The sequence below is a fragment of the Ciconia boyciana genome, chromosome 4, assembly GCF_034638445.1.
Source record: "Ciconia boyciana chromosome 4, ASM3463844v1, whole genome shotgun sequence".
NCBI classification, from domain to species: Eukaryota; Metazoa; Chordata; class Aves; order Ciconiiformes; family Ciconiidae; genus Ciconia; species Ciconia boyciana.
The window spans coordinates 32,018,212-32,306,569 of NC_132937.1; the positions used below are offsets into that span (position 1 = coordinate 32,018,212).

The 288,358-nt window shown below is 38.3% G+C and overlaps 1 protein-coding gene across 1 annotated transcript; it reads right to left on the reverse strand.

Annotated features, from left to right (window-relative positions):
• Positions 1-22,290: 22,290 nt before the first annotated feature.
• HCN1 (hyperpolarization activated cyclic nucleotide gated potassium channel 1) lies at positions 22,291-238,034 on the reverse strand. Its single transcript, XM_072859097.1, has 8 exons — positions 237,353-238,034; positions 213,433-213,856; positions 126,522-126,683; positions 98,336-98,554; positions 72,302-72,448; positions 44,625-44,865; positions 25,065-25,229; positions 22,291-23,081 (listed from the first exon to the last, which is right to left on the reverse strand). The coding sequence occupies exons 1-8, from the start codon at positions 237,733-237,735 to the stop codon at positions 22,291-22,293; spliced, it is 2,532 nt and encodes an 843-aa protein (XP_072715198.1). The 5' UTR covers positions 237,736-238,034.
• Between the last annotated feature and the right edge of the window lie 50,324 nt (positions 238,035-288,358).

Consider the following 288,358-nt stretch of genomic DNA (forward strand, 5'->3'; position numbering starts at 1 on the left):
CTCTCTTTTCTCCTTGAAATTTTATTTCTGGGTCAAGCCTCCCCCTGCTCTGTCACAAGCCTATTTGTAGGCACCTAACTCATCACATGTATTGTACCAGGGAGTGCCATCAAGGTTAATACTGTGAAGGACAGCCTAAAAATTTGGTAGTCTACAATGAGTCTACAGTTCTTGCTTCTTTCTCAGTTAATCAGAAGCATTTTTCAAGAGACACTGCCAAAATATGTCATCTAAAGTGATTTATATTGCTAATGAAATGAATGTCAATGAATATCACACTTTCTCAGTCTATCCAAGGAATGGTTTCCAAGTATATATAAGGATAACAGATATTAAAAAATGCACATGAAATATTTCTAATAGGGACACAGAACCTGAATTTGACCAATTCACCTCCTGTAAATAGCCTTTCATTACTTAGACTTTTATTTATTTAGGTTTTTAAATATGACTTCTAGACTGCTGGGGGAAGGTAATTCCAAAAATACCAGAATCTCTTAAGTAGGCAACTATTTGAAAATTGGAGACCAGAAGAGACTACAAAGTTGTAGCTGTGTAACAATCACGCATGATAGAAATCAAACATTTGTTTCAAAACCTGTAATCCTAACTAACATACAGAATATTAAAGGCTGAGTAAGGAACAAAGGCAATGGAAGTTTCAACAATTCCTCACGCAAAATTAATAGGCAACCTTGAATGGACATTAGAGATTAATAAAGAAAATTTTTACTTGTCCCTGTAGTTTTGCATTTGTACATGACAAAGCTGCCCAATCTGTTTTCCTTGTTCAAGCTGAGTGAAATGGGGAAAAAAAAGGCAGCAAACAAAAAGCCTGAATACTGGGAATCAGCTTCATTATTCTCACTCTGACACTCAGAACTCTAAGCTGTTATTACTGCCCCCAAAAGAAACACTGAAAAATCATTTCAAATTTCTCGCAAGCTATTTTTTCCCACACTCTTCTTTGTCTGGCTGAAACCATATTAGTTTTAAAGGGGTGAGACTCACACAATCTGCATATGTGCCTGCATAGAGATGACTATATATTACCACACAGGCACAAAGGCTTCACAATTTATTTACAGTTGGATAGCACCGAAATTAGATGTCAGTTGCCCAAGCATTCATGTCATCAGAATGACAGCTGGAGTAAAGGTATTGCTGGTGCTGTTTAATTGTTTACCACAAGAGGCATTTAATAAAAAGAAATGAAGATCCTGTGCTCTTGGCAGTTTATAAAGGTATTACAAGATTCTCCGAGATTTATATTTACCAATATTTTGTTAATTGTTGTTCTACTTCTGACTTAGCTGGTTGCATCTAATTTCGCGGTTGAATTCCTAATATAATTTCTGAGCTTTATTAGTAGATATCTGGTTATTAAGAGCCATATGGTGAATTAAAAAACCCAATAGCTTGTTAAAAGAGGACCGGATGTGCAGTCTATTGAAGTCAGTGGAAATTTCCCTTTGACTGTGGACCAAGCCCAAGGGAAGCAGCATCTCGGCCACCAGGAATGCTGGTAACTCACTACCTTCCCATGGCCTCCTTCCAGTACTCTCCTGAAAGCAAACTCCTGCCTGTTGCCTGTTACAGTTTTGCAATCTTAGTATTAAAGAAGGCCATTCTATTTTGTCGGTTTATTTATGATTTCACCAGCTTTAAAGCAGCCACATTTTATTTTAAAATATACATTAGCAATTCATTTTTGCCCAGAAAACTCCCCACTGGATCCCACAGGTCTACCTACTGCCAACATTTTGAATCATTGCTTGTCCTTTAACCAACTTTGCTCCATTAAATCAATACTGCTCCCAACAGCATATATTTATTTTCTCATAAAGCACACTGATGCTGAAAAACCGGTGATATCGAACAGCCATTGTCACTGCAGTGAAAAATGAACCTCTATAGTAAAAAATTGAGACCTGAGTAATATATTATACAAACTAATATGTGTCAAAGTCACCAGAGTCTCACTTGGGATCCCAGTGTAGACATATATCCTTTATTGTTCCAACTTCAATACATAAATTCACCATACTAGAATAAGATCATGCAGCCCTCTTTGTAGTAAGAGTCAGATTTTCAGAGTGTTCCTGGCTAGATTTTCAAAGAAATTTACTTCAATACCCAAGAAAGATCTTTTTTCTTTCCTTTTTTTTTTAAAGCAGCCACGTCTGTTTTTGATGTACTTGACTATATTTTTTTCAATAATTCAGAGCACAGTATGCTGAGCTTTTTAGAAAATGCTGCTAAGTGTGCAACAGTTAACAGTTCCATAACTACTCATTAATATGGCAGTCATCAACAATTATTAAATTTGATTTTATATTAATTATTTTAGAGCAACACCATATATGCATTTAGATATGAATTACAGAAGCAGAGACTCTGATATGCCTGCCCCCAATTCCTTTTTAGACACTTTCCTGGGAGTCCATATGTTACTGAGGCATGCTGGTGGCAAACACCTGGTTTAAGCTAGCACAGAGTATTTTCACGTGAAGCTGAACATAACTAAACTATTAGGAAGTGCTTCTTTGGTTAAACTGGTACAGCATGCCCACATGCCTCGTACAAATGGACCAGCTGATGGAAACAAGCAGGACGCTCTAGGCCACATGCAAGCAGTGCAAGCAGCAATGCAGGAAACAAACATGCAAACATGTCATGAGTGAACACTAGATGTGAGTTGGCACAGTCTCAGCGATGTCTTTGGGCACGTTCCTACTCTGTGGTGAGAGATAGTCTCCCATTTTTCACAGAGGAGGACATTCCTTTGACTTCACCAAAGGGTGAGATTAAGTTAGCACAGAGCTGCTAACACTGCAAATTCACACCCTGACCCCACTGCAGTGACTTGCAGCTGTGGCCATGCCCATGTTACAGCAGTGTTATTGAGATGGTCCTCCCCCACAGGCTTGCACTGCTGTGTGCGTGACAGAGCCCAAGTGCAGACTTGGTCCATAAAATAGTGACTGGTTTGCATCTGCGAAGGCAACACACAGCTTGCTGATGCCTTTACTGCAGATTTCCATCAGCTGCACTTCTGGAAATGGTGTTCTGCTTTCAAATGTGCCCTCAAGAAAGGCTTCTACCTGAGAGCTGAATGTCGCTAGCAAAATGGAGAGTATGGCACTGCCTGAGGCACAGGTAACAGACTTAAGAGAAACAGTCTGCTCTTGGGACAGGGCATTTCCTAAAATGTAGGTATTTCTGAGGAAAAATCACGTGTTAACCATCTTTAACCTAGAAATCTGTGAAATTAATGTAAACCAATTTTAGGAGCCCTCTGCCAAGCCACAGTCACTCAGTATCTCCAAATATTAGGGGGGAAGCATATAACGTCCTCTGGAAGCAACATTTGGGTTTGGCTCCCTGAGTTGCTGGTCTGTCTTTTGAGGAATGGTGGGACACCTTGCAGGCTCTCAGCTTGTCAATAGAGTCCTATAACTTATTTCATACATGGTGCCTTTAAAAATCCATCAAGAAAAATCTATTACACTTTACAGAAAGGCCTCATAAGGGTCTGAACTCTGCAGCAGCCTGTGCTCCAGTGTTAAGGCAGTTACCCCCACCATGACCGCCTGCTTTTCAAATGGCTGCAGCCTATTCTGTGTCTGCTGCAACAGCATCTCCCGGGGTTCCCTCCACCTTGGCAGCTGCCCAAACTCTCCAGGTGCTCCCCTTCAGCTCCTCAGAGATAGATGAGCAGGAAAGCATTTGTAAGTCTCAACAGATCACAGGGAGAATGTAAACACACAGAGATGTAACCCAGCGCTAAAAAGATTTCACAGCTTGTAACTAAAAAGTGATGGTCTGAGTCAGAAAATGGCTGTTACTGGGACATTTTGGAATTAAACTTTCATGAACAATTTCAGTTTGTTGTGAGTGAGGTACGGGCAGAGATGTATTTTCTTCCACGGTTGCAATACTAGAGCAGCATCTGAAAGTGAAAATAGATTTGATATGTCTGTTCATGATGAAATAGTCATTAAAGTATCAGCCTCCTTGAGTGTAAAAGGATGTTATCTCAACTCTAGAGCCAGAAGTACCTCAAGTACCAGGAAGCCTCAAGTACCTTTTCCACACCAAGATCTCAGACTCACAGAATAGCTGAGGTTGAATGGCACCTCTGGAGATCACCTAGTCCAACCCCCTTGATCAGAGCAGGGTCACCTACAGCAGGTTGCTCAGAGCTGTGTCCAGTCAGGTTTTGAATATCTCTAAGGATGGAAAGTCTACACCCCGCTCTGGTCAACCTGATCCAGTGTTTGATCACCATTACAGCAAAATAATGTCTTCATATGTTCAAGTGTAATTTCAATTTGTGGTTATTGCTTCTTGTCCTGTCACTGGGCACCACTGAGAAGGGTGTGGCTTCACCTTCTTTACTTCCTCCCATCATCAGGCATTTGCACGTTGATAAGATTTCCCTTGAGCCTTCCCTTCTCCAGGGTAAACAATCTTAGCTCTCTCTGTCTCTCCTAGTACCCCTGATGCTTGAGCCCTCAGTCATCTCAGTGGCTCTTTGCTGGACCCTATCATCTTGTATGTCCACATCTTTCCTGTACTGGGAACCCAGCACTGGGCCCAGCACTCCAGGTGTGTCTCACCAGTGCTGAGTACAGGGGATGGATCACCTCGCTCAGCCTGCTGGCAACAGTCCTAATGCAGCCCAGGACGTTATTGGCTGCTTTTGTGACAAAGGCCTATTGCTGGCTCATGGCCATCTCGTCTACCAGGACCCCCAGATCCTTGTCTGCAAAGCTGCTTTCTAGACAGTTAGCACCCAGCATTTACTGATGCCAGGGGTTATTCCTCCCTAGGTGCAGGATTTTGCATTTCCTCTTGTTGAAATCCATAAGTTTCCTGTTGGCCCATACCTCCAGCCTGCTAAAATCCCTTTGAATAGTGGCACAACCAACTGGTGTATCAGCCACTCCTTCCAACTTTGTATCATCTGCAAACTTGCTGAGGGTGCACTCTGCCTCATCATCCAGGTCATTAATGAAGATGTTAAACAGGATTGGTCCCAGTATTGGAGGGAGGCTGTATCTCATGTTCAAGGAAGGGCAAAGTATTAAGTGAATAAAGCAAAGTGGTAAAAATCTAGCCTTTGATCAGGTTATAAATCACTATATAAATCTTCTTTATACACATCCATCAATGCAGCTGGTTGGTAGGGACAAACAAAGTCTTTCAACACAAGTTTCGATTTCTGTGGTCTGGTGTTCTGTGACTTTGACTTACTCCTACAAACCTTTGTACTTTCAGGTAGTATCCTAAACATGCATTAGACAGTCTGGAACTATTTAACTTCCAAGACCAAAGAACAGGAGTATTCATCCCAGTACGACCAAATGTAGTACGCTCAAAGATAAAAGACTGAAAAGGCAAAAGAGGCCACCCAACCCTTTTTCACCCCAAAGGTCGCATCTACACAAACAAGTAATTTGCTATGATAGGAGCAGATCAGTAGATTGAAACAGCTCGTCCTGAGGCCCAGAACTCAGTTTGCAAAGGAAACTGAACCCTTCTGCAACCAGAACCAACATGGGGGATGATCAGGGGATTTGCTTGAAAAACACAACTGCTCTGAACCAAAACACTGATGTAGGCACAGCCTAAACCACAGACAGCAGAGACAGAAATGGTTATACCCTTCCAGAGGATGCAGTAAAAAAATTAGTCTGAAACCTGTGAGGGAACAAACCTCTTTGTCCTTACATCTTTACCTCATTTATCTCCAGGAATAAGGAAGTAGTTTCTGAGGGGGACCAGAGGAATAATGGTCTAGAGAAATAGGTAAGGAGTGGCTACATTTATAGATATGTGTACATATATGTGTGTATATGTGTGAATGCATAATTTTGGTCTTTTCCTCAAGCTCATAAAATGCAGGTTGTGTAAATCCTTTTTCCATCTGTATTGTAAAAAAACACATCTCGCTTTTTGTAGACTCAGTTTAGTATTCATTGGATTAATGGAGAGTTAGCCTTGTCAGTTCAGTCAACTCTTGATGAGACCCATATATTAGAACAGAGCACAGCATTTGGAGGCCTGGCCTACCTTGCATGAATAACTTCAAAAGAGCTATCAATAAATATTTAATATTACCTTGTAAGTTATTGATTTTTTCTTAAAAAATTCAAGAAAATAACGTCAAAATAATAAGTCATGGTTTACAAACTGTCATTGTTTCATAATGTGTACAATGTGTATATAACAACTCTGTAAACGAGATTTCTGTTAAAATCCCCTATTATTTATCCAGTGGTAATAAAGATCCAATTTACCTCATTGAAAAGTAAATACGAATCAAATTAATGCATTGAATATCATTAAAAGCCATTTTTACATTTCACAAATGTTGCTTCTTTAGACTATTAAAATGATTTGAATTTAAAATGAGATAGATATTTACATCCTTATCAGCCGCAGATTTGCTACAGTAAGCAATTAAGGAGTTTCTCTGTCATCCATCAATAACGTTGAATTTTCTCTCACTGTAGCAATGCACATTTAATCAAATTAGTGCAAAAGTAGCAACTGTTTGAATACTGAGCCCAAGATAGTATAAAAATATAACCAACCTTTTATCTGACCATAGCCGGTGTATAATGAATCAGATAGTACTAGCACTCTCGAGTACTGCAAAATAGCCTACTGGCAATAAGTCTCAGGATGCACCACGCTGGGGACAGGCTGCTGCCCAAAATGAAGCAGTCAGCTGGCAAGGTGGAAGCCAAAATGGCTTTTGGCCCTCCGTCCATGCTTGTGCAGGTCGCAGTGCAGCCAGGGAATGACTGGGCACTGGGGTCTCTGTCAGGCTTTGCTTTTGTTGCATTCAAAGAAGAGTGACAGTGCCAAACTTAGGCTTTTAAAAATCATGCATTAGATGCTAAATAATAATAAGACTCTGCCTGTAACACATTCAGGGGTCCTTTTTTTGTTTACCTTGCATCCTGAACATATTTTCAGCTTGGATATAGAGCAATAAGATTTAAGTTGTTTTTCTTTTAGTGAAGCTGACATACCGATATGTTCATTAATCTAGTTGTGGGGCTGTTAAAGTATGAAATATCAGAAATATCCTCACAGTAAACTAGTGAGGACTGGTAATATTGTATCATAATAAGACAACTATAACAAATACCACTGGGCATTGTTGTTTGTATAAAAATTTTGTAAGAACTTCCATTACTATGTGCTTTGTATCCTTTTAGATTGTTTGAATTAAAAAGGAATCCATTTAGGCATAAAAAGAAGGCATATTCAGTTGGCATTAATTCTCTAGGGAGATTCAAGATAGGAAAAGGTTTTGACTGAGCGTGTAAGTTTGTTGGTTTTGGGGGGTTTCTTTTGAGTAATTACTTAACAATTTTCTGAGGAGCTACTTATTCGCTGGTTGAAATAATGCTTTTTATCTTACTCTTTGCCAAAAAGTCTTGCAGAGTGTGACCTAAAACGGGAACTGTAAAACCAAGATGCAGAAGGGAAGCAAAACATGCCTGGATGCTGCTGATAGTTTTGACATACCAGTTTAACCCTATGAGTGATTCTTTTGTCTGCACCCTCGGTAGGCAGCCTAACGCCACGGCAGAGGCACACAACTGACAAGTGACACAACAGAGCACTGGTGTGAAGTGACTTAGCAGTTGAAAGGCAAGGAGGTGTTTTCCCTCTGCTTTGCTCATGCACTTTCCTTTCATGTAGCTAGATCTCAAACACGGTTGATATATTCTCTGGTTAACAAGGAACACCTGTAAAAGGGATCTTGGTCTTCAAGCACCAAAGTTAATTTCCTAGAAAATAAAACACTACCTCCTAGTTCTCTTTTCTTCTTCACCTTTTGCTTCTTGAGCTGATTTTGACTGGAGTCTGGTACCTAAATCCTGAGGGGCACCTGGGCCCGAGGAGTTTGTTTTATTGTTTCAAACAGGCCCACGTATTCTGGGAGAAACATTCAAAGATATTCCCTCCACTTAGCATTACTCCATGAAATACAGGGCACATGTTGTACCCAACTGACATCAGACTCTGAATTTTCTAACATAAACAGTCCAGTTACATGAACCTCAGTTTGATTAGGGATGTACAACCACATCCATAAAGATAACACTGGTTGCATTTAAGCAGATGTGCTGTAACAGGCACTGGAAATTTATTTCTTTATTGCTGTTCATAATGTACACACATTCACTGAGTTATTCTTCCTTGTACCAAGTTATATTGGAGCCTAGTGACTTCAAATTCAAATGGCTCACAAAGCTGATTCTTTGCTCCTCAAATGAATTAATTCTTTGTGAGACACTCCAATTTTATTCTTATTTTGCATCTCTGGGGCTTCATATATCACCATCGCAACAGGCAGAACAATATTCAGAATTTACACCACTTGGACTCACTTTGTTTTGGACAACAGCCTGAGTTCAGGGGAGGTGTGTGATAAGGGTTAGAAAGACTTACAGTGAAAGCCTTATGCACTGTCTGAGGCAGAGTGAACTTGGGTCTCTCTTAAAAGCAAAGATATGGTTTGACTCCTGACTCTGGCAAGAATTTCTAGACCAGTTACTCTGTTCCCCATCTGTAAATTGAAGATAATGACATTTCCTTGCCTCCCAGATTATTCCGAGAACTGGTTAGAAATTGTTAGTATCTTTGTTATGCTGACTAGCTGGGAAAATATTAAATGTCACCTCTAGGACAAAGAGGACATTTACAAAATACAAACTGTCTAGAAAGAACTGTGGGATGAATGTTAGATGGACGGGGTTTTTTAATCATCAGCTATGTGATGCTGTACAATGTTCTTTCAATGGGATGAGTTAAGGATAAAATTCCCTAACCAATAAAGAGATGCAGCAGAAAATAGATCTAATGGGTAAGGAAGATACCTTTCAACTCCTTCTTACTATGTAAAAAAATGCAAGTATCTCATCAATGCTCTTCCCCTCAAATTTCTAGGGCTCTGTAAAGAATACCTTATACTTTTCTGTGCATTTTTTAAAAACTGTTGTGCTGATTTTGGCTGGGGTAGAGTTAATTTTTTCACAGTAGCTAGTATGGAGCTATGTTTTGGATTTGTGCTGAAAACAGTGTTGATAACACAGAGATGTCTTTGTTATTGCTGAGCAGTGCTTACCCACAGTCAAGGCCTTTTCTGCTTCTCACCCCACCCCACCAGCGAGGAGGCTGGGGGTGCACAAGGAGTTGGGAGGGGACACGGCTGGGACAGCTGACCCCACCTGACCAAAGGGATATTCCTTACTGTATGGTGTCATGCTCAGTATATAAAGCTGGGGGAAGAAGAAGAAAGGGAGGACATTTGGAGTGATGGCGTTTGTCTTCCCAAGTAACTGTGTCATGGAGCCCTGCTTTCCTGGAGATGGCTGAACACCTGCCTGCCGGTGGGAAGGAGTGAATGAATTCCTTGCATTGCTTTGCTTGTGCACACAGCTTTTGCTTTCCCTATTAAACTGTCTTTATCTCAACCCACGAGTTTTCTCACTTTTACTTTTCTGATTCTCTCCTCCATCCCACCTGGGGGGGAGTGAGCGAGCAGCTGTGTGGGGCTTAGTTGCCAGCCAGGGTTAAATCACAGCAACTGTATTTCAAGACAGCTGACTGTATATCCCTGAAAAGAACCCTGATTAATTTTAAGCTAATTAGCTAATAAAATATTTTCTCAAAGTAAAGAAATGTCTTATAGAAACCACAGTGCACATTGCATGCTTTTGGCACTGTTTTAAGCTCCCTAAAGCAGCAGTTACATGTGTTGTGAAAAAGAAGTGACTCTAACAGGAATAAAAGAAAATTTGTACCACTTCCTGGAGTTTTCTTGGGTGAGGCAAACTGAAAATTATATCAGAAAATATGTGTTTTAGGCATACAGATTTCTTAATCAACTTTGTTCTTCTGTTATTATTTTACAGAGAAAAATAATTACTAAGAACTGAAAATAAATTCAACTATCTCATTTCAACTCAGCTCTTTTCAGTTTTAGAAACCGCAAGTCTAAATGCTGTCTGTCATGTCACTAAAGCCAGTGCCCATACTTGCTCCTGTAACAAGACTTTAATGATGCTACAACAAACTTTGAAGATATGATCCATCTGCAGTTCACAGAGAGGGCAATTAAGAGAAAGGACAGCAGTCTTTTCTGAGCTAATCACACCCAACTTCTCAGTTTCCATTACACTAACAGGTCTTCGCTGACGCCGCCTTTTCAACACTGAACTATTCTGTCACCGATATGAACTGTGCCTGATATGTAATTAATTCATTGCTTGACTTCTATTTCACCTAGAATGAGCACAACCACTACCACAAACACTGTAAGTTTGTTTTATATCATCAAGTCATTTTATATCATTATATCATTCCCTTTCTTTATAAAGCTGTATATGATTCTTATGACAAAGATTTCCAGGCCAGAGAAAAATAAAGCTTGACTCTTTTTTGGAAACAGACACTGCACATCGTCAGATCACAGATTAACTGAGGAAATATTTTCTGCTGGAAAGTTTGTTCAAATGGTTGACTCTGCGCATTTAAATGCAGTCACTAAAGTTGCATATAACATTTGTTTCTTGACATTGCACTATAGGATTCTGCTGGCGCAGCTGCAACAAGGATACATGGAGTCCCTAAGCTGCAGGATCCATCCTGGACAAAAAATTGATCAGCAAAACTCTAGTGTTAGCAGAGTTACTCATTTCATTTGTAGGAAGAACACTCTGCAGACTGTATAGACTGAAACTGTATCTTTTCCACTTAAAGCACTTATCTGGGAAACCACATTAACATTCCAGTGCAGACACAGACAGCATCCACTCACATTTGTGTTAGAAAAAAGTGGCATTAGTCATACATTTCCTATTGCCTCTTTCAGTTTTAGGAACTGATGGTGATTCCATAGTCTTACTATAGGAAAAAACAACAGTCTCTATACCTACATCAGTATAATCCATAGAACTTCATTTAATCACATTGCATATGATAGAAACTAGAGAAGCAAAAGTTGGAAGGCAGCTCTCACATCACAGGACAAATTGTTTCCTGCACTTCATCAGTTAATGTAATTGGCTTTTCTTCTTGAACCTGGGTATAGACTCTGATTGTCTGCACATGGGCCAGCAGAGCTATTAAGATGTCTCTGTTTCAGCATCAGTGCTCTGGCAATGTATTTAAGGCTAAGTAGAATCAGTAAACCTGATGGCAATGAACAAAAATTGCCAGAATGACTTTACACTTTAATTAATTACAAGGGCTTGCAAATTATCTTTACAGATGTAAGGCTAGCCTTAAATAAAGTAAATCGTTCATTAACTGTTAAGAAAAAGAGAACTTAATACCCAAAAGCACAGGTTTACTGCAAAATAAAGCATTAAAAGCAATAAAAGTGGACATTATTACTAATTTACACAATGGAGAAAGAAATTAATGCAAGGATGACAGGCCAAGGGAGCATGGAAAAAGAAAGCTTAAATAAGAGTGTGGCAGTGGCAGACACATCTACTAGTATTTTAATTTTCAGATTTTCTTAAATTTTTTATTGCTCAGAATAAAGGAAGCTGACCACTGTGGATTCTATGAAATGAAGAACTCCTACCTGGGGCCAGAGAGTCTAACGCAGCACTTTGCAATTTTTTATGTCCTGTGATAAATACAGGTTCCATGCAGTTCAAGATGTAACTAACTGGGCAAAACCACCATTCTTGGAAAAGTAGTTCCACTCTAAAAAAAGTGACTGTAAAAACTCAGCTGTGTAAGGCTCTGCATCTTATGTGTCTCAGTGGCTGTAAATCACATTTGTTCAAAGCACAAGTTGTTTTTTTCTTTTCCAAAAACATGGCCAGAAGGTTTACCTTGGGATAAGAAACTTCTGCTGTGTTCCTTTTGGCTTATGCATCATCTTCAGAAAAATGATTCATTTGAATCCATATTTCTGAGTATTATATGTGAGCCAAAAGGAAAGTAGCAGAATTTTCTTGTAATACTGACTAGCAGAAATCTTTAAATATGGCACAATGACTCAGAGCTAACTCTGAACGGTAGTGGAGCACCTCACCTGGCTACCTAGATTCACTGAAGGCTAATGTTAAAATGGTCATATAGTTACCATGGTTATCTGTAACTAAGCATACAGCCTTGAATTTTGCAGCATGTACCTAAAAATGACTAAAGCCTCCTTTGACAAAGAGAGTGTACCACCAAACTTGAGATACATAAAGAACTTGCAGCAGTATGCAGTATACCACTGTTTCATGTTAATATTTAATCTCTTAATTAAATAAGATACCACAAAGAGCAATACGCAACTGCATCGGGCAGTGGTTCCTCTCTGGGGTTCTTAGCCAGCTCAGGTGTTGTTAACTACCACATGCTTCTGGCTGCAAGGTCTGAGGACTCGAAGGAAATGTTTCAAAAGCCATGAGTCTTGTCCTCTGAAATGAGAAAACAATCTCAGTAACTAAGACTACTTTGGCCTGTAGAAACCTTTAGGATGCCATTCAGCCAGCAAAGCCAGAGAGGCCTGTCTACTGTTCAGATGTCAACCAGAAAGCACCTTTTATCCTCAAAAATGAAACAAAGTTGATAACCACTTTTTTGAAGCCTAATTGGAGTCACTGCCTGAATGAAGAGCAATGGTTGTAACACAATTCAGGCATGTCTGGAAGAAACACGCAGCCAGCTCATGTAACAGCGTTTACAGGTATTAGCTCTCCTTCCTGTCTGTAGTTTTGCAGTATTATTGGGCCATAAACAATCATTGCACACACACAAAATCAGTTTGATTTGTAGCTGAACAAAGTAGTTAATTGCCTTCAATGCAGGGTGAACATGCAGGGCCATATTCAGCTTGTGTGCAAACAGTGACAGTGCATACAAAATAAGTATACCCTGGTTTCCGTATTACAGATGAGGATGCTGGGCTATAATCCACACAGAAGCATAAGAAAGGTGCTTATATCAGCTTTAATTTTGCCTGTTGCACTGCTGCCACAAATGAACACTGAGTTTTGGCTGTATAACCACAAGTTTGCTGACAGTTTTTGTTCTGGTTTATAGCAGGAGACAGAAGGGAGTGCAGCCCAGCCTGCTGGCACCGTAGTGTTAAGTGTGAGAGACAGTAAAGATATTTGTCAGTTGAGTGAACAGAAGAGGCTTGAGTGCATGCAGAAGCAATACTGCCTGAGGAAAGAATTGGCAGTTTTACTTAAGCATTTTCCAGCAGGAGGGACATTGTATTACCTGAGACATTTTATTGCCTTTTCCTTTTCTCTACTCCTTTGCATCCTTCTTTTTATCCCTTCCTTTTAACTAGAGGAGTGATTTCATGAAACTCCACTTCTCCTAAAGCTCCTTGTACAAGGGCTGCTCTACAACCTCCATGCCAGGAAAAGGCTCCATATTAACAACAAAGAAGCTGTGTCTGTGACTTGTGACACAGGCCATTGGATCCAAGCTTGTTCAGACGAAGTGGCTGGTGCTGAGGGGGCAGGAGCGGTGGGCACAGATGGTGACATTGCAATCATACAATCATAGAATAATTTAGGTTGGAAGTGATCTCTGGGGTCTATTCAGTACAACACCTTGCTCAAAACAGGTCTAATTAGATCAGGTTGCTCAGGGCCATGCCCAGCTAAGTCTTGAACATCTTCAAGGATGAAGATCCTACAGCCTCACTGAGCTCCTGTTCCAGTGTTTGTCTACCCTATTAGTAAAAAACATTTTTCCTTTATATCTAATTGGAATTTTGTATGTTCCAACTTATGTTCATCACTTCTTGACCTATTGCTGTGCACCAGCAAGAAGAGTCTGGCTCCACCTCATCTGTATCCTCCGAACAGGTATTCATAGACAGCAATAAGGTCTCCTCAAGCCCCCCTGCACTCCAACTTAAGGCTAAACAAGCCCAGCTCTCTCAGCCTCTCCTTGTACCTTACGTGCTCCAGCCCCCTGGATATCTTGACGATCCTTTGCTGGACTTGCTCCAGTTGGTCAATGTTTTTCTTGCATTGGGGACCCCAAAGCTGGGCACAATACTCCTGATTCAGTCCCACGAGTGCTGAATTGAGGGGAAGGATCACCTCCCTCAGCCCACTGGCTGCTGCCTTGCTAATACAGCCTGGTATGCTGATTGCTGCCTTTGCTGCCAGAGGACAGCTTTGGTTCATGTTCACCTTGTAGTCCACGGGATCCCTAGGTCCCCCAGCTCTTCTGCAAAGCTGTTTTCTACATAGCCATCCCCCAGCCTGTAATGTTGAATAAGGTTATTCCATGCCAGTCTATTATGAAGTTTAATTAGCATTGTTGAAAAAGCTTGTGCATATTTTCCATGTTCATAAAAGTAATTGTTAGACACAGAGTGCAATGCTATTATAACAAGACAAAAAAAATACTACAGCATTTTTAAATACACAAAAAGTGCTAAAAGGCTGCATGGGATTAGTGACAAAAAGTGCCCAGGATACCCACCAGTTTTGTGATTTTCCAGATGCTCTCTCTTATAGTCTTCTAGCAGGCCCAGCTCTGATATCAACAGAAGCAACCAGCAAAGTGGGTCTATGTGCTTTCAGTTCTCAAAAGAAATGAAATAAATTACCTAAAAGAAGTCATGTATTTGTGACAGAAACAAGAGAGATTGATTTCTCCTGCTCCTCCTGCTTTATTACTATCGTAATGACAGAGCTGCTTGGCAGCCTTAAATAGGATATGACATGTTGTCATCTTTCCTCCCCTATCCCTTTCATGTCCTTCAGGGAATCTCAACACAAATGCCTTATTTTTCTGCCTCTGGCACTTCTCTTTTCCTTTGTTCTACCCATTGTTATTGTCACTTTTGCTCTTTTCACTGCTCTTTGGCAATGACATCAGTATGTCCCATTACTATTGAGAAGTCCCCCTCAAACATCTGAGAAAAAAAAAACAAAACAGAGAACAATCATTCCACTTGACACAACATATTTTATCACCTACCACAGCTGAAATTATGAAAAAGCTGTTCTAGAAGACAGAAGAATTTCTGTATGTTCCAGATATCCAGTATCTCTGTCTTGCACAGGACTGTTAGGGACAGGATAAGAGAGCAAGAAGTGAGCCAGAGGAGTGCAGCAATAAAAAATACATGACCTCATTGAGAATCATGGACCTGAAATAGCCAGTGTAACCGGGACCATGACATATGGTGCTCTGTGCTCAGTGCTATCTTCTGTAATAACACTGCCTACACTATGAAAGTTCACCCCAGATACGTCAGTTTTTGCCAGCTATTAACAATGCCAACTATTTTTCTGAGCAAGCTGTAAGATAAATGGCAAAAGACCAGTTAAAAACGTGCCTTCTCTTTCACAGAACACTTGACCATCATAGACCCAAGCAAGAAAATAAAGGCTATAAAGTATTCATCTTCTCAAACTCCAAATCTGAGAGATGTCTTATGTGAGACATTTTCATTCAGAATAATTCAGCTCTCATAGAAACCAGAAACACAATTGTAATGCTTACTTATAGAGGATCAAAACCTAAGGTATTCATAAAGTTGCAGATCCCTTTTTATTTTGGTATTTGGATTTGTTGTTCTGGGAGATTTAAATGTAAACAAATACAACAGGAGATTAAAAGCCCAAAGACAGTTTCTCACTTTCTGGCTCAGGGGTTACCTTTGATCTAACCCACACCATAGATGACACAGTGTTTAGGGGCACATACCATCTTCAGTCATGTATACAGTGGTGACAAATGAATTTTTTTCCACTGTCTAAAAGCTTGCTTTCTGATGTTATGTGCCAGCTGACATATAATATGCTCTATAAAGGAAGTTTATTTCTCTATGTGCATTAGTTCTGTCAAGATTTTGATAGGAGTTCTGAATTGTGTCCACATCTTTTTGCCTTGCAAAGCAGACACGAACAAAAGCAAAAGCCTTGAGCTGTCCTATCTAGAATCTGAGTTGTCTGATGGATCTGATGAAAAACTTCTTGCTACTGGAGAAGAGAAAGGAGATGTCCAAACCATTCTCTTGGATTTTTCCACAGCATTCGCCATTTCTGTCCAGGGCACCATTATCTGTGAGATAATACCAAAGGTCCAAGTGAACCATTAAAATTACTTGAGCCCTTCCTGGCAGAAGGCATTAGCATAATACCAGTTGGTAAAATGCAACACAATGCACTTCCTTTATCATTTTTTTTTTAATATTTCTTAATCTTTTTTGAATATCAACATACAGGTATCAGGTAAACTGAAATACAGTTGAGATACATCACTGCCTCCAAATATTGGTACGCGATTCTGTTGCCAAGGTGACTTAGCACAAGATGAAGACAAATCATAGGCAGAATGGGTATTGGTTGGCAGATGAAAAAAACCAAAGTTTGCAATGACAGCATAATCTACTTTATCATAGAGGATTCGGATGTGAATTGATTAGTCCAGGTCACACTTAGGAATACTTACAGTTCTTTGTAAGACCACCTCTAATATTGTTGCCCATCTTCTATCCTTACCTAGAAGATTTGCCTGTTGCAGTGGACAATGACCTGGCATCAGTTATTGCTCACACTGCCTCTTGGCTGGACTAGAGGAACTGATATAATTGGATGCAAATCCTCCAGCACTTAGAAGAAAACTAATAAATATAAAACGCTGCAGGCATCTCATCAACAATGCAGACTATACCTCTGTGTAACAAGCACAGTAAACCTATTTTTTTACGTTGACTATGCAAAGAAATAAAAAATCCAATTAAAAAAGAGCCTGGTCTAGAACCCCAAAATGCCTAACTGTCCACAATGAAGACTGAAATCTGCAGTTATTGCCCTCTGATACACAGGAACTTTTCTTACTTCAAAACCAGATCTCTCTATTTAAAACCCCTACACTGCAGCGACACAACAGGACACAGACTGCACACATTTTGCTCCCTTAAGAAAAGGTGTAAGAAAATCCATAAGCAATGGTCACACTCAGTGTACCACCCAGAGAGCATCTCAGATTTTGTGATGTCAAGTGCAATATGGAACCTATAAAGAGTAGAGTAGTAATTAAATAGAAGACAGATAAGATGCTTTGCTAATGCTACAGGAACTATTGCCTGTGTCTATGTCAACTTTTCAGTAACTGTGCAGTCCGGAAGTAGCTGACATTAGAGATGCACTTTCAGATTGGACCCCGTGTTGAGACCAATAGTTCAGTATCAGAGTCCCTGCAGGTACCTGCTGACTTTCCAGAGAAATGGTTCAAGTACCTGCTTCCCTTTTGTGCACAGGCTAATTTGGACTGGTTGTAGACTTGGCATTTGGCATCTTCTCTTCTCCTTTGGTCTGCGGTTCTACTCGATCCAAATTTGCCACTGACCTTTCAGCAAGAACTAACTCAGCGCTGCAGATTGTCTTCAAAGCAGAGTGTAGGGGGAACCATACTGCAAATCTAACATGCGAAACTGGAGAATGGTAAAAAATATGGTGTCTTCTGCAAGCAGGTGAAATAACATCACATAACTGGAACAGTTTCAAGGATGGGGCAGAGTTTAATTTCAGTTCAAAGGTGCACCTGAGTTTGTTAATTCATAGGCCAAGGATCACCTTAGCCATGGTGTACATCTTAAATCACCTAATGTAGTTGGTAAATGTGGTTTTCATTCTCGCAACATATATCTTTTTTAACTGGGTGCACATACATGTAGCAGTATTTTAAAATATATATGGAAGGTACACAGGTAGATTTAAAATCAATTCATTTAGCTGGATACTCTGCTTGTCTACTATCACTGTGTTTCTCTTTCTAATGTTCCCATATCTTGACCGGAAAAATTCAGTGCTACTGTAAGTTCTTAAGACATTGCATGTCCTCACAGAGTTGACGGAAATGTAATCATGGACCAGAAATTATGCCATCTGGCTGTATGACCCATCACACCAATCAAGTAGGTGATTCAAATTGCTAAGTATGCAAAGGAGCACTGGGTACTGATTGTTGGTAAAAATGTATAGATTCAAGATTTACAACATGTATTTCTCAGAGGATATGGTCTAGGGCAATTTTAACGCTCTTACTCTTCCCTGCTCAAAAAAAAAGATGGGAGGGGAAAGGCCAAATCTGCTAAACAAATAAATTGTGCACACCCAATTCTTATAACATGTCCTAGAATGTACCAGATAATGCTTGTAGCTCAGACCCATGATTTCTAAACAAACACTTTTTGTTCCTATCTTGTAACATTTTTTTGTGTGAACAGAGGACTTTGGAACATCAGAAGTTACTAATGTCACTGCATATTCCCAGAGCAGTTGAATTGCAGGTTTGTTTAAAAATCCAACATCTTATTTTTAAAACAAAACATTTTTCTTCACTGGACAATGTCACCTATAAAGTAGAAAAGAACTCACATGGATAGGAAAATTGAAGTCAGTGTAAGAACTTGTGAGTAAATTTTGAAAATAGAAATATGAAGCTTAACTCTTAATGACATGCATCAAGACATGAAAGTTTGCTGTTTAAAATAAAATTTACTTTGGTTCCAGTTCTGCTGCTGCTTTTTAAATTAAAATTAAGGTGAGGTAGGAAGTAAGCTGAGGTTAGATATGGATATTAGAAAGGGACAGATTTTAAAGATACATACATTGGTGTGCAGGTACATATTATTATATATAGTGATATGAAATATAATTTAAAAACAACTCTTTGTTTCTTTTGGTTCTGTACACAAACATGTACGAAATAATAAGACTGGACCAAAGAGCAAAGTATGTCCTGTGCAGTGGTCAAATGTACACAGGAGAACTGAATTTTGCTGCTAAACAAGAATTTTCTAGTACAATGCTGGTCCTTTTGGAAATGATTTCATTGACTACAATTGGACTGGAGCTATATCTTAGTAATGAAAAAAAAAACAAACAAAAAACCAACACTGAAAAGAATTCACAATACACTTTAGGGTGCAATTTGAAAATACAGGTACTCTTGCTTGCTTAAAATCACAGTTTATCAATCTAGGATTATATATCCTACTGAAGTTAACGCAAAAAAAATCTACTATTGGTTTGAATGGACTACACTTTTTAATTTGCAGTGACCTAAAATATAATTAATGAACACTACTTCCACACCAATGTTCCCTTGAAATCTCAACTATTATATACAAGTTCAGAGGTACATCATCTGGGATTGGCACACATAGTAAGATAAAGTGAACATATGATAGTTTCCTTAAGTTACACTAACAACTACTTGGGATTGTTCCCCAGGATATTTAAAATTTTATATATAAGTAAACTTCCATTTGAAATATTTGTACTCAAGAAATATTACAGGTTAGTGGTAATGGCTTAAATGAGAGTTTTGTGGGGAAAATGTTTTTAGCACAATGAATTCCTCTAATTTACAGGGAAATATTGCTTAAGAATTGCTTGAGTAAATCAGGTACTATCCTCGAATTTCTAAGCCCTCTTTTTCCTACTGTGCACATAATTACTCAAGCATTTTTTTCCCCACCTCCCCATACTTTGTGCATATCAGTTCTGGGGCTCAGAACAAAGAAAAGAGAAAAGCAAACAGTTCTTCTTTCATGGTAAAGCAAAACTTGCTCAGTTATAAAGATATTGGAACCAAAAAATATTCATGACTTTATTTTTTATATATTTTCTTCAATTTATTAATAATCTTTTATATATATTTATTTATGGCTTTGAGAAAAGCAAAAGAAAAAAATCTAACTCATCCCTGGTCATACAGTCATTGTAAGAATCAGATCTGTAGTCTTTCCAGCATCAGTAAGATCCAACCTTTTTCATTAATACATTTCATCCTGTACAGATGTGAGATTTCATACTTATGGGCTTACTTATGTACAGAGAAAATAGGTCAGTTCTGAAACTAGCAATGGACCTTTATATTACAAGAATGTGAGTAATTTGCTTCTTAACCTAAGTATATATACATTCATACATACATATATATGTACACGAATATAATTTTATTCCCTGTACCATTTTTTTGAATTAACATAAAAATCCTAGATATTGTCCACGCTATTACAAAGTCATTAAAAATTATTTATGGTTTCACTGAAAGACCATGTGAATTAATATTTCTTCATAGTGCTTAAAATAAAATAAAAAAATATATAAAAATATTTCGCTACTAACCCCGTTTCTTCTAGCAAATGTAAACCTTAAAGAGTTTGAAAGATTAGTATATGATCTTAATTAACTGACAGAATTTGTTAGTATTAAAATAATATAAGGGGTATTGTACTGATAAATAAATGGTCTTGCAGCGTATCCATAATGTTTCAAACACTTTTAAACAATCACTTCCCCATATACTACTCTGGGCCACTTGGATTAATGGCAGCAGCATGTTAATGGGTTAATTACATCGATTTTTACTGGTGAGTGGGAGACAGCAAAAACTGGAAGATTTTTTAAAATTTTTATTTGATGTACCACTTTAGTAAAAGGTGTAACAGGCAGCATGGGTTCAAGCTCTGTTAGCTTTAGAATATTTACTTGGCTCTCAAGTACATCTGGATTCACTGCATTATGTAGTTTGTGATGTTACTTAATTTTTCCATGCATCGTTAAACTCAGCATTAATGGGAAAAGAACTCCTTTGCATTCACTTCCTTAACATGAGTCAGCTGGGTTTTAAGGAACAGAATATATGCTTGTATCATATCCATAATGCTGATTTTTCAATGAGTTAAATTATGACACATTTAGTTTCAATCTCTATTTAATGTAACAAATCAGGCACAAAGGATTATGAAAGAACTTTTTTTGTGGATAAGATAACATGAAGGTTTGAGCAAACAAAACAAAACATTCACAAAACAGTATGCTTTAACCCTGCTTTCTGTCACCATTTCCTTTCTTGTTTGAAGACATAAAAATAATAAACCTCATACCTATGGGCTATGTTTGACACTACATGCCTTAGGATATACTATCCATTTAATTACAATATACACAGAGCAAATCGTGCATTTCCAGACAGACTTGATGCTATATTATATTTATTTTTGTAAATTAACACCACAGTCAACTACAAAACTACAGTGAAGACACAGAAAGCACCTGAAAGCCTAAATCAAGCTGTGGTTTACAAATAATCCTTTAAATGAAAAGCCTCACTTCTAGACTTAAACCAGAGATTTGAAGTCAGCATTATAGGAATTTTAAGGTAGACACAATTAATGAATGGTTATTATTTTCTAAGATACCGTAAAGCCTTTTCCTAAAATGGCTGACAACCTATTTTTATCATCTTTTTTTTTTTCCAAAGCATGCATGGAATATTTTCAGATGCTACTGAGGGCAAGGAGAAGAAAAGTGATGGTATTGGTGAAGTACAAGTGGTTTGCAGGATCAAGCGTACAATTTTGCATAAAACTTTGCATGTAAAAGTAACATTGTAGGTTTTAAGCTGTTGCGTTACAATTTAACAGTTGTGTTGCACTTAGCTTTAACAAATTTTAAAACTGTAAATTTTGAAGTGAAGAGAGGAACCTAAATTCCTAAACAAAGACCTTGCAATGGTACACCACACAGCAGCTATTTTTGTTTGGGTCTAAAAAGTTATTTACAATGGAAATATTTATAGTCTTTGTAAAAGTCTTTAGCAATGTGAAGATTGAAGTCCACCCAGTTTTCTGAAACAACAGAATGGTTGACATGTTGTGAGGTTACAAACTATCCAGAGGAGTGCTAGTGCCAGCCTTTCGACTGCAGGTGTTTGCAACTTTTTTGTTTTCCAATCTAATTCCCAATGGAAAGTGCTAACATATGAAATGCAATGGGAAATAACAACTGAATTCTTCACAAGAAATTAAGATGTATGCAATAAATGAAATAACAAAGGTTTCAGAATATCACTCAGTGCTATGTGTTAGATTGATACTTCTTTTTAATACACTTGTTTGAAGTTTGTTATTGTGTTGACAATTTTCCCATGAAAATAGCAAACCTCATAAACAGAGAAATCTGTCAGACCGATTTTAAAGTTGACACATTAAAAATAAGTAATATTACAGCTGAATTTAGACCTCTTTAATGGTTGCAAGAAAGGAAGACGTGAATTCAAACAAGTTTTTTTAATTCCTTTTTTTCGATATATATATTATATATATATAATTTTACATTTGTTACATAGGGCAAAGCTGTCTAAAGTATTTTTGTCATAGTAGACTGCTGGGGTACATTAGGAAATAGGCTAAAACAGTTCTGGGGATGGTTATCAGTTCGTTACAAGTCTGCTGCTCACAGTAACCAGGGATCATAAGTTTGATGCGAACCGCGGTTTGTCTCCCTCGGGCTCTGTGCTTAAGACTGTGGAAGAATCCCTTTGCAGAGGGGCTGCGGGCAGCATGGCCCCCCGGTTCGGGGGGATGGCTCCTGAGGACATCTGTCGGAAGAGCGAGACATGCTGGGGGACGGTGGCCCGTCCAGCCGGGGGCACGCCGGGGCCGGGGGCGGGCTGCGGGAGGGAGGCGAGGGACTCCCCCACCGTGGGGTGAGGCCTGGCGATCAGGGTGGAGATCTCGTGGGGCAGGGAAGGCTGAGAGGCAGAGAGGGGCCGCACCTCCCGGGTCAGGTTGGTGTTGTGGACCTCATTCTTCTGTGCGGCACCAGGCGGCTGCTGGGGTGCCTGCGGCTGCTGCTGCATGAGGGACAGCTGCGAGGCCGTCGGCGAGGCGTACTGGAAAGTTCGGCCGGCCAGAGGGCTCTGTATGGGAGGGCTGCAGACGGCGGTGGTGTAGGAGCAGGGCGAGAGGATGACGGCCTGCTGGGGAACCTGCGTGCTGGGCGAGGGGGAGTGCAGGTTTCCGTGGGACAGGCTGCTGGCGGTGTACACGGGAGGGGACTGCGTCCTGATGCGCGACGATGAGGCCGAGGTGCTGGAGTTCAGGGGGGCAGGCATCTGCTGCAAGCTCACCGGGGCGATGGTCTGCACCATCTCCCTGTCGTGCTTCACAATCTGCTTCAGGATCTCGTTCTCCTGGTTGTTGAAAACGCCAGTGTTGAGGTCCTTCTGGAACTTCTGCAGGAGGATCGAGTTCTTCTTCCCTTCACAGAGAGGCAGAAGAGTTAGCGAGCCTGACATGCAGGGGCAGACCCCCACGCTGACTTTGTGTTTCAGCCCCCATCACCAAGGGCTATATATTGTAAAAGCCTCAGCAAACACCTGGCTGGGCAGGGGCCATACTGCGAGCCCCCTGCGAGCCCACTGCAGTAGGCTGTGCCTCACCGGGCACCGCCACAGCAGCTCACACTGGCAGGCAGCTCCTGGCAGCTGGCCTCCGCGCACACCCGGTCCCTCCTCTCTCTGCACCAGCCCAGCAGGCTTTCATAACGCCGCTGCACTCAAGGACACCTGGACTTTCTGTGCCTCTTCACTTGTAGTGTATTGCTATTACTACAATTATTCTGAAAATGTAACCATGGTAATTTACTGAAAAACAGGGTGGAAAAAGCCACCAGGCTCTGTGTGTAGAACGTCTTTCTCATTGCAAAATGGTTCTAATTTCCACTAAACTGTTACATAAGTTATAAATACACCTGACATTTAGCACATTTCCTGGAACTAATTATTAGACATTAGTAACCAATGACCATTAGCTTGCAAGAAATCATCTTTTTAAATGTCTGTGAACCAATATGAACTCATGGCTAATGTGACACCTGCTTACACAATAAAGACTGCTGTACACTGTGTCCTGATGTTTGCTTGATGGCTCTCAGTGTCTGCAAGATGTAGACACTATTCTGTGTCATCAGAAGCACAGGAACAGAATTGCACTCAATTGTTCCTTTTTTGATAAAATGGTTCACATTTTATCTTTTGTCCTGTGTAGATTTCATAGTGTAAACACAGCACTTCAGATGGGATTGCTACTCCAAGAGCAGACTGTACTTTACTACTATATTATTTAAGCACATATTACTTAGACTACATTTCCAGAGAGTCTTGAGAGACAAATTATAAGAGTTTGAAGTCTTGAAAACATAAATTAATGCACTGAATGTTCACAATCTGCAAAATACTAAAACAGGTCTATTAAATATTAGAAACCTATATACCTGTATTTCATTTATGTACTCTTGCTATATTAAAGAAAACATGCTTTCTTCTAAATCACATCTTCAGCTTAGAATAGATAGTACAACAACACTGCCCTGCAATTCTTTCTGTATTCATTTTGAAGAAACTGCAGGCGTAACTGTAATGAGAAAGAGTGATGTGGGGAAATCTTTACAATGGAGTTTTCTTGTGAAGGAAACACCACAAAACAGGATAAATGATTTTTTATGCATAGCTGCATTTTAAAACCAGTGTCAATAATGACGATCAGAGTGCAATCCTCCCAACCGAAGACCATATATTTTATGTAGTATGTCCTATCAGAAAAGTCCGGAATGTCTGTATGCACAACAGCAGACTTTGTGTACCCTGTTTTGATAATGTGCCATATCGTTCTGCCTTTCACTTGGATATCATTGGCCTGCTTTTCTGATTGCAAGCAGACCTCAGTAATGCCAGTGTGCAGCCATCAATGCTAGCAGTGTCCATGTTGTGAGGAAAATGAGAGCCCTGCTGCAAAGGATTAATTCACTTCAACAAACATGGGTTTTGTGAGTGCTGAGAGACTTCAGCTCTTTCCAGCATTATAGATGTCATCTGTAAACAATTTATGTAGGAAAATGTCATCCACTGCTCATGAAACTGCAATAAACCCTATGAGTGCTGAGGGCAGCAAAAGAAATATACGAGATTAATAAATAATACTAATGATAATTAAAGTATACAAAATAATCCTCAGAGGACTATGAGAGCTTTCTAAAATTCAAAGGTTTTTATTATTTAAAAGTGAGATTGCAGAATTTCTTGTCTGGACACATGTCCTATTCATAGATCAACAGAACATTTACTGCAGTGTAACAGAAATGAAACTTTTAAGAAGGATTTAATCTGGGCATTTTATCCTTCAACTCAAGGAAAAGAAAAGGTAGAAAGGTTTTAAGAATTCCAAATATGGGAAAAAAAAATACCTATCCTGTCAAGTCTATCAATTGCCACTGTTTCAAAGGCCCTTCTCATCATGGGGTACTCTTCTAGAACCTCGTTGAAGTTGTCCACTGAGAGGGAATACAGGCGACAGTACGTGTCTGCTCGTACACTGGCAGTTCGTCGGCCCTTGGTCAAAAGGCAAATCTCTGGGGAGAGAAAAATTCAACACACACAGGAAACAAAGAAGTTAGTGAACCATGTGAAACTTAAAAGCTAGGAAGTGACTTGGTGCTAACAAGTAATAATTCAGTACTCAGCGGCAATTTTTCTATTGCTGTTTATGCAAGGTTGCAGGGACAATTCTGAAGGTGTTTGATTCTATTTTTGCTACTCTGAAAAACTAACTAATCTCCTTTAAGAGCCCTGCTTATAGGTTTTCTCAGTCTAGACTCTGATATTATCCAGGCTTTTTAAAAAAATTCTTCAAGTTGTAAGAAATGATCCATCAGCTGTCAAACACAGGTTGCTGTCTCAATTAACCCAAGTGATTCTATTGATTTTTTTTAAATATCCAGCTGACATAGAGAACCAATTCCTTTAATCATTCACCAGATTTGCTAAACTAATTTAATACATGATATAACGATATTTGAATATAAGATCTGTTCTAAGAAAAAATGCTTCAAGCATGAAAATGCCTTCTGTTTCCTTGGGTTTTATGTCCTATGTATTTTGGGAGAGTAAACTTATGATTTTAGACTTTTTTTCCTCATTGGGCTAAACAACAGAACCTTTTTAACATCTTCTTACTCCATTTGATTAGTCTAGTAGACTTTCTCTGCAAGTGCCTCCAACAGGAATTCATCATTCTGGAACAGAGGAGACCAAAGCCATATGCAGAGTCCCAGGAAACAGCCCCAAAGTTGTGACTGCTGATTCCTGAACCCACGGGAAGAGGGTTACTGGATAAAGGCCAAAGTCAATGCCTGAGGCTTGTAACAGCAAAACATAAGGGGTAGAATATTTATTTATTTATATTAAAATACAAAAAATTAAAAAGTCAATTGCAAAAAGAAGTGTTTGAGTTGATCCCATTTTCAAGCTGGGGAATGAGAACACACTTAGAAATATCAACAATTCTTGGGCTCAGGGAGGCTGAGAGATAGTTTCCCTACCCAGTTCCAGCAGTAAAGAGCAGTGAGTTCATATTTGTTCATATTTAAATACTAGCTAGAAAACTGTCTCCTACCCTGCTTGTGTGTCTATCACAAATGATCATTCTCAATCTCAATCAGCTATCATTCTCAAGTGTGGAAAACCAAATACTCTTCATTAACAAAAATAAAGAATTCCACAGGCTTTACTTCAGAGCTATAAAGTGCTAGTATAGTTCTTTTTTTTTTTTTATGTCTTTAACAAAAAAAAAATGTATTAATCTAGAATGTAAAGAACCTTGATGCTTTTTCAGCTCATACTTCTTGTTGAAGAATTTCCACATGCCACCTAACCCTGAAGGCCTAGGGGCTAAGATGCTTAAATAATAGTGGATAAATCCAAGTACATTAACATGGGATCAGTACTAGTATTGAATGTATTTAAACCCAAACAGCTTTGGGGAGAATTTATAGAGACTAATGGCTATTGTAAGAGTCTTGACCTAATGTCCCTCACAAAACTTGATGCCCATGAAATAACAACAGTTTACTGTAAAGAGCCAGCCAGGTCAAACAGAAGGCAGTCCTTTCCTCTTCCATCCCCTAGTCACCCTGACCCCTTCTCCTTTGATTGAACCTGCTGCATTTTAGTTACAAGAGTGAGAAGGACATTTTGCCCAAAGGGAGCAGTTAAATGCAGTGAATGCCTCCTCCATTTCCTGAGATATTCTTTAGATCTCACACAGAATAAAGTCTTACAATACATGGTTGAATTTAGAGATAACTTAACTAGCTGGAAAATCTCTGTGAGTAATGATCACCTCTTGATTTTCAGATTTCTTCACTTAAAATTGCTGCAAACAATACTAGAGACATAAGGAGGAGTCTTCTGCTACACGTAACAAATAAAAGTACTTGAGTTTAAAAAACATCACATGCCCAAAACAAAACAAATGTTGACTATGGATCCCAGACACTCTGAAAACTGTAAAAAAAATGGAGAAAGTACTGTTTTCATCATTATTAATCTAGAACACTGTATTTTAGATTACTTCAACAAGAAAGATGGGAAGAAACCATTAAAGACAATGTTAGATTTCATCACAGGACAATGGGGCCATGGAATTCATGGATATTACTGCAATAAATATAATTATTTTTTCCCCTTCTTTAGTCTTCTATTATTCATGTCAAGTAAGGGGAATGAAAAGAATCACTGAAAACGATACATTGTACTCTGCAAACACTGTCAGCCCACAACTTCTGGTTGAAGAACAGTTTTTTGGAAGGCTCTTAATAACCATAATAGAGTCTTCTAGTCAGATAAGATAATAAAGGATGGGTCAGAAAAGATATGACAAATGTCCCAGTGCCTAGAAACTGATCAGGGAGTGCCACCGTGGAGCCTGCCTGCTCAGGAAGCAGGGAAAGCTTTGTGTTCTCTGTGCCAGTTGAATGGTCTCATTCAAAAGATGAACTACAGCCTTCTGACAGAAAAAGTACCATGTGAAGAATACCCATGTAATGCATTTCCAGCAATGTTTCTTGACTGATTAGAGTTGTATCATAATCACTGATACAACATCTATATTGCTTTGTTATACATATCAATAGCATCATTTGTACTCTGGCCACAAGACTGCTTGTTAATTGTATGTGTTCTGCATTTAAGTTCATTTCAGCTATTAGCTATTTGTTTGGAACAAACTCTCAGGCTTAATAAGGCATAATATATAAAATCTCATTTACTTGAACCAGAGAGGAAGAACATAGAATGACAAAATGTGTTCCCATCAAACACTTGTGTTCTTTTAAATAAATCAAAGTAATTATTTTTTTTTACAAATAAATAAACAATAGATTTCATTAAGAGAACAAAGTAATGATAATATCTGTGATATATTTAAAATGAGTTTTAGCAGCATCAAGTACACGAGGTGCCCTCAAATATTATGCTCTCCTTGACGTTAAACTGATTTAAACAGACTATGAAATACAAACAATAGCACAGGAGTGTGCAGTGAAACACAAAGGGCACAGACTATTTTCAAACAGCTTGGACAAACAAAGTTCTCTATTAGCATAAAAAGAAAGCCATGGCAGCATATTACTCACTAATATTCCCATCTGTGGTTGGCATGGTGCATTGCCTTCATGCTGACACTTTCGAAGTGTCAAATACTTCTATCTTTCCTTTCCAAACAAAAGAATGTCTTCAATTCCAATTAATAATTATGTATTAGGCTACAATGAACTTGTAATTCAACTCTTAATGCTAGTTTTACTTTAATTATTTAATCTCTTTGGACAACTGTTCCCTAGAACATTCTGAAACAAATGTCAATCACTGCACGAATGAAAAATTACTATTTGAAAGCACTAAATGCTGCTAAAAATGTTCATTTGTTCTTACAGTCCATATTTAAAACAAATGTAATTAATTTGTCTGTGAAAGTCACAATTTGTGTGCTGCTAGCATCAGATCTTTCTCACAGAACAATGCAGCTCTCAAAAGAACATGGAAAAGGGCTCAAATAGAATGTACTTTCTGGTGTCAAGACATTGACTAAAAAATGCAATGATAAAAGTTTAAAGCTAAGCCTGTTCTGAAGATTGTAATTGTAATAATCAAAACTGATCACCAATATATCAGTTGCACACATACATGGGACATGATTTAGTGGTGGACATGGCAGTGTTAGGTTAACAGTTGGACTCGATGATGTTAAAGGTCTTTTCCAACCTAAATGATTCTATGATTCTGTGATTCTAGGGCAGTATTTCAGCAAGAGCATCAGGTTCAGCTTTTGGAACACCATGAATTTCTAAAGAAGCTTGCCCATATCTGTATCTCATAAAACAGGGGATGTGTAGATCATATTTTATTATTGCATTAGTGTGACAGAACACTCTAGATAGGAAATTCTACATACCTGAAAGAGAGCACTAAGGAAGACTGATTTTGGGAAAACCTGAATGAGTTAAGGTGCATGACACAATCCATAGGATGACCTTTAAAGAATTAGGATTAGTAGGCCTTTTGTAAGGGCCACAGTTTTGGTTCCAACTGAGATCAGGTTCACTGTTCTTGTGGACTGTATCGATATGACACTGTAGGTGATAATTTTCCCCCTCCCATGTTGCTATGCGATTCCTAAACATTGTTTTTCTTCAAGAAAATAACTGCTGGGGATGTGGGAGTGGTTCACCTCTAGCACCATTTGTGGTGTTGCATTGCTTTCTTAGTCTTTGCTGGATGGGTACATGGACTGGCTACCCTAGCAATAATTTTCTGTCTCCACTTTACATAGACCTAGGAAAAACCCTTTTTTACTCCGGGAGGCAGTACAGTTTATCTGACAGTGTGGCACCTATCCATTAACTGTCAGTTCATTTTCCATATAAATTATACTCCAGATGTAATTACTCGACTTTCTATGTCACATTAACATTTCACTAGAGATTGAAAAATAAAAAATCAAAATAACAATATAAAGTTGCCTTGCAGAGAAAATGTGTCCACCAACAGATAAACAGTGTTGATAAAGGAAACGTTATGAGTCCAGTAGTTAGCTGGTTCATTAAAGGACACCAAACTGTTCCTGTCTCCATGGAACATATTTCTTAGCTTAGGATGGCATATAGTAATAAGTAGAGAATTTATACGATGAAATATTATTGTATGCACAGCTTTGTTTTGCAAGGACACAAAGACCAGAATTAAAGCAAAAGTTCACTTTACTAGGTGCAGGAATTAATTTTTTGTAGTAATGAATAAATAAGTTAAACTAGTATTTTAGCCATCTTGTGCTCTCCATATTAAAATCAAGTAAAAATAATCAGCAGTTTATATGCATTTCCAAACTACAGCAGTTTATTAAGTGCTCTGTCCCCTTCCAAAGCTATAACAGGTTTCCTATAATCTGTCAGATTCAACATTACAGGATCTAATGAAGTGTCCTTCCAGCTGAGGATAGCTGACTATTGCTTTAGTTCCTTAGCAGGAAACTTTTTTCATCATCTAGCAGGCATATACATTACTGTGCAAATGGGCAAGCAGCTATTCAGACCATCTGGTTACTTTCAGCAGCAGAAGAAAGATGGAAAATCAAAGCAATTCAAAGGCTTGGGTCAGTCGATCTAACGTATTTGGGAATGCTTTATGAGAATGGGACAGTGGATTAGAATATTGTTATTTTATGGAGAGCAATGAGTTACTACACTATTACAGACAAAACTTAGATGTACAAAAGCTCTTTCCATCCACCCATCTCGTAAGTCTTCAGAGTAAGTTTCCCAGAACTACCAGGTTTAGGTTATTCTTTTCTAACGTAACTCTTCATAACAGCAACTCTTTGGCATGGTGCAAAGATCAATAGTTCTTGATTTCATTCCAGCTACTGAAGTTGTCCACTGACCAGAAACTAGCTAATGGGTGTGCCAGTCACAGGAAAGGACCTTTGGCTCAGGGCACTCTGCTCCCAGTTTCACAACAGGTAATGTGAGTGATGTTTTTTCCTTTAGGAAAGTACTATATAAACTTCAAGCAACTAAAGAAAAAAAATCAGTAAGCTTCTAGACACCCCATTCTTTCAGAAATGGAGTGATTTCCCAGTTCCATGTTGACTTAACCATCTTTAATACAGAAAACAGGGAGAAGCTGTTTCATATGATAAAAAAGTGATCGCTTTAACACGTACTTCTCCATTCTGTCTCTTTTTTCCTTATTAAAGTCTGGAAAACATCAAACGCATCTATCTATATTTTTTCCTAACTTTTTAATGTATTCTTTTTATCTTTCAACATATTATCACTAGTGCACAAAATGGAAAACCCAGGGATATGCTGCTTTTTGTTATAGATACTAAAATGACTAGCACCAGGTCTTATGATTACTCAGGATGTAGCTGACACAAATTAAAAGAGTTTCAGTAATCTATTTTCTAAAAAAAAAGATTAAATGCTATGCCACATAGCTATGCAGATTTTATTTTGCAGTTGTTTTGCAAAACAGTATTTACATTCATATTAGTCACGACGATGGAGGGAAAAAAAAAGGAAGTGATATCCTGCAAGTCCAGATCTATGGAGTGGATTGAAATGAAAAGGCTCAGGTAACATCTATCTCTGAATTCAGTCCTATATTTGCAAAACTTTAAAATATAGTCACTGCTCAACAAGAACATTACCGCAGCAAAGGAGAGAACTTAAGGAAGAATGAAAATGGAGACAATTACTGCCTTTTACAGCCAGGTTTGTAATCTGGACTGTCCAAAAGAAAGGTATGCAAAACCTACATCTTTTCCCACCTTATTTACACTAAATATGGAATTAAAGACAAGACAGTCTGAGTTTGCCACAGTGAGCAACAGCAGACACTGCCTGCATGACCTCTTGATTTAAAAAATGCCAACAGCAATTGTTTGTAAAGGTGCTTTCAGATATCTAGGTTCATCAACCAGAGAGAGGGTTCATGAAGGAGTCCTGGATACACTGCTGAGTAGTTACTATTTTGAAGAGGGACTGAAAATTACCAATTACAATTAAGGGTCCAAAACAACTTCCTTAATGTCTCCGTTTCAGTCTCCTGTCACTTTGTGAACTATTTACCTAAACCTAATTTAAATTTATCTATTTGTGATATCTGTTGCCCTTATATAGTCATCCTATTAAAAAAAAGCAAACAAAAAACCCAACAGGTTAGCTTATTTCACATTTTTATTGCCTGTTTGTAGTCATTTGAAATTTCTGGCTCTGAAGACCCTGACACATGAGGTCTCAGCATGTTCATTGTTTAATTTATTTTATTTTGTTTAATTTAATAGAACAAATAAAAGAAATGGAAAATGTGCCCTAACCAGCAAGGTTGAAATTGTCGATTTTTTAAACAGAAACAGATTAGAAAAAGGTGAATTACACCTCTATTAATACAGCAATTAAAAATGAAAAAATATATTTCATTCAGTAAGCTAGAGACTCATGCTTACTGACTTGTGGAATTGTCCCCTCATTGCAAGTTAGGAACACGAGTCTTGTTTGCAAATATCTGTGCTTGCTTGCCAGCACCCTTGCCGGATGAGATAATTTCTCCATCATGAAGATTTCCCATATGTATCACATAATATATCTGAAGAGAGGAAGAGAGAATGCAATGGGGACTGAAAACAATATTTGCTTCTGTTTGAGGATGACATGATGCTACGGTGTAATAACCAATAGTAATAATAGGGGGTTTAGTCTTCTTGAGGTAGGAAATGGTCAGTAGGACAAAGAAGTAGATGATAAAGGATATCAGCACCCCCCACAAACAGCAGTTTACCAGTCCCTTTCATCCAGAATGTCATCCCTGGGACACAATCCTCACATTTGGAAAAAGGAGGGTTTGTCTCCAAAGCCACTCCGAGACAAGAAGGAACCTTCAAAACAGACAAGTTAGAAGCAGCTGGAGATGGGTATCTGTGATGGGCTTTTTATAACCATTTTCCTGATCTAAAATACAGGTGAAAGATGATTACTTCTTTGGCTATATTTATTTCCATTATTCTTTTCCCTAAAGGTCTCCCTCCAAAGCCCTCATTTGCTTGTATATATATCTCAAATGTTTGGTAGAGTAAGTGGTCTAATTAGAGAGGTTCTATTCTTATTTTTTTCTAATAGCATTTCTAATTGGCAGAGAGGAACATTTATTTCATTGGAGATAGCACAAATTTCCTGGGGGAAAAATTATTCTTTTGAAAAGAATTGCCTAACTTTCATCGAGCCAAACTCTGATAGGATTTATAGAGGAATATTTATTTTTTAAAATGTTTTGTATTTATTTAGGGCTTGTCAACAAGCCTGAAAGTATGCTCCTTTCTTTACTTTGCCCCAAATTTGTCTTTTATGCCACCTACCTATAAGAAGCCCGTTTCTTGAAACAACTCTTGTTCTTATCAGTCCATTTCCTTGAATAAAGTTTAGTACGCTACTTTATAGCAGCTCTGAGAAAAGCAGTGTGATAACGTGTTACTAACATGTTACCACCTTAGATTTCTGGAGGGCAGACTTTGGCCTGTTTAGGAGACTGGTCAAGAGAGTCCCCTGGGAGGCAGTCCTGAGGGGCAAAGGAGTGCAGGAAGGCTGGACATTCTTCAAGGAGGAAGTCCTAAAGGCACAAGAGCAGGCTGTCCCCAGGTGCCGAAAGACAAGCCGGTGGGGAAGAAGACCGGCCTGGCTGAAGAGAGAGCTTTGGCTGGAACTCAGGAAAAAGAGGAGAGTCTACGACCTCTGGAAGAAGGGGCAGGCAACTCAGGAGGACTACAAAGGTGTAGAGAGGTTGTGCAGGGAGAAAATTAGAAGGGCCAAAGCCGAGCTAGAGCTCAATCTGGCTGCTGCTGTAAAAGATAACAAAAAATACTTCTTCAAATACATTAGCAGCAAAAGGAGAGCTAAGGAGAATCTCCAGCCCCTAGTAGACGGGGGAGGGAACACAGTGACCAAGGATGAGGAAAAGGCTGAGGTACTTAATGCCTTCTTTGCCTCAGTCTTTAATAGTAGGGCCAATTGTTCTCTGGGTACCCAGCCCTCTGAGTCCAAAGATAGGGACGGGGACCAGAATGGAGCCCCCATAATCCAGGGGGAAATGGTTAGTGACCTGCTGCACCACTTAGACACTCACAAGTCTATGGGGCCTGATGAGATCCACCCGAGAGCACTGAAGGAACTGGCAGATGTGCTCACCAAGCCCCTTTCCATCATTTACCAGCAGTCCTGGCTAACTGGGGAGGTCCCAGATGACTGGAGATTAGCGAATGTGACACTGGGCCAGAAGGAAGACCCGGGGAACTACAGGCCTGACAGCCTGACCTCAGTACCGGGAAAGCTGATGGAGCAGATCATCCTGAGTGCCATCACACGGCATGTAGAGGATAACCAATGGATCAAGCCCAGCCAGCATGGGTTCAGGAAAGGCAGGTCCTGCTTGACCAACCTGATCTCTTTCTACGACAACATGACCCACCTAGTGGATGAGGGAAAGGCTGTGGATGTTGTCTATCTAGACTTCAGTAAAGCCTTTGACACTGTTTCCCACAGCATTCTCCTGGAGAAACTGGCTGCTCATGGCTTGGACAGGTGTAAAGAACTGGCTGAATGGCTGGGCCCAAAGAGTGGTGGTGAATGGAGTTTACTCCAGTTGGCAGCCGGTCACAGGTGGTGTCCCCCAGGGCTAAGTATTGGGGCCAGTTCTGTTTAATGTCTTTATCAATTATCTGGATCTGCACTCTTACTTGAGTGCACCCTCAGTAAGTTTGCAGATGACACCAAGTTGTGCGGGAGTGTTGATCTGCTTGAGGGGAGGAAGGCTCTACAGAGGGACCTGGACAGGCTGGATCAATGGGCCGAGGTCAATTGTATGAGGTTCAAGAAGGACAAGTGCCAGGTCCTGCACTTGGGCCACAGCAACCCCATGCAATGCTACAGGCTTGGGGAAGAGTGGCTGGAAAGCTGCCCAGCAGAAAAGGACCTGGGAGTGTTGGTTGACAGCCAGCTGAACATGAGCTGGCAGTGTGCCCAGATGGCCAAGAAAGCCAACGGCATCCTGGCTTGTATCAGGAATAGTGTGGCCAGCAGGACTAGGGAAGTGATCGTGCCCCTGTACTCGGCACTGGTGAGGCTGCACCTCGAATACTGTGTTCAGTTTTGGGCCCCTCACTACAAGAGAGACGTTGAGGTGCTGGAGCGTGTCCAGAGAAGGGCAACGAAGCTGGTGAAGGGTCTGGAGCACAAGTCTGATGAGGAGCGGCTGAGGGAACTGGGGTTGTTCAGCCTGCAGAAAAGGAGGCTGAGGGGAGACCTTATGGCTCTCTACAACTACCTGAAAGGAGGTTGTAGAGAGGTGCGGGTCAGTCTCTTCTCCCAAGTAACAAGCCATAGGATGAGAGGAAATGGCCTCAAGTCACCCCAGGGGAGGTTTAGACTGGATATGAGGAAATTTTACTTCACTGAAAGGGTTATCAAGCATTGGACCAGGCTGCCCAGGGAAGTGGTTGAGTTGCCATCCCTGGAGGTATTTAAAAGATGTGTAGATGTGGTGCTTAGGGACATGGTTTAGTGGTGGTCTTGGTAGTGTTAGGTTTACGGTTGGACTCGATGATCTTCAAGGTCTCTTCCAACCTATACGATTCTGTGATTCTGTGGTTCTGTAATTTGGATGTTTTGAGACTTACTCAGAGCAGGCCTCTTATTATTTGCATGTGAAATTCATTAAACCAACTTGGCAGAGCCCTTAAAATATTATCTACTGTGATATAAGTAAATCTTGATATGGAAAAACACATTTCGGGCATATATTAATTTTCAAGGTGCATTTGGATGCAACAAGCCAATCCATTTTAGCCATTCTCTAATGACTTTTGTAATTTTTTACAAGACTGATATATAACGATTTTTTTAAGCCCTCATATTTCCTGTAAAGTTAATGCTGATACACTATTAAGCATATTTCAGTGTAATATGCTTAATATAAATTGACAGTATAATTTAATTCTTTTCAGAAAGTTTGTTAGTCATAATTACTTTTACATCAAGACAGCCAGCCAAATATACATGGTTAGAATACAATTGACTTTATAAAAAGTGGCATGTTATCTGACCAGAGACATTTTATGTTCCATCCTGATCTGTCTTTTCTTTTTTCTATCTGAAGGTACTGAAAATAGCTGTGGCCAAGTTTTCATGACTAGAGCAAACAGAGGCCCGTAACATTTCTTACATCCTGCCTATTTTCTATTGTTAACTCAAATTCTTCTGAGAAAGCTCTGTTTGATAGAACAGACGCTTAGGATCATTATATAAACTAGAAATGCAAGTCCTTACTTTATCTTCACTGTTATTTGTAACAGAGCATCCGTATATTTTTATTCCACTTTAATGAAGTGTTCTTTCTACCAAGAGAGACTAAGATAGTCTATTTATTATCTTTTAAAAACTCATAATTTGACTGATATTAATTTTATTTAAAAAAAAAAAAATAAGCTTAGATTCTAAGATAATGTGCCTAAGTACAGATTTAGCTTTCATACTGGCTGGGTCAAAGGCCAAAAGTGATTTTGTGTAATTCATTGATGCCTACTTTTGTTCAGATGGATACCTATTCCCTGTTGAAAAAAGCCACTTCATTCCTTATGTATTCAGTGTTATGCTCTTGTCACCTTGAGTTTGGCAAACAATAACAGTTACAAATTAGACTATTCAACTTGAATTCAAGTGGACTGTAAAAATATTGCACTTCATTTTTTTTTCCATTAAATTATTAAACAAATCATCAGAGACTGTCAATTCTGAATTAAATATTTAGATTAAATATTTAATCTAAACTCAAATATTTAGTTTAAATTCTACTGTGTAAAAGTGAAGGTACTTGCAAGATCATCTTCTGGTTTATCTGTGTTAGTTACTTCAGATTTCCAAGCTGTGCTGATGTGATATTTTGCTTGTGTCTAGTTCTTTTGTATGTAAAGTCTAAATTAAAAATTTATACTGTTCATGAATTCGCAGAATTAGAATTATAATTTGGTTTGAAGACTATGTTATTTAGATAGTGAGAATTATTACTAGCATTATTATTAATATTGTTAAATCTATATTTACATTTTCTAATTAATAAAACTCCTAAAACCAAACCCAATTCTACCTTCTAGCATCGCAGAGTAAGTTATTTTCTTTCTAACTTCTTTAAAAGTCTCTTAGAATTTTAAAAAGAATAAATAGCAAGAAGTTCTTCTGACTGCATAGTATTTTCTATATAAAATATGGTGTCAAAAGAACAACATAATGCAGAACAAGGAATTATGCTATACCATGAGGACATGTATCCTCAAAATGGCAGACTAGTCTGTACCAAAAATGCATTTCATTTTTAGGACCTCTTGCAGACAATACTTTTAGAAAAATGGTTTATACTGTTCACCTGAAAAGTATTTTCTGAATGAGTTGGTAAGGAGATCTGGAGATCCTGCTCCTTAAAGCATTTAATTGTGTACTTGCCATTAAGAATGCAAATAATCACACCTCAGGAAGGCTACTTATAATTAATTAATTGGATTGGAGTACGAATACTCGGAGACTTAATTCACCACTACCTTGAATAAGGAGTAGCCATATGCAGTGTTTTTGCAAAATGTAAAACTGTATATCGTATCACATTGTCCAGGTGTAAAGCAGTGAGCAGTCAGGCACTTTAACAGCACTTTCTCTATTTATAATCAGTATTATACTGTGAATCCTTAAAAGTAGACTATCAAAAGGAAGTACCTAGAGTGTACCCAGAAAAAATAAGTGGCAAAATATAATCTAAAGTGACTCAACATTTCCCATGTTATTATTTTCCAATGCACTGGTCTAAAATATACTGACAGTTGATGTTCAGAAATGGGGAAAAGCTCTATCAATAATAGGTAGGTCAAAGAAATTCTGTCTAACTGGCCTTCCACAAGCTGAAGCAAATGCAAGATACAATTTATTAGAATTTAAAGTGTGGAAGGATAACTGTTGTTATACTGATAAAACAGTATTAAATAATTTAAGTTAAATAAAACATTTAAAAATCTAAAGTATTCCATGAAACACATGTTATAAAAAATAAACCAAAATAGAAAAGATGTCATAATATATCCCTGGGACATATTCTGGGAAGATGGGGATGAGAATCTGATTTACATGTGATTTTGCTAGATGAATACTGATATTCAGCACAGTAAGCGATATCTGCCTTTGAATAAGTAAAATAAAACATGTATTTCTCTCTTATTACAATGCAAGAGTTAGACATTACATTTTCATATTCATATTCAGAACAGCAACTCTCATATATATCATAAAAAGAGTTTTAAAAAAATCACATGCACTTCATCAGGTTCAACATAACTGGAAGCTCATAGAAAAAATTATTTTTAAGCAATACAAGTTTCAGTTACAAATTGATTTATTGAATGAGTCCAAGTGGCATGATACCATTGGGATTCTCAATAGGGGAAAAAAGCAGAAAAAACAATGGGGAGGGGGAACAGCAATGGACTCATCACAAATTGGGTACCATGAATTAATGCATACTTACCTACTGGAACTAGGAAACTCCCTCCAATTGCAAACACCATGAAACCTCCATGGGGCCCCCAGGCCTCATTCATAAAAATATACCTACACTTCCTACTCACTTGGTTTGGATTTCCCTAGCAATATCGGCATTCCTTCAAGCTCTAACACAGTATCTGTTAAAAACAGAAAAAAGGAGTTATAATTTCCTGGAACATACGTCTGGGTTGCTGAATGAAGGAAAGCCTGTTTAAACACCGGTGGGAAAACAGATGGAGAAAGGAAAAGATAGCAGGGACACAAGTCTTATCTTGTGTCCTTTGAGGTTGAGAGGAATTTTGCCCGTGACTACAGCAAGAGCAGGATGAGACCACAGTGAACAATCAGTCCTCTGTCCACCAGCAAGAAAGCAAATGAAGTAACAGCAGAGTCCTGAACGTGTTCCCAGAAATCCTCCTTTTACTAAGTTGTGCTGAGACTTACTGGTTGGGTAGTTCTTTTTCTCTTTGTAGGCATGTCAGCCCCACTCTAACACACCGGTTAAGCACAAATGCAGTTCCGCACATGCTTAGCTGAATGAGGACTGTATGCCCAGAGTATTTCCTCTGACTCCACGGGGCTAGCAGCTGGAGGGGAACAGGACATCACGAAACCACTTCTGCTCATCAACATGCTCTGCAGTCGCTTTGGGTCAGCTTTAACATTAATGTTTGCAGGGTTAACAATCTGAGGTGAGTTATAAAATGGCAAAATGGTGCTTTTCTCCTTTGTTCCCCAAGTAGGAGCTTGCAGTCCATAGTGGAGTGCATGTGAACATCAGCAGACTGGGGCTGGGATTAGGGGTATGCAGACAAGTTAAGGGTCACAAGACATCAGGGAGCGCAAAAGGCCTTTCCAGAAGGGAAGGAAAACCTGGAAAGCCAGATGTTACTGTGATGACTAATGGAGCCCTAAAAGCCACATGTGGAACCAACTGAGTAAGAGGAAGGAAATTGTTGGAAAGGAGTTCTTTTACTAAAGCAGATTTCTGTTTAGTTTATTACGCTCCTGCATATTTGTTGTTGTTATTAATCTTGAGACATTTTGAATCACCAACACATATAATATTACTATGGAGTGATTCTGATATAATTTACTCCAGGAAAAATCAGAATTGCCTTGTAGCAGTGGTATTATACCAGTTTATACCAATGTATCTTGGTATCATGTAAATTAGATTAGTATTAGGTTCATTAGATACATTATTATTTCTGCTCTGTAAAGCCTCAGTAAATGATGAACTTCTCTATAAGCAAAAGACTCCTATTCTTGTGCTTCATCTGTAAAGACTTCAAAATCTTTGCTTTTTACCAATTTTAGTGTCTAGTGAGGAAGAAATATGCAATCTGTATCACAAGAAGCCTTTGAGTAATTTCTAACACAATCACCTGGTACTCAGAGGAAAAGGTTTAGTAGGACTAAAACCTGGCAATTTCATCCCTACCATTTACTGCTGGGATTATTGCATAAATGAGTTTGAACTACTGGGGTATTAAAGAAGAGAAACAAAAATATGCACAAAAATTGGGGAGCTCTCATTCTCCACTGCTGTGTACTTAACAAAGACTTTACATTTTCAGTATTGTAAACTGCAAATACTCAAAACCATGGACCAGATGACAAAAAAAAGATTTAGCCATCACAACATCCTCAAAATACAATTGCTTACATTTTTCACCTGCCTCCTGATTCTTATTCTCCAACCCAGGAAGGCTGAATCCAAGTGTGTTCATCTCAAGCTTGCAATTCAACTTAGCTGCAAACACATGTGCAGTCAGGTTTTCCTACTTGCCCTTCAAAAGAGATAGGTGTAAGCACCTTCCCACTCCTTTCCAACTTCTGAAGGTTGCTTTAGTCTTGTTCAGCTGTGCTCTTGCCCATTGCATGTTCTTCCCTTTCCCATCAATCTCATGCCCACGACGTTCCCCTGCATTCACAGTTCCTCTCTCTCATTTTTCTTTGCACTACTCACCTGACTCCTACCCACACAGTCCTCTCTCCTTTGACCTCCAGCTCACTCCCCACACTCTTCTGACCTTCCCTATGGTTTGGTCCTATGTGTTAACATAGCCCTGACAATGCACTCTGTCCTGGCCTTCTTCATTCACATTTTACTCTCCCTGCCCCTCCTATAGAAGCAGCTAGAAGCAGAAGGTCATAATTTCCATTGAGGGTAAACTTGTTTCCCCTCATATGAAAAATGTGTCAGTCTCAGCAGAGGAAGTTTCTCTTTTATTTGTAATGAGAAAAGACGCATTTACTGCTTTGCTGAAAGTAGCAGCAAGCCCATTCCTAATAACAGGGAAGTGGAAGATATTTTCGAAAATAGGGGGAACAAGTGAAGGAAGACATAAAAAGATCCATAGACATTTAGGAAAAATGAGTATTGCTGTATTTCCTCAAAAATAACAAGATATGGTCCAGGAGAATCCAATGAAAGCAGTTATAGTGTATCAAAATCCTGGAATTCTCCACTGGTAACTGTGGCCTACATCATTTCACTGATGTCGAAATGACTATATAACTGCGCAATATAGTGAAAATGAGCTTCGTGTATTCTTCATTGCCTAATTCCTGTCCCTTCTACAAAAACTCACACAAGCACACCATGTGAGGACAGGGATTTTAAGTTAAGGCAATAAAAGTTACTGTTTTCTTTAAATGCCAGTAAAAGGCAAAGGAAAATGGATTGGCCTGAACCTTTATGAAACAATCCTTCCACTGATCCATGTTTGTTCAAGACATAATTTATGGTACTCTCTTTAAAACATTTCCTCTGTGGTCATTACTGAAAGGTTTGAAAGAACATAGTCAACGTGAAATCAAACTTTTTTCTGAACATATTTATCATCTAATAATTGGGGGATACTGTTTTTTAGTATGTTGACTGCAGATCTGAGGGAGTGTAGACCAGTCACTATTTCTCACGCACTCCCTTACACATTTTGTGTATTCCATTGAAGGTGGAGGGGGTACATGACCTAGGGAAAAGGATAGTACCAGAAATTACTTTCAAATTCCTGCTAGTACTTGGAGTACTAGGATGATAATATCCTTCAATCAGCAGCCTGAAAAAAACTTGTTGGGATGAAAATTAGCATCGTACATGCTGCTGGGCTAAGGAACGTTCCTTCACACAAAGTTCTAGATTAGATTTATGAACACACATGAAGGTTAAGGGATAGGATGCTCTTCCTACAGGAATACAACGAACAAACCACAAGATCTCTGATTACTGTCTTGTACTTACTTCTTCCCTCCAGACAGGCGAAACCAGTGAGCACAGATGAGGAAAGAGGCAGACAGTAATCAAGCCTAGATCTATGGAGTGTTCTCTAGAGTCACCACTCTGCACCTCCCTCAAAAATCAAAAGAGAACGTAAAGCAGAGGTGAAGTGTAATCTGATTAATTTACTCCATTAACGAATACCCAGGCACATTCTTTTTGAGAAGAATTTCCAAGCAATTGTAAGGTTTATCTAGTTTCATGTGAGACTTATAACACCCAGATCCATAGGGAAGCCTGTTTTTTAATTAAGAGCAAAGATCAGGCAAGAGAATTTAAATGTTCAATGGCAGCTCAGTGTTCAAACCTCCAGCTACTTCCTCTGTTACTGCAACTTGTGGTTTTCCAGGCTGTCACTCTCCCAACAGTCTCCATTCAAGCTGCTCCCAAATACTGGTGACATTGCTTTGGTTCTTCTTAAATCTTGGCTTTCACATTAACCTCCAGTTCTCCAACAACTCCAGGGTGTCAGCAGCTTTCTACTAATACAATGTTGTCAATATCCAAACATTTTACATATTTTAAGTTTGAGAAACGTTTTCCAAATCCAAGGTAGGAAGTTGGTGAAACTCTCCATGAGTTCTGGAGGTGAGCCTGCCTCTCCAGGGACTCCTTCTGAATCTCCCCAAGAGCCAGGGTCCCCGGGAAACTCAGCTCTGGGACATACCTGACATCCAACAGTTAGTATCTCTGGGCTGGGACTGGGAACTTCCAATTTATAAGACATTTAAGAATTGAAAAAGGATCCGTTTAGGTATGGCACACCCCTCCCACCTGTGTGTCCTTCCCTTGCTTGTGAGAGCACAAGTGTTGATATTGATTTATTGTGCCATACAGCTATACAGCTGAAGTTGAAGTTATGAATTGCAGCTTCTTAAATGATACCTCAGCCTCAGATTTTGCATGTCTCCATTAGGCAAAAAAGGGGTTATTGGTCATAGGACTTGAACACAGACTTATTCTTCCAGCTTGTTATTGTTCCACTGTGCAACATTTCTTGTGTCTGCATTGGTCAGGAAGCTTTACTCGAATTCTGACACATTTCAGGGAAAGAGTGTGTTCTCCAAAGAGAATAGAATATTAGAATTTTTTTTTCCTGCTTTGACAAACCAAACCTTTTTTCATTTCGCAGTTATCTGATGCGCAGCTTGTTTCCTCTCTTTTCAGCTGCAGTCAAATAGATCATTCTTCTCCAGGGTCTCAAATCCCCTTCTGGGAATTCACAATGCTATATGATATTTTGTTAAAACAGATCTGAATCATAACACTTTGGACCTTAGGGCGCTTCCTTTCTCAGCTTCTCTCTCCCTGTCTGCTCCCCCTTCCTCTCCTCTCCTTGTCTCTCCTCTCCAGGCTACATCCAGCAGCAGGTATCATCTCCCATTTGCCCCAGCAACTGTTAGGCTTTGGATGCCTTTGGCCCCATTTTTGCACCCCTTGTCTCATCCCAGCTGCAGTTTGGATGAACAAAACTGCTTTGGTATGCAGTGTAATAAGTTCTTGTGGTGTCTGGATATTGCAAATAGCTTATTTTTTGTCTGCATTCCTGCTAAGAAGGGTAGCGGATGAACAGGATGAGCTAAGTAGTCGTTTGCACTGCAACAACAGGCTGACAGTTATGTAAAATACTTTCATGTGCAATCTCCTCTGATCCTCTGTTGGTTCAGAGGAGTATTATGGTCAGATTCAGCACGCAGGCTCTTGCAAACTCATTTTCATAAACTGGGGCACTGCTAAGCATAGAGAAGACCAGGACCAAGGTTGCTCTGTTTCTTCATCCTCAGCATTTACCTTTTCTTTCTCCTTAATCTCCTGTCTTCAGCATCTACAGTTTAAGCACGTGGGATAAGCACAAGACCTCTTTACTGAAGTGCTTCTACAAACACTGGTACAAATCACCTTGCAGAGGCTACTGCAGAGTGACAAGGCCTGCTGGCCAGATCAGTAGGAGTTGCTTTAGCGTATTATTCTAAAATTGGATTAGTTAAGTAACTCTATAGCCCAATTCAAACACTGAGCCCAATCCAGTTTTCTAAGCTTCCCACTTCTGTATATCAGCTAAATGCCACTGATTAGGCTTTCAATTGAACATTTTCTGAAAGGCTTTTGACTCAGTTCTGGGATGATTCATGGGATTCAACAGAAAATTAATACAATGACCAACTAACTGTAACTGTCATGGGCAGCAGTGGTACACGCAAATGTTCAGTCAGCTTCTGGAAACCAGCCTTGCTACTACTCACAGAAGCAGACACCTATTCTATTGCACAAAGACAATTTACAGTCACAAGGAACAACATTTTCATACCGGTCAATTATTATATGTAAAAAAGAGATTGCTTTCATCCAAATATAAAAATCCAGATGCCTTCATGTAAATAAAAACCTATTTTTCATTGGGATTACCAGATGAATTTAATTTGGATTAAAATTCATGTCCGGTTTTTGTTAATTTACATCTGTTAGAGAGCTATCTAGTCAAATAGGGAGTCCAGTTTCTTATAGTATCTACTGGAAGGATAAACATTGCTGTGTTCTAAAATTCAGTAAAAAAGCACTAATAACAGCCTGAAATAGTCATGAAGAATACCAAAATATCCCATATAAACAATGGTCTTTTATCCACTGTCTAATTTTGTAATTCTTACAGTGATTTTTACCTTTTAGAAGTACTTTACATTTATGACAAAATTTGTATCCCTTTTCAACGAAGATGAATCCTGTTTAATTTACCTTTAAAAAGCTATAAATTACTATGCAAATTATTATATTTTAATTGAAATACTGTCTGTTAAATAACAGTGCTCAATTAAAAATAACTTGCAAATTCAGGAAGGTCATTCTGTATCTTCAATAGATATCCTTGCAACAGTAAGCAGAATCTGAATGTCTTATTCAGAAATATTTTGTGCACTCTTCACTGCAGTTGGAATTGTCTAGGCAAACGACACGCAGTAGACTTATTCTGATGTCTCTGTGTGTCTGATATCCAAACATGTTTTATTCTAGTGCATTCACTCCAATATTATAATTAATTTTTTCCTACTCACCTCCGAAGTAAGAGCCATCTGTCAGCTTCAGCTCCTTGTTGGATTTGGTGATGACACCAGCAACACCATGCTGAATGAAATACATCTTTTTACCCACAGCCCCTTCTCGGATAATATAATCACCAGGTTGGAACACCTCAAATCGCAGTTTGCTTAGCATGGCAGTCACAAAATTTGGATCTGCATTAGCAAAAAGAGGCATTGTAGCAACCAGCTTCCGACAATTGAAGTTGACAATCTCCTAAATGGGAAGGAAACATAATGATAATAATGATCAGCAAATATATACATTATGATGAGCATTGAGAAAAGACTTTCTGCTTTCTTCACAAATAAGTTCTTTATGCTCTTATTGGACTTTTTTGTGTTTCTTTCTGTGCCTAATTTTTTAATCTTTTCATTACATTTTCATCTGTTTCTACTGAAGTGATTGAAACGAGTGCAATACTGATTTGTATTACTGAGGTCAAAGGTTGTCTTCTTCAGGTGATTTTCATGTTATTTATTATTCCCCTTGGATTTTAAGGGGAAAAATATAACAGAAAGATAAAAATTAAATAGGAATTACACTGCCTGACAATGAGATTAGCTGCTGCAATAACTGTATTAAGTGATAAAGTTATGCAAGCCCTGTGTTTTCAAATATGACGCCAGTAACATCTTTCTGATCAGAACAACTCCAGTGGTAATAGAAACGTACATTGCAGTTAGCTGCAGGGCTAGTGGAAATCAACAGGAAAATTTCCTTCCCAGAATTTAATTTATTTTATAAACATAGAGGCATACATCCCTGCCCTTCAGAGAAATGCATATACAGTAGACCTTTATATGCAGGAAGCACTACTATTTTCCTAAGACTGCTACAGGCCTTACGGGCATCTCCCACCAAGAATATTTACATTTACAGAGCCAACTATGAGCACATCTACATGAAAGTATTAGTACCAAAAAGCTATAAATGTCCTACTTGCTTTAAATAAAAAAATGAACAATTTCTGAAAGAGTTTCAAGCTCATTCTTGCAGACCTTACTTTGTCTTAGGAAAATTAACATGGTCAGTTGTCATACAGATTTAACAGTGTATTGAAGAACTGGGACTAATCAGTATTAGACATGAAGAGGGGCTCAGGCAGGCAACATCTACTGAGTTAGCAACCCAAACATGACAGAAAGAGCATATACGATCATCTGTATATAAATGCACACAGAGCAAATAAAAGAAAAATACAACCAGCAGCCACCTAACTTATTCGGAAAACTAAATATAATTTCATTGCCAGTGGAGTATCCCTAGCATTTCTGCCACTAAGCCAAGGCTTTGTGATTGATGTAAAGGAGAAATCCCACCTACCAGTGCTCTCACCCCCTTGACTGCGGCTTATTGCACTCCTGCTGGAAGTTGCTTTTTCAATCTCCTATGCATCTGTCATCACAAAGTTATATATCTCATATATCGCATGCAGCCAGCTCTCTGGGCAGCAAGCTCAGATATACTTGTCCACAGTTCAGACAAATTCCTTTCTTCTCCTCCCACCCCCACCATTTCCCATCATGTCCTGCTTGTAGACATGATGGGGAATTTCAACTAATTCCACAGTATAAGCAACAAAACCATAATGGGTTCTTCAAATCAGTCCCCTCGCATCTAGGAAGGAGGTGGGAATCTCCCTTTGCAGGGAAGCCATTGGCTTCCTGAGGCAATTAAGAAGCATGGGCACAATCTAAGAGTGAAGAAACAACTGCCTTTCCCAGAGACATTACATCCTTTCAAAATAAATCCAGAGGAACTTGGAAAAAGAATGTGAAACAAAATGTCTCACCAGGCACCTGGGAAGCAGAAAGCTGTTATCTCCAGCAATGTCTTATTTTCCATTAAAGAAAGAAAAAACAGGGCAAAATTACTTCCTAGTGCTACTCCTAGGATAGACTTATGATATCTTCTGACAGTCCCACAAGAAAGTGTCATTTCGTAAAGGCAAGGTGGAAATACAACTGTCTCTACGCAGAAAAGAACATTGATTGTTAACAACAAGCAGTACAGTGATTCTCTTTAACCCTGGTCTCAACAGCATCAGATCTATGTACTTAGATAAACACTATATAAGCCTTTTTCCCCCTCCTCTTTTTTTCCTCTGGAATGAGCCAGGGAGATGTAAAAAATATATAATTTTATGTAATTATAATTCAATGCACATTTAATTCCAGAATTATTGGGTTAAACATAGAGTGAATGAAGAATAAGATGCTGCATCTTTGAAGTCAAACACTAAACTCCAATTGAATTCAGTTGGGATATGATTCCACCAAGAACATTTTATCTGAGAATTATTTATAAGCGATGGAAATAGAACAACACTCCCCTTCCATCACTTTTCACTGTACTGCCTCACTCTACCTCACCCTCTCTGATTGCCATATTTCCCCTTCTTATCAGTATTTTGGCATGCCTGAAACACTGCATCATGTATGGACTCCATGGGTAAGCAAAAATGGGCTACATTAAGACAGGAGGACACAGATCTGAGACCAAGAGCAGACTTCTTCATGGTTGCATGAAACTTGAAATGTACAGGAATACATGGCAGGAATGGAAACCAGAAAAGATGGGAGGAAAAGAGCACTGAGATTTGTAATGACTGGGAGCTTCCTACTTATAGAAAGGAAGAGCAGTCTGGCTATGACTCCCACCCAGCACAAGCAAAGACATGGATGCTACTGGTGCAACACTATGGGACAATATTATCTATGCACATGACATCAGAATCAGAGCTTAAAAAAAAAAAACCCACAAACTTGTCTTGCTTGTAAAAACACATGGAAAATTTGATGCAAGATGTGGTGCTGTTTGCTTGAATCCAAAAATTATCTCAAGCAACAGCACTGCAAGGTGTGAAATACCAGATAAGTGTCACTGGCATTCAAGATCAGCAAATCCTTTTTTCTAAGAAGGGGCAGGCAAGTCAAGAGGACTACAAAGGTGTAGCGAGGTTGTGCAGGGAGAAAATTAGAAGGGCCAAAGCCAAGCTAGAGCTCAATCTGGCTACTGCTGTAAAAGACAATAAAAAATACTTCTTCAAATACATTAGCAGCAAAAGGAGAGCTAAGGAGAATCTCCAGCCTCTATTAGACAGGGGAGGGAACACAGTGACTAAGGATGAGGAAAAGGCTGAGGTACTTAATGCCTTCTTTGCCTCAGTCTTTAATAGTAGGGCCAATTGTTCTCTGGGTACCCAGCCCCCTGAGTTGGAAGATAGGGACAGGGACCAGAATGGAGCCCCCATAATCCAGGGGGAAATGGTTAGTGACCTGCTACACCACTTAGACATTCCCAAGTCTATGGGGCCTGATGAGATCCACCCGAGAGTACTGAAGGAACTGTCAGAAGTGCTCACCAAGCCCCTTTCCATCATTTACCAGCAGTCCTGGCTAACTGGGGAGGTCCCAGTTGACTGGAGAGTAGCAAATGTGACGCACATCTACAAGAAGGGCCGGAAGGAGGACCCGGGGAACTACAGGCCTGTCAGCCTGACCTCGGTACCAGGGAAAACTGATGGAGCAGATCATCCTGAGTGCCATCACATGGCATGTAGAGGATAACCAAGGGATCAAGCCCAGCCAGCATGGGTTTAGGAAAGGCAGGTCCTGCTTGACCAACCTGATCTCCTTCTATGACAAGGTGGCCCGCCTAATGGATGAGGGAAAGGCTGTGGATGTTGTCTATCTAGAATTCAGTAAAGCCTTTGACACACCGTTTCCCACAGCATTCTCGAGGAGAAACTGGCTGCTCATGGCTTGGACGGGTGTACTCTTCGCCAGGTAAAGAACTGGCTGGATGGCCGGGCCCAAAGAGTGGTGGTGAATGGAGTTTACTCCAGTTGGCGGCCGGTCACAAGTGGTGTCCCCCAGGGCTCTGTGTTGGGGCCAGTCCTGTTTAATATCTTTATCAATGATCTGGACGAAGGGATCGAGTGCACCCTCAGGAAGTTTGCAGACGACACCAAGTTGTGTGGGTGTGTTGATCTGCTTGAGGGGAGGAAGGCTCTGCAGAGGGATCTGGACAGGCTGGATCAATGGGCTGGGGCCAATTGTATGGGGTTCAACAAGGCTAAGTGCAAGGTCCTGCACTTGGGTCATAACAACCCCATGCAATGCTACAGGCTTGGGGAAGAGTGGCTGGAAAGCTGCCTGGCAGAAAAGGACCTGGGGGTGTTGGTTGACAGCTGCCTGAATATGAGCCAGCAGTGTGCCCAGGTGGCCAAGAAAGCCAATGGCACCCTGGCTCGTATGAGAAATACTGTGGCCAGCAGGACTAGGGAAGTGATTGTGCCCCTGTACTCGGCACTAGTGAGACTGCACCTCAAATACTGTGTTCAGTTTTGGGCCCCTCACTCCAAGAGAGACATTGAGGTGCTGGAGCGTGTCCAGAGAAGGGCAACGAAGCTGGTGAAGGGTCTAGAGCACAAGTCTTATGAGGTGTGGCTGAGGGAACTGGGCTTGTTTAGCCTGGAGAAAAGGAGGCTGAGGGGAGACCTCATTGCTCTCTACAACTACCTGAAAGGAGGCTGTAGAGAGGTGGGGGTCGGTCTCTTCTCCCAGGTAACAAGCCATAGGACGAGAGGAAATGGCCTCAAGTTGTGCCAGGGAAGTTTAGACTGGATATTAGGAAATTTTACTTCACTGAAAGGGTTATCAAGCATTGGAACAGGCTGCCCAGGGAAGTGGTTGAGTCGCCATCCCTGGAGGTATTTAAAAGACATTTGGATGAGGTGCTTATGGACATGGTATAGTGGTGGTCTTGGTAGTGTTAGGTTTATGGTTGGACTCGATGATCTTAAAGGTCTTTTCCAACCTATACAATTATGTGATTCTGTGAATCCTGCTGAGTCATTAAGAGGAGTAATCCCAGGCTACCCTGGTACATTCTGTATGAGAGAATAAATATTAAAAAGAGATTCCAGCTGACTGTCTTTCTAAAGGATGAGGAAAAGCCTGTTTTCCTTCTCATCTATATACTCCATTTCTCAGTAAAGCTTCAGCCACCACCTCCCTCCCAAAGGAAAGTTATTCTCTGCTCCCACTGCTCGCAGTATGGTGGCATCACGCGGGGAGTCCCAGACTACATTCTCAGCTCCGTATGAGACTGCCTTACTGCAGTCTCGGCTGATGCTGGAAAGCTGGCAATAACTATTACTTGTCTTGCCTTGCTCAGGGACTTTTCAGTAGACTTGCTGCTTGTTTTCTGTTTCTGAAAGTGAATAACTCTGTCTTGCATGTCCAGGAGGCAGAGAAAGGAAATTACTAAATAAAGCAAAAATTGACTGGAAATTATATAGTGGTGGGGAAGCACAGAAAAGGCTGGGAGAGAGAAAAGTTCAACTCCAGTCACGATCAGGAAGAAAGAGAAAAATAGACCTAGGTGGAGTATTAAGAAAGAGAATGGGAGGAAAACAAAAAGAAGAAACACAAAGGAACTAGAAGAAAGGGAAAAAAGAAGACAGGAAGGTTGACCTTAAAAACAGATTGAGAAACTGAAAATCCTGAAAAAGTGAGAGCACGGGAGCACAGAACCTGGAGAAAAGGTGTCTGGAGTGAAAGCTGAGAAGTGGGGTAGATGAAGTAAACAAAAAGGAAATTGGAAAAAAAAGACAAGTGATCAGTAACGTATCTTAATAGCATCATAGGAAAGCATGATATAGACAGAGGAGAGAATTCGGAACTGCATGACTCCTCTGTGCACAGCCAGTCCAGCCCAAACAGAAAGGAATTCATCTCATCTTGGGAATGCCAACAAGACACACCTTTGTTGCAGGATTTTCACCGTTGGAACCTCATGTCCTCTTATGGCTTCACCTTCTGCCCGCCTTTCTCTCTCAATATATAATCTATATCTGGATATACCCATGTATACACACACACCTTACCTGCTCAGCCTGAGTTGCCTAATGAAGGTACCAACAAAACCATCCTGCTGTGGTGTGGTGGGTTGACCTTGGCTGGACTCCAGGTGCCCACCAAAGCTGCTCTATTACTCCCCCTCCTCAGCTGGACAGGGGAGAGAAAAATAGAACGAAAGGCTCATGGGCCAAGATAAGGACAGGGAGATCACTCAGCAATTACCATCACGGGCAAAACAGACTCGACTTGGGGAAATTAATTTAATTTATTGCCAGTTAACACCAGAGTAGGATAATGAGAAATAAGAACAAATCTTAAAACACCTTCCCCCCACCCCTCCCTTCTTCCCAAGCTCAACTTCACTCCCAATTTCTCTACCTCCTCCCCCCAAGCAGTGCAGGGGGACAGGGAATGGGGGTTGCGGTCAGTTCATCACACATTGTCTCTGCCGCTCCTTCCTCCTCACACTCTTCCCCTGCTCTAATGTGGGGTTCCTCCCATGGGAGACAGTCCACCATGAACTTCTCCAACATGGGTCCTTCCCATGGGCTGCAGTTCTTCACCAGCTGCTCCAGCATGGGTCCTTTCTATGGGGTGCAGTCCTTCAGGAACAGACTGCTCCAGCGTGGGTCCCCCATGGGGTCACAGGTCCTGCCACGAGCCTGCTCCAGTGTGGGCTCTCCATGAGGTCACAGCCTCCTTCGGGCACATCCACCTGCTCCGGTGTGGGGTCCTCCACAGGCTGCAGGGTGGATATCTGCTCCACCACAGACCTCCATGGGCTGCAGGGGCAAGACCTCCATGGCCTGCTTCATCATGGTCTTCACCACAGGCTGCAGGGGAATCTCTGCTCCGGTGCCTGGAGCACCTCCTCCCCCTCCTTCTTCACTGACCTTGGTGTCTGCAGAGTTGGTTCTCTCACATATTCTCACTCCTCTCTTCGGGCTGCTGTTCCACAGCAGTTTTTTCCCCCCTTCTTAAGTATGTTATCACAAAGGTGCTACTACCATCGCTGATTGGCTCAGCTTTGGCCAGCGGCGGGTCCATCTTGGAGCCAGCTGGCACTGGCTCTGTCGGACATGGGGGAAGCTTCTGGCATCTTCTCACAGAAGCCACCCCTGTAGCCCCCCACTACCAAAACCTTGCCATGTAAACCCAATACATGTGGTAATTTCAGCTGTTATATCCTAGTAATGCACTCATTCTGTTGATTAGTTTTCCGTGAAAGTTTATGCTAAAGTACAAACTTTCCTTATTTAAGACATTAGAAGGTGGAAAATTACTGAGAGAGAAAGAAATCTGCTTTGTTTTTCTTTAAAGTGTTCTTTTATTTAAATATGAGATCATTCAGAGCAATAAAATACATTTCCCTGAGTCTTAATCACAGGCAGCGCTGCAATTTCAGATTCTTGTGTATTACTTTAAATATCATCTCGGGGAGAAAGAAACAGTAAAGATTGTGAATGTGTTTCCTGTTGTTTTATGTAACTCAGAAAGTACTAGGAGAAATAGTTCTGTATTTTAAAACAAAGGTAGCAAAAGAACAAACTGACAAATTAAAAGTTGACATTTGTGCAAAGAAAAATCTTTCACTCATATTTTCTTTGAGTTAATTCTTTGGAGCCAGACTGGAACCAGATTATGCTGCCTAATATGATATCTTAATTAGAAGAAATAATAATGATTTTGTGTCACCTCTACACCAAGAAAATACCAAGTGAAGCTTTAGGAAAGGATTAGGAGTGTATTATATAGCTGAAGTGGTTGAAGGGCAAGAGTGATTCAGACCTACACGGAGCAAGTGTTGATCTAGTTCAAGTGTTGATCTCTGTTACACAAGAACTAAGTCAGAGGTGCAACGGTCTACTTTATATAAGAGATTGCTTAGGTAGTTACACTGGCTGCTGCTCCTTTATAGTGTACTGGTTTTGTTACTCATCTTGGCCTTCCTGGCTACTTTTTCAAACCGATGTTAAAGCATCAGGTATTATAATTTTGCATGGGTTCAATATTTCTGGATGACTGCTCCAATGCATCTCAAGATGTCACATTTACAGAGGCAGCTGCAAGGCTGTCCTAGCTGTGACAGAGGCACGACCATGACCCACAGTGTGCTACTTCTATGATGGCATCTATAAGAGTTTTTAGGACCTTTTCTCCAGGATAATATTTTTAGATAGAGGTAGTCCTTTTAGTTAGACTGACTGGAAAAAGCTGTTGCTAGAAAAAAGCAGACAAAGTTCTTGAAAGATATGTATGCTTGAAAGGTTCTTTGCTTTTTCCCACTATTGAAGTTGAGCATATAAAAGGTACTACTTCCATCTACAAACTACGTCCTTCTTATGTGTAGGCCACCAAAGCCTGTTTATGGCTACATTGAAGAATTGCTTAGTTTCACTAGGTCACTTCTACACACTATTGTAAAAACCTAGTGCATAACTTTAACAATGCATATTTCTTTTTCTGAGTGTCCCTCCTTTACACTCTGCTTTCAAAGGATGAGAAACTAAATCAGTCTTAATTTCCTGGCCATTGAAAGGAAGAAATCACTTTATTGAGAAAGCTATTTTTTCTCTTAGAAATAACTCACAGAAGAAAAATTACTGAGCAAGTGATTAAGAGAGAACTATAGGAAAAAGCATGATATTTAGGGATTTGGGGCTGCATGAGCAGGTTAAATATATTTAAACTGGTTTTAAGGAGTTATATTCTGAATGTGTTCATGATATCCTGTAATTTTTTAACCCATTGTTCAATTACAGTCAACTTTGGCAAAAAGGAGGCATCTCACTGATATTAAGTTCTCATAGGTTTTATGACAGCAGGCAATCTGGAGGACTAGGATTAGTACCTCACTGAGGGAATGACTACATAATCAGCTCACAACTTGTTTAATGCCAGAAAATCTACATGTGGCAACAGGATGCAATATTCTTCATTTCTGGTGCACCTGAAATTGTTCAAATTGCTTTGACACATTCTGTTTAATCATCTATACAGAGTGTATCAGTTAAAAATAAATTGTGCTCAGAGGCTTTGATATGAGTAATAATGACTATGTACATGCTTCTCTTTGAATGGGATTTTCATGATTTTCCATTTTTCAGTTACATTGATCAATTTCAACACAGAGACCCTGCTTAAATTTTACTTACAAATAGGGTAACTCTTGGATACCATCATTTATGTCTAGAGCTACATTGGGAAACACAATTCTCTTTTCATCAGAACTTTGATATTTTGCCATTCTGTTAACATAGTTGGATATTGCATGTGTGTGTGTTTTAGAAAACCTCACTGTCTAGCCCCTCCGGCTATATATTTTAAAGCCCAAGAATGCTCTGATCTGAGGTAACCTACCTGTTTGACTTACTTACAAAGCACAAAACCTGAAAAAATTCTGATCTCTAAGGCAAAGACAGTCCACGTGATCTCAGTTGCCTTGAAAACCAGCGGCCGGCCTGTGTATTTACACTTTCAAAACCCTCAGGTCCCCAAGGCCTCCAGCATGCAGAAAATTTTCCAGCTAGCTGTGAGATAAGCTTAAGCAGGCAAAAGGAAGGGAGGAATAAAAATGCTTTGCACCCAAATGGTGAATGAAATCTCCTGCTTGGATTCTAGCAGGACTGAGTTGAAGCGGGGGTTTTTTTTCTGTCTAGCTCTGTTCAACTTAGTCTAAGACAAGTCAGCCTTAAAGAGAGCATATGGTAGCTAGTGTTCCTGTCTCCTAAGAGAAAGCAATCTTTTTTATGCATTTGGAAGCAGAAGGGATATAGATTTGACCAATTATATTTTCTTGGCTTCATTGATTAAATGTTGGCCTTCCGCATACTTTGCTATCATTCCCTACTTGATTAGAATTTTCTATTCAACTCCTTATATACATTTTTATGCTTCAGAATTATTATTGCATTAAATTCAAAGGCAGACAGGATAATCCTTTTGAGGATATATGGTTCAACCAAACCTCCAATAAAGTAATTCTGATGAAGGATATCCATCTTTTTCCCAGCTTGTTAATTGATTTAATGGAGCTTAAGGGAGAGCAGTTCTGTGCATCTCATGCTTCTTTTCTCTGGATCTTCTATTATATTTAGAAGATTAAACAAGAACAAAAGAAAGAAGGAAAGAAATAAAATAGGCACTATCTATTCACACTTTCATTCACCCAACTGTCCATCCATGCCTAAACTGGGCTATTTTTTTAAGGGAATTTAGCTTTAATCTTCTTTAATGTTCTGAAATGTTCTATGCCTCTTAAGTTTGGTTTCCAGCTGGGAAAAGGATGAAATGCATCAAAATGAGAACAGAGATACAGGCAATGTTTTAAGGCAGTCTGTAATTGTGAGATAGCCAGTCTAATTTCAAAAGCCTGAGAAGTCCTGATAACTCAGATAAGTACTTAAAGTTTGGGACAGTTGACCAACCTCTGTTTCTTGTAGGTTTTCCCTTCTGAACTGTACTGCTGAACAAATTTCCTGAATGCTTTTAGTTAAAAACCACTCACAGTTTATTACAGAAGGTAATATGAAATTAGTGCTGTACAGTACAGCAGTTGCTATAGAGACTGTTCCCTTTTATTAACTGAATAAATAAACTGCAATTTGCAAATGTATTTAACAATCACTATTTCAGTTTTCTGTCCCCGAGTAACCAAATATCTTTATTCCCATTTGTGTGTGTGTTATGCTCACTAATACTAGCGTATTATAGAGGGTAGATTTAGATTAGATATTAGGAAGAAATTCTTTACTGTGAGGGTGATGAGACACTGGAACAGGTTGCCCGGAGAAGTTGTGGATGCCCCCTCCCTGGAAGTGTTCAAGGCCAGGTTGGATGGGGCTTTGAGCAACCTGATCTAGTGGAAGGTATCTCTGCCCACGGCAGGGGGGTTGGAACTAGATGATCTTTAAGGTCCCTTCCAACCCAAATCATTCTATGATTCTATGATTCTACGATTCTATTACTAAATACTATCTTGGGCAGGTGGCACTTAAGACTGAAGTCTTGGTTTAGTAAGGCATTTTAAATATCGAAGTTGTCCCATTATGCCAATGAGACTACACATTTAAACACATGTATTGTCAAATTGTGGCAGAAAGGTGAATACTAAGAGATGTGAAGTTTACAAAACCCTATTGGTATCCATATTCTACTGGTACCCATATCAGAAACCTGTGTTAGTACACAGAAGAGTGGCGTGAATTAGTCATCATGTTTGTTGTACAAATGAATGAAGCACAACTCATGTTTTTCTAAAACAGTGATTAAGGAACAGGAGAAAGTTGGTTTTGCTAATCACTACAAAACTTTGTCTAGTCTGCTTAGTCACAGGTTAATATCTACTGTAGCATTGCTTTTCCACTGTCTTTGGAGCTTCCAGTCACTTCCTCTATCTGGTAATCTGATGATTCAGGAAACGATATTCATTCTTGTGCATTTGTACTGAAACTCCAGTGATACCACTTGCTAACACCAATCAATCTGTGGTTGACCTTGTATGTGATCTGTGTGGCAGCTACTATTTTTTTCTACTATATCCTTAAAAAAAAAAAAAAGCTCAAATGCTACTTATAGCTCTTCTGAATGAAGAGTACTTCTTATATTCACCAAAGTCAGTGAGATTTCACCTGATTGCCAGAAAAAAATGGTTTTCTTTTAGAATAGCGCAGGAAAGAGTGCTGCTGTTCTCAGGACAGCACTTGATTCACCTGATTGCAAAGGAAGAGTAGTTGTACATGAGAGTAAGAAAAAGAGGAAGAGACAGTGGAGTTTCACAAAGGCAGCCTGAGTTACACTTACATTTGTGTGACTTATTAGGTAAAATTTATTCATTTGGGTGCTTTGTTGTGTAAAATATGTCAGTCAGAATGCAGAACAGCATGTGATGCCTGAACAATAGTTTGTCTCACTGAAAAAAGGGAAGGCTATAACTTGTGGATGAAGGCAGGGAGGAAAATCTGTGTTTGAAGCTAGCAGGGGACTGAATGGGGGCTAAAACAAAGTACTGAAGCAAAGAACTAGGTGGCAGGAAAAAATTGACATGCCTTAGAAATAGAAAGCTATGGCTTGGATATAAACTTTTGTGTTGCCTTATTTCTGATTTGTACTTGTTTGATCAAGATGAGAAATTGAAGCTAGGAATGCTTCCACAGACAGTTTATTGTGAGCTCTGCAACAGGCAAGAAATTCCTTCTGCCATTCCATCCCTCCCTCTTTGTCCCCTCCTCTCATCTCCCATCCCCTGTGTACTGCAACCCAAATAGCCAAAACAATTGAGTCAGCAAGGAGGTAGTTCTCAAGAGAATGTGCTTTATATACACCCTATGTATATGGTTTAGCTGACACAGTAACAACAACCACCAGGAAAACAGTTATTTAAAAATCAGTGGTGGCCTTTTGTTCACTGAGTTATTTTAAAGCTCTCCAAGAGCTCTGGATCAGAAATACTGTTATCTTGTTAATTGCTAGGTTAACACTTACTTCGTATTATTAATTAAAAGCCCATTGGCTCAAAGCCTCTCTCTATAAAATTATTAAGTGGCTTAAATTAAATCTTACTGATTATACTGGACAGATCCCAGTTAGCTGAGCTTGAAATATCCACACTGAAATTATGTTTAGAGTTTTTAATTACATATCTGTTTGCATCTAATTTGATTTGTAACTATTCAATGAAGGCCTACTCTATACTGCGATATGGGAGAAACAGCAAACTCCTAACTTTATCTAACACACAAATTCTAAACATTGCTACATTATGTATAATCCACATCTTAAAGTGGCGAAAAAAAGCATTTATAAACAATGAGAAGATTTATTTAGATTTCTTAGACAAATGTGTGACAGAACCCCGAATGCCTCTGTGTGTGTATTAGAATATTTACAATGTCAGCTATATATGTACACATCTATATATAATAGAAGGATATAAAAAGAAAGATAAGGAGGATGCACAATCCCTTTCTAATTCTCAATCAGCCGTTGTCACTGCTTTGTTATGTGAACTGGGACAAGCTAATTATGAGACCATTTGAATTTGCCTTCTAAAGGAAACTACTCAAAAGGGTACTAGAGTAGGATCAGGCGCAAGGGCTCAGTGATGTTATGTTGTGAGTAGCAACTTGTGACACGAGTGTAAGGAACTCATGTCCCACATTCAGGCCGCTGCACTGGAGTGCAAGCATGTAGACGTAGAAAAATACTGAAAGTGCAGATTCTGGAGCCCAGTTTTACAGTGAAACATGAGGATGCTGCTCAGTTACAAATGAAAGAGTGAGACGTGGAGAGCTGACTCCAGAAGATATATCATCAGATGGTAAAAATGAAGATGAAGTCTCTGGGAATAACTTAGTAGAGTGACAGCCAGACAGCCCCAAAGACAGAATTTGCTTGAGAGTGCCACTTTGACTAATATTGGTAGCTGCAGGGGAAAGAGATGCATAAATGGCACGGGAGGTGTAAAGAGTGGAAGAAATTCTGAGGAGTGCAAGTAGGCATGGTGACAGCAAGAACAGCCTCGATAGCAGATCATGTGGAGGAAAGAGAAGGCAAACTGGCAGAAGTAGACTAGTCAATGTGAATTAGTAATAACAGCTGGAGTAAAAATAATGCATCAGACTTTAAACATCCAGTAGGCAGACATGCTTCATAATGGCAGATCTTGGGATGGCAAATTGGCCCTGAAAAAAAGATATTTAATTTGGGGATATCATCAGCTGTAGAACAGATACCATAGTGAAATACTCTAAATCAGAAGTTAAAAAAATAAGGTCTTTAGGGAATACAACTTGAAGGAATTTTAGGCCAGTATTTGACCCATTAGTGTATAATGTAAACAAGATAAAAGGGAGTGCATGGTATCAGAGTAACAAAGAAAGAGCCACATTACAACTAGGAGCCAAATCATGGTCAAGACTTGAAAGATCAAGGATGCATGGGACATCATCAGCATTTGTACATCCTGAAAATTTTTGTTCTAGGGAGCATGGAGAGGAAGTGGCTATGTAAATAATAAACAATAAACCAGGGGAGATATGTGTAGCCTTCAGTCATCTACATTTAGTAATTATGCTGTGCTTGCTCTCTGCATGCAATCACTAAGGCCTTAAATATTTGTGCTTGTGCTTTCTTTCCAGGACTAGACATGCACTAAAAGCAAGGGGCCCTGAGGACAGCAGGGCACTCAGGAACTGCCATTAGCATCTGTGCATGAGACCTGGCAGCCGCAGGATGCAGGTGCATAGGCACTGCCATGTTCTTTACATCAGTTAAATATTCTTTTTCAAAACAATTTCAGTTCATCTGCTTGCCCAAAGTTTTACATTTATTTAACCATCAATAGCATTTAAGTATAAGTACATTACTCACTTTATGAATTAAATATAGGCTGAGGATTATTTCCATAAGAAATATGTTCCTATAATTTATTCAGAAAGATTTTCAGATGATCTTAAGACTACATCTTAATCTCTACTTTTATGAATAAATTTATCTATGTTGATTTTATAACATATGAGAGCCCTTAAAATCCTTGTCATTACAGTTCATTGTAAGGTAATATATTATAAACATAGACTGGTGGCATAGGAAATATGTGTTGAGATATACTGTAACAGTGAGAAACATAAAGACCATATTGGAGTACCTAAATGCAATGTATGTACTTAGTACTATGCAAAGATATCAACAGAGTATTATACAGTATTTTTGTCACACATACATCCTGGACACATGTGTTTGCATGTATGTGCCTGAAAGTCTGTTTATGTGTGTATATATATATATATATGCAGTCCCACACATATATTTATATGTGTACATGGATATATCTATATGCGTACAAATGCACATATTTGTACCTTTAATGTAAAAAACCCAAAGTTTAACTAATTAATTTGCCCCATTATAACTATATTTCAAATTAATTTCAGTTAAATATTATAGGTTAAAGGTTATTATAACTTTATAACATTATAACCTTATTATAATTATTATAATTATAACCATATAACCTTATTAAAGGTTAATATAACTCATGTAAAAGTGTGTGCTTGTATAACTGAAGTTATAATCTACAAGCAAAAAGGTGAGAGGAAAGAAGATTCTGCTCCCAGTCCCAATTATGCTCTTTGCAAATGAAATGTCCTGATGTTCTATATTCTGCAAGGACACATGATTTGTATCTATTTTCAGCAAACATCTTCTCACATGGTGGCCTAAAAATAGGCCAGCCATGAACTTTAAATAATGGCTCAGGAAGGGTATTAACCTCTTGCTCACATTCTAAGTTTGTCCCATTGCTGTAAGTATCAATATTATGAAGAACGTATCTGGTGTTAGAGAATGACAAAGCAAGCTACATACACCTCCAGTTCTGCTCAACAGGTCTACAGATGTCATTGCCTCTTAATTCCTCTCAAGGTCTGTTATATATTAAGCTGTCCACACATAATATTGACAGCATTTCTCTTCCTCTCAGTAGTGAATCTATTTTGTGCCAGATGCTAAAAAAGCATGAAATATTTCATTTCTAACCCCTACTGATGGGAGACTTTCTACTCTTGGTGAAATTTGGATGATTATGAAAACTGGTGTTTTCATAAATACCCAAGTGTTAATACAATGTCTAGCAATGAATGATACAGTGAGTCACTAGATTTTTGTTTCAAGGACTGTGGATGCCTGTACTAGCCACTGTATTTCCCAAATAATCTGTTGTCCAATTCCCATAGCATAATGCTCTCATCAGGTATATTTTTCAAATGATTCTAAGTGTTCTACTCTTTTCTTACTTTTTGAATAGACGCAGACCCATCTTTGCTTCCTGATTTTCAATTTAGTACAAGAAAAAACTCCTCACTATGAAATAAACTTATTTTTAATACACATAAGTGACATTCCTGAGATTACAGAAATAAATATTAAATAGTTTTCAGTTGTGCAGTTAGCTAATGACTGGCTGAAACAATCCAGGCTAAAATGAAAACTGTTAATTACAAAGAATGTGGCTTTTCTTTACAATATATATAATCACACAAGTATTTATTTTATCTACAAAATAGTTTAGCCTTATAGCAAGGCACCATCCATTGCTTCAAATATACTATAGTGATCAGAGCGCACAAACGTGCAATGATCAGCTCACAAAATTTGCAACTGTATGTGCTTTAGGCACCTTATTAGTATCCTCTCTACCAACCACAGAGTTTTCGCTTTTCACAAAGGAGGGAAAAGAAAAATGAATTTATTCATAAGAAAATTAACAAACGTAGACTCCACAGAACAAGCTGGGAGATTAAAGTCCTCTTAGGGAAACTCCTTGCCAGTCAGTGCTCTGTTCCTACCGAGGCTGGCTTAGGATCAAGTGCTACCACTGAGCAGGACTGTCTGAAGGTATCATGAAAGAGGTGGGGACAACAGATAAAAACCATTGCCTTGAACTCAGTCCAAGAGCTACTGGGAAGTCTGTACCTGTACTCACAGTGTCATATTCCACATTTTGCACTAGCTTGTAACTCCACTCATCTCTAACAGTCTTGTATCACAGTAGTTGAGCCCCAAGGGGAGGAAGACTGTTGATAATCACTGAAAATATCAGACACTAAGTTTCTTCAGTGTTAGACACTTATCTTTAATTTAAACAAGTGTAATTCAGCACCTTGTGCATCCATATCTGTGCTATATTTCATTATCTCTCAATTTATAAGTCATTTCAAGCACTAATATAGGACACAGACAAGCCCACTGAAAAGCAAAGATGCAATATTAGAAGAACAGCTTATGAATAAACAAAAAAATTTTTTTTGCAATTCCCATTTCTATTTAATCTCTTACATAAAGACTCTTCATCAAAAGAGATTACACTTTCAATAGATTATTTTGCAACTGAGGATAAGGCCCCTGATTTTTCAGGTACTAAGTCTTTAGAAAAAAAATCAGTATTTCATCACCTTTGGCTTACCTGACAGACAGTTTTTAGAGACAAGATTGTAAGTATTTGCTTATTGTGTTTGCTAGATAACAGCAACAGTCCAAAACTACAGATTAGACAGAGTTTTGTGCAGGTTTCAAAATAATGTACAATTTTTTTGTTCAAGTGGCACTAGGAAAAAAGCAAAACAATGATCTAGCATTGCCATGATGTGCAGAGTTTAACTTGGGTATCTCCCACAGCTTTAACAAGATTTACCTTCTTAAATCACTAGTGTACCAACTGGAAATTAAGTCCATAACTCTGCATTCAGAACACATTTTATGCTTTGTTGGTTTTTGTTCTCCTTGTCTTGCCTTTAGGATCACATGCTTTTAAAAGGCAACTCCAAATTTATGCATGGGAAATGCTGTGTACTCTTCTGTATGCTGTTACTACCATAACCATAATGTGCAACCGAGTGCATAAAAATAGGCACATGCACTTGCTTCTGCATCAGACAGTTCATGGCATATTTATCTCCTCTTGCTGGTGGCAAGTCACAATGCTAATCTTTATCTGTGGTAACTTTCATGGAAACTGGCACCTTCACAGGGTGCCCTTTCAACACAGTAACTTTGGTACTACGTGACCTCCAAAGCACCTTTACTGATTCCAAACAAATATGCTTCAAAAGACTTTAGCCTGCTTCTGGATACAGAATTTAAATTCCACAGTGAAAACTGAAGGAAAAGATGTTAATTTTCACCACCTCCAAGGATAAGATTTACAGGAAAGGGATGTGGGCACGACCATACCGTACATCCCTGTCTTGTCTGCACCACATTTTCTACTAGGATCAGGGCTGCATCCTCCTCTCTGCTTCCCCTCTTCCCCTTCCCATAAGCTCCCCTTATGCTAGTGCCATGACTTTTTACTGCAGAAGCCCACGAGTGGAAAATGGAGAATGCTGGCAGGTACCAGAGTGCTTTCCTGTAGCCAGATCCTGCATCTTCTAATTTTGAATTAAAACAGACCATATAGTTTCCAACCGTGCATCAAGAATTTTCATTTATTTGGTTTTCATTTATCTTCAGTTATTCTCTAAAGGGTTCAGAGGAACATGTGTTAACTTTGCTGTTTTAATGTAAAGGACTCATAATTTAGGGATAAGGGCAAAAGATCATTTGGTTTTAGCTGAGTAAACCAAAACTTTCCAAATCCTACTACAGAGAACACTAGATAAACCAAAGCAAGCACAGTGTTAAAAGAATGTGTTTACATAAGGAAAACTAACTCAGAAGTCATCTGAAGTAATTTGTTATTATTTTTAACCTCCGAAAAATCAGCAATGCCATCTATGATTGCAATAGCATATGTCAGACCTAATAGGTATGAACATGCTGTGGTAAGCATTGTCTAATATGTAGTAACTTTTCCCGGCTTTCAGCAGAAGCTACATGAAAAAAAAAAAAAAATGCCTGCCTCTTTCCATCTGCTTCCCCTAACACTGCCTGGGTATCAGCTAGCTGAACAATCCTTCACTCCATTAAAAACTGAGACATGACAGACACTTGGAAGCATGGTCTGAATGGACTGAATGAGGCAATGGTGCAAAATTCTCCTCTGCAGGACAGCACTCCTGTCGCATTAGCTGCTATTCTCTCAATATACTGGACCTGGTGCCCAAGAAAACCTTTCTGATTCTGCTCTTCAGATTCTTGAATAGCAGTTCAGACAGGAGCAGGCACAGACTTGACTTACTCTTCTATAACGGGTTTGACATCTCTCACAGCACTTAGTTTGCACCTAAATAGTCTGGTACTTTTCTCAAACAACTTACCGTTTTATGAAAGAAAACTACTGTGCTAAGATTTGGGGATTTGATTTGGATTAGTATACTTGAAGAGCTCATGAAAGAACTGTCGTGTCTGAAATTTTTATTAAACAATTATGACAAAAGAATCTCATAGGTGAAGTAACAAGACTGTTCAAAATCATAATTACTGAGAACTGCTGGTGTATTATTATCTGTATTATTGGAAGCAGAGAGACCTTGGACTTGCCAAAGCATGTCTCAGCTCAGGATGGATTTACTAACAAAGCATGTCAAACACAGAATGGGTTGTGATCAAAGTTTCTTGAACATGTGCAACAGCAATGAGAGTCGCTGATAATTCAAAAGCAGTGTCTCAACTGCAGCATGTACATTCGTATATGTGCATACATCGAGGAGCAGACACACTCCCCATAGTTCAGGAAATCAAACTACATTGTCTTAGGTCCCTGGGAAACAGATCTGAGTGTGCAGACAGTTTGTTACCATGTCACACAGCCAGTGGGGTTGAGCATCTTAAAACACAATAATCCAATCACCTGGTGATTGTCTGCCCATTTCCAACATTAAAATGTCCCATTTATTGCTATTTTTAATTTTAAAAACTTAATTATAGTCCTTTTTAAGACATTTTCAGGGCTTTACTTAGGATTGTATACTTAGACTACTATTTAGGCATCTCTTACACAGATCTTTGAAAAATACCAATACTTTTTTTTCAGCATTTGTCAAATAAAAAATGCCGTGGTATATCAGCATTTATTCTGCAAGACTGATATTCTGCATAATTCATTCATGACTTCAGTAGTCCACAGTATGAACTAAAGTTATGTTTTATCTGTGTCTATGTGAAAAAAAACTTTAATGCACTAGATAAAGAGGTATTCACTCTGTCCATATAGCTATATAAAGAGATACTTAAATGACTTCCAGTATGACTACATCTATAATTCTGAAGCATTTTTCCTAGTTCCCCTCTTAAAGCTTCATTCCAAGATTCACTGCATATAAAAATGCACAGTGGATTATAATGAAACAATTACCTCTCAGTCTTTTATGACCCTAAATTTATGGACATAAGCTGTTATGGAAGCATAATATTTGGAATCTCCAATAATTTAATATTGACTTATTGTTTTTTAATAAACTCATTTGATTTTCTACTATAATTTTAATGTTTGATGGCCTGTATCCAAAAATCATGATTACACTATTAAAAAGGATTGAAGCTTACTATGCTCTAATCACACCACATTTTGGCCTCATACTATTAACTCTGGAGATGTTTCATCCTTTGCTCATAGGCTTATAGTATAGTCTAAATGAGAATCTAATGTTTTGTGATTTCTAAAGATAAATATGAAATAGAAGGAAAGATATTACAAAAGGAAGTAAGTTTTAATGGGGAAAAGGAGAAGGTTAACAACTGGGAAAAAAACAGTGAAGTTACCAAATTGATAATTTTTAAAATTGATTTTGAAAGGACTAAATACTTTCTCTAAAAATATACTCAGTTTGTCTATATGTACCAAACTGATCTGGTTTTAGTCCTGTTTTCACTTAGATACAATTACTATTATCAAATTATAAATCCAGTAACAGAAGCTTTCCATTATTTTGTTTGAGAGTACCTCCCTTACAAGAACCATCACAAAACGCAACTCTTGATGCAACACTAAGCACTGTGCAGGATCTTTTTCAGAATCTTACACCTGACTCATTAGGCTGTAATAGGTACCATAATGTGCTTACATTCACTATCCCTAGGGGAACAACAAAGGCCAAGAACTTCACACAGTTCTGCTCAATTTCAGAAACAGCACTCTGTAAAGATGAAGAAGCTTGTTAAAAAGAAATTAAATAGCAACTTCTTATGGGCAGGTTGGAAATTACTGATGGAGAGCAATGTTAAGTGATACACAGAGACAAATACATAAAATATGCATCCATTACCTCTTAGGAGTTAGCTTTTACAGTTATAATTTAAAAAAAGTAAACTCAATGGTTAGCAGCGATTAAAAAAGCAAATTAATGTTAGGAATTATTAGGAAATGAATTATTCATATTATTATTACATCAGTATGCTGGCTGCAGATCTGGTGCTCTCATCTCTAAAAGGCTATAGTATAGCCAAGAAAAAATTTTGAGAATGGCAAGAATGATGATCATGGGGGTGAGCTGGCTTCCATGCAAGAAAGAATTAAGCAGAATACATCTCTTTACCTTCAAAAAAATACAGTTTAAGGATGTTATCATAGAAGTCTATAAAATCATAACCGGCATGTGAAGGGTGGGTAGAAATTGACTGTACTACCACTTTTGCCACAAGAATTAATGGCCATCAAAACCAAAAAACAGCAGGAGCCAGGTTCAGGCCCAAGACAAGGAGGTGGTTTCTCATGCAGCAGGGTACAGGTCTGTGCTCCTTGCCAAAGGATGCTGTGGTTGCAGAGAGATTACGTGGATTCAAGAGGAGTGTAAATAAGTAATTGGAAGAGATATGTATTAAGGATTACTCAATAGACATATCACATCAGTCTCAGAGAATCCCTTGAACTGAAAGTAGTTGGAGTCTAGGAGAGTCATTAAGGGAAATACCATACTTGTGCCGTTCTCATTCTTCTATGGGCGTCCATCTACAGCCACTGCTGGCAAGGCTGGTGGCTTAGACAAATGCCAGAGCTGAGCCAGTTTGACATTTCTTACACTCCATTCTTAGATGAAACTGCTTACGTATATGTCTTTTAACTTTTGTAATTCAGGTGTACTTTTGGAAGAGATTTCTCTTAGCTGTATTCATTGGTTTTGGTTTTTTTTCTTTTTGTCTGTACCATCTCCTTTTCGTGTCATGACAGTTACAAAGACCACTTTTGGGACTAGGGCCTTCTGATGCCAAATTATGTTCAAGCAGGCAGGTGGCAAGAACTCCAAGTTAAAAAATGTGAACTTTAGAAAACTTCACAAGTATCTCTGTCTGCTGAAGAACCAGACACGATATTTATGTAAGGGAAACACGCTAATTGCTACCAATTGCTAATTACTACCTCAAGAAATGAGGGAGAGAGATAGTTAATTGCAAATGTTATTAAAGGCAGAATTTATCTCGCATGTCAACTGCTGTTTGAAGATGTAGCCTTTTTTCTAAGCTAGTCAGCTAGGTTTTCTTTACAGTGTGAGAGTGTGTGTGTGGGGGGGTGTGCTGGTTTTGGCTGGGATAGAGTTAATTTTCTTTATAGTAGCTAGTATGGGGCTATGTTTTGGATTTGTGCTGGAAACAGTGTTGATAACACAGGGATGTTTTAGTTACCACTGAGCAGCCAGGGACCGTGGTCCCACCTGGAGCCTCTGGCAAAAAGCACCTGGAGAGACTCGAGATCGACCTCTAGGGCTTTGGAGTCAGGGATACAGAGGATCTGAACCCATTACACTCCAACTGAAAAAGAAATATTAGCAGCATATGAAGGAATTTGAGCTGCTTCAGAAGTAGTTGGTACTGAAGCACAGCTCCTTTTGGCACCTCGATTGCCTGTGCTGGGCTGGATGTTCAAAGGGAGGGTCCCCTCTACACATCATGCAACTGATGCTATGTGGAGTAAGTGAGTTGCACTGATAACACAACAGGCTCGAATGGGAAACCCTGACTGCCCAGGAATTCTGGAAGTGATCATGGACTGGCCAGAGGGCCAAAACTTCAGAGTGTCAACAGAGGAGGTGACTCGTGCTGAAGAGTCCCCACTGTATAATAAATTACCAGAGAGGCCCCGCTGTATAATAAACTACCAGAAAATGAGAAGCAATATGCCCTGTTCACTGATGGGTCCTGTCGTATTGTGGGAAAGCATTGGAGATGGACAGCTGCTGTATGGAGTCCTATATGACAAGTTGCAGAAACTGCGGAAGGAGAAGGGGAATCAAGTCAGTTTGCAGAGGTGAAGGCCATCCAGCTGGCTTTAGACATTGCTGAACGAGAAAAATGGCCAGTGCTCTATCTCTATACTGACTCATGGATGGTGGCAAATACCCTATGGGGGTGGTTGCAGCAATGGAAGCAGAGCAACTGGCAGCACAGAGGTAAACCCCTCTGGGCTGCAGCATTGCGGCAAGATATTGCTGCCTGGGTAGAGAACCTGGTTCTAAAAGTACGTCACATAGATGCTCATGTACCCAAGGGTTGGGCCACTGAAGAACATCAAAACAACCAGCAGGTGGATCAGGCTGCTAAGATTGAAGTGGCTCAGGTGGATCTGGACTGGCAACAGAAGGGTGAATTATTTATAGCTTGGTGGGCCCATGACACCTCAGGCCATCAAGGAAGAGATGCAACATACAAATGGGCTCGTGATCGAGGGGTGGACTTGACCATGGACACTATTGCACAGGTTATCCAGGAATGTAAAATGTGCGCCGTAATCAAACAAGCCAAGCGGATTTGTGCTGAAAACAGTGTTGATAACACAGGGATGTTTTAGTTACTGCTGAGTAGTGCTTACACAGAGTCAAGGCCTTTTCTGCTTCTCACACCACCCCACCAGCGAGTAGATTGGAGGTGCACAAGGAGTTGGGAGGGGACACAGCTGGACAGCTGACCCCAACTGACCAAAGGGATATTCCATACCATATGATGTCGTGCTCAGCAATAAAACGGGGGGGGGAGGTTGGCCGGGGAGCCACTGCTTGGGGACTGGCTGGGCATTAGTCATTTGGTGGTGAGCAATTGTTTTCATTTGCATCACTTGTCTTTCTTGGGTTTTATTTTTCTCTCTCTGTTATTTTTTTTCCCCTCTTTTGGGGAAAAAGTGAGAAAACCCACAAGTTTTCTCACTTTTACTCTTCCGATTCTCTCCTCCATCCCACTGGGCGGGGGAGGGGAGTGAGCAAGCGGCTGTGTGGTGCTTAGTTGCCGGCTGGGGTTAAACCATGACAGGGGTGTGTGCAGAGGGAGCCTGATTAGCTCAGATTTGATGCAGAACTTGTATAGAGCTACAGATATGTTAGATGTATCCAGCCCTGCATGGCCTGGCAGAAGCAATTTAAAATCTTCCATGTCTACTGAAATTGTAACTGCCAGGAGTCTCCTGACTATCTGATTGTCAAGAAGACTGGACAGTTATTATCAGATAAGTCTAACTGTGAAAAAGGGGATATGCTTTTCAGTAAGAATGAAATTTCTGAATTTAATGAAAAGAAACCTTTAGTTCTTTACTTTCATCAGAGAACACCTTTCCTTATGAGCAGGTAGTAGCACACCACATACGGCAACAGTTAATTCAGTTTGAGTGTGTAGAGCTAAGGATATCCAATTAACTGTATTACCATGGGACTAATATATCCAAATTGTGCAACTAACTTAACTGGGGAGAAGATAAAGTTTTTAAGCCCTGTTTTCTAATAAGTGTCTACCTTAGTTCCCAGTCATTGAAGGGAATCTCTTTATTAACACAAGCTTATCCTTGAATGATATAGGTCAGCTACCCATTGCTTTACTCTGCTATGAAGCAGCTAGAGAGAGCCTTGTAAGATTTAAAAATGTTCAGGATTCTTTTTTTCCTTTTTTTTATTCAGCTCTAGTTAATTCCCCACAATAAACATGACTCTATTTCTGTTACCCAATAGTTAGCCACTCACACATATGCATCAAACCTTTTCTTAGCTTTTAATTATTTTCCTCATCCAATCTGCTATGAATGTTCCATGCATAATTTTCAGAAGCCCAGTAAAATGAACATCCATCCTCTTTTACCAAAAATGTCTTACCTCTACTATAAGTATATACAGCTTTATTAGTATTTATCATGTAAGAATTTTACACCAGATTTCTACTCCTAATACTATGCCCTTTAGCTTCTTTTAATGGTTGAATGGTCATATTTATATCATGCATATTACTTTTCTGCTAAAAAAGAGTGAGCCAAAATTTTAAAACAGGGACCACAAAAAGGACATCACTCCTAAAGAGAGCCTAGCTGTGGGAAATTTCAGCTCATACAGTAAACTTGAATCGCTGAGAACAAGGAGAACTGAAAACACTGCAACTTTTTTTATAACATTTGATGATATTCATGCTATAACTATGAAGTAGTTTGTGTGGTTTCTTTTGTTCTGCTTACTGTAAGTGAGGAAATAATGGTTTCAGTTGAATGTCTTCATCAGAAGCTACTTTCATCAAGCTAAGTATGCCCTGTGGAGACTCTGAATGTTTAATTCTTATCCTACACTAAACTCAAGGTATAATAAAATGCAGGATTCATTAAAAAGAAATGCAGTAAATATTTATTCTTGAATGATGCAGCTAGGGTATCTGTGCTATCACCTAGACGTTATAGCCTTGTGCAGTTATTGGCACATAAGATGGTATATCCCATCCAATATATGAACAATTGTGTTCTGCCTTTAAAACGATCTAATTTACTATCCATTAGTAACACCAAACAGCCACTACCTGCACTACCAAACTGCACATACTGAAGCAGTAGCTAAAATAGAATTTGAAACTGCTAAACTAAGCAAACACCCAAGTGGTGTTTTCAGGGCACAGTGTGTGAGCTGCTGCCAGAATGTGGACAGATTCATTGGGAAACCTGTTCTGGCATTGCCACTGTCCAGTTCTTACTTTTTTTTAAAAAAAATCTTTTTCTGGAACAACTACTATGTTGTCATCAGGGTAGTGTGCAAGCTGATTGTAGCTCCTGAGGAATGCATTCTACTGAGTAAATAAATTTTTTGTATATAATACAGAAAACAAAGAAAACATGCTAAGTGCAGCATGATCATAGCAAAACCAGAAGCCACTCCTTCAGTGAAATTCTATTTTTACTCCATGTTTTTAGTGGCTCATTAATTTTTTAAATTTTCCATGCTTGATCTCTCCTCAGAAGTGCTTTTGGTTTTTATGCTTGACCAAATTTGCCTTGCTGCTTTTAAGCATAAGAAAAAAGGAAGGGAAGGGAACAGGACTAGGGGAGGGAGGGATGAAGGAAGGAAGGAAAGGAGGAAAAGATAGGTAATTAGAGTGCCATAACTGCAAATTGTTGTTAGTAAAAGAAGATTTTGCAATGGAAGGGTGTTAGACTTCATTTATGGAGAAATGCTTTCCTTAAAAGTGGAAATAGATGAAACTGTTTCTGATGTCAGTGACTGAGTCTGTACATGCATCTTTTTTTTTAACAAAACAAAAGCTCCATACCGGCCAAGATTCATGTTTTGACTGTCACTGTACTCTAGGGATAATTCCCACACTTGTCCTGTCCTGCATGATAGATTTTTATAGTACCTTGTCCTCTTGACATTTCAAAAGCTACCGAGGGGAACCACAGGGTAAACTGGCAGAGGCAAAGCAGAAGCCAGAGCCCTCCACCTGCCCTCCAAAACATTTACAAATTCACAATATAACGAAAGGACTCAGGCTACATCTATGTTAGCAAATTAAATGGGCCTGGGCACTGGAATTCAGTCATCTGTACCCTTAAATTGTTAGAACAGTCATGGTTTGGCCTGATTTTGACTTGAACCATCTAGCAATGACCAAGTGATTTTGGGCACCATTCCCCATTCCCAGTTGGTATTTTGTAAGGATGGAGACCACTTTCAGACTTTAATAACACAGACATGGCCTCAGAGCCCGTGAACAGGCATGGCATTGTTTCTTATAACTTGAATATGCCAACTATTTTAAATATGAAACTTGACTGATTTTGGAAATGGATTGCATGACATGTTTTCCCTTCACAACAAAGAGCTGGATTCAATGATACAGACAATCCATTACAGACCTATGTTCTTCTTATGCTACAAAACTTGTTAAAAAAAACCAAAAACCAACCTTCACATATCTTTCCAAAAGTACAGATATCATCCTGTGCTCTCTTGCGTATTATATATACATTTTATGTCTATATATCTATATAGATATATACATAGATATATATACACATTTTATATCTGTATATTCTATACATTTTATATCTATACATTCTATATATATAGATAGATATATATACATTTTATATCTATATAGATATATAGACATATATACATTTTATATCTATATATCTACACACAGAGACATATATTCAGCACCACTCCTCGCATGGCAGGAAGATACTAAAAGACATTACTTGGTATCACTGAAAATTACACAGCTTTCATCACATATCAGACTGCTCCTCCTTTATTCTCCCCTTTTCTTGATTCTTTTCTCTTTTCTCTGTTTATGCTTTCTTCTCTCTGAATTTTTCAACTTCTTTCTTCTCTGTTTTTTTTTCCTCCTTGCAGTAGAGGATATCATCCAACTGATACCACAAACATCCTTGAGTAGGTCAGGCATGAGCACCACGCAACAGAAGACAGTCAGATTTATATTGCCATTAAGCAGCTACCTGTTACTGCAAGGTGAACGCTGCCTTTCTCCCACACAAGCACCTTACCAAAGAAAATTTCAACTGCTTCCACACACAGGATAACATAACACATAAAATAACTTTATTAAAACCCCCAAACTGGAATATAGACTAGAGTTTTAACAAAAGAGATTTTTTTTAATCGCTTGTATATCGTATTCCAGCTTCCTTATCTCAACTAAAGACCATCTTAACCAAGGATGCTACTTCACAGAATGAAACAAAGTAGCTCTCCCTTCACTGGTGGCTTTCAGTGGTTTCATTTGCACAGATGCATGGTTACCAAGTAGGGAGAGCAGAAAAAACCTTTCACCCAGGACCATTCTAGTACAGCCCCTCTCTATTTTAAAGCATGGCAGAAAACCATGAGTTTCTCTCAACAATTAAGGATGAGATTTTCCTCTTTGACATCCTTGTGTGGCAGTGACTCTGACAGACTGGTTCAGAATAGAGTGTAAATCTGATTATTTCTTTGTATTGATCTAATATAAAATTATTTCTCCTGGTCATTCATTGACGAGGTCAAATGAGATTAAATGTTACAGAACAGAATCAGAAAGACCATTGCAACACAGAAACAGCAAAGACATGAAAGTTTTCCGTACCACGAAGAACTACTCAAATACTTTAATCTTACCTCCCTGAGGGGATCATTGAGCTCATTCAAAATGTTTTCTTCATCAAAGATCTTGCCTTGGTAGCGGTGCTCATAGTAATCATGGATTTTCTGGCGCATTTCAGCAGGTAACTTGTGGAATGACATGTACTGTTCCACTTGTTTGTACTGTCAGGAGAATAAAAGGAAGAATCAAAAAAACCACACACTTTTTTACTATCTAAAGGCATCTACAAAATGAAAATTCATTCATGTATCCACTTAAGCTTTACATATTTTATAAAGGTAACATTTTATTTGTATGTCAGAGAACCCTCACACAAATATTTATTAATTTAGTATTACTCATGTGATAGCACAAGAACTGAAAATTATGGAAACTGCCTTTAGTGGTGATGCTAATATCCACATTAATATATAAGTTTTAGAAGCCAAACCCTCACACTTGTCATATGTTCCCTAAATTCCCAGCTATACAGAAGCTGTGAAAGTACACCAACACCATTTTTAGCTCATTCCATGCAGCAGACAGGGAAACTGTACACAGTGTGCATCTACATCTCTACTGCATTTGGAGAAAGTTTAAGGTGAGAAATTTCAGAAACTGGATATGCTGTATTAATATGCAACATATTAATGTTGTGTACACTTATAATGTGACTGAAGAACAAAGTTAAAATCTTTGGAGATAATGAAGTAGAAAGCACTCCTCAGGAGGAATGAAGAGAAGAGAGAAGTGAACTGGAAAAATAAACATGGCATCAGGAAATAGAAAGTAGGGAAAGAGAGAGATGCCAGGACCCAGGAGACTCAGAGGACCTCACTTCATTTACCTTATGCATTTGATTTCCTTGTTTCTACTAGTGCTCTGTCCTCTCTTCTGCTTTGTTTGCTTCCCTTCTTCAGAAGCCATTTTGGATAGCATAATTTTCAGAAAAGAATGTCCCGAACTAACATACTCAGAGTTGTACTGTACTAAACTGTATGATACATCTGAGAACCCCAAAATGGAGAAGTTGCCTAAACTGCAAATGGACAAGTACTGCCTGACCAAGACTTTTGCCCCTCAGAGCCCCCATCTTTGTCTCAGTTGAAGAGGACAAGGCACAGACACAGAAGGATAAAACCCCTCCCAGGCTTATAGGCGAGTTAAAACTTGGCAGAAACTTGGCTTAACTTATGTAAAGAGTCTTCATTTAATTTTTTCTTCATTTTTTCATGCTTAATTAGGCAATTTTAACTGTTTTCAATTAAAAAAGCCAATAAAGTCTTAATTAGGATAAGCATCTCTGTAGAGCAATTAAATGAATTTATAATGTACATGCACTCCTTATGAACTGCAGCACATACCCTTTAACTTGTATAATTGAAGGCTGCTCCATCCTCTCAAATTGAAATTAGTTTTTGCTTTGCAAAGTGGCAAAAGATTAGTTGAGGCCACGTGTACAACATGCATTCCACAAGTAAGAGGAAAGTAATTTTGCATGGGACTATTTAACAATGTATGATGAATATGTAAGTCTGATTTAACCTCTGTATAGCTATTTTGCACCTCTGAAGCAAGAATTCTTCACCCCCATCCTTTAGAAGTGAGATTTAAATTTGCGTGCTCATCATTGGTTTCTGTTCTGATACGGAGAAATTTATCCATACATTGGGGGTTTGAATCAGAATTCTGGGTCACCAGACATGCTCTAGCATAAACAAGGTATTGCTTCTAAAATTACCCTACTAATCAGTTGCAGCTAATCTAGGCATGGATTTACTTGGAGGGAAGGGATATGAGATTGCCCAGTGCTCTATATATCTCACCAGCTGCTGTGCAGTGCTCCAGCTTTTCTGCAGCAAAGCCAAAGAGAAGATGCTGCACTATGCAATGTCCCCTTTGTGTTTGTGTCCAGTTCTCCATTGCTGTGGTCTCATGTAAGAAGGACATGTAACGTGTCGTGTCGTAGCACACATGGACAGGGAAAGGACTTCACTATGCTCCCTAGCACAGGGGCTGCACCCTTCTACCCAATCTTATTTGCATACAAATGTGCTTGAGCAACACTAATAAAGAATAATCCTTGCTAATCAAAAATATATGTTCATTTGAGATATGTAGGGTATAATGCAAGAGAGTTGCAAAGGACTTTTATACCAGAATAACCTTGAAGAGAACATTTATGCTAAAATTTGCTTTGCCAGCAATTTACACTGCTCCCTTTCATTAATGCTGTTATTTGAATAGGTGCTTTCTCCCACACAAGCTAGTTCTTTTCTCTACCAGGGATTATGCTTACACATTAGAATTTTAGAGAAACAGAAAAATAAAACTAGTAGGAATCTAGTGCTTATCACTGGTGTATCTCAAAATGTTTCAAAATTAATAACACATAGAATAATAGGGACAGCTGCATATTAGCAACATTTTCTTTAAAAAATCTACAGCAAGGAAGTTAAAGTCTCCCACAATTCCCAGAAATATTTAACTATCTTAAATACTATCAAGGTCTTTTCCATATCAAAATATCTGACCCTGTGAGTGTACAGTATACTATCACTATCACTCTGTAATAAATCTTCTCCTGATCTTTCTCAGTGTGATTTTGACTTATATTCTGTATCATTCATGCTACTACTACTCCCTTCTTGACATTCTGTCACAGCATTCATGTGAAGTGTTCCCTCAAAACTTTTAACTTATTCTTTTCTACAGCAACTGATATCTTTCACTAACTCAGTCCAAGTAATGACTGCCTTTTTATTTCTCAGAAAAGCAAGTTCATTTTTTCAGCCTGCTATATGTTATTGGCAATATTGAGGGTTTCCCGGATTAGTTGTCACTGTGGTGTGTCACATGCCAGTTGCAAAAAGTGTGCTAAAATGACGATACAAACACAGAGAAAAATTAATATGATCTTGTTCATTTTGTGTAATAAAACACTAATTTGTCCAAGTTAAATTTGAAAAATATTTTCTCTGTGGGTACCACAGATATCAATAATGGTTAGAAATGGAGCCCCTTTTCACTTTTAAATATTTATACTGATTTTTGTTTTTGTTTTTTCTATTCATGAAAAAAATGCAAATAACTTAGAGAACTGAACTATTTTCTGGGAAAAAATTACATGTCAAAAAGGTTTAAAAATTCTCATTAGCACTGTGAATCCCTTGAATAAATATCGAAATTCAGTAGCTTCTTCCCCTGATTTTTCTAAGTGTGATTTTACATATGAAGTTGATAAAAATGTCAGTGAAGTTAAATTTTGTCAAAACCTTGTATTTTAATCATATTTAAACGAGCTGTAACTGATCCTGAGTCATCCATCAGACTTGACATTTGAACCTGCATCTTCATATGTGAGTGGAATCACTTCTCTCTAATGACTCTTCTCATCACACTGTGTCCTGTATCTTTTCCCTTCTAAGATTGAAAATTTTGGTTTGCTTCAGGATTTTTTTGGTTTTGGAGTTTTTTTTCTTGTTTGTTTTGGTTTATTCAGAAAAGAGATGTCTCAGTTCCACATTCACAAAAGAACCTCTGGTGCTCTGTGTGAAATAACTTTCAGAGCCACAGCAAGCTTCCTCAAAACCGACTTTAATTTATTTTCTTTTTTTTTTTGCTTTTCTTATGCCACATGAGAAGCACCAGACTACATTCAAAATATAAATGACTGTGTTAAAACTCTCTTTTAATTTCAAATTTCCTTTCCATCCTTGCTCCTGCCTGATACCAAGGAACACTAGATTTTCCAGGGAGGACTATTTAGTAAGGGACTCCACATGTGCACATCTAAAGCGATGACAGAGGCCTCTAAAGGCAATGGCAAATTAACTCCAACTCCAGGGTTCTGAGGAGAGAAAGAAGAGTCATCCAGGCTATTCAGCAGAACCTGTCCTGGATGAAGATATGGCGAGACAAAGGAAAGCTAAGATAAAATTTTTAAAATGAGAACATTGTTGTTTTGTCTAATGTTACTACACTCACGTATGAGTTTATTTCCGTACAACCCTAAACATGGTCCAGTTAACCTCAATATGTTTTCTGGTAATCAAATGCTTTCAGACTGCTTTAAAAAACTTCTTAATGCATAATGATGTAACTGACTGCAATTAAATAAAAAGATTGTAATCTTTCTTTCTTTCCCTGGATCAGCTGGCTTATACACTGAAATATGCAGTTCACAAGCCTTCTGATCCTACTTGATGTAATTGTAAATGCTTTTATTATCCATACAAATACCTATTTTTATATCCCACTGTGCTTCTATCTACACTGGTTTTGGCTTGTACAAAGAATATATTCTTTTTGCACTTTAATTTTCTTCTCTCTCGAATTCATTACATGTTGTCTTTATTCCATAAAAGTAAACTATTTTTGAATGCTGATGCTGTTTTTCATACCTGTTACAACTATGTATTCCTGGTCTTTTCAATATCTCACCGAATGGAATAAATTCTGTGTTGCTGACCACTCCACACCTATCTCCTTTTTAAGACAAATATTGAATTGTTTGTCCTAAAATTAGTATGTATATTAATGTGATTTATATATTGCACTGCCATAATTTCAGTAATTTCTATCTCAGTGTTTTACAATAATCACTGAAATGAAAACGCCCATAAATGCTACACAAATAAACAAATAAAATTGCTGAAATAGGCAAGAGCTAAGTGGATTTCAAAGTGAAGTAGTATTTCACAGCTTTTTACTGCAAAGTACCATCCAGTAATAACTGTTTCTTGTTGTTTCAGCCATAATCTTATTAATGGGCTCCTTGTATGTAGCAAAATTCTGCTACTGTGTTCCTCCAGCAAAAGGTGAGTAGTATGACACTGATTATATGAGGTCCTTAGTAGAGTCAGTTGGGAAACTACAGTTATCCTTAAAAAAATTGGTATGGAAAAAGGCAAAGGAGAGGAGTGAGGTCTTTTTCATAACAATTTGCAACTGAAGCAGGGAAAATATTTTAAAATTAAGACAGTATCCCAATACAGGTAATATCCCAATGAAACCAGTAAAACAGAAACCTGAATGTTGATCTCTCACGAGATATTTTAGTACATAAGTTGAGCGTACCAGGTCTTTTCCTCACAATATTTCACAACTAGCAAGTTGCCCTTTTTAGCTGAAAGAATTCTCAGAGTCCTAATAATCTTTACAGCTCAACATTCAGTCCTTGATACAATAAACCATATAAACATATGAAATACATGAACAGTACCAGTTAAAAACCATTAAACTAATGACGTTTGCATACAGTACCTGGACCTGGACCTGGTCACACCCAAAGTACCTGAATACCTTTCAGCAACAACTGCCAATGTCAGATTTTTCCAAAATGTCAGCACTCAACAACTTTGATAACTGACTAGTTTTTCAAAGGACCTAAGTCCTTGTACTTTCACTTGAAAATCCAGCTTGAACAATATGCCTTTTGCACTTCGTACAACGATTTTGTCCTTGGCAATAGAGCCTCACTTCTAGGAAAGTTCCCCCCCCCCTCCAAACTATAAGCATGTGTAAAAATGTTTATGGTTAGGTTCTCTTTCCTTTTACCACAAATGTAATCCTGACCCTTAAAGTACAGTAATAAAATATTTTAATTGTATCTTTAATGTATTGTATAAGATGTTAACATAAAATGAATCACATATAGACAGGCTAGAAAAAAAAGAGGAATTAGCACTTTACTTTATTGGAAGTTTATATCCAGTCAAAGCCACAGCCTTACGAATACAAACTTTACAATGAAATAAATCCAATATACTGATTACAAATATAAAAAGAAAGCAGACGTCATTTGTAAAATCCTTCTGCTGAATTAAGCAAGTTCTGTCCCACAATTTAGATGCAATAAATTCATCAGTATTCTTAAAATGGTTTGAAAACACTTGCCTACCATGTATGAAAGAAGAATATAAGCAGCATTATAATATGCAGGAGACTTAACTCATTGAGAAGGCGCAGAAAGGTGAGAGGAGGCAATTTGATTAAGATTAAGTCTTTCTAAAGAATTAACATCAAGCAAAGAACCATCACAATTCTGCATGGTTTCTAAACTACATTAGGAAAAATAGGTCCCCTGAGTTACTGAATTTATTCCCCTGCTATTGCAAAACCTCACATCATATAACTTCTTATAAACAAATCAAGCCATCTCAAAAACAGTTAGACTTTCTCTCTCCATCAGTCCTTTAAGAATATTGTTTCAAGAAGCTCACTGGTCTTATATATAGTTCTGAATCTTATTTTAAATTTCAGTCTAAATGTACGCAGATGCAGTTTAAACCAACTAATGCTTAGTACAAAATTAGCTAGCAGCTCCAAAAGCTCCTGTCCCTTGGTATTTATCTCTGGAGTGTTTCTAGATGGGGATCACATCTCTTCCCAGCGTCATCCAAGTAGTCTATTCTACTTTTTGTTCAGAAGACAGCATACTGGCCCTCTTCTTTTTCATCCATTCTACTTACAGTTCATCTTTCTCCAACTCAATTACTAGAACTGTACACAATATTTTAGAGGAAGTCTCACTGATTCATAGTTCATACTATTATTTCTTTCCCATCTAGTGGAAAACCAAGATGCATTGAAATTGTTGTTTGCAGTCATTCTATGAGCAGCTTCATCACTCAGATTCCTCATTTTCTCCTTGCCACTTGCCATTGCTGTGCTCCTCATCTTCCAGTTTATAGCAGCAGCTTGTACTAGTACTTGAGTCCTTGGATTTTCAATTTCTGAATTTCATCCTACTTCTATTACTTCAGCTTTCAAAACTCAACTCATTCTTTCTATGAAGTATCTTGATCTTTCTATAATATTAGCATCTGAAGCTTTATACCATCCTAAGCTTCATACCATCATTGAACTCATCAGCACACTCCTGAAGGTATTATGCAAGCCTAGTGTTAATGTCATGCCTTTCGGTATTTTTCTTCTAGGCTTGCTCTAGCTTGTTATTTGGAAAACTCGCAACATGCCCACAACCAAACTGGGGAGAGGACTGGCAGTAGTACATGTGAAACCAAAGAAAACTGCTGTCTTACACCAGCTTTGCTTGTGAGAGCAAAGGATGAGGTCTACATACCCTAAAGCAAATCAGTGTTGTGTAGATGACACGTTACGGTCTACATAGCAGGTGTCACACAGAAGAGATCCCAGAAACTTCTTATACATCCTAATACTTAAATGATTTTCATCTTTGTAATTTTCATCTACTACTATTTTCAAAAAATCAAGCAAATCAAAAGGCAGCAAACTTGACTATCACAAAAATTGGACTTTGAACAGAAACTTTTAGAATTATAAAATTAAGACTGCTCTCTTTCTGTGCTAAACAGTCTGGAAAAATGTGAACTGACAACAACAAAGAATGGAAAGTTATTAGTGCAATACCTTAGGTCAGCTTTCTAGAAGTCAAATATCTAATTTAAACCTGTTATCCTGACTCACTCTCTCATAACCAGGGAGACATAACAAGGGGCAATTAATCTCATTCTAAAATTAACGTCTTGCATAGATGGAATAAACTCACCTTTGTCATCCTTATCTCTTTCTCCATTGACGCTAGGGGAGGTCTAAATGACTAGCACTGACCAATTAGCTAAACATCAACTGTAATAATGTATTTTAAAATAATAATTTATTTAAAGATTCTAAAACAAACCTTTGTACTGTGATACACATATATATAGCATCTGATCCAACAGGAAAATACTAAAGGATTACTTTAAAGTTTAATCATTTGCCCTTGTAACTGTGCTTCTAAAATTTTAGACTTAAAGGAAGAAATTGAATAAATTTGGTTATCAAAAGAAGAAAGTGAATGCTACAGGTAGGCACTGATGAATCTTTAGTTATCAAATGCCAAGTCAGAATGCTATATTTGTGATCCAGATTCGTTATGGAAAAAAGTGGATGGGTGCTGTGCATTGGAAGGGCAATAAATGAGGTTCTCTTTGAATCAAAGTAAGGGAAAGGTAGTTAGTATGCCGTGACATCACTGAATAACAACTGACAAAATGCACTGAACTACAGAACTGTCTCACATATAAAGGATTTAATTCTAATAAAGCATATAATTATAAAATTCTCCCCTGTCTAACTTTTTAGTAGTGACTAGACCCACAATTCAGGTGAGTCAGTTATCTTATGTGGCAGAACGTATGGCATTTCAAAAACCAGATCATCTTAATAGGTTTTCAAGTAAGTGTTGAATAAAAAGGCACAGCCTAAATATTTTCATATTATTCAAATAGCTTTTTCTTGGTAGAGTGTTTCCATAAATACACAGCTTACAATGTTATGAAACAATTTTCCAGTATTTTTTTAATCCCTGTGAAAGTTCACTGGGTTTACAACTCAGGAGTTCAAATGTAATTCCTGCACTTTCCACAAAATATAAGCAGGCATCATTGATGTCAAAATCCTTTTTCTCTGTGCTATTGTGCTTTAAGGCCTTAAAAGGAGCTGAAGGAACCAAGGAGCTTTGCCTCCCCCTACAGATTTCCCGCCCCCGCCCCAGGGCAGAAAAGGGTGAAAAACTTTCTGAAATATTTGGGGGGGGGGGAAGAGGGAATTGTTGGGAATTGTTTCAAAGCATCTGAACACTTAATGTTGTCTCAGTTTGATATTAATTTGCTTATTCATGGAGTTTTAGGCCCCTCACTTCTCTGGAGGAGGTACCAGACAGACAACCTTACAGGAAAAGAGGGGAGGTTCAACAGGGATCTCGAGATACAGAACAGGAAGGGTGGCATTTGCAATGGTTGTTTAAGCAAATACAGTTTAATATTGAAGCTAGCCAAAAACCAAAACAAAATGTAAAATGTTTTAAGCTAAAACCAAACTATGCATTTTGTTCTTTTTTTTGATGGAAAATGGATATAATTTTCGTGGAGTGTGGAAAGGTTAATGGTTTTGGTGGAAAATTCTGCTTTGTGGAAAGTGTGTTTTGTATTAAAAATATCTGCCTCCCCCTCAAGCAGCACTAATACATAGCTCTGGAGATAACGAGAGCTGTATGGATGGACAGAACTAAACGATGATCACACTTTTGCAAAGAATCGCAGCTGGGGAGAGACTTTGCCATATTAATTACATGAGAGGTTTTACTGCCTCTTTCTCAAAATTATTCAAATGTACAAGTGGACTTGGAAAGCAAATAATAATGGAATTACATAAACTATTAAATATGCAGGAAACGTCAATTCTTAGTGAAAAATTAAACATATCAAAATAACATTCTAGTTTGCAGTTCATGGAATATCTGTAATGTCTACTATGCTTAAATTTGGTATTCAACTGAATGTTGACTTATCACTCAAATTAAATTGATGAAAGAATTTAAAAAAGGCAAACTGAAGTTTCATCTGACCAAAAATTCACAGGCAATTAATCTTTAAGCAATATATCTTTATTTCATTTGTTGAGACTTCATTCTGCAGCAGAAGGATAACAGCAAGTGCAATGAATGAGTACTGAAAGATATGAAGAGGAACAGTTTTTCTCCTTGTGAAAAAGGAGTAACATCGCTTTTTAAAAACAATCTTTCAGCAAAATATACTTTTTAAGATTAAAGGGATAAAACTTGCAAAATTCTGTGCAAAGACCACAGAATGAAAATACATTACTTCCATTTAAAGATACTATTTTGAATGAAAACATTGTGTATTTTAAAGCACCCACTTTGCTAAAACACTTCATAAGCTGTTTCAATTAAATTCCATATATTCTATTATGCAATGCTATTAAAATGGTATGTACAAATTACATGTTGTTTGTCCCCCCCAAAAAGAATGTGTAATTTCATATGGTACATTTCCCCATTTTCATGATATCTATCTCCCTCTCATGGGAAATAAGAAATTATTTTGCTTTTTTCACTCAGTCATTTGAGAAATTAGATAATAGGTTGTTTACAAGCTTTTAAAATGATCTCTTAAACCCAGTGTTCAATAGTTCCAACTCACTAGCTGAGCTGCATGGTTGTGTGTCTAAATATCACATGATATTGCTTCTGTTTGCTGAATGAATAATCTAATCTGTATAAATAAAAATAATGTCTGAAAAAAATCCCTGAGGCTTGATTCTCCTAGGAAAAATTTTAATAACATGAGATAATCATAGACAGCAGGCTACACTTTTCTTCCTTTTGCAAGAACTTCCAGTCTAACTTCATAAGTGGGTTCTATGTTAAAATAATAGTAAAAGACATTAATTTACAGATTAATGGGAAAGGAATGAGAAGAATTGTATAGCTTATATTTATTAATGGCTATTTAACAGATTTTCAATTCAATTTTCTCTTGTCACATTTATTCCGAGAATCTGGTATTGTTCTCTTCTTTAACTCCTTAACATGTCACCAGCTGCAAGCATTACTCCTGACACACAGTGGTGTAAATGAGGTAAACCCCGTATTCCTGCTCACAAAAGATGGGGAATCCCTATTTTTGGCCCAGCCATTGCTTGACTGAGAGCGCCTCGGTGGGGCATGTAGAACCTGCAGAATAGTCACATGCATCTTTTCCACCTCAGACTGCAAACGGTGCTATTTAATGAACCTGTCAGCTGGGTGATATAAGGTCCCCAATGTTATCTCCTCTCTGCAGTTGTTGTCAGTCCTACAACCCATTCACCAACTGTTTGTGTGCCTTGATTCACTGTTCCAGAACCAAACAATAATATACTGGGTCTCCTGCTCTGTATTAGCTGTGCTGATGCCTCTAGCCTGGAGCTGCAGCTACCGGCAGCTAGAATAAAGTGAAGAACATGATCACCGATCAGCTCTCTTCTACAGTAAGGGAATCCTACCTCGCTAACGAGTATTCCTCACTACTGCAAGGCTCTCACGTTATGCAAACACAGAGTAAATCTAAGCTTTTACCGACTGCCCTTGGTTGAGGACCTGAATGGTTTTTAGATTACTGGAGGACAGAAAGGAGAGAAAGATCAAAAACATCTTCCCAAGCTATAAAGAATTTTGGATAAAAATTCCTAAAGTGTTTAAGCTTAACTTCTGTTCAGAACATTTAAAAGCATTATCTTCAGTAGCTGCTAGTATGTATTCGCTATTTGCAATGCTCATTCTCTTCCATATGACAACAGTTTTTTCATCTGTATAGGACTGGACTCATTGATTCTGTCCTAATGTTAAAAATAATCTCTTTAGGCTCCTGCTTCATATTCACTAGAGGGCTGCAGCTGGCTTCCATGTGCGTGGCCAAAGGGGACTCTCGTCCTCCACTGGAAATTCAACCAGGAATCAAGAAACATTGCTGTGCCCCTTGCAAGAGTTACTGTACATCTGGTATTTGTACAGTTCATCCTTTTAAAATCCTTTTCATCCTAGCTTTGACTGGGATTATTAGGAAAAGAAAGAAAGGTTTTGCATGTTGAAATATCTCCGTGTTTCAAATGGGGACAAGTCTCAACTCCTCGTCCCTTTTTTTGTGTGTGTTCCTGCAACCACATTGGAAAAAGGAACAACTTCCATTTCACAAACACCTCTCATTTATGCATAATCATCTGGCCTACAATGGCAGGTTATTTCATGAGCCAGCTGAACTTTTGATCTGACTGCCGAGGCACTGAAATACAATCTCTAACTGAATATTTGGTCAAGCTTGAAGTTAGCACTAATCTTAACATTTACTCATAGGACAATTATCTGTGATGATAACCATATATACCAAAAATGAGTAAGCACAGCTGGTTCTTAAATGACCAGAGATCTGGTTGCGTTCAGAAAAGACACCAAACAGTGAACCTGCCAATCAACCATTTGGTGATCTTAGTTCGGTAGTGGCAAAGTAACAAGCTCACCTGTCCATCCCACAGTCAATGAATGGCTGAATTCACTACAAATCCAGAGATATTTCTACAATCTGCTTTCTTCACTGCTACTCTGCTTAGCACACAGGTATTTTCACAGAAAAAAAAACCACAAAAAACAGTTTATAATCAACCATAGATCAGAATAAAAAGTTTCCTGCTGAATGGTGTGATAGGTTCACTTTTATAGTTCTTTATCATGAGATGGAACTGAAGTGATTTGTTTAGCATAAAAGCTATCATCTGTTTACTATCTATTTTTCACTAATTACCCCCTAAAGAGTACTGTTGCTTGCAAGAATGCTTTAAGCTGTCATTTTACTTACATGCAGTAATTAAACATTTCCTTTCAATTTCCACAAAATACACAATCTCTTACTATTGTTCTTTTCAATTAGTGTAATTGAGAAATTAATTAAGTTATAGGGAATTTTCTGAATAGGATCTGTTTTCTTAGTCTGTTCTTTATCTTGCGCAAATTTGCTTTTTACTGTTTTAAAAAGGGGAGGGGAGGGAAGGAACATGAATACCAGGCTCAGTTCCTCTCTTCACAGAGGCAATGACAGAGCTCTGATTTAACGAAACAACTATCAAAGCCCCAAGGCATGAAAAGAAAAGCATCTCTTCTCCATGCTACTATAGGTGAAACTGTATTTAGTCTAAGGCAGGATGATTTTCTCTTTTAATGAGAAAAATACTGTACAGATGACAGCTTATTTAAAAATATCAGATATGCTGTAATGGTCTCCTTAAAGTTGACAGTTTCAAAGTGAAATTTAATACTGATCCAGTCATCTTGTACAATTTTCCTTACCTTTTGAATGCTTTGGGTTTCTTTTTTTCTTTCCAATTTGGCTGTGCCAGTAAAAAAGAATATACTTTTTTAAAAGTGCCTGGAGTGGAGGGAGAGGAGGCAGAAGGAGTTATTCCCCACTTGCACTCTGGGTGAAGCGGGGGGCGAGGGAGATCCGCTCATCTCTGCTCGGTCACTCCTTCAGTTCAGTTCTGGGCACGAGCAGCAGTTTGTGCAGCTCAAGGACCTGTGATGGGAACGTCTGTCCCTGAGCACTGAATGCACACTGCAGCTACCTTTGACACTGACTCTGAACACAGGGTTACAAGTGTCAATCCCGTATTTTCTTTTGAATGAAATTTTTTTAGAGACAGGTGTTAGGTCTGCCTATCAGAAGCAGTGGTTTCCTGTGGCATGGGCTTCACCTTATCCCATTGATCCTGCAATACAGAAACACCGCATAATGCTAAATTTGGCACGTCCTACAATGCCTTTAGCTAAATGGGCTCGCTGTGTTGTTAGCATCTTGTCCACAGGAAATCCAGTTATTTCAAGAACCAACTTGAAGCAGTAATTTAGAAAAGGAATATAGAAAAAGGTATAATTAGGTTGAAATTATGTTACTTTATATCTATTGTTAATAACTGTATTGAAAAGAAGAAAAAAAAAGTTTTATTAGCGCCATAACTGTTACATCTGCTTGGTGTTGTGCCAACACCTATGCTACTAGCAGCACCAGCACAAGCAAGATAGAAACACTGGCACGACACAGCTGCTGATCCTGGAAATTCAGGCTCTGATAAGACCTAATTATGGCTTGCCAGTTCTTTTTGTATTAATTAGTATAAAATGCCAATTCATCAAAAATAACTTGCTTTTTAAACAGATCCATTTCAAAGACATTTGCATGGCAATAATTTTATCATGCATGGGAAGGTCTGTCCGAAGCTAAAGGGAGAGACAAAGAGATTCTTCAGTAAACAAATCTGGTGCAGTTGCTCAGTTATAGGATGTATTGCTTTTCTTGACCTCTGATCAGAGACCTAAAACTGCCTTCCCTCATTTCACAGCAGTGTCCTAATGATGAGGAAACGGTTCTTCTAGGCTGGGCATCTCCCAGTGTCTTTTCTGCTTTGCCTAATGAGCACGTATCAAGGTAGAGAGAGACAGAAAGTTCTCCTGTTCTTCATAGGGACAGAAATAGCAAAGTAGATGATCATATTTCACCTTGCTTTTCCAATAATCACTTACACAGAATCGAGGTGGTGGGAAACACTGACAAAAACTCATCCCCATGCAGATGCTACTCATGGGGAAGAAAGGTCTGCGCAGGGCCATTGGCTGCAATTAATCCACCTCCTTGCAGGCATTTCACATGTCAACACCTGAGTCAGTGTCAGGCAGATGCAGTACTAAGAATTTTTAAGAACCACAGGAGCTTAGAGGAGACCAGAAAACCTCTGCTCTGAGCAGGTAACTTCATTAATACTATTATTACTTTACAATCTCTTGTTTAACACACAGTCTAAAACCTTCTTGCATATTTTATTTGAACATACAGCTTGTCACTGCATGATGCAAAGAGCCCTTTCACTTATAAAAGACACTTGGAGATTATAATTTATTTTTTTAGATAATCTAAAATTGTCTCCAGCTTCAACTGAATCACTGAGGTTAACACACAATATCACACAATATTCAAGATTCTGGTGCCTTCTGCACCAACAACTGCAACAGACAAACTGCTCCTCTTCTTCATGTTCCCGGCTGTTGTGTTTCATTCATTCTTACAAAATATCTGTAGTCTTATCTTCTGTTTCTCCTTACCTTGTCTTTATCTAGTCTTGAAGTATAAACACTTCAGAGACATCCTTAGGGAAATGAATTTATGGCACCTGGAGGCTTCTCTGATAAATGACAGCCATGGCAGTAAAGAAATACTCCAAGCAACCTTTTGTACTCCCTTGAAAAGCATCATTATAGACCTGACGGTTCCAGAGGAATGCCTGTGAGTGACAGGATGTATCCTCTTGTATTCCAGAATTATGCAACTTATTCACTAGGTACAGAAAAAATTTTAAAAGTTTTAATAAGACTTAAAGATAATTCTTTATTTAGAATAAAAATAAGAAATAAGAGAGCTAGAGAGCCTATCAGGGATAGAAAAGCCAGTGGAGCACATTCTGCAATTTTAAGGCAATTTATAGCTTTCTTCAAACAAATAGGCTAACAATGCTTGTGATTTTTCTGGTTGTGAAGAGATCAATCATCAAAATGTATCGAATCTTACAAAAAGAGTAAGTCTTATTTTTTATTCTCCAAAAAGACAAAAAAAAAGTTCTTAGTAATAGTGGATTACTTCCCACATCTCTATGGAGATTTAACTCTCAAACAAACGATGACACTATGTTTCTGTGCTGATCATTTTAGCAGAAACACTCAGGGAAAGTGTTTTATTCAATATAGCTGGGTTCATCCAAAGGTAAAGTCACAAAGCTGTAACTGCTACAGAGAAATAATGGAACTTCTGTCAAATAATACCTTTTTTTTTTTTCTTCTTCCATAACATGAAGGGGAACTATAGAGAGCTTTGGAGAAGTGGGCAAAACATCTGTAAGAGGCTATGAAAAAATGTGAAAGTAGTGAAAGGCTAGCAAAGGGTTCTTAAAAAATTCTATAAACAATTCTAAATTAAAAAGACCTAAGGATTATTTACACTTTCTTTGACTTTACAGAAATCAGATTTATAAAATATATATCTATTTCTTCCCATCTTAAGTATTTTTAGGAGCACTCTGTTCAGCACCTGAAATTTTAGCAAAGTTTACCTTAGTTTTAGAGTAGAATAAAGGAGCTTTTGTTTCCATGGCAAGAGAAGCAATTTGCACTATAGTACCACTGGCTGTAAGTATGATAGCCTCCAATGCTATTGTTTCACATGTGCAATTGATAATCTAAGTCCACTTTTATTTCGAACCAGTACTCTAAACACCATTACCAGCACTGACAATGGCATCCCATTGAAAGGCTGCAGTGCAGGACGCCTGGTGAAGCCGACCTGGCACCTGCACAGCCCTGTCGAGGAGGCTCCTTCCAGGTGGGCAATGCAAAGTGTTTGGTTTTGTTTAAAAGAACTTTTGTTTTGTTTTATTTTGTTTTGTTTTGAGAGGGGCTTGGTTTTTAAGCATGCAATAGATAAATAAAAGATCACCAGTTTTCAGTCTTCAAGAGTTCTGTATCTAGACCACAAAGTTTTGTGCGATGGCCATGAATACTGTAGGGAAGCCTTCCTAAGAGAACAGTAGTGCATCCCCTATAGAGAAAGCAACACATGGGCCATGTGAAAAACACAGGTAACAAGCTGTTAAGGCAAGGAAAGGCTTTTCATTTATATTTTGTTTCTCAACTGAATGTGAAAACAGAGCCGGAAGAATTTTGAATGTCTTCACAACAAAAATAAATAAATAAATAAAAAAAATATATTTTAAAGTTGCATAGACAGTGAAATACCATTTCAAGTAGTCATAAATAAATACAGCACATGGACTCTACGATGTTAATTCCTGAGAACTACAGAAAGAGAATATTGCTTCAGCTAAAACTTCAGTGTTACATAAGTACCTTACTATAAATAATAACTACCTGTGGTAACCTAATGATTTTAAGGGCTAAAGCAGCAGCCACGTCAAGTATAAGCTCGCATTTCCTTCTGATTTTCATGTCTGACACTGACATTTTCTCAAATTGATGGCCAGCACAGAAGCCCTCTCTGCCACCCCGGCAAAGTATGTTAGGAGTTGCATATAATGTAAATTATAAAGTTATACTCTGTTTTGAGCAATTTTATGCCTTTAGCCCTGATGTGACATAGAAACCCAGGCCACCCCACTGAGGAATTGCCTTCAGCCGTAGCAGATAGAGAAAGCTCATTTTCTCAGCCTGCCACAAGATTGTTCCCTACTCTGTTCATAACTGTACTGCAAATTTAAATGTCACATGCAATGGGGCATACACCTAACATTAATGGATATGCCACAGTACAATGCTTTCATTATTCACTTTTTTCTCATTTTTCCTGCTTTGCCACATTATTCTGTGTAATTATAAGGCTGCAGCCTCCCTCAGGAAGCTCTCACTTCACTGGCTTAAGTGGCACAGCATCCTTCAGAAAATGAAAGCTTTCTTTTCCTGCCATGGTAGGACTGGTGGAAGGTTTAGATGAGGATCCTATCTTCTCTAAACCCCACAAAACAGACAGTTTCTGTGGAGGGTTGTGAGGAAAAAGAGGACAAATGTTCTCTGCCTAATGCAGGGACTGCCTTGGACGTGGGCATAGGTATTGGGGGGCAGATTAGTAGACTGAGAAACTAGGAAAGAAAATAAAGCTGAGGTAAAAGGAAGGAAGAGTTAAGGTTTATGTCTGTCACAGATAATTTCTGGGTTTGGCACTCTTTTGCAAGGTTACACTGTTCTTTGCTATATTCCCCAGATCATGAACTCTATAGAAGAAGAGCTAGTTTCTCAAATATTTTGGAAATAGAAATTTAAAACACCATCTTTCAGCAATAAAGAATGATAATTTTCATTTAGTGAGTTACATATACTAGTTGTTTTGTTGTGCCATTGCTTTTCAGTCACTGATTTTCTAGTCACTGATTTTTACAGTTTTGCTTTAAAATCAATGGCCCAATATAGGCCATTAGAGTTTTTAGTAGTCCATTTACTTCCTTTCAGAATTTTTTTCTAGCAAAACTGTTTGAACAGCAAATACTGTTGTCTGCCTTACAGGTGCACCTGATGGAGCAGGGATTATCAGCTGCTATCCTGTCTCTGGCCATGCAACCCAAAACCTCATGGCTGGCTGACCGGGTGATGTGAGGTGGTGTCCAGGTAATTATTACCATTGACCGTTCTCACTTTGGGAGAAAGGCCTATGCAAAAAAAAAAAAATGTTGAAAAAGGAAAAAGGATAAGGAGGTATCTTAACGAGGGGAATTAACTCTGTTAAACTCTGGTTACCAGCTCCTATCCAATGTCTAACATGAAACACCCAAAGACTTGCCTTCACTTTTCATTTAAGAATTGCTCAACATTTTCTTCAAAACTTTATAAAATTATTTTTACATTTACATCAAATTCTGCAGTGAAGAAGTATGTTCAGCCAGCTCAGCCTGAATATATATAGGCATCCAGCAGTGCCCATAATAAAAGGCAGCTGATGAACAAATATTTTGTCTAGAAGGCGATTGTATAGATGCTTATGTGAAAATGACATTTTCCTAACCCCAAACTGTATAATGTGAACCCATAGCATTGTGCATTTTTATGAAAAGATTTGCTTTCATTATGCTTTTAGTAAATATTTAGTGTTTAGAAAAATGTGTTCTAAAGGTTTTGTTGATTTTTTTTTCGGTTGCAGAAATCTGCTGGAAAAGGTACATCTAGTGCATTTTATGAAAACACATGGAGATAGATAAAAACATTTTACTTCTATATTCATTACTGAGTCTCTGTTCTAATCGAGGTTTCTTGAATTAGTGTTACAATATTTTTTCAAGGTTAGTAATCACTTGGACAAAACTGTTCATTTAGCATAAAACAGAATACAAAGGACTGTTTAAAACATTCTTTTGCAGAGAAAAGGTTTCAGTCCTACTGCTATCCTATGCACTCCAAAGCCTTTATAAATCTATGTTGCATGTCTTAGTTCTACAAATTATTATGTTTTCAAGACAGACATGCTTTAATCACTCAAACCTCAAGAAACATGGTGAGGTCGGGAGAGAATTATGATTTAAAAGCCAAGATAAAAATAACCAATCCGTCTTTCTTCCCTTCCTCCCTAACAAGGCAAAGGAAACAAACAGATGTGCACAGCAAGGATTATTTTCTCACACATACTATTGTATTAGATAATATTGACTGCTATTTTCTTCTACACATACAGGACACAAGCACAACCATTCTAGTGTAATGGAGATAATTACTACCAGTTATATCTATCTGGTGTGAATCACAGTTTTCTCTTGCTAAAAGGTAATTTGTGCTATATTCGAACAGAGAATTTGAAAAACAAAAGTTAGCTCCTTGTTTTTTGTTTCCTTTTCTTTTTTCTTTTTTTATTATTTTTTTTAATTTAATGTGTAACCTACCCTATGTTATTTACTATGAAAAGAAAGCAGGTTGTTTGTAAAATCTGGCTCTGGTATAACTTAATGTCTTCACAGCTAATTTTATATAGTCATTGTGAACATGGTTGAAATTGTAATGAGCTTGCTCTGCAATTTCATATGAAAATTGTTAGAAACCTAATCCATAATGCAAGACAGCAGAACACTTTATAGGTAAGTTACCCACAACACAGCAATAAATCAAAGTAAGTCTCACCTGTCATTTTAAAAGCAGTGGGAGTCTATTACAGTTTGGCACAGGTATGATGCAGCCATGTGGATAGCATTTGGCTTGCACAGTACCTGCTACTGGGAGGAACCAATCGCCTTTTTAGAGATACAAGGCAAAAATAACCAGCCCGATTACCCCAGCAAGATTGACTGTAACGAGAAGCTGAAATACAATAATGAAGTACCAGGACAAAAGAGGAGAGCAGTCTAGTAAGAATGTTCTGACTGATTTATATTCCTCTCCTAAAGTCTTACCCTCGAACTGAGCATACTATTAAGTTCCACTTGAAAAGAAACAAGCACGTTTATTTTGTTATCACTGTACTGTTAAAGGTGAGTAACTTCTGATTTTTGATTAGGAGGAGAGGGGGAATACATCTGTCCTTACTTGTTGCAACAGTATCTGTTGTGCTTTCCCATTTCAAAACTTGGAAGATCAAGGTCAAATTAAATATCACAACTATGTGCAGCAAAAATTCAGGGAAGCAGAATAAATGCAAATTGATAAAGATGAGCTTACAGAAAGAGAAAGCAAGCAATGCCAGTAAAGGCCCTATCTTGACACAACAAATATTTTCATGTTCAGTGAGTAAGTCTCTGTCCGTGCAGTCCACACTGGCTCTAGTGGCTGTACTTACGTATTCATTTATATGTCTGAGGGTTGAGTTCACAATGGTCTTAATTAGACATCAAAATATTTAAAAGAATGCACAGAAATAAAAGAATTAACATATCTACAAATTCTTTTATGTGCACGTTCTTTCAAATAACAGTATGCACTCTGTGAAACAGAATATCTGAAAAGTTTTTTCTGAGCTGCAGCCATTTGTTTTTTCCCTTTCAGAATGTTTTGTAATTCAGCTATACCAAATATCTTTTAATAACTTGCTTTATTCTAAGAAATCTCGTTGCTTTCTACAAGGATCAGTAAAGTTCACAGAAGACAGAAATACTACGTCTATCCATTGAGCAACCTGACACCTGATGTTTGCCAAAACAGCATAAGATGTTAAGACAATTCAGAAATAATCCAAAAGTCAAGAATTCCAGACCCATTTCTAACTATAAGACACTCTGGACTTCCAAATAAAATCACAAAACCAAGAATTATAACTACCAGAAACAATCCACAGATACTGGCTCAGGCACTGACTCTCAGTTATTCCTAAATATTTAGGGAATAATGAATTTCTACTTTGCAATGCTGTGATGACTAGAACGCTTTTGGCACAGTCAATACTCGGTCCTGAAGGTCCAAGACTTTATGAAAATTTTAGCAACTCTTGCACCTGATCATTCATAACACACTTCAAAAATTGTTTACTATTTAAAATATTGCACTGTGGCAAAGCTAAATAGGATATGTACCTATGCAAGCTGATGAGATTTTTATAAAAACTTGCAAAACTACAGGCTGATAGCCAGTGACAAGATTGTGCTTTATTTCCCTTTTTTTTTTCTTGCGAGTAGATATAACCACAGGATAAAGTAAACCATCCCTCATTCTCCAAAATAAGTAATTCCTTTGGGGTGGCATGTATACTGTAGCACAACTGCACAGAAAAGATAAGATTTATCTGCAAAATGGCTCACCTCCTCCAGCAATCTGAACATGACATGACCTATTGCTAAAATTATGCTGTATAAGTGAAAACAGGCTATTGTCAAGTAAAGAAAAGGAGTTGAGACCAATCACAGAACATTTTTGTGTTACACTATTTTCAGGCTTTCTAAAAACCACTAGCAGCAGCAGAAAAGCAAGAGGTCCATTTCTAAAAGAATGTAACACAATGAAAAGCTACTGAACTTAGAAATCAGTATTTCATGAGAAACTTTGCTGATCAGATCAGATTCAGGAATTACATGCTAAAACTCCAGTATTGCAAGTTCAGCTAGGTGTCGAAAATTCAAGTTCTGCAATTTGTATTTTGAATATCTGTCCAGTTTAAGCAAAAAAAGCCAGAACAACTAGATTTTCAAAGATTTTAATGAATGGTGTATATATAATATGTAGGCAATGGAAACTCTTCTTTATCTGTTTCACTCTAGCTCATCTGACTCTGGACTCCAGCAAGGGCAAACTGACCAAAAATTATATTCACATTTGCATGTACATGGATATTTATATTGAGTTTAATAAAAAATATACCAAAAGCTGGCACAAGCCTAGTTAAACAGTGATGTGGTCCTGAGTTTGCCATAGCTCTTCCTTTTCTACGCATTTGCATCATACCAGAATTGCCATTTCCTAGACTCCTGTGGAAATACGCAAGTCCCTGATACTTACAGATGAGATAGATAGTCACAGATATCTAAGATTTTCCAGAAAAGTCTTCTAGACACCAAAGCTGTACTAACGAGCATGCCAAGAACTTGGTATCTGGCTTGTTCCACCTTCAGTTAACCATGAAGTGCTTGAAACTTAGGAAAACATCGAAGAGCTGCCTCCTATTCCACATAAGAAAAGGCAGAGGCATCAGTGGCTGAATGAGTGGCTACCAAGTCTTGATTTATTCTATGGCAGAGCCCCTTCACCACACCCTAAAATAACCGCTCAGAGAAAGAAGCACAAAGAGGTGGTCCCCCTTCCCAGTTTTCGAAGGTAGGACCTCAGATGTCTCAGTGCACGAGGTGCTCAAGTAGGTACTGCAGCCTCGTGGAGGTGAAGGGAAACGGTAACATGCTTTGGCCACTGCTGCCCCAAAACTGTCCCTGAGAGCTTGATGCCTCTTGCAAGTGCATGTCGAGTGTCTCCCCATGGACTACACAGACAATTTAGATATCCAAACTGGAGGTGTGAGGAGCAGACTCGAAAAGCTGGTGCAAGGCCTTGTGCTGCAAAATCTAAAGCCATCTTCCTGCCCTAACCCCATTATTCATTTGCAAACATTTCTTTGGATACTTAAAAAGAAAATGAAAAATGAGCAATCTGTGCTTCAAATCCTAATGCTGTCTATGTAAAAATACCCAATTGCGAATTGGGTAAGTTGCTTTTAAATTATCTTTATATGCAATTATTGCTTTTTATCTGTAGAAAAGTACTTTTAGATCCTTTTCTCCCTTTGAACTAGACTGATTTAACTGAAAATGTGCTAAAAGACCATAAATTAAGACCATAAGGTAAAAGCAGAGAATAGGGTTCGAAGGATATGTCATTTGGGACATTTGAAGTTGATGTCAAGCCCAGAATTCTTTCACAGTTTTAATAATGATTTAACATATCTTCCCATGACTGGGACAGCATCCACTATATGAAGATAGTTGTCATTTTTTAAAATTTTATATGATATGTATATGGTTGAATTAAATATACTGTATGCTTCTTTACTACTTGCAATTGATTAAATTGCTTTGATTGTTTTTCCTATTTTGCAACCTCGTACAGTTTTTTGAGTTGCTTACCAGTAGAGAAAAATCAAAATATACAAAATGATAGCATAATGAAAATGGATCTAATAGTTGTCATTTTATCAAACCAATTTAAAAATCTTTATGAGCATGAAATAATCTGTATGCTAGTACAAATCTTGCCTCTATTAGCTTGTTGTGACTTTGTTCCTGGATATTTTATGCCCATGACAGACTGGAACAGAGGAAATATTAACCTGTCTTCAATCAAGACTATTCAATGACATCCACAACATTAGGTGAACATCTTCCTATTAAAAACTGCCAACATCTAAAGGAAGAAGAAATATTTTACTAATGATCTTTAGCTCCTTGTCAAGTGACTGTTCATTTGGCTGCTTTGTTTCACACTAGTTTGTTAACAAATTCTGCATATGCATTTCTAGTTGTTTCAAATAAATGTTGCCTTTGCAAAGGCAAATGTCTTTGAGATGTGGTGACTTCCTAGATACTAGAAAATGTCAAAGGAGTTATCACTTAAAGTATTACTTTTATTTACTACTGCAATCATCTTTGACTTACACCAAAGATGGAGAGTGTTAAAATGCTATTGATTCATTGATTTATTCTGTCCTTTTACAAGGTAGAATGGTCTGTCAGACTTTCTTACTGAAAAGGGAATATGGATTGAGTATACCTGGGTTGGACATGTCTTTCTCCTTTGTCAGGTATTGGCCCATCACTCATTGATATCAAGATCTGATGTATGTGTTCAATCTGAGAGGTATTTTTTCCCTGAGAACAGTTCCACCCACTTCAGCAGAAAAACATCTGAACTTCCTCAAAGTGACCAGAATGTACCAATGCATCCTTTTTTGTAGCATTTCTTGGTATGTGTATTTCTTGGTATTTCTTTATTGTCTACCTTCTACATTTCACAGCTTATAATCACTGTTAATCCACTCTGATAAATGATGTCTTCAGCCCGTAACAGTAAACATGTGGAGCAATATTTGCTTTCTTACCATTCTTTGATTTCTCTCAGCATGCAATGCTTGGCACAGGTCAAATTCTTAGCCGGTGCTCTTAGATGGTTTTTGATTTATTTGGCTTAATGAAAGCTCTCTCTTGTCTTCCTGTGTTTATTTCTTCCATTTTGAATTACGCCTGTTCTAGTTTTGCATACCCTGAGCTTTGGGAGGATCTGAATGAGGAAGATATGGTGATTTCAGCAAATATGTCACTTGTAGCTGCTTTCAGTGTGAGAAGGATCAGAACTCTCCTTCCATTAGTTGCATTCCACAAATACATTTATGAAATATTATTTTAGCTACAGCAGAAAAAACAGTCAGCTACAGTCAGGAAAAAAAGGGAAGTAAGATTTTGGCATAATATTACTCAGAGAAGAACCAAAGAACAAACTTGTTCTTCATCTCCGCTATTATTCTGTGTTGCCTAGCAATTCCTGTTAATTAAATTTTCTGTAACTCTTATAAAGAAAACAATGGAGCCAAGAAATACACAATCCTATATATGTAAGACTAAAAAAAAGAAGTTGATCCTAGCATTTAAGCCCAAAAAATCAAAACAAGTCACAGCCTCCTGATTTTTCCAATTTTTTAATTCCAGGAGAAAAAAAAGCAATGCACTAGGCAAAAATAGATATTGCAGTATATATACTAAAACTCTGAAACCTGTGGCTGGAGATTTGATTTACCTTTTTCTCAAGTCTCAGTTAAGTGAAATAGAAACTATTTTTATTGGCAAATAATTTAGAAAATATGCTGATAAAATGGACAGCACAAACTGGTCTTTGAAATACTCATTTATCCAGTTTGCAGAGTAAAGAAAAATATACGATATTCATTAGCAGTATATATTAATGGCTTATAATTCTTAGGCTATAATCAAAGATTTATTTCAAATTATATGATTAAACTATAATAAAGCAATGGGAAAGAATATACAAACATGTCAGTACAGTTGTTATAGCTGATAAATATTATTTCAGGGTCTCAGAAATCAGTAGAAAAAATTCTTTAATTGAGACATCCTTTAGCTCTAGCCCATAATAACTGGCATACAAATGGCTGCCAGAAAAAGATAAATATTTTTCTAAAGCATAGAAACATGCAATTTCTGGCTCATTTATTTCATTCCTGATTGTCAATGCCATGCTATGTTTTTGCCTCTGATGTCAGGAAACAAGTAAGAAATAAAAACAAAAAGAAGAATGAAAATGTTGAGAGCTGCAGGAACTGAAAAATGCCAGACGTTTCTATGCTAATGTTTAATAAAGTGTGTGCATAAAAAACAGAGGAAAAAAAAAAAGCTTTGTTTGTTGTTCTGTGAAAACATGAGAAATGCAATACCGCTTGTCTGCTGCTGGGTTTTAATTTACACCAAAAATGCAAATGAAACTGGCTTTACTTAACACATTTTAAAATATATTAATATTTTTACACATGCACTATATTTCTGATGCTCAAAACATTGTGATATCATGCTGCATCCAGGAAGGTCTGAGGATAATGATTAAGATGAGATTTCAGGTGGATGGTGACATTTCTGCTGATTTCATACATCTGTATATGTGTGTGTATATATGTTGACCCTAACCTCTAATGAAACTGCAGTTATACTAGGTTTAGGGTTTCCTTCTCTATGTCTTCCTTTATGTCTATGGTTAAGATGTTTCTGCCCCACAGCTCCCTACAAGTGTCCCATTTTGATAAAATTACTTCCCTTTCAGCTGGCAGAACAGACCCAACAAGCCAGTTAGTTTGGGTTAAATCACCTACCAGGATTAGCCCCGTGACTTTATACTGAGATGGATTAGGGGTTTTCACATGGTCACTGACAGAGCTCAAATTCTTAGAGGTTTTAGCGCTCACTCTTCCTCTCCTTCTAAACCTCTCATTCTCACTTACGTTTCAAGATACCACTGTGTGGGCTTTCTTGCTTGCAAACTTTTGTTTTGAACAGCTGTGAGATTAATGTGTCTTTCTGTTACTGGACTTATAGCTCACCCCTTACCTCTCATAATCTCTGATATATTGACCCCATGGTCTTGTTGCGACTCAAGCTTAACAAAACTGAATGTAAACTCTTTTTCTCTCACACACTCTCAATTCCTCCCTCTTTGCCTGCTTGTAAAGAAAACAAACACCCCAATCCTTCCTACTCAAATCTTTTTTCAGCACTTCTCTGAGGTAGTTACAAACAAAACTAATTGATTTGGTCTGGTTCTTATTTAAAGGCCATTCTTTTGATATGTTCAAGTTATCCCTAAACTGCAATCAAAAGGAAATTGTATAGACATGCCCAAGCTACAGAGCTCAGGGCCCTTGTTCAACCTACCTACAGAGTGTAGCACAAGGGTACAAAGCACAGTCTGAACCAGGGGATGGAGTTTTCACAGAAGATTTTATGGAGTTTAAAGCAAGTTTCACATCCAAGATTTCATTCAATGCATGTGACACACAGAACCGTCTGCTTCCTAAGGAAAGTGGGTTCTTGTAGGAATATGTTGAACGCATGGCGCGTTCTGAATTCGTTCGTTTTCAGTGAAATCTGCTGCAGGACTCAGATGCTACTAGATTATTTCATGTAAACTTTTAAGGCCTTTTCCACATTTAAAACATCTCATTAATCTATTTCAAAACTTAAGAAGTTACATGAAAATGAGTTACCTTTTCTTGATATTGTCGCCGTGAGGAATCCAGAGACTGAATGAGGGCAGTGGCATGACCAACAAACATGGCATAACAAGTAGCCCCCACAATCATACTCAACATGGTTATCCAGAGGTCGGACATGCTGACAGGGGCACGGGCTCCATAACCAATGCAGAGCATATGGCTCATGGCTTTGAAGAGTGCATATGAGTACTGCTTTCCCCAGGAATCGTTCTACAAGAAAAGAGACAAGTGACTGAGCCAGCAAGCAGCTGAAGGGAAAAATACGTTTGTACCTGTATAGCGGGATCATAGATTACTGGCTCTGAAAGAGCAGTCTGGTAATGTATCCTCTGTGCATGAGAGGAGATATTCCTTCTAAATTGATTGTTAGATAAAGCGTCAGAGATTCTGCCAGATAATACTTAGCACAGTGAGATGAAATAAAATTGACTATTTTTAGTACATGATTGTATTCTTAAACGTGGGTGTTAACCTAATTACAAGGAGACTAAAGGTCAATTGTATTTTACAGTCCATGGCAGATGGATTAGAAAGAGCTGAGCATGCAGACTTATCAAGCACAAGAAGGTAGTATTTTGTTTTAACATGCATGAACATAGTCCTATGGCCCCATTTCTTTCTTTTCAGAGTTGTTCATTTTAACACATAACCACATTTCATCTTACCAGCTGCTTCACTTCCCAAGGACAGAAAAAAAGCATTATTTGTCATAACGCCTGCTTATCCTGTTTTTCCTTGTAATATTGTGTTTACAGCAGAAGCATTTCAATTCAAAAGTCTGTTTATTCTGCAATCATAGCATACCCATGTTCGCGGTCTGTGAAACCCAGCTCAAAAGAAAAGGTGAATACCTGGGTCCTGCATTTCTGATATGTAGCTACCCCTTCCCGTTCTCTCTGGGAGATAAGGACCTGATAGCTCACTCACAAGCTTTTACAATTGCAAAGGTGTTGTCAGCATCCTCCCTTTAGCTTTACATAGAGACAGTCAAAGGGGCTGTTCCCAGAGAAAAGCAGACACTTTAACACATTCCAAAAAGCCCTGGGACTCCTTGTTGGATTTTTCTATTTTCCTTGCCAAAGGAATGAAACGAGAACAGTTTTATAGCTGTTGATCATCCAGTGACCAGGAAAACAAATTGTGCTTGGAGGCACGCAGTGTACATGAGAAGAGACAGTATTTACCACAAGGAACTGAGAATAATTTCAGAAAAGAGGAAGTGAAGAAGGAAGAGCTGGGATGACATTAGTAAGATTAAGCAGTTATCCAGTATAGTGTCTAATATACAGGACCAAAAATAATAAACCCGTTAACATAAACAAATCTCCAAATCAGCAGTAGCATTTATACGTCAAATTTGCATATGAAATATCAATATTTGTGTCTGTCTTCCACCCATACAAGCTTTGCTCAGACGCTCTTTTTTCTCAAAGAGCTTCAGGCTTGCTCTCTTGCCATTTAAATGCCAAGGTTACTAACTACTCTTGTGCTTTTCATCTCCTAAAATGCTTTTTCTAGACCCCCTATTAGCTAAAATAACTGGTAACAGAAAATAAGCTAACAATTCTCGGATTGCAGATGACAATTACTATTTATTCAGTAATATAATAACTTACAAATTAATGGTTCCTCTGTATTTACACTTGTTTCTAAGTTAAAGCTTTTCAGATTTGTGAGCTGTTTCTGTCTTCACAAGTGAAAATTTTGTGTTGTAAATACTGCTAAGGAATAGGTTTTCGATGTCTGCACTTAAAAAAAAAGAAAAAGAAGAACTATTTTAGACTGCTGGGAATTAGGGGGGTTTCACTGAGCAACAAGGAAATAAGTTACCTTTTGTTTTGGGGCTTTAAAAAATACTCAAAAAATGAAAGAACTGAAGAAGCTTCCCTGAAAAATCTCCAGTTCAGGATTCAAATACCCAGCTGGAGAGCACAGAAACTCCTTGTTTCTGTGCTGTCTGGGTCAGTGCAGGTATTTTAATGCAAGTTCCCTGTCTCTCAGGAAAGCAGCTTACAGCAATCAAGGCACAGTCTATGCTGAAGGACTTTCCTTCCAGCTGGTATCAATCTCCTTTGGATGGAAATAATTAATAAGGGAATTGTTAGAGACCCATATCAAATTCTTTAACAGTTGCAGCTTGATATAGGCTATATTGGGGAAAACAATAAACTGCTTGCTGGAAAAAAATATATCTGTTTTTTAAGGCTACAAGTAGCATTATTAAAGCCACAGTATTCAAGAGATTGTAGGATCAAACACTCAGTTCTTGCAGGGCTCCATACAGTGGATCTTGCTCCTAAACTATATTTTTTAGCAGAACTATTATAAATATTAAATAGAAATAAAAGCTGATGTTGATCTTGTCTATGAATCTTTTCTATCATAACCTTGGTGTGATAAATCTCAATTAAAATTCTTTCAGTAAAATGACATTTTTACATCAAAGTCTTTGAGTTAATCCAAATGCTGGTTGATTTTATTTCTTGACTGAGATCCTTTACAAGTCTGTGAATTACAATTTTAAGTAAAATACCATTGTCTTTAAGAAAGAATAAGAAAATGGAAGTGAGGAGAAGCAAAAAGAAACAAAATACAAGGAGGGCTTTCTACTAAATATGTAACAAGGTGAGTGAAAACTAAATTAAATACTACTTGAGAAGTAGTACCATGAGGGAATAAGTGACCTGTAATAACAGAAGAGAAATAACTAAAAATGTACAACTAGATAAACAAATATATATTTAACCATATATCTACCTATATATATGCCAAAGTAGGATCCAACACCTCAAACAGTCATGATTACATCTGAATCCAGCCTAGAGGTCAAGGCCATCTCAAATGGCCATTTTGTTATATAAGCAGCATTAGATATTACTATATAGCTTGTGATAGGCCTTGTAACAGGCTAGGCACATTTCAGACTTCTGTGAATAGATGGCCCTGAGGAGCTGGTCCTCAGATGGGTAGAAAGGGTTTAGCAGAAGGAGAAAAAGACCTGGTGAAAAAGCCTGACAAAACATTTGAATTCAACTTGGATTTGGTTGCTGAAAATACTTGTCAATGCTTTTTTACGTGTTTCTTTTCCTTATTAATCAATAGGTTCTTGTAGAATCAGTTGCGAACATGGGTCTTTTTAGTTTCTATGGGGAATTTTTTTAAGATGATGCTGAACAAATACCTATGCAGAGGGTACAAACTTCAGTACAGTTAGCTGTGTTGTTCAATGATTTACCCCAAATATAGAAACCACTTAAAAATAACATTGGTTCTCATGTCAAATCCTATAAATCATGTATGCTACTACCAATGTTCCTATATGAAAGAATAATTATTGTTATTTAATTATTTTTCTACTTCTGTTGTATAACTTAAGGGTTTGGCAGGAGCAACTCTAACTTTGTTTCAATGTGAGAGTCTGGAATTTTCCACAGCCCCATTCCAATGTGCTGCTCTTTGCTGTACAAAAGTGAGGAGTGGCAATTCCTCTGCTACTAGCCTACAGAGTTGGTTTTTTTTAATAAGAAGCATTTTTGCCCTTGCATCATAACAAGATTTTTACATAACACATTCACAGACAATATCCCTGAGTTAATAAAAGTCTATCCTATGAAATAAATAATCCTGTGTTTACATAGTCAGCTTGTTTCTCCAAATGGTCATATTTTGGTTTTAATGTATAGATTAAAAAAACCCCAAAACATGAACCTCTATGAGCTGAAAAAATCTCTTACCAATCAGTAAAAAAGGGCATTTAACTTCTTAGTTGACAATGGGTTGATGACTGTTTCCAGATTAGCAGTAATCGGTTTAAAATGTTTTAAATGAAATGACATTAATTTGGAAAAACTATTAAAGACTGTAATTGTGAGAAATACCAAAGCTGTTTATCCAAGGACTGATTACATAATCTATCTTGATGACATTAGGAAATCCTCACATTTGTGAAAGGAATGGTCACTGATCATTTGCAATTAGTTTTGTAAGTATATACATTAATTTAGCAGTTATCCTAAAGAATACATTCATCACAGGGCACTTCTGATTTTTAAAGGTCTGTTTCCAATCCTCTTCCTTCACTGCAGGATGCTATCCTTTGTCTCATAATTTCACATGAACCTGATAGAAATAACTTTTTGTAATATTAACTTAAAATCACAGAAAGGTCACACGGCACTTTCTAAGGGACAACAATAAAAGGCAAATTATTTTTCTCAGTGGATTAAGAAAGGGTTTCTATTTTACTGGAATCTATGGAGGTTTTTCACCAGGAGATTTTGTTGTCATCAGACAAATCAATTCCACTCCCATACTGTAGTCATTCCCTCAGGCACAGCTTATCTTCCCTCAGCCATACCCATGCACTGAGATACAAATTGATTTAGAAATCTCATAACAAGCAGACTATTGCACATACAGTAGTGGTTTCCAAATTTTTGACTCAGTTCCTTTTTCCTTTCCCATCATGGTGACTGCATGTGTCACAGAAATGGTCCTCTCAGTTTGCAAGGGCATGCTTTACAATCACGGAGCAAAGATTGACTTTGGAATTAAGTGAAGTGGTTTCTACAAGGATCTTGAACTCACATGCCTGATTCTCCCTTTCAAAACTGCAGTAGGAGTGGGGGAGTAGCCTGCCCCTACCCCAAAGAGCTTGCCTTGTAATCAATCACACACATCCATTCATGCCCACCATTGCCTTTAGGTTATTCTGAAAGTAAGTTGTATCTGAAGGAGGGAAGATGGATACAAATCTTGACAGGATATAGATGGTTTGTGTCTACGCTAGTAAATTAAAAAGTATCAGGAAGCATCTCCAGGCTCTAGAAATTGGTTCACATGGTTATACTGTTAGAAATGCCCCTGGTGTGGCACTGGCCACATAGCACTCTCCCAGCAATACCAGTTCTACTTAGGAGCTGGTGTGGGTGAGGAACCATTCCTTCTAGGCTGCCAGCATGAGCTTGTCCTGTGCTGAAACCCAAACGAGATTAATACTATGGACACAGCAGGTAGTTCCTATCCCAGTCCTACCCCAGTGCCCATTAAAAGTGGGCACTTTTAATTTATGAACTTGGAGGCAGCTAGACAGTCCATAAGTAAGTCCCCTGGTTTTAACGTTGTCACAGAAAGTTATTGCATAAAACGAATGTCAAGTTCAGGGTGGGGCTTCAAAGGTCGAAGAAAACACAAAGCATCTTTGCTCGCATGGTAGCACATACTGTAATGCAGTAGTGGCCCCAAGGAAACATCTGCCTAAAATGTGGAGGACATGAGCCACTTCTGGTCAAAGCTACTGTAAAAATTACAGTCCTTTCCAATGGGAATCCAATGAAACTGTATTTGCGTCTTATATGGCCATAACATGTTATTTGTATATATTTATTTGCAAGCCATTATTTCCAACAGTTTCTTAAGGACTTCTTAAATTTAAGAATTATTTAAAATATAGTTTAACTAATCAAAAAGGTGTGCTAAGACAAGGCTATACCTGCATGTTAATGACATTTCTAGTAGGTATGTCAGACAGAACTAGAAAAAAAGACACGTGTTTCTTACCAAATCCTGCATCATCTAAGTTCAATGGCCAAATCCTCCCAACTGTTACACTTAACTTTCCATAACAGTTTTATTGTCTATAAAAGTTTTATTGTCCTCAAATGTTTCTCGTGCTTTCGATTTGGCATCTACATGTCTGCAAATTCTGGCTCTGCTTTTGTATTTCAGAAAACAAGTTATATCCATTAGCAGTAATTTCCCTGTGTCAACTAGTTATATGCGCGTAACACTGATATGAGACTAGAATTGGGCCTCTGTATGAAATCTATCATTTCAACAGTAATCCATATATACATTTTGATATGGATATACAGCTTACATACTTGTCCATCAGTCAGCTACATAATTTACTGCCTCTGGCTTAATACAGTTCCTTTAGAACGACACATTAGTTAAAATCTCAGACAGGAAATTACAGCAAAATACTATCTTGGCACTTCAACTTTCAAAAATGTTGTTTGAATACCACAGTGAATAACCAAGTTGGCCAATGGGAAAGTTGTGCAATGTTTATCATTTCAAAACTCATGCAATGGTGAATGTACTATCATGCAAAACCTCTACTTCTTATCACAGCTATTATTACTAAGAATCTCTTGTTGTTTTCTAAAACTAGTAAACAAAGGCAAGGTGGGATCAGACTTGGAGGACTAAAAATTCTGCTGTTATTAAAAAAATCTTAAGAAGCGCAAGGAAGAAGAGTATATTTTAGGAAGTGTGTAAATACATATGATTTAAGGAAAAAACCTGAGTCGGTAAGCTCAGGGGAATAAGCAGATATCTTCAGAATCTTCTCAACATTTCTCTCTGCTGACATGTGCACAGATAACGGATGGTGCAAATGATTCAGCATATACTTTCGAGACCAATATGGGCAGAAAAATTTTAGAAAGTGTTTGGCATTGCATTTCACAGGAAAAGAGGTTTGACTGGAGGAGCAATGACTAAATATTACATATTTCACTTGTTCAGAGTCATTACGTGACTTTGCTGTCATTACAGCTTATTCATGTTTTAGTGCTCTGTCTTTGGCACTAGCCATCAAACAAAAACAACGTAGTGTAACAGATCGTTCTTTTTCTTTTGATTATTTTTCTGGATGCAGAAAAAAATGAATATTTATCTGCTAATACATTCCCCCATTAAAAGCAAGCAGCCAGAATATCTACCTGTGATCACCTTTTCATGGTAAGGATGAATAATTTTCTTTGTGGAATCAGTGTGGCAATTCATAAACAGCAATAGAAGTGCAGATATTTGGCTTATGCACACAGCCTGGTCTTTCACATATATTTTACTTATTATATTCACATGAATAGGCCCATTGCATTCAAAACAATGGTTCACATAAGAAGATACGCTCAAAATCTCATAGGGGAGGCTTCCCTGTACACTGCTCAGTACTGCTCTTTGTTCTGTGTATCTCTACCTAATCAGAGATACAACCACAAATTCCTACAGCTGTGCATATAAGGTTACAAAATAATAAAATAAAGCTTATGGGAAGAATACTTTTTCTATTCTTTTGCCTGTGAATCAGCTCGCTCTGACTCATCCTTTTGTCTGGTCACTGTGCTCCCTTAACTGAACCCAGAAGACTGAAGAAAGTTTTTAATGCATGAATCCCATTTAAAATAACATTCCATTCCAAAGGATTATTTCAGTAAGAATTTTTAAGGAATTACAGCTTACAAAGCCATTACAAAGCTTTTATAAAGTTTAGAGTAAAATGTTAAAAGCACAGACTATGTCTATTTTCCCCATGTGAAAATTTAATGGTGCTAGGAAACATTCTCCCACCATGGAATTTGATTGTCTGTACTTGTAATTTTTCAGAAAGCAGTAGTTTTGGCTAGGGCCAATTAATACTCTCCAAAAGAACTCCTGAACACAGCCTGAGAGTTAGCACAGGTTCACTTGAGGCCACCTTGCCTTGGTAACTAAGAAGTCCAGTTGTACGGAAGGAGGCTGTGGAGGCAATTGACTTCCAGGAGAGAAAACAGACCTGGGCATGTTTAATCTACCACTCTAAATACAGCCCCCATGTCAGTCAGTCAGTGACAAACTAAAGGACGAACACTGGTGAAGGAATTTTCCAAAATGTACCTGTTGCTTCGTCTCATGCCCATCTGCTGGAAAAGCAAGATCAGAATGCAGTGAAGCAGTCAGGCGCTTTTAAAGGTTTTGTGTTCCAGTGCTTTAAAGAACTCTCACAGGATGTGAATTGCTTCTGCAAGGGGGACGTCAAGGGGCTCTATACTTTGCCTACCAGTTGTGACTAATTTTTTATACATCTGTTTTCAAACTCATTAGGTGGCATCATCTTTAGTAACAATTACTACCACTGGAGAGCATTCCTTCTCCCCTCTTTCGAAATCAATTTCATTATCACAAAATACATATAAAAAAGTAAAGTTTTTACAAATGCATATCACTGAAACTGCAGATGTTATCATGCCATTCTATGCTGAACTTTGTTCTTCAAGATCCTTTTATGAAAATTTATCAAATAATCTAAAAATCTGATTAAGACATTTGGCTTTTGTTCTCCTCTCCCATAGCACACTTGGAGTTTGATGGAGTTCAAATCACACTGGTTTTTGATCCTGAAAAAAACCTGAAGTGCCATTGTTTACAAGGGATTGACTGGAACAGACACACATTGTCCGCTGAAGGGAAAATACATTGTAATCATAATAAGTACACAGTAAGTATTGTGTGGTCACAATAAGTGATTACAACAACTAAGTACATCTACAGGTGTTTAGTAAACATAATTTGACTAGGCAAGCAATGCACCCCAGAGAGAAACACTTTCTTACAAGAAAACAAAAAAAAAAGTCAAAACAATGGCATGTCTAATAGGAGAATACCTAAATCCTGCAAGGAAACATTTTTGTTGAGAAACTGAAGTTCATGAAATAGCACTGTTCTGGAGAGGTAGAAAATCAGTGTGCATTAAAGATACCGTATCTTTTCTTCTGCTCTTTTCAGTTGGTGAAAGGAGCTGGATATGATGCAAAACAGTTTACTTAACAAGCCTCAAGCATTGAATCAAACCATTTATTAAATGCTTTTATAATGCAACCATTGAGAAAAGCTTTGAATTTTCAACAGTAGTTATCTGATAGTGAAGAACAGGCAGATGATAACATGGGCTTAATATAGTACAGTTCTGGGAGATGGCTGAAGGAGTGAAGTGACATAAACCTGACTCATGACTCCACAGCGTACTGCTTTACTGAAAACTGTTAGGAAGAATCTCCACCATCATAGACAATATTTGCAACCAATTTAGAAAAGAGAACTCGGCAGAAGGAATTGCATCTCTCTATTCTGTGAACAACTCAGACTAGACAGCAAATTATGTGAAGCATCTGATCCCAAATAAAATGACAAATGAAAATGATACGTTTTTGGCAGTGGACATTTAGCTTTCTGAGTGCTATCACCATTCTCTTTGAATCAAAGTGATTTTGAAGCTACATAAAAACAAGGAAGGAAACAACTAATGTAGCAAGTGGCAGAAATGGCTATTATTAGGAAAAGGCTAGGCAAACTTGATGATACATGAACTGAAAGATACATAGACAGACATGCACAAAATCATAGTATCACAATGCTTTCTCACTAAGAACATCTCAAAAGCCTGATTTTCCAAGAAATCAAAGAATCACAGGATCATTAAAATTGGAAAAGACCTCTAAGATCATCTAGTCCAACTGTCAACCCAACACCTCCATGCCTACTAAACCATGTCCCAAAGTGCCACATCTACCTGTTTTTTGAACTCCTCCAGGGATGGTGACTCCACCACCTCTCTGGGCAGCCTGGTCAAATGCTGGACAACACTTTAACTAAAAAATTTTTTCCTAATATCCAATCTAAACCTCCCCTGGCACAACTTGAGGCCATTTCCTCTCGTCCTATGGCTTGTTACTTGGGAGAAGGGACTGACACCCACCTCGCTACAACCTCCTTTCAGGTAGTTGTAGAGAGCAATAAGGTCTCCCCTCAGCCTCCTTTTCTCCAGGCTAAACAACCCCAGCTCCCTCAGCCGCTCCTCATCAGACTTCTGCTCCAGACCTTTCACCAGCTTCGTTGCCCTTCTCTGGACACGCTCCAGCACCTCAATGTCTTTCTTGTAGTGAGGGGCCCAAAACTGAACACAGTATTCAAGGTGCAGCCTCACCAGTGCCGAGTACAGGGGCACGATCACTTCCCTAGTCCTGCTGGCCACACTATTCCTGATACAAGCCAGGATGCTGTTGGCTTTCTTGGCCACCTGGGCACACTGCCAGCTCATGTTCAGCTGGCTGTCAACCAACACCACCAGGTCCTTTTCAGCCTGGCAGCTTTCCAGCCACTCTTCCCCAAGTGTGTTGCATTGCATAGGGTTGCTGTGGCCCAAGTGCAGGACCCAACACTTGGCCTTCTTGAACCTCACACAATTGACCTTGGCCCATTGATCCAGCCTGTCCAGGTACCTCTGCAGAGCCTTCCTCCCCTCAAGCAGATCAACACTCCCGCACAACTTGGTGTCATCTGCAAACCTACTGAGGGTGCACTTGATCCCCTCATCCAGATCATTGATAAAGATATTAAACAAGACTGGCCCCAAAACTGAGCCCTGGGGAACACTGCCTGTGACTGGCCACCAACTGGATTTAACTGCATTCACCACAACTCTCTGGGCTCGGCCATCCAGACAGTTCTCTACCCAGCGAAGAGTACACCTGCCTAAGCCACAAGCCTCCACCTTCTCCAGGAGAATGCTGTGGGAGACAGTGTCAAAGGCTTTACTAAAGTCCAGGCAGACAACATCTACAGCCTTTCTCTCATCCACTAGGCGGGTCACCTAGTTGTAGAAGGAGATCAGGTTGGTCAAGCAGGACCTGCCTTTCATGAACCCATGCTGGCTGGGCCTGATCCCCTGGTTGGCCTGCACATGCCTGTTGAGCACACTCAAGATGAACTGCTCCATAATTTTCCCCAGTACCGAGGTCAGGCTGACAGGCCTGTAGTTCCCCAGGTCCTCCTTCTGGCCCTTCTTGTAGATGGACGTCACACTCGCAAGCCTCCAGTTGTCTGGGACCTCCCCTGTTAACCAGGACTGCTGATAAATGATGGATAATACTTTCATCCTTCTTCTATATACATACATACTCTAGCAAAACACTTTTTAAGTATTTGTAGAAATGTGTCCTTAGGAAAAAAAAAGAAGTGGATTACAGTAGATTAAAACAGTCTAATATAATCCACTCATAAAGGCAAATGTGTCTACAGAAGGTCTGAATCTGTTTTAATCTGCTTAAAAATGAATCAAGGTGAACCAACGCTACTTTCACACAGAGAATCAGCATAAATGTTGGGACTAGGATTCAGGAGATTCAGTGCTTTAAACAACAGGTTCTTTGCCTGGTAAGGTGATGCTTGGTACCACATAGGCAAATTCAAATATTTTTCTCCTTAGTCTAAAGATATAATTTTTATCATGTTTTATATTGTCTTTAAGTAATGTAGTTTTTAAGGCAGTGGTTCAGTGTTGGTTTTAAGCATTCATCTTCACTTAGCTGGTATTGAAGGTAACACTTTAATTGTCCGTTTTGCAATTTATTTCCTAACCTGATGCCTTTGAGACTTTAGGCTACATCTGGTTAGTTTACAGTTCTTCAGGAAATTAACTTACTAAATATCAGAGCCCTCAAGAGGCTGGTCTGCTTTTTTGGTAAATCACAGTCCTTCATCAAATACTATGTCCTACAAAAAGCTGTGTATTATTTTACTAGGCAGTGACAGCAGGAAGCAAAGGAGTTTTGCAGCTGAAATCCTATTTTGGCTCTATGAAAAGAACAAACCTTGGTGTCAAAGCAAGTAGGCTGGATCTAGGTCAGAGGCTTTTCTTTTTCTGAGAACTCATCTGAGTTTTGCTGATGACCTGTTCTTAAATTCAGATGCCCTAAAGCTGCAGGTGCTTACCAGAGTCTGCAAGACTTTCAAGGTAATAAAATAATATAAAGAAAAAATTATTTAACAACCTAAACGCAGCCCACAAAATGATGCCTATGCATTTAAAAAAAAAAAAAAAGACTGACTCATAAAAAATTCATTTGCCTCTTCTACCAGACAGAGGTTAACCTAAATAGTAGAAAAATATCCTAACTTTTGGGGTACCAACTTCATATTCTGAGGGGAAGGAAGGGGAACATGCTCCTCTTCCCTTTTAATGCCCCTGAGGGAGTTGACAGAGCACCCGAGTGACCCTGTAGGATTCACCTAAGATGTGAGGAGCACCCAGGTCCCAGTTCCCGCTCTAAAGTCGGGAACGCCCCTGTACAACCAGCAGCCCATGCCCACTTGGTCACTCTGGGCCCTCTCAGGTAAAGTCACCCCAGCGCGGGACACAGCGCCAAGGACAGCCAGCAAGGCCAACTTCGAAACCATGGCAGTACGGCAGAGTCACAGCACCGTGACCCTGTGCCCATGCTTCTGGCCTAATAGGAAAATTCACATGGACTCAAAAAGTGATCGGACAAATGACTGGAAGAAACACACAGTGATGGCTATTAAACACATGGATACCAGCTCGGGATCCAGAAGTCCCTCAGCCGCAAATTTTTGAAAGCTTGTAGGATATGCTAAAGGAACCATCACTCCATGCTTGCTGTGGTTTGATCTTCCTTGGGAATCTACTCCTTGCCACCCTTGGAAAGGGGTCAGACAGACCATGGGCCGGGCTTCACAGGGCCACTCTGTCTGTCCTGCGGTCCCACCTGAATGAATTCTCAACAGCTGAATCATTAACTTGGATGCAGCCATCCATTCATTTTGTCTTTAGTTTATTGTTCTCTTTCCTCTGCCTGCTTTCCTACCTCTTCCCTAAAACATCTTGTATTCTTCACCCGAAAGTGAGGTGCACTAAAGCCATTGATGCATAGTTCTAATCTTGTGTTCAGTCTTTTGTATAGACTGTTTCATTGCATTATTTTTACCTGATTAGTGATCATGTGGGATATAACCTCTCCTACTATCACATGTAGTTTTCAAACAAATAGATTATTTGTTGCTGATCAGAGAAACAGCAGTTCAAAGACATTCATTCCTTGTTTTAAACTAACTACCTCCACTAAGATTTTTATTATCTAAAGAAGAGGGAAAAAATGTACTTTGAATAAGTCAAATTTGGAAAGAGCTATGGCCAAGTCATAAATAGGCTTCATAGTTCTATACTTTTGTTTCCACAGATTAGTGAATACAGAAAAGGACTAAGTCATAAATTACAAAGGACAAAGTCATGAATTCATGGGTCTAACGTTTCTTTAGCCAACTTGCCTTCTCACAGCTCCATAGTAAGTATTTATGAGACACCCGTTCCATCCACATAGCAATGGTAATGCCATTTAACTGTCCAGAAATGCTTGGAAAGCGTATGGGATACTTTCATAGCTGCAACATAAAAAGTAAGAAAGTTTCTTGCTGCATTTAAGAATTAAACTGCATGCTTTGATTACAGGAAGATCCACAAAATTATCCTGCAGAACAACTATAACATCCACCTGCTGAGTAGTTTAAAGGAGTTCAGCTTCCTCAGTCTAGATACCAAGGATGAAAATGCTCTGATCAAAACGGGTAAGGCTGAGGCAGATGGCTCAGCCCAGAGGACAAATCTTGGGGAGAGACCAGTCATGGGAGGTCTAGGATTGATGTTTGAGGGAGAGAGGAACAGGAAGAACAGTATGATCCTGAGCGATGGAGGAATAGTAACAGTGCATTTCATTTTGTATTGTTTACACATGGGTATCTACAATGACCAGTGGCCCAACTTGTCCTGGGTTTTGTTTGAAAGAACGGGCAATAAGGGAGGTAGGCATAATAAAATTTCACATCAGCTGACTTCAGGAACTTCACTTTGATGGCTGAGTTGGCGAGTCTCCCTAGGCTCCCTACACAGTCAGCAGAAATCAGACTCCTGCAGATGGTGATTCAGAGTAGAAGTTTAATGTGGGTGCTCTTTATTACCTCCAGGAGAGAGTTTCTCTCTCCATCAGCTGCAGCAGGATCCTATTCAGCTAAAGCCCCTCCATTACCTCTCTGATCTACCCTGCTGAGTGGGCCTGTGTTTTAGCGGATGGACATGCCTCCCCATTTCTTCCTTGCTCCTGTGCAGTGGAGAAAATAAAATTCCTAAGGACAGTCTCTTCTCTCAAGCTATTTTATTTTATGATCCATGGTTTTGCTCTTGCAATTGAATCTGACATTCAGATTGGGATGTGAGTTTGCCAATGCGAAGGCTGAGAAAAGTCACTGGGGCTCTGTAAGAGGTGCTGGAGATTTGACTAGGTGAATTCAGCTCCAGCGCAGTGGCTTTAATGTAAGCATACTACAGTGAGATGGTATCATAAACCACAGATAGAAGCAAGCGAGATACAAAAATAGATACCTAATGAGAACAGAGGAATGCTCAGAATGCAAACTTCATAATTATTCAATTATATGGATAAAGTTATACAGCAGAGAGCACACAATGAGACTAAGAGCTCTTGGATTCAGGGCACATATTTGAATATCCACATTTTGAAGGCATGGCATTTACTTTGCTTGAAAAAGGCTGAAAAGGATGTTAAATTGGAAATATTTTAAAGGACTCAGATTCTAATGAAAATAACATATATTTACCAAACATTGTGTTATCTAACTTGCAGATGGCTGGAAACCTTTCTCAGCTAGAAGCTTCATATTTACTGGGCACAGGCGAAATGACAAGATTGATCTTAAAAATCTGATATCTATTATAGGTTTAGTATAATCAGAAGAATAGGTTTTTTTACTATTAGTTGGTCCATTGAAAGAAAAGTAATCAAACCATTCACTTAAGAGAAATTCAGCCAAGTTTGCCTTGAAACCAGTACCATGTCAATGTTTGATTATGTTAATAAATCTAGCCACCCACAGCATTATGTATGGCACTAAGTATGAATACTGATAAACAACAATCATTTATTTTTATTGCAACCATGTTGTGCATCCTCCAAGCACACAGGTACAGGCAAGTTTTAGCTGGCTTACAGTTTCATAATTCCCACCAAAAACTTACAGACTGAAGTCCTCATTTCATTGAAATTAGGTTTAAAATGGTCTTGAATCAAATCTAATTTCATAGAATCATAGAATCACAGAATCACAAAATATTTTGAGTTGGAAGGGACCTTTAAAGGTCATCTAGTCCAACCCCCCTGCAATGAGCAGGAACATCTTCAACTGGATCAGGTTGCTCAGAGCCCCGTCCAACCTGACCCTGAATGTTTCCAGGGATGGGGCATCTATCACCTCTCTGGGCAACCTGTTCCAGTGTTCCACCACCCTCACTGTAAAAAATTTATTCCTCATATCTAGTCTGAATCTATGCTTTTTTAGTTTAAAACCATTACCCCTTGTCCTATCGCTACAGGCCCTGCTAAAAAGTCTGTCCCCATCTTTCTTATAAGCCCCCTTTAAGTACTGGAAGGCCACAATAAGGTTTCCCCGCAGCCTCCTCTTCTCCAGGCTGAACAACCCCAACTCTCTCAGCCTGTCCTCATGGGAGAGGTGTTCCACCCCTCGGATCATTTTTGTGGCCCTTCTCTGGACCTGCTCCAACAGCTCCATGTCCTTCTTGTGCTGAGGACTCCGGAGCTGGACGCAGTACTGCAGGTGGGGTCTCACCAGAGCAGAGCAGAGGGGCAGAATCCCCTCCCTCGACCTGCTGGCCACGCTGCTTTTTTCAGATCACATGGCTATTTCTTCCTTCTGAAGTTTGCATTAAAAATACCAGAATTCTTGATTAAAAAAGAAAATATATTAAAGTATTTCTCAGGTCTAACCTTTAGAATCAAACCTGTGAAAATGAACAAAATCACTCTGTGGGAGGAAGTTCATCAGAGGAAGTATATCAAAGGAGCTTTCATTCTTCAAAACAGCAAAATGCCATGTTTTCCCACTATCTATTAAATGAAAATTGAGAATTGTTATTGATTAGAAACATGGGTTATATTGTATTTGGGTGAGTTTTCACTGATACCACACATATTTAGTTGTTCATTCAGATTATGCATTCAGTGTCACCACTGTAAGTCAGTAATTTAAATGGTATTTTTTCTGCTTGAAGTCTGAAAGATTTTAAAAGCAAAAGAGTAAAACCAATAAGCTTTGTTAAACCCTAGAAATCCTTCATCTTTTATTTACTTGTACATATGCCAACTTTATGTTTACTCAAATCATGTTGAGATGAACAAGTGCACTGGTTCATACCTTTTTTTTAAAAAAGAGGTTTCAGCTTCAGATGTTGTATTTCTATTTAAACTGACTCATTCTTTCTTTCTCGTCTCCACATTATTTTTTTGTGTGTGTATTTTGCCTTCACAATTCAACTAAGCTGGTTTAGAGTGAATATATTTTATTGATCTGCAAAACACGTTCAGTTAGGAGCAGTGCAGTTATACTGTTATTTCTGAGGGCATGTGGCATTTCCAGGATGCACTTCCTTTCAGCATTTATATGTTATCCTTTCCATAAAGAGCTGCTTTGTAAAGATACTGACTGCAAAAGCCTAAGGGAACCTCATCCTTGCATATTCATAGAACTTAGAAATAAACTAATTTCTTTTAGATTAAGTTTCATACTACTCCATTTAGGCACGAAAGAGTATGTAGCAGCAGGAAGGTCTTGTTGCAAGAATAAAGCCATGACAATCAGTGTTAGAAAATAACAAGAAAGCAAAGGCACATTTTATACATTCTGTATTGCATCTGCGTTTAATATACAGTGATGTGGGTAAGCAACAGGCAGCCTTTAGGTGAGTAATATGGGTTATGAGAGCTTAGAGAGAGACATCTGCGTAGGTCCAAAAATTCCAGAGCCAAATCTCCCCTCACCTACTGGAAACTTAGCATGCCTGCCCATTGCCCCATGCCTGCCCTGCTCACCTTTCCAGGGTGAGCTCTTGCATCTACTCTTCACACAAATCTGAGTTAAATTTGTATTTTGCTCCCAACAAAGGTTTTTATCATGCACCATAAACTTTGTTTCTGAACATCTGGAAAAAGCTATTCAAAATAAATAGAAAACTCCCTCAAATAGTCTTCTGTCAACTTCGTTTTAGCAACATTTAACTGAGTTTAGATTTGGCATAACTCTTCTAGTTGTATCTAAGAGATAAATTTAACAGGTTTTTTACTATTAGCGATAAGCATAGGTATATTACTTATCATTGCAAAGAGTGACAAATGATTGGTGCTATGCCTTTATTCCTGACCACTACTCAATTGCTCTCTGTAAAACTGAACTAGCAGTCTGAGTAGACTCTGCTTGAAAATATCACATCTAAGTAGAAAGTTGTTCAAAAACAGTCATGTAAGTCCCCCCCTATCTATATCAAGATAGATAATCTTTTTCTGATTATATGTACTATTGTCAAAGTGCTAGGCTACCCTCAAATGAAAGCTAACTTCACTCTCTTCCAAATATAAAAGATCAAATACATGACTACACTCTAATGTATTTTTGCCTAAAAAATATGGAAAGGGACAAAAACATTTTATGGAAATCCAAGAGAAACTACGTTATCTTATTGTATTACAGATTAAGGCATCTTGGATGGACTAAAATTATACATGAGATAGACTGGGAAAGGTACATGAGTCATCTGTGAAGAATATGGGAACTATTTTCTTGTCTCATTCAAATGCCAGTTGGTGATTTTCAAAGAGATTGTTTCAATCTCTCATTGTACTGGCAGTGGTGCAAGACGTAGCTAAAATTGTGTTATTGAACTAGACCTGATAGTGTATATCACTGCTCCAATCCTATTTGCATGAGATTGTCATGAACCTCTTGTAATAAACCCAGCCATTCAAAACAAAGAGGAAAAAAGTATTAAGGTAATGTCAATAATGTTCTTTGGAAATTTAGGGAAAAGTATTTTTATTTTTACAGCTAGATCAAATAGATTAGCAAATGATTTATAGCAGTTTTTTTAAATACTCAGCAATTTTTTAGTGCTAAGATTGCTATTCCTCCCACATGAGAAAAGAACCCACTGCAAATTATTAAAAGTGGTATATAGACCAGAGAAAGTCTCACACCGGGGCGTTGTTCTTTTCCTTATGTTACCAATAGTATCTTCTAAACAGTAAATGAAATGGACATAAAAATCCAGGTAGCAGAAAGAAAACAAAAACTATTTAAGAGGCATTTAATGTTTAAAGTAATTGATACAAGAAAGTGCTCACTGCTTGCTCATACAAGTAGTACGTACATATCTGTACACAGACTATCTAGAAGATACTCTTCAAAATTTACTCATGAATAATAATGTTAAATAAGATGCTGCACATTTCAGACTGTAAAATTTGTGGAATATTACTGTATTTCTCCTATAGAAAATCCTTTCCATCATTTCTATTAAATTACATTATTTTTTGAAAGTTTTATACCTCTATTTGAATTACTTCAGGCTGAGTCTGCTCAAATGAGTGTATGTGCAGAAAGCAGGAAGAGCAGGAAAGGGGAGGGAAGGGAGCAATGTTAAAGAAAATTACCTTACTCTTTTAAAACAGGCAAAATACGTGCAGCCTAAATCTGAATGAGTTGTGTACATCCCTGGCTTATACATATAAAAAGTATGACCAAAACCAGTTCACACATTAAGGAAGATCAGTAGATTAAAACAAATAAAAGAAAACAATAATGCCATATGTTTTCTGCTTTTCTCATGTTTTGGTAACCAGAACTGGATGCAAATCGAGAATTCCAGTTCTACAGGGAATTCTCCTTGTTTAGCTTTTAGCTTCATTCTGAATTAAAGTGAAAATATGAAATACTAAAATTTCCATAGAAGAAGTAGTTCAGAAATAACCAGATGAAAAAACATTGGTATTATACCCTCTTGCCTCCCTCTGGGATTTTGGGAATCCAGATTACAGATCCTATAGACTACTGATGTAGGTTTGGTGGACACAGGTCAATGGAAACAAAAATTTCTCAAGTGTCTGATGTACGAAAGTGCCTCAGTTCAGAATTACATGACCCAGAACAAAGTATCTTGCTTTGATTTTCTCTAATGTGGAATGTAAGCATTCTAAATGCACAGTTTCAGGTGGACAATTTTTATGCCTAATTGCATCTCCACAGAGACTTCTCTCCAGATGTACTTTAGATATTAGGATGAGTCAGGTGCTGAATAGCCATGTATAGAAAGTTCAAATTTGATATGGCAAAAACCCTCAGTTAAAAGCAGTAAAATCAGTGCTCTTGAGAAAACCTGATTGTGAGATGGCTGATAATGACACCTTGGCAACAATACGCAGTTTGTGCCAAGCTAATTATCTTTATACAGTCTTAAACCATACAGATCAAGAACTAGACTGTGCATATTAATATCGGTTTGCAATGAAAATGAGAAAGATTTGCTGAAGAGCAGCTGTATATGAATGGTATTCATCTAGATGTATCTACATCTGGATTTATTCTGGGAAACCTGACATAAATATTCCAAGGGTTCAGGTTTTGGATATTCCAATCGCAGGAGAAAAGGCCACCCATGGAAAGCTACTTCAGAATAATTGTTCCACATTGATATCACAGTTCAACTTGGAATACCACCTCATGCAGATAAACACTTACTGTTAAATTTATAGCGACAGAGCAAAGGAGACTGATCCAGCTCCCCCAGAACAAAGGGAACGCTCTTCTACAACAGAGAAACTGCATTTGGCCAGGAGTTTCTTATAACTCCTCCTGAATATTCATTCTAAGGCACATGAGGGATACAAGGTTCTAAAATATGACAGGTCCAACTTATGTTTCTGTTTTTGTTCACTTTTTTATTAAAAAAATGGCTTAAGGCATGCTTTATGATGTCTATTATTTTTCCCTACAATGTCTATCAAACACCACATTAGACTTAACTATATTATGTGCAGCTTCTTGTATTCATTCAAGTTTAAGGCTTACATAAAACATTTTGTAATTTACAGTTACCAGAAATCCCTTCACAATATACCGCAGTATAAGCATTTATGAGTTGGGTTGGTTCTTGAGGGGGAAACATGGAAATTAAATTTTGATGATAAATGAGCAAGTCCCTCCTTGCATGCTCATCTTGATAATTTCCCACTAGCTCTTACGATAGCGAAGAAAAAGTGTGGAAATAAGTTAGTATTTATTAGGTACATCAATTTGCTTTTGCATGCTTCCTCTGTTTCATTATTCTTATCCCATACAAGGAAGACCAGCTTTCTACCTGAAAGAAACAGAAGCATGCAAGGCAGTCAACTAATTCATTACAGAAGTCATCCTCTTTAGCACCTATTATCACGTCAGTAACACAGTGCTACAATCAACACTTACAAACATGGGTGCCCTAGTTTAGATCTTCTCTCTGTAGTACTGAGCACCAATATCTACTGAAATAACTATCACTGTCAGCATTATATAATTGTATCAATATTACAACATTGAGTTTAAAGTATTTTAGAGAGTAAAGTAAGGTAGCAGGGCTTATGACAGTAGTTGAGTTCATAATGCTAAACAATTTCCAAAGTTGGTGGAGTTGTGGGATTACAACTGGGAATAAATTCTTTGAGGGAGTGTCTTCACTTTAATCTCAGTTGTAATCCAAATATTCATAGATAACATGAATACTTTCACTAATGTTAAACTTTTAGGAAGTTTTAAACCTCCCTGTAACTGATTTTGCACCTTTATTTTTCAACTTTGAAGGTGTTACGTCTCAATTTGCTCTTGGTATTAATACAATGAGCTCAAAATGACAACCTGAGAACACATCAAGTCATGAAGATGAATGCATTTGTCATTGTTTTAGGTTAGGGAACCAGTGAGGCTTGACTTTCACAGAATCTAAGACAGTTTCTGCTATATTTCACATTTTTTGAAAGATTAACACTGTTCTGCACCAGTGTTTCATGGCTTGAAAGAGACAAAAAACAAGAAATCATAAAAGAAAATTCATCTCAACAAGAAAACATAAAAGAAACAGTAAGAAAATAGTATGGAGCAAATGAATACAATTTTTAGGACAAGAAACAGCAGCCATGATGGAAATAACTTTTAAAGCATACTGTATAGATGCTGGGTTTGATCACAGGAACTTCCTTATTATTTGTAATCAATTTCCTGTTGGCAGAAATCAATACACAAAAAAAATATAAATAATGAAATATTTTCAATAAATATGAAGCACAGGAAATCTAATAACTGCTTTTACATAAGCACATCAGAAATCTACTGTCAAAAATACACAGTCCAAAAGTACAGGAGACATCAGCAAAATTATATAGAATATTACACCAAAGGTAAGAAGGTAGGAAGAAAAAGTTATTAATTCCTTTTCTACGGGTGTTCTAGCCCTGCAAAAGCGGATGACCTGCTAACTTGTCAGAGAACAGAAAAAAGCATAAGCCAAAATCTATGTGGTCTTCCTAAAGCCTCAGCAATTGTTGTAAAAATGAGAACTTGATTTGTTTTCCTCTTCATTGATCATGACACATTGAGTTAAATCAACAGTGTCCTCAGCTACCCCATTTCTCTGGTCCTCACTAGCTTGGCATAAAACTTTGGTATTGCAGTTAACACAAATCCTCAGTCTACATTAAGCATACCTTGTCATTTAGCACTGCACATCTACAAAATTTTCCTCTGCAGTTTCTTATAGTGTAAAATCACAGGAACTAATATATTCTCCTGAGCTAATATATTTTTAGGCCTAACACTTGATCCCAATCCACTGAAACAGATCATTACTTCATCATCTTGATGCAGGGGGAAATGGACCTACCTCAGTGGCTGGGTCAGTGCTGTGTGCAAGAGAGCGCAACAACTGAATTCTGAACAACTGTACATACTAGAAGGGATATTATTATTCAGTGTAGATTCCCAAAATATGGGTACCTTAGTCCTAAGAATGTCAATTACACATTGTCGTTTTTGGTATTACCATATTTCCTAATTGTGTTGTAAATAGAGCACTTATCTGAGTTGGGCAATTCCCCTTATTTTGATCACAGTCCATTTCTGATATGTAATTTCAATCTTTTATCTGTTTCTAGAAGCATTTGCTATAAATAAATAGACATATGTAAATTTAAATTTATGAGTATAAAATAAATTAGAGTAGTAGTATACCTCATGAGATCCTCAGTGCCTCTAGTAATCAGATGGTTCCCATATGTTCCATATTTTCTAAGCACCCAATTTAAGATTGTGGGTTTTGATTTACATAAGCATTTATTGCTCAGCACTGCAAATGAAGTCAGAGGAATTTAATGTTTTAAACGTGGCTCTACAATATCTGGCCATATAATAAAAAGGTACTCAAAAACATTTGTGAAGTACTAAATTATGATTATCACGTAATGATCAAATGCAGAAAAATCTCATGAAAAAATTAGCTGCCCTAATGGCCAACTACAGGGAAGAAGGTGCTAAGTTGATGCATTATCAAAAAGGAGAAAATCCAATGCTGAATAACCCATCAAATTACTATAATGCATTCCTTGATCTCCACTGAGTAAAGCAGAGATCTTATTGAAAAAAAATGTGATTGTGTAATTGAAAATGGTGTTCATTACTAAGAAATGTTGAGAATTAAAATTAAAGTTGTGTGTTATTACTAAATAGTTTTTGTGCATATTATATATATGTTAGCATAATTCTTAGAGCATTATAAATCTTCATCATGTCCTGCATTTCCAAATTTCCCTATCAAGTATTCATTTAAGTCATTCATTTTATAATGAGAGGGACTTTCAGACTCTATAGCGGAAATTCCCAAATTCTTTTCCTAGCAATGATGATACTGTCCGAGATGAAGATCTGAAGTCTAAAGTCTGATTTCCTTTGCCCCTGAGCAAATGATGTGACACAAAGGGGAGTTAATATAATACAAAATCCCCCTTCACCAAATACAAAACCTAAAACCCCCCAGGAGTTGGAAACAATCCAACTGCAAGGACAGTAAGGAAAAGCCAAAACAAAGAAAACAGAGTACCTGAAGGGTTCTTGCTGAGCAAACATCGGCTGACTGCCATGAGAAATGCCAGCAAAGTACTCCTTTCCAAAAGCTTTACAATCCCTTTTGGCTTTTAAAAGCCTCAGCATTCAAGTTAAATTCTATACTTCTCTGCTAGATTTTTATCTCCCTAAGGGAACATTGTACATGAAAAATCTAGTAATTTCAGGTAAATACCTTGATTAAAGGACCATTTCCTAACCATCCAATGAATTATTGCAAATATAGACAGGAAAATATAGGTTAGGAATCTTCAGATACTGTTACGTCAAGGACTAACGTGCCTTTGAGACTTTGCCATAGGTGATATGAAAAGCAAGAACAAACTTCAAATACAACAAAAACTAATCATCTACTGCAAGGGATGCTTTATGATGCAGGCAGTCATGCCTAGATGGCCAGATGGCATCAGTGGCAAAAATGTAATCTCTCATCTCTACTTGCCTAGAAACTCTGTCCCATATAAGACCTGGCATCAGTTGGGACTTACGCACTGTGTTTTTGTAATTCACTGCAGCTGAAACCGAATGCAAAATGCAGAATTTCAGTTTGCACAGACTGACTATAGGAGAGGATCACTGTGCTTTTCTGTTCTTGTGCCTCCCCTGGTTTCAGCTGTAAGTTTTACTCCTAGTTTTCTAAAGAACTATTGCCTCAAACTCTGAGGTTGATAAAGATGTTTGGTCTATGAGTCATTATGGAAGTACACTAGTCTGAAGCAATGCAGATCAGATAGCTGAGGATAAATCACACAAGGAGCTGCAGATAATAGGCTTTCTGAGTCAAGGAGAAATTAGGCAGCTTCATTAGGGACGTTTGCGAAACTTCTTCAGAAAAGACCATTTTTAGGAATGGAACTCACAATCCTAGTGTTAAAAAAAAACGAGGAACGGCATCAGAGAACCATATATCCTCAAAGAAGTAATTGACTGTTGTTTTGTCTGTAATGGATTGGTTGGAATGTGACTTTGAGTGGAAAAAAACAGCTGCTGCTTACTTTTATATTGTATTTACTGGTTTTCTTATTTTTAAAGAGAAGTGCATCAATATTCTGGAAGAGCACAAAGTCCTGCCTGTCAATAGTAACTCAGCATTAACAAAGTCAGTGCAATCAAATGGCAGTAAAGATACAGAGGTGGGCAAGTGGGATAACATTTAGAAAAAATAAAGGAAGGTGCCAGCTCTGGCTTTCATTTCATACCAACGTGAAGGCCAATGTTAGGAACTCGCCAAGAGGGCCAATCTGAGAGTCCAGATACAATATGGGTTCATTTTATTATTGAAGATAAAACCCCAATGTGATCTGAACATTTTTGTTGAACTACTTAGGCTGTAGGTTGGTGCAGTATCAACCAGTGGTGAACTTAGTCCCTTTTACACAGGAGGCTTTCCATTTCATTTCATAGTCTACTTCATGATCCACTGTGACATTTTTATCATCCTTTCAAAGACAAAAATTCAACCAATTTGTTTTGCTTTAATTCCATTCAGTCACGTTGTTCAGAGAGGCAGTAAGCAAAATGCAGCTTGATTTCATTATCCTATTCCTTTGTGACATTAAATGTAACCTATGTTATTTTTCTTAACAGTATTTATAAAGTAAAACCATGAGCATGCCTGTGGAGTTTGAATACTTTCACATATCAGCTCATACAGAAGAAACAGCTTTCAGGAGAAGGCTTTTAGAAGTTCTTGCACTCTGCAGCCTGAAGCAACTAACGTGCAAGACAGAAAGGAACTATGGGCTGGAAGAGTACACTGGGCTGTGTCAATTGAGGAGACAGAATGTCATCATCATGGCATCCTTACTTCCTTTAGTGTCAGGTTATCTGCAAATGCTCTGGCTTACAACTGACTTGCATATTGGAAAACTTAACTTTTTCTGGCTGAGCACACATTGGCTTGAATAAGTCTTCACACCAATGATCACCACGAATAAGTGTTAAAATTTTACTTCAAAGCAAAGTTGGTGTATTAGCCTGAGGTTAGCCCTTGTAACAATGTCATTTTGAGGAATGTACATTGGAGCCACAGTGTGAATCTCAGGAAATGCTCACACAAACCCTCCCCTACTCAAAAAAAGATTGAAATTCAAAGAGGGGCAATTTTGCCTTTCTTCGAGCAGTTGTATTTCAGAATTCTTTGACTCAGAAATTTGAACAAAACTCCAAATGTATGCAGGTGCAAGGAGTTATCTTTACCTACTAATCTATTAAAATCTCTGACTAAAAACTGAGTACGTGCTCGTTTTGGCTGGGATAGAGTTAATTTTCTTCATAGTAGCTAGTATGGGGCTATGTTTTGGATTTGTGCTGAAAACAGTGTTGATAATACAGAGATATTTTAGCTGTTGCTAAGCAGTGCTTATACTAAATCAAGGACTTTTCAGCTTCCCATGCTCTGCCAGGTGCACAAGAAGTTGGGAGGGGGCACAGCCAGGACAGCTGACCCCTGGGATATTCCGTACCATATGGCATCACGCTCAGTATATAAAGCTGAGGAAGAAGGAAGGGGGAACGTTCGGAGTGATGGCGTTTGTCTTCCCAAGTAACCATTGCACATAATGGAGCCCTGCTTTCCTGGAGATGGCTGAACACCTGCCTGCCCATGGGAAGTAGTGAATGGATTCCTTGTGTTGCCTTGCTTGCGTGCATGGCTTTTGCTTTACCTATTAAACTGTCTTTATCTCAACCCACGATTTTTCTTACTTTTGCTCTTTCGCTTCTCTCCCTCATCCCACTCGGGGGGAGGGTGAGCAAGCGGCTGTGTGGGGCTTAGTTGCCAGCTAGAGTTAAACCACGACAGAGTAGAAGGGAATACTTTGACAGAAAGGTGCATTAGCTGTGGCTAGGGAAAGTCCTCCTCTTCCTGACAATACTGGCCTTTTACTGTGGCAGTCACTACCACTTCACAAAGAACTTAAAAGCAGAGGAAATAATAAGATTCTTATCTGATTTTCTGTCTCAACAGCATTTGAGTCCAAACCCCAGTATTATGTGCAGTCATTTCAGTAACAACAGTGTTTAAATTCAGAGCAGATTAAATTGTTATATGCTACAGTATACCAGGGGAGTAAGGTACACCGCTTCCCAAAGCTCTTGCAGTATCAGGAACCTGAAGCCCTTCCAAATTCCAAAGTCAGCAGCCAGTGAGACTCTGAATACACCAGCAAAGCATATAACCATCATCATCCTCATCCTCCTCCTTCTATTCCCTCTATCATTTCAGAGGACTGATATTCCACGATGGCTTCTCTGTCTGTATTCATTGCTAACAAATTCACTTCCAGAGCTTAGAAAGTGATCAGGAAATGTCTCGTAACATCATGACAGGGCCAGAAGAAAGGTCTAGTTGTTTTCCCCAACAGTGGCCTTAGATATGCTCCTGATTCCAGGCTGTCAGTCCACAACTCTTTCTCTTGCCATAGGACTAAAGGATTGCCCATTCTGTGAACATAATCTTGCTCAATTTTCAGATCTCCCCACAATGTTCATTAACATCAACAGACTCAGTTGCCAGATTAAAAAAAAAAAGGTGCAACTTTCAAAAAGAATCTTTCCAAGAGTATGTGGCCAGTAAGTTGAGAATAGTGTTTCCATAAAAAAATTGAGTGTGGGCAGGCAGAAAGAAGGGTCTCTCGGAGCATGTGCACAGTGTGCACAGCCTTCTTAGATTAAACGTAGCTCTTCTTATGGAAGAGAGAGAATTTGATAGTTCTGTGTTCTTTTAAAGTTAAATACTTCAATGAAGTGTAATCCAAGGGTTCCTTTCACTTGCTAGCATGGTTTTCATCCAGATCTTTAACAAGCTGGTAGAAAATGTACCCTTTCTAAATGTGAATGAAAGATGTTACAAAGCAGAACCCAGAATGCAGCAGAATGCAGACATGCCAGTCAGCATCCTGGTGACCTACTTTTATTGTAGCAATCCCATTTTTGAAGATATGTCACTATTTTTTTTTTTTAGGAAAGCTGAACAATGAGGTGTCAGCAAACATGCTGCTTATCATTAAAGATGTTGCTTGATGACTGCAAATACTTGTCTGTATGACTGACAATCTTAGTCAACGAGCTCCCACAGTAATGTGCAGTATCACATTCCTAAAGGAACAGATAATGTTATGTTTCTACAATAGAAATATGTGGGACTGATCAAGATGCCCATCTAGAGGGGTGTTGTTTTATGGATTCTAAAACTGTAAAAATTGGAGAGACACATGTTTTCAGATGGCCAATGATAGAGTTGCTTACGGCTTTTTCTTTTTGGTAGAGGCACATTTCAACAACTTTTTCAGTGTATTTCCTATGAAAATGTTCTATGTATTACCTCATTATCTGACTTCAAAAAAATTATTTAATTCTTCACAGCCATTGATTTTTAAGGCACATGTCAATCAAGCAGAACATCATTACCCTTCCTTATAAATAAGGCACAGCCAAATTCCACCCTTGAACTGTCCGTTCACACACACAAAAGTATCATAGAAGTAAGCTTATTACCCTTATCTTACTTAGAAAAAACTCATATTTATGGTTAAGTTGGGAACAACTTGGTAAAGGGATCATGAGATGACCCAGAAGTTATTTACAAAACAAACTGAGGACAACATTAGATGAAACCAAAACAAATAATATACATTCAGGAACATTCTGAAACTAGAATCTACATTGAAAGCACTGGTGAACTGAGTGTTTCCAAATTTATTTTGGTGGCTTTTTTGAGGGAATGAGGATTAATAAATTAAAATGACCTTAAAACTATGTCCTGATTTTGGCTAGGATAGAGTTAATTTTCTTCCTAGTAGCTAATATAGTGCTGTGGTTTGGATTTAGTATCAGAATAATGTTGATAACACACTGATGTTTTGGCTGTTGCTAAGCAGTGTTTACACTGGTCAAGGACTTTTCAGCTTCCCATGCTCTGCCAGGTGCACAAGAAGCTGGGAGGGGGCACAGCCAGGATAGTTGATCCAAACTGACCAAAGGGCTATTCCATACCATATGGCATCATGCCCAGTATATAAACTGGGGGGAGTTGGCTGGGGGGCAGCGGTCGCTGCTCGGGGACTGGCTGGGCGTCGGTCGACGGGTGGTGAGCAGTTGCATCACTGTTTTTTTTTCCCTGGGTTTTGCTCCTCTCTCTCTTATTGTTTTCCTTTTCATTACATTTTTTGTTCCAATTATTAAACTGTTCTTATCTCAACCCATGAGTTTTCTTACTTTTGCTCTTCCGATTCTCTCCCCCATCCCACTGTGGGGGGAGGGTGAGCGAGCGGCTGGGTGGTGCTTAGTTGCCAGCTGAAGCTAAACCACAACAAACTGAAAATATTTTCTGGCTCATTTACTGACAATGAGTCAATATAATGTTATCAGTGACAAAGGCTACAAAACAAACTTTCGTTCATTAGCAAGCCAACCAACAAACCCAAAAAGTAACCTTCAATAAATTGCAGGGCAATGTATTACTAGGCATGTATTTTTACACTTAGGTCTGAAGCTAACTGTTTAGAAAAATAATGTTTAGAAAGCACAATGAAAAATGAACAATACTTACAACCATACCATTTAGGGACACCCAGCAATCTGGTGGGAAATCCTGGAGTAATGGTACTAAAAACTGCAGACAACCATCCCAGTGGCACAGCAGCAGCATCATTCCAATCAGATTAAAGATTCTCACCACAGCACTTGCCAGATCGTACGTCATATGGAAAATCTGTAGGCAAAAATTACAGGTGATGTACGTGATGCAAATCAGAAATGCAAATCATTTACTTCTCACTGGGCAGGTTAAAGCCAAAGAAGTATCATCCTGAATTTCTAAAAAAGTTGAGATTTCTCAGCAAGGACCATTAATTTGGGCAGACTAATTTCGGCGGAGAGCTGTGCTGACACACCTGACTCTTGACTTCATGCCAGTGTTATATAAGCTGCTGAAAAAGGCATATTTTGGATAAGAAGTCACCAACTAAAGTGTTTTCTTGAAGCCTACAACTCCTTTCAATTCAAGCAAGTCTCATAAATTAAAAAAGCTTGGTAAAGGTAGTGAGACCATTACTTGTCTGTGAACTTGGTGTCTAAATACTCACAAAGTTGTGGGAGATACAAATTCAGTGACCCATTCTGAAAAGATTCACCTTCACATTTCTTACCTTCTTAAAAGCACCAAAATCTGAGTGAAGAAACAATCCAAGTAATTTTACGTATTTCTGGACTTCTATTTCTATACTATTAATCCAATTTGCACATACTAGTTCACCAAGCAAAATGATAAAAAGGTAGTTCATCACCCTTAATCATTAGCAGTTTTCCTAAAATACTGAGAATTCTGTGGCTACTACATCTGTAGTGGCTCAGTTTATATCAAACTAATATAATCATTTGGATTTCAATATATTCCTCCATTCTTGGACAAAAAATGTTTGCATCTGAAAAGCGTCTTACAGCAAATCACACATATACTCTTAAAAGAAACATAGACATTTTCAGGTTTGTCATGGGCAAATTTGTTGGACAGAATTAGCATGAACAGCAGCAGTCAGTTGCCAAATAGTATGGAGAAAAACATTATATTTAGCACTTTTCTGCTATATTGGTTTTAAAGCACTTCCAAACTACAAATACAGGCATATTCTTTACTTATTACAGAATTCAGTCAACTCAGGGTAAATATGCTGTATTTTAATACACATAATTATCACTGTCCAGGAGTTCAGTTTAGAAGATAAGAATGTCCAGTTGATATTTCATGGAATTTTAAGCAGAAAATATTATTTAATTTTACAGATAGACAGAGAATCAGAGGCTTTAGTGCTGAAAACATCAGATTGCTCAAGGTATACAAGCATATTGGCACATGACATTTTGCATTTGTATATAAAATAATTCACACATAAAAGAGGGAATGTGTGTATCCTGACTTTTACATATCTAAACTGAAAGTGGAGATTAAGTACCCACACTGTAAATGAGTGCAAGTGCAAATATGGAGAGTGCGTTAAGGTGCCTTTCAACATCATTTTCTGTTAGTGGGAGTTTGTCCTTGTTTGAAAATGATGGTGTATGTTTTGAGTCCCAAAATGCAAAACCTGCATAGTAGAAACATACCTCAGACATCAACTTTATGTGTAAAACATTTTTTCAAGCTAGGGCATTTTAAGAGAATATATTCCAAATCCCAGTTTGATAAACATTGGAAACAGATGCTTGTAACATTATTCAAAATGTCATGTCTTACCCAAATACCATCTAGCTCCTGTCAAAATTGAGGAGATGACACTGATATTTAGGAGATACTGTAAATGGGAATAAACAAAAAAGTGTCACCATTACACATTTGTCTTGTTAAGAAATGTATTTACGTTATAGCTATTTTAATAGCTACAGTTTCAGTAGCATGATATGAACCTAAAGAGTAGATGTGTGAACTGAAATAATTTTCTTTTAAAGAACTGAAAAAAATAGCAAGGATTACTACTGTTTTGGAACACTAGCACTCATTCAGGTTACACTTTATCCACATGGTTATTATACTACAACTCCAAAGTGCAGATGAATTCCTGATCACATGAAAAGTTGAAGAAGTTTTTTCAGAGAAAGCAGGATTTCCCCTAGAATATTTGTCTGAAAAAGTGCAGAAGATCAGATAGAAATAATACATATTTTACACAGAGATCACAACTTCCCCTGGAAAATTTCTATTGCTCCAGAAAAGCAAGTTATGACATCTCTACATTATGACTGGACAAAAATCAAAGTTCTCACCCACACTGTTTTCATACTGCCTCAAAGCTTCCCATTAGGCTTTACTGTAAGAGACTAGATTTTCAGAATAATTCACTGTATTGGATACTAGCGGTTTTAAAAAAATGGGTCACAAATATGACAATCAGAGCCAACTGAGCACTAACGTCTTCATTTCTATACTTAGAAAGAGAACTTTTCCGAAAACATGCACCTAGGTGTATGTGATAAATAGGGGAAGATCTGGTTCTCCAAACTCCAGAGTTTTGTCCAAAAACCAGCACTTGTGTATACCCAAGGCTCCTGAATCCTTATCCTGCCTCTGCAACTATGGGCTTAGGCACTATGACAGATTGTGCATGTATCCTGTGATCATAGCTGCATAGAAATTATAATTCTATGGCTCTTTCACTCGGATGGAGCCCATTATTGGTCATCAATTCAGATTACAGAGATGGTCTGCAAAGCTCATACCTTGATATAGAATTTCCAAGATTTTAGAGCATTTTGTGCTGGTACATTTTCATTTCAAATCTTAAAATTATATAATTTGGTAATGCGCACTGCAAAAAAAAAAAAAAAAAAAAAGGCGGGTGGATAGGTTTGCCAAGGTATTTATTTCAGCATTTCCAAGATCTTGCCCAGCTCTTACGGATGTATCACTCCTTGCATACCTCGTGAGACACTGCAATGGCTCAGTAAGGCTTCCCAAACGAGCCAGCAGAACCAGGACACAGAAAGAGATATTACAAAGGGAGACTGAAATTCAAAGCGAACAGCTGGAGCAGTGACTTCAAACTAAAGGGCCTTGCTGAACCAAAGAGTTCTGCTGTTGCGTTTGGGCTCTGCAAGGACTGTTCTATCTTGTCACAGTGATAGGACTGTGTAACTATTGTTTTTCTTCAAAGCCTCTTCATTAGTAGTGTGCCTCTGCAGAAATGGTCACGTACTGCAAGAACAGTAACATATTGAAAATTTTATGTGAAACCAAATCCAGCGAAGGAAACGATTGCAACAGTTTGTATGCAACACTGCAACCTTCCATTATTTCTGAAACCTTTCACTCCAGAAATAGCTCCTGTACAGCTTAGCATTCAGGGTCAATATTATAGAAAATGCATGAACATGATATTATCTGGATATTATCTGGATTGCTTAACACGGAAACGTATCAGCATTTCAACTATACCATACTTTTATTGCTCATCTTTTGCTTGTATAGTCTAATATTTGTGTAGCCTATTCTAATAACTGTGGTAACTGTATTAAAGAAAATAACTTCATAAGAAAAATCTTAAGCAAATGTTGAAAAAACCTATTAAACATCTCTGCATGTTTGCTCTCCAGTAAATAAAAGCCAAGTTTTGTTCTCCTAAAAGGAACATACCATGGAAATGTGTGCTTGGTTGGAAAAAAACATTTAAATCCACCAATGCATAGATTGTAAGTGAACAATAATATTTGTTCATGGTACTGTATTGACATGTTTACATTTGGAAGGGGAGGGGGGGTTAAAACTGATAGCCAAACTACTCTGTGGGCTGCAGTCATATATTGTATGTTTAATATTTTATGCTCTTCCATTCAGGAACTGATTGCGATACCTTGAAAGGAGCAGTGAGAGAAGTCATATTTTTATAGCATTTTCCTTTTGTAATCACAAAGTACAGTTCTTGTATTAATGAACTAAAACTTATTAAAAATCCTAGGAGATGTGTGAAGTGTAGTTTGTTAAGAGAGGAACTGGAGGACAGAAAGCTAATGTCACTCATGTCAGCAGATGGTGGCTTGCCTGTCAGCCAGTCCTCCAGTGGGACAGGAAGAAATACAGGAAGACCACAAATCAATTTGCCTTGATTTTGCAGTACAGATGTGTGGTCAAATCTCTCTGTTTGAATGGATGTCTTCTCAAGATAATATTCATAACAAAAATAATTCAAACACTTGCATGCAACTAAAGTTAGGCTCCTAAACCCGTTACTCAGGTAGTTGAATATAAACAGCCTGGTCATCATTAAACACTTACGATCCACAAATGCCAAGCAGGAATTGCAGCTGTAAAACATTTTTGAAAACCTGGCCATTTTATTTAGACTCCTAGTTTCATATCTAAATATTCAGCTTAACCATCAAGAAGTGCAAATTTTGGACAACACATTTGAAAAAAATTACTAGAGTGACATGAGATTACTGCAACTGAGAAAAAATTAAAATTCCCTTGAGAACTAACTCTTTCCACATTTTTATTTCACATAATAGGAAAAAGATTTAATAGATATCTCTCCTTTTTGCTTACTACTTAGTTTCATTTCAATTACACATGATACTTTTTATTATTATCATGTTTGGTTGGGAGTGGTTGGCTATAATACTGTCATTTTTCATAGTTTCCATATACTTCAAAATAATGTTTAATAATAAATTTAGTTTATGAACTCCCTTCTGAGAACTCATAATTTCTTCCTATATTATTTTCATAACTTTTTCTCAATCCCCTGGAAACCTTAAATTTTTGCCTAAAGAGCTGCAATGCCTCTGACAATGGCTGAAATGTAATCACAGATTAACAGTTTCTAATATTTTGGCAAAATATTGCTCACAGAGAATAAGAAATTGCTGAAGAAGTCAGAGTTCACATGGTTTTACTCACACTTTATTAATGACTGTTTTTATTCCCACGTGTGAAGCAGGAAGCAGACTATTCCTTCCTCACATTTATAATAGAGAGTATACTTTAAATTGGTCCTGCTAACTCTGATTTCTCAGCCTGAGACAGATAAACTATTCCAGTCGTACCAACCCACTTGCTTAATAGTATTTGAGGGCTGTCGTATTAAGTTAGTAGTGCACATCTATTTTAACTAAACGAACACAAAATCTGTTGAACTGCTGTTGTGGAATGCATAGGTTACCTCTTCTGCCTTCTGATAATTGGCATGTTATATTTGTTCAGTTGTGATTTTTAGTTCAGTTTGATTTTTAGTTTCAGTTTATATAAAAATTGATTCATATAAATTATCAGAATTTAAATTTGATTTTTTTTTTTAAAAAAGAAAAGGTAAGTCTTAGGATTTGCTGGAAAATTTATTCAAATCTCACATCACTGAGTTCATCCAGACACCTCTTCTCTTTCACCCCTCAGAAGTACTGAAGGTGCTCAGTATCACAAAGCTAGCTTGGGTTTAATATTCAAATTATTAGGATTTGCATCATGCCTTGGGCAATATGAAATGACACTCATACTAAGTGAGCTGTGTGTTGTCTGGAATATTAAATAGCCAGAGTGGGGAGACAGAAAGAGCTGCACACGTGCATGGAGGCTCTGAAAAACATGCTGAAAGTGTACCAAGGGCAACACTGGAATTTCAGGCTAGACTGCAGGGCAAAATAACAGTTATAAAAATGACAAGGAGTTTTTGGTTCAATCTCTGGGTCAGTCCAGAATTATTAGGTTTATCCCTCAGAGCACCAACTAGATAAAGATTATAAATGTAGGATCCAAATTTTCCTACCTTAGCTAAATGTTCACTTTTAAGATAGTGGTTGTGACAAAGCTCCCTGGGAAATAAAATAGTATAAAATGGGGAGGAGAGCACAATGCCTCTTTTTGAGCATCCATCTCTCAATCTACTTCAAACAATGAAAGGCAATCATGGCTTTTTGTTTAGTCATTTCATATTCTACAAATTGATTTCAAAAGACATTCTTCGTAAATATCACTTGGGATACTACGGGTCTGACCCAACTCCTACCAAAGGCAATTTCTTTGAGACTTGCAGGTCACTACACCCTACATTGAAAATACATCTGTACAAGTAGACGCAAACGCGCATTGATTGAAATGCCTGGCTATGCCCTGAGGGTAACATTTTACACTCGACTGACTCCTGATGTGCGTGCTTAATTTTATGATAATTAATCATTGATAATTCAGTAGTGGGGAAAGGTATATAGCACTATTTAATCTAGTTGTATTTGTGACCTTAAGCTGATGACAAATGCAAAGATCTGCTTCTGCTTTAGTTGCCCCTGAAGGTAAGACACCAGTGATTTAATAAACAGAGCAAACTATTTTTAATCAAACATATCTGGACAAAAGAGCCGAGAATGGCCCTATTTTATGTGACCTTTAAAAATTGTTATTTTTCTAGATGGAGTCAATCTGACATTAGGTTTTATAATAGAAGTCCCATTTTCCCATTTATTCCACTTCAAGGCATGTACAAATGGAAGCCAGCTTCTGAGGAGCAAAAAGAACAGGACAGCAACATATAAATGTGACAGCACGCTACATCCAGGTTAAACCTGAAAGCATTAATAAAACCACTTTGCTGAAGGAAGATTTAGGCAAGCCTTGGAAAGGTCACATATAATCAGGAAGCAAAATTTATTTACTATATATAAATTCCTCAATATATATTTTCTACTGTAAATTGGCCAATGCCATACTAATATATTACCTCTCACACAGAGGGCATGACTTCACTGCCAAAACATGTGTTTTTATTATCCTGTTGTGATTAATGTGTGACACCTGTCTTGACATCAAAATAGAGGAGCAGTCACTTTAGTTCTACAATGAAGAAAACAAGCCAAGACTGACAAACCTCAGGATCCTGAAATAAAAAATACAGTGCTAATTTTCATTGTGTTTTTACAGAGGTGGAGGTCTCATTTGTCACTTACACTGATGACAGAAGGTACCTTATTAGACTAAGCCTTTACCTTAATTAACTGAAGCAAAGTAAAAACAAACAAAAAACCCAGTTCATAGTTGTCAGAAAGACACAAACATGCAATACTAACATCCTGTCTTCGTGACAAAATTTAGCTGAAGCTATTCTCCTTAAGTTATAGTACCAAATTGAGAGTGACCATGTGGCAAATAATACTTGAACTGTACATGAGCACAGAGATTGAGAGTTTTGTCAGCTTGAAGTATAGCTCAGTTTCCATTTCATCATTATTTCAAGCATCAACATCGCCTGACCTTCAGCTCAAGCTTCTTGATGGGCCAAGTATCTCAAGTGACAGCATCACTGAACTCAAGATGGAGACCTCTGTGGGTGGAGCTGAGCTAGAAGGAACATTTCTTTTTTTATAATTATTTATATCTTACAGAGAAGACAGCTTGAAGATACAGCCAGTCTCTAAATGGTCCGAAATATGATTTATTATTTTTCTTACTAGCTGAGCAAGAGGAACTGTTTCTCATATTAATGTGCAGATGTACTCCGGCGGCAACAAGAGAAAAGAAATAAGTTATTCACCATCACTCATCTCCCCACAGAAAGGCCAAGGTAGGGACTCCCACAGCACTGAAAAGGGCAGCAGAGCGAGCAATGGGAATCCTAAAAAATATCACTGCCTACAACATTTCAAATATAAGGGCATAAAGTCAGATACCTGATTGCATTTTTAGGAATTAATATGAGCTTCTGAAGCCTATGTTCCCCAGTTTTAATATACTTACACAAGCAGTTTTCATCCTTAATGAATGTAAAATAAAACAATAAATACAAGACATATATGTATAAAGAAATCTACCATAAAATGTGTCAAAAATGCTGAGACAATTTAGGGACAACCTTAGGAAGTACTAAAGTCTTCACAAAATGTGCCATGTCTGGTAAAATAGTTTTACAACGTTATTGATCACTCAAGTTTCACAAACCCTAACCTCTTTTGATTTCCATTTTTAAAGTATAACTTTGGAGATAATCACACTCTACCCCCAGCACACTACATCTTTTCCTCTGAGCCATTTATTTAAAAGAGAGGAACAGGGCAGTGCCCTGGCTGCACTTGCCATCAAAACCAGCAGGACATGTTCCGGACTCCCAAACTCCTGGATCCAACAGTGAAATTCAATAAAAATGAATAAACACAAAACAGATACACTGCAGGAAGTATGTATTAATACACACAAATTAATGGCGTATCCTAGAACAATATATTTTTACAATGAACGTTGTACAAATGGGACACATGTAACCAACCTCTTTCAAGTAACCAACACATGCAACCAACCAACCTCAGTATTTTCTTTTTTTTATTTTTAAGGTAGTCATGTTTTAACTTCCAAACTCTGTGAATATGAAATGAAATCAGATACTTTCTGGTACTAGGAGAAGCACCAGAAGATTGGCTGTACACAGAAACTTGAAAGTTTGAATGTTTGCAAGAATTATATCTGAAACTATTGTTTCTGTAAAACAATTCTCTCAGTGTTTTTTCTTTTCACTAGATCTGTATGTCATGACAGGCTGCAGATACGTCAAGGAGCTTCTCTTGTCTCAGCCAGAACCAGGCTTGGGAAGCAAAAGAAAGTGTGTGAATAAAAGGAAAATTTTCTCTTACATCATCCTGAACTCCCAAAAGAATCAGTTTGAAATTTAAGGGGATGGTTCATTAATGTTATTAAATCACCAGTTGTTTTTACATGATGCCTACCCACAAAGTCACGCTGCCACATATCTGAGCTTCAAACTAATTGTCCTAATTATAATGCAGCAATGTAATGATCTAATAGCAAACAACTGAAATAATGAGGAATATTTCTCCTGGGGAATATAAATTGGTGTCTTACTGAACCTGTTGAGGTTAATCTTCCAAACATGGAAATAATGGACAAGGAATTGAAAATGAAAGTCATTATGTTAAATTTCCTGTGGAATAAACGTTCTGAGGACAAACTGATTCGCAATGCTTTCTTTTAATAGCATGTGATACCTTCATTTTAAAAAGCCCCAAAATGTTGTTTTATGAGGCACAACTGTTACATTTTAATGTTTATATATTTGGGTTGTTAAGATTAAATATAAGCTGTGAATAAAATATGTAAAATTCCATACTGTATTAGAATCTAAATTTTGCTTTTTATAAAAGAAGCAAAGAAGAGTTCATAGGCCAATCCCTATTAAAAGACCAAGATTGTCAGTATAAATCAAGGCAGATGATTAGTGCACAATACTGTGTGAAAGTCAGAACTCTTCATCAGCTGGATGCTTACAGCCCAAAACACAGAAAATCCATTTATTCCTTTGAAAATCTTGGTAATAGCAAATATGATAAAGTCACTCATATATCATAATCACACACACACATAAAAATCAAAGAAATAACATCTAACAGTATATGTGTGAATAAATTAGTATATGCTAATTACATATCAATGATTTGACGTCTAAGTCAATGTTTCACAATATTGACAAATGATTTTTGAAATTGCATAGTTAATTGAACTGCATTATAGAACAATTTTTTCTGGGAAGTGCAAATGAAGTCTACAATTAATATCTTACTGTCACTCAAAACCACATAGAGGACCTCTTTTGAGGGTCCTCTATGTGGTTTTAAAAGTTAAAAACCAAAAAAGAACTGATGTCTGGCAGGTAGAAAGAACACACCAGAATCGTAGTCTTAATAATTTGCCTCAAAAATTGCCAGCAGAAATTAAGAATTCAGTTGCCTGATAAAAACTTCATGTAGTCAGAAAAATATTACCAGTTTAAAGAAATTACTTTGGAGATTTGCATACAATACCGTCTCTTGTAAAATATTATGTTTTCTCAGTTTAGTACATAAAACTACCTTGAGCAGAAATTTCAGATGCTAAATTATTCTATTTTTGTAACTGTGTTCAACATTTGGTAAATACATGACTATTATTATTATGAAAAGTAAGTGTATGCTTGCATATCCACAAACATAATTTGCACACAGTTCTGAATACTCAAAAGTCTCTACAGATCTCTACAGATAGTCTATGAAAAAATGAGAGATTGAAAAAAAAGACAACAAAGACATACAAGTAATATCAGAAAAGAGCAACTACAGTAAGAAGAAAGAATTGTTCTTTTATGGTCCTATTTGGGTTCATTGATTTTTGCCTATGTCCAAAATATTATTTAAAATAATACTTGCTTCTGATGGATAGAATTTTTCAGGATTCAATACATTATTAGGTTAGACTTTGTGTTTTAATGCTGTCAGCTGTAATGATGAAGACCTGATGAGGGGACATTGTGCCTGGACTGATTTTTTGCCATTATTTTTTTAGCAAAGAAATTAATATTAACGAATTAATTAATTAATTATATTTTAACATGGTTATTTTACTACATTAAGGTATTTTGAAAAAGAAAACTGTTAGTGCACAGGAAGCCTAATGTGTAAAACCACGGTACCTCTCACAGTACTTACTATTATATAGTCTCTCCAAGAAGAGTTTACATTTAGTAATATATATTTTTTTTAACTAGTACCTCATTATACACAATGCCTAGTTATAGTTTGCCATATGAATAATGGAACAAGACAGATTACTTTATAAATGACACAACATGTCAGCCTATGAATTTGAAACATACACTAAAATGTGAGTAATACGACTGAAATAATTGTTTACTAAAACTCAACAGCAAATCATAAACTACACAAAGATGTGGTAAGTCTGGTCAGAGTCAGAGAGCTCCACTGAAAAAAAACCCAATACCATGTAATTTCTTTTTACTCTAAATTAACATTCCTACACCCCCACCCCCAATTTTTTTCTTTTGTATCATTCTTGCACTTTTTCTAGTATGCCAGTAAGAGAAGTGCAGGATGTACACCAAGCCTCTGTCCAGTCCAACACGACACCCTTCCTCTTGCCTCACGCTCTCCTGCACATTAATTTTGTCAGCGCTTTCCACACCACTCAATCGCTGAGCACAGAGGTGCTCCTGCATGCTCTTTGTCCCGATCCATTTGTGCAGCGAGCTGCCTACCTAACCAGCCTTGTCCAGCATCTCTGTTGGGCCACAGCACACCGTCACTCCTAGGAAGGTTGCCCCCAGCTTAGCAATCACCACATTAGGTTTATTCCTGCTGAGCGTGTACCATGATGGCCCAGCATTTCCAGATATGGATCTGTACTTGTCTCTTTGCCTTTACTTTCTTGGCTGTCTTAGCTCTGGCTTTCTATTGCTTTCTAGATGATCTGATGAAGATGTCTTATTCTCAAATTGCCCTTCAGCTATATATATCACTTAAACTTTGCTGTCCATTATTTTGTCCCATTTTCTAAGTACAGCATATCCACCAGGTTGCACTTTGCAAAGGCTGGCTTCGGTTCCCTACTGCAGCTCTTGCTGAAATTGGAGTCACCCCAGGTGATTGTCTATGGTCTATCCTCAGAAGTTTGATCTGAACATTTTATCATTGCATTCAGATTTTATGAGGCTGATGGATCTTGAGTGATCTGTCGTTGAACACTATTACAAGTAAACACACACCTTTTGCACAATTACTGCCGTTTCTGTGTATGCCTTCAATGGCCATTCATGTTGTGGTAGACAATATACCTCCTTATTTGTCCCAGGAATATCTCTGTCCTCTCATGTATTTTGATTTAGTGTATCAACATTTCTGCTAGCTAACACTATTGACAGATCTCCTTCAGAGCAGTATTTCATTCCATCCTGCACTTGGTACCAGGAACAATCTTCTGTGCACTCATTCCTTGCAATCTTATACTGATTCACTGCCAGGGGTTTGATTGTGGGATTGCCTGCAGCCTTCTCCTGTGGATGCAAATGTGTGTCAAAAAAATCGACTGCATGTCACTCCACAGAGCTAATCCATGCTGTGTTCTGCAAAGGGCCTTACAGGTTTGGCAACCATCAGTGAGCTTTTTTGGGTGATATCCTACTCTCAGATCACTTTGCTGAAGGCTCAGTAATTTAGGTTGCAGTCACATAGATTAATTCATTGGTTACCTTCTTATGCTTTCTTATGGCTTATTATTCACAAAAGCAAAAGTGACAGAATTTTGTCTTTCTCAAGAGCACTTCATGCTGCCTTTTACTGTCTGACTCCCATCTCCAGACTGTACCTGTTACAACCATACCAGTAATTAAAGCACTCCCACAGCATGGTAGTCAGTGCAGGCTGGTGCTAGCATTACCAGCTGTCTTCCTTGACATCACAGACTATGATTCAGTGCCGTGGTCAGTGGCTTGGTTTTCTCTTCTCTCCTGTATAATGATAACCCTTGCTCTTTCCAAGATGTATAACAGTGCCTCTTCTTTTCAAGCCTAGTAATTTCTTCTTTTTAGTTTCATAAGATTATTGTGACTCAAGGGCTGCACATGGGGATTTCATTTTGTCTTCCACTTTCTCTTTGCGGGTCTGTCTCTATGAAATACTATCCTTTGAATCTGCAAGATGCCTGGCCCCATAGGAACTGCTCCACTGAGGGTGGTCAGCATTGTACGGAGATCACGGGTACAGCCTGTTCCTCCTGCCTGCACAACACTGAGCAATACTCAAGTTTGTCAACTGTGCAAAGCAAAACCATCTTTCGTTTCACATTTTCTTACGAACAGGCCACATTCATCTGTTGGCTTCTGAGCAGATTTAGTATAAGCTTGCCCCCACATAGCCTTTTTCCAGTCTCCTGTTTCTGCTTTCTCTATCTGCTGACACCAAAGCTGACACCACAGTCCACCACAGCTGACTCCACCACAGCTGGAGTCAGACAGGCTATTGAGCAACAACAACTCATATATGACAGCCAAATGATTGGCAGCCAATGAAGAAGACACAGTGAAGCAAAACTTGAGTCTAAGAACTTAAAGCAAACATACTCTTCTTCATTGAAAGCCTCAATTATCCCATATACCCCTGCTTTTTTTTATTCTTCCTTGAACAGAAGGAAAACTTTGAGACATCTAATAGTTTTATCTTCCATTCGCTTTACATTGCTGTTAAAAGATAGACATTTTTCTTGTTGTCCTTTGAATGTGTTCCTCTACAATATAGGTTGCACTCTACTGCTTGCTTTCTCTGTCAGTCTGTTTCTGTCTAGCTCTTATTTTGTACACCTCTAACCTCCTGACGCTTTCCTTTTCTGCTTTCTATGTTTATCTCACATTTGAAACAAAAGACAGACTGCTAAAGCAGAATCATGTGGGTTTTTTGAGAAGAAAAACGTATCCTTACTTTCTCTTTGTGGATTATAAGCAATTCCAAATTGGTGTTGAGATTTTGACTCACTTGTATTTTTAAAGGCAGGCTCTCCTGTTACTAAACATCTGGAGGAAAAGGATTTACTTTCAGTAAGTAGACCAGAATTTCCCTCTGGTTTCTGTGCTTTCTCTTATTCTTGTTCCCAGAGCATCCCTGCAGTACATTTACAGTCCATCTATTCCAAATGTTCTAATTTTTCTTACCCCGTCTCTGTGCCATACCCTCTTTTATTTTTCTTTTTTTTCATACACTCCCACAGAGAACATGAACATTACATCCAAAATAACCCAGAAAAGGTTCTCCAATTTAGAGCAAGTAACTCTGTCCATCCTTTTTCAGAGTGATTGTATCCAATGGCTGCCATTAAAAGGTTAGTATTTCAACTACCACATCGTGGCAATATTGCCAACTCCAAGCAAATATAATTGTGATTTAGGCGACCCCATAAAACTTGATATTCATTTAAAAATATGCTTTGGGTTGTTCATATTTGCATGCCTATCAAACTTCCCTCAGAAATTGGTGGGAGGCTAAAAATAGCTGTAAGAAAATGAAATAGTAATAAATCTGAGATGTTTACAAAATCACACAACTCCAAGAACTGGAACATAGAGAGAAAAGCAATACTGTAAGGCCTACAATTAAATTGGAAGAGTTTGCAAATTTGCAATGATATTTCAATCATCCTACTTTTACTAACTTAGTCCTAAATTACAGAAATCCTTTGTTTCCAGAAGGCCAAATCCTGGAAATGTTTATCCTGTGTGCTCTTAGTGCTGCAGTTTGCATCTCTGGGACAGTGCTGTGACGGGGACTGAATAGCAAGAACAGTATTTACGCAATTGCAGAGTGACAGTGAAATGGAGAGTTATTTTTATCATTGAGTTTGGCAAAACCAGCTAAGCACTAGGTGCTTCAAATGTTTCAAGAGGCCTAGTTTGCACATGGTAGAGCTAATAACCCAGGAAGAGAACCATAAAAAATGCAGAGGTGGCAGGAGGGAAGAGAGCAATTATAACCAGTATATGCAAAAAACTACTCAGCACATGCAAAAATGAGCTCAGCGAGACTGCACGCCATTTGGGTAGTGCCATCATGAGATAACTGAGTGACAGTGTCTCACACATGGTCAACAAGGATGGAAAAAACAGCAGCACTGAAGCATGTCCCCGAGCAAAAAAGGTGGCGAGTGCCGGGAGGAGCACCGACACACCACCATCGGGGCTGCAGGCTGCTCGTTCCCAATCCACCTCTTCTGACGTCATCTAATATGGTAATAATGCCAGGACATTTGTTATTTGCCATTTTTTTTCCAGCTGACTAGGTTTGCCCATGTGCAACCTGGCACGTAAGCTGAGCCCTTTACGCAGAGAGTCAGGGTATCCTGAAGCATTTGTGTGGGGACAGTGGCAGACCCTCTTATTTATCAGTCCCTCTTATTTCTAATGAAGTGGTGAAAATAAAATATGAGGAGCTCCCAAGCAACCCCATGCCACAAGCCAGATAGATACAGTTTTATCTCCGAATACTTTTCCAGATACATAACTGTTGTGTGCCTACGGGGTGTGTGCATGTGTGGCACCACTCGAGGAAGGGAAAAGGGCAGGAGAGAAGGAAGGAGAAGCCGTGGTTTTACAGAGCTGTGAAAACTGTTTGCCTACCCAGTCCTTGCCCTGCAGAGACAAGCCATAAGCAATGAAAACAGGCTGCAGGGAGTTTTCTGAAAGACTGCTGAATGTGGAGTAGCACTTACTCAATTCTCTACCAGGCAGTACTTCCTGAAGTACAATTTTGAAATTAGTCTGGACAATTTATCACCTGCCCAAATGACCCTGTCACTTAGCTAGTCCATCTGCCTGGAACTTGCTCTAATATTCCCAGCCGCAGAAGCAGCAATAAACAACTGCCATTTTTTATAAATCAACCTGCCAAATACAGTTTTTTATTCCCTGTCTGATGCCCAGAACAACTAATAGTCATTCCTAGGTCACCCACATGTTTTCTAGACATTAAAATGTCATAATTTTCACTGCTAAATAGAAGAAGAAAAAAAAAACAACCCATAATCATGATCATTCTGGGAAATCCTTTATGGTCTGACCGGCTACTATCTGACTTCTATTTCTGGAATAAACACATTAAAAATAAAGAGGTTGTCTTACTTTTTTTAAACGTGCCTCATGTTAAATATTCAGACTGTGCTCTGCACAAGACCTCCACTTATTCTGCTCACTCGCGCATCTTTACAATACAATGCAGAACTGCTTATTGTTGAGAAGCAGGAGACACGGACACCACAGCTCATCCTTGGCTCCCTACCAGCTGTCTGGATGAAGAGTGGCTGCACAGCAGACAGAGGACCCCTCTGGGGGTTGCTACACCCTTTCCTATGCACCCAGCACAAGGAGGTGGTATATTTGCTGCATTTAACGCTCATCCCCTTTACTCCCCTGAGATTATGGAGTGTGAGCACTCGGTGTCATTACAGTTATCATGCAGAGAACTGAAAGAGGCCTTATGAAACAGTGATAAATATTATTTATATAAAATACCATAAATAATTAATTACGCTCTTTTTTTTTTTTTTTCAAGAACCAAGGAGTTCATTGCATCAGGGTAACAGTAAAGTGAATGTTAGCTCTGAAAGTAAAAACAATAACTAACCATCTAAGTAAGTAAGTTCATCATTATTTTCAAAAGGTTTTGTAATCACAGACTAAATCCTCTTTAAATCACAATCAGGTCTCTCCAACATCTTCCTTTCAAACTTTTTAGTTTTCCTCTCAATTGATTTGTCTTCCCTTTGCACTTCAGTGATTATTGATTCTTCCTTCTGAAAGAGCACAATTATAAAACAATTATCTGCTCTCTCAGTATTTCCCTGTCAGCTACAAGCAGAATGTTATTCCATTAGTGTACTGTTAGATCTTTTCTCTTCATTCAAGTACAACTGTTAAAATGGGAAAACAGTGTACAATTTGTTTTCTAATGCTGGATATAATGTACTAACATATATGTGATATCATCTGTATGTGTGTATATATATACATACATAAATATATACAGATGACATGACAGTGATGTGTGCAGACCTACTAGAAGTAACATTGGGCTTTTGATAAACGCCTGAGGCTCTTAAGCAATCAAAACCCCATCTTCTACCTTAGTCACATTCTCTGCAACAGTGTTTCACTAGCAAATGCACCATTTCTGTGCATAAACGCAGCACCAATCGATGCCACGCTCAACACGCAATTCTTTTCCAGCTGCCCCATTTCTTCTACACTTTCAAAAAGCTCTTTACTTAAGAATGTACAAAGGTCCTTCGGAGGATGTATATATACCTTCAGGTATCCTAGGGAAATTCTTGTCTCCCAGAAGTCAGTAGGAGTTTGGTATTGCCTTCAGTGGATCCAGGTTTGCACTTAATTTTCCCTGTCCTCTTGTGGCTGAATTAAATTAAATGGCAGTTAGTATGTCCCAACCATTAGAGAAGAAAGGATTTGGGAGGGATGAATCCAACAGACAGCCAAGAGGGAGAGACAACTGTGTAGTAAAGATAGCAGAAACATGAGAGATGTGGTTCATATGGATTTTAGTTCATTTCAAGTATTATTCCCTGTTTTATCAAAGTTTGCACATTTTGGTTTTATGCCTGAAATAGCAAAAGGATCCATTAACATTTCTTCATATATCTTCTACATCAAAACAAATGTAAGTTCAAGTTTTATTTGCGTGTGTCTACTCCTGGCACTGAGAACATGTACATCTCTGTTATCAACAAACAGTAACATTATACCAGACTGTATTACATGTTCTTCTTTCTTTTATCTTATCTGTAGCAGTAAAATTGGCCATGCTGCTGAACATGCTCTTTTCTGAAAAGCAAACTACGAACAAATTATTAGATTTTGCATCTCTTGCAGTTTACATAGGATTAATGTGGAGACTCAATCTTATCTAACCAATTGAAGACTACTGTCATGTGGGTATTTACTACTCTTGTATCTTTCTTTACCTGATGAACTAAGAGAAGATACTGTTTTATATGTGCTGTGGACTTAAACACTATTTAGCAGGAAAATGTGAGAGGAAAGGGATATTACTGCTGTTAAATTTGTGTACAGAAATCTAGAGTTAAATTACAGCCTAAAACATCAAGTACTGAAAACCAGCACAGAGAACACGTACAACTCCATTACAAACTTTCTTTGTATTATTATTATTATTTATTTTACACCAACTTTGAAAAAGGTACAAAACCTGCCCTGTTAAGCAACTTGCAACATCACCTAGACCTGGCTAATTAAGGATTCAGAAAAAATACCATGCAGCTTGATGCATAAAATGAACACCCAGGATGTCTGAACATTTTGTTCTCTTCCAACACATAGCCTATTTCATTTTAATCCAGTAGGCTTTTGGGTGCTTTTTTCCCCCCCCCAATCACTTCAGCTTTCAGACTTATTTTTCCATTACTGCATTTGCATGACAAAGGTCCCACATACACTATTTTGAAACACTGCATTAGCTGTAAAAGTGCCTTGTGACTAATATTAACCATATTAGGACACAGTTAAAGGGTTTTTGTGGTTTTCAGCTTTGGTTACTTCAGTTCTTCTACACCAGATGTCACAGAAACAATTATCCCCAGGCCAACAGGACTGAAGCCACCTTCTCCAGTGCTACTTTGGCAATGGACCGGGTGTCACCACTACTAATGAGTGCTAAGAAATGCTACCACAGAGATTCCTCTTTGGTTTCACTAGCAGCTCAGCTGTCATGCTTTACCTCTTGAAGCTTATTAATATAGTTGATATTTGTGATCACACTGTAAAGCCTACATGTAAATATATAGAGACCTATACCTGTATATATCATTTACCAATTAGAGTACAGTGATAATGACTATTCATATGGAGGACACCTCTGTACAAAAAGCCAAGAGAAAGAACCAGAGAAGACTTCTCTCATCTGTATCTCCTGTCATATCGCAAATGCAGGCCAACCCCAAGCCTCCTGCCTTTCTCATTAAATGAGCCAGCTGGGCACTCACAACAGAAAAATCCTCTTGTGTTGCTAGAGCAGGAAACCTGCATGATGGAAACTGCCCTCTGGAAGAGTCTCTCTGTTCCACTGAATTTAAAAGACACCTGGGAAGACTCACGTTCTAGTCTCAGCACCTAAATACCCTTGCAGAGGTTTTTCTAGGTTATTTTACTGCAGTAGTTGGGTTTGTTGCTCTCCACTCTCCAAGCGCCAGCAGGATCTTTGTTCCCCGCAGTAAGAGACCCGAAGAAGCACCGCTCACGCTGCACCAACCTGCAAGGGGATTTCTCCCTGGTTGCAGGGGATGGAGAGGGTAGGAAGTAACAGATGTAGCTCCTCTGCTCCCTTGACAGACCCTTTTGACACCTAGACCCTATGCCACAAAGATGTGAGTAATGAGCCAGTCTGGATACTCATGAAGCGATGTCCCAGTGCTGCATTGCTCTGTGTTTGCACTGTGTGCAAAACTGACGCAGGCTCGCAAGGGTCATCTATCTCCACACAAACCCACAGGGCAGTCTTGCCCAGATTTTGTATTTTAGGATAGTTCCACACTAAAAGTAGTCAACAGATGAAAAAACATAGTAATTAACATACTGCAACCCTGGCTGGTCACCAACAGTGACAGAAAGGATTAATCCACTCATTATGTGCTAAAAAAGCCTAAATATGGATGTAAAGAAATACATAAGCTAAGAAAAACAAAACTGGGATAATTTATTCTACATTAACAGTTTAACGGTTTGCTTATTTCCTGTTGATTTTCATATAGTATGACTAACCTTGTCTTACATAACTCCTGTAATCTACCTTTAAAAAGTCTACATTTCTTCAAATCCTGCCAAATGTGTTAACTCATTAGTATCTTGAGACACATGGCTGTCACCTGATGTAGAAAACCTACCATTTCTTTATAACGTTTTCAATTCATTATATCTGAATTTTATTGTAAGAACCTATATTCTTATCAAACAGGTCAACCATTCAGACCCAGTCCACTCCTGTTTGTCTCTTCTCTCACTGTTGGCATGGTTTTACCAGGGAAGTTTTAAAACATGTTAAAATCTAAATTAAAAATACAAACACATTTTAGTGAAACGTTTATACTTTTTTAAAGAAAAATCTGTACTCAAGTCCTTGTACATATTTTTCACAAAAAAATTCTAAATAAACTCTAGTATAATATCAGGCAATCCTCACACAAGAACAGTTTTATTCCATGAGTTATAAAAAAGCTTGTTAGCCACCTTTATTAGAGAAAATATGGGATCTATTATACAATCAACATTTTAGAGATCATCGTGTCTATTAATCTGTTATGATTTTGCTTTTATTTACATATAAAGTATTTGATTACTTTTGAACAAAAAAAGCATGTAGTGCCACCTAGGGGTACTCATAAGCTTATGAATTTGAATTTTTGACAGCTCCAATATTCTGAATTAGGTTTATTTTTCCTAACTGCATTCCTAGGAATAAAAATATGTATTAAAGAAAGTTAATGCAATTGTTTTGCCAGTCTGACAGTAGGGCATATGCTAATTCCAGAAACACCATGAAATTAAGTTCTTTCTCTGTTTCAGCCAGTAACTCTAATGTAACTGGCTCTCCCAGATAATTACAAAATAAGTAATATGTATATTAGAAGGAAATAAATAATTGGGGAAAAAAACCACCCTTCTCCTCCTGCCTCAAAACTCCCACCTTACCAAAACAGTGGAAAACTAAGAATCACGTTAATTGCCTGTATCGGATGTGTGAAACTCCATTTCACATGCTTGAGTTTGCATTTAATTTCCTCCAGTCCAACAAAAGATGGACTAGGTGGGAGGATTCCTCGGCAGCGGTGTGAAGCCGAAGGGGAAGTCAACTTCAGCATTTACTTACTCACTTCAGTTTTTAATTCTTGGGTTGCTTTGTTTTCTTTTGTTTTGTTTTCCCCCTTGCTTGTTAGCTTTTGTCAATGAGGGATATATTGGCATTATTCTGGAAAGACTGTGGATAGAAAAGTGGATTAATCTATTTAAGGCTACTTTCAGACACAGTTAATTGATCAAAAGTGCACTGCTACCAAAAGGAGCCTTGAATGTACCATACATCACCAATTACAGATAAGGATTGCTTCATTTTTCAGGCAGATTTTGTATAGAAAATTCTACAGCAAATATAATATATGCACAAGAATAATTCTTGCTATTGTTTCTCACTGCAAACTCAGAATAACCAAACTGACCACACTCATGAAAACATTTTGATCAGGCTGCCTTAGCAATGGAAATGCCTCACCACGTTCTGTGTAGATGGTATGGACCCACCTCACAACAGTACCCCAGCACCTCACCAAGCCAGAACTTTATACATCAACTTGTTCAATAACAAAATATGCATCTGCAGGTGATGTGGCATGAGCTTTTTCTGCCTAACCCAGGCAAAGCACTTAGCAAGCACCTTATTTTTAAGCACATGAGCAGTTGTTTTGACTCAGTGGAAAAAAACCCAACCAAACAGGGGCCTGTCCATCATTTTAACTTTGTATAGTTAGTTTGGCATCACTGGGAAATGTGCAGTTATTGGTCTCTCTCTCGACCCTGCCTCCTTTGTCAGTCACCAACAGGGCAGTGCCACTCTCAGTCCAACCTGCCACTGCCTCTATGAAATATCCTGATAACACTTTCACAAATACCACAGGAACAAGAAAGGCTGTTTTTAAGATTCTGAGTGATTTTATCATAGACTTTCAGTCTACCTGATTTTTCAGTCATATTGGATCAGTGTCATAGTAATCATTTCAGTTTTACTGGATATAACCTAAAAAAACCCACCTAAGTGCAGAAGTGGCAGAGTCTATTCAGTGCAAACTACAAGAAAACCAGACAAGTCATTTAACATGTTCCACATAGCAGGTTTTTTTTCTCAGCTTCCTCCTCTCTATCGAGCACATCCACTCATCTCCACACTCAAGTAATTCAAAGATGCTACCAGAACGTCTGTGAGGTTTGAAGAATCTGAAATTGTATGGATTATTTAGAAAGCACTGTTCAGAAACAGTGTATTGGATTTTTCCAAATAAGTTCAACATTTCCCTTAGAAATCTGTAGGAACTAGAAACATAAGCACGACAGAGAGAGGATTTAGATCTTACCTTAAAGTACTAATGTCAATGCAAATGTGGACTGTGGAATCTTCACATTATATTATTAAGCATTTAGATGATACAACATTAACACAATAAAATTCTATTAATCACGATAGTGCTAAAAATAAAACAATATAAAAGGCTAGTAAACTGATAGTCCTGGAAATATTGGATTTTTCACAGACTATATGAGAGATCAGTCCTGCAAAATGCTGGGTGGGTTCCCTGGTCCTAATCCAGGAAAGCACTTAGCAAGTACCTTATTTTAAGCACATTAGCAGTTGTCTTGACTCAATGGGAAAAAACCCCAAACCAACTAAACAGGGGTCTGTCCATCATTTTAACTTTGTATAGTTAGGTTGGCATCACTGGAAAGTTATCTTGTCACTTGTCAAAATGTAGATCCATTCTGGTTTTAGCTCACTCTGTTACATTCCAGTGGAGGACTCTTTGCTTTACATCATCAACCAGTCCAGAGAGCCTCCTCAATTACATTATTTCTCTTCTCTGAAGTTGGTACTTCTGCACCTAGATCCTGCAAATCCTATTCCACTCTGTGTGAGGGTCCTCACATGCAATTCACCAAACTAATAGCATTTCCATAGCTGCACTTCATTCTGATCTAACTTGATTTTCTAGTGGAATGGTTTAATCATCTATTTGGAAATAACCCCTCTCTGCTGTATTCTCTTAGGCTACTTTTCCCCTGCATGGAAAGATAACAGTTATGGACAATTAAAATTACTGTAAGTGATAAGGGGAAAATGACATTTGAAATTGTGTTCAATAACTAAAAGTTTGTTGAGCTGACCTCATTGAGTTACAGAAAGGTCTAAAAATACAAAACAAATGAGTACCTCTCCTTGATACATTGCTTATTAACTTTCTCTTTCTTACAAAAAAAACTGTTTAGAGGTTGTTGGTTTTTTCCTTTATGAATTACTGCCTTCATTTACACAAAGTGAAATTTTTATGAGTCAGCTACAATCTAGGCCAGCCTATATCTCCACCACATTCCCAACCTGTTACATTTTTCAGTCTGCCCAGAAAGTTATACAGTGGTCCCAGTTAAATCCCATGTTCTGTGGTAGATCTGTTTAGTATGCTGTTTGTCCTTTCTTCTGCTCTGTAAAGGCTACGTAGCACAGTAATCACACCGAGTAACGGTTTCTGAAGCCGTGCTCTTAGCCACCTTCCCTTCCCTTTTGACTATTTGAAACATTCTGTGCATTTATTTGTTTAGTTCTTCAGTGCCTATACTCTGAGATCCCATGGCACTGATCACACCAGAAATTCAAAATGGAATTTCTCCTTCTGCATAAAAACAGAAAAAAAAAATGTTATAAGCTTTGTGGGCTTTCTTATATATAAACTCTTCCTTATCACTCTCGAGGGGATCCACACTCAGACCAAACTGAGAACCAACAGAAGGCAATGCAACAGTTAGCATGTGAATCTTGCAAATCAGCATGGACTAAACAGCGAATGCCTATAAATAACAACTGTGAAGAGCCTAGTAAAAACATCAGTACAGTAAGACAGGATGAGGTAAAATATGTGAGGAGTGAAGCTAGGCCCCTTTAAATAAGATTTTCAAGGACTGGTGGTAGTAGGCAGGGGCATTTAGCAATATCAATACAATTTCTGATTGGGAAAGGGAATATCAGAGTATAGAAATAAACAAAGGTTTTCTTAATTCTTCCTGCAGAGCACATGAAGAGTTAGTGAGCAAGTTCTCCCACCTGAGCGCCAGCCAGCATCCGAGATCTAGATCCACTGCTCCGGAACTATCTAGTCATCTGCTGAGACATAATGGCAGAGCACACAAAGATACTTGATGTTTGATATGTGGCTAAAGGCCTATTTTGCTATTTTGTAGAACCAGCTGTAACATTTTCAGGATTGTCTGTCCAAAATAACAGCTTTAGCACCAAGTTTCAGCCAAATATTGCTTTTTTCTCATTTAGAGATCCAGGCTGTCCCTGGCCAGCCACAAAGCAGAATAAGGAGTCCCCTCCTTTCGCACAGTCTGTCTCAGTTACCAGAAGCCAGCTCCCCTCTTCCCACCACCAGTTCACCCAGCCCCAGGCGGAGAAGAAACAGGACTGCACACCAGCACTTCACCTCCATGCTCCTATGCAGAAGCCCCTGGCGCATCTGAAATACACGGTGAAATGCAATACTCAGTTTCATTTTCAAAACCAGGGCAAATGCTTTAGCATCAATTATATTTTGAATAAAGTATCTAACGCAGCTGTAACACTTGAATTTGGACTTGTAAGTCACCTGAGGGTTTTAATGGAATGGTCTCATACACGCTTACGTGAACACTCAGAGACAAACCTATCCAGTGATACAAAGCTAAATTCACACATTGATCCCTGATATCAGATGGTGGAAGATGGTACTGAATGCTCCTCCTATCAAGGTCTAAGAAAATTAATAAATTAAAAGTACAGATCTCAGAATAAACGGGAAAAGAAAAATCATTCATTGGCTGGTTTTGGTTCTTATCTCATTACTGCTACAGTTAAATTGGCTTGTCAATGCTTATAAAACATTCCTCACAGATTCATACTGCCTGTGTCCAAAAATTATTCAGAAATCTAATCCATACACTTCTTTCTTGTGCCTTGCCTGGATGACTGCAATGCTTTCTCAGCAGGTCTACCAGTAAAGCCGATTAGTAGAGCCCAAGCAATTCAAAATCCAGCTGCAAGATACATAGCTAAAAAGAAAAGGATATTTCTCAACTGTAACCCTAGACTTTTAATTTGCACTTGGAAACATATCATTTTGCACAGAACATGGTAAGATTCTAAATTACCTTACTAAGTTGCTCATCACATACTTCATTCGCTCCTCGCTATCCCTTTGGTAATACGGAAAACAAGACATCACCAGTCTCACTGAAACAGAATGCTATTATAATCTGTATTATCACAGAACCCCACTGCGATATATTAATTAGAATAAACTCCTGATCCAGAAGGTTTACCCTTTGACAGGACAAATAATATCTTTAGAGTGGAGAATAGAGATAAATATAGGAATTTTCTTATCATGCATGGAAATAGGCGATAGCAAGAGAATCCCTCAAATTATCCCCAGCCAAATCATGCAGGGAGCAGTGCTCTCCACTGCTCTCCTGCGAGCAAACAAACCAAGAGGAGGAGAGAAGAAGAGCAAATTGGGGGAGGCAGCAGAGACCTACATGAAATGTTACATAACTTGTGCTCACAATGTATGCTCCAGCTATAGGGTGCAGCTATACCAACACACACCCTAAAACACAGAAGAGCTTAAAATACAGGACATGCGTGTATGCCTGTGTCTTCCCAAATGATGTACTATGACTGCGAGACACTAGAAAATGCTTTGCAGGCAGGGATATGCACAAAATGACCTTTGGGCCTATTTCTTCTCTCTCATAACCGCGATGTTATAAAATAGTCTAATAGCTTTTAAGCAAATTCATATGCATCTGACACAGCAGAGCAAACTGATTTGAGATTGGATTCTATAGACATTCTTATACATATGCTTGTACTTTTTAGAACTCTATTAATTTTCTACATCAGAAGTTGTAGTTACAGGGTAAAGTTCATTTCTAGGATAGGAGAATATGCATTCTAATCTACAGAAATTAAGACTGTCAGGAAAATGGAATTTAGATTTTTTTTTTTAAATAGTAAAATATACTAAATTTTGCTAATGCTTATATGGCATTCAAGATCACATACACCATTAGTCTCAATTGAAAAATCATTGCCTGATATTTTATGTTCTGCCTTCCTCTAAATCCCTTCCAAAAGTTGAAAATGACACTTTTTATGATGTCTCATTATTCTGGACTCACAATGAGCTCATGTTAAGGTACCAAAATGGTTACATTGCTATCATATAGAATAGAATAGAATATTTTCAGTTGGAAGGGACCTACAACAATCATCTAGTCCAACTGCCTGACCACTTCAGGGCTGACCAAAAGTTAAAGCATGTTATTAACGACATTGTCCAAATGCCTCTTAAACACTGACAGGCACGGGGCATCAACCACCTCTCTAGGAAGCCTGTTCCAGTGTTTGACCACCCTCTCGGTAAAGAAATGCTTCCTCATGTCAACTCTGAATCTCCCCTGATGCAGCTTTGAACCATTCCCACACATCCTGTTACTGGATACCAGGGAGAAGAGCTCAGCACCTCCCTCTCCACTTCCCCTCCTCAGGAAGCTGTAGAGAGCAATGAGGTCACCCCTCAGCCTCCTTTTCTCCAAACCAGACAAACCCAGAGTCCTTAGCCGCTCCTCATAGGACATGCCTTCCAGCCCTTTCACCAGCCTTGTTGCCCTCCTCTGGATGCATTCAAGGACCTTAACAGCCTTCTTAAATTGTGGGGCCCAGCACTGCACACAGTACTCCAGGTGAGGCTGCACCAACGCTAAATACAGCGGGATAATCACCTCCTCTGACCGGCTGGTTATACTGTGTTTGATGCACCCCAGGATGCGGTTTGCCCTCTTGGCTGCCAGGGCACACTGCTGACTCCTATTGAGCCTATTGTCAACCAGCACCCCCAGATCCCTCCCTGCAGGGCTGCTCTCCAGCCACTCCTCTCCCAATCTATACTTGTGTCCAGCATTACTCTGTCCGAGGTGCAGAATCCGGCATTTGTTCTTGTTAAATTTAATGCCACTGATGACTGCAATCATCTTTCTGTGCATGAGAGATAATTTTACACTAAAATTTGACTGCAATTTATTCATGCTTGACATTAAGGTTTAACTAATGGAGTCCAATTTCTCAGGAACAACTGTATGAATAATGTTGCAATCATTCATTTTAAGTATTATTTACTAAAATCCAGTTTTGAATATATTTACATTATTATTAATTGAGTATTCCAAGGGGGTTTTTTTCCCTGTGGCTATTTGGCATTTTTCAGCTCAGATACACAACCTCCTGCTTCCTCTTTTCACTCATCAGAGAATAGGATAAGAAGAATCCTCTTGACACCCCATTCATTACCATCCTTGGGAATACTGCAGAGGACACCATGACAATGAGGACACATGTAGGCACACTGCATCTGGATTTGTGTATTTGTGGAAAACTTAACTGTGAGGGTAAAGCAAGTGAAAGGAAGCAGCATCCTCACAGTTTAGTGACCATCAGGGTAAGTGAAGAGGGTAGAGAAATCCATTTCACTCCTGCAATTTCACAGTGTCCTCTCTTCCCAAGAGGCCAACAGAGAAAGCAGGTAAAGATTCTCCCACTACTGTTTGGAATTCCAAATAATTTTTCAGAAAGCAGTGGCAGTTTTATGAAAGAATAAATCTTTCACTACTACTAACCAGCTACTCATTTCTTTAAACTACATGTCTAATTTTTGTAAGTGGCTTCAAAGGCATGTGCCCTCCCCAGGGGCACTCGCTTCATTCCCCCCAGGCTGCTCTCTGAAGCATGAAGCATGAAGCACATGCTTCAAAGGCATGTGTGTGCATGGAGGTCTAAGTGCCAGCTAACTGGAGTTGGAGCACAGGTGTGTTCATGGTGCCAGCAACAGAAGAGCCAGCGTGTGTGCATAGCACATGGGTATGTATGTCAGTGTGTAATCGCTAGCAAACACCAAGCTGGAACAGCTGGTGAGCAGGGTAAGAGGCTGGGGAGCAAAGTATCAATGGGGCCACAAGTCTGGGCTGGATACTGGAGAGACCAGAGGGTCTGTGAGTTGTCTCCTTGAGGTTCCAGGGGTCTAACCCAGCTACTGGAGAGACCGTGGGGTCTGGGTTTTGGCTAGTGGTAAGGTCATATACCTGGACCAGCTACTGTGCAAACATGTCTGTATGTGTCTGTGTGCAAGGTAACTGGGAGATGGAGATCCAGGGGCAGTTACAGGGCAGACAGAGTTTCTAAGTCCAGTTCTTGCAGGGAACCATTGTGCGTGCGTGCGTACGTGTGTGTGTGTGTGTGTGTAGGGCTGTGGGCCCCAGTGTTTGTACATCCAGGTGTCAGCAGGTGGGGAGACCAAGGACCCAGAGATCAGCTACTAGGCATAGTGAGTGTCTGAGCCCAGCTCCTGGAGGGTTCAACATTGTATATGTTGTTATATTTATATACATATATATTTTCCAAGAGATGGGAACAGGCTGTTTGTGTTTATGCAAGTACTATGTTTTCTGCCCGGGTTGATCTGTGTGGCTGGCTATATGTATATGTATATGTATATGTATATGTATATGTATATGTGTGTATATACATATGTATTGTGTGCATGTGTAACCTACTGGGAATACATGTTCAGTCTCACTACTGGCTGGGCCTGGGTACATGGAACTGCAGCAACCTTGACTTTTTTGGGCTACCAGATTTGACAACTTCTAACAAACATCACTGACACAAATATGGATTCTCAAAATAGTATTATGCACTACTCCAACTGAATGAAAATAGCTTAACATGTCTGTTGCTGTAGCTGTGCTACAATATATAATGATACAAGAAATACAAGGAGACTAGCTGATACAGATGGAAAGGTGCACAAGCTTTTGGACATGCAGTCCTGTCATTATGTATTTTTGTAATTCTTAAAAGAACAATATTATCTGCACAGAGAACTTGTTTCTCCAAGTAATACATACCATAAACGTGTAAAGCTGTCAATGTGACACCAAAACTAACTGCATTCTGAGGCCAGTATTACAGCTGAAGACAATGGCAGCAACAGAGAGGCTTAGGGAGGCTAAGCACAGAGAACAGATTTTCTGTGAGAAAGCCAAAGGGAACCAAGTATCTGTGTGGTCTGGAAGGATTTTATGGAATGACAATAAATCCCCATTAACCATCTCTAAATCTAAAAATGGTTACATGTCCTAAGATTAATCTACACTGCCAAGGTCTCTCAACTGTGCAGATACTTCCCTTTCTCTCATTTAACCCCACAAAAAAGGATTTGGGATGCCAGTATTTTAACTTTGCTTTTACATGACTAACTTCCCAAGGTGTATCGCAGCAGATAAGTGAGATTACATTAAAAGTGCAAAAGTGCCGATGTGTCTATCCTGATTCCATTTATTGTTATGCCAGTGGATCTCCTGCTTGACCTTAGTGAATAAAAGATAATTCCATACAGATAAGTAAAATAGCCAACTAAAGGATCTTATTATGGAAGCAGTGTGGCTGACAGTTCTTGAATCAACTGCCTTTCTAAGCTCCACCTGGCCTCCCCAAAGGCATTTGCTTAATTTCCCAGGCTGCCCACTGTCACCTTTCCAGGGGCGGCGTCCCCTAGGCTGCTCCCTCCAGAGTGGGGACTTAGTCGGCAGCCTCCCACCGCTCACCGTGATCTGCTTAGCAGGTCTGTATGGAGATCAGCGCTTCTCATCACAGTAAGTGACAAGGTCACTTACTGGCCAGCCTGCTCTGGACAAGCAAAGGAGCATTTGCTCAGAACAAGATTTGGGAAGGAGAGGGAAATGTGTCTCAAAACAGCAAAGAGTTTACATACCTACTCAATTTATTGGGTAACAACCCATCTTCCACAAACAGCTCTCAGGTATTGGGAACGCCAGAGTCTTCAGAGCTGTTGAGGTCTCTGAATACAGTCCAGGTAGGTTATGTGAAATTTATTACCTAATTGTTTCATTATTCATAATTTACATTAATTATACCTCTTGGCTTTACTTTCTCCAGAAAGTATTCCACATTTTACCCATTAAAACATGTAACCCATTAAAAATACCTAAAATAGTGTCTGAATATTCCCAGCCTCCAAAGTATATCAAAGGACAATAAACCATGTCTTTACTTCTTCTAAACTGGAGAATTTCCATTTACTTCATTGAAGTTAATAAATTTATACCAGTCAAAGAAGGGATGCAATGGTTAAAATGCATTTACATTACCTTAAATGTATGTATATATTTATAATATATAAGTATATTTAATTTTAAGGTAATGTTACCTTGAACATGACACAGCCTCTGAAAAAAGTAAAACATTTGTCACCTTAAACTACGGTGAACCTCATTGTTGTCTTCTCGATCCTACTTCAAAGGGCTGTTTAAATTGAGAAAAGGTTTTGTTTCAAATCTGAGTACACTTCAGAGGCATTAATTAAATGATCCAACATCACTGTTACAAGTAAGCCCATCCTAACCTGACCTACAGGTAGGCTCATCTTTAAATAGATAGTACTGATTCTGCCCAGAAAAGATTTCCAATTCAGTCTCAAAATTTGCCTCCTGCCATAGAGGGAAAAAAATTACTTCTGCCTGTGAAAGGAACATTCCCCATCCTTTTCTCCAAAACTTCATCCAGTGTAACATTTTTTCTCAAAACATCAACTTCTAGAATCATGTGATAATATAATAATCAAATTTCACTTTAGCTTGGTTTCTTAAGGGAAAAAAAAAGGAGTATTCTTTTCTGTGAATCTCTTAGTGCCCCCTTGTCACCACACTTTTAAATGAAATCCAACAGAAGGGAACAAAAGGGCAGGTTTTAGTATAACCCTCTCCTACAACTTCCAGGAAAACAGCTAGCTGGAAAGAGAAGAGTTCACCTTTCCTTTCCCATCTCTCCTCCTCATCCAAGAGGAAGGCCACAAAGTCAGCTCAAACATTATTAAATGCTAGCAAATCCATAAAGGACAAGTCCTCACCTCAAAAGAGGTTCAGAGATTACACCTTACTGAATGTAGGAGGATCCACATGGAACAAAGCCACAGGAAAACAGGTTAATAAATAAGTACCACTGTTACCCAAACTACAACCTGAAAAATGCAAGTCATTCACTCTAATGATTGCCCTGAAAAGCTCAGAAATGCAGAACCTGGGGGCTCGCAAGCCTGACATAAACCCCAAACAGTTTCTTTTTGTAATCTTACGATCATGACATGAAAAATAGTTGTTTCTAACGCTTCAGGTTGTATTCAGTTTCTTGAATCAGTTATATGCAGTTTCATACAGTTGTGTAACCGCCAGTAAAATCTGTCCTGAAGGCTATGAATGCTTTCCTCAGGAGGATGCTAATGGCAGGGCTGAAATGAGTTCCTCAGCATGCTGTGAGCTTTACAAAAGCCTCTGACCATATTATCTGGCAGAGTTTTATTGTGATAACAGATCATAATTCTCTTCTGTTTTGCAGCATATTGAGTGAAAAATGTAAAAACTCCATACATTCTGTAAAAATTGGTGGAAAATGAAACTATTTTTTAAGGAAAGTTGCTTTCATTATATTGTGGAAAGTAGGAAAGTCAGTGAGTGAATGTTTGTACACAAATGCATCTCCATCATCTATTTTTCTGTTGGAAATGAAAAGCAAGAAATAAATCTGTACAGAGGGATTGTTCTGGCACAGAGGGTTTTTTGTGTTTATATCTTCCATCTGAATTTTATTTTGTTATGAATATAATTACCAGATAGTGATGCACAGGAGTAGCCATTCACTTTGCTTTGTCTTCTCAGTACAAAGCAGAGTAAATTTTACCTCAGTGGAAACCTGCTTTTCGTGATTTTAAGAATTATTTTTATAATCACAGGGTATTAACTACACAGAAATATTCCTGGTTGCTCTGGTAAGTCTTCTTTTCATTACAATTGTTTCTTCATTACCCTTCTTACCCTTTCTTGTAGCAGGGACCCAGATATCAAAAGGAAGAAGATGGTATATGATCTTAAAGCCAGGCTTTTCAAAATTGGGTGCCATATTTAGGCACCTATATATAAATGGCCTGGTTTTCAAAAGAACTGAGCACTCATCAGTTCCCATTGATTTCAATAGGACCTAGAATTGATCACACCTCTGCAAATCAGGCCATTGCTATTTAGGCACCTGCATGTGAATATACCAGAACCACTTTAAGCATCTGTGTTTAAAAACGATAGCCAAAAGTTCTACCACAGAGTTTTTAGATAAAGATTGTAATCTGTAAATGAACTCACAGAAACACAAGAGATGAAATAGAGACACCTGAGCAGTGACACTTTCTATTACCCAAATGGAGTTGGTGAGAATTTTGCTGCTGAGAACAACTTCTCTTCAGAGCTTTTAAAAATACAGAACTTTTATATTTGTAAATAAAGTGGATCTGAATAATCTCATATATTCATTTTCTTTCCTAACTAAAATAACCCAGTTTTCAGTTTCCATTTCGCTAGCTGCCTGCTGTGACACTAAAAATTATGTTACTTATGTAACAACATGCTCTTTGTAGCTGCAGAATAAGAGAATAGTGACAGGGACTGGGACAGCAAAGTCCCCATGATGTTTCAGCTTTAGCTGTTTAATGACAGCAGGTTGCAAATGCACTTTGCTGAGCTGGGAGGAATTTGCTCCTTTATTGGACAGAACTAGAGAAGTTCAAGAAAAAAAAAGAAGGTATAAATTGCATGAACAAGAGGCATGAAATTAATTTTTAAACATTGTAATTGTGGGGAATTAGAGACCACACACAAATTAATTTTATGTGCCATTTCAGAGACAGAAAAGCAGTAAGAGCAACCTCATCATTTCACAGGAAACGTACGATTTTCTTTAGAAACCATAAAAATTACATACTGTGATGCAAACTGCTCTCCTTAAAGTTTCTGTTTCTTTAAAGGTACCCTTTTACAGACCTTAATAAATGCACAGGGACAAAGATCTCCACAGTAGCACTGACTCAAGCCAGTGAATTCACACAACGCTAAGCTGTGTTATGCAAATACAGAAGCTGACATCTGGAAGCAAGGTAGGTTTGTGTGATGCTGAACCCAACCCCATACATCCCTATAAGGCTTATCTGTTAGGTTATGTGATAAAAGCTGCACAACCTCAAAGGCTCATAGAGAGACGAGGTGGGGGGGCGGGGTGGAGAAGCCCAAATAATACCTTGCCAGGCTGCTCCCAGGGCTGCCCCAAAAGAGCCTCAGTCCCCATGTCCAGGTGTAAAGCCCATCAAGCTGAGTCAACACTACTACATCTTTTGGACCGAGGAGGGTGGCTGCCTGGGGGGTATGGGACACATAATGGAATGCAGGGGAAAAGACAACTCAGACACCTCTGTATCACTGTCCTTAGCAAATCTAATTGCAACATGTCTCTGTGCAGTTTGATAGCCTTGCAATCAGGATAGGCGAGATGGGTACGAAAATAGCCGCTAGTGATGAGATCACAGCAAGAACTTTCACACGTAAGTTTGTAAATACAAACTCTCTCAGCACAGAAATTACCAACCACTCCCTTTAGCTCCTAAAGGACTGCTCCTAAACCACAGCAATGGGGGCATCGCAGCACTCTGTGCCTTTGCATATGCTTTTGCTCTTCAGGGACTTTGATGGGTATCCTTCATCACTCCTCTCTCCTCCTCGCTTCAGGGAGATGCTTGTACCAACATTCTTTTTTTCTCCCAGACCATAAGACATTAATATTATGGTGCATTCTCTTTTTGACAATTTTATATATATATGCTGAAGCAAGTTTTTTGTAAGATTTGTTTTCCTTATCACAAGCTCACTGAATCTTAATGCCTTTGCAATAAACAAGCCTTGTAAACAGAGAAAAAGGAGAGGATTCAGGAGTGAGGCTGTTTTGTTTCAAGTTGTCAGCTGGCATGAACACTGCTGCTCTTTTATGGAGGTGTTTTGGGATGAAAGTCACTTAGGTGACTGACAGAGAAGCAGCAGCAGAAAAAAGTTGCCTTGTGACCCCATAACTCTTATTTGGAGGTTTACATTAAGAACTCTGAAAAGTATTATACCTCAAAGACACGTTAAAGGAGCAGTTAAAAGCTGGATACAACTGCATTGTGAATGAATGGGGGAGAAAACCAGGCATCTGTGATGGCAAATCTATCTGCTACTGTTCACTGAATTCATGATGTTATAGACAGTTCCAAAAAGGGCAAAGGAGCTTCTGCAGCCTTAGACCCTACTGCTCCTTATAATGCTGTAATTTCTTATTTTGTCTAAGTTAAAGTGTGCCAGGGATTCTTCCCCTCTGCTATAGGGAAAGAAGTTTCACTGAGACACAGAACATGCTGTACATAAGCACAAAAAGCTAAAGTGTAAAAAATTTAAATGGCAAGAGTGTTCGAGAAGCTGTAGCCTGGTTCCACTTTGAGGCTAGACTGAAATAAAAACTGCTGAGACAGCTTGCTGACTTTCACCGAAGCAGAACTAAGTGTCCATGAACATACAGAAATCTTTCCAGAAGAGTACAAAAGATATATATCCTTGCATTGTGCCTGAAAAAGTGCATCACGGTAGCTCTGGACAAAAGAGTGAATTCATTCAGACTAACAGTTGTTGGGGAAGAGGGGCGAGTTGTGTTTTTTTTCCTTTTTGTGCAAAAAGTATAGCTCGTATAAATTCTGTTCATCATTTTTCCCTACTGGCAGTTACAAATATTCCCGTGTTAGACCTAATTGACAGCACTTTCACATACTCCTAGAAAAGGGCCGTGGCATTATGTTTCTATTCTGAGGCCCCCTTGCACTTTCCACTCACACAAATTGCTGCCTTTGTGATTGTTCTACTTAATAATTAATTATCTAAATAAAAGAATTTCTGTGTTATTGTATATATAACACAGAGAAACTCATGATCACATTATTCTAAACTCCCAAGTCTAAGGAGGCCAAAGATAATAATGAAATGAGAGACTGATCCTGGAGTCCTGAAAAAAAATTTGGTTCATAAATAATAGGATAGGACAAAAATTACAGATGATGCATCTACAAATGAGGCTGATACCAAGAAAATCTATACCCATCTATCACATCAAATCTGATTTCTTTAGACTTTATCAATTCCCAGCTATCTGACTTGACATTTTTATTCAATGCCTTCCCTTTTTTCTTTTTTCCCCTTCATTTACATATTTATAATTAATATACAAGTATCACCGATTTCATATCTCCTTTTGACCTCCATGTTTTCTGACCAGGGTCAGAAAAAAAGATGTCGAAAAGAAACACTACAGATGTTTTCCTTCCAGAGGGAGGACTTTGGCCTGTTTAGGGGCCTGGCTGACAGAGTCCCTTGGGAGGCAGTCCTGAAGGGCAAAGGAGTCCAGGAAGGCTGGACATTCTTCCAGAAGGAAATCTTAAAGGCACAAGAGCAGGCTGTCCCCATGTGCCAAAAGATAAGCCAGCGGGGAAGACGACTGGCCTGGCTGAACAGACAGCTTTGGCTGGAACTCAGGAAAAAAAAAGAGAGTTTATGACCTTTGGAAGAAGGGGCAGGCAACTCAGGAGGACTACAAAGGTTACACGCAGGGAGAAAATTAGAAGGGCCAAAGCCCAACTAGAACTTAATCTGGCTACTGCCATAAAAGACAATAAAGAATGTTTCTATAAATACATTAGCAACAAAAGGAGGGCTAAGGAGAATCTCCATCATTTACTGGATGTGGGGAGAAACATAGTGACAAAGGATGAGGAAAAGGCTGAGGTACTTAATGCCACCTTTGCCTCAGTCTTTAATAGTACAACCCATTGCTCTGGGGGTACCCAGCCCCCTGAGCTGGAAGACAGAGACAGGGAACAGAATGAAGTCCCCATAATCCAAGGGGAAATGGTTAGCAACCTGCTACACCACTTAGATCTGGACTTTAGTAAAGCCTTTGACACCGTTTCCCACAGCATTCTCCTGGAGAAACTGGCTGCTCATGGCTTGTATGGGTATACTCTTCACTGGGTAAAAAACTGGCTGGACGGCCAGGCCCAAAGAGTGGTGGTGAATGAAATTAAATCCAGTTGGCGGCCGGTCACAAGCGGTGTTCCCCAGGGCTCTGTGTTGGGGCCAGTCCTGTTTAATATCTTTATCAATGACCTGGACAAGGGGATTGAGTGCACCCTCAGGAAGTTTGCAGATGACACCAAATTGGGTGGGAGTGTTGATCTGCTCGAGGGGAGGAAGGCTCTGCAGAGGGATCTGGACAGGCTGGATCAATGGGCCAAGGCCATTTGTATGAGGTTTAACAAGGCTAAGTGCTGGGTCCTGCACTTGGGTCACAACAACCCCATGCAACGCTACAGGCTTGGGGAAGAGTGGCTGGAAAGCTGCCTGGCAGAGAAGGACCTGGGAGTGTTAGTTGACAGCCAGCTGAATATGAGCCAGCAGTGTGCCCAGGTGGCCAAGAAGGCCAACGGCATCCTGGCTTGCATCAGAAATAGTGTGGCCAGCAGGACTAGGGAAGTGATTATCCCTTTGTACTTGGCACTGGTGAGGCCGCACCTCGAATACTGTGTTCTGTTTTGGGCCCCTCACTACAAGAAGGACGTTGAGGTGCTGGAGCATGTCCAAAGAAGAACAACAAAGCTGGTGAAGGGTCTAGAGAAGAAGTCTTATGAGAAGCGGCTGAGGGTTGTTTAGCCTGGAGAAAAGGAGGCTGAGGGGAGACCTTCTCGCTCTCTACAACTACCTGAAAGGAGGTTGTAGAGAGGTGGGGGTCCGTCTCTTCTCCCAGGTAACAAGTGCTAGGACAAGAGGAAATGGCCTCAAGTTGCGTCAGGGGAGGTTTAGATTGGATATTAGGAAAAATTTCTTTACTGAAAGGGTTATTAAGCATTGGAACAGGCTGCCCAGGGAAGTGGTTGAGTCACCATCCCTGGAGGTATTTAAAAGACATGTAGATTTGGCGCTTAGGGACATGGTTAGACTTGGCAGTGTTAGGTTAACAGTTGGATTCGATCTTAAGGGTCCTTTCCAACCTAAATGTTTCTATGATCCTATGATTTTACCCCGAACATAATGATTTTGATTTAAGTAAAAATCAGAGGAACAAAATACATAATTGCAAAGGTACACTATTAACCAAAGACTTTGCAATAGCTCAAGGAGTCTTCCCATCCTTTCCTGTCCTAGGCCAGACACAGTAAGTGGAGGGCTTTTTACAGTACTTACATGTTCCTGCTGTTTTTTTCAAGACAACTGGTAAACATTGCCATAAAGTGAATTGGAGGAAATGATTGGGTTAAAAAAAATGATAAAAAGTCTATTTTGGTTTTGAGCTTAGACCTTCTCCCTGATCTGCTTTACAGAGTGACCTGACAAACACCCACACTAGCACAACCAAAGGGGTGAATTCAGGTAAAAGAGGTCAAGACAGGCACTTCAAACTAGTTTTTCTAACAAAGCGTATTCTCTGAACTACACCATCAGCTACAGCTTTTGAGAACGAGTCCTTCCATAATGCAGGGGTATAGGTTGTGCTCTTTGTCTCCACACCCGTTACATTCCTTACTGATGAGTTAAAATGAATTTTATAGCACTGATCAGTTTTCTTTCAAGATCAAGTTTTATGAGCAAATGTTTTATATCTTCAGTCAAGTTACTGATAAATACATGAAGGAGCCCTGGATAAAGAGCAGATTCTTCTAATACCCTGCTAATTTTCTGAGTTATATTGGTTTTCTTTTTCTTAATTTTCAGTGTGTATTTAATATGTTTAGCTCCATTAGCCCTGGTTTCCTTAGCCCTTATCAGTTCTCAGCTATTTCACTTGACATTTTTATTCAATGCCTTCCCATTTTCCTTTCATTTACATACTTATTAGAAATATACATGTATCACTGATTTCATATCTCCTTTTGACCTGGATATTTCCTGACCAGTTCAGGTCTGAATAAATGTGGATCCATGGCTTTCTGGGCATTCAGGAAGATGTCCTTGAACAGTTTTTTGGGTCTTGTTAAGACTTACCCTAACTTAAATGCATAGTCCTGCTCAGTATATTGACAGAGTGTTTTCGAAGCCTAGTCTCATACAGGCCTAAATTCTGATCATCTCATTTGCATACAGAAAATACAGCTAAATTATAATCACTGAAATCTGCACAGCGACTGGTTTTCAACTTCCATAATTAACTATTCAGAACAATGTCTAACATTGAGTTAGACCTGTTTTTTCCACACAGGACTTTCTGCTCTGAGACAGTTCTTCTGACTTATGAGAAACTCTGAGAAAGTTTTCTTGGGTTATGTATTAATCAGAGAATCACTGAGGTGGAACAGCACCTCTGGAGATCGGCGAGTTCAACCCCTTGCTCAAAGCAGGGTCACCTACAGCAGGTTGCTCAGGGCTTTGTCCAGTCAAGTTTTTAGTATCTTCAAGGATGAAGGCTCTGTTGCCTCCCTGGGAAACCTGATCTATTGATTATAGATTAACATCACCAATTAATACATTCTATTTACTCTAGAGTAACCTACTGAACTAGGGATTATTAGATTACTGCATTATGAATCTCTGTAGCACCCACCTGTGCATAGAGCCTTACATTTTTATTGCTGAGAATGAGATAGAAGACATTTACTTTCTGATAGATTTTAATTTGGTATTTTGATGAGAATAGTATAAAGCAGCTCTTCAGGAAAAAAATCCAACTAAAAAATTTCTGGTATTTTAGTGGTTTGGACACTAAGAGGATGTGGAATTTCTGTTCAGACAACATCAACCCATGTGAAGTGGATCAGATCAATCCAAGTGCAAATTTGGCTGAGAATACAAAGACAAGCTGCTGCTCCTCCAAGTTTATGAACTGCCATCACAACCACAGTTTTGAAAAATAACTCAACTCTACCTACTCAGTTCAACAGGTGATAATCCTTGGTACATAAATTGGAATTGCAATTGACTTTGCAAGAATAAAGATCTAGACTTCAGTGTTGAACTTGTTTAGTCAGGGTGTTCAAGGTTAATGCTTTGTACCCTCAACCATCCAAAACAGGTAATAATGAAATATGGGGGTTTTTTTCTACAAGGCTTAAAAAAAAAACAACAACAACAAAAACCCACCACTGTTTATTTTCCATTAGAACAAGCAACTGAAACCTCCTTACTCAAAAATGTAACTAGGCCTCCTAACTCTTCTTCCTTAAAAGAATATTAATATTTATTTGTACTCTCAAAATGTGGAAACATTAAGTCTGATTGCTAAAGGACACTTATTTTGCTCTGATAGCATAATTCTCTGCCATAATGTACATTATTGACAATTATGTTTTCTTTTGGTACCATTCAGTAACTCAAAGACTATTAGGAAAGCTGGCCATTACAGATTTAAGCTGTAACAAAAGTCTCTTCAGGCTTAGTCTGAAAAGCTTGCTAACAGCTGTTTGTCTCTTAGATTTCAAATGGAAAACAAATCATAAAGCAGCCAATATTTAATGTGGAGACTTGCTAAATTTGTCTTTTCCCCATGCTTTTTCCCAAAATTGTCACTATTCAAGGGATGGCATATAAAACTATAAAGCAGGTGACGTTGCTAGAAGGGAGACTGCAAGGAAGTAAAAACAATTACCAAATCAAGTAAGAAGACATTCATTATGAGTTTAATTCCCCTTTCTTTTGACATTTCTTCCTCAATTTAATTACTCTCTCCTGAGGCTCTCAGTCTTAGTGGTCTTTCTATGCAAAAGAAAATTGCTTGCCAAGAAAAATATGTCCAAAACTCTCCCAAATCTGCAGTGAGACTGGATTCTATAAATAACACCCATGAAATCTATCACATTCTCAGCCCACAAAGTCAAATTATTAAACCTGACATCTCCATTATATCCGGCTGTGGCACAATTCCTCTTTTCTATCTGAGATCTGCTACTTTACTTTGCAGACAACAGAAACGCTGCAGCTGTGGATGGCTAGTGTTTCCTACAAGAGACTTAAAGGAATACTATGAACTTAGATTTAACAGATGTAACAGATTGTATGAGAGTATCCTGGACTTTACTAACCCTAGATTTTCAGAACAATAGGCTTTGTTTTAACAAATGGGTAGAATTTTTTTTTAATTCAAAGTTTAAATCATTATATTATTAATGCTAACATGCTACTTCAGCAGTTTACTGCTCTTCAGTAGAAGGTGGTCCTTTTCAAAACAAGAGAAGACTAGTGAACTTTATCAAGCTCATTAAGGGCCTGATTTTGCAGACCTTCTCCCAAGGAACCTTTGCCTTGCAAGAAGTCACAACGTCATTGTGAGTTTAATGGTCCCTGCCCTCTTAAACCTCATATCCTAACAGCATACCCTGGAAGTGTCTCATTTTTAGTGTCTCAATTTCTATAGAGATTAGGAAAACCTTGAAAAATACTAGTCTTAGAGGCTCAAAATCTAAACTCAACCATTTTTTTTCTTCAGGGAAATATCACAATCTTTGAGGAACATAACTCCTGAACTTTGAACTCCTGCAATACTTCTAGTATGTTGAGTCATGGTTTCCATGAGATACTTTCATGGGGTATAGAAGGATTTATAAACTCAGCCCCTGATGACAGTTATCTAAGACAGAAAGAGCGAAATACAGACCAGTTATTAGTGCCCTGAATGTTCTCAGTTTTAAGCACAGTAACCAGCTGTAAAATTTTGTTGCTGCTTCTAAAATCAGGATGCTGCTTTGCTCACATTACTGTATCCAGCTGTCCTGTCTGCTTTAGGACCTGTTTATTTGCAATCATTTTTCAATGCATTTTTACTTCTGTTCACCAGTTTATAAATGTAGCTATGTTACCAATCTTTTTTGTCCTACATTCTTTTGTGCTGCACACTTTCAAATATGGTGTTGCTTGTTTTATTTCTCATTTTCCCTCCATGAAGAATGTATAACAGTGCTAAGCAGAAGCAACAATGAACAAATAAGGACTTCTTCTAAAACAGAATTTTATTTTCTCTTTATGTCTACCTTAAAGAAATGGAAGAGGAATACTCAATTTTCTATTTCATATCTGCAAAAGAACAGACTACTACATCTGACACCAAACCAGAAATGGAAGACTGCATCAGCAAGTGATCTTTCCACTTTACTTCTCCATATGGCTATGTCCTGAGCATCAGAAATTCCAAGTATTTTGTACCAAGTGCTCCATTGATCACTGTTAGTTTTGTAAGCAGGCAAAAAAAAATAAAAAAAATCAGCTAACTCTCTCTTACTCCAGTCTTTCCAAAGTGCACAAAATACTTGCAGTTACAATTACACAGCCCTCTTAATATATTTGTCTTCTGTGGATGCTAAAGCTGTTGGTGTTACAGCAGTTTACCAAGAAGACAGCCTATCACTTCAGGCATTTTCCCTAGAAGTCCATTATGTCATGACCCAGTTATCTATTCCTCTCTGGATCTGCTCTTAAATTGTTCACAGAACTTTCCTTTTTGCTTGAACCCTCACTCATCAAGCTCATTTGTCTCTCTGCAGGAGAAGTCTACTAGCTCAAGTAAGGTAACGAAACAGGTCTTAATATTTCATACCACACCTATACACCTAGAGACCACTCAGAACATTACCATAAAGAAGGGTCTCCATATCACACCCCCTGCTGGATTATTTGGATTCACAACAGATATAACAACAGGGATGCTGCCCACAGCACTTCCTTCTCCAGCCTCAAGGCAGAAGACATTTAGTGGTAGGGGAGGAAATCTGTATTCCCATGAAGAATTCTGTCTCCCCCACAAGCACCATAATCATTCAGGAAAGGAACATAGGTTCAAGGTGGTTTTTTTCACTGTTATTATGCTACCCAGCCAAAAGCAGAAAGGGGTAACCATCCATCTTGCCACGTGCCTCTGTTAATACTTCTGATGTGCAATCTTTGCATTTCAAGACCAGAATTTAATACTAACAGCTCTCCATAGCATTGTTCTTATTGATTTGCATTTTAACAGTCTACAAATGTCAGCAGAAAGAACAAAGCATAGATATAGAAATCTATCTACTTCCTTGGCATCACCATTACAGTAGCTGAGCTGGTCCCAAGTATTTGTAAACAAACATATTTCTTTATACACAAGCTATATAAAGCATAGTTCAATTAATTTACGATTTCAGAGTCCTAACTGATTTTAGGATGAATTTCTTTTTCATCAGTATATACTGACAAATTCCTCAGTATTCCTATATATTGACAAATACAAGCAATTCAAGAATATATTCAGCCAAATTGTTACCAACGCGTACAGAAAAAAATGGTTGTTTCAAATACATAACCCCACATTGAAGGAACAGTGACTTGCTTTCTAAACTGACCTTGCCTTACTGTCTGTCTTTCTGTGAATAAAGTGGAGAAAAAAAGATGTTTACATAATTCTCCTGGCATTACACACATAGAAGTAACTGTTTGTCCTGTTCTATAGTATAAAAAAAGAAACTTCAGACTTCTTAAGTAGTCAGATCCTCTTGCAGTGAACAGATGCTTTGGACTGAAATTAAAGTTAAAACTTTCATCTTCCTTTAACCTTCTGTGGTTTTATCCTCTGCGTTGCTCACTTTCTCCAAGAGACTTGGGCTGACCTAGAATCCCAAGTCTATAAAAGCTTTACTATAATGTATAGATCAGCACATGGCTTAGCCAGACATAAAATCCCACTTTTGCCCCCCATGTCAGCAAAAAGATGTGGGGTTTTTTTATCAACTGCGTCTCTTCTGTTCATTACTGTTGTATAAACATTGGGCTAAAATGATAATCTTAATTTCTTTTTAGCTCTTATCTTCTTTTATTCTTTGTGCTTTATCTCTTCCTACAGAAGTTGGCTACAGTATCTCAGATCAGCAGGGAGCAGCATGGTCAAGCCATGTATCCTTTAAGTCAGAAAATGTAGTTAACATCAAATTGTCTAAATTTTTATTTTTGAGTAGTGTTTTCAGCAATGCTTAAGATGCTGCTCAGCATACAGAAATATTTATATTAGTCTCTATTTCTAGTTTTTAATTTGCTGACTGAGAAGTCAGAGGGTCCTAGACTATCTTCCTCACTACTTGTCAACCAGGGGCGTATTTCTTGGACTGGCGTGGCTACATGCTACTGTTGTGATTATAAAAGTCATCAACAGTAATACAGAACCACTGAAAAAGTTGCCTTTCATAGAATCATTTAGGTTGGAAAAGACCCTTAAGACCATCAAGTCCAACCATTAACCTAACACTGCCAAGTCCACCACTAAACCATGTCCCTAAGCGCCAAGTCTACACGTCTTTTAAATACCTCCAGGGATGGTGACTCAACCACTTCTCTGGGCAGCCTGTTCCAATGCTGGACAACCCTTTCAGTGAAGTAAAAATTCCTGATATCCAATCTAAACCTCCCCTGGCGCAACCTGAGGCCATTTCCTCTTGTCCTATCACTTGTTACATGGGAGAAGAGACCGACCCCCACCTCGCTACAGCCTCCTTTCAGGTAGTTGTAGAGAGCAATAAGGTCTCCCCTCAGCCTCCTTTTCTCCAGGCTAAACAACCCCAGTTCCCTCAGCCACTCCTCATAAGACTTTCTGTTGCCCTTACCACCCCCTTCTTGTTTTTAATAACCATTTTGTATGTTCAGTTTTGCTACAGATTTCTTTCATCCTCACTTTTCAACTTCTGTCAGTGACAGTCTCATTTGGCTAACTTCTCTGTCCTATACCAGTACTAGGTTTGTTTCAAAGTTAGCCAAATTAACTTGTGGAGTGGTTAAGAGGCCTTTGCATATTTCAAACTTCTTATAGAAGTGGCTACACTGACAGCTTCTTTTATTATGTTTTTGGAGATTAAAATAGTGTGGTTCAGCCTGGAGTAAAGAAGTGGTCAGGAAACTCCTGGTCTTGAAGTATTTGTATTTGAAAAACACTAAAAAGTTTAGACCCTGAGAAATTTGTTTGTTGGAGGCAGGATGAAGACAGCATACAAGAAATAAGAATTTAATAGTCAGGGATCTATACGTTAAACAATATGCAAGTTAAAAAATTAAACAAAACCAAAAAACCACAAACAAAAAACCCCACACCAACACACACACACAAAAAACCCCTAACCCTCAGCCAAAAGATATCTATCATGATATCACACCAGCACAGCTACAGCATTTTCTAATAGATTTTGAATCTTTATTGGAATGCATTCTAACAATAGTTAAAATTATACATAAATTCTGTTGTGGAACAGTTTTTATCATAAAAATATTGAGTCATTTGATTCTCACCAAAATACTCAAGTAACAAAAATGTTACACTAGTAATTCTTGACTCCTACAAATCCTCTTTAAAGGTTATTCATTCCATATCAGCTAAGTTTTTGAAAATGCTTCTCAATTACCTTCCCGTAAATCACCAAACCAATATCTTATTGCCACATATCTACTGCACCCAGAACAAACTCTAGGTATGACAACGTTAAAGCTAGAGAGACTTGAATGCTAACTTAAAGCTTGATTTAAAGCTTGATTTAAATTGGTCAGCTGGGTCAAAAAAAAAAATCCATCCTAACTCCTGCTGTTCCAAACTTCATATTTTTTAGAGAGTCTAAAATAAGGATTTGAACTTGACTGACAGCAATTATTCCATTTTCTTTCTTCAGGGCATGCATAATTGCTAATTCTTGCATAATTTATCTTTGAGTAAGCAAAGCATGAAAGAATGAGAATGACAAGAAACTCCATGACCCCATGCCATTGCTCTTCCAATGCAGAGCAGGACAAAGTGCTTTTTTTGCTTTCTCTCTTCTGATCCGAATTGCAAGATGCCTCCTTCACTTTCTTACTTTCTAGAGAAGAAAGCTAGTGACTATAGATGATTCATGCAAGAATAAAATGGGCAGATATGGGGGGTGGGGATGGTGTTTCTCCTTTGGAAAATATTTTAGCTACTTCAGCATCTTTTGTGTGTTCATTTATTATCTTTGAGCTTCTGAGGAAATTAGGCTATAAAATTTCCTTAATCTTGATTGAGCAAGTTTTTAATCTGTAAATTTATGTTGTCAAATGATGCTTGTTTCACTTGCATTTTCAATCTTGAATTATATTCTGACCTCACTGAAATCATTAGCAAAGTCACTAGCAACATCTGTGGAGCTGTGATTTTATTTTTCATGTTTAGTTGTTAGTGCTAAATTAGTAAGTTTGTTTGCATGTTAAGCTCCATTAAATTCCCTAGGAAACATATGTTTCATTTGTGGAAGAGTTTAGGACAATTTCACATCTTCAGCACTAAGCTGCTGCTCTTATTTTCTCTATTATAAATAAAAAGGTTGGACCTGAAAGAAGCCAAATGCATGCCCAAGCTGTACATGTCTCCGCCTGACAGGATCAGGGCCTTAAATCTGGCAGTCCTAACTATGCAACATATTTCCCTGTGAAAATTTCTATTTATTAACTAATTTTGACAGCTATCACAAAATAAATCCAAACAAATACTTGGCATTAGGAAGAAGGACTGTGAATATTATTTTGTAAAAACTTATTAATAGAATTGCTAGACTACAGTGTTTGACACAAAACTAGCTTTTTATCCAAGCACCGACTGTTCAAGATGCTTCAATAAATATTGCTTAAAATGAAAATGTGTATATCAGTTGAGAAATGGTTTTCAGTTAATGCTTAGTTATAAGAATCTTTATACAATACTGTTGCATGTTTAGCAACTGGATTTATGTTGACATTGTGTAAAGGAATGTAAAAAGTAATTAACACTAGGTCATTTTGTAGCTTTGGGGGCTTGAGGGGGGACTGAATACTGGCCCAGGAGAAAAGAGATTGCATTGTGGCTTCATCAAAGTCATTAGCAGAATACCCACTGACTCCAGAAGGGCCAGAATTTCATCATAGGAATACAAATTTAAAACTGAGGTGAGAATTGTAACAGAGGCATTCAAGTGAGGAGGAAAACGTCAGCATTCTTCAGTTTAGACTGTAACCATCTCACATTAACAAAAAAATAATAAAGAATATGCTAAGTTATTCACAGTTCTTGAACTTTAAGTAGATAATTATATTCTGTCAACACAGAGTAAGAAATGTTCAAGAATTCATTAACCCCAGTGTGAAGCCTTTATAAAGCAGAGATTTTTAAACAGAATGAGTTTCAAATTGTCCTGGTTTCGGCTGAGATAGATAGAGTTAATTTTCTTTCTAGTAGCTGGTATAGTGCTGTGCTTTGGATTTAGTATGAGAATAATGTTGATAACACCCTGATGTTTTAGTTGTTGCTAAGTAGTGCTTACACTAGTCAAGGGCTTTTCAGCTTCCCATGCTCTGCCAGGTGCACAAGAAGCTGGGAGGGGGCACAGCCAGGACAGCTGACCCAAACTGGCCAAAGGGCTATTCCATACCATATGGCATCATGGTCAGTATAGAAACTGGGGGGAGTTGGCCAGGGGGCAGCGATTGCTGCTCAGGCATGGGCTGGGTGCCAGTCAGTGGGTGGTAAGCGGTTGCATCAATATTTTTTTTTCCTGGGTTTTGTTCCTCTCTCTCTCATTGTTTTCCTTTTCATTACAATTTATTATTATTTTATTTTATTTCAATTATTAAACTGTTCTTATCTCAACTCACGAGTTTTCTTACTTTTGCTCTTCAGATTCTCTCCCCCATCCCACCGGGGGACAAGGGTGAGTGAGTGGCTGGGTGGTGCTTAATTGCCGACTGAGGCTAAACCACGACACAAATAAACACTTGTTACTAGAAAATATTATTTCCTATTTATGTACATATATATGCATATATCCATAACCACTGGACAAAAGAGCCCAAATCTAAAACAATCGCTGCAATTTACACAAAGACTAATCAATATTTTAAATGAAAAGAAAATGTAGCAATTTGTAATCAAATTATAGTGATATGCTTTGTGTGTGTCATAAAATGACAGTCTGTAAGACTGAGTGACAATCTAAAAATGAATTCAAATTCTTTGATCTTTTTTAGTTCTCATAAAATCTCTATATGCATAGTATGCTGCACAAAGAATAAGGAAAATTAATGTGCATTCTCAAAATCCTGGAAAGTACTAAGGGTACAAAAGCCAGCCTGCTTTTAAAATAAGACACATGGGACATATTATTTAATCTGGGGCAAGGAACACAAGAGAAGAAATAAAGGATGATCTGGTATTGAATAAACATGGGACAGGTGGCAGGTTCACTTAAAGCTCCTATTAGGCTGTCTTGGAAAGAAAAGGACAAGGGAGAAAGCTGGATGGATCTGTGGTGACTACAGGACTTTTAAAACTACCTTTATAACTACTTTCAGTTTTTCTCCTATGTAAAAGAAACTGTTAAATACCTTCTACAATATGGCTCTGAGTAATTATTCTGTCAATATGCTCCCCCCCCAACATTGATCAAAGAGCAGTCCAGCTTGTCCCTTGGAGTCATTACTGAAAATACAAGGGAAGGAAATAGCATATCAAAAGGCAGCTGATTATCAGATAGTCGAGTTCCCAGTGCAGATGGAATTACCGTATCAAGTAAGATATAATGCATAGTATAAAAACTTTCTTCTTTTAGAGATGATTCTATCACAAAAGTAGCTTATATAGTATCAGACTATCTGTCCTAGTTGTAGAATCTCATTTTCCAAATATATTTGAGGGGCAGCCTAAATGCAAGCTGGGGATGTGTTGTATTTTTTTTCCATCAGGATTCTCATTCAAAGCTAAATTTCATTAAAGCTTAAATCGGCTTAATTTCCAATTCAGGCTACCTTATACTTTCTTTTATCTCAAGTAATTTTTCTAGAACCTCTGAAATACTATCACTGCTGCAATACTGTTCATTTCCACTAGCACTCTTGAATGATCTTTGATTTATGCTAGACTGCTTGCTAATATATCATCAGTTATCTCTTCCAGATTTGCATCTTTGGCATTGAAAGAGTCTTGAATTATAAAGCAGTCACAAGAAACCTTCATGTCATACTAAAAACAAAAAAAAAACACCAAAAAACTTATTTTTGTTTTAAAAATATTGAAGAACTGTAGAATATCCTCAAGGAGCTGAAAGATGCAGGGGGTTTGGTATCATTTCACCTGCAAACTGCTCTCTTCATTCTTCTGGTAGAACTATATTTTAACACAATCATGTGTAATACTTTGTGCAATGTACGTGTACAATACCATAACTATTCAAATATTTTAATCTTTGTGATTTTGAACAAGCTTTCTGTTACAACTGAGACACCAGTGGGGACTTTGTGATTTTTGTTCTGGGCTCACCAAGTCATCACTTCTGTCTGCTCCTGCTTTCACTCTCTCAGACGCAGTGATTGACACTTTAATGGTATATGCAATAGTCATCTTCAAGTTTACTCTTTAGTGGAAGGCAGTATATAAAAACAAATACATTAACTTACTGTAACAAGTCTAGAGGAGTTACAACCTATTGCAATCTTATCTCAATTCTACTACTTACAATTAGATGAGCTGTATACATAATAAAGCAATATCTTAGCCTAGAATACTTTTTCTCATTTTGAAATTATTTTGCATAAGGAGCGGACAAAGGAGAAAAATTATCCTTATTTGTTAAGACATTTGTTTCTAAACACAAAACATATTTACTGCTTTCCATTTTAAGCAGCATATTATAATTCAGCTAGAAAACCTGATTGAAAAGGAAACAAAACTCTCAGTCAGGCAAGTAAATAGGTGAAACCCTCCTAATATAACCTCTTCTGTGCCATGCACATGCATATGCATACTCTGTCAAATTACCTGAGAAATGACACTACATTAAAAAAAGAGCTCTTTTCTTACTTTTGTAACTATGAATACATGAAAATAATTTTTCCAACACATTTAAAAATTGGAACTGATGAGGTCAAATCTATCAGATCATGTAAAGCTTTGAAAAATCAAAGGAGGGTTGTTGCTTTTTTTAATGGACTACTACAAAACAGTAATCAGCCCTCAGGCTGAGGGGGAAAAAGATTCCCAATACTCAATGACATTTTGTAGTTACAGAATTTTTAAGGTTTTTTTATGGCATCCTTGACAGCTGAAAAAAAATGAAGCCATAACTACAGGATGTTTCTATTTAAAAGAAGGCTCTACTAGTGGAAGGAGTAGCATTCAAACTATAAAAAAACAGGCATTGGCATATGGCTGAAATGCATTTAAGAGCACAGCTGTGCTTGCTGACCAAAGAAACTGAAGTTGCATACTGTTTTATATGATGGACATGTGTCGCGCCAGCCAGAGGGAACAGCACGAGAGAGAACAGCTGGGGACAAGGCTTTTGAGGCTGCTGGGAAGAAGCTGACTGTGCAGAGACAAGGGTGGCAGTTCAGAAGCCTGAAAAGCAGAAAAACATCTATCTTGCAACAAACCAACTTGAGAAATATTAATACCAACGACAAATTATTATTTTGAGCAGACCCTGTGAATAGTTGTACCAAGGAACCTCTAAGAATGATGAGCAAAAGACAAAAACAGGAGAAGGATTACAGAGGGCAGCCTGGCAACGATGCAACTAACAAATTAGTTTGCGTTTTATAACAAATAGTGTTTTAAGTTAGCTCTACTTTCACTTATTTCAGCATCTGTATCAGATCAGCAAGGATCAGCTACTCTTTCAATCCCATCTTATTTATTTATGATGTATTTTCAAAAGAGGATGCTTTTTAAAGCTTTTTATAAGTAGAGCTTAAATTAATACTGTATATCGGAAAGAAGTAAGTAATTACCAATGGGCTTGAGGTATTTTGTGGCAATATGGGGACAGAAGCTGGTGAAAGGTATTATCCTGTCCAGAGACACCTCTACTTTACAAAGATATTTGATCTGCTAATTAGCACAGATGTTAGATACAGTGCAAATACCAAAGCAGAGATAAAAAGGCACTCTAACAGTTATTCTGCTGTTTGCTAATTATTTCCTAATAGTTTTGCCTATCTCTAGTTCAGAACAATTTTGCTTACCACTTTTATCCTTCATTTCAAATAGCCTTCATATACTGCACCTAGAGGTTTTTAAGTACTCAAATATCCTAAATCCATACCTTTTTATACTGCCTAACCAAAGAACTGAGCAATCAAAGGAGGGATTTTGCAGCACCTCTGAGAATTTCAATAGCACAATATGTTGCTGTTTCTCGTGGTTGGAAAACAGTGTACAAGCAGGAAGAAAATGTGAAGTTTTAGTGCTTTGCAATTCTGGATCAGCTCCAACTGCAAGAATGATACTCGTAAGAGGATAGAGAAGAAATTTCATGGCATTTTGACATATGCTCACTCCTGACATAAGCAATCACAAAATGAAAACTTAATTAATCTGAATTACCTTATTTAAAAGAAAAACAGTGGTGGAAAGGATTGATACTGGAGAAAAATAAGACCAACCCCAATCAACCCCAGTTATGTATATGAAGACACAGGTCGTAAATACTTTGGTATTGAGGGCGATATAAAAATCCAGATACAGTGACAGAGAACGTAGTAATTTTTTCATAATTGAAACTTCCAGTTTCCCTATACTATCCAGCAGAGAGTGACAGACACAGAAATGGTGATGGTTATTATTTTCGGATTTAAATTCCAAATGCTAACCACCTAACAAAAAATAAATCAATTTGAGCATTAGGCAGAATTTATACACCTCCGTACTCCATGCCCGAGTCATCAATAGTCATCAACATGAAACTCTTCAGACCTTAAGTTACATCTTCTCAATTCCAGGTGAGATCGCCAACCACTAGGCTCTTGCTCAAAAGTACTGGTACCACAGTCTCCTCTGGCCTCAATTTGAGAAAACATAGTGAGTCCTATTCTTATTTTGAAGGAAACAATTTCCATCTTGAACTGTAGAATACTAAAATCCTGTCAGTACATTCATCAGGAAATTTCAAGCCAACATCATTCAGTATTAAAATACAGTATTAATGAAACTATAATTTCTTTCAATTTTTTACATTCACAATACAAGCACTTACTTCTTACAGTACTCAGATTTTGGACATTCATTATCTGCTAATTGTTACTGTATAGAAGTATAGCTTGCTTTCTAGTTTACATCTATTCTCCTTCAGAATATGCCATTCAGTCCACTAACCTGATTCAATTTCTCTCGCTCCTGGAAACCACAAAGGAGAGAGAGGAGGGATCATTCCATATCGCAATTATTCTACTTTCTCAAATTTGTTTATTCTATATCTGATCTAGACAGAAAATGTTAAAGTAAAAAGGAAGCAGCAGGAGCTCTACTGTCAGACTAACCAACAATTTTCTGCTCTTATTAACCTTCAGTCAACAATACAGTTTGCTTCTGTGTCCATTGAAATCAACCATTCAACTTTTGTTAACTTCAATGTGCGTTGCAGTTACGAGACATTTTACACGTAATTTTACTTGAAATGCAAATTTAGAGGTCATAAGATCATAAGAAAATAAGTGAAACGTTCAATATTTTCTGCGCTGTATGTATGCTATTTTCTCTTCTTTGTGGAATAAATTATTTTGGTTATTTCATTTTGGGAGTTCACATAAATAACATAATCTAGTAACGTTAATCAGCAATAAGTCTGAATGCAAACCTTTAATTAATTACGTTTTTAAAAAAAAACAACAAAAACAAAACTTTCAACACTTATGACACTGTAGTACCAATATGTATATTAGTATTTAAGATAAGCATTTGAGATTTAAATGGTGATTCCCACATTACTAAGACATATAGGCATTACTAAGATTGTGAAACTATGCTTTGGCATCTTAGTAGCAATATGATACTATAGCCTAGCACTTCAGGCTGTAGCCCTCCTTCCCTTAAGCAATATTTTACACAGAAGAAAGTTGAAGAAAAGACAGTCTGTGATATGTAGAAAAAGTGAAATATAAGTTACAAGAGTAATGAAGGGCAAAAAGTGCCCCTGATTCATTGACCCTTCCTTCAAGCTGAATAACCAAGAAAAACTGGAAGGACATGTAGACCCATGACTGTTATGCACTGTATGAGAACCCATCTGGGAACATCCCTGAAAATTCAAAGGGACATTTTGAGCTCATACAAATTCCTAAGCTGTATCAGCTGGCTCTTCGTGGATGATGTCCTGTCTCCGATACCGCTCAAACACTGAGGGAAATAATGGGGAGGAAGATATCCTGAATGAGAAATCTCTAACGCAACTACTCACAGGGAGCAAGGAAAATAGTTGTGGATTGCCTTGCCACTTCCTCTGCTATTTCTTTCGTTGAACAGTTGATAAGGGAAGAGGAATTTCATAGTTCTGAAAAATCCTGCTAAAGGCAGATATTTCTATTTGATACTTTGTTTGGTGCTAGTCCTCAACCAAACATACAATTTCGGTACCTAAGTGAGGCTGTGCACCCCTGTTAACAGCATGGATTTTAGGAGAAGTGCTATCTCATGCTGATATTCAAATGCTGAAGCTCACAGGTTGAGAACACAGGTGTTGTTCTTTCCAGGAGCAAATACAAAATTCTGCTCACTTCTTTTGGATGCAGTTACATGTAGTAATATCAAAATCAGAGAAAAGCCCTAAAATCCTTCTGCAAGCTTAGCTCAGGTGAGCTAACACATCTTCTTTTCTCATAGCATCAAAACTGAAAGAATAACTGTTCAATAATTAATCTTTTCTTCATGAGCACTGATACCATCATCATTCTCCATTTCTCAGCACAGTTCTTCTATATATTTATGTGTTTTTTATTAAATAAACAGAGCTTTTCAGACTCAGGAAACCTTCCTATTAGGGAAGAAAATACTGAACTGATTTTAGTGATTATAGTATACACATGCATCTATTACAGGTATGAAAAGCTGATTCTCTAATTGCAGTCCCATCTCAAAACTGCAGTGCTTTGATGTTTAGATAGTTCCTCCAACTGTCAACTGGAAGTGTTATTGCAGATTTCACTTAAAATGGTCAAAGTAATGTCAGGAGGCCTCAAGAACTTTTTATACAGTAACTGAAAAAAAAGGCAATTCATTTTGGAAAAGCATGCAATGTATAAGCTAAAACTCTGAAATGGTGAAGTGCAATAAAAACCATGAAAGAATACAGCTGAACATTAACAGAGAGAAAGCAGTACACATAATGTCTCTGAAACAAATAACACTTATTTTTTCCCCCCAAATATTATTGGGTGAAGAACGACAATGGAATGACACTTGAAAACATTTTCTAAAAATGTATTATTCATATTAATCAATTTTAAAAATCATATTCTCTTGATTGCAGATCATTTTCATTTTTATATTCTCCATTTTTCTATATCTGGACCAGTACCTCATAGTTGCTATCATAATTAAGCTTAAATTCTATCTTGTTTAGCATTGAGTTAAAGTAGTTGAAAATTGTCTTAAAGAATGAACCCTGTATAGAATTTAATAATATAGCTTTAACAGGTCTGTATTTTGCTGTAGAAAACCTAAATTCAGAGGATCTTTACGTCCCTAAAACCCTGTATCACCATAGTTAAGAAATGCTGAGCCACAGGCTGATCAAATGAGGCATTGATGGAATAAGGGTACCTTTCTCTGATATACAATATCTTGCTATAGAAAGAACGTGGAGTGGGTGGATGCTTAGATGCACTCAGTGAATACAAGTTAATTCATAATTGCTATGACTTGTGTAAGGTGGAGAAACACAGGACAGGGAATGAGAGACAGAGGGCAGACAAACTGCCAATGACGGTGACAATTGTGCATCTATTTGAACAGCAGAAATAAACAACAAAGAGTATTATTATTATTATTGCAATATTAAATTCTTTTAGAAAAGCATGAGTTCAAAATATACTGAATGAGCACAAATTAAAGAGCAAAGAAAGATACGAATAGATTGGTTTCTCTTTTTCTGCAGCCAACCTTTATAAAGAACTTGTCCCATTAAATATCAAGATTTGTGGCAGCTGAAATTCAAAAAATATATTGCTCAGTGGTAGTAAAATATGAACGGGTAATATAATGCAGTCTAACAATATGAATGGGTAATATAATGCAGTCTAACCAGTTCTGGTTTTAGTCAAAAGCAATGCTGTGGCATCACCACAGTAACAAAGTCCTACTTGTATAAAAAGCTGAGTTCAGGGGAGTACTGACTGTTCAGCATACCAATGGTAAATTGCTGTTGTGGAAATATCTTACAGATATCACTTTACAATGGTTATCTTTTGCCACTACTTAAAATGAAACATAATGAAGGTATCCAAACACTGGAAGTGTGCAGAAGTGACATATCATATACTGTATACTCTATTCTTTGCTACACATGTTCTCATCTCAGGTAACCAGTTATTTATATTTGTATATCCTTTATTGCAACTTGAATCTGATGCATATGGATTTTTTTTTTATCCTAGTCAAGAAAAAAAAAAACAAAACAAACAAGTCTTTTCTTTAATGCACACAACTGCTTATTAATAACTTTCATCCAAGTTTCAAGCTTGCTTTCTGTCATATGATATTAACACCTTCAAACAGAAGCCCAAAATCTGGAGAAAGCAAATGCACTCAGGTGGTAAAGACCTTTTCTTTACTAATGGACATTTATTTACTTGATGCATTTTGAGACTTTTTTTGTAGCCTGTCAAAATGACATTAACAATGCCACAACTGTCATTTCTCTCAAGGGACACCTACTCCATAACGTAACAGAACTTAACTTTATAAGCTATTTCATACTACTAAGCCCAACCTTTCTACAGAAAAGAAATGGGAAGAACATGCAAAAAAAGTTTATAATTCACTGACATGAACTCACATCTGGTACAATCCTCTCAAAAATAGGAAGTCTCAAGAAAATTTATTAAACACTGTGTTAAAGTGATTAATTCTTGAATAGGAGGCATAGCATGGACTAGTAAAGATTTGGTCTGGCCAGAAACAATGACCAAGAATATTACATTTCATGAAATATGTTGAGATTTTAAAAATAAACAAACAAAACCCCCCACATTTTATATTGAAAGAAAAAATATACCCTATGTAAATAATAAAAAAGCCCAACAAAAAACCCAAACAAACAAAAAAAACAACTCAAAAAACACATAGAAAAGACAATACAACCAGATAGAGTAGGTCAGGCTGGAATATTAACAGCCCCATATCGGGTTACTCAATTGGTTTATGAAAGTTTGGTTTTGAGCTGAAGCTTGCAAACCGAAATAACAGTTATCATCAGCTTTCCTTTACAGTTCTATTTAAATATACTTTGCTTTTAATATACTGTTCTTCATCATCTCATGTTTCTGCATGTTGGGGAAATGTTTAATTATCCTAGCATTATCCTTCTTGTATCTGTTGTGTGATGACAAAGAAACAACTGAGCTCAAGAGACCTACACACAAGCAGATATTGTGATGGATACCAGGTAAGTTAGCCATTGCAAGCTGTATCTGTCTTCAACGCTGACTTCAGAAAATTATCTAAATAATTTCTCTTTAAAAGTACAACTAACTGCAATAGATACCAGCAGAAGGTAAGACATGCAGAAAAATATTTGTCAGTAGCCATTTCTGAACATGATAAAGCTTTTTATAATTTTAAGTTAACTTGGGAAGAAGAGGCCAATCTAAAGCTGCACAGGAGACATTTGAGATACACTGCACTCAGCATAAAAATGAAATGTGATCAATACACTTTCTAAAAGAGAATACAAAAAGAATGGGAACATAAAGGAGTTTATGATTGGTTAAAAGCTGAAGAACAAGTCCATCATATTTTTGAAAGAGTGGGGGGAGAGGAGGTTTATGATGTGTGGGCAGTGTTGTGACATAAATAGACATTTTAAAGAATCCAACATGATAAGAGAGAAAGGCCTCTAGAATCCAAAATTGAAATCTACCCAGAACACACAACTGCATAAACAGTTGTGGCAAGCCACACAGTATAAAAAATGATGCTTATCTTACATGAAAAGATGCAAGAAAGGGAACAAATAATATTGCTTTGTGAGTTTGCAAGCAGGGACAAGAAGTCTAAATTACATAATCTGCCATAATGTCATCTGTTGCATTAATGAAGATAAATTGCTATAAGTCTGACAGCATGAAACATTTTTTAATTTTAAATCGGACAAAGATGTATAACAAGTATTTTGCCAGGACATATTTAACTGGATATTAAGACAGCAAATAGGTGAAACTGTGGGAATGTACTAATGGCATATAAACGAAAAACAAACTAGAAAAATAGAGTTCATAAAATCACATCAGTTGGAAGGTACCTCTAGAGGCCATCTGGTCCAACTCCTTGCTCAAAGAAAGGCCACCTTCCATCAGGTTGCTCAGGTCCACATCTAGTCAAGTTGTTCTGAATATCTCCAGGGATAGAGATGCCACAAGTACCCTGGGACCCTGTTCCAGTATTTCACCAGTCTCATGTTAAAAAAAACAGATATATCTTAATATGTAATCCACGTTTGTCACTGCAATTTGTGTCCGCTAAACCTCCTCTTATTTGGCACCTCTGAGGAAGGTCTAGCTCCATCTTCCCAAAGACCACCTAAAGTTAGGCAGTTGTAGACAGTAATACTGTCTCCCAAAGCCTTAAGTAAGCAGTGGTCTCTCAGCTGCTTCTTGTACATCTTGTGCTCCGGCCCATCAAGCATCTTGGTGGCCACCCTCTGCTCTTGCTCCAGGTATATCAATGTCTGTTTGGTACTGGGGAGCCCAAAATTGGACCCAACACCCCAGATTCACTCTCACAGGTGCCAGATAGAGGAGAAGGATTACTTCTCTCCTTCTCCTAGTTGTGCCCCTGCTCCTACAGCACCAGATGCTGTTGATCTTCACTGCCACCAGCCCCAGGGTGGCTCCTGTGTAGCTCTCTGTCTCCCAGGGCCATTTCTGCAGAGCTGCTGCCCAGGCAGGCATAGGGCAGCGTGGACGTTTCCTAGCAATCCCAGGGAAAAATTAGATATCATTGCACTGACCTGTGTCTTCTAAATGACAAGATTAAACAGCTGAGGGACCAGTTGCAGTACATCTTGCAATGCATAAGGACTCTGACAACAGAGGAGCACCACATTTCAAAATTAACAGATTCAGCAGTTGAAAGATCAGAACTGTATCAACATTGGCAACTAACAATATTAGAGGTGAAACCATAGCTTATGGACAGACCCAACTGAAAAAAAAGATATTTTTGGAGAGAAGTGAAGCAAAGATCAATAAATGGGGAGAGCAAATATTTACTCCTATGACCTGATGAAGCAAGTGCCAAGAGTAAAACAGAGCAAACATTTGTGCTCAATTAACCCCTTTTACAGAGAACACTCTTCTTGAAGCTATGACTGCCAACTGAGGTCCTCAGTGGTGGTTTGGGAGAAAAACCTGACCAGCAAGAGACTCAGCAAAATGGCTGAGGGTTTATTGTTTTCAGGTTTGTTTACTGCAATGAACACATCTAGGGAGTACCTCCTCTATTCCTGGCATCCTTTACTTTTACATTAGTAAAACACTTGTGTGTTAACTATTCAGAATGTACCAGCTGTTATGAGACCCAGCAGGCAAATGACCCTCTAGAGCTTGCTGTGTGTCTCCAAGATCATGTTCAGAGGCAAACTGCCAGACAGGCAGAGAGGAATGGTTTGCCATATGTTTACAGTGACACCTTGAATTGGACTGGGTACAAAATTTGTCTTAATTCTAAGTTTGAACTGGAAGTAGAAAAGCATTGTTCTCACCCATAGTAAAGAAAACCTCCAACCACATCCTCCCTTTACTCATATAAAAAGTTCTGGAAATATTTTTTGAGCAAAGGATAGCAAAATTACTTCAAAGTATGCCTGAAGTGATGTTTACTTTTTGCATTTATTTTCTCCATGGTAACAGAGACAGAACAGAGTGTACTACATGTTAGGTCAAAAGCCTTAAATATTTTCCTGTCAAGCCTGAGACTAATATTAATTATATTCATTCTAATATATAATTCATTGCCAAAAAGAATCAGCTGTAATCACCATCTGGAATGTGCTTTAAGTCTAACTGTGACATCCTTAACACATTGGTGAGAAACATATAAGCTCATACTTAGGATCTTCCTCATGCTTGTTATTACTGTATTTGTAAGTCATGGTGCCTGTCTGCCTGTCTGTCTCCTTATCTGCCTGTCTCCTATTAACAGCTAAACAGCAATAACAGCTATAAATTCGATCTAGCACATTCCAATCAAATCTGTTGTTATCTAAAACCCTTCGAGCCCCACATTGGGCACCAAAAAGGACTGTCGCGGTTTAACCCCAGCCAGCAGCTAAGCCCCACACAGCCGCTCGCTCACGCCCCCGCAGTGGGACTGGGGAGAGAATCGGAAGAGTAAAAGTGAGAAAACTCATGGGCTGAGATAAAGACAGTTTAATAGGGAAAGCAAAGGCCGTGCACGGCAGCAAAACAAAACAAGGAATTCATTCACTCCTTCCCATGGGCAGGCAGGTGTTCAGCCATCTCCAGGAAAGCAGGGCTCCATCACGTGTAACGGTTACTTGGGAAGACAAATGCCATCACTCTGAACGTCCCCCCTTCCTTCTTCTTCCCCCAGCTTTTTATGCTGAGCATGACACCATATGGTATGGAATATCCCTTTGGTCAGTTGGGGTCAGCTGTCCCAGCTGTGTCCCCTCCCAGCTTCTTGTGCACCCCCAGCCTCCTCGCTGGTGGGGTGGGGTGAGGAGCAGAAAAGGCCTTGACTGTGGGTAAGCACTGCTCAGCAGTAACAAAAACATCTCTGTGTTATCAACACTGTTTTCAGCACAAATACAAACCACAGTCCCATATGAGCTACTGTGAAGAAAATTAACTCTACTCCAGCTAAAACCAGCAGATTCTCCACCCCTTATTCCGTACTATTTACCTCATGCTCAGGTCTCACACTATCCAATACATTCTCATAACACACCACCTCTCCAGTCATGAGTGACCACCATAATAGATGGAGCCCAAAGTCATGGACTAAATAAACTCAGTGGACATTTGTGGACATTTATAGGGAAGTGAGCGAGCGGCTGTGTGGTGCTTAGTTGCCGGTTGGGGTTCAACCACGACAGTCATGTAGCCAAAACCGAAATAATTTCAATTAAATTCTTGCAGTCATTTTGCATTTGAAGGTGTCATTCATTTGACAGATTCAGAGTAAGGATGATTAAAATGTTCATTCATCTATTTGAATATATTTGCATATGTAAAATAAAATATGAACAAAGTCTCTAACCATATGATTTGGGAAGGAAGACCTCCCATTTTTTATTTATCCACTCCTTTTGGGTCTTTATTTTACACTTAAATCTGGGGTAAGGAAAGAGAGTGTTTGTATATACTTTGGGTAACTTTCAGGTTTATGATGACACATTTTATCAGGTGTTTCCAAGACCAAAAAAACACAGGATATCTCCATTAAATATTAGCAATTTTAGCAATTAATATTCATGCATTTCAAAAAGCACCTCGCTGTCTTACTGTGCTGACAGCTTAAAAAAGGTCATTCTGGCTTATCAATAGTCCACGAACTTATATTTCATCTCTATAAAATCTAGAGCAGGTCCTCAAGCTTAAAATAATGTCATAGTATTATTCTTCATCTTAAAAAATTACCAATGCTCCAAAACTAAATTAATAAACATTAATTTAACATATTTTTATTTTGAAAAAATCCCATCAGTCCATAATATGCAACCTCACGTTGAGCTCTTTTTTCACTTTTCACTGGAGGGTTACTTCCCACTCAGCTAGTTTTTACAGGCACAGTTTTAACAGAAGAGTGGCACTCACACCCAGATAAGCAGCAGTGTGGTCACATTAGCAAGTTTCAAGTTCAGCTTTCATCAAAAGTTCACTTAGCCTTGATGGAAATGTATATTAATAAGACACTAAAACTGGAAAATCTCTGCAGCTGCTGAGCAACTTTCTAAGGAACTGGAGAGTGTGCTGAGAGAGAATACTTTAAACTCTCTTTGACTGGTACCTCTCCAGTAAAATATAGCGTGCTCAAAAAATCAGAAGAAAAAGCAGAAATCACTGAGAGATTATGCTTCAGTCTAATTATTGAAATACTTGTTACAGTGTCACATTCCAAATAACATACACTCATATGCAGAACAATATTTATTCTTTTGATGGGCATCAGGAAAAACATTGCTTCAAATCAATCAGTTTGGGCAAAGGTGACACTGGAACAATTATAAAGGCAGCAAGAGAGTTTTAAGTATTTTCAGTCTTAGAAAAAGGGGAAATGAATGAAGTGATAGAGTTAAGGGGCAGAGAAAAGCAAGTAATTTTAAATACTTTGCAATCATATGTCAAAATAGTAAAACATGGTATGACTTCAGCTAATTCATCAGTATGATGATGTCAAAAAAATTTTGACCAGGAAGCCATTTGAAAATGTCAACCACTTCATGTCAAGCTACTCTTGAGTCAGAAAACCTATAAAGAACTATATTTTTATATTAAACAAAAAAAAGCAGAAATGTCACACATGAAATATCACATCTTAACTGCACAATGTTCTCCTTTTGCTAAGAGGTCTGAGACTGAATTGTGATACTCAGTTGTTTGCAGCTTATTGCTTCATAATGGAGCTAATAAAAAGTATAGGAGAGAAAAAATATTCCTGGCATAAAAAGACTGACTCAGCTCCCTTGATTTCATTTGAGTTCAATTCACTTGCCTCCAAATGAAATCAGTCAAATATTCTTAAAAGAAATGATAATGAGATCATTAGTCTTTATCCAGCAGATGTTGATAATTCAACACTGACTATTTTTTAGAACAGTATGTTTAAGTTTCAGAAGCTCCCTCTTTCCAGGAAGGTTAATTACTCTAATGTGTTTATCTAGTTCTCTAACAGTAATACTCTATGTCACATGGCAATATCACTTTAAAAATAGGGCAGATTAAACAAATCTCTTTACTTGTCCTGTAAAAATATTGGTTGTGGTTTAAAATGCACTTTCGTAAGTATGCCATTAATGGCTTGTCTTCCAAAACACTAAGGCATATGTAACTACAGTATTATGTTCTTCATAAACCCTGAGGCAATGTTGAAAGAAGATAAACAACGACTTAATTCTAACTGCTATTGGCTAAATCTAAATGTGCACTAAACAGATAAGATCAAAATTAAGCAACACTAAAGATCTGTTTATGCAAAGCAATATGTACTTGCTAAATTCTACTGCATCTTATTTCTGTGGTTTTCATGTTTAACATCTTTAAACAGGAAAAAAGCATACTGGTATGAAAAACCTGATGACAATTTACACCATGCTTTTAATATTTAGCTCGGGTCTGCAAAGTGCTACATGGTTTTATCTTAACAAAACAAAAGTTTTTGCAGGATCAAGCCCAAACTTAACATCTAAGTAACCCAATGCTTAACCTGCATGCCCAGCTTTTGCTTCAGTGCCTTGAAGCTGGATGGAGCAAATTCATGTGCTTAATTTTAAGCACAGTCTGTGTGTTGGGAAGGGGCTGCCCACCACACCAGCCCCTTCTTGTGAGAAATGCTCAGTTGTCTTAGTGGAGAGGGACTACCGCCTCTGCTGGAACTGTGCTGATCCCCATACTCATGAACAGCCTGGAAAGGGGGTAAGAACATTTGCTGATAATGATTAGTTAGGGTAATAAGGGCAAGGACCAGTTGACAAGAACTGCAGAAAGACATTAGGAAAATGAGCGATAAAACCACAGAATTTCTATTTAAGTGTAAAGTGACACACAAGGTTAAAAAAACTCCTTAACTTCATATCCAAGACGATGAGCACTGAGCTATTACATCAGGAGCAAGATCTTGGGTGATGATAGTCCCATGAAAAGAACAGCTTAACACTCAGCTCTGGTCAAAAAAGAAAATTGTATGTTGGAAATTATTGAGAAAGAAATAGAGACCAAAATAAAGATCACTGTGCTGTGGTATAACCTGTAGCTTTCTTGCATCTTAAATAGATATCTTTGCCTCAATTGGAGACAGAGTACTCAGCACTCAGCAAGAGTTGCTTTCTAACATCTGTTGTCCACTATTATTCATAATCAGAAGAGTCAGACTTGCTAAACAAAATACTGGACTGCTATTAACAACACAGGAAAAAAATTAACTATGAGACAGTCAGTGAAAAATTGCTTTGACACAGTATCTTTACTTTAAAAACTCAGTCATTACATTTCTCACATTTTCCATTTCAAATAGCAACTTCATTAGTTTTCTTTCAGCAATAATGAAATTAAAGCAAATGTTCTTATGAAAAGCAGATAGAAGTTATGCTTTAGAAAAAAAGAAAAAGACCAGAAGATGAACAGTACTGACTTTGACAAGGGACAAACAGCAAAATCTCAACTATTTTGCTATGATAAATTTATTATGTAGAAGGCTGAAGGTTTCCCAGAAGTAGACATCTACATTTAATCAGATTAATTTTATCCCATGTGCCCATACAACTTTGATTTTGGCTTGAGCATCTAGGCACTAAGAGGAATAGAAAATAAATAGTAACAACTATTAACCTTGGAGGTTACAGTGATATTTCACGAGTGAGCTATCAGAACGCAGATCAAGTTATTAATAGCAGTTATTAGTTATATTATGGTAGTCCCTGAAAACCCCAGTTGAACACCAGTACACAACTGTGCTGGCATTTTACAGACAACAAAAGAAAGCAGTCCCTGCTCCAGAGAATTCAAGATCCAAAATTTAGATAAGGCAGAATAAGTGGCCAAAACAGCCTTACTGGATCGAAGGTGAGCCAGAATGGTAAATCAGCAATAAAACATGAAGTTTAGCAGAGTGAGTGGAGGCTCAGGTTTCTACTTGCATAAACAAATTATAAAGAAAAGAAAAACTGTCAGGGAAATGGAGTAAAAACAGAATAAAAGATGGGAATTATCCTGTTCCTGAAAACCTGGGTGTGCTCTAGTAGTGCCAGTAGTCTCCGACGCACAGATTGCCTTTGTTTTCCCCCAACTGCCTCATGACATCCTTGCAATAACCTCCTTGGCGCACAGCCTGCATGCTTTCAGGGTACAATGCTGCAGCAAGAGAAGCACGAATTATGATAGCATCCCTCTAAGTATCCTTCTCAAAGAATGCCTTGGGAAGGAGGCATCAGAGTAGGGATATTGGAAGCAGTTTTTATTTTTTTATTCATGATTTCAAAAACTGAAGTGGTTCTAAAAAGGTTGGTGAAGTGACTACATTAATGTGGTGTCACAGGGACTAAAAAGACAAGTACAAATGAATAGCTAGAGGAATGTCTATAAGCAGGTGAATACTGACAAATAATTTCAGGGAATATTAACGCAGCTTTTCCATCAAATCCATTTCATTTCTATTCACAGCCATCTCTTTGCATTGTAGGAATAATTTGCCAAAGCAAGGCATTTTAAATTCATACTAGAGAACACTAGAAAACAGAATTGTTATTTATAGCTGGGAGTACTTGTACCAGAAATATGACTGATTTTTTTCTGGCCAGGGAACACAAAAGCACGTGACCTGTTTGTTCAGTCAAAATCAGCTGAAATTTGAAGACTAGCTTCACTTTCCATTCTAGCAGATGAATATTGCTTTCAGAAATAATCCAGCAAACAGTTTCTACTCAATAAATTTGGAAAAATGCCATGTGAGTAGTGAACAGGGAAAATTAGTTTTGACTGCTTAATATTAATCTAGAGGAAAAATCAACTAATCTCTGTGTCAGAATCATTAAAAAAGCAGGAATGCTTACACTGTAACAAGATTGTTCTTCAAATAGCAGCAGTTCTCATCTCATCTATTAGTTGTATATCTCGGTAACTCCAAATTTGCACTGTAGTGTAACTAAGCACAGTCAGGCATTAAATAAGGAAAATAGCATTTCTGGAATAATTTATAAATGAGGAAATTAGCATTTCTAGAATCAGTTACATTTACTTGAGGAAGCAATAAAGAACCCATTAATTATTCCACATGAAAAGAGAGTTACTATTAAAATGTATCCAAGGTAATAACAGACTACAATATAACAACACAACGGTAGGGGTGAAAAGTAATTTATAGCCCTGTAACTTGGAAATCTATGCTGCTGCCACTAAGGCACTATGAATGTCGCTAAGTATGGCTGGAAGAGGAGTTTTGACTTGTCTCAGGCAAAGGAAAGTAGATGGACACCACACAAGGCTCTCTCTACATCTTGCACAGCTTTTTCCTGTGATATGTACAAGCATATTCCTCATCTTTTTTAATGATAAACTCAGCACTGTTTAAAAAATTACCTATGACTACTTTCAAAATCATAAAAGCATCTTTCCTTTCTCAGAATAGAATAGTGTACATTTTAGAGTCATATATTTGTTGTTCAAAAACTTTGCAAGTAGTAAGTGCAAAATAAACACCAATAGTATAAGTTCACATGTGATTTGAAATATTAATAAAAGCAAACTCAGTGTATACACTACAAAAAGTGAGAGTATTCAGCAAAATTCTGAGATAAAATTTATGTATTTATGTATTCTAAATGGAGCATATACTATTTGAATAGTTACAAAAAATAAAAGCAGCTTAATTTTGTAAATTCTAATGTGACATAGATTAGGTATGTGTTAGATAGATAGACTAATCTAACAAAACTCTTTTGCCTACAGAATGATACCTACTTTTCCCTTTTCCTCTCTCTTCTCAGAAAACCACAGTAGTTTCTGGCTTGAAAATAAGTGAACAGTCACAGTCATATTCCTTATGTTTCTTTTGTTGTTAGTCTAGAAAAACAGAAGTCTACACTTTTCTGACACGCTACTGGAGCACTAAATAGAATATTGGTGGAAAAAATAACTCTCACACAGAGTAAACTACTGGCACTGCTTCTTCAAAGTTGTTGCCGGAACCTGACCTTGTGTTTCTTATTCCTTATTAAAAATGTGCATACAATTAGTACATAATTTCTCTATTTCCACTGAGAGGTGGTAAGCCTTATCTGTGCCATTCCATTGACTTTACAAGTAAAATTATCAGGAAGCATGTATTTCAGCTGCTGGTACACTGGGATATGTTTTCTGTTAATTGTTCTGTACTGCTTTATAATTATGCTTGGTTTATTTAGTTTTGCCTGTAATTAGTAATTTTTAATAGACCTGATACATTCAGTCTAGCTTGTAATACTGTATATAAATAGAAATATCATAGGTATATTGGGGGAAAAGTTTGGATGTATTGAAAAAGTCCTTTACAGTGAACTAAATAGGCCAATAGATTACCCTCCATTTGCCTCTCTAGCAGCTAACAAACTTGGGCAGACTCCTGCTGCATCTGAAACAATGTGACTTCCAACATAAAATAAAGTATTTCAGGTAGCACTATAGTGCAATTAATGAACAAATATAGAACGCCATTTGATGTAAGATTTCTTAAGAATTTGTCAATGGATTGTATAAGATGTAAATGTCTCTGTCCTACTTAGCTGAGACAAGAGCATAGATTGCATTATCCATTATAATACAAAAACTGAAGCAAGTCTTTGTTGCCTGCTCTTGCAATTTAGCTGTACTGCTTGTGATATTAGCTTTTTTTCATCTTGCAGTCTTGTGATACTGTATTTAAATCCATTATTAGACTAGAATATCATCATTTGGGGGGTTAGATTTTGTTTAACCATTTGAATCAGGCAATACTAAAACAAGATAATATGATTCTCTCCAATGTCTCTTAATGAGCTAATGTAACTTTTTTAGATACTTCTATGAAAATACTGATGAGTGTGTTCAGTTTATTCATAGCCATTTCACTTGCTCCTCCACATGATCAAAACACATAGATTTTATTCCATTTATTGGAAAACTGATGAATGATGAAGTTCATGACTCAAGTAATAGATGTGACAAAATTTGGCCTTATATATTAAATGGTATTAAACAATACCAAATTGCAAATTCAGTATTAAACAATACCAAATTGCTTACTGTGGAGAAATCAGGGCAATGCATTTTCCTCAAAGCTTTGATGTTGCTATCTTCATGAACAGCTTCCATTTTATTAATTAGAAAATATTAATCTTTAGTTACTGCATTTCAGGATTAGTTTAGCAGCTTAATAGAGAAGTGAATGGAGCTCAATGTTAAATGAATATTGAACTACTGAAAAAAAGATCTTACAACCAGTAACTAGTCCATTTTACAAAAACTCTTTACAGATGCAGTCAAACAGGCTTACCCTCTCTCAGTCACTCTTATCAGTTGTAAGCCAAAGATCATATGCTTGATCATATGACCCTGCCCCACAGCCTCACAGCAAAGAGAGATGTCACATCAGTGGAGCTTGTGCAAAATGTAGCTGAAAGATGAGCCAACAGTGGCTCCTACCTTTTAATGCAATGGACATCCCAGTGAAAGTGAATGAGAGAGTGGAAAAAAAAATGGAAAAAAAAAACAGAATGGCATAAAAACATTAAAATTCTTGTTCCTGCAATAATAATGAAACAATGAAATCTAAAACAGTAAAAGTATGAAGATTCAAAACCAACCTCGGATTAACAGCAAAGAGAGATAAAGAGATAAAATGAAAGCTCAGGCTGAGGACACGATTCTCATTACACTCCTGGAAGCACGGGCTGGAAGCATTGCAAAAGATCAGACTGTCTGAAGGTAGGATTACCTACACCTACAGCATCTACCTGACCTGGATAGGCCCAGGACAGAATCCCATGGAATACTTCTGGTTATGCATGTACATCTTTGAAGCACTATTTATTTCCTAAGGCATTTTTTTCCAGCCAGCTTAGTTGCCACAAAATCACAGTTTGCTCACCCAATAGTGTGACCATTGAGTTCCATGTGACCATTGGGTTCCATGCAGATAAAGTGTGCTCAAATGCAATTTAAAGGACAATCTAAAATAATACCTAGATGATGGGATATCTAGGGTCAAGCAAAACACAGGCAAGTAGAAATTGTCTGAATTTAAAGCAAGGTGGGTTAATAAATACATCATTTAACCTTAACTAAACACATACCTTAATTTTCCATTTTTACATAATTTTCAGTGTCATTTGCCATCAAGTCAAAATTAACAACAGAGAGCATGCTCCAGCATGCTCCAGAAATATCATACAGTCATGGGGTGGCAGGGTTGTTGTCACTTTAAATGAAATAAAATTCAGTGTGGTTATGGACATGATATAAAACCTAAACTGCCGTATAAATTTATGATGGATAAAGTGCCACTAAAGCTGCTGCTATTTCCTTAGGTTCTTTGAAGTTGATAATAAAACTTCAAGATATGTAAGGTTTTGTGACAGCCCATACAGCTTAATGCTGACTTCCAACTTGAAACAGTTTGAGTATTTTAAATAAATGCTATCTATTTCTTCTCCTAATTCTCTGAAGGCCACTTTGGTAGGTCTTCTTAAAGCAGCCTAATAGAAACCATCAGGAGTCAGTGGCTCACAGAATTAATAAGGGACTATTAGTGGCACTAGTTTTAATAACAATATAACCAGCTTTTATATAATAGTTTAGTAAATTGATTACTTCATGGTGATGGAGATGGGCCCCTGTTTCAGGCTGAAAGACCTGCCTCCAATTCGCCTGAACCACCACAGTACAGACTGTATTGAGTGGCAGAATCCTACACTACTCTGGCCTGTGTGTTTTATATTATTTACCCAACCACATCTGGGTCAAGGTGAATGTGTGCATTTGGGGGCACAGGTTTTAGGATTATTTTGAATCCTGTTCTAAAACAAATTCCTTGGCACAATTAATGGCATAAGTATTAGTTCTCCCTAAACACCATTTCCATGGTAATTATTGTGCTTTCCATATTATTAGCTTTTTACTGTTGCAAAGAGCAGAGAAGGTATATAGACCTTAAGATGCAAAAAGTTTTAAATAATGTATGCTGTCATTGAAAAATAAAAGCCAGACAGCATCAAAAGTGTTCCAGGCAGTGTAATGGTTTTATCTGTTCCTGAAAATTAGTCATTATATTTCAGCAAATGCATGGTCACCAATCTTAGTCTGCATAAAAATCTTTTATGGTTTTATGTGACTCAGTAGTAGATCTGAAACAAAATTTAAAAAATATTTCATATTGGGAAACACATTTCTTTGGAAATGAAAGAACATCACTTCTTCCCACATTTTCTGTAGGAGGAGCGAGGAAGAAGTTAAGGAGTTGACAACGTTGAAATATCCTGTCTCTCAGTTAAAACTAAAATTGTAACAACTGTATATATAATAATGCAAATGAAAAATAAAGGTGAAATAAAATGTTTTTATTTTGTCAAGCTAAATTATTCTAGCTTAATTGAAGAATATTCTTCTTGATTCTTCCTGTCGGTAAATTTGACATTACCATATTTTGTTCTTTACTGAAGCAAAGAAAAATTTCAAAATCATAAAATCCTTCACAAAACAGAATTGCTGAACAAGAGATTGTCATGCAACTGTAGCTGTCATCTCTTAAAGTCACATCCTGAATATATAAAATTGTGATCCTACATTCACTGAGGTTTCTTTGCCATCATCCTCTAAATAAAAAAAAAACAATGGCTTTGAGAAGTGAAAGTTAATAACTTTATTTAGAGTGTACTGAACTAATAAAGAATTGCAAATCTGCATTGGGAAATCGATCAATATCAAAGTGTCATAAATAAATTGTTCCTATATTGTCTTTCCTCATGGTTAGATTGCAACTCTAGACCTACACAAACATATACACACAACATATGTATATATCTCTTACCTGTAGATAAATAAAGAGAAATTCCACTAATTTATTTTTCTAAGCTAACAAAATGACCTTTGAGCTCAAAAATGACAAAATGAGCTTTGAGCTAACAGAATAACATTGCCTTCTATCGGAGGGGGGCGGGGGGGGTGGAGAAAAGAAGGTCATGGCTGGAAAGTGACAGGGGAGTGGGGGGAACAGAGCAGTCAAAGCTGCTGTAAGGATTGTGGTTCTGTGTACTGATATTTTTTTGACAAAAGACATATTTCCCAATAATAGTGGTTGAAGCAAGTCTCCTGATTCTTTTTTCTAGCTGTAGGCTGAAGAAAGCAGATGGATTCTTTTCTGACTTTTCAAAGTTACAAATACATTTATACTCTCTATCTCTTTTGTACCAGCAATCAAATAATATCAAATTCAATGGAACTGAGAACACTTCTGAAAATATGATGATTAAATGTATCTGGATATCAATTTGCTTACATATGAAGGGCTATTAGTAAGCAAACTTTCCATTACAACATATATCAAAAAGCCTGGTCACTTTACAGAGTTCACTAATAATAGAGAGAAACAGAATTATTACAGTGCATTGGCATTGACCATTTTCCCAGTAATGAGCAGCTGTTTTGTAGCACTGTTAATATTATCTTTTCATGAGCTGCCAGCACTGACACTTTAAAAGCAACTGCTTCTACCTCTTCTGTCACCAGTGGTTATAACCACCTTAGAGTAATGTGACAACTGGCAAGGCTCAGGAAGGCAAATGGAGAGAAGTTAAATTTCAATGGAAATAAGATGGAAACACCAATGCAAAAAAATTATTAAACAGACTAGTTTCAATTTGATACTGAATTTTGGAATAAGATGCAGACATAACATCTGCTTATCTTTAGGAATAAGCAGGAAAGGTTCTCCTCATCCCAAAAGCCTCTACAACTTCAAACAAAACACAGACACATTCCTATGTGCACTGTAACAGGTCCAAGACATTTTTGCAATAGAACAAAAACCAAATAGGCATTACTCACTGAGCAGCCTGGAGGCCTGACCACTTATGTGAGATAAGGAATAGATGAATTATTTCCTAAATAGTTGCCTAGTGAACAAAATGGAACTGCTTCAACAGATCAAAAAGGGAGTAGATAGTCATCTGATAATTTGAACCACTCACTAGGGAGTATAGGAGCATAGCCAGGCAGGGACTTTATCTGATTCTGCTGCGCTCTGGATGACTTCTCAGTTACTGAACATTATTCTTTTCGGCATCTCTCTCTGCCCCACCCCCTTCACCCCCCCTGCTTTGCTGAAAAATATTCAGATCTGAGGTTTTTCCTCACTGTCATTGGTAGCATCCCACTTTCTTTTTTTAAAATTATTATTATTATTATTTCTGGCAACCATGAATTGGCATCCTCTGTTGAAAGCCCATATTTGCAGAAAATGCCAGCTCTAATTATCCCAGAGCCTTAACTTATCACTGCCAAAATGAAGGCAAGATTGGCAAGCCACTTGGGTGTGTTACAACACAAGGTCAGACATTGCTACTGCTGTTAATGGAATTGTCTGTGGTACATAAAAATAGCAGAATAAGAAAAGAAAATCCCTACTAATGGGTAAGGAATATTTAATAGTTTAACAATGGAATTTTCCTTTAATTGGTTACAGTAACCTCCCTACTGCTTTCTCCCAAAGAAAATAAAAAGGTGGACAAAATAACATCCAGGCCTAAACAAATTATATACATAGAACATGCCATTCATAATGGACTGAAAATATTATTAAAAGTTTTAAATATGTTTTTTCAAGAAACTGAAGCTTGCTGGCCTTATAGCTACCCAGCACAGTTGCATTTGTCATTATTTTTATATCACTCATAGAAATGAAAAGAAAAATTTGTATCATGAAGTATCTTCAAGGAAATCCTGGAGTTCCCCTACTCTAGTGAGAGGTGTTACAGCAGACAGATACCCTGGGCATTTCCCAGTGTCCCCTCCCTCTCTGAAAACTTATTCACGGGATTCCTTCATAATTGTATCTTGAATATAGAGAATCACTGAATTTAAGACATTATGAAGAAAAAAAATAACTCAGACCCAACAAAACTTTGCTTGTCTTGGAAAACTCTGAAAAAGCTCTTTTTGAAATAGTACATGGCAGGTGATAAGTCTCCTCAGAAATACAGGATATTACAAGCACATGAAGCCTATCTTCTCTTTAGAATTTGCTATATTCAAATTCAAGCCATCAAACTGTCTTCAAAGTATTCCATGTTTTAGCCTTGAAACCTAAAAGTCTGTCAAATGCTCCAAAATGAAGACTGTAGGAAACAACAATGCCCCCCAGCAGAACTGAATGTTTTACAACATCAGTAAAACCTGCATTTCTTGAAAAGTTCTGTAACAATAATAAGAAACCATATCAAATTAAGACAATTCATGTTACATAGTACTTCTGGAGGAAAAAAAAATAAAAATATCAAAGCAATCAGTTAAGTAGCTTAAGAAATAAGACTTAAGAAACAATATTTAATTGGCTAGCATTAGACAGTGCTCACAGAAACATTAATAGAAAGGAATAGGTGATCTGCGAGGCATACAGCAGTTCCCTACCAGCTGCACTCAAATGTAACAGAGTATACATCTACTTGCCTAAGAACTGCAGCAATCTCAAATCCATAGTAGATGCAGGGTACATTTAACACTGGGCTTGGCATGGGCACAAGGGAGCAAGACCAGCAGAGCATCAAAAAGGGCTCATCTCTAACAGCCTATTCAAGTTCTTAAAGACCTGCTCCCTGTTAGGTACAGAGATTGCTGTAACCCCATTGATCTTACAGGAAAAAACAGGATAAAAGGATACAGATGTGAATACTGATGGATCAAGGATCTGTGATAGCTAATCTGCACTATAAAGAAAAAGAACATTTTAGCAATCCTTTTTGGCTACTGCTGAGTCTTACAACCTCTTACTGATGGCATACCTAAAAGGCATAGAACAAAGTGAATATGTAACACTTCGTTGAATAACGGTGCTATAGCACCAGGGAAATCACTGACAACAATTAAATGTAAGCATTGGTATGTATTAAATATCATTCTGGATTGCTGTCAACTATGTCAAGGTTATAAGCCAATCTGCATTACCCTGAGAATGCCAAACCCCAACTGGTTCCCAATTTAAAAAGTGCTGTCTAGGAATTGGCTGAGACAGGACAATATAACCTTGTATCTTACGATGCATTTTTATATGCCAAGGACTCCATAACAAACAAGCATCTGTGAAGGCAAGGGAATCTTCAGCTGTCAAATGATTTTAGAAATCTCAGATTTTGAATTCTTTGGAAGTCAGACTTGAGATAACTCATACCTCACCCCTTCAAGGAATCAAAGAAAGATGTGGCAAATCAGGAACACTTACAGATGTCATTTTTGGGGAAAAAACATCTTAAAAGTTGTTGATGGTGCATGGTACAGGCAAAATCACCCGAGGTCACAGGAGAGCTATATAATCACAATGCAATAGAAACTGCATTTGTAACTGGATTTCAGTGGAAGAAATTGTAAACAGTGAAAGAAACATTAACTTAACAACAGATAGAATAGCAGCCTTTACTGATGCTGGTTCACTTAACATGACTAAAAGGCAGAGTACAATATTTTTACATGCCAGCAAAGACAGCACTATGAATTACAAAGCTGTTATTTAGGGTAGAAATAAATTTTGAAGAACAGTATAAAAGATATGCCATGTCAGGCATTGCTCTGAAGGTATGCAGATTTTTACTTTAGCCCTTTTAATATAATACTCCATTTTCTGGGCCATTTTGGCTCACTGTTTCTTCTTATACTGGTTACTTATCAGGGCAGCAGATCTGTGTCAATGTTAGACCACCTTTTATCATTTTTCAATTACCAATAGTTTATCTCATCACACTTTCAACCAGGAGGTAGATTAAGTCACCAAGCTCCTACAGAGACATGCTTTTCTATGCATTATCATAAAACTTCATATTGAGCATTTAAGGATAAAAGGCTTATTAAAATGTGCTTTATTCATTGGTAGAAATATTTTTTCCAAACTAGACATAGTAAGTAGAAGATTGAAAGTCTAGTAATGGGGCAAATCATCTGATGATTTTGAAACGTCTCCATCCATTTAGAAGTTACTATAATCAATTTTGTTCTACCTACATAGTAGTGTTCATCAACCAACACTAGTGAGCTAATGAACTCTTCTCCCCATATACAAGAAATGTATAGTAATTCTTTCAAAGTACATAACACAGAATACATAACTCTGTTTTTCAAGTACAAATACTTGATCTGCCATGGAAAACACTGTCAAGAGGTAAAATTCTACTTAAGTCATTCTTTGTCTGCTACTTTATAAATATTCTGAAAACATCATCTAAGGTAACTGAATGCTAGCAGTATCCCTGCAAAGCTCTGCCACAGTCTGAGAACTGGAACGGACTATGCTGGTTACATGCTTTATACTTAAACTCATGAGGAACTTAAAATGTTCAAAAAGATTAGATTTGTTCTTCTGTTCCACATTTAAAAGAGCTTTTCAGCAGACATATCTATTTTTCCTTTTGCAAATAAATGAAATGAGTCAGCAAGGTAAGTCTTGACGACACTCCAGAGTTTCCATCAGTAACATGGAAAATTCTCTAATTTTCACCGGTGCAGTCTCACTGAATTCAGTTGTGATGAACAGACTGGATCACTGAATTCAAAATATTACAAGGCAAAACTAAACAAGCTTCACCTTTGTGTTCTCTCCAGGTCATACACCTTTTTTCTTCTGTACACAAGTAAATTCTCAACGCTATCACTGCTAGGAGCTTGAGAGTAGCTCTAATAGCCAAGTCTCAGAAGGCCCCTAGGTAGCATATTTTGAAGTGTTTGCTCTCCAGTGCTTAATGGGTGTCTGGGCTCCCTGCCCAATTTTTCGAGAGAGATGGACATTTCAGATGGTGCTGCTAAGAGTCATAATGGGGAGTGCAGATCTGCTGACATCTAGTCAATGGGAAATGTCAGGGCTGAGGCATTGGCCTTTCTGTGTGTGTCATGAAATGGTCATTCCACAAAACCCACACATACCCATGTTGCCTCTCCGTCGATACGAGTGCTCCCACCATGAGGGCAGAGGCACGCACTCCATTAGGCAGGCGCTTGGTCCAGCATGAGGAAGCACGTTGGGTCAGGCAGGGCAGTGTGCCAGTGCAAACCTTGTCCCACGCCAACCCTGCCTGAAGCCCTTCAGACTAAGGCAGGAAGGGATTCCCAGTCTCCTGCTTCCTTTCCTCAAGACATTAGGGGATGATAGGGTGGACTTTCCTGGGTTTGTTTCCTTTTACAAAATAAAGCATTGCTACTATAGGGGAAATTTTTTAACGGGTAATAAACTTGATGATTGGAACAACTCTACATTCTGTAGCTTTCATCTGGGATGGCTTGCAAAAATAACTCAGCACATGTGACAAGTTTATAAAACTGGTTTTCTCTCTTTTGTTTCCAACTGTAAGAAAAGAAACTGAAGCATATGTCTTCTTGGTATGCTTACTCGTACTAGTCTAAGTAAAAACTGTCACTAAAACCTCTCGTGTTTTGCATCCTCAGCTATGGAAACAGACTTGAGGGACGCGGAGCTATGAGTCCGGTAACAGGCTCTGACCCAGCGCAGCCACTGCCTGCGAGCACAGAGCACAGAGCAAAGGCTTTCTGTCTTCCCAAGACACTTACATGACATAAAGGAAGAGGTGGGGGACTGAAAAGACGTTGGAGGATAAATGTCTGGGGGCGTATTTCTCAGTGTGAAAAACAGCTGGAGGTCACTCGAGTACATTTGTAGCTCAATTTAAAAATAAACTACAGTTTGATAAACTTTATACATGTAAAACATCCAAAATGTGAAAATGCTAAAAGATATTTAACAAATTTATATCTCTGTATTCCTAAATCAGATTTTCAAGTATAAATCATCCAGTGAAAAGAACAATGTCAGGCCCCAAAATAGTACCTACCTACTCTGCTAACCAACTGGAATACTGCACACACAAAACGTTGCATACATGCAAACGGAGAGGGGAAATGGTGCAAATACTGCACTTGTGACACTTCAGTCCCACGTATAGTGATCACAACAGTCCAGCTCAGCTGCTGCCCACCCCTGATGGGTTCTGCATGTGTCTGATCCTACTTAAGTCCTATAGGTAGCTAGAACCCTGCTTCTATACCTGTTCCAAACTGCCCTAAGCAGCCCAGACAACCAAAGATTGATGGACATCCAAGAATTAGAACAAGGCAATTGAACAAGATGACCAGCAAGAGTATTCCTTTGTAATTTACTAATTAATTAAATTATTACATGATAATAATATTACTGCAAACCTGGAGATGCCAGTCAAAACTAGAGTCCCAAAACATAAACAGAGATTAAAACATGGTGACTGTTAGGGAAAATGGAGAAAAAACTAAGCTAAGGCTAGTTGAAGGCTAGTAAGTCTTCAAGAAGTCTTGAGAGAAAATATCAGACATTGTGATTTCCAGCATAAGTTCCCTCAGTGTCCTAAACTGCCTAAACTAACCAGACTTAGTTATGATTTCCGTGAAGATCCGTCATTCTTTCCATAGTAACAAATACGAAAATATATATTAAAAAAATCCTTACACATAAAATTAATAAAAGCACTATTTAGCAGACTAAGAAAAAGTTACATTGAAAAAACTTTCTCTCTTAGGAATTCAGAGAGACATTTTCTTGTGAGGTGCCACCAGTTGTGTTCTTTTTTAATCAGACTGATTCTGCTGAGCATTTGCAATGACAAGAACACAGTCAGGGGAGAAACAAATGGAGTTTTCAGCTTCCAGCCACAAACTGGATGTCAGGATAGTGGACACAAGGCAAACAGGTCAGTGGGACACATATCACTTGTATGATTTTCAAATAGCTTAAACTAAAAGATAGTAGTCAAGAAAAATATCACAGATTAGCTTTTTGCTACTGGTTTTCTAGACAGCAGCAGCTAACAAGAAACACTAGTTATAGAGAAAAGAGTCATTTATGGGCATGAGGTTGCTTGCCTCTTCTCTTGTCAGATTTTTCTTTTTTTCACCTCTTCTCCCCTAGGTTTAGCATGCATAATGGTTAACATATTATTACTTTTTTTTTAGTATATTTAGCACTGGAACGTAGAGCTAGAGGTGCATTGCTGCTCCAGAAAGCTTACTGTCAAAAGATCAAAAAATGAGAACTAAAGGAAAATAAGACTCCTCAAACATGTATAATAATCCTGAAATTCAACCTTTAAATATCTCAAGCTATACCTCTTTCACAACTTAGCAAAAAGTTATGATTTTTTATTGGTGGGGAATTATTTTGCACTGCTCAGATGACAATTCACTACTGGGCTAAATTTTCTAATTCTGAATGAGATAATCACTACATCTAAAGAGCAGCGTTATATTCTTCACATCAGAGAAAAACTTTTAGAGAAAGTGGAAAGAAATCCACAGGACCATTGTCATGACTCATGTGGGACTGTAAGTTTCGAAACTGTTTAAATGAGGGGAGAAACAAAATTCTGTGCTAACTAACAAAGAACTAAAAATTTTAATTTTAGATGCTTCCTTTTGCATTTCAGTGTTGATGTCGTAAACCAAATACTTAACTGACTATCTTTCTTTCATTGTCTGTTCAAAAGTATGAGGAATCTTAAAATAGCCAAGAGGTCAAATCAAAAGATGTTCACATATCTCTGTAACAAATAATGCCCAAAATTTATGTTACTGTACAGTCATAACAATTTTAAATTCTTAGCTCTGACTAGGTTGTTCAACACAGCCGTGTAGTTTTAAAATTACCATATAGCTGAAGAGGTCATGTCTTCAGCTGGTATTCAGACCATGTTCACTTTACACAAAGGATCCATACACACCTAAAAAGGGGGAGAAGGAGTTTCCCAAAGGCAAAATCCAAAGTTGTCAAAATTACTTTCTCACCCTGAAGACCACTAGTAATTGGCTGAAGCAGACAGCATGGGAATTGCTGTGTCATGGGAAAGCATCCAGCATAGCTACTGTCAGATGCTACCAATTCTAAATGCCCTGCTGAGGTAAAAAAAAAAAAAAAGCTTCTACCTCAAATATAAACTTACTTAACTGTTAAACAAGAGTTGACAAGAACTACTGAGTCAATCAATTATGTTACAAACAGAAAAAGAGCATATGTAAAAATCTTGGTGTTGATTAATTTTATTTTCACTAGCTTCCACCGGAATAACAATGGGAAGGTTAAATGAAAAGGAAGAAAGCATGTAAAATTCTACCAGAATTTGTTTTATAATTATTTTTAAAATAAGCTATCTCTTCATGGATTTACTTGTTAAAAAACTTACAGCGTTGATCAATTCTTTTCATGCAAAGTATTTTGACACCTTCATTTCCAGCGCCTGGTAGTTACTATGCCAATTAAGAGCCCCAATAAACAGACTGATTTTTTTAAAACTATTTTTAAAAGATCAATAAACATACATATATATGATATGCAAACATTAACAGAAATATAAATAAAAATCCAGCTAGGGATAAGTTACTAAAATTGTCACACAATAAAAAGGACAAAGAGAAAACCACATTTATGGTATCGATTGGTTTTGCCATGGGCAAAATAATTAAGTGATGGGAAAAAGAGTGTTTATATGATTGATGCTGAAGGAAAAATAGTATTTCGCTTAGTTCATCATAAAGTCTCTGCAAGAAAAATGTAAGTTACTTGTTTGGGTTCAATATCTTAAAACTTCTTGGTGATCAAAACAATGTGGCAGTCCTAGAAGTTACCCCTTGCCTGTTGAAATTACATTTTAGTTGCATTTTTTTTCCCCATCTCCTTGTTAAAACATATCTGACATTAAATTTCCCCATCTGGAAAGCAATTCTTAGGTGGGATGCCCAGTCATTTTTGAGACAGATGAAGATACAATTTGTGTCTTTGGTTGAAGGAAGAATTGATCATCCTGAAGAGCATTACTACACCTTTTGCAGTAATGTGCTTTGGAAATCCCATAGGAAGGTACTCTTAAAAACAGATTCATTTTAAATTACGCACAGCAATATTCTCTCTCCAGGTTCAGGTCTTGGCCATAAATCTTGTATGCTACTATCTTAACAGAAGCATCAACTCAGCAGTGAAACTTACAGTGTTTAGCAGAGATAAAAGAATTCTTTGTCATGAGTCTTTGAATATTGCCAGTCACTTAACGTAAACTGAGCATATGATGCACGGAGAATTAATCTGGAGAGATAAAAACTGTAGACAGGACCATTTTCTTTGGTTTCTATTCAGAGGTACAGAGATGCTGTTAGGAACCTTCACATTTGGAAACATATTTACATAAATATGTACATGCACATTCGTTTGAATCACCACTATTTTCTCGGGGCGGGGGTGGGGGTGACACTCACATCTTTCCACTCTTCTACAGGGAGCCCAATTGTACAAGGCCCATGGCTCTGGCAAAGATTACAGCAGTTATATCATAATTAGCCATTCAGCCACTTTCAGCTTTTTACAGATGGTTTCTCCCATGCATATACAGAGATAATATACACGTGCTATACAGGGCTCTACTGCCACAGCTCCTCGCCTAGGAGCACCCACTTGGGTGCAAAGCAGGATCTCCACTCTTGCATACCATCTTGTCACACAAAACCAAGGTTGAAATGACACCAAATACACTGCATGGCAGCAGTTCCTGCCAGATCAATAACAAGTTGCAACATTTACTGGAAAGTGCAATTACAAGGCACCTACCAAGGTAAGTAGATGTATAGTTAAGCTTGTTGCTATTGGTTCTGAAAGCAGAGAGGCTGGCAAAAAAGAGCTGTTTTAAGATAACAATAAGTAACGAAGAGGAAAACACTATGAGCCTAGATGCATGGAAAGGCTATGGCAAAGCCCATGTCTGGGTTAAGGAAGATGAAAACAATGGGAAAGAGAGCATGTTCCCAGTGCAGTACAGTGACAAGTGCCTAACAGTTCAATCAGAGCCTTCATTTCTGCTTGGAAGCAAGGAGCACAACTCTGATAATCAATCTCTGAATTAGGTTATTTTCCCATTCTTTTCAGGTCACAACTATATTTAAATCATACATTACGCATGTGGGATAATGTCATGGTTATTTGGAATAAACTCCATGAGATTCAGGTTAGAAATAACTCATTAAATACAACTTGCAGCTGTAAAAGCCATTTCTACACTGCCATCTCAGTTCCTCAGCCCTCTCTAAACAGGTTTATACAAGTGCATCTTTACTCCCTAAGTGGTTAATTCAGACCATTTTATCCTTATAAAGCAGAACCTTGTTCCTAACTAACTATTAAACCACTATGCCATTGTCCTCAATGGGAGCCATAACAACAGAAACAAGTAGTGTCCCAGGTATTTTATTGTATTAGAAGGTAGCCAAATTTGATCAAAATCAGAACATGATCCTCAACCCATTGACATGTGGTGAATTCTGTATCATTTCAGCCCTGGTTTTATTTGATAAAATGCCCAGATGAGCTTAGGAACATGACAGACTGGGAGAACAAATAAAGGCAACAGTGCACAGATGGTCTACCCAGCACAGCCCAGCACAAGTTCTCCAGATATCTCCCTTTTCTACCTCTGAGACCGTTCTGAGATAACTGAGGCAATGTTCTCCCACAAAATTCACCAGCACACTGTTCTCCACATAAGAGAATGAGAGAATACAGTGGTGGGCTTTGGGTTTTTTTATTTAAAAAGCTGTTCACAGCAACTGACAAGTTTCTCCTTAAAGTAGAACATAGAATTATACCATCTTGAAATCTAATGAATTATCTTTCCACCCTTTAATACATGATTACTTAATTTAAAAATTAAATGCTCCTTGTAGCCAAATGTTAGGAAAAGGTTAAAATTGTTCATACGCAGCTCCTACCCATACACTTTTCTGATTTATTTTTCCTGTATAACTTCTTCCTCAGCTTTCAATTAGTAATGACTCCCTGTAAGGACATCTTGTTGTTTTCTTTAATAAATAAATAAATAAATAATGTCTTGAATATTATTACAGTGGATTATAAGTCTCTCATTTCAACTGATAACTGGGCATATTTTACCATGTAGACTAGTAACTCAGCTTCAAATTTGTTTTCTAAAAATTTATTTTAGAAGTAATTCTATTTAAGACAGCATAAAAAGGCCATAATGTATCCCTAACAATCTCTAAAGATTACTTGCCCTAGCAGCTACATAAAAAGAATTCAGAGACAAATTAAAATCTGTGCACAAATCTAAAGTATTTATTCAACTGGCTTCTTTACCTGCAAAGTTCTATTGGTATTATGCAAACAAACACAGAGCGGAAGGACCTTACAAGGCATTAGTGACAAGCTGAGAATATCTTTTAGTTAAATTACTGTTTCTGAGTAATTTAGAAGTGTAAACAGTCATTCTGAACTGGTCACTATTAATACAAAGCTCAAAATGCAGAGATACCTGAATGGATTGTGCTTAGCCTGCAAAGAAGAAACCCTAAAATTGTCATTCTTGTTAACGTACATTGGAAAAAACCTGAAAAATCCAATTCACAGGTTCTCCTTCTGTCTCATCACTGCAGGAACCACAGGCAGCTTGTAGCACGTGTGCTCACTGCAACATTGCAGTGTCTGAATGGTGAACTATGATCCAGACCAGGGACTGCCCAACAGCTCTTTGGCCATCATCACCTTCTCTGACAGCTCTTCAGCACCAGAGAGGGAGTGGGACAACGTGGTGAGTGGCCGGCAGCTCTGTCTCCCAAGAGGACTAAACGTCCCCGACCTCCCTCCTTGCCTGACATTGGGGTGTATCCATCAGGCCATTATCCTGTGAAAGCAAAGCGGGTTTTCTGCTTGTGTTAAAAGCTTAGGATGGAAGAACAATAGGCTTTTTTCCAAATCTGCAGCCAGGAGTAATTAGTGCAAGCTCTAGCAAGTGCAAAACAAGGAATTATCTCCAGAATGGCTTAAAAAATAATGAACAACAAATTAGACTGTAAAAACTCTTCTAAAAACCTGTGTTACACTTCAATGTCAAAGACAGGCTGACACAGTTCTGATCGTTTTCAAAACTGATTGACTAGCATCACCCAGAAATGCTACTGCAGGGGTGAACCCACCTTCTTGGGTCTACAGACAAAACGCCCAGCAAAAGGCCCATTACCATAGAAGCACACAAAACTCATATAAAGAAGAAAACATTATCTTCCAACATTTGAGTTCAGGGAAATTTATCTCAGGCTATGTTCCACATGGTTCATCTCCCAGGGAAAACATCATTGCCACACAATTACTCTCTTGGTGTCGGCACACAAGAAAGGCAGCTCAGTTTGCACAGTCTTAAAAAGGGGGTAAAAAGATGAAGCAAGAAACTTTACTCATAACACTTCCTATTTACTCTGTAGAGGGATGGATTATTCCTCCCATGAAAGTGATTATGAGTAGACCATAAAGTAGGAAATTAAAAAACACAATACTCTATGTCTTGCTTTCATTTCAGTAATTGCCTGCTCTACAACTGTGCTGTTCTTTTTTGGCAGTATTCTATTATTAGGAGACCATGGATCATAATGCCTTCTAATTGTCTCTATCAGTTATGCGTATTTTCCTACTGTTGTACAGAATTTAAAAGAGTGAAAAATAAAAACTTGAGAGTATGCTCCATCATCTACATCAGTGATATTTCATGGATGTATGCTTTAGCTGCAATGATACATACATTTGTCAAATAATTTTCGTTGAAATAAATGAAAAAGCACTGGCACAACTGAGCACAATTTACCAATCTAATGTTAAAATATGGATAATTCCATGTAAACAAAAAGGTTTACACAAAATTAGATCCATTATAATTTCCCATTTGGAACACTACCAATTTAGTAAAGATTGTATTAGGTGTTCTATTTAGCAAAACACAGGGAATAGGCTTGTAAGTTATGTGACAAAGAAAAAATATTATTTAACAGTACTGAGGCTTGCGCATCTATATGAGACTGATTTTTGCTCTTATGAAAATGTTTCAATTCACATGTTCTTTCATATTTTATAATGCTTTACTGTGGAATTTAGATATTATTTATGTATCTTTTCTATCATTTCAGTTCTACCCATATAAGCCAATTATATTTAGTAAACTAGAACTACACTATCAAGAAACTAGAACTATCAACTATTTGATAGAACTATCAACTAGATATCAACTAGATCTATCAACTATTTGATAGAACACTATCAAAACTAGAACTACACATAGTATCAATAGCCTCAACAGTATCAAAGAAACTGCCCTCACACTCTCTAAAAGAAAAGGGCTAGTAGTCAGGGTTCTGGCTCTATAGGATCAGAGTTTGCAGATAAAATACCTTGCTCTCAGCTGCTGTCATAGAGACAGACTATCCATTAGCCAACATCCCAATCGAATTAGGGAGGAATACCAGCACTGCAAATCCCACCCAGTAATGAACAGCCAGCCAGTGCAACTCCCAGGCACAAAGGGAATGTGTTCCCCAGACTGAGGAACTGGGCTGAGCAACCCTCTGCTCCGATGAAGCTAGAGAGCTCATCTTCTACCATAGCTATGTTGAGCAAGGAGTACTCTTAGATTTTGTAATTCAAATTGCAAGCAAACAGAATGCTTTTTTTTTCCCTCTAGATTACACAAGAGGTGGAGCTGGTCAGTATGTGTCAAGCACACGTGACAACAGCTTCATCTGGTAGGGAAGACTGCAGAACAAGGAGGAAGCCCCAAGCAAACCTCGCAGGTCTCTGAGATACAGCCCAGCACAAAACAGAAGTCAGCTGTGCAAGACGTTCATATGCAAGCAAGTATCTGCACACCAAACAACAACATGAGTAACTGGTTTGCATATGTACTTAGTCCTGCTAGGGAACACTTCTTAGGGAAAAAAAAAAAACAAAAACAAAAACCAAAATGCCACACAGCTCAGGTTTTGATATTTCTCATCAATCCACACACCCTGCCCCCAGACATAGACTTTATGTGGGACGATACAAATTCACTAATTTATACCTAAGAGGCATTTTCCAAGCACAGCTTTCCAAAAGAACGCAAAACTTGATATTCTGTTTCCTTCCTGTAGAAATTGGCAGGAAATAGGAATTTTCTCCTGCTTCAGTCTTCTTAATGGTAGGAAGGCAGAAGACAACAATACAGAGACTTTGTTGCAGAATTCACAGGCTTTGTGCCAGTAAGAGAAGGTGAGCTCTCCTACGTCTTCTTTCCCCCAGAGTTATTTAACAAATTTCCTCCCCTCACTCCCTATGAACTAGACAACTCATATTTGATTGATGCATCTGTAATAGACAATAAAAAAGTGTGTCCCACTTTAAGCTAGTTTACTTTAAAAATGCCACTCAACCTGTACTGGTATGCTTATTTGCAGTACTTCACTAATTGATACAACTTTATAGGGCCTAGAAAATATATTTTAAACTATCTCCTTGGAGGACAGGGATTAACGCTGGTTGAAAAGAAAGAAAAAAACATTATGTCACCTCCCATTTCCTTGGGACCATTAATTAAAAAAGTAAGTTAAACTGGATAATACCATCATTGACAGGAAAACTCCACCTCTTGTAGACACAGTCCTGTTAAAATAAAATAAAATTAATCATCCAATCAAAGATATGTGTTTTCATCCAACACTACCAAGTACCCACCTAACTCATCATCTCTGCCTTCCCACACAATTCCCCAGTCAGTGATCAAAAGGAGAGACAAAAACCCTTGACTTCTCATCTGGCTGTAGGGGAAAGAAAAAGCAGCTTGATTTTCTATAGGGTACAAAAGTCATCCGTATACCTACCACAGAAACAGCAGGCTACTGAAGTAAGAGTTGTCTTCTGTTGTCCAGATAACACAAGTGTTCTTTTACAACATTTTTATTTAGGCAACAGTAATGATTCAACATCATATACACAGTATGTATTTTTGTACTGTTGGCACAACAAGGAGAGGACACCTAGTGGTGATCTGTGATAATTAGGGTTGGTACTGTGGAAGCAACAGATGAAATTGTTAATGCAGGACCTGATTTGGCAAAGCTCTTACATACTCACTTAATTTTTAAGCACTTTAGTAACACTTAGCATTCAAGCAAGCTTGTATTTATGAGCTTTTCTGGATCAGCATTACTATGATTATTAGAAATAAATCAGTAAAAAGTAGAACGAGACACATCTGTGTGATATGCTCAGAAACGCTCATTAAACACCTGAGCTTTAGCAACAGCTAGAAAGGATATCAATACTTATGTAGGTTAATGAACCTTCAGCAGTTTTGGCAAATTGAAAACCAGATTTCAGTACAACTCAAGCCAAAATAAGTCACAGCTTTAACTTACAATCGTCACATATTTTACTAGATGATTTTTTGCAAAACATAACCTTTATTGCACATCTTGCAATAAGCATTACAGTCACTTTAAAATTGGTTCTAATTCTACATAATCAGACATCTCAGAATAAGAAAGACTTAGGGTACAGTTTTAGAAGTACCACTTCTATTTACTCATACATCTGCTAGGTCTTGTCCTGTGATTAGAATAGCTGTAAGCAAAGATATTAAAGTCTGGTTTTTAAGCAGCTTTTGGAAAATGCTGTTATTTGAAAAAATCAGTAAATTTATATCATAGACAAATGTAAAGCAAAGTGGCATATCATTTGACATGTAACAATGTATTTATTCCTAATTGATCATATCTTTTATTTTTAATTGTTCAGCGATCTATGAGCATATTTAACTAAGAATAACTTACTAGTTGCATGCTAACCTACGTGAAACCTTCAGGGTTCAGCAGCTTAGGCAGTTTCATAAAATAAGTTAAAGTAAGTAAGAATTAGGTCCAGTATGTCCTGTTCAGTATTTTTAGGAACCTATGCTAAAAAAAAAAATCCAAAACAAACCCACTGTAAGAAATTATTGCAAAAGTATAATTTCTGTAATCAGCAATTTAAATAACAAATTTTTCCTTGCATGTTATATTATATAACTTTGTTTAAATAAGTATATGATCTATTTGTCAACATCTGGGTTGTAAAAGACTGGAATATTACATATTATAGCTAAAAAGCAGGTTTAGGACAGTGTGAACTTGCAAATTCAGTAAGTTAATTCCTGCTGACATATCTTCTGTCCCTTTGTTAAAGTGTTTCTTCCCATTTCCACTGAGTCATTCATTTGGATAAGCTATTAACTTCAGAGTGATACGAATATATCAATCAGATTTCATACATATTGCACCACAGGCTATAGCTCTGTTGCCTCACAACAGTTAAGGAGAAAGCTTCTGGAATACATACATTATTTACCTCAATATTATTCTATGTGGCTTTTAGCAGCTTGATCTTGGTTTAATTGATTTATATTGTGTGGAAAAAAATAAAGAAAAGGAACCATGTTTCACTAGTATCATAGAAAATTATTTTAAATTTTTGCCTACTCATCTTAAAGTTCAGGATACTAGCCAACTGAAGTCCAGGCATGTGATACTAAAAAAGGAAAAGCTCAAACAATTTCAACCTGTCTTTTCTGTTTGAGGACGTATAAATACCTCAGTGGGATAACAGCCTTACTACACAACCTGGTTTGTTCATCAATCAGTTTTCCATGAAGTATCCTCTTGCCAGGTTAGGAAGAATGAGTTTGCTGGCTGTCCTCTCAATATTTTTGAGAGAACGCTCATTATTCTGGATCCAAATACATAGTATTTCAGGTTTATCTGCACCACATTTAAAACCAACATATCAGCCCATATGCAAAAATATTAAATCCTTTTAACCACACACAAACAGGCTTCAGTTCTGTGTCATAAAAATTAGTTAACAGTTGCTCCCTGTTGTGCATGTGCAAACACACACAATACAGAAAAGATTAATATCAGCAGCAAAGGTCTCACTGACTACCCCTATGGGATCATCCAACTGTTGTTTCCTAATTCAGCAAAGTTCATCCCTACCCAGTTTTGTTGTTTTAAAACATTACAATGCTATAACATACAATGTTTCCAAAGTGGTAATGGATCACCATGCAGAACAGTTTCACACCCTACATTCAAAATAATAATCAACTATTGTGATAACAAAAGCCAAATTTGAAAATCCATGACCGCTTTCATTTCTGATATCTGTAAAATGCTAAACAAAGGAAAAAAAAAGAATATTTTTTTCTTGCACACATTTCATTTTGGGATTTATCAAAATTTGATTCAGTCAACATATTCATCACTGTTCCCACATGTTCTCACAGTCATCAGAACTCTTTTTTAAAAGCAGCCAATGAGCTTCTTGTTGCTTTATTGCAGGCTCAAAAAAAAGCCAAAAAAACCCCTTAAGACCCTCTTTCACCTTCCTGAGTACATCCAGGGAGCATTATAATGTGTTATCAAACACAAAAAGATGGACTCCACTTATTTTTTCAATACTTGCCCAAAAAAGTATCATACAAGAAATATTTTGCAGGTTTTACCAGTGGAATCAAAGGTGAAGTCACAATCAAGCAGCCATTAGCTGACGATTAAATGGACCAAACACCAGCTATTGCTGGTTCGGACCACATCCTCTGGTCACTTCTAGTCCCACTTAGTGCTCGTTTCAACTACTTTTGATTTAGAATACCTGATTTATCTTTGACAACAGATGGAAGCAGAAAAAAAAAAGGTATTCATTTCTCTGCTTAGTAGGGCTTTATAGTGGCAAGCTATTAACTCAAGCTGACAGAAAATAATGTCATTGAACGCATTTCAGAAGGTTGTCTGTAAAGCACAGAGGAGACAAAAGCACAGCTTTATGGTAAAACTGCAAGATATGCTTAATCATTTGCCTTAGTTAAACTGAGTACAAAACTGCAGTGTTCTATTTCTGTGTCAAAAACACTGTTACACTGCATTACAGGGAGGCAAAAAGAAGTAGAATTTACAAAATGCAGTAATAAAAAATAATTACCTATTTCAGGAGGGTTTTGAGAAACAACTGTAAATTTATTAGATTTTGATACTTAGTATCATCCAGCATCATGCCATTTTTAAATATAATCTGACATTATTTATGAGATAGCTTTGCATTTAGGTTTCTATTAAACTGGAAAGTGAACATAATACTTTAAAAGGGAGATAACCAGCAGAAAAAGGACCAGAAATTGTACTAAATAATCCTTCAATATTAATTTAATTAAATAAATCTTTATTAAAATAGGTAAATAAGTTTATGCAAATCTATTTTAATAGTGCTTCCATGAAAACACTTTACAAAATAATTCTCATTACACTTGCTGCAAGAAAGGTTTAGAAAACAGCAGTTATTTTTCCCATGTTTTTAGCACTTCCTTCTAAAATATATTATGATATTTAGAACTACAGAAATGGGGACAGGCAAGAAATTAAATGACTGAATCATGGTGGTATGTGCCAAAGCATTAAACACTTCCTAGCCATGACCATGCCAAATTAGGGAATGCCATAATTTCCTGGAAATGTCACCATGCTAAATTGGCAGGCAGCATAAGGTCACGTCTGGAAATCGTGGAGTTGACAGTTTACAAGGCAATGACTCAAAACCTGAACTACCCATTTTTTTATAAAGAAGGTCAGTTTTTGATATATTCAGCCTACATACAGCCTTCAAACAATGAGAATTCTAGGAAATCTACTCAGTTATAAATGGTTTCAATTTCTCCTGAAATAGAAAAATATGAACATGTATTTTAAGTTCTCTGTGATTACAAGAGTATTAACTTCATAAGTTTAAGTGCTAGTCACCAAACTCAAATGCAGATTTAGGTGGTTGCTAAAATTTCTAACATTCTCAATAGGAGCCCATCCATGCTCATTGTGCTGATGGTCCCAAACATATTTTTGGTCTCTGTGGTTAGCAGACAGAAGATGGTTACTCCTTTTTGCTTTTTTCCAACAAGGCTTTTCTACTAGCACCTGTATGTAATTACACTAATTGGTGAGTAAAATCTCTTCATTCCATTCTGGTTCTTGTGTAGCTCTTCGGAGAGACCCAACTAGTTTTTTGTAGGAATAAGATCTTAGTGAAGGATGTTATAACCGTATAAATCTTACCTCTTCCCACTGGTGTATGTATCTAATCAGTCTTGAAAGGCGTAATAAACGTAACAGGCTGAGGATTTTTGTAAATCTCACAATACGAAGTGCTCTTGCTGTCTTGTAAACCTCCGAATCCATTCCTTTTTCTACAATGAGAAAGATATAATCCACTGGTATTGATGAGATGAAGTCAACCACAAACCAGCTTTTTAAGTAATTCATCTTAATGATTTTAGGGTCCAGTATTATTTCAGAGCTGTCTTCATTTACAGTCCCAGTTCTAAAATTCATGATCAAGTCCAATAGAAAAACAGTGTCTGATGCCACATTGAAAATAATCCATGGTGTTGTTGTTTGTTCTGTGAAGAAAGTGATTCCAACTGGTATAATGACAAGGTTTCCAACCATCATTATGAGCATGATTAAGTCCCAGTAAAACCTAAAAAAAAGGAAGAAACAGAATGTTTGATGTACTGTGGTAAAACAGGCTTAGAAAAATGGTCTCTATCATGCCACCAAGTTCACCTCAAGATGCTTAAACATTTTGTTAATATTAAGAAAACTCTCATTGTTTTAACTCATTCAATATATTCACAGTCAGTAGAGAAGACAAAGTAATTAATACATTTCATTATGTGCTTTCCTTCTCAAGAATATGCATCTAGGATAAAGACAGTACTATGGCTTATCACTCCATGGCATATCTGAAAGGTGTGCATGTGTGGTACTCAGTAGACTTCTCCAGACTCCTGTCAAAACCTATTAGTGTGTTTATATAACTAAAACTATGTCTGGTGCCAATCACAAGTGCTTTAGCAATGCAATATTTTTTTAAGGCTTCTATCCAAATGGAAACCCAGATATCTAACAGATAACATACTAAACGTAGGTACCTCTTTGCAAATGTACTCATACTATTACAGCACTGGAATAAAATTAAAGGAAGAGAAAAAAAGCACTGAAGCAAAAAATAAAAACAAAATTTAGATAACATCAGAACCTTCATCCACTTTTACAACCTAAAGTTAATTTTCATGCATTTTTACAACCTCATAGTCTATCTTCTTTCAGAGCTAGTTAAGAAGTCTGGACAATAATAGCTGCAACTTGCCTAGTATAAAATGGGTACTGCATTTCACCACTTTGCTCCAGAAGTATCTAAAGGCTTCCCTCTAACACTGTTAGAATGCTGCTAACAGTGCTTGATACAGATGGCAGAGCGCCAGACTCATCACTTTAGTATCTATTATAGACATGGTGAGTAAACCCACCTGTTACATAGAATATACATCTATCTTTGATGGAAGATTTCCAGGGGATGGTAGTATATACCCAACCGATTTTAAGAAAATTATGATAACTCCTAAATGTTAAATTGCCAGAGAAAGTTATTCTTGTTCAATAAAAGAACTGAAACTGAACTTGAGAAAGCCTGAACCCAACACATGACCTCTTGTTCTGCTTGAGAACATGATCTGTTCAACTAAACTTGATTTGGAGAGGCACAGAAACCAGTCAACAACTGTTCCGCATGGACACATTAGACTTTCTAGAAGACTAGAGGCAGCAATGGCTCCACAACTATCTCCCTGCTCCGGCCTTCCATCGGTGGGGCCCTGCATGGTGGACATGTGATGGACATGACACCAGCACATCACTCCAGCACTGACTTCCAGGCCACTTCCATCATACCAGCACCGACTTCTAGGCCACTTCCATCATACCAGCACCAGCCTCCTGGCATGCAACAAACAATGTAATCTTGGTAAAGGTTCATGGCAATCAACAATAATAATAGTTTAACTGGCCACAAAACACTTTCAGAACTATGAGTTTAGTTTTTGCTAGACTTGCACAGAGCATATGGATTACATTAGACTTTGGAGATTTCTTCTTGTATTCACCAAATGATCCAGGTTTATAAATTCCCTTTGTTTCACGTTTATCCATGAAAATACTTCTGAGTTTACAAACTGCTGATCTGAGAATATAAATAATTAACTGTAACTGTAGAACACACTAAAGGAAGAGCAGCATAGGATTGAGAGTGGAGTGAGAATTCCCAGTTTTAAAATTCTTTATTCCAAAATAAACCTACAGAGATTAGGCTTGATTCATTTGAGAGAGTAGATGGCAAAGTACCTCTAACCGGTACTTAGAAATTGCATAAAATAGACTTTTCAAGTAATTCCCCATGTACCACAATGTGATTTGTCTTACACATTTTCAGTCTTACAATAAATGTGAATACTAATTGCTATAAATATTCAGTTTAATCCAGACTCTATGTATTTTTGCTTAGCATGTGATGGTATTCACCATATCTGTACCATACCTGGCAAAAACTTCCCAATTTCTCTTATCCTTTTAAATGCATGTAATAGGTTTCTTGCTGTGCTAGATTCCTTTTCAATAATCTAGAATTACCATACAGAAGGAACCACTAAATTCATATATCACTGCTACTATGATCTACACGTAAAATTACCACAAACACCTTCACAATGCTATCAACCAAAGTATTTCACAAAACTGTTCTGGGAGAATAAATGTCTCCAAGGAATCCTGAAAATGAGTGGAAAACAACTAGGAAATAATCACAAGAGGCATACTTATATCTGTAGCTCACTCCTAAACAAAGCATTGCCTGATTTCAGATTGACCTTTACGTTTAACCAGCACAGTGAGTAGTTATGTAACAAAGGCTAACCAAAGCTGCACAAAAACCAGCCACCCTGCCAACATAAAATACAATACAGAACCAGGTGTTTTTATCCTACAGTAATCCGTGGTTTAAAGGATCGTTATGAACTGTGATTATGTAAAACACGCTGGAGTTCCTGATGTTGCATGTCAGCAAAAGTGGTAGCATGAGGGCTTCAGTAATAAAATAAGATTGAATGCTAAGGACTATGAGATTGTACCAGTTTTGTATTTGGATTTTAGTCCACAATATAGTATAAGCTGATTAGTTAGTAAGAAAAACTCATATTATATTATGATTTATTTTTCATTTAGAAATGAATCCGACATTTTCTTTTAGGAAAATGTTTCCAAATGCCATTCTGTTGGCCATGTTATACAATATTTTTCTTTCAGGTGAGAAAAATTAGATGCAACTCCCTGTATTGCCCTTCTGCGACCTGTGCCGAGAAAGTTATACAATGTGTTCCTTGCCTACCGGTTCAGAACATCCTACTGTTCATGTAACCAAGAGCGAGCTGAAAAGTTTCACGAGACTGTGCAAGGAGCTGCTATTGAGACACAGAGGTAGCCCTTTGTTTCAAACTATTTTTACCATTATTTATTCCTTTTTGCTACCCCCCCCCGTGAGGATGGTTATACATTTAAAATTTACCATCTCAGAGTTACAGATTTATATACAGTATTATAAAATGTGGACAAAAAGCAAGGAAGATACAGGCCTATGACACAAAATTTTCAAGAATGACAAAAAAAAAAAAAGAGCCTGAGGGTAACGAGATCTTTCAGAGCTCATAAGGAGAAGGAAGAACTGACCTTAGCCCCACAGCAAACAGCTATAGAGCTTACTGCTCCTCTGAAGCTAACTCAGTACAGCTACTACTAGTTGCCATTAACTGAAAGTACGGAGGTCCGCACCACACTGCACTGAACTATTCCTGAAACTTTTTAAATGCTTCTAAATGACTCGGAATTTTAATATCTCCAGGTGAAAAAAGTCTTCAAGTATTAAAAAGTATTAAAAAAAACAGTTTTAAGGTGTATTTTTTTCTAAATTTTAAAGAATTCTTTTATACAGAAATTAAAAAAAAAAATCACGCTAATTATTACATTGGTATTCTCAAATAAAATAGTTGGATTCATAGCCCTCTCTCAGTGATCTTTTGACTCATAATTTATCTACTATACTTTCAAAACTGACAGTAATAACATGGTGTTTTTTACAGATCTGGAACATGGTGCTGAAGCTTTGGTGGTTTACTTATTGCTACAGGCTGTCCTGGGTAGGATGAACAGTCTGTTCAAAATGAGTGCCTACCCAAGAAGCAATAAAGAACTACTTAATATTTAATTAATCAATGTTTGTCCTAAGCTTAATAATGTAGGGCACTATGAATTCTAACAGGCATTTTATTTTCCACTTTATATATCCAACCCAGAGAAAACTGTGTCTTAAAGAAGGAAATTTCAGCTCTAAGTTAGTTAATTTGCTGCATAATTTGCTGTATATACAACAGTGTAAAAAGTCATTCAGATTTGCTTTCTTTATTATTTCCTGATTGCTGCCCATTGACACAGCAGTCTCAATGTCCTTGAATCAGTGTGTTTTGATGTATGATTATCCTTACGGTACACCCAGATTGATGCAGCAGAAGTTTTCAGTGGTCTCACAAACCACACAGCATCTCGAAGGCACGGGGTGCTGTGACTTGAGGCTACAGAGCAGTCAGGGCTTTGGTTAAGATTAAGTTTTCCGAGTTTCCAGAAAGACTATAAAAGTCTGATTATTAAATAAAAAAGAGCAAAAATATATCAGTAAAACTTCATGAAATTCAGTCACAAATACTCACCAGCCATGTTATAAAGTGGAAGGTCTTTGAAAAAGATATTCATTCAAATTGCTTGTAAAAAAAGATATTGATTCAAATGGCTTGTAAAATATTTTTCAAATCAAACCTGATGCATCTGAGACATGATTTCACTCTACACATTCAGAGAATCAAGAACTGTAAAAAATTTTCACAAGCTTTCCATGGCAAACTTGCCTCCTCTTTATTTAAATATTTTGATTGACTGGCAGATGCTCAGTGAAATGAACACTGACTTTTTTTAAATCTCACCTTCAAACACAGTTCTATTGCTTTTGCTTTCATGGATCATCAGTTCACCTAACAGAGAAATCAATGTCCTATATAGAACAAAACAATCTTAGTAGAAATAACAGTAATTTAAAACTTTATTACAACATACTGTAACTAGCACTAAACTTGGTATTATCTATGTCAGAATTTGATTTTCATAGGACATGCCATCTTTCTCTTGCTGTGCAACTATATTATTCTTTTAGTAAGAGAGAGCAAAGCTAGACATGCCTGAAAACATCTGCAAGTTGCAGATAATTACCAGAATGTGTTGGAAAGGACAGGAGGAAGAAGAAGGGAAGGTTTTCTTCAGGGGACCAAATTTCTTTTCATGATTGCACAGGTGTCTGTGCTTGAAAACTTTCTGAAAAATCATCACCATTTTTTTCACAACCTGAAAGTGAGGATATCCCCTTCTGCCCAGCTACGCATTTCCATTCTGCCCATCTGTCTCTCTCTTACACATACACACACCTAGAAGAAAACATGCTCCTTCTGGGGAATATGAAATTCCTTCTATTTTAACAAGAAATATTGCATTCAACACCCTCCATGGAACAAATTCTGTTTAAATGTTGCAAGTGGAGTGCTTCCATGATTTTGGCTCAGCAGCAATATTTTATTTTAAAATTTCCAAACTTAGAATTTACTGTAACCTATCTGTGTGATCACATTAATACAAATGCATTAAGATTACTAGTGCAGTGCCACTTCTTTACATTGGCCAAATTTGTGCTAGCAAACAGGTTATTTCTGCGGTTGTGTTGTCCTTCTGTATGGATAAAACTTTCCTCATGTAAATGTACTTAATTTTGCAAAGCTTTAGGAAGACAAAAGCTTGGGTTTGGTTTTTTGTTTTGTTTTTTTTTTAAAGATAAACTATTCTCCTGAAATTGTTGATTTATATTCTTTATTCTCCTCTGTTTTCACTCTGACAGGTTTTAGCTTATGTTAAGTAAACACAAGGAGTCTTGCAAGGCTGAAACAGAGTCCCTTTCGTGGCTCACCCTTCGGATTGTAAAGCACAGACTACAGAAGAGTACTAACAGCATCTCCTACACTTCAAGTGCTGAGGTTGAAGGGCAGAAAGGAGAAGCCTGTGACACTTTCTCAGGTGAAAATTTCAACAAAATTTGCTATTCTTTTTTCATTTAAAACATATCAAGCTTAATGAACTTTCACTAACTTAGCTAGGTAACCTGCTGAAGCAGCAGAAAGGCTTTCTCTACCTGCCTGAGACTGGTAAGTCTGGGATGAGGCAGAGGCTGATGTTCTGAAAACTCAGTTTCCCTGCCCAAATTATGAGCAGTGCTGGACCTGGGAATCTTCCAGCTTAATGGTTTCAGTCTGATTCAGACTAAAAGTAATTAAAAAAATAAAACAATAATGAAGTTTTCAGACCACCAGAAATCTTCATTGGATTTCAGACTAATACTGAAGTCCTTCACTTCAAGGTTATCCATATATACTTAGAGATCCAATTTATGTGCCTTGCTGTTATTTTTTAAATATTAATGCAACTTCCTACCTGGTAGCAGAAAAGGCATTCAACAAGAGATTAATAAAATTCAGCAATACTCAGTCTTCTTTTTTTTATAGCTATAGAACATATCCAAAAATTATAAACTTGCACAATTTCAAACAGATTTCATGAGTTTTATCTGATAACTAAACACACTTAGCAGTGGAGATTTGCAATTTGTTGCTCAGTTGTGATTCTATGCACAACGCAGATGATTAGATAAATGCAGCTCTTGGGGGACCTGATCAGAGCCCAGTGAAGCCAATGAATGGCAATTTACTACTTTCAAAAGGCTTTGGTTACAGCATTTGGTTGGGTTTAAAGCGTGAGACCTTCAAAGGCTTGACTACTAGAAAAGAAAATCACAGTACTGTCCATGGAAAGTGACTATAAAATTAACTAATTAACATATTTTCAGTAAATTCAACTAATATTTAAGCAGTGGGCATTTCATAAAAAGATTTTTATTCTTGGTATGCATGCAATAGCTTCTGTCTAAAGTTTTTATAGTATTTTACATGCAGTAATGATTAAGTCTCAGATTTCTGAGAAATAAAGGTACAGGAGTAATGTTGCCCTCATTGCATATGGGAGGGGAGGAAGGAGAGGACAAAGAGAAATTTAAATATGGCAATATTATTTAATAATGAGTCTCTTTGGGTTTAGCCAATAATCCCCTAACACAAGTGCTTGAATACATCTAATGTTTGCAGTTGCTTTTCCTGCAGAGAAACTTATTAAACTACAGTAGAACGAATTAAAGCCTGACTTCCACTTAACCTTGGGCAAGAACAGTGCACCACTATCAGTGGAGCTCTGATGCTGCTTTTGCACTCCTCCATATTTTCACACTTCCTCCTTTCTTCAGCCCAATTCCTCAGTGAAAAAGCAGGGTAGTGCTCCTGTCCAGAGACCTACCAGCTAGGAAAAAGAGCCGATGAAGATTCAGGACTCACAAATGAGTTTTCTCCTGGAAAAAGTTGAATCTGTCTATGCTGACCTGTATGCTGATCAAAACGGATGTATTTCAGATCATCAAGATTGCTTCTGCATCAACATGTGTCACAGCACAAGTAATGTATCTTCCTCGAATTTACCCCCTCTGTTCAAACCGTTAGACTATAGCCTCTCGGTATCAGGCAACGTTTTGTATAGGTACTCCAACTGATTTTTTCAATTTCATATTACCAACCCTTAAACCAATTGCAAATTCCCTCATACGGATTCTTTAAGTGTCAGCAAATTTCTGTAGTAGATCACTGTAAAATAAGCATTCACATTCTCAAATTAGGAATGACCACTTTACAGGCATGAGAAAAAGTTTGAAAGGGACAGATCTAAAAATATTTCAGCTGCAAAATAATCTCATATCTCATGTTGGAACACTTGCATTAATTAAGGATTTTGTAGTGACAGTAATTTTAAGAGTGCCATTTAGAAACATGACATTTAGGATGCCTCCATACTAAGTAAAAATTCAGAGGCTTAAATTGGGAGAAGCCTTCTGTAATTCTTCTCAACAAAGCATCATGTGAAAACGAAGGTAACTTAACCCACATCCCCTCACAAAACCAAGAAAGCCAGACAGTATCACCTAATATCTTCTTTAACAGATATTTTTTTAACCAATTCAATCTCTCAATTATCAGTGTAATATTTAAAGTTTCTGCAGATGGGGAAAAGTCCATTTTCTCTACTTATCTTCAGAGAAGGAGCTGATGGGGAAGACATTGCTCAGTAGCTATGATACATCTCAGTCATGGGGTTTGGTGAGGAGACTGGCCTGTGCCTACCAAATGAGTTGGGACAATTAGTTTTTTTGAGGTGAATACCTCTGACAAAAAGAAACAAGAATAGGAGCAGCAACTTGGTTTATGTAAGACACCGAGATTTCTGGTATTTGACACATACATTACCACTAACAATTTCATTCTGATAATCAGAGGTAGAACTGGGTTTGTCCATATAACTGTACAAACATTCAGTATGTTCGGACAAGCAGCTTCAAACACGAATTTTCATTTACCAGAATTTGGTGTATCATTTCTTGAAAAAGTTCATTAAAGGCAAGACTGGGCACTATGTTTAAACTAAAAAAAAAGAGGTAGTATTCAAATTTGTGAAGGGAAAAATCAGAGATGTGAAAAAGTGTAAAAGAACTATAGATAGGTATGAAACAAGTTGATGGATTGATTATACATGCAGACTTTGTACTCCTACATCATGAGTAAAAACAAACATGACTGAATATTTATACACCTCTTACACACAGATGTACAAGATTCTAATGCAAGAACAAATAATTGACATAGCATAAATATATCAAGTTAAATTATTATTCCCTTTTACAGCTATTTATGGCTGATCTTTGGCTCCAAAGCCTATGTTTCTTCAAATATCAAAATAAGTACTGAGATTTCAACCCTTTAAAATAAGTGGAAGTACCGTTTTAAGAATCAGTAAGTTGTTTTATTGTAATCCATGAATATCACATGCTGCATTAAATCATTTGCTTCAAAAGGTAATTAAATCTAATTAAAATGTTTATGTATTTTAAGAATATATTAATAACTTATGTTTGTTGTGAAAGTAACATGAGAAACTGAGGAACTGGTGTTCAAATCAAATCAAAATTATAGTTTTCTTCATTTTTCCTTATACTTTGATGAAAAGGATTAAAATATATTTCAGATACTTTTTAGAAAAGCAAAGGAAAAAGAAAGATCAAATTCACAACAGAGCAACATCACAAGTAATTAGGGTCATGTCACGCACATCCCCCTTTTGCAAAACAGCTCAATACCTAGAGCTCTCACCAACACCTAGGAAAATCCATTCGACTTTCCTCATCTATCTGTGGGCAGCTGAGCCCAGAATCTCCTGCCTCTCAGGAAAATTCATAACCCCCAAGACATGCTATATCTCCTGAAGCGAGGTACACTGCTGACATGTTCTCCTTTCCCTAAACAAATATAAACTAGAACAGGAACCAAAACCTTCTTCCCAGGGAAGGCAACCACTAGACTGGAATGAAGTTCTCACTTTTTTGCTCTGTCAAAGCAGAACAGCTCTCAGAGGTGATATTGATATTGTTACTGAAAGTATCCATGCCAGAAGTGCTATGCAAAGTAAATGTACAGGTTTAAATTCTCTCCAGCAGAGGATGGAAATTAATCTGCACTTCCAACATCTGGGATGAACAGTTTTGATTCTTGAGCGGGTACAGGAGACACTCAAGTACACACTCAAAAATACACGCTGAAAACTGTGTTATAGGATCATTGAATTGTTATTCTATTAATTTTATTAACTGAATTCATTGTATCAATTTATCTATCTAAAACATCAATTAGTGGAAAATACAATGAGCACAACACAAAATATTTTAAGAAATGAAAGAAGTAATCTTCCACAAGCCTGCTTATACCTTTCCCCATGTGTATTTATTATGACTCCCCTTTTACAGGGTGACACACCTTGGGAACTCTGCACTAATGAGTGGGTAGGAAGGAGAATGCTCAGCTAGGAAGTTCAATATTCAGTTTTACCATTATCTTTCAAAACAAAATTTTGTACTTCATACACTAAAACATCTTTCCCTCCCAGAAATAAAATGCAGCTCTTGCACGTTTCTCCTCTTTACACCAACTATACTCAGAAATCCCCATTTCTTTAATTATTCAGCTTGTATCCAGATCTCTCTGCTAGCCATTTGCCTTCGCCAGTATTTCAACAGATGCAATATAATTTTAACATTTCTTTAAAATTTCCCAATTTACATACTGCACACTCCAGTCTTACCATCCTTTTGACAGCATAGCACTCTGCCTGCATTGCCAAAACAAATCAGCTAATTATGTAGCTAGACAGAGCAGTGATCAGATAGACCTGATATTCACAAAAAGGAAAACCCAGAAAAGCAAACAAAGCAAACAAGAAAGAGAATACATGATGTTCAAAGATGTTCTAGTTATTGGCCTACATAACCATGATCTTGTTAGTTTTACCTCTGCTCCTCATCGTCTTTTCATGCTATTTACCCTCTAATGCTCCAGCAGGCTGCACACAAGCAGGCCGGAGCAAAACCTCACGTACTGCTGTTGCAAGCAGCTCAGTGAAGGAAGGGTGGACGTTTGGAATACAAACCAAGTTTCTGGGGATGTAAAATCCGCCTGTGACATTTATGAACATTGGTCAGTGTAATGGAATGCAATTGCTGAATGGCCCTTTTGCAATTTAATTCAATATAAGGAAACAAACCCATTTTTCAGTGAAATGGCTTTGGTCATTCTCAACAAAGAAAACAGTCAAATACCTTCCGAAAAAAAACAACAAAACAACCTATTTATACTCATTTATTAAATGTTTTTTTGATCTGCAAAACAGAACATAACCTGCACTCCAAGAGATTGCCTTTACATGCAATGAGGCCTTTTCTCCTCCCAGTATACCTTTGCCAGCAGGAGTATTGCAAGTCATATCCATTGCTTGGTTGTAATTAAAAAACGAGGTTCCATTACATTTTGTCACAGATATACACAACACTGAAATAGATGGTCAAGATCGATTTCTAAAAACAATATGTATTAAATTTACAAACTATTGAAAGTTGAAAGTATTTGTTGAAAGTTGAAAGTATTTCAACAACAAACTGTTGAAAGTATTTATTGAATTATGGCAGATTACAGGCTTGAAATACATTTGTTAATTACTGTTTTAATTTAGTCATATGAAATTGTTGAGCCACTGGAAGATATTTGTTACCACTATATAGATTAATTTAAAATTATATTCTATGTTCATTGAGACAGAACCATCTAAAGTAGAGCTGTTATACAAAATATGTATATTAGATAAAGGTTTTTTCCTCCACAGTTGCCTTTATTTAAAAATTTTAAAAAAAAAGAGAGGAAATCACTTTAAGCTTCAGAAAAAAAAGTCAGTTTTCAGCCTGAAAAATAAAACACTGATAAAGATATTAAGATCTGAAAATTTATTCAGACTTAACCACAGGCTTTGTTATATGCTTCACCTATAAATATTTATCAGAAAAAATATAAAAGGGAATTATTTAATAATCTACTTCTCCACTTTATATTTTGATAGAGTTTTTCAGAGCTGACTTTGAAGTCTCTTGGTACAAAAATTCTCCTTCTCCTATCTTCGGGCGTTCAATCGTAGACCATGCTCCTTAACAACGGCAGAGCCCCCGTGCTGCCCTCGAGATCAGCCACACAGTACAGGTTAAGGGTGACAAGGGAAAGTGTTTGCCTGCAAGTTAAGTTGCCTATAATCATAGCCAATGATAAGTGGCTCTAAAATAAGCACTCAAAGAAACTTTGGTCGGGGACCTATGACCTGAACTATAAACAACAGCAAAAGTACCAAGGAAGCTATTTACTCCCATACAGACAGATGACTGTTGCTTTGATACAGCAAAACAAAAAGAGTTTCCCTTTACCATGGTGAATAAAACACCAGATGTCCATCTTTATCTTCCATCCATATTCACTGAAAATGAAGTTGTCTAAATATAATAAATAGGTTTCTGGCTTTCAGCAAATGAAAACACTTTACTTTGGAGATCTCACTAGAGGTTTTAGCCACAAGCCAATATTCCTCAGAAAGACAAAATTTAATTTAGCCAAATATTTATGTCTCATTTTTGGAGGACAGTGAGTTATGAACTATTCAAACATGTTTAAGCTAAAGATGTGTAATAATTAGAACAGCCAAATAGGTGTTAATAATTCATTGGTGGAGAACAGCAAGAACTTGAGTATGAAAAATGATTAATAGAACTTTTCATCATAATCTTAGACTAAATATTGATCTGTAAACTGCAAACCAAAATATATAATATGACAGAAATGGAACATTAAGCATATTCAAATTATTCTACAGAGCACCCATGGGTGACATTTTTTAAAAATCAGTTTTACCATTTACAGCTCCTTATGGCTAGGATTCTGAAAGATGTTCAGCCAGAGTCCAGATGCTTACAAGTATCTAGGTCCCTAACTCGTTCTGAAATCCAAAGATAGATAGGCTTCTGACTTTCATCTCGGATCTTCATCTAACATCCTATAGATTTGCACACTCTGTGCAGAGCACTGCGTAAACCTGACATTTTCAAAGCCGTTCCAGAAATGGAAAAGTTTGTACTGGAAACATGAAACCAAGTTAAATATCATATTCCATTTGCTCATTTTGTCAGTGGCATAAAATCAGTATGTACATTCAATGTTAAGATGAGCTGCTATTCACTGACACTTCATGGAATTACAAATCAGTAGCCCCAGCAGGAACATCTGCTATCATTTTACGCGGATTCATGATACCTGCATTCCCGGGCTATAAAGCTAGCTCTCCTTCCCTGAAGCAAGACTGAACTCTGTCACGCTGTGAGGAACAAGTGTGGGAGTGGAAGTTCACTGCAGCTCTCCCATCCTTTCCACGGAAAGATAAATTTGGTCTAGCCTGTGGAGAACGTAAAAGCTGGCTGCAGCTTAGAAGTGATAGAAACAACCATGGTCACATCAAGGAATGTTCATACAGTTCTGCAGAATGAGGGGGGTGGTGGTGAAAATTGCCGAATAACACTGACAGGATGTATAATACTGAAGGAGTATTCCTCAGACCTGTCTTAAAAAGAATCATCTCTTGACAAAAGAAAATTAGCCTGCATGTGAATGACAGAACACAGCATACAGGCAGACTACAGGAAAATCTACCTTTAGGAAACAAGAACAGAGGACAATGTAAAGGGAAGCAAGAAATTTTAAACTCATAGCTAATACCTTTCAATAGCAAACTAAAACCAAAGACATTTAATTAGATTCAGTCACCATTTATGTCGTATTTAGTTCACGTATTTAGCTAAGTAGTATGCGTATGAAATAATACAATTATTAGGTCCTTGAAATTGTTTTTAGATTTCTTCTTCTGTTCCAGAGAGATCAGCGATCATAATAAATTCACTACTTCAATAAATACACAATAAGAACATGCACAAATCCTACTCAACTTTTCAACACCCAGCAGTATATTATTGCATTTAATATTCTGTTCCAAATTTCAATAAACACCTATAAGTTAGTAAAAACATGCATTTCAGATATTTACTGACAAGATGTATGCAATTAAAAGTCAGGTTTGGTCATGTGAGCACCTAAATTAGGTTACTTCTCTCTCACTTGTCCCACACATGCAACATCTATTGCTTAATAAGCCATCGGATTTCAGACATTTTTGATTTTGACCCTTTTAAAATGCTCTGTTAGATTGCCTACCATCTGGCAGTGCTTACTCTTGATACCACACTCCCTTTGCATTACAGAAGTGTGTTTCTTATAATTATACCTTTAATGTGATAGATGTATGCAACACTAGAATTCCCAAGCCGGCAATAAATGGGCTGAGGGGACAATTTCGGCAAAGTATCTTGTTACTAGGTCTATGGAAACAGCATGTTCAATTGCGTCAGGTTGCAATTCTCAACAGAAAGCTGCCAACCTGCCCAAGTCATGGGAAATAGAAAATGTGCATACAATTACTTTTTTTTAAATTATTACAAGGTATTTATTTACAATCTCCAAGACACTATGAAGAATACCTAGGGTAACTTCTCCCTGCTAGTTTGAACAAACAGTTCAGTATCTCCTAGCTAAAAGACTCAGTAAGAATGGAAAATTACACAGCAGAGCTAACAAAAAAAAAAAATCAATGCATCATTTCCATTTATATAAACGAATTCATTATATCTTCAGGAAGAGATGTAGGAGGGAGAAGGAAAAAACAGAATGAAGGAAAAGAGAAGTTGTTTTAAAAAAAAAAAATCTGCTAGGGACTACATCACCATGCTCTTGCTAACTCTCAAATGAGAACTGCGAGTTGCGCATGGCAGGGTTTCACTACCTGAAAATTAGACCATATGAAATGCTATAAATAAAAGACATCAAAAGCAGGATTCAGTATTTAGGGATTCACCTAGATAACAGTTTCCATAAACAATGGGGACACAGGTCTGAAAAACAGGACATCTCTGAAGTATACTTGATAAGGTGGGTAATGAGAATTATTAACTGAAGCTTGAGGTATATGCTTGATTTATTTTACTACTTATGTTTTGTTTCCAAGTTTGTGTCCAATAGACTAATCCCTAGTTGGAGCAAGGAAATCTTTGCTTTACTACTGAGCTTGTCTGGCAGTGAAGACAAGGTGAACCAGAGTGACAGACAAGCTTGGCTGTGTTATCTTCACTGAGAAATCAAGTGCAAACAAGTACATATGCAGCCATCCCAAGGAACCTGTAGCCCAGGATGTGTTTGGGGAACCCAGAAGCTTGCAAGTGTGTACTGTCAGGCAGCAATAAGATGGTTTAGGGGGTAGTATTGCCTACTACTGGTTTCATGGTAATTTCTCTACCAGACAGAAATCATAAGTCCTCCTGGAATGAACAAATAGACAGAAGTCACTCAAGAGCCTGATGGAAAACCTCTTAGTAGTCATGTGAAAGCTTGATTGCATCCCCATGGTTTTCCACCCATACTCTTATTCCATCTCCTGGGTAGAGTTGGATAGATCTTACTGTATATATCTTATAAAGGTTCTGTATATTTTCCATAGCTTTGACCTAGAGGAAGTTAGAATAATCATTAGGATCCTATGATATATTACCCTAAATTTACTGCAACCTACAGATTTTCTTAAAGTTCAGATCATATCAGAACAACACTGCATATTGCTGCAGTCATGCCAAAGAGAGGTGCTGCTTTGAGGATCTGGTAAGTTATTGTAAGATACAACAGAACCAGCCAAGGAAACATCAATACTTCCATACTTTACTCTGCTGACAGGAGAGAAAAATCTGGAGGCAACCAGAGTGTGCTACATATAGAATCAGAAGATTTGATATCATGAGGGCACATTTTATTTCTGTGGGGCTCTTTATATACTGGAGCTTTAGCGCAAGTGTAAGCTTCAGTGGATTTCAGACTGAGAATTGGATGAAAAGGAATAATACTACCTTAAAAAAAATCCTGCAGTCAAAACAATTTTTATGTATATTGGCTATTTTAAATTACATCATTTAAAAAAACAAGCAAAACAAAAACCCCAAAAAAACCCAAACTAGCTTTGACTGTGAGCATAAAGCAACCTGTGCTTTTCCACTTGAAAACAAAATACCTTAATAAGAATTTTTAATAAATATGACATTTTTAGAGATAGAAAATGTATTAATGTCAGCAGCATGCTAAATTCCAACAGTCTGTCAAATTATTTGTTAAATAACGTGCTTCATTAGATAAGATATCCACATAAACAACATAGAAGTTAATAAAATAAGAACAAAATCCTATTCTTAGCTACATGATGCAACTCCAGTTGTGGGAACTTCACTCCATAAATAAAAAAGGGTTTAGGATTTGTTTTGGGTTTTTTAAAATATATAATGGAAACAGACTGCATTTCTTTATAATCAAATTAACATTTTCACATGAACACAAGTTTACTCCAGACTTATTCCAGTTGCGCTGCAAACCAAGGCAATAAGATTATTGCAAAATATCATGCAGCTTCCTTGAATCTGACTATCATCAGATTAAAAGATATTAGCAGAGATTTTATGGAAGCTAAATGACAGTGTCCTTGAGGTAGTACTGACATTGACTCCAGCTGAAATAGTTTTTGGTTATTAACATACCTTACTATGTGTCTAGAACGAGCCCTCCAATAATTAGAGCTGAATATACTATGGTTTTTAAAATTAAATCATGCCTCTGGGAAAGAATCAGGGAATAGACAGCTAAAGGACTTTCAAGCAATTAAAGAGAACAGTACTGTCAGGTTAAAAATTAAACATTGCAAAGTAGGTTAAGAGATTTTTCTCTCTCAAAAATTGTATGTTGACATAGAAAACGGCTCTCAGGCATGCTGTTGAGTGAAAGCAGAGGTGAGAATGGATACCTCTTATTTACAACCAAGTGAAGTAAATTTCTCTACTAATTTTCATATTCTACCCTCCTCTCTAAAAATAGTATTTTGCCTTCTAGCACCTTCAAACCGAGCCTCTCAAAAAAAGATGACAAAGTTAATTAAATTTTACAATGTCACCGATCTTAGATAGGTAGGCAGAAGTGCAGAGGTAAAGATTCATACTTTTTAAATGACCTCTGATTTCACGCGTCTCCATTTCTGCCACCCCCAGCTGAACAGTCAGAAACTGAGCCACTTAAAATTTAACTTGATTATATAACCATAGAAAAGCCTAAGCAACTTATCAAACATTATGCATTTTTTATTCAGCTTTGTAGTCACCAAAGCCCTCAAACCAAATCCTAAACCCAGACCTTTATTTACTATTCCATGCTTTTACGTAGTATTCCAATTCACAGTTCCCTCCATATACTCAAGTCCAAGAAACCTAATGTAAAGAAAACACTTTTACTGACTCAATTATAAGCATTGCTTATTTTGATGAGTTAACAAATAAAGTGCCACTACACATTCAAAAATGTGTAGTCTTGCTAAAATAACCAATGGGAATAACAGAATCCCCCATGAGCCCAAGCATGATGCTGATCTTATGAGATCTAAATTTTGATACGTGTATATATAGAGATAATATTAATCAAGCACTTTTTTCTCACTACAGTCAAAACAAAAAAAAATCAGAAAACTGAAGAGGAAGTCTCATGATATTGAGCATCCCAGGTCATCCCAAAGACTTGTATATAACTCCCCCAAAGCATCATCTTTTCAATTACTCACAGGAATTCTGTAACATTTTGGTTTGATTTTGTTTTGTTTTGGTTTTTTTAAACATATCTCAAAATCGTGATGAACATATTTGCCTTTATTTAGATTGTGAGGAAGCTGAATATTCTAAAATTAAGCATCCTGCAGAAAAAATGTACTTGTGTACTTCTTCATAGGTGCTGCAGGTGATCTTCAAAACATCCCAAGTTAAATTAAAAGTACCTCAAACAACTGAGGAATTATTTGAGTTACACTTACTGAGGTCTTTCTCTGCTGTAAACATTACTCTATGTTCAAGTATATAACATGTCCAAAGTTTGAAAGAAAATGCAGTGAATGGACTGTTATTCCAGGACTAGAATGGACATAATAAAAATTAGGAAATGTTCAACATATATGTGAGCTCAAACTATACATTAGTATTCTGCATTATCCAGAGACAGAAGGATGTCTTATCAATTCATTTTAGAATTGTTTTCCTTGCACAAATAAAGGCATAAACCTTCCCACATCCCCTAGAGGACTGGAAGGTGAGTGGCTGCTGCACCAACCTCAGGTGGACTCAGCTAGCTTGCTTGTGGTTCATGAAGAAAATTTCAAAGAGGACAAGAGCACATGGCCCTCATGAGCCCAAAAGCACAATGTACACCTCTACATATCCATTTTCACTCATACATACTCACAACTGGTACAAAAAGAAATGCCAGTAGCTAGCTTTAGTCAACTAGATTTCATAACAAATGAATCAGTGACAGCCAATGACGAGACATTATTCAATATTAAAAATAATAGGAACTGAAGATGATAAAGAACCTAATGCATTTCTGGCCCACATTCCACATCAAAGCATTTCCAATAGAGTATTTCATTGCTTATTTTTGGTCCTGCTTCCTAAATGTCTAATTTCGATATTTCTTGCTGCAATTTCACCCCATTACTTCTATGTAATTTCTTTCCTCTTTGTAGCATCCATTTATGCATTTGAGGACTGTTATCATATTTCTCTTCAGCCTGCCTTTATGGGAGTTGCATTTTACTTAGGGAACTATTATAAAGCTTAATATATAACTTACTGTCTGAAAGAATTTTCAGACATTATAAGTGCATTATTTAGATTAATGCTACAATTTTGTCATTTTATCCTTTCGGGCATTCACAGAAGTAAGTGCAAAAATTGTTGGAATGCAGCAAATAAAAAGCCAAGCAGTACTAATAAGCTTTTTAATACTAAATGCTTCTTTATGTTTAGTCACATACAAAGAGTGAATGCTCATGTAATAGGAATAGTTTAACTGTATGAAGTTTTTCTTTAATAGAAATAAAAATTATAGTTGCCATGGCAGTATTTGAAAATGATACATGAAAGATAGCCCTAGCTAAAACTGTGCTTCAGTCATAAAAATATAAATAATTTTTAAAAAATTGTTTCTGCAAAGAATGTATACAGTATAATTATAAATCCCTGATTATCAGTTTATTAGCAAATCATTCAAAAGTCTCAATACTGTAAAAGAACCTCATGACAAATCCTGAGCAACAAGACTGAGATGACTACCTTTAGAATCCAAAACTACAGATATTTCATACTTCTACACTACCAGTGACATACTGTATTCATTAAAACCCACACTAATTTGTAACTGATCTATTTAATATAAACCAACATGATTTATATACTTAATTTTACATACATATATCTATATCAATTACACTTAAGTATGATACAACACATTTTGTCTTCATCACATATAACATTACTTTCAAACTCTACTGCTCTGTATAAACCTAAGTATGTAACAGCTCACAAAAAGATAAATCTCATTAGCTTCAACTGAGACATTACAGACATGTGACAAAAGAGAGGGACAAAGTGCTTACCCTAAGCTTCTTAAAATATAACTGATAGGTATAGCACTTAAAGACTGGTCCCAAAGAAGAACAGGTTTTAAATCAATATATGCACAAATTTTAGAAATATGTATGTGAGTTGCACATATAACATACACAGTCTACCACGTTAGGGTGACTGCTGGTGGTCAAAGGCAGGTCCAAAAGATACGTACAAATTAAAAAGAAAGTTGATGCATAAGGCAAATGTAAGTTCAAAATGGAGAGAAGTATAATAAAAAACATGAGGCACACTAATATGTTGCAATTATGACTTACACTTTGGCACATACTTAACTGAAAAATTAAGCTGCACATGTGCATGACAGACAACATGGATGGATTGCATAAAACTGCACAAAATAACAAAATGGTTTTTAATAGCAACAGACACAAAAATATTCTTCCGTAAGTACCTAAATGTGACATGCAAATATTATTGTCTTTCACCCTGATTAAAAACCATTAAAACCTGACATTAAATTTACTTACAAGGTAGCATCAGTAGAGCTTTATATGATTTATAAAGGTTGATATGATAAACCTCATACGTTTACATGATAACGCTCACACATGTATACAAAAAGGTTTTAAAACTGGAATGCCACATGTTAAAAAAATCTGGCATACCTTTACTATTCACTATGCTCTGAAATTTTCTGTTCAAGTTTTAGAATTAACTCTGCTTTTACTTTTCTGTTATCATTAAAATAAGGCTTTGTGCTCCTTGAATAGATGAGAAGTTACCCAGAGAGGTTCTCTTGACATAAAAAGTTAATAGTTTTTTGCTATTGTTGCAAATCAGTTCATACTTTGGATTCATCTACACAGGAAAAAGACCTTCAACACGGCCTGCATTGCACCTCCTTATGTGCTACTCCGCCAGACAACTCCACATCACAGTCTTACTTCACTTCATCTTGAAGCCAATTAAAATTTTTGTCCCCACTTCCAGTCAAAGGCTCTTCCCAAACATCAAACTGAGAACTGTAACCATCAGAGTGCAAAGGCTCACACACATATTATTCCCACTCAGTCTTTCTCATACATTGCTATTTCTGGTCAAAAGATGCCTCTCCTGTGTGACTCTGGAGGTAGTAACTCTGTTTTCTTTTTAGATTGCTGACTACAGATGCCCTAGCTGATGTGGTAATAAAACCAAGACTTCCATGACAGCGAGAGTTCCTCTGTGTACCCACAGACAGGGAGGGAGAAAGATGCTACAGGGTCGGACCAACAGCCTGGGCACGTGCAAGCAACCCCTCTGAGCATTAAAGAAACTCATGAGGTGCCAAAGGACGCTGAGTAATTAATTGTCTGAAAAATCAGCCACATTCATTTCCACTAATACCAGAAGGCCGCAACACATAAAAGTCACCCAAAGCCCATGTCCACCGCCACTCTGCTATGAAATGAGTGAAATGCATATGGCAGCAGCAGAACCATGTGCAGTTGCTCGCATCTCCCATTGGCTTCGTGATGCTCTCGTGTGGCGGCTGCAAGGCCACGGGGCCAGACCGGCAATGCTCTCCTGTGGGCTCGTTCTTCCACACGTGAGCAGGGACGGCCAGAGGCACTCAGTATCTCACAGAAAGCACGCAGAACTTCAATAAATTCTAACCAAAACACTGACGATAAATTCACTTTTGTGAGTCATGCAATTACACAGAATTGTTGTCCAAGTTTAGAGACGCAGTAATCACAGCTGCAAAGAGATAAGCAGAGGTCTTGTGCTGGGTTTGATGTGCATTAGGTGCTCGGTTTACATAACAGCTTCCAAATTAGACATTAACCTCAGAAGACTAGGAAGACACAATCAGAAACAAAATGGTCCCCTTCTGGAAAAATTATGTAATACTGATTGAATTTAATTTTCCAAGGGTGTATCTGCCTGATGAAGAGCAAATTCTTCCCTGAAACACAGGCAGGACGAAGAGCCATAAAACTAGAGACCAAGCCCTGCAAGGATGCAAGTAACCGATTCACAGAGCACTGAGTTTATAGACACAGCTTCCACGCTCTGTTCATACCAAAAAAGGGGGGTGGGAGGGCACAGGGACACTGTCCACCCCCCTGCAAACAACATAGCAAAATATTGCTCGGTGTAGATGAACATACAAAGTTTTATAACAATCATGAGAATAAGGTCAAGAAATGTAACCAAATGCATCAAAGTATCCCAGCAAATGCATACAAGCATTCAGAACTAGAAAAACAAAAATAAATGAGAGTCCACAGGAGCCTGTACCAAAATTTTCCCATGTTGTACATGGTTAACCCAATATTCTCCTAAGTGTGCCTATATTTAAAATTTACTGTGATGTCCATTTTCATATGTGCTACAAACATCCTAATAATAGCTAAATTTACAAACTTACCCTAAATTTTCCCATTTGGATACTGTAAAATATTCTGCTTTTTACCTTTCTCTTGTTATTTTGGTAGAAAAATTAGTTCTTTCCCTTGGTGGTATCAACATTAACACAGTGAAATTAGAATACCCCTGTCTCTTTGGATGTTTTAAGGCTTGTCTACGTACAAGCAGTACGTTGTTACAAAATCACATGCAAAAATAAATCAGAACAACTCCATCCTTACATATGCATTTGTTCTGGTACAGAGACACTGTTACGAGGCACTTACTAGCATTGTCATGATTCCCATATGGGAAGATGAATATACCATATAGTACAACTTCTTCACCTGTTTCTATAAACATTGCCACCCAAAAAGAGTACTACTATTATACAGTTGCAATTATTTCAGGAGAAACGACACAAACATCTCACATTTCTCACTGAAACAGTCCTACTGGCTAAAAAATTGGGTCCGGATCAGGCCACATCATCCCAAGACTAATGAAAGAGTATGAACTTTATTTAAAAAACAAACACCTCCATTCTAATAAAATAAAGACATAATAAAACCCTCAGAAAATGCAGTTAATTTAAGAAAATGCAGACAACAGGCCTGAAAAGTATTGTTTACTCCTACTGAAAAAAATAGGTAAACATATGTTATGATCTCTAAACCTTCCCACAGGAAGAATCAGGGCAGAATTGGAAGATATTTGTGTAATTAAACAGAATCAACATACTTATCACCTACTTCACGTATCAGCTCAAAAAGTGGCATGCTGCATAATATGATGCATAACCTCCTATTGCCCAAAACATCATTGGGTTGTGTACCTTGTTCAGAATCCAAGCGTACAACAAAACAAGGGAATTTACTCACAAGAATAATCTCATTCATTTTAATGGAATTCTCACGTGAATAAAGTTACTCATGCACACACAGAGGTAAGTAAGAGGCTATCAGACCCCCCTAAGCCCCTATGCGTGCTACCACAGGATCAGATGTGACCTGCTACGTCCCTCTCTGGCTGGCAGAAAGGGAGTGGGTGGACTATTGGCTCTCTCCCCCCTTAATGCACCTGCTAGTGCAGCTGAGCTGGCATGCGAGGGGGAAAAGGTATTCCAGGAAAAGAACAAGTGCAGTTTATTGCTTCCAGGGAGCCAGGAAAAAAGCAGGGATTTGAAGCATGATTTCGAGTCATAACTGAGTGCTGCCCTGCTCCTCCGCTCTTGTAGCTGTACTGCTCTCAGGCTTGACTGCAAGGTGCTAGCACAGCTCGCTGCGTAACACCCTACTCCGAATAGTCCCACAGAAACTCGGACTTTGGAAGTATTTCCTCTCATTCCCTCTTGAAGCATGTTCTATTTAGCCTACTTTTTCTTAGAAGAGCCATGTAACTATTGAACGTTCTGGATTTTCCTTTTTTAAACATGGTCTCCAGTGCAATTCACTTATTGTATACACGCAGGCTGTTAATTCAAACTGTTGATTAAATACGCTTAACGACACTGATAGTTCTTCAGCAAATATCGTAGAGAGCGTTAAATTTACAAAGGCATGCAGCCAGCTGGCATAGAGAATACAATGAAATAATCCTTCACTTAAAATGTAATTTTAAAAGGAAATTTCTTCCCGGGAATTTCTTTGCACTGCTTTTCATATGAATTTTCCAATTTGGCACACGTCCAACTTACTGTGAAAGCAACACTAAATTAGCATCACGTTTACCCGTCTGCCTATGAAAACGCAGTTTCCCACGCAGTGTTAGCTTCGATAAAGTTATTTTGCCGCAACTCTGACCGAGACGCGCTCCCTTCACGCAACCCCTTGAACAAGTGTTTACGCCGGGCTCTCAGGAAGGGGCCGACGCGCGCCCAGCGCGGACCCCGGGATTTTAAATAAATTATTACGTTACTGTCGCTGCGTGCGCCCCGGCGAGCTCTCCCACGCCGGGGCACGGCCGTGCCCCGCTCCGGCGGCGCCCTCCGCCCGCTCCCCGCCCGACGGACGCGGCCAATGCGGCGGCCCCCGCGGCGCGGACAGCCCGGGACGGACCCGCAGGCCCCGCGTCGGCCGGGCGGTGCCCGGAGCCCCCAGGGGGCTCCGAGGGGCTCCGGGCACCGCCCGGCCGACGCGGGGCCTGCGGGTCCGTCCCGGGTGCAGCACGCTGGAGAGCGCCGCGCCTGGTCAAGCCCCGCGGCCGCCCCACCGGCGGTGCACGGACCGCGGAGGGCAGGGCAACCGCCCCGCGCCGGCTTCCAGCCCCTTCCACGACGCACGGGCGGGAGACGGGGGAGGCAAAGTTTTAGCCGCCGAGCGGGGCAGCGAGGCTGCCCGCAAGAAGGGAGGGAGGGAAGGGGTGAGCCCGGGGCCGCCCGCGGGAGAAGCCCCTCACCTCCGCGGGGCGCGGCCGGCCGCCGAGCGAGCGCCGGTGCTCGCCGCCCCCCCCCCAGGCCGGAGCCCGCCGAAGTTTCTGCCGGGCGAGGTGCGAGGCGGAGGGAGCGCCGCTCTGCCTCCCGCGGCGGGGCCACCCCCCGTGCGGTGGCGGGAGCCCCGCGCTCACCTGAAGTCGCTGTAGGGGTGGATGATCCAGAACCCCGCAGTTTTAACCCTTTCCTGCTCCTTCTCCACCGCCTTCTGGCTGCCGAACATGCGGAGGGAGAATTTGTTGACCCCCGGCTGCAGCATGGAGGTGAACTGCCGCTGCATGAAGCCGTACTGCCGCCGGGGCCCCTCGGCATCCTCGAAGCCCACCACGGGCTCCTCGCCCCCGCCGCCGTCCACTTTGAAGCACACCGAGTTGCCATGCTCCTTCACGCCGCCGCTGCCCCCGCCGCCGGGGCTGCTCTGGGCTTTCTCCGCCGGGGCCGCCGGCTTGGCTGGGAAGGCGTTAGCGCTGCCATCGTCCCGGCTGCCGGGAGAGGAGCTGCGCTTCCCAGCCTCCATGCTGCGGGGCGGGCGCGCCCCAGCCGCGGGAGAGCGCGGGGAAGCCTCGCCGCCGCCGGTGCCCTTCAGCGGCGCGGCTGGGCTCGGCCGCCCTGCGCTGGGCTGGGCTCAGCTCCGCGCCGCCGCGCCGCCCGGCATGGCCAGCGCCGCTGATTCTGAGCCGCGCTCCCGCGCAGGGCTGGCACCGCTTCCCCTCGCCCGCCCCCTGCCGGCGGCCGCGCCGCGCCGCCCGCCTGACATTGAGCGCCCCGGAGTCCTTGAGGGGCTGAGGCGGCCGGGCCGAGGGGAGGGGAGGGGAGGGGAGGAGGAGGAGGAGGAGGAGGAGGGGAGGGGAGGGGAGGAGCCGACGGGGCGGCGGAGGGAGGCGGGCTCTGCCCTCGGGGCGGCGGCGCGCCTCGACGCGTGGGCGCGAGTGCGGTGGCCCGCGGGGCGGGTGGGGCGGGGCTGGGGGCCCGGCCGCCCTCCCGCCACAAGGCGGCGGCGGGTGTCGCGCCGGCGGCCTGAGGCGGCGGCCGCGGGGCAGAGCGGAGGGGAGGGGTGGGGAGGAGAGGGGCTCCCCGGCAGAGTGCAGGGCTGCCCCGAGGGCCGCGGCCGGCGGCCCTGCCAGCGCGTCCAACAGAAGCGCAGTAACACGGGCGGGTTTGTATTTCGCCTGGGGCGAAGCGAGGGGCGAGGCGCGGGGCGGTAGCGTGCCTCCACACCCGGAGCGGGAAACGGTGGCTGGAAACGAAACTGTGGAGATGTCTCACAGGCTCGCCCTTTACGTGCAACCTGTCTCTTGTGAAGCCTGTCTCTTGTGAAGCCTGTCTCATGCTTCTCATGGAGCAGATTGACTGGAAGAGAGCAAGAGGCGGGGCTCTGCCTGGTCACGGAGCCGAGCGTCGGCACCGGCGGCAGCAGAGGCAGTTTGGGCTCATACTGCTGAAAATGAAGTCAGAACCTGCCCTTTGCTGCTGCGGTGCGTGCACGACAGCGAGGAAGCAGGAGCGCGTGCGAGTGCGGAGGGAGGGCCGGGGTTTGAGCGACGTTCGTTTTCACACGCACAGCGTTTCGCTGCGGTTACGCGGCATCCCGCTGCCTCCGAGCGGCTGTTGCCTTCCTCCCGCACCTTACGCTGACTGAAAACGCGCGGCCCAGCGCGCAGGCGTAGGGGCGCATGGTGCGTGGGCTGCTGCGGGCGGCTGGAGCGCGCAGGGGTGCAATTCCTGCTGGGAAGGCATGACGGCGTGTGGGAGGGCTGTGCTACCACAGGCGCCTGCGTATCTCGCTGTAAGGTGTACCCACGTGTGGAGACGAGCTTTTCACATATGCCAAGAGTTGATTTCGGTTTTGTTTGTGTGTAAACGGGGATCTGGAGTCCACGTTCAGCTCGCTCCACCTCACATTGAAGTACGTCAGTTACAGTTAAGAAGCCTCCAGGAGACAGAGAAAAGGCTGTTGGACAGGAAGCAGGAGGTATTTCTAGCTCCTGATCTTCTAAGTACACTCAAAGGAAATAGGATATGAATTGCATTGGTATCTCTACACACGTTATCCTAACGATCGTGTATAGTATTTGGGGAGCTGTAGGGTGGTATCTCTACATTGGTATCTCTACATTGGTATCTCTACACACGTTATCCTAACGGTCGTGTATAGTATTTGGGGAGCTGTAGGGTGAGGTAGGATCTGAGAGAGCATCGAGTACTTCCAGTTCTTTCAAGGGTAAGCAGCTGTTTACAAGCCATGAGTGAGGGCCTTGGTCTCTCCTCTGAAAACTGAAAAATGTTGATATTTACCCCTAAAGGGTGTGAGTTTGTTTGGGTTACAAAATGATGGGGAATCAATATCCGCAGATGATATCACAGGAGCTATAGCATTATGTGTACCTGCAAAAACATAAAGGCATGTATTACAGCACATATGCATAGGTCCTGGGACTCCATTTGGTTTGACATAGGTTTGTTTTTCACAAATTCTCAACACACTTTTCATTTTGCACGTCAAAAATATGTTAAAAAAGAATTAGTAAAGTCTCCCAAGCTTCGCTCCGGTATTTTCAATGGTATTTGTCACTTCATTGTTTACCCAGTTCCTCCTTTACAAAACAGATGCATAAAACAAACCTGACAGAGAAACAGATGTGCAAATCTGCACACCACAATTTGCACAGCCCAAGTCAGTTGTCTTGGGAGCTGTGTTTCAAAACTGGATCTGAGGGCTTTTCTCAGCAATTCCAGCTCTAACAGAATGTTTATGCCTAGTGCACTCAAACACGCAAGGTTTGGATGATGTTAATGTGTTAAGTGTGGAATATGTTAACATTAACATGATGTTAGTGTGGAAGAAGATGGCAAGTGTAGATGCACCAGGATGTATTGCTGGAGGCTGGGCAGTGACCAGCATAGGAAGGAACATGCTCGCAGCGTGATTGGTTGATGGCTGACATATATAAACCTTCCCCATCTGGAGTGGTACTTTTCTGTATGATTTTATCCTAAAACAGTGAAGAGTGTGTGCACAGCTGCTGATGGCTCATGCACAGCTGCTGATAGACAAAACCCTCTTACTGGTTTATCCCCAGATGATGTCCTCCTCCTTCCCTCATCCAATGTCTGTCGCCAAATGATAATTAAAAAGTAACAAACTATTATTGTTTTGCAGCTTTGTGAAAGAATTAGCTCACATCATATTTGACAGAAACCCACAAAGGCAAGGGATGAAAAGGCTAAGTCATGCTGTGCTGTTTCACGTACTCACAGAGTTTACTACATCAGTGTCACTGGAACTGACACTTTCCACACTTCAGTCATGTATACATCACAACCTTGACTTTCCTCTCTGAAAGCAAGCAATTTTTCTACCTGTTTACTCCTTCTTTCAGAGGACTTTTGCATGCAGCCCTTGACCTGAATGGTCTCTTCCAGCATAAGCTAAACAACTAGTCATGTACAGGAGAAAATAGGCTTGTAATGGAGTAAATCAGAACAGTGAAATGGAGATGTTTACAGCTGCAGTAAGCAGATTCTGATGTACATTCCTTTAATTGGAGAAGCAGTGACATTGTATTAATGGTGATGGTCCTTTGTTTCTGGATGATGAAAATTGTGTACAACAAGAACATCCAATTTCTTATTTTATGAAATTTTGCTTTTGCTTGTATTTAATGTCTCATTTTGTCAATGTTTATCTATCCTTACTTAGCATGGACTACAGAGCTACCAGAATAACTACCCTGCCTAGCTGCTCCCTCTTTCTACACTACAAGAATCTAGAAATATTCTATTTCATTTGGTGGCATTATATAGATCCGAAAGTGGTTTATTACATCAAAATGTCATATGATTTAAGATAAGTTGTGAATGAGAGAAAATAACCTGCAATATATGTAACACATTCTCTGCATGCTTCTCAAACACAGCATATGTATAAACTACATAGGTACAAGTGTCTTTGTAAAATTGATGTTTTGATATTTTGTGCTTCCTGTGATCAAATATTAGATCTTTATAATTTTTATTCTGCGTAGAAGAAATGTATACTTATTTATGCATGTTTGAGTACTATTTTTTCTGAAGTATTTGCATGGCCTAAATGGCCGTAACATCTCAGCGTTCTGCAATTTTTAATAGTAATCCTGAGATGTAAGGGTGAGAAGGGATTTTCATAATCTGTAGTTTTTAAGTGGGAGAATGGATTCTTCTCCAGGTCAAAATAACTTGTGTTGTTTTCAGCCAGGAAGTTGACCTCTCCTGAGACACAGGCCAATGTGTTAATTTAGATGAGAGCATTTTCATTTCACAGAAAGATAAGTAATGGGGTATGATGTGTGTGAATAGTTCTGAAGACCGCACCAGGGCTACCTATGGTAGAAGGGTCACAGACTTACTTTAGCTAAAGGTAGAGCTTGTTTTCTGTCAAGTTTGATTTTGATTTTGTGACCATGTCAGGAGAGATGCTGAAAAAAATGAAATTGATAAATGAAATTTCCAAGAAATCAGTGTTAGCAGAACAAGGAAAATAAAACCTTTTTGTTTTGTATCTCTTTGCTATGTTCTAGGTTAATGGATCACTACTAAAAATTTAGTAGGCTCTTTTTTTTGTTTGTATTGAATTGTTTTGATTACTTACTGGACTCCATCAAACTATTACAACATTATTAATTCCAGTGCTTTATATGACTCTTTAACTATAATACTACCGTATACCTCAAAATGAATTTCCTTCTCTTTTGCCGAACATAGTAAATTTTTATGCCTGTAGTAAATACAGTCCCACTTCTCTTATTTTCTCATATTTTCTCATTTTGATACTACCTGAGCATATCCAGAACAGCTCAGCTGTAGAAGTGAAAAAAATAACAGCCTATGTATTGAAGCATATGTAGTTTGTTCAGTGAAGAAACAAGGGCATAGAGAAGTAACAGGACTTCTATGAGATGACACGGTAAGATGCGCCTGACAACAGAACAAAGCTCTTGTCTCTCAAGTTTTAGTTTCATGCGCTGTGAGATTTTTTTAAGATTATTTCTCAACAGAAGGTCACCATCAAGTCAAATGCTAAAGCAGGATTAGCAAGGAAGGAAAATAATATTTACAATTATAGGACTAGCTGTGCAAGCTAAATTGAGGACTAATCCAAATTCATCATATGTGCCATTTTCTGTGTCTGGTCTGGTTCACAATAAAATAATTTTGATTTGGTCCCATCCTACTTCCATTACTTTCCATGAATGTTCAGTCATACACACTTACTGGCAACAAATGTTTGCCAATAAATTTTATATTAATATTGCATAGTGTTTATGAAGAAGGAAGAATCTTACTTTTGCAATCATTAGTATCCCTTTAAGAAAACTATCACAAAGCAAGTGCAGCTACAAGTGTGAATGTTTGGTGGTAGCCATCCATGTACTTATGTGATTTTTACCTTGTTGTACAGTTTGGATATCCACAGTGAACACCGATGTAAAGATGATCTTGATGATTTCTATAAAGATCAACAAGAGCAGATCTGCTCAACTTGTAGAAGTTTCAAGTCCTAAATTTGCCTGACCAGGTAACTGACACCTAAATTTGCTGCCAAGTGTGAAAGGCAGTTTCTTCCCTGTTGCCTGTTCCCAAAAGCAGTGATCTGATGTTTTCCAGGAACATGTTTTATGGGAAATACGTCTCTCAGAGAGAGTTAAAAGCATGATTTAAAAGAAATCCCAGGCAGGGGTGTATGTTCTGTGGAACAAGAACTAGGGTAAAGACTAGTGTGAATAGGAAACGGCTCTGAGACATGACCTAGGGTGCAAGACACGCTCATGTGTACAGGTGTTACCTGTACACACCTGTATGCTTCTGTTAACACCATGGTACATGTTAACAGAAGCATAGTCTTCCTATGGATAATCTGCTGGGTCTTATGAAACTCAGGTAGCCAAGAATAACTACAGTGCACTGAGATCTACTAAGCTGTCTACTCAGTTACACTTACTCTACAGAAATACATGCTTATTTATTTACTATGTGCCACAGCCGTCTTTTACCTCTTGGAAGATCTTGGTGTTCAGCTTTGGCCTGGTGCTGAATGCTGCAAGCCCTGCTACAGCAGATGGGTGTGGTGCTTCAGAATAGCAATGGGTAAGGTGGGACAGGAAGGTTTTATTGTTGCCCGTTTCCCAGGGTGAAATTAAAGCAGAGAAAATTCCTTCTGTTTTTTACCAACTCTCTGGAGTGTCTTTTACTTATGCAAATCACTTCTAAATTTGGTAGAGTATTTGTGTGCTCTGAGTGCTTATCTTTTCTGAAAAACACTAGGGTTTATGCTAGGGTTTTTTATCTGTTTAATAACATGCCAGATCTTTATCCAATCTTTATAGAGACAGCACCACCACAAAAGGAAAGTAAAAGGTGGAAAACAACTTCTAATTTGATTTTTTTTGGAGTTGTAGGTGTCTAGGTAATTGTTTATTAATCTTTGCTACTGTCTGCGTTGTTGGGTACTTGCAGTGCTTTAGAAGTCATTAAGAAATCAGTTTCTCTGACAAACGTTCAACTGACCAGCTTTGACGATGCACTTTGAATTTTTGTTATGATAAAAATAATTATTTTTTCATTTATTTCATATGCAAGTGGACTCCATATAAACTTTTATCTTTCTTTAAAATAATATCTTATGATTGTATTGGTTTGAAGAACTACAATTTGACACAACAAAGATGTAGACATTTCTGAATAAGTTCTGTGTAAAACATGATACTTGTTTAATACAAAGGCTAATCCTGTGAACATTTCTAAAATTAGTGTATACAGCTGTGAAAGGTCACATGATACTATTCAGAGTGCTAAATAGTGTGCTGGGCAGCAGGTATATTCAGGCTTCTTGGATCCCTTCCCTGTAATAGGAGAAAAATACACCACTTCTCTAAAAATGCAAATACCTTTGATTCCTCTGGAGTGCAACTTCACATTAACAATAGCTTTTTCCTCCTGTTGCACACAGTCTTCCTACATAACTGTATAATCACTCCACAGAAACAAGTTCTTGTGATTTAAAATCTCTTCCCTCTGGAAGTTCCAGGACCAAGTAAAGAAATGCTTTTTTACAGTCGTATATTTCAATAATGTGTGAATATCAGCATAAAACAGAATGACGACATATATGTTGTCAAATATTTGTCTGCGATACTCATGTATTATGACAGATACTACACTACCTTTTAAATAATTTTCTTTCCATTGTCCTGATTTTCCAGAAATCAACAATCCTGTTCACCTTCTCATCCTAACTTTGCTCAGGTTATCAGAACCAGTAGAGTGTTTTTAGAGATGGCTGGAAAGTGCCCTCTTGTTGACTTTTAAGTTCATTAGTTAAGGTTTTAATAGTTGTCAGTTTTAATCCTGCAAGCTACTCTTGTGTGTTGATTGACTTAGTTTAAGTACTTAAGATCCATCACTTCACCGTCATATTTTAATGGATGTAGACACTAGCGGCAAGCAATATGCATAAGTTATGTCTTGTATTCAGTTCCTTATACAGAGCAATGTCTTGCAGGACTAATATCTGTCTTCAGTATAATATTCATTAAGTTAAATACACCGCTTTTGAAAAGATTCTTGGAATCTTTCTTAAAGGAATAACATAAAATCTTGAAAACTGATGGTTGCTCAGTGCTTACAAAAAGGACAGCCTGCTCCAGTTGTTTCTAAGTTGTAGGAAGATCTGCTGAAAAGCAAAATCTTCCAAGTTATTGAAAATCAAGAAACTTCAGCTATTAAGGCAACAATGGGGAAAAAAAACCCAAAACTGAAGACTTTCAAAACAATTCTTTAAATCTACACTGCTTTTTACAACTTTCTAGAATATTTTTTAAAATTAAAAATGTGGAAAATTGTTTTTATTTTTAATGAGTATTTTGGGGAAAACAATGCAAATGTGTAAGTCTTTTCAATATTGATTTAAATCTTCAGTTTTACCAGCAACTAAAAAGGAGTCCAGAGATGGTCCCAGCGCTAATGTAGAGCTGTATCTCACTTGCTGTCTTTGAAATACCTATTTATGTAATCATTTTTCAGAGGTACTTCGTGTTACTCATAGCTAGCTGTGCTGGTGGTAGGCGCATTTCAATTGCTAGCATGTGTAATTAGAAGAACACACAGCACTATTCCGTGTTGATTGCACTGCCTCCGAGATGCAGTCTAAATGGTGACATTGAATACACAACTCTGGAAGGATTGTCCCAGTTTTTGCTGTCAGACTTTGTTCCCCAGTTCACACCAGCAACTTTCTTTCAGCTAAAGGCATCTCTGCTGCAGAGGAGAGGAATAAGCTATCACAACTGGCAGAAGCAAACAGTACAATGTGCACAGCTGAACAAATGTAATGTCCTGAATTGCCTTAAATACTTGGAGGTGAGTACTGCTACTGCAGACACTGGCTGATGAGGTTTGAAAGCAGGTTCCCATACTCTTTCATTTCTCCTACTTGGAAAGTAGATGAATTAGTGATTATAAAGAAGTTCCACTTCTAAGATGACTTTTCCCCTTTCCAGTTGTGATATCAATACATGAGGAAGTGGTAACTGCCATAATGGAGACATGCCTGTTAACAGGCTTAGTGTCCTTTTCTTGAAGAGAAACATGAATAAAATAACAATCTAAATCAATTAGCAGCAAGAATGGAAAATAAAAAGTGGTTGCTCTTTCCCTAGGCCACTGTTGGGAGAAAAGACATATGACCTTAGATATACACCCTAAAATTAGATGATTGGATAGCTGATGGGAAGTTATTTTTTGACAATAGTGGGACTATGGCAGTTGGTGACAGATGGCTGTATGGCCAATAAATCTTATGGAGAGGGAACACAGGCAGCTTTTGCAGTGCTCTGTAAATGAACAATTGGATGTGAATTCCATGCCTATGGGAGCCTTACACACAAGACTCCACAGAACTATAAGGGACCATGTGTGTCTGTAGCAAGTTCAGGTCTTCTGGAAAAATAAGACTGGACAGAAAACCAAACTTTATGAATGGAATTATGAGAGTTAGTCACTTCCCCAGGGCTGTTGTGGTGGAAGCATTAGGAACATGAAGTGTCAGGAGGCTCTTAACCACTGTAACATCCACACCAGAAGATTTAATTCTCAGAAGAATTAAAAATTTAATGCTGGCAGTAATTATCAATGTACTTGTAACCAAAGTATTGCTGCAGTAGTGGTGGCAACTGTGGAAAATTAAGGGGAAGATGATTACAGACATTGCCTCCAAGTGATATCAGAAAAAGATGTGAAGAATTTGTCATTTTAAAAGGAAAGTAAGTGGAAAAAATGCAGAAAATTTGTTACAAAAAGATATACATAGTAGGTATACTCAACAGTAAAGTAAGATAAGTGTACATAAAGCTTCAGTAAATGAAGGCACTTTCAATATTTATTTCCTATAGTCTTTTCTGTATATTTATTTTTGTAATTTTTTTAAAAAGACTGTATTCTCCCAAGTGACTTTCAGTCCAGTAAAAATTACTGCTAAAGACTACTTTGCATAGAAGTTAGGTAGGCACAAACACTTACGGATGGAATTGCCAGACAACCATTCATCTTTGTGCCTATGCATACATGGAGATATGGAAAGATGTTTGTGTGACACATAGAACAGTAGAGATCGTTGTGCATGCATAAGTGTCTTTGTTCATCTGTGTGAGTGATGGAAGAACTAGACTCAAAGGTTAACTAGGAAAAAAAAACACTAGATGGGCAATCTTTCCACAGTATTTAATTTATTTTAGCAAAACTCAGAGGACACTGTAATGTTGGGGTTTTTTTTTTGGTGGGTGAGGTTTTTTTTGTAGGGAAAGGAGAGGGCAGATCTTCAACAATGAACAACTTCCATTCGAAAATAAGATGATGCAACAGAGGGAAAAGGGGAAAATAAGAGAGAATGCATATTTGCCTTCAAACCTTACCTGAAAAATTGTGGATCTTACTTGGGAACTAAAAAGAACCTTATCAGATCTGTCAGGTAAAGTTAAGCATCAGGGGAAGCAAGGTATTATAAAAGGATAAAAAATTGGAAATGTCTTCAGAGAAATAGAGATAGCAGTCTGTGCAAGATGTGATCTTTCAAAGTGGTTGCAATAAGACACTACTTGACATAGAAGGAGCATAAACTGAAGGCAAAGAATATCCTCAAAGACTTCCAAAGCTTGTGAGAAAATACATGCCATGTGCAGCAATCACAGATAAACATAGGAAACATGTATCTGGCACTTTATTAATAGAGAGTTCTCCTATCTTGCTTGTTTGTAATGGCATTCAAAAGCACAACAGCCTTCTCTGACAGTAATGATCTACAGGTGGTAGATGATGTTGATCTTAGATGATACAATGTTATCTCATCTCAATTCCTTTTGTAAGAAAGACATGGGATTTCAGAGTATAATATTTCAAGCTGGAAAGTCAAATCTGATAAATAGAAGACTAATACAACCTGAAACTAGGTAGTGGTATCTAAAACTTGGTTTTTTTGAAATGCTTGAATAACTCTTTATACACTAGGTGGCAAGTTGCAAAGGATATGAATGATTTTGCTGATGAGTATTTATGTCATAAACTTGGGTTTGGTTTTTTGGCTCACCTTTTTTCTTGTCTTTCAGAAGTATAACCTCTCTGGGCAGGGATTATAATAGATTCTTCATGTGCTGTTCTCGTTTTGTGTCCACAAAAGAGCGAGGCTTTTACTCTAGTATAAATGCAAAACTGATGAAGCTGAATATTTCTAATCAAATAAGAATCCTAGCACTTTTTTATCATCTTGTAGGTGATCTAGTAGTGACATTCTAGTAGACATTCCCTGAATGTCACTTGTGTGAAGACTCACTTCCCAGTTAGTGTTCTGTAAGTTAGTGTCTTGGTAGATTTTATTCTTGGATTCTGTATTTTCAGCAACCTGGATAGATTTGTAATGTATATGTTCATTCATATTGGCTATTCACTAGCCATTCTTTTAGTGCTCTGCTGCTGTTTAGTACTGCTGTACTTGAGCACTTTCTATTTAACATGATTAAGAAAGTCCCCAAAGTGCTACCCATGTCTGTCTTTCTCCATCTAAAAATTATTAGACATTTATGATGGATCTCTTCTATGCATTGAAAGACTGAAGTAAACATCATGTTGTAATTTGTATTTTACATTCAGAATTTCATTCTTCAACGTATTATAAGCTTATTAATTTTTTTTTTAATCCATGTATCACTGATATGCTTATCTATGTTTGCATGAGAGAGGGGCTTCCTAGAGCATCATGCAATTTGCAAGAACTATGGCTTGTGAAAATCACAGTAAGCAGTTTATAATTCTTTAAAATATGCTATGCCATCATTTAGCAACAAAATCTAGGCTTTTGTCTGGGCTTTGTATGTTGTGCATTCTGAGAGGTGTGTTATAGTGTGGACATGAGTTTATTGTTATATATATGTTTCAAAAATTGCCTATGATCAAAGTACACATGAGCTAATATCTTAAAACCATATCTATTTATTACATCAGTGAGGATCTGTTTGAAAATTATGGACTTAGGTACTCTGTACTCCTTTGTACTTTGAAAACTGTGGCAAACATCCCACTAGCAAAAACACAGGAGGATGGGAGACATTACTTTAGGCACTCCCTAATTTTAAACTTCATGATTAACAATGCCAGTTGTTTTGTAGTAGTATGTATTCTTTACTTTTTTTTTTGTTCAGTGAAACACGTTTCCTTTCTTTGCCTCACAGTTATGTTCATCTGTAACTCTGAAAGGTCTAGGTCCATCACCAAACCTGTCCAGCTAAGAGAGGGGAGGTAACCCCTACACAGAGTTAGAATCAGAGAATCATTTATTTTGGAAAAGACCTTTAAGATCATAGAGTCCAACTGTAAACCTAACACTTGCCAAGTCTCACTAAACCATGTCCCTAAGCACCACATCTACACGTCTTTTAAATACCTCCAGGGATGGTGACTCAACCACTTCCCTGGGCAGCCTGTTCCAATGCTTGATAACTGTTTCAGTGAAGTAAAATTTCCTAATATCCAGTCTAAACCTCCCCTGGCACAACCTGAGGCCATTTCCTCTCATCCTATGACTTGTTACCTGGGAGAAGAGACCGACCCCCACCTCTCTACAACCTCCTGTCATGTAGTTGTAGAGAGCCTCCACTTCTCCAGGCTGAACAACCCCAGTTCCCTCAGCCGCTCCTCATCAGACTTGTGCTCCAGACCCTTCACCAGCTTTGTTGCCTTTCTTTGGACATGTTTCAGCACCTCAATGTCTTTCTTGTAGTGAGGGGCCCAAAACCAAACACAGTATTTGAGGTGTGGCCTCACCAGTGCCGAGTGCACGATCACTTCCCTAGTCCTGCTGGCCACACTATTTCTGATACAAGCCAGGATGCTGTTGGCCTTCTCGGCCACCTGGGCACACTGCTGGCTCATATTCAGGTGGCTGTTAACCAGCACCTCCAGGTCCTTTTCTGTTGGGCAGCTTTCCAGCCACTCTTCCCTAAGCCTGTAGCGTTGCATGGGGTTGTTGTGACCCAAGTGCAGGACCCGACACTTGGCCTTGTTGAACCTCATACAGTTGGCCTCAGCCCATTGACCCAGCCTGTCGAGGTCCCTCTGTAGAGCTTTCCTCCCCTCAAGCAGATCAACACTCCCGCACAACTTGGTGTCATCTGTGGAGTTGGTGCTAGACAGGGAGGAGAGACATTTTGGTGATGGTTTTAATAAGTATTTGCTGGCAACAGGAAAATAGTGGGTTCACTGGGTTCCATTCCTGACTCTGGACTAAAACTAAAACAATTTGAATACATATTTGGAAGAAAGACATATTCATTTCCTGCCCAAAAGACACTTCAGCAAATGTGAAATTTTTCTTAAAATCTTGGATATTCTGGAAATTCTAAAAAAAAGTTACCACAACTGGATATACAAGAAATATACTTTGTTTTGTAACCCTTTTAAAAAAAATATCTGAGATGTTTTGTCCATCTGCTAAAATTCAGCCTAAGGCAGATTCCTGGCACAGGAAAAATATAAAATTTAAAATCTGTGGTTTTGTGCAGCTGGCAAAATTTCTGCCCCCTTTTTTTCAGTGATTCAAATGGATTTCACTGTTGGACGATCTTATTAAAAGAAGGAAGTGTTAGTCCCGTCTACAATGTGGTTATGTTGTCACTATTTTTGTCAGATAAAATGCCAGCAGCATGTTCTCTGGTGAGAGAAAAAGTAAGAAGGAACATGGTAACACTGCTGAATTGGACCTTCACTTTTATTTGCTCAGCCACCTGCCGTTTCAGATCTATATAAGGAATATGCCTGCCCTGCAGCGAACAGAAAAGTAGAGCTAGTCAAGCTATCTGCACAGTTGAGCTTGTTTATATGAAACAATCTACTAGCAGCAGCATGGAGCCCCATGTGAGTCAAGGTATTCAGGTGAGAAATAGGGTTGATTAGCTTATGCACTAACACTTTTAGACCTACTCCGTTGCCTCTGCTATCTCTTTTAAAGCTGGTTTGTACATCCCTGTACTGAACTGCAGGCATACTTTAAAAGGAGGTAATATTATACTTGAGAGGAAATTAAATAAGGTATAACTTGGCAAATTTTCCACATGTATTTAGTTAAAAATATTATCTATTTCTTGCATTCTGTCTTCAAGTCTTCAAGTACTACAAGCTTTACCGTATTTGTGTTTCATATACCATGAGCTGCTCAAGCAGAAAAGGTAATATTTTTTTACGGTGATCATGCATTTTTTTCATGTTTCTCGGTTTCTAAGTCACTGAATAGTTTACCCTTATACTAATCATCTCTATAGAGATACTTTTTCATTAACAGAGAGACAGATTGTCTTTTCCTCAGCACTGCTGCCCACTCCAAGCAGATGACTAAAGAACCATGGAGAGCATATGTTCAGCTATGCCAGTGCATGCTACACAAGCACTTTTTCTACTGCTGTGAAATGTGCCTGTTGCCATCTCTCCATTTTTCTCAGTACATTAAAAGGCTTATTCAGTTGCTAATGCTGTTTGAATCATGGAATATCTTTGCCTACCACATGGAAACAGGAGGAGGAAAAACATGGAACATACATACACTTTTAGAAGGAGACTGTAAGAGAAAATACAAATAGCAATGGTGGAATTCTAGCAATACCCATAGGACTGTGGAAAAAATCTTTCACAAGGAAAAAAACATTCATTAAAATTCTGTTCTGAGTTTTAGAGTTCAAATGTTAAATACACAGATTGAATTTTAATCTACAGAACCAATCTAACAGGTCAGAACTTCTACTGTTAATCATACTAAAGGATTTTATATAATGCTGTCTTTAAAATAGTGGGTCTTTAAAAATGTGGGTCCATTCATTTTGCATAAAGAGACTTGAATACTTGCACTTACAGTGACTCACCTATGCTGCTTTTATTTTGAAACAGGATACTGGTTTGAGACTACATATACAGAAATGCTGAGTGAACAGCTAGTGTCTCAGAAAACAGTAGAAATTCATTATTTTAACTTGTAAATACGGATAAATGGAATACTGATAATCCTTAAGGCTGAAAGTTATTAATATAGAAGTCATGCAGGCTATGTTGTATAAGCACTGAGTGTTGACATTGCACCGTATTACCTGAGGGATCCAATGATCACTGGAAAAAAGGCAAAGACTTTGGTTGCTTGTTTGGTTGACTGTTTTTAATAGCAGGGCCAATTGTTCTCTGGGTACCCAGCCCCCAGAGTTGGAAGATAGGGATGGGGACCAGAATGGAGCCCAGGGGGAAATGGTTAGTGACCTGCTGTCGTGGTTTAGCCCCAGATGGCAACTAAGCACCACACAGCCGCTCACTCACTCCCCCCCACCCCCGCGGTGGGATGGGGAAGAGGATCGGAAGAGTAAAAGTGAGAACACTCGTGGGTTGAGATAAGGACAGTTTAATAGGGAAAGCAAAAGCCACGCACGCAAGCAAAGCAAAGCAAGGAATTCATTCACTACTTCCCATGGGCAGGCAGGTGTTCAGCCATCTCCAGGAAAGCAGGGCTCCGACACGCGTAACGGTTACTTGGGAAGACAAAGGCCATCACTCCGAATGTCCCCCCCTTCCTTCTGCTTCCCCAGCTTTATATACTGAGCATGACGCCATATGGTATGGAATAGCCCTTTGGTCAGTTTGGATCAACTATCCTGGCTGTGTCCCCTCCTAGCTTCTTCTGCACCTGGCAGAGCATGGGGAGCTGAAAAAAGTCCTTGACTAGTGTAAATACCGCTCAGCAACAGCCAAAACATCAGCGTGTTATCAATATTATTCTCATACCAAAACCCAAACCACAGCACTACACCAGCCACCAGGAAGGAAATCAACTCTATCCCAGCCGAAACCAGGACAGTATCCACCCCTTATTCTATACCATTTACGTCATGCCCAGGTTCTACCCCTTCTAATACAATTAAGTTCATTTAGTCCATGGCTTTGGGCTCCATCCGTCATAATAGTCCTTCAGGGCAGAAGACATGGTCTGTGGTGTTGGATTGTTGCATGTTGAAGCCAGTTCTGGTTCCATCACCACTGCACTTTGCTTGCTTTCATTGAAGTTCATTCTTCATTAATCTGGGTGATCCTTATTGAAAAAGTGATGACACACAGTATTATATAGCAATTGACATCATACCATTTAGTTCATTGGCTATTCTCACCCAAAATCAAATCCCCTTGAGGTACACATCAGACTTCCCCATCCTCTTGCATCACCCACCAAGTACACCTGGGTCCTTGAGCAAAAGCAATCCCACGAATGGGCTTGCCTTTGCCTGAGGCAGGAGTAACCCAGACCGTCTTCCCCAGCATGTTTTTTATGTGTACTACAGGGACCTTATCCCCTTCTACAGTGTGTAAAAGTTTTGATTGGGCAGGGCCAGGTCGATTGACAGATCCCCTAGTGTTGACTAACCAGGTGGCCTTTGCTAAATGTGTATCCCAATGTTTGAACATCCCACCACCCATTGCTCTCAGTGTAGTCTTTAACAGTCCATTGTATCGCTCAATTTTCCCAGAGGCTGGTGCATGGTAGGGGATGTGATATACCCACTCAATGCCATGCTCTTTGGCCCAGGTGTCTATGAGGTTGTTTCGAAAATGAGTCCCGTTGTCTGACTCAATTCTTTCTGGGGTGCCATGTCGCCATAGGACTTGCTTTTCAAAGCCCAGGATAGTGTTCCGGGCGGTGGCATGGGGCACAGGATATGTTTCCAGCCATCCGGTCGTTGCTTCCACCATTGTAAGCACATAGCGCTTGCCTTGGTGGGTTTGTGGGAGTGTGATATAATCCATCTGCCAGGCCTCCCCATATTTATATTTCAGCCATTGCCCTCCATACCACAGAGGCTTTAACCGCTTGGCTTGTTTAATTGCAGCGCATGTTTCACATTCATGGATAACCTATGCAATAGTGTCCATGGTTAAGTCCACCCCTCGATCACGAGCCCATCTATATGTTGCATCTCTTCCTTGATGGCCTGAGGTATCATGGGCCCACCGGGCTATAAATAATTCACCCTTATGTTGCCAGTCCAGATCCACCTGAGCCACTTCAATCTTAGCAGCCTGATCCACCTGCTGGTTGTTTTGATGTTCCTCAGTGGCCCGACTCTTGGGTACATGAGCATCTACGTGACGTACTTTTACAACCAGGTTCTCTACCCGGGCAGCAATATCTTGCCACAGTGCTGCAGCCCAGATGGATTTGCCTCTGTGCTGCCAATTGTTCTGCTTCCATTGCTGTAACCACCCCCACAGGGCATTTGCCACCATCCATGAGTCAGTATAGAGATAGAGCACTGGCCACTTTTCTCGTTCAGCAATGTGTAAAGCCAACTGGATGGCTTTTACTTCTGCAAATTGGCTTGATTCACCTTCTCCTTCAGCAGTTTCTACCACTTGTCGTATAGGACTCCATACAGCAGCTTTCCATCTCCGATGTTTTCCTACAATACGACAGGACCCATCAGTGAACAGTGCATACTGCTTCTCATTTTCTGGTAGTTTATTGTACAGTGGGGCCTCCTCAGCACGCATCACCTCCTCCTCTGGTGATATTCCGAAATCTTTGCCTTCTGGCCAGTCCATAATTACTTCCAAGATTTCTGGGCGACTGGGGTTTCCTATCTGAGCCCGTTGTGTGATCAGTGCAACCCACTTACTCCATGTAGCATCAGTTGCATGATGTGTGGAGGGGACCCTCCCTTTGAACATCCAGCCCAGCACTGGCAGTCGAGGTGCCAAGAGGAGTTGTGCTTCAGTGCCAACCACTTCCGAAGCAGCTCGAACCCCTTCATATGCTGCCAATATCTCTTTTTCAGTTGGAGTATAGCGGTCCTCAGATCCTCTGTATCCCCGACTCCAAAATCCAAGAGGTCGACCTCGAGTCTCCCCTGGTAGGGCCATTCTCCCCGGCTGCGGTGTAGAGCACATTTTTTATGTCTTGCCCTGCCCAGACTGGCCCAAGGGCTACTGCATGAACTATCTCCTGTTTAATTTGTTCAAAGGCTTGTTGTTGCTTAGGGCCCCATTTGAAATCGTTCTTCTTCCGGGTCACTTGATAGAGAGGGCTTATGATCAAACTGTAATTTGGGATATGCATTCTCCAAAAACCCACAATGCCTAAGAAAGCTTGTGTTTCCTTTTTGCTAGTTGGTGGAGACATGGCTGTTATTTTGTTAATCACATCCATTGGGATCTGACAACATCCATCTTGCCATTTTATTCCTAAAAACTGGATCTCCTGTGCAGGTCCCTTGACCTTACTTTGTTTTATGGCAAAGCCGGCTTTCAGGAGGATCTGGACTATTTTTTTCCCTTTCTCAAAAACTTCCTCTGCTGTATTGCCCCATACAATGATGTCATCAATGTATTGCAGATGTTCTGGAGCTTCACCTTGTTCCAGTGCAGTCTGGATCAGTCCATGGGAAACGGTAGGGCTGTGTTTCCACCCCTGGGGCAGTAGATTCCAAGTGTACTGAACGCCCCTCCAAGTGAAAGCAAACTGTGGCCTGCACTCTGGTGCCAAAGGGATTGAGAAGAACGCATTAGCGATATCAATTGTAGCGTACCATTTGGCTGCTTTTGACTCCAGTTCGTATTGCAGTTCCAGCATGTCCGGCACGGCAGCACTCAGCGGCGGCGTGACTTCATTCAGGCCACGATAGTCTACTGTTAGCCTCCACTCTCCATTAGACTTTTGCACTGGCCATATGGGACTGTTAAAAGGTGAACGAGTCTTACTGATCACTCCTTGGTTCTCCAGTCAACGAATCAGTTTATGGATGGGAATCAGGGAGTCTCGGTTGGTGCGATATTGCCTCCGGTGCACCGTTGTGGTAGCAATTGGCACCTGTTGTTCTTTGACCCTCAGCAACCCCACAACAGAAGGGTCCTCTGAGAGACCAGGCAAGGTGGACAACTGTTTAAGTTCCTCTGTCTCCAAGGCAGCTATACCAAAAGCCCACCGGTACCCTTTTGGGTCCTTGAAGTACCCTCTCCTGAGGTAGTCTATGCCAAGGATGCACGGAGCCTCTGGGCCAGTCACAACGGGGTGCTTTTGCCACTCATTCCCAGTTAGGCTCACTTCGGCCTCCAATACAGTCAGCTGTTGGGATCTCCCTGTCACCCCAGAAATACGGATGGGTTCTGCTCCTATATAGCTTGATGGCATTAGGGTACACTGTGCACTGGTGTCTACAAGAGCTTTATACTCCTGTGGGTCTGATGTGCCAGGCCATCGAATCCATACAGTCCAGTAAACCCAGTTGTCCCTTTCCTCCACCTGGCTGGAGGCAGGGCCCCCCTAATCCTGGTCACAATATTCATTACCCATTTCTTGTATATACGAGTCAGGAGTTTCTTCATTATAATCAAGAGTAAGATCAGCCCTTTTACTCTGTCAGGGGAACTGTCCACTGGAAACCAGAGCAGCAATTTTCCTGGAAGAACCCCCTTTGGTGATTGTTTTTCCTTGCAACTCACGTACCCACGCCTCTAGGGTTGAGGTAGGTTTTCCATCCCACTTCCTCATGTCCTCTCCATGGTCACGCAAGTAAAACCATAGGGTGCCCTGTGGCGTGTACCCTCTATATCCTCTCCCTTGAGCAGAGGAACGCTGACTCCTAATAGTTGAGACACTGGTCCGTGTAGGTGGGGAGTAGGACATATCTTCTTCGAGTCGCTGGACCTTCCAGGACAGTTTCTCCACAGCTGAGACAAGGGAGGAAGAGATACTTTCTTTGTATTCCCGGAGGTTACTAGCAGCTTCATTCACTGTTGGACCATCTCTGTCTCTCCAGGTCAGTATTGCCAATGAGTTGGCACACAACGGTGGTGCGTTCCGTACCAACTTCCGCCACATAGGTCTTGTGCACTGGACCTCGTCTGGATCTGTGGGTGACCGCACATCGTCCAGATCACCATAAATCACTTCCAGCACAGCTAATTCCCTCAGGTAGTGGGTACCTCTCTCTATGGTGGTCCATTTCCCGGGGCAGTATACAACATCTTCCTTGAAGGGATACCTTTCCTTTATAGCTGACAGGAGTCGCCTCCAGAGGCTGCGGGCTGGTTCCCCTTTTCCAATCGCTTTGTCAATGCCCCCTTCCTTAGAAAGGGATCCCAGCTGCTTGGCTTCCTTACGCTCTAGTTCCAGGCTACTGGCCCCGCTATCCCAGCATTGGAGCAGCCAGGTGACAATGTGCTCCCCTGGACAACGGCTGAAATCTTTTCGCATATCTCGCAGCTCACTCAGGGATAGGGATCGGGTGGTTTCTGTCTCATTTACGAGTTCTTTGTCTTCCTCTTCCTCTCCCTGTGATGGCCCTGCTCCTTCATCTTCCCTTTCTAAACGAGCTGACTTTTGCTTCCAGGATTTCTTTTTATGTATAGGGGCGACTGATACTGACACAGGTTGGTTCTCTGTCTGAACCGCAGTGCTTGTAACAAAGTTGTCCGGAGCAGCTGCAGCTGCAGTGCCTGTCACGAGGCGGGGGCTGGAGCAGCCGCAGTGCCTGTCGCAGGGGTAGTTGGAGCAGCCGCCGTGCCTGTCACTTTGTCACCAGATCCTTGAGGGTTCTGAACAGTGTTGAACAGGGCTCAGTAGGCATGGGCCAGACCCCAGCACATTGCAGTGATTTGTGTCTCCCTAGAATTGGCAGGGTGACGACATACTTTTTCCAAATATTCTACTAATTTTTCAGGATTCTGCACTTGTTCAGGGGTGAAGTTCCAAAACACTGGAGGTGCCCAATAACTTAGGCATTTGCCCATGCTATCCCACACACCCTGCCACTCATAACCATCTGGCCTTGGGGCAGATCTCTGGATGATATTCTTAAATTGCTTACTAATCCTGGACAAGATCGAAACAATATTCCCAAGCAATACCAATAGAAGTATCTTAACTACCCAAGGATGTTCAAGATACTGAAAAGTTATTGCAATGAAGCAGGAAGCATTGTAGAAGAAAGTAGTGAAGGTACAATTCTGCATTTCCTCCATAAGGTAATACCCGATATACAATAACGGTTTCAGTACAGCACTTAGATAATACCAAAATAAATCCAAGATCACTGTTTTAATAACAAATTTCACAGGCAAAACATCACCAATTAAAGCAGAGCACAGAAGCAGCAGCGATGCCCTGGCCATCTGCCAGCCCAGGCACATGGCCATTGCTGTTATCAAAATGTTCCCAGGCACAGCAGAATAAGGTGATCAGCAGCACAGCAGCACGGCAAGCAGCAAAAGCACAAAGCAGCCACTAACGAGCCCTAGACTCTAATATACAGTAAGGAAAGCAAGCCTTATGACAAGCACAGAAGCCTGCTGATTAATAGCTAAACAGCAATAACAGCTATAAATTCTATCATCTAGCACATTCCAATCAAATCTGCCGTTATCTCAAACCCTTCATGCCCCACGTTGGGCGCCAAAAAGAACTGTCGTGGTTTAGCCCCAGACGGCAACTAAGGACCGGACAGCCGCTCGCTCACTCCCCCCCACCCTCGTGGTGGGATGGGGAAGAGAATCGGAAGAGTAAAAGTGAGAACACTCGTGGGTTGAGATAAGGACAGTTTAATAGGGAAAGCAAAAGCCACGCACGCAAGCAAAGCAAAGCAAGGAATTCATTCACTACTTCCCATGGGCAGGCAGGTGTTCAGCCATCTCCAGGAAAGCAGGGCTCCCTCACACGTAATGGTTGCTTGGGAAGACAAATGCCATCACTCCGAATGTCCCCCCCTTCCTTCTGCTTCCCCAGCTTTATATACTGAGCATGACGCCATATGGTATGGAATAGCCCTTTGGTCAGTTTGGATCAACTATCCTGGCTGTGTCCCCTCCCAGCTTCTTCTGCACCTGGCAGAGCATGGGGAGCTGAAAAAAGTCCTTGACTAGTGTAAATACCGCTCAGCAACAGCCAAAACATCAGCGTGTTATCAATATTATTCTCATACCAAAACCCAAACCACAGCACTACACCAGCCACCAGGAAGGAAATCAACTCTATCCCAGCCGAAACCAGGACACCTGTTGCACCACTTAGACACTCACAAGTCTATGGGGCCTGATGAGATCCACTCGAGAGTACTGAAGGAACTGGCAGATGTGCTCACCAAGCCCCTTTCCATCATTTACCAGCAGTCCTGGCTAACCGGGGAGGTCCCAGATGACTGGAGATTAGCAAATGTGACGCCCATCTTCAAGAAGGGCTGGAAGGAGGATCTGGGGAGCTACAGGCCTGTCAGTCTGACCTCGGTACCAGGGAAGCTGGTGGAGCAGATCATCCTGAGTGCTATCACACAGCATGTAGAGGATAACCAAGGGATCAAGCCCAGCCAGCATGGGTTCAGGAAAGGCAGGTCCTGCTTGACCAACCTGATCTCCTTCTACGACCAGGTGATCCGCCTAGTAGATGAGGGAAAGGCTGTGGATGTTGTCTATCTAGACTTCAGTAAAGCCTTTGACACGGTTTCCCACAGCATTCTCCTGGAGAAACTGGCTGCTCATGGCTTGGACGGGTGTACTCTTCGCTGGGTAAAGAACTGGCTGGATGGCCGGGCCCAAAGAGTGGTGGTGAATGGAGTTTACTCCAGTTGGCGGCCGGTCACAAGTGGTGTTCCCCAGGGCTCTGTGTTGGGACCAGTCCTGTTTAATGTCTTTATCAATGATCTGGACACAGGGATCGAGTGCACCCTCAGTCAGTTTGCAGATGACACCAAGTTGTGCGGGAGTGTTGATCTGCTTGAGGGGAGGAAGGCTCTGCAGAGGGACCTGGACAGGCTGGATTGATGGGCCGAGGTCAATTGTATGGGGTTCAACAAGGCCAAGTGTTGGGTCCTGCACTTGGACCACAGCAACCCCGTGCAACGCTACAGGCTTGGGGAAGAGTGGCTGGAAAGCTGCCAGGCCGAAAAGGACTTGGGCGTATTGGTTGACAGCTGCCTGAATATGAGCCAGCAGTGTGCCCAGGTGGCCAAGAAAGCCAATGGCATCCTGGCTTGTATCAAAAATAGTGTGGCCAGCAGGACTAGGGAAGTGATCGTGCCCCTGTACTCGGCACTGCTGAGGCTGCACCTCAAATACTGTGTTGTTTTGGGCCCCCCACTACAAGAGAGACATTGAGGTGCTGGAGCATGTCCAGAAAAGGGCAACAAAGCTGGTGAAGGGTCTAGAGCAGAAGTCTTATGCAGAGCGGCTGAGGGAACTGGGGTTGTTTAGCCTGGAGAAAAGGAGGCTGAGGGGAGACCTTATTGCTCTCTACAACTACCTGAAAGGAGGTTGTAGAGAGGTGGGGGTCGGTCTCTTCTCCCAGGTAACAAGTGATAGGACAAGAGGAAATGGCCTCAAGTTGCCCCAGGGGAGGTTTAGACTGGATATGAGGAAATTTTACTTCACTGAAAGGGTTATCAAGCATTGGACCAGGCTGCCCAGGGAAGTGGTTGAGTCCCCATCCCTGGAAGTATTTAAAAGACATTTGGATGAGGTGCTTAGGGACATGGTGTAGTGGTGGTCTTGGTAGTGTTAGGTTAACGGTTGGACTCGATGATCTTAAAGGTCTTGTAACTTATACGATTCTGTGATTCTGTAAAAGTTAGAGCAGGTCTGGCTGTCATCTAATGAAGGATAATAACCTGGCAACACTTTTAACCATCTTTAAGAATTCTGTTATGATTGCAATTCATATATTTCTGTCTATTTAAGTGAGATTGCACTGGTTTCACTTCTGTAGGATAGACCACATCTAAATACTACGTATGTGCTGACTTTTCCTAAGCAAATCTGTATGGTTCCCTGACCCTGAGTGTCCAACAGGACAAACACATCAGAAGGTAAATCACCTTTGTGGGGTGTGATGGGCATCAGATCAACTGTTTGACCACTGACCTGTTTGGTAGTGCTTTTTACACTGTACATGTTCTTCAGCTTTTATGATATGATGCCTTGATCCCTGGTCATTGAGATAAAAAGTGATCTTTTTTTGTGAAACTCTGAAAGAGAATGCAGTCATGCAGGTCACCTCACTTTCAGTCATAAATCATACAAAGCGTTCTGTGACAAAAATAAAAAAATCTCATACTGCACAAGATTATTTATCTCGCTTATACAAGATAATCAATTCAAACCTCGGAGGGAGGTCACTGTCTGTGGTCATACTTTTAAAGATATTATACTGGCGTCTAGCAGGAACATATAACACTGCAGAGCTTGCAAGATTATTTCTGTTGCTTTTAGAAATAAGCAATAAAGCCCATTTTAGCCATGTTATTTAAAACAAATTTTTACAACCTAATAAATGATTAAAGACTAATCTATCTGCACTGGTAATTTCAGTGTCCTGAAATTTTTAGGTGACTATCACATACTGAATTTTGCCTACCTATAGTAATTTACTCTGTGATTCAGCAGAATGATTAAGCTTACGTAGTCTTGTTGATTTCATGGAGCGCATGTACATGCTCAGGTTTTTATAGACACCTCAACAACTTTGGGAACTGAGATCCAAATATCCATCTTATAGATAATCCATCCAATCTTAAAGATCATCCATCCAGATATATCTTGGGTTTGGGTTACACTTCTGAGTACAGACACTTTGGCATGCTTTTCCCCACAGAATTAATCTTAGGAAGATGATACCCAAAGGTGGCAATTCAACAATTTTTGTTCAACAAACATTTTTCAGGAACTCTTTTTCAGTAAAATTAGAGACATATCAGGTCATGGTGAAATCTAAGCAGAGTATCTGGTCCCAGTCAGTCCTTTCTGATTGTTCAGAAGATTAATCTAGCCATTCTTGTCCCCCAAACTCTTTTTTTTCTAAAGACTCAGATGTGGAATGATGAGTGGAAAAATCCCACTCTCCATAGAACTACTTTCCAGTACAAGAGAGCTACAGTTTTCTGAGTTTAATCTCAGTGTTGTTTCAGATCAATATACAGTCCTTCGCCTGTTCATCATAGTAACTGTCTTTGTAACCCTGATGCCCATTGTATGGGCATCTCTTCAGTCTTCTGCTTTCATATTCCTTCCAAACTTTACTTTGAAGTGTGCTAAATTACAATTTTAATATAAATTAAAATTCCACCCATTTTTTAAGAGGACCAATAGAAATATTTGAAAAAGAGGATTGCACATTCCCTTTGCTGATCTTAGTTACGTATATAGCTTACATATACTGTCTTATGTAACCTTATCTAATGCAACTAATAAGCTGCCAAAGCTGTTGATAACAACCAGTTCATTAATTCAGTGTTAAGATTTTAAATTTTCACTTTGCTCGACTAGCTCAGGACACCCCACTGGCTAATCTGAAGGTTGCATATGATTATGTACTGTAAAGTGTGATTTTAGCATTATGCTAAATATATCAACCACAAATCCAGAGGTTTCTCCTTCACTACCTGTAATATAAAACCTGCAATGTTTTGTCTTAAATGTAAATATATATATTAGAAATTATTGTGCTAAAATCAATGGAATTAATGGCCTGTTTCAATACAAGTGGCAGGAGAATCTAATTCTGACACACATTTTCATTGTGTCGCTGAGACGTGTCTTAAATTTTACAAAGTATAAAGTCAAATTCAAATGGATAGTAAATTCTATAAGCTAAATTCTCTATATAAACTATGAGGATTAAAATCTTTAAGCTAGTACTCTTGCATGTAAATTGAATTCAATCTAGACAGAATAGCACTGCCAAAAATTATGTACAGAAATATTTCAGTCTTTGAGTTTCAGTCTTTTCTGATAAGATTAAAAGCTTTTTGTTTGTTTGTTTGTTTTACAGGAGATAATTTAAATGTCACTGAATTTTTTGAGTTATGGATAATGATAACATCTGCGTGGTTCAGTTGCAGTAGCATCAATAGGTCTTCCTTTTAGGGTTGCCACATGGAAGGTTCCTGCTATAACAAAACCAGACTATAAATTTCACTCCTACTTGAGTAAAACTGTGCCAAAATATGAAGAAATGCCCCTAAAATATTTCTTCTGTCCTATTAGGTAAATCTCAAATCACAGCTCAGTGTGTGCCTTGTCCTCACATCAGTGACAGCAGAATATGTATGATTGTTATAGGAACAGTAAAGGGCTCATGGTACAGAGTTCACAGCCTTAAAATAGCTTTTTTTATGTTCCACAAACTTTCTCTTCAACATAATAAAACTGAATGTAGCTGAGGGCGTTGCTTGAGAATGAACTCTGAAATGGACTGACCAGGGCTGTGTGGCTTGGTACTCTCAGACTGAATAAATCATTCAGCTTTTCCTGGGCCTCTCTTGCAAAGCATTTCCTTGAGGACAAATGGAAGCTGATGTGCCAGTTGGCACCGAGTTTCTGAAATGAATAAAACACTACCTGGTATTCTTTAACATCTTCTAGTCTGTTTTATCAACTGCTAGCAAATGTTTCAAATTAGCATGTCACATTCTATAGACAGCTGAGAGACAAATTCTTTCAAGCACAGCGTGTTAGGCTAAATAATGTAACATATTATTTGAAAAATCAATAGATCAAAGTGAGTGGTTTTGGTGTCTCATAGATCCAAACAAACAATACATTATAAATCAAATTCAGCACTAGAACTCTGTGAAAAAAGTCCACCACGTAACAGGCTAATTATTCACTTACTCGCTTTGTCCTCTCTTGCCAGTATTTCCTATTTGAAGATTATATCAATAAGAAATAATGCTGATGGTTGTTTTCAAACCCTTTTTGGCATAAGCGCTTTCTAAATCTTAAGCAAATCATAAAATTCACAGGAAGTGAATGTCAGCACTAAAATCTAAGTATAGAAAAAAATGATTTATAGACATACTACTTTTCAATAAAACATGCACTCTTATGGCAAGAGGTTTTCAATATTGATTGCTTAATTACCAAAAATATTTTGGAAACATAATAAAATTGCAGTGTCATCTGCATTCCACCACAAATTCCTCTGCAGAAGGGGTTGAATTTACCATCATAGCTGTTCACCAAAAAAAAAGTAAGAGTTACTTTTTCCCAAATCAAACAGTCTCTTCCTCTCTAATTCCCCTAATGAAGGTTTTGTCCTCAGAACTACCTCGGTGAAGGCAACTCCACCCTGTGATGAGATCTTCAATGACAAAGTGATTTCTGTGCAGATCTTGAACTACTGTCAAGAAAGCTTTCTGGATTTCCTAGGTATGAAATTAATTGAGTTGTAAAAATCCATACGCAAGCTAGTAATAAAACAGTTGAGGATATGGAGATTAAATTAATTAAGAGAAAGGCTTGAGCTTCCACCGTTTACCTTCTTCACTTCACTTCAATGGAAAATTGGCCAGGTCTTCTTGGAAGTATAATACTAGAAGGTCAGTGGATGAAATAAAGAGCTAATTCTGTGAATAATAATAGAACACAGATTTTTTTCTCCTTCAGGAATGACAGCCCTAATCACTGACCTCCAGTTTCCTTCTTTCTGGCTTAATAAATCTTAAATTCCTTTTTTGGAAAATACGTGTTGCTATCCTACTTTCCAGGCAGGTAGCAGAGCTTAAGGGGTTAAAAACCTCATCAGGCTGAGAAAATAATTTGACTCAGATCTCATTTTATTATAAAAAGTGGGCATCACCACATTTGCTAAACAGCCATGCTTAGAAAAAAAATTGGTTGATGAAAACTGGTTTTTTTCAAGAATGAATATAGTCTGTTGAAGCTTTTGATTTGAGAAGAATTCTAGAGGAACTTTCAAAATTTATTCTACATTTCCGGATTTTTAGAATCTGGCCTTATTAAGCAGTGTTCTTATCAACATTTCCACACCTCAAAATAAAATAAATAAATAAATAAAAATTTAGAAAGACTACTAAAATAAGTGAAGGGCTTTATTGTATTGTATACTTGTGTGTTTTGTCTGATAATGTAGCAAGATTGATTTTCACCAAGAATACAGCACACCTGTGAGGTGTTACTTAGGGTTCAACACTTTAAAATAGAACAAGGGAAAATAAGAGATAAGGGAGAGCCAAACTACAAAAGGAGAAAGATTTTCCAGAGCATTTCCCAGTATTGGAGTCTACTATAAACAGGAAGACTTGGAATTTTAATCTGCTTAAGTTAAAATTATGAGACTAAAAAATAATCATCAAACCTCTAAGGTAAAGCTTTTAAAGATTTTTTGTTTATTTGTTTCCTAGGTTCACCTAGAATTGAAAATGGAAATTAAAAAATTAAATGCATAAACTACTTTGAAACTATATTTTGTTTTGTTTCTTTGTGAACTCAGCAAGCTCTGAAATTACTCTGTAATTCTAGTTCTAGCTCATCACCAAAACATTTTAGATAAATTTAAATACATTGTGCATAATTATCTAGCTGAGCAAAGTAATATTGTTCTAAAAACATTTGTTTATGTTGAACAATATCTTTACACATATTTGAGCAATAATGAAATATGAGATTGGTAAGTGGTAGTGCAATAAAACTAGTCTGATTAAAATTCAGACGAGGTATTTGGCTTTTGGTGGAGTCTTTATTACTGAGTATCAGCATAAACATGGACAGATTTTAACCTAAAATCATTATTTTGTTGATAGTCAAAATTGCATACAATAAAAATGTAGTTTCATAATAGTGATATCAGTTAAACTACTGACAGTGTGAGTGGTAACTCAAAGTGCAATGTGAAGCACACCAAAGTCTTAGTAGAAGGAAGACAACAGAACTTCAAAGTATTTTTTTGAAGCAAAAACCAGTTTGTTTTAAGCTCAGTTTGAAATGAGAGAATACATATAAAATCGAGTGGGAAGAAATGTCTTGCTATGACTGATCATTCTAAAATTTTGCTGTGGACTTTCACGTTACTCAGCTGTTGTCCAGCCTTGTTTTGTTTAGGAAGCAATATATATTGTAGACAAGTTAGGGATAGTAACATATACCATGCGATCAACTTTAGATTTATTTAATAAATACATTGCATAGGGAAAATAATTGCAGGTTTTCTGAGGGGAAGGGAGCAATTATAAAGACAGGCTATGTTGCTGGTTTAAGTCGATAAGAATTAGCATGTTGAAAGAGAATTGCACATCCTTATTTGTAACTCCCCCTTACTCCCAAACATTAGTGTGTAATTCAAGTCTTGGGCATTACCAGCTCAGGATGTAACCCTAAATTACTGTCTGGTTGTACCATCTCTTGTTCGTCTTGCCGTCCTTACTGAACAGAGTAAATTAAGGCAATGGAGCTGCTCACATGGTCTTATTCAAGGGATAACAAAATCCAGTTACATTTTTAGTATGACACATTTTTTCCATTCTTATCCATAATTCATTTGTGCAAGTGGGCTTTTTTACATTTTAATAAACAATATGAAAGAAAGAGCTATTCTCATGATATTTGCAGAACAACAAAGAAGTGTTGAAATGTTTACAGTAGCCCTTTCTTGTGATATGTTTAGACTTATTTCTCTGATTAAGGTGTTTAGTCACCCAGTAAACACTGATTATTTAATGTTACAGCAGTATTGTTCTTTTATTCTCTAGGAAAACTAAATACAAAGAAAAATATTTTATCAGGACAGTGTTTGAATTGGTGAATTTTTTTAAATTGTTTTGTCTACATTTCACCAAGTAAAATGGCAAGATCTGTAGTGCCCAGAAATTCTCTCTCATCTGAAAAGTTATGTTCATGGAAAACAAGAGCAAGAAAAGAGAACAGCTACTATATTGTAGAGATAACCCTATATGGAATGCTAATCATTAAATCATTTTTCCAACAGATGTGGTAAATAAATTTCAAAAAGCAACTTGTTTAGTAACATTTTCAGTAGTAGCTGTTCAAAGCTTTCTTGTAGAAATGTTGTCCACCATATCTGAGTTTATATATATATATAAATATAAAATTTGAGAGTCTTTTTTAATTGTACTGCATCTAATGTACCATTTTCAACAAAACTAAGTGAATCTAAAGAGAACAGAAACATCCTTAGGCAGCATGGATCAACAGGGTTATATATTAGGTGATGTACCAAGCACAGTCCTAGAGATCTCTAAATAATGAATGCATAGTACATCTGCTTCCTCCCAGTGGTTAGGGATTGGGAATTGTCCCACTTATGAGCATTGACATGAAGCTTTACTTTAAAACCAAACAATTTGAACTTGGTAATATTAAAAACCCACTATTTTTATGTTTACTGTAATTGATTGGAATTGAAGATATGGGGATGGGAATTCTTCTACGCCAAGATACATCAGTACAAATTAAACATTCCTGTCTGTTAAAAAGACCAGAAAGGCAAATAACTAAAGGCAACTTGTCTACTGCCATTTGGTTAATGAAGATTGCCAGCAAATTTAGCACTGATATTTTGCAGTCTGGATGAGATCCTCAAATGCACTTCAACCTCTACTGAAATCACTGGGAGTTCAATTCCTGAATGAGTCTGGGGTCATCAAAGCAGTTAGAGGTGTTGAAACCGGTGGGTCTTGTAATTGCTGGAAGCTACTTGGACATCTGCATCTCTTCTGGGTTTCTGATGAATGATAGGGAGGTATTCAGAGTCATGAGTAGGATTGAGGTGTTTGCCAAGGTGTCCTTGCCATTTACGTTGTCACAGTGGGCAGTGAGTATCCAAATGCAGAAAGCAAAAGTTGTAGTGATTTATACATAAACAGAAATGCTCATGTTCAATGTGAATTTATTTTCTGATCATACAGTTCCGAAAGCAGCCAGAATAACCTTTTCGTTATGCTGTTGAAACTTAGATGTTCACTAATCTTGAAATGCAACTGCTAGATGCTCAAAAAGATTTCCCAGCATCAAGTAAATTCCCAGTGATAGCATATAATATTGCATAAACAAGTCTGTCTCACATAGCTGATTATTTTAGCACAGGAATAATGCATCAATTGTTACTGTGGATAAACAAAATTCCACTTTGCTTTTGCTGTCAACTTCCTGAATACTAAACATACAGGATTTAGCTTAGTTGAAATGATTCTTTGAGATACAGTGATAAATGACTTCTATTGTGCAATACTTCAAATATCATGCTTCTTTCTTAATGTCCCTTTAATTTCCACCTTTGACTTGACAAAGTTATTGTCTGATAATTTCAGTGTAGCTTTGGGTTAAAGTTTGGGGCTATTTAGGTGTGTTTAGATAAGTTCTGTTTGGGCCCAACTTATTTTTTTTTCTTTTCTGTATTTTTTTTTTTTTGTCCAGAAAGCTACAAATCTGTTTCAGATTACAAGGTACAATTCAGAACTGTAAAGACAGTTTCAGTTTGGTACCTTTATTACAGTAAGATAACAGAGCTTAGTTTTTCAGGCTAAATGAACTACAAGACTACTTAATAATAAAAATAATTAATAAAAATAACTTAAAAAATAACTTGTTATTTCTGCTTGTGCTGACTGTTACATTCACAGTGCTTGTACTAAGTATTTTCATTGTGGGTCTCTGCCTGATATTCAAAAGGCTAACTATAAGAAGTACAACATTAAATAAATGAGGAAAAAAATAGTATTTTCTGATTATTTCAGGCCCATGTTGCAGTCCTGAAAACACTGGAGGGTGAATCTGTAGGTATGCTCACCTTCTGCCAGCTTTCTCTGTGCTAGAAGCTGGGTGTGAGATACGTAAATGACAGCCTCTTCTAATTGAATGGTTATTCATCAAATGCAACAGAATATTATGTACTGTGTTTGTGTATTTCTGTTGCAATACCTCCTCCCTATCTACCACCCAAACTTTTATAATTTGTGAACTTGCTTATCCAAATTTCCAGAGGGATAACCTTGTCTGCCTTCTGTGCTTGGAAAGTATTGTGCATGACAGTAGTATTCTTAACAGATCATTAATAAACAGTGAACAAATCTTGACACACGTGCTGGAATAGCACCTGACAAGTCAGCATTTCACAACTTGAGGATAAAAACATACCCAGATCATAAAAACTATTATGGTAGAGTACAATAAAGAGCAAATTAAGGTCTAGAACATTGAACCTGAGAACTGAGGGAAATGTTTAATTGTTTGTATAACAGCTGTCCAAAACTTAATTGAGTCAAGCAAATGCTATTAGTGAAATAACTCACACACAAAAAAATTTAACTTAAGGAAAAACAAACCAACAGCCAGACTTTTTTACTGCATGAGCATAGAATGGCAATTTCACAGAAATGAATATTCTTTATGAGAAGGTGTTAGTGGGGCAGTAACATCTCTACCAATTATTTGCTTTGGTGTCCTACTCTGCTAATACAGGCCTCATCCACTCTTGCTATTCTTATCACTTAAGCCTGAGTGCCTTCAAGTAATGCATTAAGCAAATTGATTACCATCTCTTACATGCTTATTCTTTAATTTCTTCCCCTGAGAGGGAAGTGTATGCAGTTGGAAAGTGTCTTCTGTATTTTTATGTACTATTGATGTGCGCAAATAGATATATCAATCTGACTGATCTATGTGTCAGTCCATCTGATATAAAGCCAGACTGCAGGAACACATTTTGCAGTTGGAGCAGGAAATGGCGAGGTTTGTGACAGTCCATAGTTCAAACGCTCATCCCCTCCATAGTCATGGGCCAGTCTGTGGGAGTACATTATCTTCTGAAAAGGCAAGCTCTGCCTTTATTTCTAGCACCCCACTGTGCTAGCAGAATAAAGTTGTTGAACATGGTCCTTATGAGGACCCAAAGATAAGTGTAACTCAGTGAAATACTACAAAATTCAAAGTTGCAAATATGACTTTGAGGTCAGTTTCCAAATGGGGATATTTAATAAAATGTAAGACTTATTTTTGGATTCTAGGTTCTGAGGATTTAATTTAAATGTCTATATGTTGTTTTTTAAATCTCTATTTCTAAATCAGAGTATAGACATGCAGCTGGCATTCATGTATTTAAATATGGCATTAATTAATTTACTCAGTACTATATTTTGCCACTTAACTGGATTCTTAATAATGTAAAATCATTTTAAGGTTTACATTCCTATACTTTCTAAAAGTATAGATCCTCTTATTTTGATAAAGGAAGGTATTTGGATCCTCAGAATTCCTTTACCTTTCAAGCCATTTCTGTTTCCCCAAGTACATCTCCCCATTTCTATTCTGCCTTGAAACATAAGGCTAGATATTCCTCCAGTGTAATTGTCCCTATCATTCTCCCTTAATGAAATAAGTTTAAATAAGTGAATTTAAAATACAATTCTTTTCTACCTGATTTTTTTTGAGTGGAGGAAACAGCTGCAATTGATTGTTTGTCGTCACTCTGTTCTTGCACTGGTAATGACATACAAATATTTATTTTACCCTTATTAGATCCTCCTCTCTACTTCAGTGTAGCTACAGACCTGTCACAACAATTTAAATAAAACAACATGAAACCATGAGTCATAAGACCAGCAAATGCACACGAATTACTTGAAGTAATTTGTTGTATTTAATTTTTAAGTTTTAAATCAAAGTTTTCCCATCTCATTTGATTATAATATTTTTAAAGAATTAGAATATTTTTAGTCTGATAGATATTGAAATGCTAAAAAGTGGAAGTAAATAGTATCAAATAGCATACACCTGTTAAGAAATGCATTAAATTATAGCTGGAGATAACCTTTCCCTGAAATACATCATACCAGTAAAGATGAGAGGTGTTAAACCTGATGGGGTTATTTTTTGCTGAGGCACAAGTTGGCAGAAGGTGTAAATCATTTATACCGTGCCTTGGAGATACAGCCTGCAATCAGTTTAGGCCACCAGTACTAACCATCTTTTGTATTATATTTTCTTTCCTTTTCTGGCTTGTTGGTTTTCTACACTTACGTGACCACTCATTGGGATTCTTGTTTGGAGTCTCCAGTCAAGCACTGAGACGATGGTTTCCAGATGAGATGACTGTCCATGCAGTGCCCCCGCTGAATTAAGCTGAAGTCACCTCCTCTTTTGCCAGTCGTGATTTTATAGACCTCTCATGACATCCTTCCTTTCCCTTCCCAGTCTAGGCCACGGGGGCCTGGTTTTTTTAGTCATTCCTTTTATGGAACATATTTCTTGTTTTGGATATCCTTTTTGCCTCTCTCTTCTTTTTTCTAGTTCTACTGTAATCTTGACACAGAAGAACCAAACCACGGGCGCTGCTTGCAGGTGCTGTACAGATTTATATAGCACCATAATGATGCTCTCTGTTCTATTTTCTATTCCTTCCCTAATTATTCCTAACATTTTATTTGGTTTTTCACTGCTGCTGCACACTGAGCTGACATCTTTATGAACTTTTTCATAAAATTACTTTTTCATAAGCCTTTTATCATTCTAAAATTTCTTTTCTCAGTGGTAGCAGCTAGGTCATAAATGTATTGCTGTGCCATACCCTATCTTCCCAATCATTGCCATGGCTCACATTACTTTTTAGAAACTATGTCACTGGCAGTGATACACTTATTTACTAGACTGACCATCTTACCATGCTGCTAACAAGGAGACTGTTAGAACTCAGTCCTGTAAAAGAGCACTGGCAAGGAAAATGATAGAGTCACTGTAACTTGGATATCAGTGGGGCAACGGAGCTCGGGGCACTCAAACAGTAGAGAGCACTTGTAGCCAATAAGCCCTTTCCTTAATCAGCACTGCCCTTTGATGATACCTTAGCAAGTAACTGCCTGTCAGTCACACTTAAAGAGAGCTGGTTCCCTCACACCTCAGCCAAAAGCCCCACACATAGTCTCAACAATCTGTAACTGCAAATTGCAATGGAGAATCACAGAATCGTATAGGTTGGAAAAGACCTCTAAGATCATCGAGTCCAACCGTAAACCTAACACTGCCAAGTCCACCACTATACCATGTCCCTAAGCACCTCATCCAAATGTCTTTTAAATATCTCCAGGGATGGTGACTCAACCACTTCCCTGAGCAGTCTAGTCCAATGCTTGATAACCCTTTCAGTGAAGTAAAATTTCCTAATATCCAGTCTAAACCTCCCCTGGGGCAACTTGAGGCCATTTCCTCTTGTCCTATCACTTGTTACCTGGGAGAAGAGACCAACCCCCACCTCGCTACAACCTCCTTTCAGGTAGCTGTAGAAAGTGACAAGGTCTCCCCTCAGCCTCCTTTTCTCCAGGCTAAACAACCCCAGTTCTCTCAGCCGCTCCTCATCAGACTTGTGCTCCAGACCCTTCAGCAGCTTCGTTGCCCTTCTCTGGACACGCTCCAGCACCTCAATGTCTTTCTGGTAGTGAGGGGCCCAAAACTGAACACAGTATTCGAGGTGCGGCCTCGCCAGTGCCGAGTACAGGGGGACGATCACTTCCCTAGTCCTGCTGGCCACGCTATTTTTGATACAAGCCAGGATGCCATTGGCTTTCTTGGCCACCTGGGCACACTGCTGGCTCATATTCAGGCAGCTGTCAACCAAAGGTCAGAATAGGTCATTCCAATTGCAAACACAAAGCACAGTTACTGCAAGAAAGAAATTTACAAGCAGATGAGCTAGAAATAATGAATCCTTCTTCTTTACAGAGAATAGGTTCCACGAATCCTCTCCTATTGACTGCTGTCTATGTCCTATTTTTGAGACCAAACTGTTCCTTGTTTATGCTGAAATGAAATCATTTGATAGACAGATGACAGCCATACTGTGTACTAGAAGAGCAGCTGTTTGCAATATCATAAAAAATCCTAGCAAAACCAAGGATATTGAAAGCAGCTGCTTGACACTTTCCAAAGTAATGTCATTATGTTTCTATACTAATTCTTGAGAGCACAATCCAATTTCTTAATAGTAAATCTTTGCATTTTATTTCATAGCAGCTGAATTAGGCTCCTACATCTTAACTGACTTGTAAGAGAATCTTCATTTTTCTGTGAATTTAGAAAATTATACCAAGTCCTGAAAATGTATTAATGTCTCCAATATAGTTTCCCAATGCTTAAAAAAAAAGAAGTGTGAACTTTTATGCTAATTTACTACTTTTGTGTATGTTCACTTGTTGCATGTGTTTCCCATTAATAACTAAATGGACTAGGTTATTATTTTGTGTACTTACTTCCTTGAGATTCCTGTGTGACTGGTAGCAAAACATCTTTCCTGCTTTGTTAGAAAAGTAATCACATACTCAAAACCTCACTTTAAAAGATTTGAAACAAAATTTAATGACCAGATTGGAAAGGCTCCAAAAGAGAAGTCCTTTAAATATTGCATGTGCATGATAACTATGTATCAGTAAAAAGATGACTACAAATGGGAAGCATAGTTTGACAGATCTAGAATTCTCTGCATCTTTCTAGAAAAGTAAAAGCAGATGCTGAAATACTCCTGATCCAGGTCCCACAGCCAAGGTATCATTCAAAAAATCTAGGATGATCACCTCTAGGCAATAATGGAGTTAATTCCTTTGGGTGAAATTCATTCATTTATCCATATTTGTATGTCAAAGTTGGGTCAAGGCTTTTGCCTTTAAGTAAATGTTACCCAGCACATAATGTCTCCAGTCTTCTGAGGCTGCCAATAAGGTTACAAATTAGTGCCACTGAAAATGATGATTTGTGAGAGTGTCCATTGAGAATGTCAGTGGTGCCATTCAGCTCAATTTACATATGCCACAGAGTACTGCTAAGCTCCTGACAACTTGTGGTCATTTACTTGAGGTTGAATATTAAATTTTCTAACATGGCAGAAAACCTGGGAAGACTTCTGCGGTGAGATTTCTTCCAGTTTCCTTCTGGAATTCTAACATGTATAATTGTGCAAACAACTCTTACTTGTGTAGTTTTACTTATAAATAAAAATGTCAGAAATATGCTTGCAACTTTTGGCTTCTACCAAACTAACTTTATAGATGCAGATTACATATCCATTGCTGGGGTATTAAACAATTTCATGTTTATGTAAAATGTTTTATATTATTCATGCTTTCTTGGCATGTATCCCCTGCCATATTAAAAGGTGCATCACGTAGTGAGCACACTCCAGACTGGTCCCATAGACTGCAAATCTCGTAGCACTTAGAGCTCATCTCCTGAGAGGAATTCAGTTTCTCCCCTCAGAGGCTGCTCTGTAATGCAGACAGCAGTAAGGATGACTGGCAGATTGCTTCAACACCATACCTGATTTGAAATAAAATGCTAATGTAGCCCATGCACAGTCAGCTCCTTAAGTCAACTTTCCCTCTGTCTTTTCCTTGAGAGGACAAGCAGAGTCCCCATCACTCCCAAGCCTTCTGTCAGGGAGCACCAAGGGCTGCTTGCTCCAGAACGGACAGGGAACCAAACCCAACAATGCAGCTGACAGAGCCTCACCAAGCAGAGCCCAGTCCCCCAGTACCCAAACACAGTGAGCAGGACAGGTCTTGTAGCAGCTGAGTTCAGCTGAGAGTCCAGATTGCTGGGCAAGTTCACAGTGATGGGGGAGTTCCAAAGTCAGGTCACCAACTCAGATGCGCAGGTCAGGCTCTGTCCAGAGCCATGCGCACCACAGGACAGCCCAAGCAAGGACTGAGGGCATGTGCCTTAGCTTAAATGCAGCTCCTGAGCAAAGAGGTGCGTGGGGTGGGTAGTCTCACACTTCTCACAGCAGTTTCTCACAGCAGTGTTTTTCCATGGTTACACAGGTATGCAGTACCACTCACCCTGAGCACAAGCAGCAAAGCACCTGACAGCCTTTTCAATTTCCAGTGTTTTCTGCTGCTCAGGTGCAAGCAGAAGCATGCTCAGACACTACATACATTGTGGGAACACTCAGACTCTCTTTGTGACCTTTGTTTTGGAAACAGAAGAATGTGCAGTGAAGCTTTCAAGCTGTGTTCTTTTTTTACTTGAGCTGAGAGATAGTTGGAAGTACAGAAATATATTGATTGTTTTATTTTATTCCAATGAAATATAGGTGCTATTACAAACATGCCTACATATTAGGTATGACTATTAATTTTTAATTCTCAAAGTAACTTCTTTACACTCAAAGGTGTACTGTTGTTTTGGACTAGGAAGTGGATAATTTAGTGTGCTCTAGACTTCAGGTGAGAGATCTAGTCATGGCAATCTTACAGAAATTTGAATGCTGTTTCTTTTGTAAAATTGGTCTTTAAAGACAATAACTAAAACATAATGTTAATTGGAGTTGCTGCCTTTGTTAGTTCTCTCTTCCTGTGTTGCCCTGTCTTGAACCAACCCTTCTGCTGTGGGTTTTTTTAGTTTTTTTCAGAGCTTTATACTTTGCTGTAGTTGGGATGTATGTCAGTAAGGCTGTGGTTCAAATGCCCTTAATTTAACTTCTACTTGGCTCATTTTACCTTTCGACTTATGCCTTCTGCAGGGTTATTCTCTAGCTTGGCACCACATTAACTGCCCTTCCGTGACTGGTTTGAGGTCAGTTCATCTCTACTTACAACAGGTTGTACAAGCATATCTTAAAAGGACTGGACTGGAAAAACTAAATCTTTCCATGGATATCATGTTGTACTTGCAAATGATTGTATTCATGATTATTCATGGGGTTATACTTGCCAGCTATCTGTATAGTTTAACAAATCAACATGCCTGTGAAATCTCTGCTACAGCTTGCTTCCTTAAAAGAGCACCTGCAAAGCAGAACTCTGATCTTCAGTGTCATCTCAAATCCTCCTCCCTTTCTTTTTCATTGCATGGAATTTATCTTCACTTATCTTTAGCCTTGTGAAGTGCATCTCTGGTTTGTTAGTTGTCTAGGCTCTTTCAGTGGTCTATTATGGTTCACCTTATTCCAAAGCAGGTAGAATAAACTGCTCTCTGGAGGACCTTTCTCTCTCCATTGACTGTAGAGGGGGAGCCTGGGTTACTAGCTTACACTACATCTCTACTATGTAGACAGCAAAGATGAGGAGGGATGAAGCCCCCACCTCAGATTTACAGCTAAACCTACTTTCTAATGGATAAAGACTTTGTTTTTTAAAATGGAGATAAGCATTCAGAATTAGCTGAAAATGATATGGTTGGAGGGGTTTTTTTCCTTTATTTGATAAGGAGATGCTCATTTTAAACCTGCAGATGTTTGATAATGAGGTGGAAACTGGCATTCGCGTGGTTTCCCAACATGATGAGCAAATTAAGTAGAATTTGCATCTCTCTCTGCTTGTTCACAATGTTACCCTTCTGGATTTTTGTATCGAGGTAGTAATGAGTGGTAAATGAGTCTGTTTTGCATAGTGGTTACTCAGAATCCACATTAAAGCTTCCTTCCAAATCCAGCTATTTTTCAAGGCTTTTTCAAGCAGATTTACAGACCTTGTTGCAACGTGAGTGAGGTAAGTGACACAGATAGAAGTACCCCAGTACAGTTTGACAGCTATTGCTCTCATGTGGTGCTGTAATGGTTCATCTCTACTAAGAAGATAAATTATAATGTAAACCTGTTAGCATGGGAATAAAAAGCACTTAAGTTAAAATCATGATAACTAGTTATGACATAATCTTATGCTTAGTTAATACAATCTCCAGAATGACCTGCAGTGGAGTCCCACAGATACTGTGGAACTGGATAGCATAGCCTCTGTTGTTTTTCTTTTTTCCAAAACGCTGGAGTGCTTTGAAATTGTATTTATGACTGCATCAAGTTGCTAACTGGTATAAAGTACGAACTCTCTCTAAACTGTAAACTCATAAATCCATGGAAAGCAAAATTAAAATTCTTAATAGACTTTAATGTTCTCAGCATAATTTTTTAAGTAGAAAATGCTTTTAAAGAGAGGAACTGTAGATAAGGAACCGCTCCACAGTAACAGTAAGTTCTTTAAATCAGCTGCTATGGAAATACTGTATAAATAAAATCAACTTACTGGATTCCTGTATTAGATAACTTCTAAGCAGCACATAAGAAATGAAGGAGGGAATGTTTTATTCATGTGATGTATGCAAGCACTCAGCTTTGGATAACAGGAAGGGGAAAAAAAAGGTAAAACCTTCCTTTGTTTCCAAAGTGAATATGTGGACGTAGACAATTCTTGCTGTAGTGCAGGAGTTCAGAAGCTACTCAGATGACTTAAATGCCATGGAAAAATTCATAAGAAAGATCTCCTTTTCTTTTAGTATACAAGTTGTGTTTGAAGGATACTCCTGGATAGTATCACCAGGTATGTGGAGCATCAACAACACTACAGGCAGGAGAAGGAAGTAATAATCTTGCTAAATTTGTTTCTGGATTCACTGGTTTAAAGTAACTGACTGTTCCATAGCTTCTGGCAAAACACATTTTTGACTGCAGCTTCTTTTTGATGCTGTTTTCAATGAGCAACAGCATCAAACTGAGTACTAAAAGTTGGCAGAGCTTTTGCATATCTCTCCCTCTCACGCTATGACAAGAGGCTTTTTAAAGTAGTTTCAGGGAAGTCCATTCACATCTTATAGAATGCAAGAGAAATCATTCTTTTGCTAGTATGCAGATAAATGCTGTTTGTGGTCCAATGTATAATCAGCAGAGAGATTACTCCTGGTCCCTGACTTATCTAGCCAATGCAACTTCTGGTGATTTGGATTTCAGGAAGAGGGAAAGTTGAAGTCATGCTATATAACCAAGGCAGATAATGTCTCTATAAAAAAAATGAGCCCCCCTGTACCTGCCCATACAGCTCTCAATACATTGTTTGCCCTCCTGGTTGAAACACTACCTACTTTTCATACTCTTCATATCTGAATTGCAAATCCGGATGCTTTTTGCATGATAACAGTAATGAGAAAAATAGTCTTTGCAGCTTTTTCAATCTCCTAGTCCATGTACTCAGAGGCACTTGCAATTTAAACTAGTAAAGATTTTTTTGAAAGGGATTAACCAGACCAGTATGACAGTTTGACACTTGCTATTGAAAATTGAAGATGCAGCATTTGTGTTCATATATGGGTCCATAAAATAATAGAAAAGTTGGTTGAAAAGGACATGTTGGGCTATTGGACCTTACTTTTCCAAGCAGGGCTAGCTTCAAAGTTGAATCAGGTTGCTCAAAGCCTTGCACAGGTGAGATCTGAAAATCTCCAAGGGACAGAAATTACAGAAATCTTTGAGTAGACTTTTCTAACTGCTAGGTTACCATCCTAGTGAAGAACTTGTTTTTCTGATGTCCAACCTGAGCCTTCCAAGCAAGAGTTTGTGACCATTGTCCCCTTTTAGCTCATTTGGCATTACCAAGAAAGATGTTGGCTCTGACATCTTTGTAACTGGCTTTAAAATAGTTGCAGGGGCCTGTATGATTTACAATAAGCTAGAATCCTGAAGGGATCTGTATCATTCTACACATGCCCATAGAGAATTTCAGAAACAGAGAACTGATAAATGGGTAAATATGCACAATTACTTTTGAAGAGAACTAGTTTGGTGGAATTTTTGTTGGAAAGGATATCCACAACACCATGTAGAGATTCCTTTGTCTCATGGAATTAAAACTAATTAGAGTTACATAACTACAGCTAAAAATAGAGAAGAGTTATTTCTTAAATTTTGGCTTTCATTAGAGGTTGATATTGAATGTATTTTATTCATAGCAATCATGTATTATGTAAGTTAACATAGGATAAGGAACATCCTCAGAGTGTACTGTAAACTGATGGCACGTTCCTGAGCGAAGGGGATTTAGGTGTAAAATTGAGGCCAAAGTTAAAAGAAAGTGACTGTTCTGAATGCTATTTAAAGGAATTTAGAGAAATTAAGGCAACTAAAAATTTCAGATTGCTGTCTGCTGAGGATGTTATTTTTAGTGTGCTCTGGTGAATTGGTTTGGTGAAACTCATGGCAGCTGATACTAGTTGTAATGAAAAGATACTTATAATATGAAGAGGTGTGGGGTACAGCTGTGTATGCATTTCACTGTCTGAATGTATGGAGAAGAGTCACCTGCAGGGAAAGTTTGAAGTAAATGCTGTACATGAAGAGCAAAAATATTCAACACTTGGAAGGAAAATGGATGATCTCAGTGAGGTCAATATATATAATCAGCATAGAAATCAGCATTCAAGAAAAATATAGTCATTGCTCTGTACGGACTACAAAACATAGTGATGACAGTGCAAAACATTATGGCATTAAGTCATTTGAATATACATGCAACTCTAAGATCTTAATTTGATTTTACTTAAATAGGTATCTTTTATAGGTTTTGTTCAGATGGAATGAAGAGTTGCAATTTAGACTTGCTGAAATCTAAAGTTTTATAGTTTGTTTTATTAGTTCTTTTTGGCATATTATCTTTAGCACAGATTTCAACAAAGTACTAGTTATAATGAACCATTTCTATTAACAATATAGAGCCAAACTTCCCTGTATTCAAAGCTTCTCAGTGGAATTATTTAGATTTAAATTAGGATTTAAATTGGTACTCTGCTGCAAATCTTAAATGTGAAATATGAGGTGTCATGTTTTTCTAAAAGCTCTAGTTCTTTAACTTCTGCAGCTGCAATTATGAAAGTAATGATCAGCTATGATTACAGCTTCCTTTCATGGAATGGACTTGTCTTAAAATCAGAAGATTAAATCTGCACATAGCCAACAAAACTGGGTCTCATAAGATACAAGAAGGCTATCATTCAGGGAAAACAGTGTTTAAACAAAAGAAAACTTTAAAAGGATGCAGCAGTTACCTAAAGCTTACATTTCCAGTTAAAGTACAGATGAAAATCAGAGCAAAATTACCAACTGAAAACTTTTATATTCTGTTCATTTTGTGCTGACTCTTTTCAAGAGTGAAGTATTCTGAGGAATGAAATGTGTTAGTGCAGTATGGGATGAAAAAGTGACCTAGAAGTAATGAATTAGCTGATTACAAATGAGGCCACATCTTTAAGATCTGCTGAAACGTATGAAAACTACAATAGAGCCAACACTGCTAGCTTGTTGCCTTCTCCTGCAACAAGCATTTAAGTTCAAAAACATACCAATCTGAAAGTGAATCTCGTATGTATTAGTGACATTTGCAATCACTTCAGTCAATGTAGTTAATGAAGATTTCAAACAATGTAAACTAGGATTAATTACATTTGGCCCAATGTAGTCTGTTAGATTTACTTAATATCTGTCACTTATGATTTATATTATATATAAGGGGAACTAAGCTTTTTGAAGAAAAATCCATCACTAACCAGTATTTTGAAGTACAATAAATATATTTACAGTTCAAACTTTCCATGTTTTAGTTAAATTTACACCATTGTTACTTTACCTGTAACCTGTTCCACTCAGCCATTAATTATGTTAGTTCAGTAGCACACTCGAAATATCATTTAAAATAAATGCTGTCTGTTGCAGATGATCATGTAAAATATATTAAATATTGAATGGAGAATGCCTGCATAGCTGCTGCATATTATTGTGTATGAGTGGATGCAAAATATTTTTCCTGTGCTAAGCAGTCTTTGAAAGGCAAAATAACATTCTGGTAGTTTTTTTAAAAAAAAGACTACAGTGCTAGAGATCATACTGTGACTTTCTTCTTTTCATCTCGTCTATTCAAAGAGTAACACACAGCCTCCCTGGTGAATGTTTGTCACATCTGGGGTTCCTTGGATACATTTTTCTCTGCTTAGAAATTTGGGCAGAATTCGAGGTTTTTATGCACTTGTTCATGAGTGCTTGTATTTGTGCTCACCTGGAGGTCCTTGTCAGCTGCAGACTCACAGAGAATCTCTGTAGTGTGCACCAAGAGTGAATCTGATGTTTCTGGAAAGTATTGACAGTCTTAGTGCCTATACTACACAATGCATAAACAAATAGGGAAAAACTAAAGACAGACATGCAATGAACCACCTTCTGCAGCTGCTTACCCTTGCACTCAAGATTAATAAATGCCTGTGAGAGGGTGAACTGTAACTTGGGGCTGGAGGAAAGCTTTAGGGGAGTGCGAGCTGCCCGAGTCCATCTAAGACAAGGTGGTTTGGTTTTTTAGGATATAAAGCCTTTGTTTGGTTAGGTATGATAAGAATTGTTAAATGGGAGATTTGGGATGAGGCGGGGGAAGTCAAGCTAGTCCTAGCTAGTTCAGAAGACTGAAACTAGCAGGAAATAAATTTTATTGAAAAATGGGTCTGAAGATGTTGTAAGTGCTAATGGTTTAGTGTTTTGAATATTTAGGGATTACTTGAAACATTTTTTCCTGATTTCTGATGGTCAAGTTATTGTCCTTGCTGCTCTGCTGCAGAGCATATGTGCACTCTCCGCACCCAGTTCAGTGAGAGTTTCCCCTCAGTAGCAAGTTCTGTACATCTCCTGGAACTGTTGGCTCCCATTAGTGATTACAACAGTTTGGAGACCAGTTGTGAGCAGAATTGTGACTTAATATGAGTTGCTTCTGTCTTGGGAGAATTTAAGTGGGCTAGTTAACATTGAAAATGGCTGTATGTAAACACAGGTAAGTTGGTTCTTAATGCATTTATAAAGACCGACTGCTCTTTGAGAGAGACAGAACTTAAGAAAACATTCAGAGTAAATCTCTACTGTACAGTAAAGCCTAACTTACATTCAGGTTCCTTAGATCAGCATAAGGAAACATCTGCTCAAGTTATGGCAATGCCTCAAACTTCAGCTATCAGCTGCAACAAGGTAAATACCTTTGAGTTCATTTTAACTCAGTCCCTACCTCTTTGACTGTTCTGTGTGCTCCAGGATAATCAACTCCAGGGCAGAAGCATGATTTTTATTGACAGAACTCATTACCTCCTTTTAACTGAATTTACATAAGTGTCCTGTAATTTGCAGTGCTCAGTCTCAGCATGTAATGAGAACTTTGAGGGCCTCTATCAGAAGACACTGTTCTTTGTTTTCTGGAACATGTAACTCTGAAATTTCCTCTAGTCTCCTACCCATAGTAGTATAAATACTGATAAAATGAAGCTGAAATACTGCTGCTGTCCAAAGTGAAGCAGCATCATGTTCTCTCACAACGTAGCTGTTGTTTAAGGGTGTCACCTGCATAGTTTCCAATTGATCTAGCAGGTTTTGTTTATTAGGAAAAGTTACTTTGATGCAGGAAAGTCTAAGAACTTTTAATCGTAGGTATTGCTCATGAACAAAAGAATCTGGCTGGGTAGCAAGTCTGACATAACCCAAATGCATTGGGTTGGCTTTCATGTATATTCATTCATGGTTTTTTGTTTAGTTTAATAGTATATCTTTTTAATTACCCAGGAGACAATTTTCTAATGTAAATCAGTAGTGGTAAGTACCACTACTGCCACCCAAAATAAGATGTATTCTACAATTATTAGGCAAGGTGTTTTCCTGACAAAGTTTTAATAGGAGAGAAATTGTTAAATCAAGTCAAGTCATGCACTTCATGAATCAGCTGAGAAGAATAAAACAGGCTAATTCCTGTGCAAATCCCAGAATGGAGTGGATGGGAAGACATAGTCAAGCTTCTCAGTCTGTGAGAAAGAACAATGAATTGCAAAAGAAGGATCAAAGGGTGAGCTTAAAAACATGACTGCTGTAGCAAAAATAAACTTAGCTTTATTTGATATATCTTCCTTGGGGAGTCATTTTAATAAATAGAAGCAGAAGCCATTATAGCACTGTTATACCATTATTCTGATCTTTGATTTGTGAATAGAAGTGCTTTAGGTATTGGTAATTTGTGTCCTAAAAGGACTAGGAGTCCTGAATCACTCTGGGACCCTCTTTGTTGGTACTCTTAGCACAGTAATAGTCCTGTCCTGTAAAGCTGCTAGAGATGAAGCAGCACCCAACAAGTAGGCTTAAGGAAGAGGAGGGTGAGAATGGACAGCCAAGTTGGCGAAGAATGTCTTGCAAATTCCCTCTGGATTATTGCAAGCCTCCACCATTAGAGGAGGTGTCTGGTAAGGGAAAGGCATCCCACATTTTATCACTTTAAAAACTTAATGCTCTTCAGTTCCTATTCAAACACAGCACCTGTGTCCCATAGGTATTTGCGTGTAACCAATTTGACTGTCCTTTGCAGTCAGAGAGCATTCTCTTCTAAAAAATGTGAATTGCAGCCTTTTTAAACATTGCTGTACATTATGTAGATTGGTAACCCACCCCATATGGCTTTTACAATGGTGAGAGATACTGCTGGAAAATGTAGTGTTTCAGCATCTGTACACTGTATAACAAGATGGTTTCTGCTATTTGTCATGTCTAATATAGAACACAGAAAGATGGGGAGCAGGAAGGACAGTAGAAGCTGTTTTTCCTTCAAAAGCGACTGTTACAGCTATAATTTCTTTTCTATAAAATTCTGGATATCCTCCTGTGTCTGACAACATCTCAAACTTGCTGATAAGGTCTGAGCTTTTGACATTTGCTGCCTGTGCAGGCAGCAGGTCAGTCTGGGCTGTGACCCTAAAAACCTGGGGTATGAGGCATGCTGGATGTGATCAGGACGCAAATGTGGCTGAAATGCAAAGGAAGGGTTTGCTAGAGCTGATACTGAAACCATCAGTGAGTGTGCTCCAGAGGGTGGCAGTGACAGACAGAAAGAAATGTGTAAGCTTTGAAGATCCAGGTCAGTCAGGCTGTAGTCATTGAAGTTGACAGATGTCACCATGGTATGGTTTTTTTGTTCCTTTTCTGTGAAAATTACAGAATGGTCTTAAAAATGCCAAAGCCCTGTGGCCAACCACTGCAGTCCAGTTAGTGGCTCTAGAGCAAGACCCCAGAATGCCTAATCTTTATCCATTCCAGTTTTATTAAAAATTACCAGGTTCTTGTATATTGAGAATTCAGTACAGCATGTTTCTGGATGGATATATTCCCAGTTAACTGAGTATGTCTCTCTATTGGATCTCTGAGATCAGCTGCAGACTGGAAGCAGACAGCAGACTGTAATCTATGTGGATTTTGGGTTGAAAGATTTTCAGAAGGGAGATAACAGTATTACCTTCCATGGGGCTGTGATCGAGGAAGTCCCCTAATGCTTGCAGTTATTCATGCAGTGAAGTGCAGGCTCTCTGCCATGCCATCTGCAAGGAAGGAGGTTGTGAGTAGGAGGAACTTCTTTTTGGAAAAAGGGAAAGTCCATTACTGTGCGATACGATTCTTAGAAGTTAAAGCTATTTGATCAGCTTTACAAATTCAGCCTGAATCCTGGTGAATACTTACTTGCCTGAAAGGACAGAGGAGAGCTGTGAAGTCAACTTAATTTGACACCTATGAAATTTTTGTTCACCAATCTTGAACATAAATTTTGGTTTGGAGGGCTTATTTTAAACTATTATTCCATGAAGAATGAAGTGTATAATTTTCATTCTGACAAGGAATGATTTATAAAGGAATAACTTAATATTATAGCTGTCAGTTATTTGTAGGATGAAAATATCTTTTTTTTTTCTAGTAGCTCAGATATTTTGTTTGTAATGGATTATTTGATTAGTGTTTGAGATCCTTCATGTCCCACATGTCAGGGACTTCCTTTGTCATGATGCACAATATCCATGCTTCCAGCTAGACCAAACTTTCTCCACAATTTTCATTAAGTATGTGACATATGAAATGGGAACTTAGATGTGATATTAAAGCCACATAAATGGAATTGTGTAGCATAAGTAGCATGATTATGCAGTTCTCAGATGAATAATGGATCAGTATTAGCTTATAGCAGTAAAAAGAGGTTTTATCCTACAATTACCTTCCTAAGGTAAATTTTAGAGGTTCTGACTTGTCTACAGTACTTGAGTACTAATGACTTTCAACATGTGTTGGTTCTTAGTTTTATAAGTCATATAACATACCTCTGTAAATGCAAAATATTGTAAGACACTTGGGGCTTTGGATTTAAGCAGCTCTAGAATTAATCAAAACAGCTCCAGAATTAATCATCCTCTGGTCATGTGGTGAATTTCACTTATGAGATAGTCTCTAGTTACGTGATTCAATACAGTCAAATTCTAAAAGCTAGGTTATAGGAAGAGATGAATGATTTAGCCCTGCTGTAAAAATAATAGGCTCAGATTCTGCCTAATCTAGAGGTTACGTGGAATGGCTGACTAATCAATACTGTTGTGTTTCCTGAGGCCATACCTATGCACTACAGACACGCTACTCTTGACTAAAAGTATTAACCTCTGTTTTCTAGAGACTCACTAACTACAACTCTTGTAACCTAACTTAGGAGTTTGAATTTTTAAATTGTTCAGCTCTTCTTCAACGTAGTGTTCACCTTGATGTTTTTCATCATCTTGCCATCTCCTGCTTGATATACCTTCAAAAATGTTACCTAATGTTTTAGTCTAGCAAACTTTAAGTCACTGATTCAAAACATACTTTCTAGCAGTTGTCAGTGAAATTATTTTCATTCAGTATAAGCAACTGCTTTTTTTTCCAAAACACCTTCCACAGTTTTTTCCTCACAACTGTCTGACGAATCTCAATACACGTAGACTTTGTGGAAGAAATGAATCTGTTGAAATTGGGCTCCTATAATTTAAATGTCATATGCCACTGGAAACTGCATTGAAAGTGAGGTCTGAACTTCACACTTGTCAATATACCAAGATTAATTTATGTATGTTTTTATATATATGACATTGGCTTGCAACAGCTGTACTTAGTTGCACAGTCCATCTAAATCATATTTTAAATTTGGAAAACCGAGATCTAGATCAGTAACTGTTTGAAGCCATTTTTTTCCATCCAATATTTTTTCCTCATGTTCCCCTTGTTGGTCTTTCTCATTCTTGTATTGATTGCTGTAGTAGCAGAAAGCATTTGTAACAACAAAAATAGCAGAATTATCTTAATTGAACTTTGCCCCATTTTTACACAAGTTAAATAATGTAATGGTTTTTTAAGCTTCCTTCTCAGCTGTTTGCTGTCACACTTGATTTTGCAGTGGGTTCAGAGAAGACCACTGCAGTTTACTGGAGGTGTCCTACAAACTTGATCTAATGCCATATTCTGTCACTTGTCAGAGTAAATCTAAGTAATGCTTGCTTCACATTGGCATGTGCTGAATGTTGTGAAATTCCACGGAAGCTTTTTTGCCTTTATGAATAGATGTTAGCAAATACAGGCTTGAGTTTAAGACCTCTGAAAGTCAGGTTTCATCTGTTCAGTTCTCTTAATAGTGAGTCTAGTCCTCTTTCAGCCTCTACACGGCAAGAGACCACAGAAAAGACCTGAGAAGAATACTTGGTGAAAACACTTTTTCTTTGCACTGCCACCAGCATGTAATGTAATACCTCTTGCTTATAATTTACTTCATCTGCTCTATGAAAATACTTATCATAAGAACTATTACCATTGTAAGGATTTGATCATATGTACAGAAAACAGTACTTAATGAAAAGTAGTTGACTCGATTGTAACTTGGACAAAACTAAAGTGATAACCAAGCTACTAGTAAAAGAGAAATTTCACTGCATTCATGAGACTTCTGGTTTACTCATGTATTGTGCTTTGAGCCTATTGAAAAGAAATGTTTTGACCTCCAAGGAAATAGATGAATACAAGGACTAAGACAGCCTCCTCCAAGTCCATAAATGCTAAATGTCATGCTTCTCCCTATAGTTCTGTAATAGGCTGCAAGCATTTTAAGTACTATTGACATCCCCATCCTGAATCAATTCAGACTACTCGTCACATAGTGCTCCTGTTATGAGAATCCTTACTTGGTTAGAAGAATATCCATAGTATGATGGGTGGCAGATTTGGAGGCCAGCTGATCAGGTTTGAAGTTCTTAGTTTGAGATAGGAGTTGCTTTGTGTGGGTATAATAGAAGCATGATTTCTCACGTTTTAACTGATTTGGGGAAAAAAGTAGTATTGTTTGTTCTGAATTCTGGTAACCTCACTTTTTAGCTTGTTTTAAATAATTGTTTACTTCCAATACTTGTCAGTGAAAATGCTTCATTCATACTACCTTACACAAAGAGGCTTTATATGGATCTAATGATTGGTTTTAATTTGTCATCTAGGATCAAAACAAATTGTTCCTAGGATTTATGTGGCTTGAGAAATTATTTATTTTTTTTCTATCGCCTCTGATTTTTATTGGATTGGAGGTGTGTTTAGTTTGATAAAATGGACTTAGTGTTTTCCAGATGTATTTCAATAGGCTATTCAAACAGAAAAAAAAGCAAGAAATTTTTATTTTATTAATCCATAAATCTAGCACTTCCTAATGCCAAATAGTTGTCTTAAAATAGTTACAAACCCTTTCTTCGCAATTTAACAGTTTGACAGAGAAGGCTTATTTCAAGAATTGCCCAATAGCCCCTATGACTATTGCTATGGAGGTGTTGCATGAACTGCAATATTACACTTCTAATTTTTATTAGGATGGGTTTATGCCTTATACTGTTTCAAGAATTGTATTTGTTTGCTATGCATATAAATATTATTTGTATTTTTATTTAATAATTAATCTCTATGCCTTTCTTTAATGTGACAGCATTCTTTACATTATATGTATTTTTCTGAGATCTGTATATCTGTTTGGTAAAAGTGTATATAATCACTTTTGAGGACAACAGAATATAAAAGCAAAGATCTCTGGATTCACAGAATTCTTCTTATGCTGGAAAAAATTCTATCAAAAAATATTTTCACTAACTATCATATGTATATATGACTTCTCTGGGTAACAAACCCCAAAGAATTAAGAAGAGTTTTCTGTGACATAGTTTGAAACAGTGCTGCTATTTGTGTTATAAACCAGTCTTGCAAAAAGCCAAGTTGTTCTTTTCAGTGAAATTAAAACATATGTAGATTATACAAACACAAAGTCAAACACTTTTCCAAGCGAATACAATTAACTAGGATTGAGTCTATTGTACTTATCAGGCTACATTAACTAGTTTCATAACATAAACATGTGTGTGAAATGGAATCTTTCTGGGTGTTTTGGTCTCCCAGCTAATCATTTTGGTGCCCTCCAGTTCATGATTATATAGGATTTTATCATTGCCCTTCTTGGTATCTTCTTACAAAAGAAGAGCCCTGGTCTGTCTTTGTATGGAAAGCATTCTTTATCCTTGAAGCCATTCTCTGAAACTTTTCTACTTTTACTTCTTGTTTGATTTGGTGAGAGGGAGGGTTGGAAGGATTACAACTGAAAAGCTATGAAAAATGCTTATTTAAGTTTTTTTAATTTGTTTTAAGTGACTGAGCATCAAGATGGTACTTGCATGGTAATTCCAAAAATCTTCTTTGAGTGGCAGCTTTAAGTCCATAATTTGTGCCCCATTCAAACTTTATGTATGCATTCTGGTAGAAAAATGTTTTCTGTGGAAGTATTTTGATCCTGGAAAGGCTTGCTTAATATACAGAATTTGAAGCATGGGCACAATGCTGTGACTTTACTCACAAACTTCGACTATACAGATGAGAATAATTAGGTGTGACATTACCAATGCCATCTGGTTTGTCACATGCATATTATGCATCTTGAGATGTTTTTTTATTTTTCTGAGGAAGACATTGTTCTCTTGTTTTGCTAACCCCGGTCTTTACACAAGATGCATATACTATAAGCAATTAAATGTTTCTGTCTTGTTTCTTCTTTGTATAATTTCCTTGCTGAATGTATCTGTAATAAAATATGATGCTCCATTTCAGATGTCTTTTATTATCTGAGCTGGAACACTTTATTTTCCAAAATATTTCTCATCTGAATTTCTTTTGTTTTCTGTGCCCTTATTTA

Excerpts from the sequence above, each read along its gene's own strand:
- HCN1 (XM_072859097.1), bottom strand. The coding sequence starts at position 237,735 with ATGGAGGCTGGGAAGCGCAGCTCCTCTCCCGGCAGCCGGGACGATGGC. Across the intron at positions 72,449-98,335 it reads GGCGACAATATCAAGAAAAG|TACAAACAAGTGGAACAGTA; the intron begins GTAACTCATTTT and ends TTCTCCTGACAG. Across the intron at positions 44,866-72,301 it reads TCAATGATCCCCTCAGGGAG|GAGATTGTCAACTTCAATTG; the intron begins GTAAGATTAAAG and ends CTTCCCATTTAG.